The sequence below is a fragment of the Pecten maximus genome, chromosome 10 (assembly GCF_902652985.1).
Source record: "Pecten maximus chromosome 10, xPecMax1.1, whole genome shotgun sequence".
NCBI classification, from domain to species: Eukaryota; Metazoa; Mollusca; class Bivalvia; order Pectinida; family Pectinidae; genus Pecten; species Pecten maximus.
The window spans coordinates 23,937,154-24,225,511 of NC_047024.1; the positions used below are offsets into that span (position 1 = coordinate 23,937,154).

At 35.1% G+C, this 288,358-nt stretch overlaps 10 protein-coding genes across 11 annotated transcripts in view; 2 read left to right on the plus strand and 8 right to left on the minus strand.

The window, feature by feature from the left end:
- Positions 1-36,044: 36,044 nt before the first annotated feature.
- Positions 36,045-68,711, minus strand: LOC117335752 (ATP-dependent DNA helicase Q1-like). The gene is made up of 11 exons (XM_033895933.1): positions 68,616-68,711; positions 66,453-66,623; positions 65,779-65,958; positions 64,842-65,147; positions 62,655-62,821; positions 61,861-61,942; positions 61,313-61,461; positions 58,620-58,876; positions 41,176-41,270; positions 39,841-40,113; positions 36,045-36,712 (listed from the first exon to the last, which is right to left on the minus strand). Exons 1-11 carry the CDS (start codon positions 68,620-68,622, stop codon positions 36,117-36,119), a joined length of 2,283 nt encoding a protein of 760 aa, XP_033751824.1. The 5' UTR covers positions 68,623-68,711; the 3' UTR covers positions 36,045-36,116.
- Positions 68,712-79,499: 10,788 nt separating this feature from the next.
- Positions 79,500-116,676, plus strand: LOC117336279 (plastin-1-like). The gene is made up of 13 exons (XM_033896760.1): positions 79,500-79,865; positions 98,838-98,993; positions 99,781-99,950; positions 100,257-100,349; positions 101,396-101,609; positions 102,293-102,478; positions 102,730-102,804; positions 105,796-106,006; positions 107,968-108,144; positions 108,613-108,714; positions 109,109-109,224; positions 111,452-111,595; positions 112,162-116,676. The coding sequence occupies exons 1-13, from the start codon at positions 79,794-79,796 to the stop codon at positions 112,327-112,329; spliced, it is 1,884 nt and encodes a 627-aa protein (XP_033752651.1). The 5' UTR covers positions 79,500-79,793; the 3' UTR covers positions 112,330-116,676.
- A 1,602-nt stretch (positions 116,677-118,278) lies between these two features.
- LOC117336605 (epidermal growth factor receptor kinase substrate 8-like protein 1) lies at positions 118,279-188,417 on the minus strand. Its single transcript, XM_033897216.1, has 29 exons — positions 188,219-188,417; positions 181,028-181,112; positions 175,379-175,402; positions 172,490-172,576; positions 170,238-170,272; positions 162,422-162,502; positions 161,925-162,052; positions 159,416-159,583; positions 158,555-158,619; positions 157,744-157,796; positions 156,778-156,891; positions 154,337-154,468; positions 152,169-152,272; positions 151,767-151,899; positions 151,437-151,525; positions 150,741-150,979; positions 150,379-150,541; positions 149,679-149,863; positions 145,235-145,345; positions 144,611-144,686; positions 143,892-144,008; positions 138,441-138,572; positions 129,717-130,092; positions 129,479-129,623; positions 128,276-128,411; positions 127,161-127,302; positions 126,931-126,938; positions 125,007-125,073; positions 118,279-122,652 (listed from the first exon to the last, which is right to left on the minus strand). Exons 2-29 carry the CDS (start codon positions 181,090-181,092, stop codon positions 122,537-122,539), a joined length of 3,291 nt encoding a protein of 1,096 aa, XP_033753107.1. The 5' UTR covers positions 181,093-181,112; positions 188,219-188,417; the 3' UTR covers positions 118,279-122,536.
- Positions 188,418-192,592: 4,175 nt separating this feature from the next.
- Positions 192,593-196,955, plus strand: LOC117336285 (BET1 homolog). Its single transcript, XM_033896766.1, has 4 exons — positions 192,593-192,763; positions 192,987-193,084; positions 194,081-194,137; positions 194,595-196,955. Exons 1-4 carry the CDS (start codon positions 192,745-192,747, stop codon positions 194,748-194,750), a joined length of 330 nt encoding a protein of 109 aa, XP_033752657.1. The 5' UTR covers positions 192,593-192,744; the 3' UTR covers positions 194,751-196,955.
- A 721-nt stretch (positions 196,956-197,676) lies between these two features.
- LOC117336606 (chymotrypsin-like protease CTRL-1) lies at positions 197,677-208,401 on the minus strand. The gene is made up of 7 exons (XM_033897217.1): positions 208,269-208,401; positions 207,771-207,955; positions 203,313-203,407; positions 200,927-201,023; positions 200,217-200,385; positions 199,475-199,611; positions 197,677-199,140 (listed from the first exon to the last, which is right to left on the minus strand). The coding sequence occupies exons 1-7, from the start codon at positions 208,339-208,341 to the stop codon at positions 198,988-198,990; spliced, it is 909 nt and encodes a 302-aa protein (XP_033753108.1). The 5' UTR covers positions 208,342-208,401; the 3' UTR covers positions 197,677-198,987.
- Positions 208,402-213,336: 4,935 nt separating this feature from the next.
- Positions 213,337-219,630, minus strand: LOC117336280. The gene is made up of 7 exons (XM_033896761.1): positions 219,512-219,630; positions 218,398-218,610; positions 217,532-217,732; positions 216,992-217,057; positions 215,336-216,424; positions 214,597-214,793; positions 213,337-213,434 (listed from the first exon to the last, which is right to left on the minus strand). Exons 1-6 carry the CDS (start codon positions 219,564-219,566, stop codon positions 214,606-214,608), a joined length of 1,812 nt encoding a protein of 603 aa, XP_033752652.1. The 5' UTR covers positions 219,567-219,630; the 3' UTR covers positions 213,337-213,434; positions 214,597-214,605.
- Positions 219,631-222,267: 2,637 nt separating this feature from the next.
- On the minus strand, positions 222,268-228,353 carry LOC117336284. The gene is made up of 2 exons (XM_033896765.1): positions 227,353-228,353; positions 222,268-224,528 (listed from the first exon to the last, which is right to left on the minus strand). Exons 1-2 carry the CDS (start codon positions 227,444-227,446, stop codon positions 224,059-224,061), a joined length of 564 nt encoding a protein of 187 aa, XP_033752656.1. The 5' UTR covers positions 227,447-228,353; the 3' UTR covers positions 222,268-224,058.
- Positions 228,354-231,863: 3,510 nt separating this feature from the next.
- Positions 231,864-265,327, minus strand: LOC117336281 (putative ammonium transporter 1). Of its 2 annotated transcripts, XM_033896762.1 has the most exons (12): positions 264,911-265,327; positions 245,605-245,694; positions 244,920-245,147; positions 244,251-244,360; positions 241,311-241,448; positions 239,829-240,062; positions 239,347-239,488; positions 239,000-239,094; positions 238,398-238,524; positions 237,282-237,413; positions 236,127-236,138; positions 231,864-232,499 (listed from the first exon to the last, which is right to left on the minus strand). In XM_033896762.1, exons 1-12 carry the CDS (start codon positions 265,035-265,037, stop codon positions 232,393-232,395), a joined length of 1,542 nt encoding a protein of 513 aa, XP_033752653.1. In that variant the 5' UTR covers positions 265,038-265,327; the 3' UTR covers positions 231,864-232,392. The 2 variants fall into 2 exon arrangements, with proteins under 2 accessions (XP_033752653.1, XP_033752654.1); XM_033896763.1 differs by lacking the exon at positions 236,127-236,138 and having other exon boundaries at positions 264,911-265,325.
- Positions 265,328-271,500: 6,173 nt separating this feature from the next.
- Positions 271,501-275,738, minus strand: LOC117336282 (G-protein coupled receptor GRL101-like). The gene is made up of 3 exons (XM_033896764.1): positions 274,182-275,738; positions 273,716-273,849; positions 271,501-273,088 (listed from the first exon to the last, which is right to left on the minus strand). Exons 1-3 carry the CDS (start codon positions 275,461-275,463, stop codon positions 273,029-273,031), a joined length of 1,476 nt encoding a protein of 491 aa, XP_033752655.1. The 5' UTR covers positions 275,464-275,738; the 3' UTR covers positions 271,501-273,028.
- Positions 275,739-286,999: 11,261 nt separating this feature from the next.
- LOC117336286 (sulfotransferase family cytosolic 1B member 1-like) overlaps positions 287,000-288,358 on the minus strand; it is a 5,099-nt gene continuing 3,740 nt past the window's right edge. Inside the window, exons 5-6 of the mRNA XM_033896767.1 lie at positions 287,713-287,895; positions 287,000-287,498 (exon numbers count right to left, since the gene is read on the minus strand). Coding sequence (XP_033752658.1) covers positions 287,490-287,498; positions 287,713-287,895 — 192 coding nt within the window. The 3' untranslated portion in view covers positions 287,000-287,489. The remainder of the gene's footprint in view (positions 287,499-287,712; positions 287,896-288,358) is intronic.

Sequence of the window (288,358 nt, forward strand, 5' to 3'; positions counted from 1 at the left end):
CTGTGAAATAATCTATTGATCGCATGACTAATATTATAAACGTATGTTACAACAGCGCCAGCTTGTTAATTAGTCATAATAAATCATGATTTGAATTATTACGTAAGCAAAGGTCCTTTTTAATGGTGAAAGTGTGGATTTCTTTATGATGAGTAATTAAAACTATTATTAATTACTACAAAATAATGTAATGTATATATATATTAAATGTTTTATATAAAAATCAACAAGTATCTGTTCGTTCAGTGTATTGTTTATCTATAAACATCAGGAAATGATTGAAAAATTGTATGACTCATCCTGACAATATTTGAATTGTTCTAATTTAATATCGTATAAAATATTTTATGAGTACAGAGCCATATGCGACTGATTTAGGCAAATATCCATAACACAACACATCCACTTGCTTTACGTCCAGAAATTTTGACATTAGGTGTGGATGTCATTGAAATCAAAACCACATCAGATGACAACAACAAAAAATAGTCTGCAATGAGGAGCCTAATTAAAACAATTGAATTATTTTTGTCACGTTGTCTTATAAACGCTCCGATCAAAGTATACCCTACACTAATTTGGACCAATCAGATGGCGCAGTGGATAGCATGCTCGGCTGTCACCAATGCGACAGTGGTACTACTCTCCTACAGGAAATAGAAATGGCGATGTCATGGCCGACCGCAATCGTTTACTGAGGGAACTACTGTTTCCCTCTACTTTAAGACCCCCTGCGGTCTTTCGTCCAGACCAGTAATTAAGAGTGATTTAGTTGTTTGTCTCTTTGCAGTAGCTGGTAGCTACCTCACTGAACAACATACAGGGGCTCCTGTGTGACGTATCTCTCGTGATTTATGCAATTTGATAAAACTTGTTCCACAATTCCATAATTGTTGCAAAAGGAATTTATTTTGTTTATTAAACTAATGCAATGTGTTTCCAGGTGGCTTATATGATAAAACAAAGCAATATTCCCCTACCGGCCGAAGTTTCACCGGTATGGGGGCAAATAAGGGCGGTTGCGTATATGATGTTGGAATATATAACAACAACAAAATGGAACTGGATGTATAATGAAGATAGTACGCAATCTTCATCATCGAAATGTAATTAGTTGTGATTATGGGCAAATCTTGACTACCCTTGTATGCCTTCGGGACAAGATCCATTGCCAGTGCACAACTCTCTCATTAACGTTCCGTTAATCGCATGCTCAAGTCACTCGTGTTTTGTTTGTTACCAACAAAAATCTTCATGTGTGACAGGTATAACACACAAGTGCCAAAGCTAATTTTAATACCTATAAATGTTTACACAAACGCCTGAAAGATACATTAAGCGATAAACTTACACGCTACATGAAATATTGTTGATGAAATGAAATGAGCCATTGCCTGACTGACAATATTTTGCACGTGCAGAAGAAGACACTCTAACTTGAATAATTAAATTTTCTACGTCACAGCTCAGACAACTGCCCGATGACGCATACACGATATAACACGCTCTGTTGGTGATAGTTGAGAAATACTAACGGACCAGGGTAGGATCGAACAACACACCCCAGACCTTTGCACGGAGTAGCATTTGTCCTATTCTCCGACTAACTTACCTATTATTTATTTAATAAGCGAGTTTTACGTCCTCACTAATTGCGGCACCCTGGATTATTTTTCGTCTCGTTGCCATAGAAACAGTGATGTTGACATGAACTCAGATTCAATAATGATATAGAAACAGATGCAATCAACGTACATCGCTTATACAGCTACGGGTAATAAATGGCGCAAGTCGGTATTCGAAAGTTTGGTAGAAATGATTTTCCAATTCCTTAATGGCCATTGGCAATCATGTTTCCAGTCTTGTCCTCACCCTAGAAAAAATGACAGTTTAAGCATTCAACATCAAAATGTGGATTATTACGGCAACAAAAAATACTAATTTTTGTCAAAACCAAACAACGTGCATTGCATCCTGGGAAGGTTCAAATATTCCTAAGTAACCACAATGAATTTTGGGTTTGAGACTAGTGAAAATCAAATGGACATTATCGAAAGCAATTGTCTGATATATAATAACATGGTGCTATTATTGCGTGAAATGATACAAAAATAGACAAGTTTCGATGACTAATGCCGGCTTTCGATTAATTTCAGCGAGATATATGTCATTATATGGGGAAAATTTACAAGAGAATATTGTTTGTCACTTGCGAATACAATTGAAGCGATAATTTCGCGCGGTGGGTTGGCAATTCCAATGTAACCAACTATGGCGGTTCATCTGCTTCCTGTGTGACAGGGAGACATGTCGGTGGGTTTTTGAAAGGTTTTTTTTCTGTGTCACATAGGATATAAGGATATAGGATAATATTTTTTATTTTGAATAAAGGTACGTTAAGTGTACAAATCTTTGACCCACATTTGGCCAAGGGGTTAGTGAAGGGTGCTTGTCAGCAAATTACATCGGTCTGGCAATGACTGTGCAATGACAATGTATTTTATATTTCTTGGCAAAAGTTTCTACATTCCAATCACTCGGTTTAAATTTAAACCGACTGTTGCCGGTTTCAAAGCTCTCATTCCACCACAGCAACCTCCTCCAATGAACATACATGTAGTTTTAACAACTTGTAAGCAAATTACAAAAAATACAAAAATAGCCTATTTCAACTGCTACCTCCATATTCGGAACTCATATAATCCCAGTTTCAATTACACTTCAGAGTTCCAGCACTTTTCATGAAAGATTAAGAAAATATCGACTTCTAAAATAAAATTGGATGATAGACTCTTCCCTGATATATGTGTTTCAGTTAATTACTTTTGGTAACGTTAAAAGTGACAGGTGCAGTAGACAGACAATCATGATATCAAATGATTCAATATGGTGACATGACGCTGCATATGTTGAATTAATATGTATACAATTTCACTAGTTATGGCATAAACAGGTTTTTATGCATTTTCCTTTGTTATTTAACTCATGTCACGTTTGGGACCCATTGCTATTAAAATAAGCACACTGATGCATAGGTAATATGTTTAGAATCCCATTATACATTTAGTTCTCAGACTCCAATCAAACCGTTTATCTTTATAAGCCGACATTATATCATTCTTTTTGCAATGAATAGTGCGAGTTTGCAATTAACATATCTGATTTTTTTTGGCAAATTAAGATTGGGATAAGTAGATTATCAAAATACCAACAATACCCTATCCTTCTCCATCTTCGCTAACCAAGGGCTACTCTAGGCTAGGCTCCATTTCATTGGGTGAGATGGAGCTAAGCGTAGAGTAACCCTTGGTTAGCTAAGATGATCCTTCTCCAGACAAATAACATCACATTTGCACCACAGACATCAATGAGCACAATATAGCATAAAGGTTTCTTCAATGTACAACATTTCTGAAACGGCTTCAAGATCTCTAAATTTTAGTGCGTCCTGATATATGCAGGTCACATACAGTTGAACAAAACGCAATCGTGAGTAACGTATAACCAGGATTATTTGACAAATCTTCATGAGAAAGCAGACATATATGAAATCTAAAATGACATTTACATATATTTCATTCTATGCCTATTCATTTTCTGATGTTGTAGTGTATACACGGCATCATGAGGTTGTAACGTCACAATCGAAACAATATAAACCTACACCATATCACAACGTATCAAATGTGTGTTCATAACTACATTATTTATTCATTTATTTCTTTACTTATTTATCTATCTATTAATTAACTTATTTTTATTCATCTTTATTTATGTATTCATTTATGATTTATGAAAACGTCCATGGCCGTATGAAAACTAATTATTAGTCTTATGACTCCAAGTCAACATCAATGTCCGGATTTAGGTTAAATTAATGATAGGATGGATAGATGAATGAATGAATGAATGAATGAATGAATGAATGGATGAAATGTCTTCGCCGTAGATAAGTAGTTTCTTATCTATCGGATGAAAAATGAACATTTTAAAACAATATTATGACTAAATGCTTACCAACTATAACGTCGAGGTTATACCAGGAAATATAGGAAAACATGAGTCATTTCATTTCACAAGCTAAGCACGTGTTAAGTGGGACATTGTCGTACATGTTATTTGATCAATGTCCACAAAAACATGTCTGGAAATGCCTAAAGCCTAGTCTTCGTACTGATTTTTATTAAGGTTGACTACATTTATCAACCAAAAGTGCATGCATCTGTTTAAGGTGTTAACATGGCCGAAACTATGATAAGTGTATTCCTATCAGGCAATTAACAAAAAATACCTTTTTGAATGTTTTTTGTAAGTAATTCATTCTACAATACATTTTTACTTCTTACTCGATATGAATAAATGCACATTGTGAGTAAAATAGTATACCACACCGTCAATACATAAGGACAAATTCAAAGTTGGATTCAATGTTGTAAAAGGTGAGGGGGGGGGGGGGGGGCTAAAACCCTTACAGTATAGATTAAAGAATGATGGCTGACGTAAATGTTTGTATCATGACCTCATTGGGAAGTATTTCATTTTTCTAGTGCGATATGTTAAGACCTGTTTGCTCCTTACAGAACGGGTATCGTTGATAAAACAGAAGACGCTTACTCTTCTGCAACACTAGGTCCTACTATCATTGTAATGTTCGAAAGAATCACCTTTTATATGGTTATCCTTTATCAATTCTGATTTAGAACTACATTTTCGTGCATATTCCTTATTTGCTTTTGTTATTGTAACCCTTTAGGTTTAAACCTTATTACTGTATATCCATTGTATACACCAATTTACTGCTTTGATCCTGTACTATATGACACAATACATTGATAAAGTACTCTTTAAAGAAATCCTACAAAAGGGGTTTCATTCTACCGTGCATGTGGAGTAGTAAATATGGTCGTCTATCGTACTTAATCAGCATTTACAGAATTCCAATATCTCCAATGCCTAAGCCTATGGCAAACCAAGTTGTCATTTATTCATGGAGCAATGCTGATCCAGTAATAACCAACTAATATGCGATATCTTAGTTAGTTTATGAGAAACCTTATATCTCTTATGCAATATTCTATATGATATATAAGATTCGTTATATCGTTTATAAGATATCTTATATCTGTTATGATATGTCTTATAGACATATAACATATCTTAAGAAAACAAATGAAAAATCTTATATAATTAGGTTAAGTACTGGACTAACATTGCGCCATGAATACATGACAACTTGTCATGCCATATGCGACAGGAAAATGCTTGTTCACCGTGTCTCTAAATCGTTAATGACTTGACATTATTGTCTACCTATAGTTTAACCATGAAACATTATAAACCAGTGTTATATGTTGTTACAGGAAATACTGATCTTCTTAGAACCATTGTTTCCGTTTTTAGGGGTACGAGGCACGAAATCTCTATTGTTTATGTTTTCCAGGTTTGTACTGGTGCTACGTCAATCTACATATCACTGAAATATTCTAATTTATATAAAAAATCATAAAGTTCGACATTTTGTAATGATACCTCTATATGAGATGTATCCTTTTTATATAAAAGCAAATTGCAAAACAATGTGATTATTTAAAGTAAGAAAAAGAAAGGAATTCGTTAAAGTATCTATTGGTGACTCCATTTAATTATTTGAACATTGATTTCGTTCTTATAAAGTTGATGGCATTTTCATTGAATATTATATTATTCCTTATTACGTCTTTTACTTTTAAACTTGTGTTCGGATTCCTTGTATGTTGACAAAAATACAAATTCGGAAGGTTGAAAGGTTTTTAGACATGAATTCCTCCGAACGTTTATAACATATATTCTTGATAACCGCTCCTCAAACCAAACATCTTTATCATATCAAAAATGTACTTTCAATTTTTAGTACCCATAAATGTTGTTGCAATAACAGAAAGTCCAATTTTACACAAATGGTTCACAGCCATTAAGAATGCACTGTTAGTATAACTTAGTATACCTTTATGTTTTCAGATCATATGTACCTATTTATTGTTATTAAGGCGTTCATTATATACTCTGTCACACTTCAATAAACTGTTTTGCCGTTTATTGTCATTGTTTACAGGTGAAGTATATCATCATAACGGATAATTGTGCTATTTCTCTGCATTGCCAAGGAATAGGGGGAAATGGCAGAACTTTATATCAAGTTCCAGTCAAATTATCATCAACTATCTCTCGCTTTTCTTACTTATCCGTTCTTTATATATATTAAGTAGCTTTCATCATCGTCGTACTACACAACACTTATATATATATTTAAAGATATTTGTTATAATTCCGGTATCTAGAGGAAAGGACTTGAAGGCTTAGTCTGTTGTCTAATCTCTTTTATAAATACATTACTACAATGTATGTTATACTACCTGCATTATCCTTGTTGTGTTAACAATAAATTATTTTGAAATTTTAATATCTGACAATAAAATCATATCACAAGGACATTATCTTATTGTAAAATTTTAACATTCTTGGATTGGGTATCAATATACATTTATTCTATTCCATTACTCCGGGTATACAGCAGTCTTCAATTCGATGAGATATTTTAAGCAAGTTCGATATCGTCAACCGTATATTTATGTATAACTTCACGGTTAATATCTGGAATGATCTAAACTAGCTATGTTAGCGCGTGCTTCACTTCCTATTTGGCAATGCGTTGTTCTCATTGGTCAATAGAAATTACCGATGGTGGTATGATACAAAAACTAATTTGAGAAAGATTGTCATAAGATACAGCATTATGACAAATGAGGAATACAAACAGCTGTTCAAAAATAGATACCTTAAAGATTTGTAAATGAATACTAGGTGTAAAATATTATTAATGATTTACATATAAAATCAATATTATGTATAAATGGATTTCTATTACATGTTTACGATATCATTATATGCAGCCTTTACTTTTTTTAAGTTAAAAAACAAAGGGAAAACAAGAGCAAATGAAGAGACAAACAAACAAACAACAAATGTAGAGACAGACATAAACACAAGTACAACAACGGTAACTGAAGCGACATCAAAACAAAGACAATCAACGGTAACTGAAGAGACATCAAGACAAAGACAATAACGGCAAGTGAAGAGACATCAAGACAAAGACGACAACGGTAACTGAAGAGACATCAAGACAAAGACAACAACGGCAAGTGAAGAGACATCAAGACAAAGACAACAACGGCAAGTGGAGAGACATCAAGACAAAGACAACAAAGGCATCAGAAGAGACACCAAGACAAATTAACGATGGCAACTGAAGAGACATCAAGACACAGTCAACAGAGGCAACTGAAGCGACATCAAGACAAAGACAACAACGGCAACTGAAGAGACATCAAGACAAAGACAACAACGGCAAGTGAAGAGACATCAAGACAAAGACAACAAATGCATCAGAAGAGACACCAAAACAAATTAACGACGGCAACTGTAGAGACATCAAGACACAGTCAACAGAGGCAACTGAAGCGACATCAAGACAAAGACAACAACGGCAACTGAAGAGACATCAAGACAAAGACAACAACGGCAAGTCAAGAGACATCAAGACAAAGACAACAACGGCAAGTCAAGAGACATCAAGACAAAGACAACAAATGCACCAGAAGAGACACCAAGACAAATTAACGACGGCAACTGAAGAGACATCAAGACACAGTCAACAGAGGCAACTGAAGCGACATCAAGACAAAGACAACAACGGCAACTGAAGAGACATCAAGACAAAGACAACAACGGCAAGTGAAGAGACATCAAGACAAAGACAACAACGGCAAGTGAAGAGACATCAAGACAAAAACAACAAATGCATCAGAAGAGACACCAAGACAAATTAACGACGGCAACTGAAGAGACATCAAGACACAGTCAACAGAGGCAACTGAAGCGACATCAAGACAAAGACAACAACGGCAACTGAAGAGACACCAAGACAAAGATAACAACGGTAACTGAAGAGACATAAAGACAAAGACAACAATGGAAACTGAAGAGACATCAACGCCAACTTAAGAAACATCATGACAAAGATAACAAAGGCAACTGCAGAGACATCAAGACAAAGACAACAAAGGCAACTGAAGAGACATAAAGACAAAAATAACAACGGTAACTGAAGGGACACCAAGACAAAGATAACAAAGGCAGCTGAAGAGACATCACGACAAATACATCAACGGTAACTGAAGAGACACCAAGACAAAGACAACAAAGGCAACTGAAGAGACATAAAGACAAAAATAACAACGGTAACTAAAGAGACATCAAGACAAATATAACAACGGCGACTGAAGAGACATCACGAAAAAGACATCAATGGTAACTGAAGAGACACCAAGACAAAGATAACAAAGGCAGCTGAAGAGACATCACGACAAAAAGACATCACGACAAAGACATCAATGGTTTAATGAAGAGACATCAATACAAAGATAACAACGGCAACTGAAGAGACATTAAGACAAAGACAACAATGGAAACTGAAGAGACATCAATGGCAACTTAAGAAACATCAAGACAAAGATAACAACGGTAACTGAAGAGACATCAAGACAAAGATAACAACGGCGACTGAAGAGACATCACGAAAAAGACATCAACGGTAACTGAAGAGACACCAAGACAAAGATAACAAAGGCAGCTGAAGAGACATCACGACAAAGACATCAATGGTTTAATGAAGAGACATCAATACAAAGATAACAACGGCAACTGAAGAGACATTAAGACAAAGACAACAATGGAAACTGAAGAGACATCAATGGCAACTTAAGAAACATCAAGACAAAGATAACAACGGTAACTGAAGAGACATCAAGACAAAGATAACAACGGCGACTGAAGAGACATCACGAAAAAGACATCAACGGTAACTGAAGAGACACCAAGACAAAGATAACAAAGGCAGCTGAAGAGACATCACGACAAAGACATCAATGGTTTAATGAAGAGACATCAATACAAAGATAACAACGGCAACTGAAGAGACATCAAGACAAAGATAACAACGGTAACTGAAGAGACATTAAGACAAAGACAACAATGGCAACTGAAGAGACATCAAGACAAAGATAACAACAGTAACTGAAGAGACATCAATACAAAGATAACAACGGCAACTGAAGAGACATCAAGACAAAGATAACAACAGTAACTGAAGAGACATCAAGACAAAGATAACAACGGTAACTGAAGAGACATCAAGACAAAGATAACAACGGTAACTGAAGAGACATCAAGACAAAGATAACAACAGTAACTGAAGAGACATTAAGACAAAGACAACAATGGCAACTGAAGAGACATTAAGACAAAGACAACAATGGAAACTGAAGAGACATCAACGGCAACTTAAGAAACATCAAGACAAAGATAACAACGGCAACTTAAGAAACATCAAGACAAAGATAACAACGGTAACTGAAGAGACACCAAGACAAAGATAACAAAGGCATCTGAAGAGACATAAAGACACAGTCAACAGAGGCAACTGAAGCGACATCAAGACAAAGACAACAACGGCAACTGAAGAGACATCAAGACAAAGACAACAAATGCATCAGAAGAGACACCAAGACAAATTAACGACGTCAACTGAAGAGACATAAAGACAAAGACAACAACGGCAACTGAAGAAACACCAAGACAAAGATAACAACGGTAACTGAAGAGACATAAAGACAAAGACAACAATGGAAATTGAAGAGACATCAACGCCAACTTAAGAAACATCAAGACAAAGATAACAACGGTAACTGAAGAGACACCAAGACAAAGACAACAAAGGCAACTGAAGAGACATCACGACAAATACATCAACGGTAACTGAAGAGACACCAAGACAAAGACAACAAAGGCAGCTGAAGAGACATAAAGACAAAAATAACAACGGTAACTGAAGAGACATCAAGACAAAGATAACAACGGCGACTGAAGAGACATCACGAAAAAGACATCAACGGTAACTGAAGAGACACCAAGACAAAGATAACAAAGGCAGCTGAAGAGACATCACGACAGACATCAATGGTTTAATGAAGAGACATCAATACAAAGATAACAACGGCAACTGAAGAGACATCAAGACAAAGATAACAACAGTAACTGAAGAGACATTAAGACAAAGACAACAATGGCAACTGAAGAGACATTAAGACAAAGACAACAATGGAAACTGAAGAGACATCGACGGCAACTTAAGAAACATCAAGACAAAGATAACAACGGTAACTGAAGAGACACCAAGACAAAGATAACAACGGCATCTGAAGAGACATGAAGACAAAGACAACAAAGGCAGCTGAAGAGACAACACGACAAAGACATCAACGGTTATTGAAGAGACATCAATACAAAGATATCAATGGGAATTGAAGAGACATCACGACAAATACATCAACGGTAACTGAAGAGACATCAAGACAAAGATAACAACGGCGACTGAAGAGACATCACGAAAAAGACATCACATGCAGCTGAAGAGACATCACGACAACGACATCAACGGTAAATGAAGACACCAAGACACAGACAACAAAGGCAACTGAAGAGGCATCACGACAAAGACATCAACGGTAAATGAAGAGATATCAAGACAAAGGATAAAACAGCGGCACTTGAAGAGACATCAAGCAAAAGGATAGATATTAGGAATGTCACTTTAAAATGATTACTGTACCATGTGCAACCTCTGCTATCTAATACAGCTTATCAGGGATCAGAGTCAACTAATCTATTAGGTCATGGAAATCTAGGAGATCGGAACCACGACATCCGACAATTCCTGGTTATAAAAGGGCTACTTGAATCAGCTGTGGAGAAGGAAGAGAATGCATTCTATTTATAGAACAAACGTTTCTGTCGCAATGCCTTATATTGATAGGCAATGTCTGAATGCTTCCGCGCACGTATCAAATCCAATATGTATTGTTATCTAATCTTCTCAATTTCATTTATTGTCGATATCAGTTAAAACAAAGAGTCATCTATATTTGACATTAACTAGAAACATACAAGGAAGTAAACGATTTACAATCAATTGAGAAAAAGGGATATTCCGTGTCAGACAAGTTTTAAGTACTTATCATAACAAGTATTTATTACAAAATTGCCATTGCTTTTCTACATAATCATTATTTCTATTTAAATTGATCATTATCTATAAATATCATGGGTATAATTTCTCTGTATGCGGCACTGACCTACGAGCCTATAATTCTGCCAACTTTACCAATGTTTAACCATGGAAATATATTAAAGTGTATATTTTCTCCTGGCCTACATACCGAACAAGAAGGAAGTTGGATTGATATTTTCTCTTTTGATTTCCTGTTGAACTACACGAAATGCTAATCATTGTGTGCACGTGGTATGTCGTTACAGGGAAAAACAGAAGTAAAATATTTTTGGTTATTTTATTTTTCCAGTGGGTTTTTATAGCTGAACCTAGGATAGAATTGTGTTAGAATTCCCCCACTTATTTAGATACAATTGATAATATCTGATTCGTAATTCCTTTTTGTGTCTTCTTCAAAAGTAAAAAAAAAAAAGGAAATAAGTGAAAAAAGGAAATTATGAAAATGACATCTTGTATTTGAAGTATAATTCATGCTGTACTCTCCTATAAAATCACTAGATAGAACATTCCATACCCCGTATCATATTTCTGATCAATGATGTACAATATTGTAGTATCTAAATCAGGTTATGTGAATTTATTATCAAAAGAAATTAAGGAGTGCTTATTTGACTAAAACTGCTGGGTATGTTAAACTGCTATCGAATGAATATGCTTCAAACTATCAGTGACTGGTGAAATTCAGTAATAAGAATAGACAAGTCCAAGTTATCAAGAACAAATTTAAAAACGCTGTGGTTTTTAAGGCATATTTTACTGCTTTGTGGATTTCCTCCAAATCTGTATTCATTAAAAAAAAAAATATGTACGATGTCAATGAATTTAGACGTTCAAAGCATACTGCTATTTTTTGTATTTGTAAGAGGTTTCAATGTGTGAGAGACCAAAAGTAAAACGTATATAGTTAATGGTGTTATGATATTAAATATTTTAAGAGTAGAGAGCATGGACTTTATATCATAAAGATATTTTTATCATTGTGATATATTATAAAGACGATTTTTGTGGATTAAGTGGATGCTATGAATGCTAGTAAGGTATTACGAAATTGGTTTTTTCGAAAACCACAAAATTGAGACTCGCAAAAATATTTGAATTTACAGTACTCATGTTGATACGGCAGCGGTGAATACAAAGACCAACGTATCTCTATATCTACAACAAAGGACGGTTGCCATTGTATTTGTGCCTTATACTGTAGTTACTGATTCATGCTCTTGTGCTAAATCTAAATCGGTATTGTAAATATGCAACCAAGTCTATCTTCTTTCCATGACAGGTTATAAACTGTGTAGGATAACAACAGCGTAAATCTCGGTGACCTTGAATGTCGTCCTTGGTGCTCAACGTCACCTTTACAATCTACCCATGTACATGTAAATGTTTCAAGGAATATTACATGATACCCTTCAGTGGGCTGTTGTGGGGATAATACAAATTTCTTCATTAACGTTTTGGCTTCTCTTAACCTAATGACGCTTTCATGTAAATGTTGGAAGTTTGCCAATTCACAAATATTTTATTGTTGTCATCGGTAAGGCTAATTTGGATTGACATATAAAACTGTTTATGAAGTAATTGCAGTACTAAATCTTCCGCATCAGAAAATCACGAATAATAAACCAAGAAGTGTGTCTTTAATTATTTTACTTCGCCCATGGCGATCTACATGAGGTAAAACCAAACCAATACCATTGCACAACTATCAAAAACAGTTTTATGTTCAGGACGGTGCGTTGTGAACAGCCTATTGGTGTTTGTTGTTGTCACCTTGAAGTGGGTCATTGGAGAAGCATTATACTGCGTGTAATATTTACCAATCATTAACCTTTGGTGAGGTCAATATGGTGTAATACCTGCCTGGTATTTAACAAATATTGCATGGCACTGAGGGCAATATGGGAGTTTATGGACTGGTCAGTCACCCAAATATATGTATATGGACCTCAGCTTCGCTTCGGTCCATATACATATATTTGGGTGACTGACCAGTCCATAAACTCCCATATTGCCCGAAGTGACATGCAATATTTGTTATATTATACTGAATATGACCAACAAATATATCACTGCCAGACGCCATTTCGCTCAGTGTCTGAAATGATGACGTCATAATATGACGACGTCAACTTGGTATTATGACGTCATTTTCATATAGCGTCGGCCCGGAGTCAAGGACTTCGGCCCTTGACTCCGGGCCATATACTATATATGGACCGGAGCAACTACTAGACTCAAATAGGCATTTAAATGAATGAGGTATAATATAATCAAATATTGACCGAGGGCGAGTTAATATTTCAAATTTTCCCAACAAATTTTATGTCATTGATTTTTGTTTTTTTTTTTGTTTTTTTTTTTATGGAATGTATTAAATGTGAACATCATGCCCTTTGCAAATAATGTTACAAAGCGTTTATTTAGAGCAAATAGGGTGCCGCTTGATATCGCAGAGACAAACCAAACCGACGGTCTATATTTACGTCTGATAATATCTATAAAACATATATATTGACCGTGAGTTGAGTATTTGTGTTGATTCCATGTCATAGAGATATAAAGCAATGACTTTCAAGTTCGTCTAGCTAGTGTCGTTTGTTTTTTGTCATTGGATACGAGTGTGTGTTGCTGTGGAAGGGGAGAGGAGAGGGTTGTGGTGGTATTTTCGTTGCCTTGTTGATTTCGCTGATATTTTTAATCCACAATTTGATAAAACTTCACAGATTGTAGTAATTTGTAGTATTATTAAAACTTCATTTTTATAGATTTTCTTATATACGAAAATATGTTGAAGTTAATATGTGATTAATTTAATACACTGTGTAATTCCATATGGGCTGAAGAACTATTGATTGCAGTCTGATCTTGTAATTAGTTTCCTTTCTAGACAGGTGTTCAGACATCAGCGTACTGTAATGAAAGTAGACATTAACGATCAGGATTTAGTTTCATTTGTACACGTCTAATTTAGACACCTGTTGCTGCATTGCTGTAGGAGGACAGTCTAATATTGAAATTATATTAATATACACAGCAACTACGTTTTTTTGTTTTTGTTTTTGTGTTTTTGTTGTTTTTTTAATAGCTGACCGTAAACTGATGTGAATAGCGGTTTTTTTCAGATTATTTCTGAAATTTAAAATTTCAGTTCTCCATGCGCTTTAAACATAGTCACAACAGATAACCATTGGATGAACAAATCCGCGATTCGAGTTTAAGATGGATTAAGCGATGGCCATATTCACACGAATCTTTTGAAAACCACAAGATCAAATAGATTTAATCCGGGTGTCACGGAGTACCTTTTCCGACCCAAAATGTAAATCGTGGTCAAATCTTAAACTAATAAAACAAGGTGAAATGAAATAAAATTTAATATCGCCGAATGAAATCATGATGTGAATTATACAACCAACATGCCAATAGTCTTCATCAACCTGCTTATCCCCAACCATGAAAACAAAGGGTCTGTCCGTCCGCTGTCTTCATATATCACGGGAGTTTTGATTTACCCGAAATAAGCCATTGGTGTCTACAGAGTAGCCTTTAATTCGTATTCCAGTCCTAGTAATTATGGTGTGTGTATGTTGTGACCATATCGGTATTAAGAGCATCAATTCTCGCTGAGCGTTGCCCTGTGATGTCTGGCAGCGAATAATGAAAAAGTTGATAAGGTTGTATTTTCACAAGCATCCAAAGCAATTGCTCTTCACAGACAAATTTGTCACATGAAGTTTATTGGTCCGTGATATCATTAGAATAATTTCGTCATGGTCAATACTTTTAAACATTACTGATTTTATAGAGATGTACCATGTGTAACATATATGAACATATTTGAGGTCTAGATATTATGTAATTCCCTTGCCCTGTTTTGGGTATATTGATGCATACCTACACAAAAAAGTTACCATGCAGTATTCCTGCAACATTCAGATTTACACATAACTTTAACGATACGAAACAAACATAAGAGACTCGTTTTACAATGAGATATCACGGACTCTGAGTGGCAAAACATGTTTAACACAAAGAAGGTGCTTATTTACATGCATACATTTTTAGGGTTTTCATAAAAATCAAACAACCGGTAAATTTCTCTACTGATTTTACATGTATTTTCCCGGTTTCTAATTTTCCATATTTCAATTAATAATCGAATAGCGCCAACAACTTTACAGCATAACAACAATTATGTCCACTCAAAAATACCGTGAGATTCTTGTTTAAATAGTTTGAGGAATACCACATTGTTTGATCTTGTCAATGGTATGTATTGAAGCAGAACAATGGACCTTGTAGCGCAAGAGAAAAAGATAAGATATGAACTGTTTGAACAAAGTAATTGTGTTTTACGACCAACTAATTATGTATAAGAATTGAGCTCTCCATTTAAAACTAGTTTATTTTGTCACAAATGCATTTGACGCAATTCAGCATTATGTGACGTCAATCTTAATCTAACAGAATTGGAGATCCGCCAAAAAACATTACAGTATTCCAAATAAAGTAAACTGTTCTTTTTGCTTGCTTTTGTGTTGAAGGAAAATTTATATCTTAGGAAGTATTTGTAGATCTAATATAACATCAATCAGTGAAAGACCCCGTCGATAGAACACAAAAACTCTTATTGGAATACAATGAAACTGCGGTGTAAGAGTATAGTCGCCGAAACGCCACGGATACAATCCCATAGTGGTCATGATATGCGAACATCTGTTCTCATACTAATATAGGGAAACAACTTGGTGTCGACAAGATTACATATGCTGTTTCAGTTTATGCCGATGTGTTTCTTATAAGAGGAAGCGGTTGTATCTGTGCCAAAGACAAAACCGATAACATCTGTGTATAGCAATAAGCGAGTTGTCGTCTGCTCAGTTATCCGATTGCATTCTGGGATATGCCGCAGTGGTTTGCCGCAGTATGAGTCATCTTACTGACAGTTAGGAGTGGCTACGGAACAAGGTGTCTGTGTATACAGGCGCGGGACAACATATATTCTCCAGGCACTTCAGCTGGTATCGCTCACAACCACGTGAGTGTTTATTGATTGAGGCGCCGCGGATCTGAACAAGTTGATTCATCTCTTCCTCGATAAAGTAGACAAGGTTATCTTACAAACAGCTGGGGAACAACTCACTATCTCTCAGTTACATTAACAGTCACGCAAACAATTTCATTATTTATGACCGACATGAATTATTTCACATTAACTGACATAACATCATTATCTTGACATTCCCATGGTGATGAGTCATCTATAACATATAGCTGTCAGTACAGACCACAATCAGCTACAACCGGAAGTGGTGTGACTTCCGGTTCCGGTATAAAACTCACCACTTGATACACTCGCCCCCACACACACACACACGCACACACATATATATTTGTAATTTTGCATTATTTATTGTACTTTAATTAAATAGCAATTTCAATATGTGATCGTTCATCAGCGGTAGATCTTCCGAGTGGCGGGATCTTAATCGATATAATAGGTAATAGCTAGCCGGAGAGATATTTTCCATTAAGAGTGGTTTCCTTAAGAACGGAAATCCCTCCAGGTGCTCCCCTGGGTACGGCCATAAACTTTATACTGTGAGTTATCTGCGTTATCGGGCGTTCTATTACGAGTTTGATCGTGATTGCACCAGCCTGGTAGAATAGCTTGCTAGCAGTTTTATGGCGTTCGAGTTGTTCCGTGATAGCGGTATCGATTTTACAATTACACTGATACACGTTCCCCGCTTGTTGTATTGATGGTGTATCGTATTGTCTGGTTGTGCTACAATAGCCATCTCGTACACTACATTACAGGGTGATAACAATGTACTTCACATATATGAAGTCCGTCATACACTGTGATTATTTCTATACCTGCATGACATCTTTCAACCCTATATAGTATTAACTTTTGCGTGCCATATTGTGTTAACCTTATGTATCATACTGTTAACTCTACATATAATATTGTGTTAATTTATATATTATACTTTGCTTTATGTATAACATTGTGTTAACTTTACATATGCTTTGTTAACGTTATGTATCATGCTGTTTTAACGCTACAGATTATATTGTGTTAACATTACATATCATACAATGTTAACTTTACATATAATACTGTGTTAACATTATAACATTACATATCATACAATGTTAACTTTACATATCATACAATGTTAACTTTACATATCATACTGTGTTAACTTTACATATCATACTGTGTTAACTTTACATATCATACTGTGTTAACTTTACATATCATATAATGTAAACTTTACATATCATACTGTGTTAACTTTACATATCATATAATGTAAACTTTACATATTATATTGTGTTAACATTACATATCATACAATGTTAACTTTACATATCATACTGTGTTAACATTAAATATCATACTGTGTTAACTTTACATATCATACTGTGTTAACATTTAACTTATACAAATGTGTTAAGTTACATATCATACTGTTTGTTACATTTACCCTATCATTTACTTGTGTTAACATTAACCTATCATACTGTGTTACCTTTACCATATCATACAATGTTAAACTTTACATACCATACTGTGTTAACACTGTGTAACTTACATACCATTAATGTGTTAAGTTACTATATTACTGTTGTTAACTACGTGTGAACTTAAATATCATTTACTGTTTAAACTTACATATCATACGGTGTTAACTTTACATATCATACTGTGTTAAACTTTACATACATACTGTGTTAAACTACTGTGTAACTTACATATCATACTGTGTTAAACTTTACTATCATAATGTGTAACTTTACATATCATACGTGTGAACTTACATATCATACTGTGTTAACTTTACATACCATACTGTGTTAACTTTACATATCATAATGTTAACTTTACATATCATACTGTGTTAACTTTACATATCATAATGTGTTAATATTACATATCATACTGTGTTAACTTTACATATCATACAATGTTAACTTTACATATCATACTGTGTTAACATTACATATCATACAATGTTAACTTTACATATCATACTGTGTTAACTACTGTGTTAACTTTACATATCATACTGTGTTAACTTTACATATCATACTGTGTTAACTTTACATACCATACTGTGTTAACTTTACATACCATACTGTGTTAACTTTACATACCATAATGTGTAAGCTTGCCGTGTCATATTGTGTTTACTTTACATTCTTTATCACAGAGTGCTATCTCTAACATGCTGTAAAACTGATTAATTGCTGACCCGTTGTACATATGCAAGCTTTACAATAAATCACGGTCAAATCTGTTTCGGTAGTATGAACTCGATATATAACTAGACAAATCAATCAGTAGAAACATGCTATCAGTCTGATTCTGCCTGACCTAGGTTGAGGTATAAGGTTACATTCAATGTCCTATCAACCTGTATAACGTTAAAATGTTTGTTGTCATGGTTGATGTGCGGCAGTGTTTGATGAAGTGTTCCCGTTATTGACCTTCACATTTAACCTTTGTGAATGACAACTCCATTAACGACCAGCGGCGTGGAAATAACTTTAAAGCTACATGTTCCTTGGTCTCTTCACTGTGTCGAATTATGTTTACATGGTTTCATTGTTGATTTTATTTTAAAGAAAAAATTGGACTGTGACTTAATCTTCTTTAAATCTTATTTATTGTTCAACCGTAATTGCTCTGATCTGTTAAGAGTATTTCAAGCTTTACATTTTAATCCACCATTAATCTTTTAAACTCTATGGCATGACAGAGACAATACCAACTGTGTTGCAAAACAAAATTCCGCCAGCGGATAGGCTTTGACATTGTAATATGTCTAGTACCAAAAACAAACAGGTCTAGTACCAATTAAGGCTAAACGCTATCTATTACTAAGCCTGAACAGTATCTCGTACCAAGGCTAACACTGTCTAGTATCAAGGCTAACACTGTCTAGTATGATAGCAAGGCTTAACACTGTCTAGTATCAAGGCTAAACATTTTCTATTACCAAGGCTAACCCGGACTTCTACCAAGGCTAAACATTATCTACTACCAAGGCTAAACATTATCTAATACCAAGGCTAAACATGATCTATTACCAAGGCTAAACATGATCTATTACCAAGGCTAAACATTATATATTACCAAGGCTAAACATTATATGTTACCAAGGCTAAACATGATCTATTACCAAGGCTAAACATTATATATTACCAAGGCTAAACATGATATATTACCAAGGCTAAACATGATATATTACCAAGGCTAAACATTATATATTACCAAGGCTAAACATGATCTATTACCAAGGCTAAACATCATCTTCTACCAAGGCTAAACATTATATATTACCAAGGCTAAACATTATCTATTACCAAGGCTAAACATCATCTACTACCAAGGCTAAACATCATCTACTACCAAGGCTAAACATCATCTATTACCAAGGCTAAACATCATCTACTACCAAGGCTAAACATTATCAATTACCAAGGCTAAACTCTATCTACTTCCAAGGCTAAACATCTATTACCAAGGCTAAACCCGGTCCACTACCAAGACTAAACATCGTCTACTAACAAGGCTAAACATTATATATTACCAAGGCTAAACATTATATATTACCAAGGCTAAACATTATATATTACCAAGACTAAACATTATCTATTACCAAAGCTAAACCCGGCTAAACATTATCTATTACCAAGGCAAACACTGTCTAGTATCGTTGATAAATATTATCCAGTATAAAGGCTAACAATTATCTTATACCGAGGCTAAAAAGTGTCTAGTACCAGGACTGAACATTGACAAATATCAGGCTAAATATTTCTAGTATCAAGGCTAAACATTGTCTTTTACCAAGGGTAATTTGTCTAGTACCAATGCTGAACGTTGTCTAGTATAAACGCTATAATGCTTAGGACATATGCTATATATATTCTTATTCCAAAACTAAATATTGTATCTAGTACCAAGGCTAATAAATGTCTTGTAGCAAGGTTAAAAACTCTCTAGTATCCAGGTTACACGTTATCTAATACCAAGGTAAAATACTATCTAGTATTAAGGTTAGCATTAGCAAGTAACAAGGTTAAGTGGCGGCTGGTAACAAGGTTAGACATTGTGTAGTTAAACTTCACTAGCAACAAGATTTAGCATTTTCTAATATTAGGTAGTTACATGTTAACCTGGTCTAGTAGCAATGCTAAGCTCTTTCTAGTATAAACGTTGAAGTATTTTCTAACGACGTAAAACATCGTCTAGTCATAAAGTTAAAATGTCTAGAAGCAAAAAAAAAAACCTGGTTTAGTAAACTTTGTTGTCCTTCAAAAAATAGGCATAAAGTATTGATGATTTCCATATAAAATCGGAACATTAATGACAATATTTAAAATTCTTGGAAACTATTTAGAAATTCTATGTGGTAAACAGAGCATGGTAAATGGGGAATTAACCACACATTTTAGAATATAAAAAGCATGCTAATGCATGCATACTAAAGGATCATAACAGTGCAGCCTTCGGGCTAGACAACTCATCATGCTGCACATCATATGTACTGATCATATGTCACAGAAACATGACATTCCATGTCAGAATTTGTCTACGTCATCGTTTTAAGTGTACAGGAAAATCAATGTCTTCGCAAAATGATTATGGACAAATTCGTCATCCTGACAAATCAGTTTATTATAATATATCTTTAATAGTGATATCAGGTTTCTTAATCGCGGTTTAACAGATTTGAACCGCGGACCTAGCAACAAATCCGGGCCGCCGGATCATAGCCTGAGGCAGCTTAATTCTCGTTTAATGAACGTAAGAGTTCAGCTAATGTTCTGATCTCTTTGTCCTAACAACGGTTAAATACGGACCCGGAGTTTAAAATAACGATCACCTCATCTATATATAGATTTTGGACGTCGGCCAATGTATACTGTAATAATCTGCGTAATGTCAATACGTACACAAATAACCGCTACCGTGTATATGACCTCACTCTTAACATGTACGGGAGGAACGGTCGGAGGAATCTATATGCATTTGACTAAAATAATACTTGTACTAGTATTTGTGGAAATGTGGTCAAGATGACCAATTCAGGATGACGGCGGTTTGGTTAATAATATCAAACAAGCCATCCTTTATCTCTGGCTTTCCGAACCAAATTCGCTTGCAAAATTACTTAATCATGCATTAAAGATGGCAATTAATTAGTGAAATTGTAATATCCTGTGGCGAGTTTCTGTCGAAGTAAAAAATTAGCAATCATTTTAGTTTTAAAACAGCATACATGTATATACTTTTCTTGCTAAACGATGTTACTCGTAAATCAATTTAACCAAACAAAACCTTAACATTTTAGCATAAATGCCTAGTTGTCATCTGACTTAATTTTACGTCAGAGTTAGACATTATGACGTATGTACAATGCGCGTAAATCTCACGGAAATTATCCCGACCCATGAACTTCGATAAACAAATATATCCTTCTTCGACGCGGCAGAGATTTTGATCTCGTAGACAGATATAGTGTGTGTATATATACACAAACACAAAGAAAACACTCAAGTGGTGAGATTATTAGCCGGCCGCGGGAGATTGTCGGCAGGCTGTTGGGCGTCAGTGCTCGTTATCGCTAGGACACTGCAGAAGAGCTCGAGGATGCCGCAGCGGATAGGTTGCCGCATTGTGCAGCGAGGCGCTACTCTGTGTGCGTGACACCTGGGACCCGGCCGGGACCTGTTCAAGTGAAATGACGATGATAAATTACCAGCTGTCTTATCGCATTCGTCGGCAAATTACACAGCTGTGGTTGGCATCCAGCCAAATACCTCGAGTCTATCGATTCCGTTGTACATTCTTTGTACAGCGGATCATACGGGCGCGCAATCTCGTGGGAAATTAAATGTAACGAGTGTCTCGGGGGGGAAATGTCACCATATGTTAGGTAATATAGAATGGGTAATACCAGTATAAAAGGGCAAAATACATGTACAAACATGCCACTTCACGCAGGTTGCTAATGAGGAAAGACTTAAAACCTGTCGGGGTTAATGGGACAATTTACGTTAATTTCAATAGAAAAGCTTAATTATACATCCTCCGTCTAGAATAACGATCTTATCGTGAACTCGACAGATAAGATCGCATACTCTGACATAATTTACATCTATTTGAATAAGTATAATATACATCTGGAATAAGAGGCAACAAGAATAAGTAAAATGGCGCCCATAATCAGAGACATATATCCATAATATAGCGTCTCGAGCTATAAAGAAGATATTTACGGGCGTCTACGATACAACAATACACAGGGAATTTCAGATGAAATAACCCCAACACTACTATCGGGCTCGGATGAAGAAATGTTCACAACAATACATATGAGTAGTTCGGGCACAGATAAATAAAAGACTAACAACAGTAACGTGGGTATTTAGGGTTCAGATAAAGAAACTAGTAAGCATAACCGTACATACGGGCATTCAGAGTTCAGATAACGAAATAAGCACACTCGTACATACGGGCATTCTGAGTTCAGATAACGAAATAAGCACAGTCGTACATACGGGCATTCTGAGTTCAGATAACGAAATAAGCACACTCGTACATACGGGCATTTTGAGTTCAGATAACGAAATAAGCACACTCGTACATACGGGCATTCTGAGTTCAGAAAACGAAATAAGCACAATCGTACATACGGGCATTCTGAGTTCAGATAACGAAATAACTTTAAGCCGTAACCTACATACGGATAGGCCTATTTAGTTTTCAGATAAAGAAATAAGCACAACCGCACATATGGACATGCTATGTTCAGATAAAGAAATAACCACAGCCGTACATACGGGTATTTAGGGTTCAGATAAAGAAATAAGCACAACCACCGTACTTACGGGTATTTTTGGTTCAGATAACAAAAAAAAATAAAAAAAAAAATAAGCACAACCATACTTACGGATAGAAAGGGTTCAGATAACGAATTAAGCACAACCGTACATACAGATATTTTAGGTTCAGATAAAGAAATAAGCACCACCGTACATACGGGTATTTTGGGTTCAGATAAAGAAATAAGCACAACCGTACATACAGGTAGTGAGAATTGAGATGAAATATGCACAGCAGCCTATGGGCCATTTTGAATAAGATAAAGATATAAACAAAACCGTTCGTACAGGTATTTTGAGTACAGATAAAGAAATAAGCACAACAGTACATACGGGGTTTTAGGGTTATGGTGAAGAAATAAGTACAACAGTACATACGGATAAGAAGGGTTGAGATACAGAAATATGCACAGTAGAACATGGGCCATTTTGAATAAGATAAAGAGATAAACAAAACCGTTCGTACAGGTATTTTGAGTACAGATAAAGAAATAAGCACAACAGTACATACGGATTTTTAGGGTTATGATGAAGAAATAAGCACAACAGTACATACGTGTACTAATGATTCATATTAAGAAATAAGCACAACCGTATATACGTGTATTTAGAGATCAGATAAAGAAATAAGCACACAAGGACGAAGACTCTTATGATAAGGAGATGAAATAAGCATATCAATCAACGGGAGTCTTGGCTTCTCATCAATATTGCTGATAACGCCGTTCTAAAGTTATTTAATACCAGTTCTTTTTTCAACATTTTAACCGGAAATGCCGGTATCAGCTCCTCGCCTTCGTTATATAATCCATTGTGATCACGTATCATCTGTCTTAGTAAGTGATATGATTATGACATTAGATATAGTAAAATGGCGCCCCTAATAGGATTATGGGTTTCTGAGGAAGATGTATGCCTTTCTGAAATTCTCGAATCATGAAAAATCAAAGAAACTTTGGAAACAGAATATCTATGAATATAGTGGATAGGGGAGAGGGGGTCAAAAGGGAGGGGGGTAGATGTATTATACGGTACAGCCGTAAAAGCATCCCATACAGGATATGTATACTGGTTTGTGGTGAATCTTGTATAAAACGGAGTAGATTTATTATTTCTCTCACAGGACATCGCGTGCTATGTAGTAAAGTAAAATGGGAGCGGAATTGTCTTCCCCCCCCCCCCCCCAAAGTCCGTGAGATATAACCATAGCGTGCATGTATACCATCGAGGTGTATAAGAAGCTTGCCATCAACAGTACAGTACAGTTTGTACGACGCGTGGTCATTTAGATGCTTGACATTATAACACATGTCCGCTAATTGACATGAATAATGCAGCAGCCGAATGATTAATGGCCATATTTAATTAATTATATAAACATGTCATAGAATAAACGGACGCCGGCCTTAAAGGTCACCGACAATCTGAATACACGGCGTACTGGCAATGTTTAGAGTTACGCAAGTGATGATATATAATAACCGCACAATGATATGCACCATACCATATATGGGGTACTCTGTGGTGGGGGTGGGGGCGGGGGTTCAAACCTACCCTTAGCATACACATTGGAGCATCATGAGAATGAAACTACATTCTCATAAATGACACAGCTTTATAGACAATGACGACATGCCGCTCGTGTAATTTCTTGTTATAGGAAGTCATACATACTAAATATAGTTAAAGGCTTATATCTAAATTCCCTACACTTAAATAAATTATTAACTATCGACAACATATGCGTACTCCTATAGATTCTTATCTTCTGTTATCAGTATATGCTCCAAGTCGATGAACTGAAAATGTGTTTAGTAACATATAATAGGGGCCGCCGTGGCCGAGTGGTAAGGTGTCCCGACACTTTATCACCTCTGGGTTGCGAGTTCGAGACCTACGTGGGGCAGTTGCCAGGTACTGACCGTAGGCCGGTGGTTTTTCTCTGGGTACTCCGGCTTTCCTCCACCTCCAAACCTGGCACGTCCTTAAATGACCCTGGCTGTTAATAGGACGTTAAATAAAACAAACCAAAAGTAACATATACTCTTGAAAGAGGGATATATATAGTAACAAAAACAAGCGGCGGTGTATAGTAACGTATACAAGCCGTGGTATAAAGTAAAGTAATTAAAAAAATCTTGGTATATAGTATACATACATATACATATATATCATGGGTGTCTGTGCAATAGTCCAGAATATTTGATTCGGTACTGGTCATTAATCGACCGAAGTTCTATAGTTTTCGTGCAATAGAACACCGAGGGTCAAATATTCTGGACTATTGCACAGACACACATGATATATTTTTATTACGTAATCACTAAAACATGTTTAGAAAATCTGGACTTTCATGTAGGTCTAGACGTCGCCACCTGAGTGACTTATACGCTTGAAAGGGTAGAACTACATTTTGAAACGTCATGTAGTGTTCAATAGTTCGCACGTGACCGTGCAACAATCTAATTAAAATCTAGATGGTCATTATCACTACGTTACATGAACATCTAACAACATCCCATAAGGGGTCACATCAGGGTGACCTTTTTGATTAGCCAATCAAATGACTACTTCTAGAATCTTGGAAGTGAATTTTACATGTCCGAATTAGCATGACTAGAGTGCATAGCTTGTATAATCTGTCAATTTGTTTCAAGTCATTTCGTCCCATAAAGCATATACCTACATACTGTGCCGAAATGGTTTTCTTCAGATGCATGCTGTGTCGAAATGTTTTGCTTCGATGACATCGACAAAATGCCAATTCGCCCTGAAAGTGAAATACACACATCTCAGAGGTCATCAGAACGTGACCCCTTATGGGATGTTGTAAGATGTTCATGTAACGGAGTGAGAATGACAATCTAGATTTTAATTAGATTGTACACTTGTTTAAAATATAGATTATGCCTATAGTTAAGGAAAATCAAACGCATTATGTGATAGTAACATACTCCACGGCGTGTAGTAACATAAAAGTTATACCATTATATAGTAACATATACACATTGGTATATATAGTAACATATACACATTAGTATCTATAGTAACATATACACATTGGTATATATAGTAACGTATACACATTAGTATCTATAGTAACATACACACATTGGTATATATAGTGACATATACACATTGGTATATATAGTAACATAAAAACATTAGTGTATATAGTAACACATACACACTAGTATATATAGGAACATTTAAATATAAGTATATATATAAACACATACACATTAGTATATATGGTAACATATACACATCAGTGTATACAGTAACATATACACATTATTGTATATAGTAACATATACACATTAGTATATATAATAACATACACACATTAGTATATATAGGAACATACACACATTGGTATATATAGTAACATATAGACATTAGTGTATATAGTAACATATACACATTAGTATATATATATAGTAACATACACACATTGGTATATACAGTAACATATAAACATTAGTATATATAGCAACACAAACACATTGGTATATATATATAGTAACATACACACATTGGTATATATATATAGTAACATACACACATTGGTATATATGTAAAGTAACATACACACATTGGTATATATATATAGTAACATATACACATTAGTATATATAGTAATATACACATATTAGTATATATAGTAACATATACACATTAGTATATACAGTAACATATAAACATTAGTATATATAGCAACACAAACACATTTGTAAATATAGTAACATATACACATTAGTGTATATAGTAACATATACACATTAGAATATATAGTAACATATACACATTAGCATATACAGTAACATATGCACATTAGTATATATAGGAACATATGCACATTAGTATATATAGTAACATATGCACATTAGTATATATAGTAACATATACACATTAGTATATATAGGAACATATGCACATTAGTGTATACAGTAACATATGCACATTAGTATATATAGTAACATATACACATTAGTGTATACAGTAACATATGCACATTAGTGTATACAGTAACATATGCACATTAGTATATATAGTAACATATACACATTAGTGTATAGTAACATATACACATTAGTATATATAGTAACATATACACATTAGTATCTATAGTAACATATACACATTAGTATCTATAGTAACATATACACATTAGTATATATAGTAACATATACACATTAGTATATATAGTAACACATATACATTGGTATATATAGGAACATATATACATTAGTGTATATAGTAACATACACATTTGTATATATAGTAACATATATACATTGGTATATATAGGAACATATATACATTAGTGTATATAGTAACATACACATTTGTATATATAGTAACATATACACATTAGCATATACAGTAACATATATACATTAGTATATATAGTAACATATACACATTAGTATATATAGTTACATATACACATTAGTGTATATAGTAACACATATACATTAGTATATATAGTAACACATATACATTGGCATATATAGTAACATATACATATTAGTATATATAGGAACATATACATATTAGTATCTATAGTAACATATAGACATTAGTGTATATAGTAACATATACACATTAGTATCTATAGTAACATATACTTATTAGTATATATAGTAACATATACACATTGATATATATAGTAACATATACACATTAGTATCTATAGTAACATATACTTATTAGTATATATAGTAACATATACACATTGATATATATAGTAACATACACATTAGTATCTATAGTAACATATAGACATTAGTGTATATAGTAACATATAGACATTAGTATATATAGGAACATATGCACATTAGTATATATAGTTACATATAGACATTAGTATATATATTAACACATACACTTTTGTATATATAGTAACATATACACATTAGTGTATATAGTAACATACACACATTGGTATATATAGTAACATAGACATTTGTATATATAGTAACATATACACATTAGTATATATAGGAACATATACACATTAGTATATATAGTAACATATAGACATTAGTGTATATAGTTACATATATACATTAGTATATATAGTAACACATACACATTTGTATATATAGTAACATATACACATTAGTGTATAGTAACATACACACATTGGTATATATAGTAACATATAGACATTAGTGTATATAGTAACATACACACATTTGTATATATAGTAACATATAGACATTAGTATATATAGGAACATATGCACATTAGTATATATAGTTACATATAGACATTAGTATATATATTAACACATACACTTTTGTATATATAGTAACATATACACATTAGTGTATATAGTAACATACACACATTGGTATATATAGTAACATAGACATTAGTGTATATAGTAACATTTACACATTAGTATATATATAGTAACATATACACATTAGTATGTATAGTAACATATACACATTAGTGTATATAGTAACATACACACATTGGTATATATATATAGTAACATATACACATTAGTATATATAGTAACACATACACATTTGTATATATAGTAACATATAGACATTAGTGTATATAGTAACATTTACACATTAGTATATATATAGTAACATATACATATTAGTATCTATAGTAACATATACATATTAGTATATATAGTAACATACACACATTTGTATATATAGTAACATATACATATTAGTATCTATAGTAACATATAGACATTAGTATATATAGGAACATATACACATTTGTATATATAGTAACATATACACATTAGTGTATATAGTAACATACACACATTGGTATATATAGTAACATATATACATTAGTATATATAGTAACACATACACATTTGTATATATAGTAACATATACACATTAGTGTATATAGTTACATACACACATTGGTATATATAGTAACATAGACATTAGTGTATATAGTAACATTTACACATTAGTATATATAGTTACATATATACATTAGTATATATAGTAACACATACACATTTGTATATATAGTAACATATACACATTAGTATATATAGTAACATATACACATTAGTGTATAGTAACATATACACATTAGTATGTATAGTAACATATATACATTAGTATATATAGTAACACATACACATTTGTATATATATAGGAACATATACACATTAGTATATATAGTAACATATACACATTAGTATATACATTGTATAGTAACATATACACATTAGTATGTATAGTAACATAGACATTAGTGTATATAGTAACATTTACACATTAGTATATATAGTAACACATACACATTTGTATATATATAGGAACATATGCACATTAGTATATATAGTAACATATACACATTAGTGTATAGTAACATATACACATTAGTATGTATAGTAACATATATACATTAGTATATATAGTAACACATACACATTTGTATATATATAGGAACATATACACATTAGTATATATAGTAACATATACACATTAGTATATACATTGTATAGTAACATATACACATTAGTATGTATAGTAACATATACACATTAGTACATATAGTAACATATACACATTGGTATATATAGTAACATATACACATTAGTATATATAGTAACACATACACATTTGTATATATAGTAACACATACACATTAGTACATATAGTTCATAAACCTGTAATTCATTTTTTTGACTATTATTTGCTGTTTGTTCATCACAATTTGCCCGATAAGAAGTCGTTGTAAGGAATATACATATAATATAGACATAATTATCAGGCGATCAGATGTGGGGACGACGGCACTAATGGTGACGACGGCCGTAATGGTGACGACGGCCGTAATGGTGTCAGACGGCGGTTGCGGACCTTCTCCCCCTCGAGCAATTTCACCAGATTACTTGTGATATATTACAAAACCATACACCACAGAAGTTCGAATATCAGTGGCAGAATTTAGAATATACAATTAACAAATTTGAAATAGGATACCACTTTTCCCGAAAAAAATCGTAAAAGTCAGAAATAACGTTAAGAAAGGTTTTGATACATTAGTAAAAACTAGTTGATGACCGGAAAAAGTGCCAATATAAACGACAAGTTTTAAGATACAAATCCAAAGGTTTAGCCTTCAATTTACAAGATTTGGAATATGAATACCAAGATGAACAATGCTGTCATATTAAAACGATATGTGTTTGGTTCTTTCATATGCAAGAACAAAAATTGCGACAGTTTAAATTGTCTTTAGTGTTACTCGGCTACATGTATACCATCCCATTATTATCAGACAAACATTCAATATCGTATTTGTCTTGGTTATTTTTGTTTCTGCATGACAGAACGACTCACGACTCCCTCACATGTAATTTCTGTCATAGACGTCATACATATTCATATAAGGATATCTATAATAATAACTATGAATATTCAACGTCATTTAAATATTATTACAGAAATTAACTATATTTCGACGACATATACTATTTAATGTATATTTAATAAACTTTGATTACTGCAGTATGTACCATGAGGATACCATACGCCATTGTCATGTTTTCCAAATATGTAATTATTGTAAATATATGTATTTAACAAGTATGGTAATTAGTTTCTAAATCTATTTAAAGATGTGTGGGGGTTGGGATGGATACAATATTTAGTGACCTAAACTTTCGGCTGTCCTTAAATGACCTTAGCTGTTCATCCAAACTTCCTGATTTAATTTGTCTATAGAGTTGGTGTGGGTGTATTTTTTTGTTTTGTTTTTCAGTTTTCACGATTCTATTACGTTTAGAAAAGGTCCGGTCTGTATATCAAATAACGTTCCATGCGTTTTAATAATGCGATTTCAAATATTTTAAAAAGTATTTGAATGTGTTGAAATATTCATAAGAAGCATTGATACGATTTCATTATTACTTAACTACATGTATTTTTAATCGGTTAAGATATTCATAATTTTTAACCCTGAATAACAATTAGTTTTGGGACCTGGGTTCCATTAGTTTAAGGAATGTATAATTAATCAGCCAAACCTCATCTTCGCCTGAAAGAGAAATTCAGGAAATCAGACATGTGTTAATGACAAGGATTAAAAACTGCATTCTAAAATCACTCTACCTCGACATAGTTTTGCGGGTTAGTAGAACATGACATATCGGTTTTCCATATTCTGGCTGGTTTTTAACCAGTTTCAAACTGATGACAGGAATAACGTTCGAACTACATATTGACGTCAGCATTTTAAGAGGTATTCCTTGATGACTATGGCGGGATTCAACGTGGGGCGTTTAAGTATTTTTTATTTAACAACGATCAATATTTTATCAGCATGCATTTCCTGGTCGTGCTCCACGTCCTATTTTTATTATCCGCCAGTTTAATAGTGTGTTCAAGTAAAATTTTAAACGCTCTTTAAAAAAAACTCGTGTTTACAGTTTTCACCTGCCATAGGGAATGAATCCAAGGTAAAAATGACAACCGCGCCGAATTAAGACATGCACAACAAGGAAACAAGACCCCTAATGATCGAGCGATGGACTAAAATGCAAGCAACCGAGCAAGCTTATGGATTTCTACTGAGGCTATGAAGAGGAAACTATTGGCTTCCGGTTGGGAGCACTTTCGCCTTTCGGGCAATTCCAAGTTAGAATATTCCATATACGAGAATTTTCTCGTTCATGTGATTGTCAAGTTTCTATGTCACCCATATTTGGGAACGTTATGTATAGAAGCAGTCCGAAACCATTTCTAAAATATCTTGTAGAGGTCGAAGGTCAACACTAATTACTGTCCTGGGGTCAAAGTTCAACAGATTCTAAAGGGTAAAAACCTTCAATGGGTTTCCATATGGTCGTGATATTTGGGCACGGGCTATTTTCAAGGCCATTGTGGTAGAACATCTAAATAAGCCTTTATTTTCGAGTAAGTTATTTTCTTATAGTTACAAAGACACGAGCTTTAGCGAGTGTCTTTTGCAACTTTTAAAAAATAACTTGCGAGTGTGAAATAAATTCCATATCCAAAAATCACGAGTTGTGTGACCTGTTTCTACCACAATAATATCGGCTTGAATCAAAGGGAAACGTGGCCAAGTATAATTTCGCGTATGCAAATAAAGTGTACCGGAGACGTCCGGGACCCGGTGATGTGACGTCATTAGATTATTGATGACGTCAATAACAATTGCAGCTTGGGTCAAAGTTCACCGTGTTAGCCAATCAAAATGCGTACAGAGTTTATACCACGTGTGGTAATCAACAGCTGTAATGATTAACTGATGGTCTGAGAGTTGAATAACACAGGGTATTGTGGTAGAAATAGAGGTTACACAACGAGTGGTTGTTGGATATGGAATTTATTTCACACGAGTAAGTTATTTTTTAAAAGTTACAAAAGACACGAGCTTTAGCGAGTGTTTTTTGCAACTTTTAAAAAATAACTTACGAGTGTGATATAAATTCCATATCCAACAATTTCGAGTCGTGTGATCTGTTTCTACCACAATAATATCGGTTTGAAATAAAGGGAAACGTGGCCAAGTATAAATTCGCGTATGCAAATAAGGTGTACCGGTGATGTCCGGGACCAGGTGATGTGACGTCATTCGATTGTTGATGACGTCAATAACAATTGCAGCTTGGGTCAAAGTTCGAATTCTTGACCAATCAAAAGACCGGAAGGTCATATACCACTAGTGGTATATAACATTTATACAATGGGTTGAAAGTGGAATAACACAGCGTATTGTGGTAGATATACAACACGCATGTAAAAGCACTAGTGACGTCATCAATAAATGACGTCACATGAATGTTTTAGTGGTAATATCGCATTTCTTTGGTAATTTTTTTTTCACGTATTTTCTAATAATATAAGCAAATATAATCTTACATTCGTGTCCTAGCGCTCATGCCATATGAAATCAATATGTCACTATGACGTGGATACTCATAGTTTGCTATATATTAATCTTAAACATCATAGATAGATAAAAGGCCTCGAGATGAAAAGGAGTAAGCGGATCGTAACCCTTGGCGAGCGAAGATGAAAGATGATATATCAAGTCAGTGCAGTTGTGACGTCATAACATCATGGCGTCGCGTGCACACATATATATTACATCAAAAATAAAGTGCATACATGAATGAACTATCACTATTTTATCAACATTTAAGTTTCCATTTCACACGCAATTTTAATAAACTCCTTTCATTTCAAGAATCCATTTCTAACGCGCGTTTGATCGTAACAAAACGATGGACAGAGGCTCGATAAAAGAAAATGTATAGAGCTTATTTTATGTTTCCAGAGACCTATCTCTGATATTTCTAATATGAAATGGAAAGTTGTTTAAGACTAAATCTTTATCTTAAAAAAGAATGATACCTGGTGTTTTTTCCCTCGCATAAAATATGGTGAAAATATCAAGGATGACAGATTTACCTCCCCTTGAGCTGTAACCTCAAAGAAACGGAGATCTTACTTTATACAGATAATACAATAAATCATCTTTTGAAAATAATGTTTTTGTTCGTTTCTTTCCCCCGTTGTGATAAACAAGTGCACTTCTTTGCATCAATAAAATAATTTGAAAGAATTTCATACAATTTTTTCCCTTATAAGCATACCTCATTAAATTCGGGCTAAATTAACGGGGATAGATCAGTTTTATGACATCTAAATACAAAATACAAATTCAATGTAATCTATCATATCTCTACAAGTTTAAATCTCATTTTAATTTCAAATCTGCGGACCAATTTGACATACTCCTCCGTGTATATATATAACACATTCACAGTGACTGGGGACATATTTTGTACTTTTTTTGTATCCTTTCTTAGCCAATAATTATTAAAATTCACATTTCGGAAAATGATTTCAAAATGTTTGTGATATTATTTATTACCCACACAGTAGTTTATATATAAACAGATGAGACATATTAACATTTCACTTGGACTTTAATAATAAAGTTCCCTGAATTAGGGCGAGAGAACCAACGTCCTGGTTGTGGTGAGACGGTACCGGTACGTTATAGGAATCTTCGATGGATACCAAACAGTATTCGCTTGACCTAGAACCTGCTAATAAAACTACGGAATCCAGATGTTGATGCTCCATCCTCATTATTTATTGGATTTTAATAGAAATATTGACAGCCGTGTGATAATAATTTAGATAGTCAATAAAGATGGCAGAAACAGTTCCCAATGAATAAAATTGTGCATATTGCTTTTGTTGTTCTTTATCTTATTTACTTATTTTTAATTATCTACTTAATATATAAATGTATCAGTATGCACAAGAATCACAAGATTCATTCCTTTCAGTTCCCAACGAAAAAAAACTGTGTTAATTGCTTTTATTCTTCTTTATTATATTCATTTATCTATTCTGAATTATCTACATAATTTATGTATGTAATTGAAATTTTGTTCGAGTAATACTTTGGTTTGTTTTGGTTTGTTTTTGCTTAACGTCCTATTAACAGCCATGGTCATTTAAGGACGTGCCAGGTTTAGGAGGTGGAGGAAAGCCACCAGCCTACGGTCAGTACCTGGCAACTGCCCCACGTAGGTTTTGAACTCGCAACCCAGAGGTGGAGGGCTAGTGATAAAGTGTCGGGACACCTTACCACTCGGCCACCGCGGCCCCACAAGTCGAGTAATACCACAAGTTCCAGACCAGTTTGTTTCACAAGAGTTTATCCCACTAATATCTAACTTGTTCACACATTTGAGTTCCTACCTAGTGGTAGGGGGCCGCGGTGGCTGAGTGGTTAAGGTGTCCCGACACTTTATCACTAGCCCTCCACCTCTGGGTTGCGAGTTCAAAACCTACGTGGGGCAATTGCCAGGTACTGACAATAGGCCGGTGGTTTTTCTCCGGGTATTCCGGCTTTCCTCCACCTCCTAAACCTGGCACGTCCTTAAATGACCCTGGCTGTTAATACGACGTTAAACAAAAAACAAACAAACCAAATCCTACCTAGTGGTTATGTTGTTTAACAAAAGGGAGGAGTGTCTTGTGACACAAACATTGCTTTGGTAATGTTACTTTTAATTACAGAACCATTACTGTACTTTGGGATATATTTTGAACTCACAGTACAAGCAGTTCTCAATTTTAACATTATGAGTTTCTTTTCCACCTAAATTCTTTAATCCAACCACAGTTTGTTAACATGATAGCAAATCTCCTGTGGCCGAGATAATTTTTTTATAGAACTGAAGCAAATGTTTAATTACATGTAGTTGTCTTTAAAATGTTTAATGTTGATGTACCATGTCAGCTACGTTCATACAAGATTTAATCCTCAGAAAGTCCAAATAATGATTTCCCTGTTCTATCTTATATTGCCTTTATTTTTTTATGAGTGTGTCGTTTGGTGTTCGATATACGACAGAAGAAGGCCACTTGCAGACAATCCAGCTCCCCCTAGATGCCATCCCCATGTCTTTTCCAGGGAGCTGTCCGGCCTTGAGAACGTACCGAATGGACAGGGTTGTCCTTTCCAGGGAGCTGCCTGGCCTTATGAACGTACCGAATGGACAGGGTTGTCCTTTCCAGGGAGCTGCCCGGCCTTGAGAACGTACCGAATGGACAGGGTTGTCCTTTCCAGGGAGCTGCCCGGCCTTGAGAACGTACCGAATGGGCAGGGTGGCAGTCTCACTAAAGGGGGATACAGGTATTGTCCGCCTCAGTTACCGGCCCCTTACATCTCCTCAACACAGCTACCTCCGTGAAAAGAGACAGAAAACTAGTGAACTAACCTTAACAAGTTATTCAAAATACATATATATATGCATTCATTTTCCTTTTCTACCAAGATGGTTCTCCCCCTTCTGTTTTACACTGCAGACTTTTTACAAGAATGCTCCAGACTAAATTTAGTCAAAATCTGCTCAGCCATTCTTGCCAAGTAGCATTTCAAACAAAAATGTAATCATCAACAAAAAAACACCATGTAACAACAGGATTGTTTTAATATTAGGCAAGGCATCATGATTCAATGTTTTCAATACAGAGGCAATGTTTGGCTATGTATCATCACCATCACTGCTGTCTAAACAAATGGTTTCTCCATTAGAGACAAAACCTGGTGAGATTCTAGTGAGATTGCTGTCCTGTGCAGTCCGCGATATCTTTTTTTTGACCGACGGTTTCTTTCTATTTTTCTCTTGACCAAAGTCAAGGTCATCACTATCGGTATCACTCAGAAAAACCTTCTTTCTTTTTTTAGACGGAGAATGTTTCCCAGACGACACACTGCTGGATGCATTAGACCGAGATTTCGATCCTTTGCTAGCTCTGGATGACTTCTCATGGTCACCCATTATCAAGTCTTCATCAGAGTCTGTATTTTTACTCTGAACTTGTTGCTGCTTTGAGGACCCATCCTGTACGGTGTCATCTGTTGCTGTTAATGAAGTAAAGTGAGAGTTCTGCCTGTTGATAACAACAAGTTTGGGTTGTTTCTCCTGGTCAGTAGATAGCCTTTGCTTATCTTTAGTGGAGACGGTCTTTTTCACACCTGGTGATTTGGAGTTTGAAGAATCTTCGGATATTTTTTTCTTTCCTGGGAATTCCATGCCAATTTTCGAACTTCCACTTTGAAGTAGTCTACTCTTTGAACCTGAAATAAAAAAAAAATCATCTAGCTTACTGTTTAGCTTATAGTTTTAAATTTCAACATTATTTCATATGGCACACCAAGTAATGCCTTACTCTGTTAACTTTATTTATTTTACAACAATTGCAAAACAAGTTATATCAACTTGTATTAGTCACGCTTCTTGCCCCGGATGGAAGCACGCAAGGGGTCTTACTGTGGGAGGAAACCAGAGTACCTGGGGAAAACCCACGTGGTCTGGCAGGTGACCCTATACCTTTTCACGTCCGATCGGGGAATCGAACCATGGCTACCTAGGTGAAAGGCAAGTGTGTTACCACTGTGCCACCCGACCACCCACAATTACCTTACTCTTATACATGTATCTAAGTGATCACAGACTTTTATTTTGTCATGAAAAAAGTTAGATATGATTTTAGAAGACAAAACTTATTCAGGATTTTTTTATGTGTACTGGGTAAATGAAAAAATTATCCCTGAATACATTGTCCTAAATTCATGGAAAAAATATTAAAAATAAAACCTAAGTCAGCGTATGGTCACATACTGCTGGGTTGACATTAAAGTGTACCCTGAACGAAAAAATTATATTTAAATATGTTATTGGTATTGATTAATAACAAGAATGCAGAAAACCGCATTAAAATCGGCCAACCCATTACCGAGTAATTGCGATTTTTCTCGAAAACACACCTGAAACCCAAAGCCGAATACCTCGTTTTGGTGACCTCTGACCTGTGACGTCACAGGTTGAACACGATCGGAGCTGCCATATAGGAAATATATAGAAACAAACGTGAACACGTGCCTGTAATTAATGCGAATAAGACAACAAAAATGAAAGTGCTGAATAAATTCTCTGAGTTATATTTGTGAATTAGTTAATAACAAGTGCTACCGAAACCAGGGACATATAATTTTCTTTTAAACGGGCCATATATAAAATGTAGGATCTCACAAATTTTCTCTCATAACGAGCCATATACAACATGTAACATCTTACTGATTTTCTATTATAACGGGCCAAATACAACGTGTATCATCTTATTTATTTTCTATTATAACAGGTCGTATATAACAGGTATATTTCATTTTTTTTTAAATTTTAACAGGTCGTTATAACATGTATGACATTTGAATAACGGGCCGTTTATAACTACTTACATCATATAGCCTTTATTATGAGGGTATGACCGGTTTGTTACATACAAATGTACCAGTATTGATTTCGGTTATAATACTTCTAGTATTACAAGTTTAAAATGTAATTCATACAAGATGTGAAATAAATGCTAATCATTTTGAATTTTTTATTAGCCAAAACAGAATGATACCGTTATTTGTGATTTTTTGGGTAATTGTCCGCAATTGATAAAACGACAATTGACAAAACGACAATTGACAAACCTTTGAGATACGAATTTTTTCGTTTGTAAGGAAAACGAAACTCACTGAATTCCAAAAATAATGTGTTTGATTTCAACAACTTGAAAATGTATTCCCTATAGTATTAACGCAATTCTTCATAAAATTCAAGCTCAATTTATGTACAACCTGTAAAAGCATGTCTTCGGAACTTTTTTTGAAGTGCACAGAAACCAAACGCGTGAACTCACAAGCAATTATCGGCGTGTGCCGATTAGAACACCAGAAATCACAGACACCTGTGGTGCAGTGACAGGTGTGACAAGCTTGTGGACCGTAATTTTACACCTGGTAATTGTTTAGCGGTATACTAACCCACTCAAACTTGAGAATTCGTAGTTCTCCGAACATGTTTATACATCTTTTAAAAAGTCCCTTTTTAAGTGAAGATATGACTTGCGACACGAATGGAAAGCAAAACCACAAGGATCTCGATCACTTCATAATAATGACACAATTAAAAAAATAATAGCATAAAATTTGAAAAAAAATCATACACGAAAATCATTCCGAGTTTATAAGCTTTAGTATTAATTATGATTAGTCACGTTGAAATAAATTATATGTGTTTTATCATAAAAAACGGAGCTAAAATAATGGTTTCAATAAGTACCTATGCTTTATACCTGTGCAGAAAGTATCAATTATATTATAATTGTTGCGAATCACTTTTATATAATTTTACTGACAACGATCGTATATAAATTATATCTTTCTCAAGCATTTAATCGTCCTTAATCCCTGAGAACATGGCATGTAAAATAAGGGATAAAATCTGTATATGTAGAAGTTTGTTATTGACTTCAACACTGGTATTCATACGGGAGAGATATTTAGTCTATTGTAGATCATGATGATTATAATATATTACTTTCTAAATTAAGTGTCCTTCATGACTAGAAGCGGGTTTTGTATAGAATATAACGCATGAATTTACTGTACGTGTGTTCGTCTTTTCTCACAAACCAGAGTATCCAGAACTGTTGTATTGTTGGTATGTTTATTTGAATATTAATTTGCGAATCAAATGGCACATTATTTTAGTTAAAAATGTTGATGCTGTGTTCCTTTCTTTGGTAATGAGTAAGAAATGGTAAACACATAACTAATATACATTTATTGGTGATTGACCGATTATTACACCAGTCTGTGTCTCATGTCCAGATCGTATTCAGACATGTTTGTGCTGCTACTGTTCACACTGTCCTCTATGCTACTGGCTACCATAACAGTCACTCCGTTCAACCTGTGACGTCATAGACTGAAGAGTTCCAAATCAGCGTGACTGACCGATACGCTGATTAGCAGTCGACCGACAGGTGTAAATCGCGTACTTCAATGTGCGATATCTCGGCACTCGCCCAACCGATTTTGATGCGGTTTGCGACATTCTTCTTTGGTGGTTACAAAGAATAACATATTTGATTATCGTTTTTCGTTCAGGGTACACTTTAACTACCCAACCCACTCATCAAGTGGCCAAGATTAAATTTTAACCTTACCTGATGATCACCAAAATCATAGCAGGTGTAAAACTTGACGGAGTGATGTTTAGATGAAATATGAACTAAATCTGTCATTTAATGAGATACACAAGCTTTGCACATACACACATACAGCAAATGTGATTACGGTATAATATACCTGTATTTACCTCCCCTTAATAAGTAGGGATGTTGAAATATTGATGTAAGTCACATTATTACCTGCCACAATGTAACTGATGGTTGAGTATGCAGTGAAGTGGAAGTCTTCCTTTATGTAACCGTTAAGTAACAAATGGGCCAGGATCCTTTCCAGCTTGTCCCGTGAGATGTTGGGTTCAGGGACATCCCTCACCCTAAGGGAAGTAGCGCCACGCCCTTCCCAGGCATCCATCAGTTTGGTTGCAGTCACACGTTGCTGTGTCTGAGCAGCATGATCAAGTAAGGTGAGAACGTTCTGACAAAGCTTGGTAACATCTCGTTTCTCAGGAGTTACTGCATATAATATATATATATATATATACTGCATATAGGTTAAAGATGCTGAATTGCATTTATCAATATATAATAAAAACTTCACTAATGCAATAACCAAATATAAATTTCATAATAAATCAAATATCATAGATCTACCATATATTATAAGTACAATATACTACTGTGTTGAATTTCAAACATTTTTCAAAAGTACAGTGAAACCTGACTTTACCGACCACTGACTATAACAACATCCTGTATCTAACTTAACCGACACACCATCATATCCGACAAAATGACTCAGTAGTTTAAAGGGTCAGTAAAGTCAGGTTTCATGGTATTTTGTTCATTAGATGAAATCAATAAATCAGTTAATATTTCACCAAAGGCAAATTAGGTCACACTGACCTAAATTACAGGACTTTACACATTCAACCATTGTGAGGCAGTTTGTAATTTTTCACTGATAATGGTGTTCTTAACTGACCTTTGACCTTGTGTGCAGTTATTACCTGACCTTTGACCTTGTGTGCAGTTAAAGTGAAATTCAATATTACACAATCTTGGGCCGAAATTACTACAATACACAGCAATGGATTGTATCAAAGACCAGCAGGACATCTCACACTTGTAATATTCATCTTCAACTGGTATATTAAAGTATATCACACAATCACTGAACTTTGTTTATATTAGTATGATGATTTATGGAGAGATGATAATCAACATATTGACCGAGGCCAGAGGCAGAGGTTGATATTGGTTATTTGAGCTCCATTAATCATCATATCAATCAAAACAAAGTGCTGTAATAGTTTTATTACATTTCGGTATCAAAACCAGGATACAGAATGCTAAGGGTATGATAACATGCCATTTAGACTACGTCTTATTCCACAATAATCTCCACAACATCATAAATACTGCATCTTTGATAAAACATCAAATTTTACTCTCGGGTAAATTGATGGAATGTGACTGAAAAATCTGATTGGCTGAAATTATGCAACGTCACAAATCACATGATCGGATGTAGAATCTGATATAAAACTGAACAAGTAATGAATATTGTCTACTGACCACGATATGTGTCATCACAGTGGTCACACATCTTATTGCACTGCGACCTCTCCCATACCTCGCCGAAGTGTCGTGCTATCATGCTCCTCCTGCAGCTACAACAGAAATCACTACAATAAAATCTATTTAACACGTAAATAATCCAGTAACATATCAAACGTCTAAAATGTATTCAGAGTACTTCTTAATTTGAAGCTCATTATCAGATCAAATTGATACATTCATAGCATTCCAGTAGAAAATTATTTTTAAAAAAAACAAACAAAAAAACAACATGTTAAATGATATGCTATATTACATATTACAACTGCAATCATACTTTAGTGTAATATGATACCAGAGACAAAAACTCTTAAAATAATATTACTGATAAAATTTGTATGTACAACTACAGCATTCATAAAAGATAAAATGACTGCTATACTACATTAGGGACTCGTTCTTTATGCAGACAAACTGGATTGTCTGTTTTTAAATGTACATGTATATGTACAAATGTACTTTATTTCAGGCATATATATCTTGACGGACTTGCAGATGTTAATACACACCAAGAAAGTCTTTGTCAAGGCTCGTTCAAAAACGATATAAAATCACAAAATCACAAGGGCCATCATTATTTCATACAGGTACCACTTTGGTTCAATTGTTTTTTTGCAAAGATGGCACTTGAATGGAAAGTTATCCATGTCCTCTCTAGTGATATCCCTCAGAAAATCAAACATTTGCTATCATATTCAGCCACAGTTTCGGCCCACATCGGCAGTCAAGTTAATCACAAAATTATCAAACTAACAGAATTAAAGGAAGGGAAGCAACTCTGACAGATCAGAATGGTCGAGCCATATCTATCAGTGTTTGTACTGGGTATTCTACAAATGGGTCCATTACAGTTTGGATGGAATTCCTGAAAATAAGGTTCAGCAGGGATGGTTTCAATGCAAACTCGTCGATTATTAACATTTTTAATATGATATGTCCTTACTGTGATATGTCTGTACAGTAGACACTTACTGTGATATGTCTGTACAGTAGACACTTACTGTGATGTGTCTGTACAGTAGACACTGCAATATGTCTGTACAGTAGACACTTACTGTCGTATGTCTGTACAGTAGATACTGTGATATGTCTGTACAGTAGTCACTTACTGTGATATGTCTGTACAGTAGACACTTACTGTGATATGTCTGTACAGTAGACACTTACTGTGATATGTCTGTACAGTAGACACTTACTGTGATATGTCTGTACAGTAGACACTGTGATGTGTCTGTACAGTAGACATTAATGTGATATGTCTGTACAGTAGACACATAGTGTGATGTCTGTACAGTAGACACTTACTGTGATATGTCTGTACAGTAGACACTTACTGTTATATGTCTGTACAGTAGACACTTACTGTGATATGTCTGTACAGTAGACACTGTGATATGTCTGTACAGTAGACACTTACTGTGATATGTCTGTACAGTAGACACTTACTGTGATATGTCTGTACAGTAGACACTTACAGTGATATGTCTGTACAGTAGACACTTACTGTGATATGTCTGTACAGTAGACACTTACTGTGATATGTCTGTACAGTAGACACTTACTGTGATATGTCTGTACAGTAGACACTTACTGTGATATGTCTGTACAGTAGACACTGTGATGTGTCTGTACAGTAGACACTTACTGTGATATGTCTGTACAGTAGACACTGTGATATGTCTGTACAGTAGACACTTACTGTGATATGTCTGTACAGTAGACACTTACTGTGATATGTCTGTACAGTAGACACTTACTGTGATATTTCTACAGTAGACACTTACTGTGATATGTCTGTACAGTAGACACTTACTGTGATATGTCTGTACAGTAGACACTTACTGTGATATGTCTGTACAGTAGACACTTACTGTGATATGTCTGTACAGTAGACACTTACTGTGATATGTCTGTACAGTAGACACTGTGATGTGTCTGTACAGTAGACACTTACTGTGATATGTCTGTACAGTAGACACTTACTGTGATGTGTCTGTACAGTAGACACTTACTGTGATATGTCTGTACAGTAGACACTTACTGTGATATGTCTGTACAGTAGACACTTACTGTGATATGTCTGTACAGTAGACACTTACTGTGATATGTCTGTACAGTAGACACTTACTGTGATATGTCTGTACAGTAGACACTGTGATGTGTCTGTACAGTAGACACTTACTGTGATATGTCTGTACAGTAGACACTTACTGTGATATGTCTGTACAGTAGACACTGTGATGTGTCTGTACAGTAGACACTTACTGTGATATGTCTGTACAGTAGACACTTACTGTGATGTGTCTGTACAGTAGACACTTACTGTGATATGTCTGTACAGTAGACACTTACTGTGATATGTCTGTACAGTAGACACTTACTGTGATATGTCTGTACAGTAGACACTTACTGTGATATGTCTGTACAGTAGACACTTACTGTGATGTGTCTGTACCTTAGACACTTACTGTGATATGTCTGTACAGTAGACACTTACCGTGATATGTCTGTACTGTAGACACTTACTGTTATATGTCTGTAGAGTAGACACTGTGATATGTCTGTACAGTAGACACTGTGATATGTCTGTACAGTAGACACTTACTGTGATATATCTGTACAGTAGACACTTACTGTTATATGTCTGTAGAGTAGACACTGTGATATGTCTGTACAGTAGACACTGTGATATGTCTGTACAGTAGATACTGTGATATGTCTGTACAGTAGACACTTACTGTTATATGTCTGTAGAGTAGACACTGTGATATGTCTGTACAGTAGACACTGTGATATGTCTGTACAGTAGACACTTACTGTGATATATCTGTACAGTAGACACTTACTGTGATATGTCTGTACAGTAGACACTTACTGTGATGTGTCTGTACAGTAGACACTGCAATATGTCTGTACAGTAGACACTTACTGTCGTATGTCTGTACAGTAGATACTGTGATATGTCTGTACAGTAGTCACTTACTGTGATATGTCTGTACAGTAGACACTTACTGTGATATGTCTGTACAGTAGACACTTACTGTGATATGTCTGTACAGTAGACACTGTGATGTGTCTGTACAGTAGACATTAATGTGATATGTCTGTACAGTAGACACATAGTGTGATGTCTGTACAGTAGACACTTACTGTGATATGTCTGTACAGTAGACACTGTGATATGTCTGTACAGTAGACACTTACTGTGATATGTCTGTACAGTAGACACTTACTGTGATATGTCTGTACAGTAGACACTGTGATGTGTCTGTACAGTAGACATTAATGTGATATGTCTGTACAGTAGACACATACTGTGATATATCTGTACAGTAGACACTTACAGTGATATGTCTGTACAGTAGACACTTACTGTGATATGTCTGTACAGTAGACACTTACTGTGATATGTCTGTACAGTAGACACTGTGATGTGTCTGTACAGTAGACACTTACTGTGATATGTCTGTACAGTAGACACATACTGTGATATGTCTGTACAGTAGACACTTACTGTGATATTTCTACAGTAGACACTGTGATGTGTCTGTACAGTAGACACTGTGATGTGTCTGTTCAGTAGACATTAATGTGATATGTCTGTACAGTAGACACACAGTGTGATGTCTGTACAGTAGACACTTACTGTGATATGTCTGTACAGTATACACTGTGATATGTCTGTACAGTAGACACTTACTGTGATATGTCTGTACAGTAGACACTGTGATGTGTCTGTACAGTAGACACTTACTGTGATATGTCTGTACAGTAGACACTGTGATATGTCTGTACAGTAGACACTTACAGTGATATGTCTGTACAGTAGACACTTACTGTGATATGTCTGTACAGTAGACACTTACTGTGATATGTCTGTACAGTAGACACTGTGATGTGTCTGTACAGTAGACACTTACTGTGATATGTCTGTACAGTAGACACATACTGTGATATGTCTGTACAGTAGACACTTACTGTGATATTTCTACAGTAGACACTGTGATATGTCTGTACTGCAGACACTGTGATATGTCTGTACAGTAGACACTTACTGTGATGTGTCTGTACCTTAGACACTTACTGTGATATATCTGTACTGTAGACACTGATATGTCTGTACAGTAGACACATACTGTAATATGTCTGTACAGTAGACACTTACTGTGATATGTCTGTACAGTAGACACTGTGATGTGTCTGTACAGTAGACACTTACTGTGATATGTCTGTACAGTAGACACTTATTGTGATATTTCTGTACAGTAGACACTTACTGTGATATGTCTGTACAGTAGACACTTACTGTGATATGTCTGTACAGTAGACACTGTGATGTGTCTGTACAGTTCTGTACAGTAGACACTTACTGTGATATATCTGTACAGTAGACACATACTGTGATATGTCTGTACAGTAGACAGTTACTGTGATATGTCTGTACAGTAGACACTGTGATGTGTCTGTTCAGTAGACATTAATGTGATATGTCTGTACAGTAGACACACAGTGTGATGTCTGTACAGTAGACACTTACTGTGATATGTCTGTACAGTAGACACTGTGATGTGTCTGTTCAGTAGACATTAATGTGATATGTCTGTACAGTAGACACACAGTGTGTTGTCTGTACAGTAGACACTTACTGTGATATGTCTGTACAGTAGACAGTTACTGTGATATGTCTGTACAGTAGACACTGTGATGTGTCTGTACAGTAGACATTAATGTGATATGTCTGTACAGTAGACACATAGTGTGATGTCTGTACAGTAGACACTTACTGTGATATGTCTGTACAGTAGACACTTACTGTGATATGTCTGTACAGTAGACACTGCAATATGTCTGTACAGTAGACACTTACTGTGATATGTCTGTACAGTAGACACTTACTGTGATATGTCTGTACAGTAGACACTGTGATGTGTCTGTACAGTAGACACATACTGTGATATGTCTGTACAGTAGACATTAATGTGATATATCTGTACAGTACACACATACTGTGATATGTCTGTACAGTAGACACTTACTGTGATATGTCTGTACAGTAGACACATACTGTGATATGTCTGTACAGTAGACACTTACTGTGATATGTCTGTACAGTAGACACTGCAATATGTCTGTACAGTAGACACTTACTGTGATATGTCTGTACAGTAGACACTTACCGTGATATGTCTGTACTGTAGACACAGTGATATGTCTGAACAGTAGACACTGTGATGTGTCTGTATAGTAGACACTTACTGTGATATGTCTGTACAGTAGACACTGTGATATATGTCTGTACAGTAGACACTTACTGTGATATGTCTGTACAGTAGACACTGGGATATGTCTGTACAGTAGACACTTACTGTGATATGTCTGTACAGTAGACACTTACTGTTATATGTCTGTACAGTAGACACTGTGATATGTCTGTACAGTAGACACTGTGATATGTCTGTACAGTAGACACTTATTGTGATATGTCTGTACAGTAGACACTTACTGTGATATATCTGTACAGTAGACACTTACTGTGATATGTCTGTACAGTAGACACTGTGATGTGTCTGTACAGTTCTGTACAGTAGACACTTACTGTGATATATCTGTACAGTAGACACATACTGTGATATGTCTGTATAGTAGACAGTTACTGTGATATGTCTGTACAGTAGACACTGTGATGTGTCTGTTCAGTAGACATTCATGTGATATGTCTGTACAGTAGACACACAGTGTGATGTCTGTACAGTAGACACTTACTGTGATATGTCTGTACAGTAGACACTGTGATGTGTCTGTTCAGTAGACATTAATGTGATATGTCTGTACAGTAGACACACAGTGTGTTGTCTGTACAGTAGACACTTACTGTGATATGTCTGTACAGTAGACAGTTACTGTGATATGTCTGTACAGTAGACACTGTGATGTGTCTGTACAGTAGACATTAATGTGATATGTCTGTACAGTAGACACATAGTGTGATGTCTGTACAGTAGACACTTACTGTGATATGTCTGTACAGTAGACACTTACTGTGATATGTCTGTACAGTAGACACTGCAATATGTCTGTACAGTAGACACTTACTGTGATATGTCTGTACAGTAGACACTTACTGTGATATGTCTGTACAGTAGACACTTACTGTGATATGTCTGTACAGTAGACACTGTGATGTGTCTGTACAGTAGACACATACTGTGATATGTCTGTACAGTAGACACTTACTGTGATATATCTGTACAGTACACACATACTGTGATATGTCTGTACAGTAGACACTTACTGTGATATGTCTGTACAGTAGACACATACTGTGATATGTCTGTACAGTAGACACTTACTGTGATATGTCTGTACAGGAGACACTGCAATATGTCTGTACAGTAGACACTTACTGTGATATGTCTGTACAGTAGACACTTACCGTGATATGTCTGTACTGTAGACACAGTGATATGTCTGAACAGTAGACACTGTGATGTGTCTGTATAGTAGACACTTACTGTGATATGTCTGTACAGTAGACACTGTGATATATGTCTGTACAGTAGACACTTACTGTGATATGTCTGTACAGTAGACACTGTGATATGTCTGTACAGTAGACACTTACTGTGATATGTCTGTACAGTAGACACTTACTGTTATATGTCTGTACAGTAGACACTGTGATATGTCTGTACAGTAGACACTGTGATATGTCTGTACAGTAGACACTTACTGTGATATGTCTGTACAGTAGACACTTACTGTGATATGTCTGTACAGTAGACACTTACTGTGATATATCTGTACAGTAGACACTTACAGTGATATGTCTGTACAGTAGACACTGTGATGTGTCTGTACAGTTCTGTACAGTAGACATTTACTGTGATATATCTGTACAGTAGACACTTACTGTGATATGTCTGTACAGTAGACACATACTGTGATATGTCTGTACAGTAGACACTTACTGTGATATGTCTGTACAGTAGACACTGTGATATGTCTGTACAGTAGACACTGTGATGTGTCTGTACAGTAGACACTTACTGCGATATGTCTGTACAGTAGACACTTACTGTGATGTGTCTGTATAGAAGACACTTACTGTGATATGTCTGTACTGTAGACACTGATATGTCTGTACAGTAGACACATACTGTAATATGTCTGTACAGTAGACACTTACTGTGATATGTCTGTACAGTAGACACTGTGATGTGTCTGTACAGTAGACACTTACTGTGATATGTCTGTACAGTAGACACTTACTGTGATATGTCTGTACAGTAGACACTTACTGTGATATGTCTGTACAGTAGACACTGTAATGTGTCTGTACAGTAGACACTTACTGTGATATGTCTGTGTATTAGACACTGTGATATGTCTGTACAGTAGACACTGAGATGTCTGTACAGTAGACACTTACTGTGATATGTCTGTACAGTAGACACTTACTGTTATATGTCTGTACAGTAGACACTTACTGTGATATGTCTGTACAGTAGACACATACTGTGATATGTCTGTACAGTAGACACTTACTGTGATATGTCTGTACAGTAGACACTGCAATATGTCTGTACAGTAGACACTTACTGTGATATGTCTGTACAGTAGACACTTACCGTGATATGTCTGTACTGTAGACACTGTGATATGTCTGAACAGTAGACACTGTGATGTGTCTGTATAGTAGACACTTACTGTGATATGTCTGTACAGTAGACACTGTGATATATGTCTGTACAGTAGACACTTACTGTGATATGTCTGTACAGTAGACACTGTGATATGTCTGTACAGTAGACACTTACTGTGATATGTCTGTACAGTAGACACTGTGATATGTCTGTACAGTAGACACTTACTGTGATATGTCTGTACAGTAGACACTGTGATATGTCTGTACAGTAGACACTGTGATATGTCTGTACAGTAGACACTGTGATGTGTCTGTACAGTAGACACTTACTGTGATATGTCTGTACAGTAGACACTGTGATATGTCTGTACAGTAGACACTGTGATATGTCTGTACAGTAGACACTGTGATGTGTCTGTACAGTAGACACTGTGATATGTCTGTACAGTAGACACTTATTGTGATATGTCTGTACAGTAGACACTTACTGTGATATGTCTGTACAGTAGACACTGTGATATGTCTGTACAGTAGACACTTATTGTGATATGTCTGTACAGTAGACACTTACTGTGATATGTCTGTACAGTAGACACTTACAGTGATATGTCTGTACAGTAGACACTGTGATGTGTCTGTACAGTTCTGTACAGTAGACATTTACTGTGATATATCTGTACAGTAGACACTTACTGTGATATGTCTGTACAGTAGACACATACTGTGATATGTCTGTACAGTAGACACTTACTGTGATATGTCTGTACAGTAGACACTGTGATATGTCTGTACAGTAGACACTGTGATGTGTCTGTACAGTAGACACTTACTGTGATATGTCTGTACAGTAGACACTTACTGTGATATGTCTGTACAGTAGACACTATGATATGTCTGTACAGTAGACACTTACTGTGATATGTCTGTACAGTAGACACTGTGATAATGTCTGTACAGTAGACACTTACTGTGATATGTCTGTACAGTAGACACTTACTGTGATATGTCTGTACAGTAGACACTTACTGTGATATTGTCTGTACAGTAACACTTACTGTGATATGTCTGTACAGTAGACACTGTGATATGTCTGTACAGTAGACACTTACTGTGATATGTCTGTAAAGTAGACACTTACTGTGATATGTCTGTACAGTAGACACATACTGTGATATGTCTGTACAGTAGACACTTACTGTGATATGTCTGTACAGTAGACACATACTGTGATATGTCTGTACAGTAGACACTTACTGTGATATGTCTGTACAGTAGACACTTACTGTGATATGTCTGTACAGTAGACACTTACTGTGATATGTCTGTACAGTAGACACTTACTGTGATATGTCCGTACAGTAGACACTGTGATATGTCTGTACAATAGACACTGTGATATGTCTGTACAGTAAACACTTACTGTGGTATGTCCGTACAGTAGACACTATGATATGTCTGTACAGTAGACACTTACTGTGATATGTCTAAAGTAGACACTTACTGTGAAATGTCTGTACAGTAGACACTTACTGTGATATGTCTGTACAGTAGACACTTACTGTGATATGTTTGTACAGTAGACACTTACTGTGATATGTCTGTACAGTAGACACTTACTGTGATATTGTCTGTACAGTAAACACTTACTGTGATATGTCTGTACAGTAGACACTGTGATATGTCTGTACAGTAGACACTGTGATATGTCTGTACAGTAGACACTTACTGTGATGTCTGTACAGTAGACACTGTGATATGTCTGTACAGTAGACACTGTGATGTGTCTGTACAGTAGACACTTACTGTAATATGTCTGTACAGTAGACACATACTGTGATATGTCTGTACAGTAGACACTGTGATGTGTCTGTACAGTAGACACTTACTGTGATATGTCTGTACAGTAGACACATACTGTGATATGTCTGTACAGTAGACACTGTGATATGTCTGTACAGTAGACACATACTGTGATATGTCTGTACAGTAGACACATACTGTGATATGTCTGTACAGTAGACACTTACTGTGATATGTCTGTACAGTAGACACTTACTGTGATATGTCTGTACAGTAGACACTGTGATATGTCTGTACAGTAGACACTGTGATATGTCTGTACAGTAAACACTTACTGTGATATGTCCGTACAGTAGACACTATGATATGTCTGTACAGTAGACACTTACTGTGATATGTCTAAAGTAGACACTTACTGTGAAATGTCTGAACAGTAGACACTTACTGTGATATGTCTGTACAGTAGACACTTACTGTGATATGTTTGTACAGTAGACACTTACTGTGATATGTCTGTACAGTAGACACTTACTGTGATATTGTCTGTACAGTAAACACTTACTGTGATATGTCTGTACAGTAGACACTGTGATATGTCTGTACAGTAGACACTGTGATATGTCTGTACAGTAGACACTGTGATATGTCTGTACAGTAGACACATACTGTGATATGTCTGTACAGTAGACACTGTGATATGTCTGTACAGTAGACACTTACTGTGATATGTCTGTACAGTAGACACTGTGATATGTCTGTACAGTAGACACTGTGATGTGTCTGTACAGTAGACACTTAATGTGATATGTCTGTACAGTAAACACTTACTGTGATATGTCCGTACAGTAGACACTATGATATGTCTGTACAGTAGACACTTACTGTGATATGTCTGTACAGTAGACACTGTGATAATGTCTGTACAGTAGACACTTACTGTGATATGTTTGTACAGTAGACACTTACTGTGATATGTCTGTACAGTAGACACTTACTGTGATATTGTCTGTACAGTAAACACTTACTGTGATATGTCTGTACAGTAGACACTGTGATATGTCTGTACAGTAGACACTTACTGTGATATGTCTGTAAAGTAGACACTTACTGTGATATGTCTGTACAGTAGACACATACTGTGATATGTCTGTACAGTAGACACTTACTGTGATATGTCTGTACAGTAGACACATACTGTGATATGTCTGTACAGTAGACACTTACTGTGATATGTCTGTACAGTAGACACTTACTGTGATATGTCTGTACAGTAGACACTTACTGTGATATGTCTGTACAGTAGACACTTACTGTGATATGTCCGTACAGTAGACACTGTGATATGTCTGTACAGTAGACACTGTGATATGTCTGTACAGTAAACACTTACTGTGGTATGTCCGTACAGTAGACACTATGATATGTCTGTACAGTAGACACTTACTGTGATATGTCTAAAGTAGACACTTACTGTGAAATGTCTGTACAGTAGACACTTACTGTGATATGTCTGTACAGTAGACACTTACTGTGATATGTTTGTACAGTAGACACTTACTGTGATATGTCTGTACAGTAGACACTTACTGTGATATTGTCTGTACAGTAAACACTTACTGTGATATGTCTGTACAGTAGACACTGTGATATGTCTGTACAGTAGACACTGTGATATGTCTGTACAGTAGACACTTACTGTGATGTCTGTACAGTAGACACTGTGATATGTCTGTACAGTAGACACTGTGATGTGTCTGTACAGTAGACACTTACTGTAATATGTCTGTACAGTAGACACATACTGTGATATGTCTGTACAGTAGACACTGTGATGTGTCTGTACAGTAGACACTTACTGTGATATGTCTGTACAGTAGACACATACTGTGATATGTCTGTACAGTAGACACTGTGATATGTCTGTACAGTAGACACATACTGTGATATGTCTGTACAGTAGACACATACTGTGATATGTCTGTACAGTAGACACTTACTGTGATATGTCTGTACAGTAGACACTTACTGTGATATGTCTGTACAGTAGACACTGTGATATGTCTGTACAGTAGACACTGTGATATGTCTGTACAGTAAACACTTACTGTGATATGTCCGTACAGTAGACACTATGATATGTCTGTACAGTAGACACTTACTGTGATATGTCTAAAGTAGACACTTACTGTGAAATGTCTGAACAGTAGACACTTACTGTGATATGTCCGTACAGTAGACACTATGATATGTCTGTACAGTAGACACTTACTGTGATATGTCTGTACAGTAGACACTTACTGTGATATGTTTGTACAGTAGACACTTACTGTGATATGTCTGTACAGTAGACACTTACTGTGATATTGTCTGTACAGTAAACACTTACTGTGATATGTCTGTACAGTAGACACTGTGATATGTCTGTACAGTAGACACTGTGATATGTCTGTACAGTAGACACTGTGATATGTCTGTACAGTAGACACTTGCTGTGATATGTCTGTACAGTAGACACTGTGATATGTCTGTACAGTAGACACTTACTGTGATATGTCTGTACAGTAGACACTGTGATATGTCTGTACAGTAGACACTGTGATATGTCTGTACAGTAGACACTTACTGTGATATGTCTGTACAGTAGACACTTACTGTGATGTGTCTGTACAGTAGACACTTACTGTGATGTGTCTGTACAGTAGACACTTACTGTGATATGTCTGTACAGTAGACACTTACTGTGATATGTCTGTACAGTAGACACTGTGATGTGTCTGTACAGTAGACACTGTGATATGTCTGTACAGTAGACACTTACTGCGATATGTCTGTACAGTAGACACTGTGATATGTCTGTACAGTAAACACTTACTGCGATATGTCTGTACAGTAGACACTGTGATGTGTCTGTACAGTAGACACTGTGATGTGTCTGTACAGTAGACACTGTGATATGTCTGTACAGTAGACACTGTGATATGTCTGTACAGTAAACACTTACTGCGATATGTCTGTACAGTAGACACTGTGATGTGTCTGTACAGTAGACACTGTGATGTGTCTGTACAGTAGACACTGTGATATGTCTGTACAGTAGACACTTACTGTGATATGTCTGTACAGTAGACACTGTGATATGTCTGTACAGTAGACACTTACTGTGATATGTCTGTACAGTAGACACTTACTGCGATATGTCTGTACAGTAGACACTGTGATGTGTCTGTACAGTAGACACTGTGATATGTCTGACAGTAGACACTGTGATGTGTCTGTACAGTAGACACTGTGATGTGTCTGTACAGTAGACAATTACTGTGATATGTCTGTACAGTAGACACTGTGATATGTCTGTACAGTAGACACTTACTGTGATATGTCTGTACAGTAAACACTTACTGTGATATGTCCGTACAGTAGACACTATGATATGTCTGTACAGTAGACACTTACTGTGATATGTCTGTACAGTAGACACTGTGATAATGTCTGTACAGTAGACACTTACTGTGATATGTTTGTACAGTAGACACTTACTGTGATATGTCTGTACAGTAGACACTTACTGTGATATTGTCTGTACAGTAAACACTTACTGTGATATGTATGTACAGTAGACACTGTGATATGTCTGTACAGTAGACACTTACTGTGATATGTCTGTAAAGTAGACACTTACTGTGATATGTCTGTACAGTAGACACATACTGTGATATGTCTGTACAGTAGACACTTACTGTGATATGTCTGTACAGTAGACACATACTGTGATATGTCTGTACAGTAGACACTGTGATATGTCTGTACAGTAGACACTTACTGTGATATATCTGTACAGTAGACACTGTGATATGTCTGTACAGTAGACACTGTGATGTGTCTGTACAGTATACACTTACTGTGATATGTCTGTACAGTAAACACTTACTGTGATATGTCCATACAGTAGACACTGTGATATGTCTGTACAGTAGACACTTACTGTGATATATCTGTACAGTAGACACTTACTGTGATATGTCTGTACAGTAGACACTGTGATATGTCTGTACAGTAGACACTGTGATATGTCTGTACAGTAGACACTTACTGTGATATGTTTGTACAGTAGACACTTACTGTGATATGTCTGTACAGTAGACACTTACTGTGATATGTCTGTACAGTAGACACTGTGATATGTCTGTACAGTAGACACTTACTGTGATATGTCTGTAAAGTAGACACTTACTGTGATATGTCTGTACAGTAGACACATACTGTGATATGTCTGTACAGTAGACACTTACTGTGATATGTCTGTACAGTAGACACATACTGTGATATGTCTGTACAGTAGACACTTACTGTGATATGTCTGTACAGTAGACACTTACTGTGATATGTCTGTACAGTAGACACATACTGTGATATGTCTGTACAGTAGACACTTACTGTGATATGTCTGTACAGTAGACACTTACTGTGATATGTCCGTACAGTAGACACTGTGATATGTCTGTACAGTAGACACTGTGATATGTCTGTACAGTAAACACTTACTGTGGTATGTCCGTACAGTAGACACTATGATATGTCTGTACAGTAGACACTTACTGTGATATGTCTGTACAGTAGACACTTACTGTGATATGTCTGTACAGTAGACACTTACTGTGATATGTCTGTACAGTAGACACTTACTGTGATATGTCTGTACAGTAGACACTGTGATATGTCTGTACAGTAGACACTTACTGTGATATGTCCGTACAGTAGACACTGTGATATGTCTGTACAGTAGACAGTTACTGTGATATGTCTGTACAGTAGACACTGTGATATGTCTGTACAGTAGACAATTACTGTGATATGTCTGTACAGTAGACACTGTGATATGTCTGTACAGTAGACACTTACTGTGATATGTCTGTACAGTAAACACTTACTGTGATATGTCTGTACAGTAGACACTATGATATGTCTGTACAGTAGACACTTACTGTGATATGTCTGTACAGTAGACACTGTGATAATGTATGTACAGTAGACACTTACTGTGATATGTTTGTACAGTAGACACTTACTGTGATATGTCTGTACAGTAGACACTTACTGTGATATTGTCTGTACAGTAAACACTTACTGTGATATGTATGTACAGTAGACACTGTGATATGTCTGTACAGTAGACACTTACTGTGATATGTCTGTAAAGTAGACACTTACTGTGATATGTCTGTACAGTAGACACTGTGATATGTCTGTACAGTAGACACATACTGTGATATGTCTGTACAGTAGACACTTACTGTGATATGTCTGTACAGTAGACACATACTGTGATATGTCTGTACAGTAGACACTGTGATATGTCTGTACAGTAGACACTTACTGTGATATATCTGTACAGTAGACACTGTGATATGTCTGTACAGTAGACACTGTGATATGTCTGTACAGTAGACACTGTGATATGTCTGTACAGTAGACACTTACTGTGATATGTCTGTACAGTAGACACTGTGATATGTCTGTACAGTAGACACTTACTGTGATATGTCTGTACAGTAGACACTTACTGTGATATGTCCGTACAGTAGACACTGTGATATGTCTGTACAGTAGACACTGTGATATGTCTGTACAGTAGACACTGTGATATGTCTGTACAGTAGACACTTACTGTGATATGTCTGTACAGTAGACACTTACTGTGATATGTCTGTACAGTAGACACTTACTGTGATGTGTCTGTACAGTAGACACTTACTGTGATATGTCTGTACAGTAGACACTTACTGTGATGTGTCTGTACAGTAGACACATACTGTGATATGTCTGTACAGTAGACACTTACTGTGATATGTCTGTACAGTAGACACTTACTGTGATATGTCTGTACAGTAGACACTTACTGTGATATGTCTGTACAGTAGACACTTACTGTGATGTGTCTGTACAGTAGACACATACTGTGATATGTCTGTACAGTAGACACTGTGATGTGTCTGTACAGTAGACACTTACTGTGATGTGTCTGTACAGTAGACACTGTGATGTGTCTGTACAGTAGACACTGTGATGTGTCTGTACAGTAGACACTTACTGTGATATGTCTGTACAGTAGACACTGTGATGTGTCTGTACAGTAGACACATACTGTGATATGTCTGTACAGTAGACACTGTGATGTGTCTGTACAGTAGACACTTACTGTGATATGTCTGTACAGTAGACACTGTGATGTGTCTGTACAGTAGACACATACTGTGATATGTCTGTACAGTAGACACTGTGATGTGTCTGTACAGTAGACACTTACTGTGATGTGTCTGTACAGTAGACACTGTGATGTGTCTGTACAGTAGACACTGTGATGTGTCTGTACAGTAGACACTTACTGTGATATGTCCGTACAGTAGACACTGTGATATGTCTGTACAGTAGACACTGTGATATGTCTGTACAGTAGACACTGTGATATGTCTGTACAGTAGACACTTACTGTGATATGTCTGTACAGTAGACACTTACTGTGATATGTCTGTACAGTAGACACTTACTGTGATATGTCTGTACAGTAGACACTTACTGTGATATGTCTGTACAGTAGACACTGTGATATGTCTGTACAGTAGACACTGTGATATGTCTGTACAGTAGACACTGTGATATGTCTGTACAGTAGACACTGTGATATGTCTGTACAGTAGACACTTACTGTGATATGTCTGTACAGTAGACACTTACTGTGATATGTCTGTACAGTAGACACTTACTGTGATATGTCTGTACAGTAGACACATACTGTGATGTGTCTGTACAGTAGACACTGTGATGTGTCTGTACAGTAGACACTGTGATGTGTCTGTACAGTAGACACTTACTGTGATATGTCTGTACAGTAGACACTTACTGTGATATGTCTGTACAGTAGACACTTACTGTGATATGTCTGTACAGTAGACACTGTGATATGTCTGTACAGTAGACACTTACTGTGATATGTCTGTACAGTAGACACTTACTGTGATATGTCTGTACAGTAGACACATACTGTGATGTGTCTGTACAGTAGACACTGTGATGTGTCTGTACAGTAGACACTGTGATGTGTCTGTACAGTAGACACTTACTGTGATATGTCCGTACAGTAGACACTGTGATATGTCTGTACAGTAGACACTGTGATATGTCTGTACAGTAGACACTGTGATGTGTCTGTACAGTAGACACTTACTGTGATATGTCTGTACAGTAGACACTGTGATATGTCTGTACAGTAGACACTTACTGTGATATGTCTGTACAGTAGACACTGTGATATGTCTGTACAGTAGACACTTACTGTGATATGTCTGTACAGTAGACACTGTGATATGTCTGTACAGTAGACACTTACTGTGATATGTCCGTACAGTAGACACTGTGATATGTCTGTACAGTAGACACTGTGATGTGTCTGTACAGTAGACACTTACTGTGATATGTCCGTACAGTAGACACTGTGATATGTCTGTACAGTAGACACTTACTGTGATATGTCTGTACAGTAGACACTGTGATATGTCTGTACAGTAGACACTTACTGTGATATGTCTGTATAGTAGACACTTACTGTGATATGTCTGTACAGTAGACACTTACTGTGATGTGTCTGTACAGTAGACACATACTGTGATATGTCTGTACAGTAGACACTGTGATGTGTCTGTACAGTAGACACTTACTGTGATATGTTTGTACAGTAGACACTTACTGTGATATGTCTGTACAGTAGACACTTACTGTGATATGTCTGTACAGTAGACACTGTGATATGTCTGTACAGTAGACACTGTGATATGTCTGTACAGTAGACACTTACTGTGATATGTCTGTACAGTAGACACTTACTGTGATATGTCTGTACAGTAGACACTGTGATATGTCTGTACAGTAGACACTGTGATATGTCTGTACAGTAGACACTTACTGTGATATGTCTGTACAGTATGACACTATACCATACAAGTTGTCCAGACCTGTCTGCTCCGTGAAAACCATGGTACTTTGTCTGAAGACATCTTGGAATCTGAAGAAGATGATGCAGTGAGCAACTTTATCATCACGTCCTGCTCGTCCGCTCTCCTGGTACAAGTTTTCCATGGATTTACTTAGAGAGTGGTGGATTACAAACCGTACGTCCGGTTTATCTATTCCCATACCAAATGCCACAGTGGCCACCACTACCTAAAACAAAGGAGCTGGTAGATATATCATTGTTGTTAAATATACAGGCTTTCTGATTGTGTTAGCTTTGGTTGTTCACTTGGTGCAGAGGTAACACAGTTGTCTTTCACCTAGGTGGAGGGGGTTCAATTTGTACTGTAATATGTTCAGTAGCAGTTTGTATAATTATACATAGAACCTGTAAATCATCATATCTACATGTACACATGTTAGCTAATTTGCCAGTAATTAGATAGACCTCGGTTCTCTAAACAACTTGGATGTTATCTAAACCATGTTCATGTAATACTGGTTGTATTCAATTATCTTTGTGTAGTTCTAATTAATGTGGTATTTACATGTAGAATTCAGGTCACGAACCCCATAACCATATTAAGTCGGGGGGGAAATCTATCTGTCCGGCCGATACACATTATGATTATTATAAAAGAGTAGCCTTTCGTTCGTACTAATGTCTCTCCTACCCATCTTTGAACGGATACCACATCTACCTACATCATTAAACAAGAGGAACCAACTATGTACTTCATTATTCTACAACTACAAAATACACCAAGGATTATTATACTTTAAATTCCCTGATCTCACATGAAAAGGTATGGGGTCACCTGCCAAACCACGTGGGCTTTATCTGGATACTCCGGTGTCCTCCCACAGTAAACCTACAGGAGTGATTAACGTACTCCGGTGTCCTCCCACAGTAAACCCACAGGAGTGATTAACGTACTCCGGTGTCCTCCCACAGTAAACCCACAGGAGTGATTAACGTACTCCGGTGTCCTCCCACAGTAAACCAACAGGAGTGATTAACGTACTCCGGTGTCCTCCCACAGTAAACCTACAGGAGTGATTAACGTACTCCGGTGTCCTCCCACAGTAAACCCACAGGATTGATTAACGTACTCCGGTGTCCTCCCACAGTAAACCCACAGGAGTGATTAACGTACTCCGGTGTCCTCCCACAGTAAACCAACAGGAGTGATTAACGTACTCCGGTGTCCTCCCACAGTAAACCACAGGAGTGATTAACGTACTCCGGTGTCCTCCCACAGTAACCCACAGGAGTGATTAACGTACTCCGGTGTCCTCCCACAGTAAACCAACAGGAGTGATTAACGTACTCCGGTGTCCTCCCACAGTAACCCACAGGAGTGATTAACGTACTCCGGTGTCCTCCCACAGTAAACCTACAGGAGTGATTAACGTACTCCGGTGTCCTCCCACAGTAAACCAACAGGAGTGATTAACGTACTCCGGTGTCCTCCCACAGTAAACCAACAGGAGTGATTAACGTACTCCGGTGTCCTCCCACAGTAAACCTACAGGAGTGATTAACGTACTCCGGTGTCCTCCCACAGTAAACCTACAGGAGTGATTAACGTACTCCGGTGTCCTCCCACAGTAAACCTACAGGAGTGATTAACGTACTCCGGTGTCCTCCCACAGTAAACCCACAGGAGTGATTAACGTACTCCGGTGTCCTCCCACAGTAAACCCACAGGAGTGATTAACGTACTCCGGTGTCCTCCCACAGTAAACCCACAGGAGTGATTAACGTACTCCGGTGTCCTCCCACAGTAAACCCACAGGAGTGATTAACGTACTCCGGTGTCCTCCCACAGTAAACCCACAGGAGTGATTAACGTACTCCGGTGTCCTCCCACAGTAAACCCACAGTAGTGACTAACGTACTCCGGTGTCCTCCCACAGTAAACCCACAGGAGTGATTAACGTACTCCGGTGTCCTCCCACAGTAAACCCACAGTAGTGACTAACGTACTCCGGTGTCCTCCCACAGTAAACCCACAGGAGTGATTAACGTACTCCGGTGTCCTCCCACAGTAAACCGACAGGAGTGATTAACGTACTCCGGTGTCCTCCCACAGTAAACCCACAGGAGTGATTAACGTACTCCGGTGTCCTCCCACAGTAAACCAACAGGAGTGATTAACGTACTCCGGTGTCCTCCCACAGTAAACCCACAGGAGTGATTAACGTACTCCGGTGTCCTCCCACAGTAAACCAACAGGAGTGATTAACGTACTCCGGTGTCCTCCCACAGTAAACCAACAGGAGTGATTAATGTAAGTTGATATAACTTGTTGCGGAATTGTTATAAAATAAATAAAGTTTACATACTTTTTATATTGATATTCAAATTAAACAAAAAACAGCCCAAGGTTTATCAATAGCAATGATACTCTTATCATATCCTCTCCGCATGTTTTGTTTATAAATCAGTCAAATACACTTGATGAGGGTTTCCTGTATCAGCTTGAAATCTGTTAGGGTTGATAAGCAGATGACTTTTTTTTAAATATAAAGACTATTTAAGAGGCTGATAATGACTTTAACAGTGCTTCCTTGAAAAAAATTAGAGAAGGTAAAAACAGAATTCAATGGCAACAAAATAAACATTTCCTAATGGAAACCCACCTGTATTTTGTTCGACAGCCACATTTTGTGTACCCTGCTGCGCTGGGTAGCACTCATGTCTGAATGATAGCTTCCCGTCTTTATCCCTCGTTCCTGTAAAGCTCTAGCAACATCTTCCGATTCCTTTCTTGAGAAACAGTAAATTATACCTGTACAACAAAATGTAAGATATCAAAATTCATTCTTAGAGAAAGTATCATATTTCATAAGAAATACGTATACAGAAGATTGGAATTCCAAACAAGTATCAAACCATAAAAGAAAGCTAAAATCCTGAAAATCCTCTTTGTAGAATCGTTAAAATGTATTAACTCAAATAAACTAACAAGAAAGATATTTTTTTGTTTTAAAGTTAAAAGTAACTTGGATTTTATTTGTTGCAAATATTTTCAATATGCAAATGATATCACAACTAATATCCATTCCTCAAATGTTTTAAAAAGTTAAATTTTGCATGCATGGTATATAATATTTCAATTGTCCAAACCAAGCATTATGTCATCATTGATATATTGATGGAAGATTTTTATGAAGAACAGAAATCTCACCTGACATGCCATCAAATTTCTTCTTGATTAATTTCTGGATCTCGTCCATGGCATCTTTACTTGCTGAAGGTTTTGGTCGGATCTGTACAAAACAATTATATTCTCATTTTTTAATATTTGAATTCATCTATTTGATGTAATACCTCTAAAATGTATCTTTCAGAAACAAAATCATGTCACATATCATTTCTGTACCATACCTGACATGGAGTTTTGAAGAAGCCCTGTTGGAATCAAATGATCAAATTTACACTTCCAGGTTTCAGACTGTACAATTTACAACACCAACCAATTAATTCTCAAATTCCATGGTGGCTTCCTGTCAGACATTTTGATTTCTAATCAGTCTTGCAAATTTACAGATCACATGAAACTTGGAAAAAAAATCCCTTAAGTACTTTCTGTGAGAACAAACCACAGGCTTAGGGTGATTTGTTTGTTTGTTTGCTGGGTTTATCGATTCCTTTAGTATTTTTGTGAGAACAGACCACAGGCTAGGGGGTGATTTGTTTGTAGTAGTTGGTGACTACCTCACTGAACAACAAACCGGAGGTCTGTCACATGCCATCCAGAGCAATTAGGGTAAAATGACTTGCCTAAACACAACAGCACAGGGCAAGGAGTATTAAGCTATGCACCTCGGATTTTCACCTGAGGTCACTTAGGCCAACACTTGCCGCCCTTCATGATGATTTGTACAGCCCATCATCGATTGTTGGTTGGCTAAGATTATAATATGTGTTTATGTTTATAACTGAATCCTAATAAAAAGCTAACTAATCTCCTGTTTGTACCTCGTAGTACAGGTTGGGCCTATTGAAGGAGGCTTTGAACACAAGGCAGTGGGGAATGCTGAGAATTTTCTTGACATCCTCCAGCACATTGGTGGTTGCAGTGGCTGTGAGACCAAGTATAGGAACCTCTGGAAACTGTCTTTTCATGATCCCCAGGAACTTATAATCTGGTGTAAAAAAAAAAGTCAGCATAGATTTATTGTCATCATCAAGATCACATAATGCTATCAGGACGTTTTTATATTGTAACAATAAATTTTCTATTCCTATTTTTAAAGACACTCAAAAGATTAAAACAAGAGATCCCGAAGACATTTTGGCCACCCTACTGTATGAGTTTCAATGAATGATTCTTTAATAGTAACTTTGAACTTTTCTCTTCTTTTCATTACTAAACTCTTCATGTTGATTATGCATTTGTAGAGACAATAATTTCTCTTACCCTGGACAGGCATATCCACAATTTTACCGGTGTGAGATTTTCTTATCTCACCCTTGGGTTGAGACAAGCTACACGTGCTCATTGCAGGATCTCAACAATTGTATGACGTCAGGGAAACAATACAATGACATCACGTTGACAATTCAATGACAGTCGTGTGTTACATCACAAGTTACAACTGTGCATAGGTGGCTTCATTTGATGTGGGCAGTTAATTTTGTGATTACAACTAGGATACATCACTTCAAGAACAAATACTGGTCATATCCGTCAAGATTTACTCAAATGCCTTTCTTAATCGTAGCTGTTGGTACTAGCATTTGTACTGTTTTGGGTCAGAAAAAAAACTTGTAAGAAGTTTGTTTTATGTCACAACAAAACTAGAAGTTATACAATCATAATTAATTAACTATTGTATAATTATAATTTAATAAAGAAAGGGAGATCATTTGATAAATACATTTAGAAATATTTCAGAGCAAAATATAACAAAAATAAGCAGTTAAGTACATATGTACTTACTTTTGTATACTGGTTGCAGATTTCAAGTGACTATAACATTAATAACTCACTAAATACAGCTCAATAAAATTCCTTTAAACATTTTAAAAAGATTTTTCTTTAATTATTATTATTATTCTTTAAAATTAACCAATGTTGTCAAATTTAATATCAAAATATTAATAACCCAAGCTCACATTGAACATTCCCTAAATCCAACAAAAATATCTGATTTTTGTTTTTCATGCACTTTCCCCCTAATTTGGGATGTGGAATGAGGGAGATCTCCCTCATATGAGGTTTCAGAGGTTGACATGTATGTCAATCATTTCAAGTCAACATTTCCTTGCATTGATGTAACAGCAATATTAGATACATACTAGGGTAAGCAGGGTAAGAGAAAAATAATCATTCACCCCCTTGGGAATGAGACAGGGAGATCTCAAACCTCAGGTAAGATTCTTAAGCTGCCAAACACTCTGCAAGCCTCGTGTTTGGCAATTGAAGAATCTTCTCCCTCAGGTTGATATTCCCCTGTCTCACTCACAAGAGGGTGAAAGATTCCATTATCAAAGTCCATAGTATATGAGTCACATGTTAAATGCTTATTATGCTGGGTTTTAAATTGTCATTTCATAGACAAGTTTTCTTTCAAACTATCATATTAAATAAAACTCTACTAGATGAACCATATGGACAAAAAGACAATTGAAATGTATTTGTATAGTTGTCTATCATCATATGGACAAAAGACAATTGTAATGTATTTCAACAGTTGTCTACCATCTTCAAGACAGTAGCCTAAAATTTCAAAGAGTAGAAAACTATAAATATATCTGTATACAATAAGAGGTTAATCTAGGTTTTGGGGAATACAACCTTTTATGAAATTTAGGGGAATTGAAGGGCCGCAGTGTCTTGAATTATTCTTTAAACATTAACATGCTACAGCTATTTTTTGCTAAAATTCTTACATATTTCATCAAAATTTGGGTGATTTTCCCCTGTTTTGGAGAATTTTCCCGTTTTATGGGATTTTTTCTTGATGGGGAATTTGTTTTTGTTCAAAGGGGAAAACACCATCTGTGGGGAATTCTACCTAATTTTGGTACTAAAATCGGTCTAGATTAACCTCTGAAAGTACATATATATAAATAAACTTTACAGAGAAACAGTTGATTTAATGTTTTAAATTTTATAATTCAATTGATTAGTGGTTTTTTTAATGGAGAGAAGCAACTTACCTGGTCGAAAATCATGTCCCCATTGCGAACAACAATGAACCTCATCTATGACAAGTCGTGAAAATCGACCCATCTGGTACATTTTTTCAAGTTTATTCATGAAGCGTTTACTTTTTGCAAGTTTTTCTGGAGTCACATACAGCAGCTTGAGAGAGGAAGTTTTATCCACCATTGAATTCTGTATTGACGTTACTTTGGTTTTGTCAACTGAGGCATTCAACATGGTGGCATCCACCTCTAATGATTCTAACGCCATCACTTGATCCTCCATCAGTGATACCAAAGGGGAGACAACTAGTGTCACACCTAGAGAAAAAATGTGTATGTATAGGTAGATGAAATTAATCTACAGTAAGCCTACTTTTCAAAATGAGAAACAGAATTGTTTGTTCCCAAAGTAGAAACAAATCTTTAATTGTTTCTCATAAGCTTTGACAAAAGTTTTTAATTAAATGCATATTATGTGTAGATGTAGTTTGATAAGGTTCAACACTACAGGCTGACACCCTACTTAAGACTCAAAAAATAAATGTTTTGAAATAGATGAAAAGCTTGGTCATCAGGTTTTGGGGGAGAGGGGTGGGGGGGCAAAATGTTTTTAGAACAGAAGAGTAAAATAGGAACAATTTCATAGCATCACAAAACTTGCGACATCCATTTCTGTAAAATATCTACATGTATAGCCATATATTATTACATCCTTGATAATCTTAAAAGAAATGTACCAGCTTAGCAATTGGTCAGGTACTTTTTTCTGTTACCAATCAAATAGCTAGTTGTGTGCCTTCAATTTTGCATTGACAAATTCCAAGGGTGCAGAGGGCAAAATCATCCCTTGGCATATCAAAGATGCCATTCATGGCAATGTTGTCCCTGATATCCTCGCTATCTTAGCAGAGGATCAAATACATGAATTCTTTCTCATTCTGATACTGACCTTTTGATAAGAGGGCAGGTAACTGAAAACATAGACTCTTGCCACCCCCAGTCGGCATTATAAGCATTGCGTCCTTTCCCGACATAGTCACATTCATCGTCTGTAGCTGCATTGGCCGCAAGCTTTTGATGTGGAAGATATTTTTCATCTTTTCCTGCAGTTCTTTGCTCCATTGAAAGTCTGAAAAGCATACAATTATTCATTAAAATATTAATATTCTCTATTTCTAGTTTATTGAAATTTCAAAAACCTAGATATTCTCCTATGTTTACTGGAGATGAAATAAAGCCCTATTGTCTTGTACCTGCACGAGAGTATGTATTCGGTTGTTTATCTATAAAATTACAATCAAATCTATACAATGCACAGTACTACCGTGTAAATTTCCTCTAACAATTTGCCACTAAATTTCAAATCAAAATTGAATTTCAACTTTAATATAATGATATTTAGTTAGGCTACGTCATAAATGACCTGTTTGCTTTGGGGTTTCTTTCATGGTCCAAATTTTAAGTTTTACCAAAGGTTTAATAAAAAAAATTGTTCTTCATGCTATTCCATAATGTTCACAGTTTAACTACTGCAGCTTTTTGACAGCTTTATTATCTTTAGGCATCTTAAGTTTCTAAACATGAAGCTCGATACACGATACATGACAATGTATTTACTATTACCTGTGGAATCCCATTTTTTGTCAGTCTGTTGGGTATGAGTGCTCTGTTTCAGTACAGATTCAATCTGATCTTTTCTCTCAAGAAGTGACGACTGTCGGTTGAGTAGGTCCTGAATCTCATCCTCAATCTGAGCTAATTCTCTGGTCACATCTCTTAGCTCTTGTTTGTATGCTACAATAAAGATAAGGAATAAAAAGAAAATGATAGAAATAAAATAATTGACAATGTTAGCATTATTTACATTTCTACATAGTATTGCAACAAGTGTTTAAAATTAAAAAAGACAATTCAGCCATTTTTTTACATGGTTTGTAATCTTAGAATTTTAAAGAACTTGGTTGTAATAACTTTTCACCATTTACAATGACACTTTTTAGAATATTTTTTATTTAGAATAAGGGGGATATAGTACTACTGTAAACCACTGGCTATATTACTGTCCCAATATCATGACAATTGAGAAGTTATTTCGGAATTTTAACACATTGGATCCCTGTGACCTTGAAAGTAGGTCAAGGTCATCCATAATAAAGTGTGATACCAGACCACCATGTCATGTGCTAGACCGAATTTCCTCTCGCCCTGACACCATGCATATCCAGAGCGCACTACTACGGTATAGCGGGAAATTTTAGCGGTCATAAAATTTGGCAATTTCGTCATGAAAACTGACAGTTAAATTTTGGCAGGTTAAAATGTAGCGATTGCCTCAAATCTAGGGTTTTAATTTGGCGTTGAGCATATATATTTCCTACCGGTATATATAGATATTTATGTTATATGTCAATACATCCATTCCATGTTGAGTAAGTGTGTTGTGTATTATAGATCCTCTGTCTCGAAACCGGAAACTATTACCAAAAAATTTCAGACAAACACATACATGTAGATTTGTCAAATTAGTGTTTACAAGAGTATGTGTACAAGCAACAAAGAGAATTTAATCAACTGTAAGATATCGCCATGGTCATCTATTATATGATGTGTATACCTACAGGTATGAGGTAAGTTAAACAACGAGTCTACAGGTAGTGTTAACATCAGTTCATTGAATAGTATGGGTTACAGGGTAGATGGCTTTGTTTTCACAAAAAATAATTATGGTGCGATATATGTCATACTTGTATTGCTATACATGTATCGTGAGTAGTTGTTCACTAGTTATTCGTATTACATGTACCTATCAGCATTTTAGCCGACAGGTGCCAGCCAACAACCAACGTTACGCACAAGTCGTTATTCTCTTCAGTTATCAAAGGTAAATGGCGGTCGGAATGGAAACTATTGGTGAAATTGAAATTTTCACATCTTTTTTTTTGGCGGCGTTAAAATTTGACGGGTTAAATTTTGGCGATCTTTATATGGACCCGCCAAATTGCCAAATTAAAGCCCCTCTAAAATTTCCCGCTATACAGTATATGAAAACGTGGAATTAACCGACATTGTTGGTGTCGCTAAGATTTTGGTGCAAACAGGATAAAGTCGGGAAAGACATAACACATACCTTAACGTTATATATATGTAACAGGAGAGGTGAAAATGTAACGGCTAGACCGGGGTTTGAACCGGGACCTCCAAACACTAGCCGGATGCTCTACCAATTGAGCTAACTGGTCACCAATGATCAACCCAGTCCAGTCCCGCTACACACCTCCCTCCTTTTTTCCCAAGTCTTCGCCCTCGAAGACACACGAGACCTAGGCCTTATACCACCACCGTGGGTATTTTAGTTGGGCGCCAATTTTGTAACAGGAGAGGAGAAAATGAAGCGGCCAGACCGGGGTTCGAACCCAGGACCTCCGATCACTAGCCGGATGCTCTACCGATTGAGCTACCTGGTCGCCGATGATCGACCCGGTCAAGTTCCACTACACTCTTCCCTCCCTTTTTTAAGTCTTCGACCCTGAAGACTTCACAACTCACAACCCAGGTTCGGGTATCCCCTTGTCAAGTATTCACCTCACTTGAAACAAGGTTTGGTCACAGTCACCAAATGTTAGAGGAGTGGGAAAATGTACAGCCAGACCGGGGTTCGAAGCCGGGACCTCCGAACACTAGCCGGTCCAGTCCCGCTACATATATATGGATAAATGAGATATTCATTAACCCCAAAACACCCATTTCGTCCCAAATTGATGTTTTATTCTGAGACTGGCCACTTACCTTCCATTCTAACGACAAACGCGAACGCGAACGCAGGCCATTTAAGAATCCTCAATGTTGTTTGCACACTTTATGCTAGTTGCTTCCAATCTAAACGTTCCAAAGACTTTGCTTTTACGCATGTCTAAATTTAAGGTAAGAATTATACCCGTCATTACTTTCCGGATGGCCTTGTATTTGACTATTATTTGCATTTAGTTATCATTAAAAGTATTACAAAGTATCTCGTACTTTCATCAGACATTCATTTCTGGGTTACATTGAATTTACAATATTTAATTTAACAACATTTGCTGACTGTCTACAACCGAAGTTTTTTGTCAGATCGGGTTAACCCCCTTAGCCCAGTGTTTTTCATCCCACTCAACGAGAAGTTATCTTTTAAATTAGTTTTACATAGAGTTTGTCCATAAACACTAAGTAAATGTGTTTTCTTTCGTTGTCTTGTACAAATGATTAAAAGTAAACAATTCACAAACTCCTTATTTCCAAACTAAATATCCACCTGCCTACATTATTTGATCTCTTCACAAGACCTTAATTTTTCTGTCCATATAGGCACACAGTTTATCTATGTACCATTCATTGAAGTAATTTATATCCAAGTGTAATCGGGGACATGTGAGCAGTTTCTCATCCATTAAAAATGCACTGACCTATGAGATTTAAGGCCACTGTATTATGATTGTTTTATTATTATAAACTTTTAAAATTAAGAATCTGATGTTTTAAAATTGGTCATTCTCTTCTTACTCATCATGTTTAATGAAAAATCATACTCATGTCCACAAGTACATGTGATTCACAGGTGCTCAAATTGGGGTGAGAAGTTATGCGTGTGTGAATTATATGAGCAGCATACTAGTTTTTCATTCGTTGTCGAACGACATGTTGCCGTGTGTCGGACACATAATGCTGACGGAACTTCTTCTGAACATTTCCACGAGTAAGTTTGAATTGAAACTTGTCAAGAATGACCCTGAGATGGTTATAAAACCTCTAGTTCCCTTGGTTAAACCTTGTTACCGGTTCGGATAAAAAGTTAAAAACAAAAACAAACGAAAAACGAAAAAAAATAAATAAATAAACAAGTTTCCTTCATTCAAATAATCCTTTGTTGAGTATCGTCTCTGCCTATGGGAAGGGGGTTCCTGTAAGTCATCCTTGCCCAAGTCTGTCTAGAAAAAAAATGTTCAAAATTCATTTATACATACTAAAGAAGTAGGCTTGATTAAACTAGCCAGTGTGTCTGGCGTTGTAAAGAAAAAACAGAGCTAGAGTACCGAAATAAGCCAATTAAAGGCCGTTTTCGTTAATAGCGGTCTTAAACGGTTGGACCAGAGTATTTCGTTTATGAAATAAGGACGGACCCGGTGATTATTATCATCTTTATTTCCCCCACAAAGAAGAGCATGATAATACAAATAAAATCAATGTAACGTAGATAGTACGTGACTATTTACATAGTGATATCAAGCAAAAAAGTGCATGCGAGTTCACAATATAATTTTATATACATGTATCATAGATATAAGTTGAGTAGTATATATGTCTAATATTCCATGTACATAAAGGAACATTTTAATTTCCCTTACATCCACTACATCAGCAAGTATCGCACAAGTATGATACTATTGATTATGTGTACCGGTCAAACATTCGTTTTATGGCATATATATGGACTCTAATCTAAATTCTTCATGATCAACTTCATTCACCTGATGGTTCATTGGACCACCTAGTAAAATATGTATTAATGAATAATCAGGTAGTGAATGCAGATATGTACTTAGTTCTATACTTGAAATAGATGCTATAATACACCATAGATTATCACGGATATTATCCGTTACAAAACGCTGCAAAATAACATGAGTTACAAAATCTGTGTAGAAAAGGCCACAGTGGTGACATAAAAGCTGAACATTACTTACCCGAACAGTTACAATCAATTTCATTATGTATCCAATATTATAAAGACAATTTGGATGACGCAAAGCTAATTGCCATAAATAATGAGGTTTAAGACCATCATGCAGCAATAAAAATCGTGTGAAGTCTGCGTCATTAGACATTCTATGCAACCAAGCATTATAGTTTCATAATTTGATACAGATTTATAAACCAATGACTTCCAGTGTATTTTGTTTGGAAAGCTACCATCATCAAGAAAAAGTACAATATATTCATATAAGTTATACTTCTTAAGTATTCTAACGATATCGGGTATAAAACCTTTTTGACTACAGTTGTTCACTATGTACATAAAAAATCTCGAAATGAATACTCTGCAGATTTAGTTATTTCTATTCATTCTGCAGATTCTACCTAAATACAAAATGTTTTTTAATATCAATGTACGCTTCTATAGACAGCCATCCAATCAAGGAAGTACACATATCAGTTCTTGTTCTTTTTCCAAAACCTTGAATTGACTTTACAATAAAGTGTTGAGCTCTTTCTAGCATCAATAATTCAGTATTTGAAAGTACCCACAGTTCACATCCGTAGAGTGCAGATGGGTATACTTTAATTTTTACAATTTTAGCAATAGTTAAATGGTTTAATGCGCATTGATGTGCCCCAGAACGTAAAAGGGCCATAGTGCCACTTTTTAATTTAGTGCATGCTTGTTTTGTTCTAATAAGATGCCTACATGAGTAATCTCCGAAACAACTGGCAATATGTTATCATAAAGGCGTAAAGTACAGTTAATGGTCATGGTTCTTTTATTTGAAAATACAACAACTTTACTTTTTGAAGCTGAATACAAAAATCGCCATTTTCGACTGTATGATTCACAAATAGTTAACATTTTATTTAAACTTGTAATATTTGTGCTTACTAAACATATATCGTCTGCTTGAGTTGGAATATTTACAGTTTTATCAATAATCATAGCGCCCCTACCACATCTTTCTACTTCGTCCAATAGGTCATTAATGAGCAAGCCTCAAATTGTAATGTAATACGGGTCCTTGCCATTTGAGTATCTCTGCTAAGCATTGGACACATAGTCACCGGCTTACTAGACTAACGCTCTAACCAAGTCGGTAGGAAGCAGTTGGAATTTACCACTAACGAGGGATAGATACGACAAACTATTGATTGATATGGATCAAGAGCATTGCAAGCATATTAGTTAGGGAAATAAGAACACAGATCCCACGGGGGTGAGCGTCTTAACTCCTTCTTCGACAACACTCATCCATTCTCGTTATATAGCTCTTGTTTCCTTCATTTCTTGTTATTTGAATCATTTGTCTCCGTGTACTTTTCTCTTCTTTTCTCATGTTTTAGAGAATTAAAGCCAAATCACCAGGAGACACCAGGAGAAATGGGGTCATACGGTGAAACATTTTATAGAAATGAATCAATTGACTGGAAATTGAAAGAAGAATGCCGATAGCGAAATGGGGAAACAAGGAGAGAAGAAAAAAAGAAACAAATGAAGGGACAAGCAGAGAAACGAAGTTAGATGATGAGACATGGAGAGAGATGAAACCAAATAAGACAAAAATAGAATTTCAGTATACAGGTGACGATTTCAGTTTTATTTCCCGTTAAGTGATGATATTCACAAGTTACACTGACAAGGATGCTTGTTTAATCCCACGTAGTCCTTTTATAAATGTTTCCTAAACGCATGACGTCACTCCCACCCACAGGGTTCCCAGGACCTTTTACAGTTACATCCGGGTTTTATATACTTAAACATTGTCACAACAAATATCCTGGCTTGTTACATTGAAAAGTTTCCGCACTGTAAGTGTTTCAATGACGAAGTCCGGAAGAGACAATTTTAAAAATATATGATTCGCCTGGTAACGTGAGATAAATATATCTTAAACACTTCCATATAGTCACAAATAAGACGTAGGAGGTTTGGGGATAGTCGCTTGATTGTTTCTAGAAAGAAATAATTAACTCGATAGGATCGTCATATTGTAGAAATAAATAAATATCCACTCCATAGGATCGTCCTATTGGTGAAAGAAATAATAACCCACTCCCTAGGATTGTCCTTTTCTAGAAAGAAATAATTAAACACTCGCTAGGATCGTCCTTTTCTTGAGAGAAATAATTAACCATTCCCTAGGATCGTCCTTTTCTTGAGAGAAATAATTAACTTCCTAGGATCGTCCTTTTCTTGAGAGAAATAATTAACCACTCGCTAGGATCGTCCTCTTCTATAAAGAAATAATTAGCCACTCGCTATGATCGTCCTTTTCTTGAGAGAAATAATTAACCACTCACTAGAATCGTCATTTTCTTGAGAGAAATAATTAACCACTCCCTAGGATCGTCCTTTTCTTGAGAGAAATAATCAACTACTCCCTAGGGCCGTCCTTTTCTTTAAAGAAATAATTAACTCCCAAGGATCGTCCTTTTCTAGAAAAAGATAATCAACCGCTCCCAAGGATCGTCCTTTTCTTGAGAGAAATAATTAACCACTCCCTAGGGTCGTCCTTTTCTTGAGAGAAATAATTAACCACTCCCTAGGATCGTCCTTTTCTTGAGAGAAATAATTAACTACTCCCTAGGGTCGTCCTTTTCTATAAAGAAATAATTAACCACTCGCTAGGATCGTCCTTTTCTCGAGAGAAACAATTAACCACTCCCTAGGATCGTCATTTTCTTGAGAGAAATAATAAACCACTCCCTAGGGCCGTCCTTTTCTTTAAAGAAATAATAAACTCCCAAGGAGCGTCTTTTTCTAGAAAAAGATAATTAACCGCTCCCAAGGATCGTCCTTTTCTTGAGAGAAATAATTAACCACTCCCTAGGGTCGTCCTTTTCTTGAGAGAAATAATCAACTACTCCCTAGGATCGTCCTTTTCTTGAGAGAGATTATTAACCACTCCATAGGATCGTACTTTTCTTGAGAGAAATAATTAACCACTCCCTAGGATCGTCCTTTTCTTGAGAGAAACAATTAACCACTCCCTAGGGTCGTCCTTTTCTTGAGAGAGATAATTAACCACTCCCTAGGATTGTCATTTTCTTGAGAGAAATAATAAACCCCTCCCTAGGATCGTCCTTTTCTAGAAAGAGATAATTGACCACTCCCTAGGATCGTCCTTTTCTAGAAAGAGATAATTGACCACTCCCTAGGATCGTCATTTTCTTGAGAGAAATAATTAACCACTCCCTAGAGTCATCTTTTAAGATAATTAACCAATCGCTAAAGGGATCATTTGAAATGATAAACCAATCAAACCGCGTATATATGACAACTCTTTTACATAATTAGCCAATTGCTAGGTAGGTCTTTGAAGTAATTAACCAATCGCAAGTGTGATCCTTTAAAATAATGAGCCAATTGCTATATGTTGGTTCTTTGAAATAATTTACCAATCGCTAGGGTGATCATGTGAGATAAAAAATACACCTACATAAAGTTCACCTTGCTACTGTCTCATTAATCCTTTTACATGCATGATTCTTCCTTACAATGTCATCTGCAAGGTGGCGCGCATAGTACCTTCAAGTTTTTGACTTACTACATGGCTGCTCTGCAGGTGGAGCGTAAGAATAGTACCTGCTACCCACATTGCATGATTTTTCCAAAGTTCACCTTTGGCAGATATTCTTAACAAATCTTTATCAGAAGGAAAACTACCCCAAGCTTGGAAAGAGGCAAACATAACCGCAATCTACAAAAAAAGGATCCAAATCTGACCCGGGTAACTACAGACCTGTAGGCCTGACAAGCGTAATAGTTAAGACACTCGAAAAATTAGTTTGAGATAGCATTGTTGAACATATGGATAAAAATAACTTTCTAAGCCCCAAACAATTTGGTTTTATATCTGGAAGGTCAACTCAACTACAATTGCTAACAGTACTGGGAAATTGGACAGAGATAATAGACAAGGGCGGGGAGCTAGATGTTATATACATGGATTTCATGAAGGCATTTGATAAATTGCCACACCAACGTTTATTGAGGAAATTTTCAGGATAAGGTGTTAGCCTTCAGGTTGTTAATTGGATAAAAGACTTCTTAAGAAATAGATGCCAGCGAGTAATAGTCAACGGAGAATCCTCTAAATCGTACCCAGTAATGAGTGGTATCCCCCAGGGAAGTGTATTGGGCCCAATATTATTTGTTGTATATATCAACGATCTACCAGAAATACCAGTGTCCCAATCGCCGCTCTTTGCTGATGATACCAAATTATACAGACAAATAAGTAATAGCGAGGATGTTAAAATACTCCAGAACGATTTGGATAATCTTCAAAATTGGTCCGACGAATGGCTACTGAAATTCCACCCTAATAAATGTAAAGTTCTTTCGCTTAAAGCAACTCAAAAACGAAAATACTATATGGAAGGATCGGGAGGAGAAAGAATCCAACTGGAACATGTCAAGAACGAAAAGAACATTGGTGTCACCATAGATGAGGATTTAAACTTCAAAACGCACATACAGTTAATTGTCAATAAAGCTAACAGTATAGTTGGACTGATAAGAAGATCTTTCGTGTATCTGGACGAACTCATGTTCAAAATGCTATTTAAAGCTCTAGTTAGACCCCACCTTGAGTATGCTGCAAGTGTTTGGAACACATCAAAAGTAAAAGATATAGAACTCATTGAAAATGTGCAGAGAAGGGCAACAAAACTGATCCCTGGATTTAAAAAAACCCGGAACGGCTACAACGGTTAAATCTCCCAACGCTACAGCACCGTAGGACCAGAGGAGATATGATTAACGTTTTTAGGATAGTAAATAACATATACGATAGTAGAATAACAAAAAACTTTTTCCAAATGGACAAGATGAGTAGAACCAGAGGTCACGATAAGAAAATATTCAAAAAGCGATGTCGTCTTGATGGAAGGAAACATTTTTTCAGTTACCGAGTTATTGATTTATGGAATAGCTTGCCACAAATTGTTGTCAATGCTGATTCTGTAATAAAATTTGAAATAATGTTAGATGATCATTGGAAAAATAACCGTTTTTGTTCATGAATGTACAGGAACTAATATAAAGCCATTAATTACATAGGAAATATTTATATTATACTATGTATTGATATTGATATGGATATAGAGGCTACAAGCCTGCGTCCATTATTTATGCTAATAAATGATCATAAGATGCAACTTAATTCGGGATCTTATCTTTTTTCTACTTTCTAGCAACTGTATTCTTTTGACACTGTCTCACTTTTGGCCTTTAAAATGAGCAGAGCTGTTAATAAAAAGATCATCAATACCAAACAAAAGCAAAGTAAACCAAGGTTGACAGAATAAAGGTAAATCGGGAGCAGAACCCTTGTATTTCGAAGGTATAGAACTTCATGTTGCCTAAATAATAAGTGCAGCTACTTGCATGCTGATACTCTTAAAAATGGACGTAACTTATTTTAACGGACATTATCAATGTATGATACTATATAACAAGGCAACAAGGATTTGGATCAGGCCATCCGCGCGTATGATTCGTGGGTATGATAACAAAGTGAAGTCAATCATTATACATTATCTGAAAAGCATATCTCATATAAGATAATGTGGGAGAGGGGTTGGGGTGGTAGGGGGTTAGTCAAGATCGACTACTTAACCCACTTCGAGAAAAAAAATATCGCGTTTTGATTTTTTACCTGTATGCTAATACTTCCGTCTGGTCTGGCCATATCACGGGCCCTCGCGTGCTTCAGTAGTCAGGCTCTCTTAGATAACTTCCCCTGTAATTCAGATTAAGGTTTGAGTCTAAAATAGATGTTTCTAATTGACAACAAAGAACTTATCTGACTACCGACTCAATACACAGGGACTTGGCAAGTTTTGCCAACCCCAATGGATGTTTGTATTCGTGTGTTTGATAAGTATAATACGCACCGTAAATTTGTGCCAAGTTCCTGTGACTCATGATATCAAAATATTTCGCATTCTTTGGGGGGGAATTGAGATTTTGTAAGTATAACATGTGACTTGAAGGAATTTCATTTAAATGAATACGCTGTATAAACCAATTTAATATAAAGAACAGCATCATGAGTCGCTCGTACCAGAAAGGGTACATGTTTTTTTTCTAGCTTGAAGTAAAAGTTTTAATTTTCTTAGAATGTTTGATGAAGTATGTCAAAAGCTGTGTTTAAATATATATGTTTTTTGTTATTTTTTATACATCTCTATATATACAAGTATATACAGATTTCTATACAATATCTCGTCTCCTCGAGTTTCGAGTAGATCGTGGTGATGAAAATACCACTACCCCGACTCCTATTTAGAGAACGTCGTATTAATGCAATTACAACTAGGTATTTAGACCCTTTTTCGAGTAGGTCACGGTGCTGTGATTACCACTAGGTACTCCGACCCTCATTTTCAAGTACGTCGTGGTGATGTGGTTATCACTAGGTACTCCGACACTTATTTCGAGTAGGTCCCCGACACCTATTTCTTCAGGTACGATGTGATCATGTAATGGCCACTACCCCGACTCCTATTTCGGGTACGTCGTGGTGTTGTAGATACCACTACCCGACACCTATTTCAGGTACGTCGTGGTGTTGTAATTACCACTACCCCTACTCCTATTTCAGGTACGTCGTGGTGTTGTAATTACCACTACCCGACACCTATTTCAGGTACGTCGTTGTGTTGTAATTACCACTACCCCGACACCTATTTCAGGTACGTCGTGGTGTTGTAATTACCACTACCCCGACACCTATTTCAGGTACGTCGTGGTCATGTAATTACCACTACCCCGACACCTATTTCAGGTACGTCGTGGTGTTGTTATTACCACTACCCCGACACCTATTTCAGGTACGTCGTGGTCATGTAATTACCACTACCCCGACACCTATTTCAGGTACGTCGTGGTGTTGTTATTACCACTACCCCGACACCTATTTCAGGTACGTCGTGGTGTTGTAATTACCACTACCCCGACACCTATTTCAGGTACGTCGTGGTGTTGTTATTACCACTACCCCGACACCTATTTCAGGTACGTCGTGGTGTTGTTATTACCACTACCCCGACACCTATTTCAGGTACGTCGTGGTGTTGTAATTACCACTTCCCCGACTCATATTTCAGGTACGTCGTGGTGTTGTTATTACCACTACCCCGACACCTATTTCAGGTACGTCGTGGTGTTGTTATTACCACTAACCCGACTCCTATTTCAGGTACGTCGTGGTGTTGTTATTACCACTACCCCGACTCCTATTTCAGGTACGTCGTGGTGTTGTAATTACCACTACCCCGACACCTATTTCAGGTACGTCGTGGTGTTGTTATTACCACTACCCCGACACCTATTTCAGGTACGTCGTGGTGTTGTAATTACCACTACCCCGACACCTATTTCAGGTACGTCGTGGTGTTGTTATTACCACTAACCCGACTCCTATTTCAGGTACGTCGTGGTGTTGTAATGACCACTACCCCGACTCTTCTTTTGATGACGTTATATTATTTGCTTTTACTTTACTTTTATATGGCGATTACAGATAAATGGACGAGTAAATTGAGAAACGGACACTTGCATATTGGTCTTGTTGTAGTTTTCTTTAGTATTCTCATTATATCATATGTTTTGTCTGATTTTGTCATTTTCATGACGGTATTATCTTAAAATGTCAATTCTAATGAACTACTGAGTTTTGTCTCGATCAGGCGAAAAGCGATTGTAGTGTTGTGACCGAACTTTTTGTATATTAGACTGAAATATAGCTATCTGTCCACATAACCGCCTCATATCTTAGATAGTGATAATCATTCGGAGGAAGGGAGAGAGAACGGAAATATAAAACGTGTGCAGCGTCTACGAATACAGCTAGGTAATTTCCCTTTGGTCGCTTCCGTGTACCCCAGTGGACGGCACGTGAACACGTGAATCGTGAAAGTAGTCGCCCGTCCTGAAATATTACTAACTCTACATATGCAAAGTTAGTTTAGGGAAGAAATGAAACATGTATACATCATATATTGTTTTATGAATGTTCAAGGATAACTTCAAAAATAGTCGGAGAAATGGCTTCTTCATATTCTTGAAGAAAAAAAAAACATGTTCCATTCCAGAATCGATACCGCTAGGACTTCATGGTCACTATAATGTATGGCGGTTAATATGATGTCTTTGCTGTCTAAGCAATATTCAGGCCACTGCAGAATTAAAAAAAAATCACGTGTGTTTTGAAGTATCCAAAATCGCATATATATATATATATATATATATATATATATCAGTACTATGGGGTTGACAAGTTTATGTATAAATCAAGCTCATGATTATTAGCTTTTTGATTCCGTGATGTTTTAGAGGGAAAGATTAAATCAAAGGCACGCTCATTAGGTAAAGGATCTTACGATATGCTAAACATCCATGATCAAACTACTGTCTCGATGTGATGTCTACATCCACGTTTTACGTTTGATTAAATCTCCTTGTTTAATAGATTTATTTATTTATTTTTATTTATTTATTTATTTATTTATTTATTTATTTATTATAGTACATTTTGTGATACATCAATATAAGGAATAATTGAAGAAAAAAACCTTAATTATCAGTTAATCAATAAACAAAATATTATAATATTGTACATTATTGTACATTGTATGTTATCTACACGTAAGTTAGAAGTCTTATAATTATATCATCGGTAAGTAATAGAGTCTATTATATCAGGGACATGTATCTTATTATACGTCCCTGATTATATGGATGCATATTTCTATATATTTACATCAAACAGCGATGACACAACACATAAATAGTATATATGAGAAAAGATAGATAATTCAGACAGTGTTTAACCGCAAGACTTCAATAACTCTGTAAATATCCCACATATTAACTCGTTTGCCATATATGGTCATCCACCTAATGCGAAGTGTCATTCCTGGCTGTAAGCCTACTACTGTGACTCAGGTAGCCGCAGGTGTGTCCTAATATCCACCAGACTGCTTCTGGTGTACCATCAGTTCTCCTATGTGTACCGTAGGAAATGACCAAGCTTGATTCAAGCCAATTTAATCATATAATTTAAGTTTTTAATCAACCAGTAGTTGTGTCAAACTTCTATCAAATCAGGACTGAACTTTTACTTCCGACATCAGTCACGTGACTTCGACCCACCCTAACTCTCGCGAGGTCATACCACACAATATTCTCTGTCAGCGACGAAAGAACCCAAGATGGAGCAAACAAGGGCTTCTAACTGTTTTTCCGAGGAACAATATGAGGAGGCAAAGGCTGCCTTTGAATTGGTAAGTACGAAGTTTGTGTATGGTCGAGATGTCCGTCACATTAGGAAGTCGACAGACCGGTGTTTCAGGGAGAAGCCATCTTGCCTATTCTCGATCCGAGGCGTCACATAATCCCGGTGTCCCATAGCTAACGTAAAGCTAATAGACCTAACCTGAGCTACATAGACAAACATATCAGGCCAACGGGTAGCATGTATCGTCAGTACGATCTAGAAGTCAAAAAGTGTAAAAGATAGAAATTGTTTAAGCTTGAGCTCAAATCAATCGATATATAATTCTTTGACAGCAAGCCGGTTTTGTAAGAAATATTTTGCAAGGTGTCGCTAATGAGGACTATTTTATCTGTGTCTGTCGCTAGTTTGAACTAAAAAATACAGAGGATATATCAAAGCTTCCATTTATTTATTAAAAATAGGGCGATCGTCCTATATAATTTACACTCGAACCGTATATGGTCTACTATATATATATATACATACATGTGAAGCTACAGTTGACTCATTGTACTCTATCATAAACAAACATGAATCATAACTTAGTCTCCCTGTATCTGATGGTGTACAAGGTATCATGACTACACTATCGGATGATGCGTTCATTGTGAATTCTTTATCTTTAAATGTCAAGTTTTAAACCACAACTCCGTTTTCGTCTGCATCATAATCTCACACCTAGACTGGTGCATACATGTACCTGTATTTTTCGTACCTGTGTACACACTTGATCATTTGCCTTCACTGGGGGTACATAAAATGCTGTCACAGGTGTTTCCATTTCAGTCTAGTGTAGAAAAGAAAATTACAATTACGCCCATTGACTACCTTTTAAATTTTCAAGTTGTTGATATATAGTGCTTGCAGTATTTTTAAATTGATGTGATTTTGAGATAACAATGATTACCTCTTACAGCAAATTTAAATCGAAAACTTTGATTATAGGTGGATTTAATTTAGGCCTGTACTTGTTACATTATATGAAATAGTCCAGGAAATTCAGATTGATAAATCAGTATGTAATCTGTTGGGTACATATTACTGTACAAGAGCATAATTTCGGATGTTTATATAAAGTATATAGGTAGTACATAAGTTAATAAACAATATCAATGTTATCAGTAGCTATCTTCTGTTTGACAGGGGCTGTGTTTGCTTGTATCAACTGTAAATACATGTACCACTCCAATTCATTTTGCCAGTAGAAGCATTTATATTAAGACAAAAAGTTTCAGGAGTCCTAGTTTTCATTTCCATACATAAATAAAATTATTTGTACAATATGTGAAGCCAAATTTATTATTTGCTTTGGATCACTGGTATTATACTGAGTGATTTTAAACGCTATTTAAAAAACTTTAAAACGTTTCCTGCAACTTGTCATCTTTCTAATTCAATGGAACCATTCTCTTTATGCATACTTTTCCTGCTCTGGAGACCCTGGTGAATTGGTGTATATAACAAGTGTATAGCTTCCACATTGCCTTGAAGTATTGACTAGTAATAATTTAAGAACACAAGTGATTCTTTTCCAGACATCTGAAGCATCGAAACATATGTCAATAGACAGATATGTAGTTCTTTACCCAGGAGCTTTTCAGTCTGTGTTAGTGTAGCTCTGATCAGCTGGTATCAAGAAACTGGCTGATATCATGGAAGAATGCAGAAAAAAATTAAATATATATCTTAAATACCAAATTGATTTCAATGGCCATGCAAACGGAGACAAATTATTAAAAGGTCCATAAACTTTTATTTTGTACTTCTTAGTTGTTCCTTTATGTGCTTTCTTTACCAAGGGGCCGAGTGGTTAAGGTGTCCCGACACTTTATCACTAGCCCTCCACCTCTGGGTTGCGAGTTTGAAACCCACGTAGGGCAGTTGCCTGGAACTGACCATAGGTCTGTGGTTTTTCTCCGGGTTGTCCGGCTTTCCTCCACCTCAAAAACCAGGCACGTCCTTAAATGACCCTGGCTGTTAATAGGACATTAAACAAAACAAATCAGTGAGCTTTCTTTACCACTTTGCTGCTAAAGCTACCTGCCCTTATTCTTTTGTATCGTTATATCATCCCTGTTTTCAAGGAAGCATTGTTGAAATCATGAGAAACCTCATACAGAATGTATACAATTTAACCACTTAAATGAAATATATAAATATTTAATAAAAATACCTACCTACCCAAATTTTTTTGAGTATGTAACAGGAAATGCATAAATATATAATGTGGCCTGTTCTTATAGAATTTCCAATAGTTTAAATATTGGGAAAATCCAATTGGTAGAAAGTGAAAAGTCGACTAATGGTTTGAATATCATTTAAACTATGCACCATGTAAACTACAGTTCACCCAAGAAAGGTTATGATATACTTCAGATGTGAAGGGCATGTGGTGAGAGAGGCTACTCCCTGTTATCGATCTGAATATAAAAAGAATTATCTTGGACTGTCCACCCCCACCTAGTAACACAATAATTTGATCCAACTTACAATGAAACAGTTAGTATACCTTCAAAGGAATTAATGATTCCTACTTGGCTGTCATAATGTTAACATGGAATGATATTTTGTACGGTATCTTAAAAGTTTGAGTAAATTTTCAACAGGTCTGTTGTATATTCAAGTATCAGTTATTTTTATTCTGTAACAACATTAAAACAGTCACTTGAGTCAGAGAAATTGTATATAATTTAGCATATTTTTGAAACTTTAATTAATGGTAGACATATATCTGTTACATTAAAATTGCTTTTTGTAGATCTGAGATCTAAATTGAGAAAATGCAAGCTTAGTCGTTTTTTTCAGATCCTCACTTTGACAAAGCTAAAAATTTAAAATAATATATAACTCACATCGGCAATGCCTGTTGATGTTGTTGCAATGTTTTTGTTTTGAAAAAAGTCCTGTTTTTATTTGTAGTCCTTTTTCAGCCACAAAGCAACATTTTTTTTATCGTAATTAAGCTGTTTCAGACAGCAAGGTGTAATAAATCATACAAAGATTCTCCTGTTGTAAAAGTATTTTACAGTACATCTTGAATAAGACTGTCTTGGTAATCCATCATAATACCTTTTATGTCTGTGCAAGCTTACAGCGCAAACGAGACCTGTCAGCAAGCTATTGGAAGTTAGGTACCTATTAATGAAGTGGTAATGATCTTATCAGGTTGTTAAATTCCACAGAATGAATGAAGACAAGCAGTTACTGGTCTGTACCCTGGGGGGACTGTCTGAGTATACTATACACTATTTGTGTACACATGTGTAATGACCTGTACACACAAGCAAACTGACCAATGGTTGTGTGTTATTCAGAGGTGTTACACATCCCATGCATGACTAAATAAAATCTACTATTGTGGAATTTTATGTAATTCCACAATAAAATCTACTTGTCTCAAGTATTAGAACCCTTAGCTTACTTATGTATTCAAGTTAGTATTTACATACCTACACCTACGATTATGGGTGGAGACAAATATTTATACGCTACCTGTAGTACAAATATGGCTGCCCCTATATCAAAATACTACAAATATTTATAGGTTAAAAATGAAAGTTACAAAGAAGTCGTCAATCATCTCGCTAAATGCCTGAGTGAAAATCTTTCAGTGTATTTTTATTTATCTTGCCCATCACTCTAAAGACTAAGTATAGTCATGGTGTTACGGTGTTTGACTCAAAAATTGTCCTGGAATTAAATTTGAATGTACTGCACTAAGAAATAAATAACCTGCAATATAAAGATTTATTTCAAGTTATATAAAATTATGGACCTGAAATATAAATTTGAGTGCTCAAATCATTTTTATTTCACAACAGTTTTATTTTAGTGTTTTATGGACAATGTTAATGTATGATAATAGTACCAAGCTTACGTGTTCTGGGATGTGTGCCAAGTCAGGTCAGGACTTTACGTTACAACACTATAGAAGTGGCCTTATACTTTGAATATGATCTAAAAGGCTTATCACACTTTCATCCTAGTCTAGACAGTTTTTACATTTCATACTGAAACTTTGATTTATTTAGATGTTGAAAGTTAAATTAGATAAATTAGTAGATAGATTATGGTTTTACCAAAGGCAGGAAGATTAGCTATGCTTTGGAGTAGAGGGCATAATTGTTGTTTGTGAATTTTGCTCCCTATATGTCCCGGTGTCGAGTTCCTGTTAAAGATCAATTAGTTTAAAATTATTACAACAAATTTATACTACACATTTTGTTCAAATCTTTTAAATCATTTGAGTATAAATCGTTTTTGCAAAATTAGAATTTTAAGACATAGAATTATTATCAAAGGATTTAGTTAAAACATAAAAAGACAAATTTGATATGAAATTTTTGTTTTGATTTGTTAAGCTGCATAGACTTAATACTGATAAACGTTTAAAGTGTTATCTGGAAAACAGACCAGGATGTTCTGTCACTTGTTTTCTTCCTGATGAGCGTGTGTTCATTCTCCAGACTCATCACTGTACATTAACGGGTTAACTGGCCGACAATTCATCACAGAAAATACACACTATGTTACCTGTTTTTACTTGTGTTTGGCATGATAAAGTACACATTGTCAGTGCCCTTAAGCTGCCATGTAATTTTTAATAGTAATTAATGAAAAAATGTCCAATTCCTTCAAAGTATTTGAAATTTTCCAAATACCATGTACTATAGTGATAGTTAAATTGATTGTATCTCATTCTTTCTTTATGAATCCATTAATTGTCATTTATAAATGTACATTGCTATTGTGCATTTAAGATTAACAAATATTAATTTGAGCTATATATACATTTCTTGTCTATTTGGCTGTGGTTCCCAGCTAGATGTTACGAGAATTTTTCCTCATACTTTCAGATAATGAGCTGAAATTTAGTATTTGGCTTTGTTATCAACATGCTACAAATCAAGTAGGTTCTTGGTTGTTATCATCCTTTGTGACTGAGTCATTGACTTATTAATCTTAGCAGGGAGGGTAAGTTGGGAGGGGGGGGGGGGGGGATGCTTGAGGAATACTGGTATCCTTGTGCTTGTTTATATGAACTTTCCTTATATACATCAAATTGTTTATCTGTATGCAAACAAGAAAAAAATAAATAAAAACATATATATAGCTATGTTTATACTCTAAGTTCTTTATGTATTATATATATTGGGGGGGGGGGGGGGGGGAGAGATATATATTTTATTATTTTGGGGGAGTTTTAAGTTAAGCAGAAAAAAATGTGCTGACAAGATTCAATTTAAACTGGAAAAGATGTGTTAGTATGTATTTCAAGTTCCAGTTTAAAAGGTTATCTTGTTATGGTAAAAGTGGCTGGCAGTGATGTACACAATGTACATCAGTTTAATGGACCCTGTTTGTCGGTAGGCTGAGCTTCTCCTTCTTCTGCACCATTACACTTTACATAAACCTTAGCTTTTATACCATATGATATGCCAAGGAAAATTATTGTCAGACTGCTCTGAAACGCTTCTCTTGGGAGCCTGACTGACTATATTTCTTAGTTTGTAGTCACTCAAAATACAAATATAATTTCACCAGGGAGCTTATATCCTGTTCACCAGTTGACCTAATACAGGTCATCAGTGTACTGTCGTCATTCTGTGGAGTGAACTGCCCATAAAAAAAAAGAAAAAGAAAAATATTAATTATAACAGTATGTAAAATGAACATCTCAGAAAATATAGGGCCAAAACAAAAACGGAATAAAAATATGTAATAATTAAAAAAAAATTAAGAAAAAAACTGATTTAAGTATAAATAAAGAAAATTAATCAATGTTGAATTTTTAATTAAGTATCCATGGCCAGGTATTATACACTATACTCAGCTCAAGAATATGGTTTAGTTTGTTTTTGTTTAACGTCCTATTAACAGCCAGGGTAATTTAAGGATGTGCCAGGTTCTGAAGGTGGAGGAAAGCTGGCATGGAGTACCCGGAGAAAAACCACCGGCCTACGGTCAGTACCTGGCAACTGCCCCATGTAGGTTTCAAACTCGCAACCCAGTGGTGGAGGGCTAGTGTTAAAATGTCGGGACACCTTAACCACTCGGCCACCGCGGTCCCTGAAAGAACATGGAGTGTAGCTCCAACAACAAAAAGTCCAGGATAGTTCAGATAAGGCAACAATGTCTGAAACGTTTATTTGAAGCCTAATAAATTCTTGATTTTGAAATACGTGAGGATGGATTATTTTCAGCTAGATATGGCTGCATGTAGCTGAGCAATATTATATGATAAATTATGTATTGAACAGAAACGATACTTTGTAATTTGAGACTTTCATGAACTGTACATGTACTTACCAACCTTAAAATATGCATCATATATATATATATATACATAGGTGTCTTTAATCCAACTCCTGTTATATGAATCAAAGTCATCCAAAATATGGTATAATTTATTATATTACCAACCTTAAAATATGCATCATATATATATATATACATAGGTGTATTTAATCCAACTCCTGTTATATGAATCAAAGTCGTCCAAAATATGGTATAATTTATTATATTAGAGCACCGTCATGGTAGTGATGTCTGTCAATCCGTTATATGATGACATACTAGACACTCCTTATAAACGAACTATGTGTTGAGATGTCTGTTACAAGTTCAAGCTATGTTATATATACGTTTTTGATTCACAGGTGAGGTATTTCTTGCACAATGTTTTATTTGCACTAATAAATTGTGCTACGGTACTTATTGACGCGTAGACCCCGGCCCACACATACACTATAACTCATCATTGATCCCCTCACACCCCTCGAAATTCTCTTGTCAATTTCTGATTGGTTGTACCACATATGTATATTTTTATAGGTATGTATATACATGTATAAGCATAAGTAACAAGAAATATCTGTCAAAATTGTCCTCCCACACAATTTGTCTTTCAACAGGTAACTGTGCATTTGGTAACAAGTATACGTATCAGATCTTATTGAACTGAAGTCAAAGATTTAAATGGTCGTAAAAATCGTATTCAGAGTGATTTGTCAAAATGTGCTGAATAACTTTGGAGTTGTAGGTAAAATGAATATAATTATACCATAATTTAATCATCAATGTTTTTTAACTGACTCCCTATAGTATTATCCCATTCCAGGAAATAAGCCCACCTGACCATGTTATTTCTTTGGCCTGCAATAGGTCAACATTTGTAGATTTGATTCCCAAGTTATATGTTGGGGCCCCTTGTCTTACCACATGATAAATATGGTATTATCAAATACCCCAATCATTGAAACTATTAACACTGCAGATAATATGATAAGGGCATTCTGTATTTTAAACCCTGAGTTAGCACAAAACAAGTTATATATATTGATACAACTAAAAGGCTGTAACTTGTAACAAAGCAATCTATATGTAAGTATATTTTGAAGACTTTTTTTTACTTTACTACCCTGATTCTGTATGTCTGTTGAGACATTTTGACATATATCCCTAAACACTTCAGTAGGGCATTTGAATAATTTATAAAAAAAATGTGTATTTCAGGAACATAGATAGCCAGCTGTTAGTGTATACATATATAGATTTCCTTGTAAAATGTAGTGAACAGGAAATTTAAGCAATCATCTGTTATGGTATAGGTGCAGCGCTCTGGAGTTCTGAGACCATTTGAAGGGTCTTAAAATTGAAAAAAAAAAAAAAAAAAATTGGAGATATATTGTTAAAGTATGAAAATATATTGAACTATGAAGGGGTTTGAGGATTCCATTGTTTACTACAGTCTTTGGAGTTCTAAAAGCTTTTTAGTAAACGAGGAAACAAACGTGATCAGCAAGATTTATACAGTGGCTTGCTTAATTATAAGTTGCTTTTGGTGGACAAACAAACATAAAATAGTAAAATCTTAAAAAATAAGAGCCTGTTAAGATTGTCAAATGATAGTGTATATATTTCAAAAGCACACTTTTCACATTATTTTCTCTATTACTTTCCGTGAATCTTCGTGATGAACATTTTTTTCCTCCAATATATATGTTGACATCATCCAGTTTGTGTAATAAAAGGTATACAGAAATGTAATAGAGTAATCCTAACATAATCCTATGTACAGGCAATATACCAGTATCTGTGTATGGACTTGATTGTACAGTTTATTGCATCTAATTTATGACCCTGAATTGATACTGTATTGATAACCCTGCTCAGATATGAACACAGGGACCTGATGTATTGGTTCAGTGCTATAATATCGCAGGGACTTGATATATTGTTTCAGTGCTGATATCACAGGGACTTGATATATTGTTTCATTTGATATATTGTTTCAGTGCTGATATCACAGGGACTTGATATATTGTTTCAGTGCTATAATATCACAGAGACCCGATATATTGTTTCAGTGCTATGATATCACAGGGACTCGATACGGTAAACCTCCGGTTAGTTCGAACAAAATTAAATAAATATTGATGAACATGTTCGAATTATTCGAAATTACGCTTCGGAAAATAAGCGCGAGTTCGAACTATTCGAGTCAATATCGGCGAAAATCTAGGCAGAGTAAAATCATTAGACACAAACACATCCATCGTAAATCTGATACGTAACAACGGCGGTCTGAACAATGGCACATTTATAAGTAAGTAAAATGATAGTATTTTATTTAATTCAGTGTTAATTGATCGTTAAACGTTCTTCATTTTGCGATAATTATGATGGTTATTGCGCGAAGCCGCTCGGGCAATGCGTAGCTACAGTAGGCCCCAAAACAGTACAGTACACGTTTCATTTGTGACACAAAAGTTAAATATTTGTACAGTATAATCTTTGCATGGTTATATTTTTTATCTGAATGAGAAACTATCGCTATTGATTATTGTAATAAATAGTCTCTTAAATACATCAAAAGCAGTCTACATAACCTGTTGCGTTTACGAAAGCACTACTGTAAAAATAGGCGATATATGTTGGTAAAATTAGGTCAGAACATCAACATGTCTGCTTTTAAATATGCCCAGTCGTATTATCTACCAAACATAGTTTATACCTGCAAAATTATCCATCACTAATTGGGACACCTGTGGATTGTTTTGACTGGATATGAATGCTTTTCACGTCACTCAGCACGATCGGGCAGCCAATCCTTTCAACTTTACCGCAAGCGACACCTCGCGTAGCCTGCTTACCTGGCGTGAGGTCGCAGGTTTTCAGGTTATAGCTTGATTGGCAATACTTAAGAGATGTCCATGGCCAGTCACAATTAAATAATCATAATGCTAAGTTAACACTAGTTATATGTGAAAATACACGGACGATTTCTTAGTTTGCCATACAGCGCGAATACAAATATCGCATGTTATTTATACATTGTCGGGGCCTAAATTTGCAATCAGCTGTCTCGTGCATGGTGTATTTTGCAATGTAACAAAAACTGAATTAACGCTAAGATATGTGGCATATTAAATCACAGACACATTCTAATGATCATGCATACAATCTGATAACCTAAACGTGCCTGTTGATCAAATTTAAATCTTGGCATTTTTTCTGGGCCTGTCATCGGGGCCGGTTCGTCGCGAGCTTTCAATGGAGTTTGCCGAAAAAAAATCTTACTTTACGTTCTTCATTTGACAAGTTCGAACTATCCAAAATGGTGTCAGTTATAAACAGCCAGAGTTCGAACTATTACTAGCTAAAAAATTACTGGTTTTCTAGAAAAAAATGTGTGTTCAAACTTTCCGCATGTTCGAATTAATCGGAGGTTTACCTTATATTGTTTCAGTGCTGATATCTCAGGAACCTGATAATTGTTTCAGTGCTGATATCACAGGGACCTGATATAACGTTTCAGTGCTATGATATCACAGGGACCTGATATATTGTTTCAGTGCTATATATGATATCACAGGAACCTGATGTATTGGTTCAGTGCTATAATATCGCAGGGACCTGATATATTGGTTCAGTGCTATATATGATATCACAGGAACCTGATATAACGTTTCAGTGCTATGATATCACAGGGACCTGATATATTGGTTCAGTGCTATGATATCACAGGGATTTTTAATGAGAATTTACACTTCAATCTAAATCTGAGTTATAGGTAAGAATTGTTATATAATAATTTAGAGTTTTAAGTTGAACTTCTGAGGTTTGGAACTAAAACTATAAAATGTTACTTACCTTCTGAAACAAATTCTCGGGTGCCTGTGACCAGAAATTGTTTATTTTTCCTGTTTGTGTAGATTGCCTGAGTGCTAAGGATATAAAGCATTAAAAAACCCATCCTCCACCCCCCCCCCAATTGTGAAAAGATGGGGTCACCTGTCAAGCTAGGTAGGTTTCTTCCAGGTACTAGACTGGACTCCGGATCCTCCAATTCTAAGACTCTGGCACACTTCTATCTTAGCCAACAAGCATATGATTACAATAGTTTGTTTTGCAATCGCTGCAAAATGAATAAATAAAGTTAACATTTGAAAGCATATATACATATTTTGACACTCAGTTTATTTCATGCAAAATACACTTAAATTTTGTAGTATGCTACAGATATACATGATTAAGGTCAGAGTTAAAAGTTATTTTGTGAAGGGCTAGCGTGTCGACAGACTCGAAACCTGTAGCTTTTGTGTATGGTTTTGCACCATTGCACCTATTTCTTACTTGTTAGACAAAACCGGTTTATGTATATACCGGAAGTATGTTTACAATACTTTACAATCTATGTAATGGTTACAAGTTGAACATTTCTTTTGTTATGATTAAATTCAATACTTGTGTACATTTTAAAAAAAATAAAGAATTAAGGATCGATGACATGCAAGGAAGTGTTTTTGTGGCAGGGTAACTTTAAAGGTATTGTAAAGTACATTCATACAACCAAATTGGAATGTTTTCCCACAGGTAATGTAATTTTTTTTTTTCAAAATAGCTGCGCAATATAAAAAAGATGTGTTTATAAATAACCAATTTATTGAATGATTAATTTCAAAAATTTTAGATAGAGGTTTTCATATTTGAAAAGTGCAATGCTTGAATACATATACGCTTAAAAGGAAGAAAACTTTAGGTTTGATGCATTTGTTACTTACACATTCAAATAGTAAATTTTAAGTGCATTATATCATGTTATGAGATATATAATGTCCTTAGAGATTTTAATCAAGAATTCCTAAAAATGAATTAGCAAAATAGTTGCATTTCTGTCTTGTTCAATACTGCAGACCAACAATGTTCCACCATATTCAAATTTATTCAAATTTCCCCAATACTCTGGTTCAATGACTCCGATCACATTGTTGGGATCTGGTTTGAGTTCAGGTTGCGGGAGGGAACAATGCAGGGACACCTGTCATTGAAAGGGGTAACAGCTGTCAGCCTAGTGTAATTTCTCCCCTCAAATACCCTGGCAGTTTTCACTATTCAACTTGTTAACACTTCTGACCTACTATATAATGCCAGCCAATACATTGCTGTAAAGACCCAGAGATTCACCTCTGTCCCTCAATTATAGAACCAGCTCTAAAGATCTAGAGATCCACATCTGTCCCTCAATTATAGAACCAGCTCTGAAGATCTAGAGATTCACCTCTGTCCCTCAATTATAGAACCAGCTTTAAAGATCTAGAGATCCACCTCTGTCCCTCAATTATAGAACCAGCTCTAAAGACCCAGAGATTCACCTCTGTCCCTCAATTATAGAACCAGCTCTAAAGACCCAGAGATTCACCTCTGTCCCTCAATTATAGACCAGCTCTAAAGACCCAGAGATTCACCTCTGTCCCTCAATTATAGAACCAGCTCTAAAGACCCAGAGATTCACCTCTGTCCCTCAATTATAGAACCAGCTCTTCAGACTCAAGAGATCCACATCTGTCCCTCAATTATAGACAAGCTCTTAAGACCCAGAGATTCACCTCTGTCCCTCAATTATAGAACCAGCTCTAAATATCTAGAGATTCACCACTGTCCCTCAATTATAGAACCAGCTCTGAAGATCTAGAGTTTCACCTCTGTCCCTCAATTATAGAACCAGCTCTAAAGACCCAGAGATTCACCTCTGTCCCTCAATTATAGAACCAGCTCTAAAGACCCAGAGTTTCACCTCTGTCCCTCAATTATAGAACCAGCTCTAAAGACCCAGAGATTCACCACTGTCCCTCAATTATAGAACCAGCTCTAAAGACCCAGAGTTTCACCTCTGTCCCTCAATTATAGAACCAGCTCTAAATATCTAGAGATCCACCTCTGTCCCTCAATTATAGAACCAGCTCTAATGACCCAGATATTCACCTCTGTCCTTAAATCATAGAACCAGCTCTAAATATCTAGAGATCCACATCTGTCCCTCAATTATAGAACCAGCTCTAAATATCTAGATCCACCTCTGTCCCTCAATTATAGAACCAGCTCTAAATATCTAGAGATTCACCACTGTCCCTCAATTATAGAACCAGCTATATAGACCCAGAGATCCACCCCTGTCCCTCACCTCTGACCCTCAATCATAGTACCTCAATTCTATATATACCTTTCACCATTTTTGGGACTTGCACATTTGAAGTATTTTGTTGGGACTCAATACAATTTTGGAAGTTGTATTGTAGCCTCATATAAAATAAAATTACAAAAAATAATGATGAACAGACACTTGCACTCACAGCATTGAAATTTATGACCGTATGAACCCCAAATAGCCTTTTACCTATATTTCCTACTCAGTTTTATGAGTTTGTATTGAAGTTTCTTTTGACATAATATATTCATAAGGCTATCACAAGTTATGCATGAGGATAGTAAGGGAAATATTACGCCGGCATGTGGAGAAGTGTGTAATTTGAATGCAATGGGCATTGAAGATTATATTTAATATATAAGTGATGGATCCCTCATGAGTGCAGCAATTCCCGAGGTCAGATTAATTGTAGTAATAGTCATTCTAGTTGTAACTTTAAACAAGTGTTAGTGACACAAGAGGCTTCACCAGGAAGAAATCTTATGGAGTCTGACCTTGACAACTTTCAGGGTCAGTGCACGTGTTTGCTTTTTACATTACTGTCGCCTGTGCCATCTGCTGTGGCAAGTTTGTCATTTTAGAAGAAATGTACTTTTCACACTAGGTCTGTGGTGTCAATTGCATTCTCTGACCTTGACTCAGAAAACATTATCAAATATATCTGCAGCAACAGATATGTGTAGCTTAAGCCATGGTTAATATATTCAACGCACTGATAAATTTAGTAATGACTTTGATAATGTGATTTGTTTTTCATTAAAGTAAAAGTATAATTGACAATAACATTGTTGGGTAAAATATTTTTGTTTATAGAAGAAGTCTGAATCATTAACCGAGTTTACTGATTTGTGATATCACCCAATCTAGTTAAATAAACAACCCAGATAGTATATATGTGTCTCATATATATTGGCAAGCTTCCTATCTGAGCCTAGCTGTTAAAAAAATGAATCTGATATGATGAGGAAATTTTCATATCATACGGTATTTGATACAGCTAATGTACAAAATTATGAAAACAGTTATTTGCCTGATGTAATAAAATTGGGAGTCAAAGCTTTGGATTCATTATATGGGAACAAGAATAAAAAATAACTTAGATTTAATCTTGAAATAATCAAAGATAATATAAATGTAATTAGTTTATGATTTTATTGGAACATGTGACATTCCATACTCCATACTTAAGTGGCGTTCTTTCCAAGTTTGTATTGGGAATTGGGATGTTTGAGGTACTTCTGTAGCGGAACTGGACTGGGTCGATCATTGGCGGCCAGGTAGCTCATGATCAATGGGTAGAGCATCCAGCTAGTGTGCGGAGGTCTTGTGTTCGAACTCCAGTGTGGCCATGCATTTGTCCTCTCCTATTACATATGGCCCAACTAAAATACCCACGGAGCTGGTATAGGGTCTTGTGTGTGTCTTCGGGGTTGAAGACTTTGTTGAAGGAGGAGGAATGTAGTGGAACTGGACTGGGTCGATAATCTGCGACCAGGTAGCTCAATGGGCAGAGCATCCGGCTAGTGTATGGAGGTCCCAGGTTCGAACCCCAGTCTGGCCATGCATTTTTCCTCTCCTATTACACTTCTGTGCCTGCACAATTCATGTAGTTGAGTTCAGATATAGGCCTGATGTTACCAAAAATGTCATAGAGATCAAATCTAAGATTTCTCTGGACCTTTACTGACCAGTTGACCTTGAATCAATTTCCGTATATATATTTAACATACTCTAAGGTCAATTGGTATTGATATTTTGTATATATATATATATAATGTACAACACAGACGGAACAGCGATGAAATGATGGATAGTCTATGGTCCTCCCCTCGATGGCTTTCATTCCCGACGATCAGTGAAGTGTGATAGTGTGTAGCTGTCCTTGGATGTATGCATAGATTATTTTGATTTATTCAGGTTTCAACAAATTGGTTTGCAATTTGACAAGGCTTCAAGTATTTGATAATGACTGACCTCTAATACAGCCAGGAATTATGCAGAAACTGAATTCTTATAAATACTGATGTATTTTAAGTGAATTTGATGAAATTTTAAATATGGAATCCCAATTCAAGCTTGTTTAGTTATCTAAAGTTCTGAACACACTGACATCGTCCAAACGAATCTGGAGTTGACTTTAGGAGGTAACTATATTGGTATATAGAAACCACATCCGCTTAAACTTCCACCGGTTTTACCTGTAGGGCTGGCTTTCTGTTTGTCGACAGGTGTAACCAACTATTTCATCGTTTAACACACGAGCTATAGAGGACTTGTTTGTATTGTCAGTCTTTTATCTCCGGTATGTAATGTGTACACCCTGTGACTACCAGTGAATCTGTTGTACCCATGTCCTCGCGTAATGGTTCACGGTCGTTATATGATAATAAGCACTGTACTTATATGGTAATCCGTCATGTTTAAATCTGGGGGCGATTATGTAATATATAGAGTATTGCTGACTTCTGAATATATAGATTCTATTTTCAAATGACACCACATATGAACTTGACACAATGCGAATAAAGAGCAAAGTCTATAATATCAAGTTTATTTCTTTTTGCACATGAAACAAATTGACTTACATTAAATCTGAAAAAAATAGTCCAATCTGAGGATAATTTCAAAGTCCAAACATGAGTAAAGATAACAAGATTGTTCTGTAGTAAAATAGGATGGTTTCTTATATATTTATAAATGCAGGTGTTAAATGTCTATAGATCAGCAGTACGAGCTAACCTTGACTCATGTACAGTCAGCATTAATCTGCACAACGATGTAGAAATGTATGGCAACATGAAGTACCATAATCCAAATTCAAGTTGTTAACGTCAACACTTGTATGTTATGTTTCATAATATATTACTCTGTATTTAAAGAAAAAAATATATTTATTTTGTGTGAGCATACCCAGAGTTTGTATGTAATATATGACCTGTGGCTCAGAGCAAGCTTACAATCATAATAGCAATTTAAAGAGGTCAACTACCAATTTAAAGAGGTCAACTAGAAATTTAAAGATGTCAACTTTTGCTATATAAGTCAGCCAGAAGGAACCAGGGTGGACTATAGCTTTTTATTTGTGTCTGTCCATCCTTCCATCCATCCTTCATTCTTTGGTCGTCTGACCTAGAAGAGGCAGTGTGTTGTGTATCAAAAGCAGGTCACTATGACCTACATTTTGACCTTTGGCCTATATCAAAGAAAAATTTGAGGCTTATCTCTTGCACTACTTTACACTGAAACTTCATATTTGGGGTATTGATTCACCTTCGTGACAGAGTGTGTCAGTCTGACCTACATTTTGACCTCTGACCTACATCAATGAAAAAGTGTTTCATGAATTAGAAGCAAATTTGTGTGTCATCTTAAAGACAAAAATAATTTTGAACTTTAAGTATATCTTAATCATATACCTGAAGTGTTGTTTAATTATCAGTCTTAACTTTATAATCTTAATGGAAAGTCTTACTGAATGTCATAAAAGAACAGGTCATCAATTTGCATATATATATATACATACATATGTATTATTGATGAGAAACCTATCCCAAATCTATTACATGGTATATATATGTAAAATACATGTACTGAGTTTTTCTGGTGAATTCATTTTAAACGGGATATATTCAAAATAAGTACTTTGACCTTTGATTTAGGATGTCTTGTAACAATTGTTTATAACCAAGGGTTAACTTTGCCCTTGTAAGTCACCGTCAGGCAAAGCTGACTAATCTGTGTGTATATTGACCTATATGTATACTTGTACACTATAATGTACAGTTGTCCTTATTTGGTTAAAGTGATTCAGCCAATCAGAGTCTATGATCAGATGTCATTTCAGTAATGAATTAGTATATAATTATTATATGCATAATAATGATATTACAGAGTTCAAATTAATTTTGTTTTTATGTTACTGTATTCAATCTAATTAACGCACATGCCCCTATAAAGGACTCACACAACCAAATAATTATATATTAAATTGGGCTCCGTCCGTGTGTCCGTCCAAGATTCTTTTCGGGCTATAACTCCATAACCGTTCAACGCAGCTCCTTGAAACTTTCTGTATATATCAGACTAGTGCCCTAGTTGTGCCTTTTGCTATTGCGGACCTTCCATTTTTGGTATTTTTTCTGTCACGATGGAAACTTAGTCAAAAATACCAAATTACTGTTTCCTTTTGTTTCCGGGCTATAACTCAAAAACTGTTCGACACAGGTCCTTGAAAATTTCTGTATATATCAGACTAGTGCCCTAGTTGTGCCTTTTGCTAATACGGACCTTCCATTTTTGGTATTTTTTCTGTCACCATGGAAACTTAATCAAAAATACCAAATTACTGTTTCCTTTTGTTTCCAGGCTAAAACTCCAAAACTGTTCAGCGCAGCTACTTGAAATTTTCTGTATGGATCAGACTAGTACTCTAGTCGTGCCTTTTGCTATTGCAGACATTCCTTTTTCGGTATTTTTTCTGTTATAATGAAAAAATTGTCAAAAACAACAAATTACTAATGTTTCCTTTTGTTTGTAGTATCCTAGTTGTGTCCTATCTGTCAGTTTGACATACTTTTCTGGGCTACAGCTGCAAAACAGTTCACCAAAACTTTATATATGTATTAGATTAATGCCCTAGTTGTGCCTCTTTGGGTTTTTCATACCAACTGTGGGGCGCGGGGGATAATGCCAAGCTTTGCGGCTCCTTGTTTACTACAGTGGAACCTCTATAAACCGAACATGCATGGGACATGACTATTTGTTCGGTTTATAGAGGGTTCGGTTTGGAGAAGTTGGTCGAAAAATGACCGGTCAAATTCCGGATATAATTGGTTGGACGATGTTTTATTAGAATGCACCCGATTACAAAACGGCACGTACATACTTAGACAATTTGGATTGTCTGAATAATATGCATATTATGAAAGTTAATCAATGTATATATTGCAGAATATATAAGAAAGGCAAATGACTATAACAATAGTTTTAAACAGTATTTTCACATGTACAACTACACTTTAGGATCGGCCCACATTTTGTTACATCCGGTGAAGCTTCGTCATGTGGATGGGGCCAATAGTCCGATACGGAATATTTTACACATCAAATAATATTAAAGGGTGTGAAGATGTTTTGTTTCAATATCAATTACAATTGATCAGATGATACTGGTCGTATTTCCGACATCGCTGTTGTCTAAAAAAAACATCACTGGCTTCTTTACGAAAACAACCCATTTTGGGCCTCATTTAAATTAAATGCGAAACTCAGGCTTCTAGCTCTATTTGTATTGAGAAGATAAACGAACCAACGCGCTTCAATAAAGTGTGGCATTGTTTCATAATTGTCGTGTTGATTATACACTAGGCCTTCCGTCATAATGCCCCCTTGGGGTATATATTGGATACCTGTACAAATCACCTACGTAGGTCCCGAGACAATAAGGCTTCACACAATACCCGTCACAGTTGTTGTTTCACGGTTGACTGGCCTGACCTCGTGTCATAATCGCTCAGGTAAGGCCGGTTTTCAGAAGTAATATTTGGTATATTTTAACAGGAACCGGACACAAAATCAGTCCGGTGTTCGGAATTCAGAGGGATCGGTATTTGGAAGTTTTTTAATACTATAATAAAGAAGGACCAATTCCGTACAATGACAATTCGTTCGGTATTCAGAGGTGTTCGGTTTTTAGAAGGTTCGGTTTTCGGAAGTTGCACTGTATATGTTATTACTAGTGACCCCATCCCTTTATTCGCTCGTTTGAAGTTCAAATGATGTGAAATTTATATCAAATTAAAGTTTGAAGTTTTTTCTATCGGATAAATGTTGTTATTATATAGGTTTAATGGCATATTAGAGCACACGGGTACTAAAAAGACAGTAACCCTGACATTAACAGTACACTGGGGAACCCCTACCTGGAGAATTCCCGCCTTTTTACATCTCGAATCCTACGCCATTCTATTTTCAGTAGGAGTGTATATTTTTTATTTTCCAAACCTCAAGACCCTACACTTTATTCTCGTATATAGAAAGTACCCATTTCATATATTAATTACCCAGGAAAACAGCTACAAACCTAAGAAACACATTTTCCTCAGGGACTTGGTTCACGTGAAACACCAGCTGATTGGCTGATTTAGTTGTGCGAGTCCTTTAAGTGTTCAACCACACTAATGTTATGTATACTATTATACTGGTCGTTAGGTATCTACCAATAAAGTTTATAGTCTAGGGGGAAGTAACTCTATTGCCGATAATGTACCAAATTCCAGAAAATATGAACTGGATATTAATGTTGCTTTGTTATTTAGTTGAGAGATGGAATAAAAAGTATGGAAGGTGGACAACGTTTTTAAATTAAAACCTCTCACAGCCCCTCTAACGTAGCACTAATCAATTGCACATATATGTATGATCGAAACGTAAGCTTCATGATAAGCCTAGGCCTGTAACTTATATCATTTTGTGTTTGTTATTTTTCAGTGTGATACAGATAACAGTGGTTCTATCAGTGCAGATGAACTCGGTAATGTGTTAGGTGAATCAGGTGTCAAACTTCCTAACTACAAAGTGCGGGTACTCCTAGAGAAATATGACACTTCTAAAGACGGAAAACTAAGCTGGGAGGAGTTTTCTAAAGTAAGTAAATTACAGATTGGAGTAAAAGATTATTTTGATATTGGTTTAGCTGGAATACAGAAACCCCTGTTAAATCACCAGCCCTTTGATTCCGTCAAAATTTTAACCAATCAAAATAATTTATTCCATGTCTAGCTCTCTGCATAGGTAACTAACCTCTTTTCGGAGAGAACAAAAATGTGATAAACAATGTTACTGGGTTTTGTTCTATTAAGATATCTTTTTTTTACACTCCGTGTGTGTTTGTCGTGCGTTCATGAACAATTTACATTTTCGACTTCTTCTCCAAGTCCACTGATCCGAATTCAATGAAATTTGGCAGGAAGCTTCCATGGCCAAAGGGCCAAAAAGGGTCAAATAAACTAAAATTTCAAAGGCTTCATCTAAAAACCCAAATAAGATCGAATCAATTACACTTCATATATGGAAGGGTCTAAGGTGCTTAAAGTGTGAATTTCATAACCCTGGGGTCTCATTTGCCCCTGGGGAGGGGGGTAAATTCACTATAGTTTATATAGGGAAATTACAATGTTGACTATCATTTGTTTGATTTTTTATTGGAATTCATTCTAACTTTGTTAACATTATCAGCATTGGATGACTATGACTGTTCCCAAGGGCTGATAGACGGGCTAAAAAGGGTCAATTAAACTAACTTAAATATTTCAAAACTCATGTGACTGTTAAGGCACATGGGCCTCTTATTGATACTGTCAATTTTCCAAATACGTTTTGTATTTAAGATTTAAAAAAAAAAGATACCCTTTTTATACTGTCAATTTTCCAGATTTACAAAGATTCAAAAGCCGAGACTGATGTCGGTCACAAGTTCAAAAAAGCAGTGAATAAAAGACAGGACTTGTTAACTCATGGAGGAACATCTGAGGCATCGGTATCTGGGACAACTCACAGTGTCAAACATGCAGAGACGAAAGCATATTCTGATTGGATCAATAGGTAAACTACAGTTCTGTGTTGTCTCTGATCATATCAGGGCACTCATTAATTTTACACATGATTTTTAGCTCACCTGGTCCAAAGATGCAGATGCAGAGAATGCAATATTTGTATTTAATTACTTTCCATTATTCATTGAGATATATACCAACCTGTTTCTGATTGTTTTACCCTGAAAAATGGTATTATTGTAGTAGTAAGCTGTAGCAAGATTCATTATATTCTAATGCTTATTTTACTGTTCATGGAAATGTTGTCTATATACCGGGGTTTTGCTATACAGATTGTGCTTTTTTTCCTCAACAGAAAGCTGAGTAGTGATGAGGATTGTGTGAAGTATGAATTTCCTATAGTCGAAAAGGATCTCTTCGAAAAAACCAAGGACGGTATCCTGCTATGGTAAGTACCATACAACAGGACTTGGCAGTTTCATCAAGTTTTTTTGCATGCCGACTTTAGGACCCTGAACGTTCTTAATTGTTTATCCAGAGAAACCTGAATTTACTGACCACTGACTTAACTGACAACCTATACCATCTGACCATATCAACTAGATCAACACTCCATGCTCCACTGTTTTTATTGACTTGACTGACACACTGTCATATCTGACACATAGACTTAGTCCCATTCAACTAGACTGTTTTGTAAAGGCTGTCAAGATTGTTGAAATGATTGACCTTGACCTTCATTCAAGGTCACAGAGGTGAAATATGCTAAAATCTTTAAAAAAAATTCTTATTAAGGAGTGGCTGATAGCATGCAGGTATGAAGGGTGATAAAGATTGTTCTAATGAATAATCGTGACCTTCATTCAAGGTCACAGGAGCAAAATATGCTAAAATATTTAAACAAATTCTTATTATTAAGCAAGAGATGCAATACATCTTACATTCGGCCTGCTGCATGCTGGTGCATAGAGCTATAAAAGTCTTTCAAATGAATAAACTTGGCCATGCAAGGTCACAGGAGTCTAATATGGTCAAATCTTTAAATGACTTCTTAATAACTAAAAGGGCCCAGGGACATGATGTTAGGTCTGTAGCATGCTTTGGTGAAGGACTACCAAGTTTCTTCAAATCTATGACCTTAACATACATTCAAGGTCACAACTGTCAAATAGGCTAAAATCTTTAAACAATTGATTTCTCAATAGCCAAGAGATTCTGGGACCTGATATTAGGCCAAAAGTATGCTGGAATGAAGACCAGAAAATTTATTGATGTAAATAAGCCTAGCCTATTCTGATATTTGTGGTGATTAGCTTAGTATCTGTAGAAATGACTTCGATCAACATCATAGTTGCTGTAGGATCATGTGAGAAATACAGGCCCATTGTATCAGGATAGCCCTTAGCAGAAATGTGGATTATGCCAGTTTGTTTTAGGTAAATTTTACTGTATAACTTTTGTTGTGTAAAATTGAATTATTTTTTGTGATTTTAGCAAGTTGATAAACCAAGCGGTCGCAGAAACAATAGATGAGCGTACAATAAACAAAACGAAAATGAATGCATTCACTCGTACAGAAAACCAGAACCTTGTCATCAATTCTGCCCGTGCCATCGGCTGTACTGTGGTCAATATTGGCCCAGTGGATATAGAGAACGGCGAAAAAAATCCTCATCTTATCCTTGGCCTGCTCTGGCAGATCATCAGAGTGAGTTAACACTTAATTATAAAATCCTTTTATGTCCATTTAGATATGAGCTCACATGGCTGTATTACTATAATAAGGATAATGGGTTTTTTAACCCAGATTCTGTTTGTCTGTCCATTAGTCTGTCCCCTTCTGCAATATTTGTTAAATTTTATTTGTTCTAACTAAAGATTGAAATGGCTGCATAATTTTCAAATGATCTAACCCTTCTGTGCATTTTCACATTTAGTTCTGTTGCACATAATGATCGAATGCAAGTGATATTGAAATTGTATCGAATAAGTATTTATAGACGAAATTATATCAAATAACTATTTATAGATGAAATTGTATTCAATAAATATTTATAGATGAAATTGTTTTCAATAAGTATTTATAGACAAAATTGTATCAAATAAGTATTTATAGACGAAATTGTATCCAGTAAGTATTTATAGACGAAATTGTATCAAATAAGTATTTATAGACGAAATTGTATCCAGTAAGTATTTATAGACTAAATTGTATCAAATAAGTATTTATAGACGTAATGTTAAAAAAAAAAGATCTTGTGTGTCTGCATGTTCCAATGAAATATACATCCAAGAGTATAAATAAGAAATTCTGTACATGGCGGGTGCTGGGGAAAATGCTTCACTGTCGAAGATGATAAAGTTAGTGTGAGATGTTCGTCTCTGTTTCAGATTGGCTTGTTGAGTGAGGTGAATATTGTGAAGCACCCTAACCTTGCAGTCCTTCTTCAAGAAGGCGAGACTATGGAGGACTTGCTGAGGTTGAGTCCAGAACAGATCCTTATTCGCTGGGTCAACTACCAATTAGCAAAGTCAACTTCATCAAAACGTGTGTCAAACCTAACGGAGGATATCAAGGTAAGAAATCCAATACGAAAGTAGAGAAATCTGTTGGCTATGTTGGACAAAATCTTATTTTGTTGTAAAAATATGCTGTTGAATCAATTTCACAGGGACTGAATATTTAAACTATCTGCATGCTCTGCCTTGCCCAAGATGTTGAAATCTTGAAACAGTTGTTTCACCTGAATTCATTGGTATATATAACACTTTCCTGTTTTGTGTAATGAGTTTTAGAATTATATCATGTTTTAACATTATTCTTTCAGGATTCTGAAGCGTACACATACTTACTTCATCAAATTGCTCCGTCTAACGCTGGTGTTTCAACGCTAGCTATGAATGTAAGTTTTTAATCAAACATAATGGTATATTAATGCTTGTACTAAGATCCTAGTTTAATTACACGAGGATAATGTAATGCTTAATTCCATCATGAATCACTTATTTATGCCCTGGATCTTTATTTTGTCATGACTGTGTTAAAAGAATGTCACTTCTACACTGCAACTTCCAAAAACCGATCCTTCTAAAAACCGAACACCTCTGAATACCGAACAAATTGTCATTGTACGGAATTGGTCCTCCAAATACTAATCCCGCTGAATTCTGAACACTGGACCGATTTTGTGTCCGGTTCCTGTTAAAATATATCAAAAATTACTTCTGAAACCCAGCCTTCGTTGTGTGAAAATTCTGTAACAGCCAATCCACATGACGAAGCTTCACCGGATGTAACAAAATGTAAGTCGATCGTAAAGTGCAGTTGTACATGTACATATACTGGTTAAAACTACAGTCATAGTCATTTGCCTTTCTTATATAATCTCCAATACAATGTATATCCATTGATTATCTGTCATGATATTCATATCGTTCAGACAAACCAAATTGTAATCGGGTACATTCTAACAAAACATCGTTTGACCAATTATATCCGGAATTTGACTGGTCATTTTCGATCAACTTCTCCAAACCGAAGCCTCTGTACATTTCATCATAAACCACTTATATATGCCCTATATCTATAGATCTGTATGTTTTCACGACTGGGTTGAAAGAATATCACTATTACTACTTCTAGGTTACCTACCTGATACTCAAGTGGTCTAATCACCTTTTTATCCATCGTTGTGTGTCATCTGTCTGTAAATAATTAACATTTTTGACTTATTTCTAAAATTTCAAAAATCATCTTCTCATTATCCAAATATGGTAGAATCAAATACTCATCATAGATGGAAGCGTTTTAAAGTGCCTTACACCAAATTTGTGAATTTCATGACTCTGGGGTCTCATATTTGCCCCTGGAGACGGGGGGTAAACTTGACTATAGTTTATGTATGGAAATCACATTTTTGTCTGTCAATACTAACTTGGTTCAAATTAGCAGGATGGGATGACAGTTTGATGGTTTGCACATTTTGGCCCTGTTTGACCCCCTGGGCTCGCCAGATAGTCTTCATACATTGAAGGGTCTTGGGGGGACATCTGTAACAGGCAATATGTAAAAATGTCTGTCACATTTTAATGTTATTAGGGTCAGGATGACCTATAGCCATCATGCTTCATCCGTCGTCGTCCGCCTTGCGCCTTCCGTAAACTTTTCACATTTCAATCTTCTTCTCAAGTTCCACCAGTGGGATTAAGCTGAAACTTGCCAGAAATGATCCTGAGATGGTCCTGATCACCAAGTGTTGTTATTTTTTGGGTCGGTCTGAAATCCAAGATGGTCGCCATCTTGAAAAACACATTTTAAACTTCTTCTCAAGTTCCACCAGTGCTTTTGAGTTGAAACTTGCCAGAAATGATCCTGATATAATCCCGACCAAGTGTTGCTATTTTTCGGGTCGGTCAGAAATCCAAGATGGCCGCCATAGCCACTATCTTGAAAAACACATTTTAAACTTCTTCTCAAGTTCCACCAGTACTTTTGAGCTGAAACTTGCCTGAAATGATCCTGATATGATCCCGACCAAGTGTTGTTAATTTTCGGGTCGGTCCGAAATCCAAGATGGCCGCCATCTTGAAAAACACATTTTAAACTTCATTTCAAGTTCCACCAGTGCTATTGAGCTGAAACTTGCCTAAAATGATCCTGATATGATCCTGACCAAGTGTTGTTAATTTTTGGGTCGGTCCGAAATCCAAGATGGCCGCCATCTTGAAAAACACATTTTAAACTTCTTCTCAAGTTCCACCAGTGCTGTTGGGCTTAAACTTGCCAGAGATGATCCCTAGATGATCCCCACTAAGTGTTGTTATTTTTCGGGCCGATCTGAAATCTATGATGGCCGCCATTGCCGCCATCTTGAAAAACACATTTTGAACTTCTTCTCAAGTTCCACCAGTGCTGTTGGGCTGAAACTTGTCTGAAATGATCCTGATATGATTCCGACCAAGTGTTGTTATTTTTTGGATTGGTCTGAAATCCAAGATGGCCGCCATATCCACCATCTTGAAAAACACATTTTAAACTTCTTCTCCAGTTCCATTGGTGCCATTGAGCTGGAAATGGGTGAGGATGTCGAGGAAGGCGAGCCAACATAGTGTTGTTATTTTTTCGGCCTCGTAAAAACTTTGACTTGGCAGCAATGGCGGCCATTTTGTAACATGATTGCGCAATCATGGTTTTCCTGAACAACACCTATTTCAAACTTCTTCTCAAATTCGACCAATGGGATTCAGCTCTAATTTACCAGAAATGATCCTGAGATGGTCCTTACTAAGTTTGTTATTTATTGGGTCGGTCAGAAATCCAAGATGGCCACCATGGCCAACAGTGCCACTATTTACTTGCTACAGAGATTACATACTACAATAATATAAGGGTTTTAATTTAGAGACAGATGACCGTTAAGGCCCCTGGGCCTCTTGTTTTTTTTTAGTTTGTTGCTCATTTTATTATAAAGCACCAAAATCCACTTTAAGTTTTTGGGGATAAGTTTTTGAAAAGCTTGTAAGTCCAAAAGTATACACCTCACACCCTTCTACTTTGGTTAATACATTCATGAGAGGTCTACGAGTGATGTTATGGTGAAATCATGCAGAATTTTTTTTTTTGATTTTTTTGCATTTTACCATTTTTTAGACTTAACATTTTTTAGCACCAAAATCCACTTTAAAGATTTTGGGGTAAGTTTTGGAAAGCTTGTAAGTCCACACCCTTCTTATTTGGTTTATACATCCATTAAAGTTCTAGGAGCGATGTTAATGTGACGTACAATTTCAAAAAGATATGCTTATAAATACATAAAGAATGAATGCAAAATGTGATTGCTGCCGCCGGTGAGCTTTTCGCAATTATTGATTGCACTTGTTTTCTTTACCTTTAGATTGATGACACGAATGATCGTGCAGCTGCCATGTTAGAAGAGGCAGATAAGATCGGCTGTAAGAGTTTCATTGGTCCAGCAGAGGTGGTTGGAGGTCACCAAAGACTTAACCTTGCCTTTGTAGCCAATTTGTTTAACAACTACCCAGCTCTGGAAGATGCTAATGTTGAGCCAGTTGACATGAACCATGAAGAAACGAGAGAGGAAAAAAGTAATTACACCATCTACAACAGGTTTTTTTAGGTCATCTGACCCGAAGGGTCAGGATGACCTTATAGCCATCGTGCTTCGTCCGTCGTCGTGCGCCGTCCCTAAACTTTTCACATTTCAATCTTCTTCTCAAGTTCCATCAGTGGGATTAAGCTGAAACTTTCCAGAAATGATCCTGAGATGGTCCTGACCAAGTGTTGTTATTTTTCGGGTCGGTCTGAAATCCAAGATGGCCACCATAGCTGCCTTTTTGAAAACACATTTTAAACTTCTACTCATGTTCCACCAGTGCTATTGAGCTGAAACTTGCCAGAAATGATCCTGAGATGGTCCTGACCAAGTGTTGTTATTTTTTGGGTCGGTCCGAAATCCAAGATGGCCGCCATTTATCCGCCATCTTGAAAAACACATTTTATACTTCTACTCATGTTCCACCAGTGCTATTAAGCTGAAACTTGCCTGAAATGATCGATCCTGATATGATCCCGACCAAGTGTGGTTATTTTTCGGGTCAGTCCGAAATCCAAGATGGCCGCCATATCCGCCATCTTGAAAAACACATTTTATACTTCTTCTCAATTTCCACCAGTGCTATTGAGCTGAAACTTGCCTGAAATGATCCTGATATGATCCTGACCAAGTGTTGTTATTTTTTGGGTTGGTCTGAAATCCAAGATGGCCGCCATGGCAGCCATAGGTGAGGATGTCAAGGAAGGCGAGCCAACATAGTGTTGTTATTTTTTCGGCCTCGTAAAAACTTTGACATGGCAGCAATGGTGGCCATTTTGTAACATGATTGCGCAATCATGGTTTTCCTGAACAACACCTATTTCAAACTTCTTCTCAAATTCCACTGGTGGGATTCAGCCCTAACTTACCAGAAATGATCCTGAGATGGTCCTTACCAAGTGTTGTTATTTATCTGGTCGGCCAGAAATCCAAGATGGCTGCCATGGCAGCCATCTTGAAAAACACATTTTAAACTTCTCCAGTTCCACTGGTGCCATTGAGTTGGAAATTGGTGAGGATGTTAAGGAAGGAGGGCCAACAAAGTGTTGTTATTTTTCGGCCTCGTAAAATCATTGACTTGGCAGCCATGGCAGCCATTTTGTAACATGATTGTGCAATCATGGTTTTCCTGAACAATATCTATTTCAAACTTCTTCTCAAATTCCACCAGTGGGATTCAGCTCTAACTTACCAGAAATTATCCTTAGATGGTCCAGACCAAATGTTGTTATTTATTGGGTCGGTCAGAAATCCAAGATGGCCACCATGGCCAACAGTGCCACTATATACTTGCTACAGAGAATACATACTACAATAATATAAGGTTTTTAATTTAGAGTCAGATGACCGTTAAGGCCCCTGGTCCTCTTGTTTATTTATGGGTTGGAAGGGTTACTGTTTCGCATTTAATACCCATCTAGACAAAATCAATGACTGCAATAGCTCAGTTGATTAGAGAGTCAGACTAATTCAGTGATCTCTACACAGGGTAGTTTGTGTTTCTCTGGAAGCTGAGAAATGGCCTGGTCTGTGCTGTCATGGTTGTCTTTGAGCAAGAAACTTTACCCTTATTGCTCTGGATGGCATGCCACAGAGTCTCGGTTATTACTTGGTGAGGAGGTCACCAGCTACTACAAGGAGACCCGACTTCAAAATGACCCTGGCTGCTCAGGGAGTGATAGACCCCAAAAAAGAAAAGATTTAATCCAGTTAATGCCTTAATCTCAAAAGGAAAGCCAGGACAGTGGCAACATAACATGTAATAATATTACATGTTATACATAGAGAAAATCAAGCTGTGAAATAAACAATTTTTAACTATTTCAATAACTTTATTACGAAATGACTAGTCAAAGGATGTCTTTACATATTTTGTATTCTGTCAGAATAAATCTATGTATCTATGTATTAACAAGCATAAAGCATATCATATCTGTTCTTAACCTTTTTCAGCATACCGTAACTGGATGAACAGTCTAGGTGTTGATCCCTATGTACACAGATTGTACAGTGACTTGAGTAGCGGATTAGTCCTTTTTCAAATCTATGACTGTATCAGGAAAAAAACTGTTGATTGGAACAGAGTTCACAAAAAATTCAGCAAACTTAAAGGCAATTTTGAAAAACTAGGTAAGTCTGACACAGTCCACTGATAAATGGCAGAAAGTTTTTGTTTAAATGGTTTTCTTTTTTACATCCTATTAAAGGCTATTATAACCTTTTTTTCTATGATAAATCAACTTAGGCCTATTCCTGTAAAATGTCTTCACAAAAGGAAGTGTAACCCCCGGTGTGTCAAGTTGGCACCAACTACAGAAGTGATTAATTCAAATAGTACCATGTAATAAGCTGCATTTAGGTACTTTCCATAGTAGTTTTACACTGATGAACAATTATACATATGTCTATTGTACATTGTGCACTCATGTATTTTTGCTGATCAAAATGAAGAAAGAAAAATATTTCAAAATCCACATTTAATAAGGCTAGTTTCTTCATTTTCATACATCAAATAGGATGAAAAAGAAACCAAAAGGTAAAAATGATATACTGATGTAACTTACGTTTGAGGAATATTCTGACTTTTTACTTCCACAGAGAATTGCAATTACGTGGTGGAACTTGGAAATCAGTGTCGCTTTTCACTTGTGGGGATCGCAGGGGAAAATATTCACTCAGAAAATGAAACTTTGACACTTGGTAAGTGCTTCATGATTATTTGGATGCAAGTTTTGCATTTCATTTGTGAGATTTGTAATCTCTACCAAAATGATCATTCACCCCCATAGAAGTGAGACAGGGGAATCTCAACCCTCAGGGTAAGGTACTTAAGCTGCTAAACACTTGGCAAGCCTGGTGTTTGGTAACTTAAGAATCTTCCCCTTGGGTTAAGATTCCCCTATCTTACCCCCAAGGGGGTGAAGGACCTATTATTCTCCACACTATCCCTATCAATTTGAGATGAAATTGTGAACCTGAGACTAGAAATCAAAGGTGGGATGCTTGATTGGAATAATAGTTTTACTGACAGGCTATTTAATGCAATCAGATGCAGGATCAAAATGTTTATAAGATATTTTACTCTATGTTTCAGCCCTGGTGTGGCAGCTGATGCGTGCTTACACGCTGGCTGTACTCAATAAACTAAAGGACAGACAGGATGGTCAGATGATCGCTGATGCACAAATTATTGCTTGGGCAAACGAGAAGGTGAGAAAAATGTCAGGCTATGGTCATTTCCTCTTATAAAAATTTAGTGTCTTTTCTACAGATCATAGTTTAATCTATGTGGCTTGTTAAATCACCTGAGACAAAGTCTCAAGTGACCTATTCAAATTGCCTTTTGTTCATCGTCGTGTGTCCGTAAACAATTTACATTTTGACTTCATCTCAGATACCACTTAACCAGTTTTAAGATAATTTTGCAGAAACCTGCCATGGCCAAACGCCAACCAAAATTGTAAATTATGGTTCCCAGCCCCAGGGGACTGAGGGTCAGAGTAAAAAGGGTTAAATTGACTAAAATTTCAAAAATCTTCTGCTCAAGACCTTAATAAGGTTGATTCTAAAGCTCTTCTTAGATGGAGGATCTTAAGGTGCTTTACAAAAATTGTGACTTTCACGACCCAAGGGTCTTCTGTTTGCCACTAGGGAGAGGGTTAACTTTGCAAAAGCTGATATGGAGAAGTCACATTTTTATGTCCCTGCCAGGAAATGGGGGAGGGGGCATATAGTGTTACCCATGTTCATCCAGTCCTGATGCAGTGTTACAAACTAATCTCAGGAACTGCTGAGGTTTCCAGGTGTCAATTGGCAGCGGGGGCATTTATTTCTTACAGATATTTTGAAGTTGAGCATCGTTTGTTAAATTTCTCTTGGAATTCATTCTGACTTAAGTGTAAAGGATCAGCTTGGGATGAAAGTTTGATGGTATGTTAGCCCTGACTGACCCCCAGGGGCTGATGTGCTGGGCCAAAAAGGGTCAAATTGACAGAAATAGTTCAGAACTCGGGTGACCCTTATAGCATATAGACGTCTTGTTAATGTAATGTTCTGAATGATTGAGGGTTTTATTTTATTTTCAAATAAAAGATTATAACTCAATTATTTATATATAATTTGGTGACAGCCAGTCACAACTTGATATTTTTTATCCAAAATCAAAATATGTCTCTTTGTGTTTGTATCCTGTATGGAGTATAATGTTATATTTTATAAAGACTGCTTTGAGAATTCAAAGAACGAAAACTCAAAAAATGAAGATTCTTTAAACATACAGAACTGTTTTTAGTTTTAATTTCATTTAGAATATAAGGAATTTACTTCAAGATGCAATAGAGTATACACTTTTTCTCACAATAATCCATAAAAGAGCATCCATAATAGAGAAATATATGTAATTAACACCACTAAATGAAAAAAAGTATAGTAACAGCATTCTTAATGTAGTAATACCTTTTATTGCATTTTTGCCAGTGAAATATAGAGATTTATGAAACTAATAAAGCTTATATTTTCACTGTAGCGATGAGCAGTGAAAATATAAGATTTTGCAGTGAAAATATAAGTTTTCCGTTTTTGCCCAATCAGAGCGGACCTTTGTATTCACCTCATTGAAATTTGCCGATTTTTCCACTCGAAGCGGAGATAGATAAATTGGTTATTTTGCTGTATTTCTGAAATATTCTGACTAGTTTTTGACTAAATACTCACATGAACGTTAGCTAATCATGCACAGATTCTTTGATAACAGCAGAAAACGCTTACATTGCGCTGATCAGTCCTTTCAAAATGGCGCTGTCATGTTGACGTGGAGTAACGTCTCAAAGAGATGACGTCATTACTGATTCCCACACTTTTTGACTATTAATTTTTCGATGTTTTTAATTTTGTTTTTATGTTTATGAAATGCAATAAAAAGAAAAATTGAATGGTTTCCCGTTAAATATAACATACATTTCACCCGTATGACAGAATATTTCGATATTTTTCACTCGTGCTTCGCACTCGTGAAAATATCGATATTCTGTCAAACTCGTGAAATATATGTTATATTAAACGGGAAACCATTCAATATCCTCTATATATGACTAAAAGTTACACATAAAATATAGAGATGAGGCTATAATTTCAAAAGAATTTCTGTAGGTTGTAGTTACAATAACTATTCAGTTTTACAGATGAAATTAGAAGCTCAAACTTTTGGAGGTTGAAAAAAGCATAAAGCTTGTAACTTTTGGTATTGTATAAGATTACACATCTGACTTCTAAATACAATCAATCAGTATTACTCTATGTCAGAGATATAGCATCTTTAAGATTTAAATGTTTTAGATTAGCCAGTTTTGAGATTAAAATATACCTAATTAAAATTGGAAAATTTCTATGAATAGGATGCATGGTATATTAAAGTTTTGTATTACATTGTTTGTGACAGTTGGCAATGGAAGGTAAGGCAAGTAGAGTGGGGTCTTTCAAGGACAGAAAGCTCTCTGATGGAAAGATCATCCTAGACCTGATTGATGCTATCCAACCTGGTTCTGTCAAGTATAGCAACTTCCAAGATGGAAATACTGAAGAGGTTTGTAGATGAAAGATACTGATGAGATCTGTAGATGAGCGATAGCGATGGGGTCTGTAGATGAGAGATAATGATGGGATCTGTAGATGAGAGATAGCGATGAGGTTCAAAGAGACAGCATTGATTATGATTAAGTTCAAACATGAAACATTTCATTTTGAAACCACTGGGACAAGTTTTTTTTTTTTTTAATTTTACTATAAACCATTAGACAAATCACTAGTGAGGTGGATGTACACTGAAATGAGAACTGTTAGAAATTGTAATCAAATTAACAAGTCTTAAATTACACACTGTGATCATCTCTTTACTATTAATCAACTCTGATTTCATACAGTGCGTCCAAGTATTTTTGATGTAGATAACTCTAATAGGTCTGAAGACTTGTTTATTTAAATAGAAAACCGGTTTCGCTGTTGTTGGATGCATAAACAACATTCGATTTTATGGAATTCTTGATTAATACATGGAAAAGTAAAATCTTACATCCTCCCTTGTTCAGGAAAATTTAAGTAATTCTTGATTAATACATAAAAACGTAAAATCTTACATCTTCCCTGTTTCAGGAAAATTTAAGTAACGCCAAGTATGCCATCTCCTTGGCCCGGAAAATCGGTGCACGGGTATATGCATTGCCAGAGGACATTGTGGAATATAAACCGAAAATGATTCTAACAATATTTGCCTGTCTGATGGTGAGGGACCTTCAGGATTTGGACCAGAAGGCAGAATAAACAGGTCAGGTTAAGACCAGAAAGACATTTGAAAGCATGGTAGCCCTTTTTAACTCAAGACAACACCATTAAAATGCTACACTTGGACAATTCAACCTCAGAAGTCCAGGACTGGATATGTTGAGAACTCGGGGCTTCATAATCTCTCCATTTGATAGCTCTGCAGCAGCTAGACATGTAATTATTCATCTCCCAGAGAAAAAACTTAACAGCAGGAGTGTTTTATCGCGATTTTCCTTTTGATATGAAGTCAAGGTATCAACTTGGTGAAGGACATATATGGACATTTTATTTGTAAATGTTTTCTGAATTTGAGAATTTAGACAGAAAAAAAAATACTTCTTTAGTAAATGTTTCTACTTCCGAGATGAATTAAATGACTCACAATGCCTGAATATAGGTGAAAATGGCTATGAGTTTCCAAGACCAGTTTCTTTAGGTAGGGCATTGCAAGAATCCTAATTTTACAGTCCCACAAAATGCCTTGTTGTTTGACAATCCGTTACATGTGGTTTAGATTAGGTAAATTATTTTCAAGAAACAAAATATGTAATTGCAAAATCTGTATGTGAACATCTATATAACTCCATGTTGATCTTCAAACTATTGTCTGAACTGTAGTTTGAAACCATCTCAATATCTGAAAAACCAGATGGGTCAGATAAATTGGCTTCAACTTGGAGTTACCATTATATGTACCAGTATGGAAGTAGACACCAATGCTATTTGGTGTGAATGGTTGGTCTCTGGAAGATGTTTAACTGTATATCATATATCAGGCCATCAGTCTGCAAAGTGTAGCATGGGTTTCTCATGTCCTCATCAGGCGGAATATACTTTTTTTTATCAAAACCATTAAAAAATGGAAAAAAAAAAAAAAAAATCTTGAAATATTATTTCCATTGTGAATAATTTCATTTACAAATGAAAGTACAAGCTCTGAAAGATAGGAAAACATTTCATATTTATCTTGAAAACATTTTAAGAAATTGTTTTGATTTCATGTGTAGTACATATCATACCTTATCAAAATACCCATTCATGTAATATTACATTTAGATCATAGCTATACTTGAGTTAAAATCTAACTGTATATATATACATCAGGATGATTTTGTTACATTTTTTTTTTTGAAAAAATTAAATACAAATTTAGTATAGAACATAACCTGGACACAGTTTCTGTATTTTTGTTTGTTTTTGTTTTTGTTACACTTGAACCATACCACATATGAATAAGAACAATGAAGCGGATTCTTTACCGATCCGTGTGGACAAATAACTCTGTGATAGATATGTATAGCCACTATATCCGCTGTGTGTAACTGATTGTGTATATGGTAGACAGGCATTCAGTCTCTAGGATTGTTACTAATGTCCCTGTCTGTTGACTTGAGCATGTATGAGAGGCTGTTGAAACAGACATATCACCTCCACTTTTAGACTTGCTCAAGTCCATAGACATGAAAATAATTTAGACTGAAAGCAAGTCTCGATATTTACCTAATATCTCATTTTATAAGCCTACTATAAATAATCATATGAGTGGAAAAGGAGTGTGATGTTTCTACTACACTACCAGGTAGATGTTTATTGTTACAGATATTTGTACATTGTCAACATGCAAACTTTATCACTTTGTATAATGGACCAATTTTAAGTGAGAATGGATTTGTGATAAATACATGGACCAATTATAATACAATTTTGGACCAATTTCTGTTTTACTGTTTGGGTGCATGATATATATTTACATGTTGTTTTCCTCATCATTTAAATGTGTCAAAAATCAGTGAAATGAAATTTTGTCGACCAACGTTATGGGAATCTATATTTAAATGCTTTACTTATGTACATCAGATGGATTCAATGATATTCAAAGAACTCAATAAAGTTTTTTGATATTGTTAAGACTGAGAAAGAAAGCAGATATTGAATATCAAACAATTGTAGTATGTCAGTGTTCAGATATATAAAGCAGATAGTCCCAGCATTCTGATTGTATTTAAACGAAGACGAGTTTGATTTGACGGGCATTTTGTCTGACTTCGAATTACATCACCATTCTATGGTAGCAAACTCAATGTGTTTAGAATAATTTTTTTTTTTTTTTCACAAAACAGAAAAAAATTTAGATAAAAAGAAATGAATAAAACATGAAGATGCTTCATGATGGGATTTTATCCACTCTCCTTCCAGGTGTGATATTGTTACTGTTTATCCTTTTTCCGCAACGTCTCGATAGAATTTTTATGCCCTAATTCACTAAAAGGCCTGCCTACACATAACGGTACTCTGGTCTATATGCAGAAAGTAATGGGACTCGTACTACTTTGTAATTTAAAGAGAGGGGCCATGATATTGATCCAATATATTTTGAATTTTCATGTTTTCAGTATTTTATGCAAATAGTTATATTTCACATAAAATATAGTTTATACTTCCATAATCTGTTGATAAGTGCAAAATATTATTTTTATATGCTTGTTATCTTAATAGCTGATTTTCAATTTATCTTTACATATTTTCTTTTCCAAAGCTATTTTCGGCTGATCTTACGGCTTTGTTTTTTTTTTTTTTTTGTTGATATACTTTGAAGCTACATATCTTTCCTGTATTGAACTTTTTTTTGTTCATTGGTTCTGAATTTGGTATTAATTAAAAACTTTGGGCATCAAGGTTTGGTAATGATAACATTAACAGAGTTTGCCTGGTTTAATCTTGGTCTTTTGTGTTTGACTATTTCGGTCATTCTGTTCGGTGGAATATTTACGAAATTTGCTGTCTTTTGATTAACGCTATGTTTGTATTTAAAAATATTAGTTTTGCTGAAATATTTATCACAATATATAAATTTCAATTGGGCCCATTGTTGGTAAACAACAACCTGCTGATTAGATCATAATGTAATATGTGTTTATCCTGCTTCAGATTTTTATCATTCTTTCATATTAAACATTTTTACACATATTACGGGCCATGATTTTACATGGTTTTGCTAAAGTAGAATTTATTTGGAAATATGTTCCTAAGCTTTTCATTTTTCTTTATATTCCAACCATGGAATTATTTGAAAGTAAATACACTTACCTTGATAATTCATATTACAGGTCCATTTTGTAAACTATTGAGCTATATAATAATGAGTTATATGTTTTCAAGTGTAAAGTAAAACCTTTCTAATCTGACATCAACAAAATGTTAGTCAGATAACATAGAATGACGGACTACACAGGTCTTATTTTATAGTGTTCATCAAAATAGGACCATAGCATTATTTTGAGGATATCAGGATATGCTTGGGTTGGATAAGAAAAGTTTCACAACACTAACTGATGTTAAGGTGCTGGTACAAGTGTACATTTTTTTTTTATTATTTCTCATATGTTTCAGCATTGTCCCATCAAAACATCACTCCAGTAAATTCCATTGTTTCCATTTATCATTCTGTCTTGAATCTGAATGCGAGATTACATTTTAACAAACCTTTGATTCAAACTGTGGTTTATTATCATAATTGATAAAAGAATGGTTAAAAATGTTCTTGCTATATATATAAACTGTTAATTTAATTGTTTCTTAATTGTATTGCTGCTTCTCATCATATGAAAAAGTCCCCATATTGTTTGGTTACAGAGATAGAAATATGTATGTGATTTATGTGTGGAATGACAGAAAACAGATTAATAAGCAGGTAATTGTACAGATAAAATTTATATTAGTTTTATAATTTAACTGAAACAATAACCCTCATGAAATCTAATGGAATATGAAGACAGATGATCTTGTAAAAATATGAATATATTGAAAACAGGACATTTCTACAACTGCAGGATGTTCCCTATTTGCTGTTTTTTTTAATTCAAACTATGGATGAAAAATTGGGAAGTGGAAATGAAGCCATATTTATTAATATCTATTCAAATTATTTTTAAAAACATGTCTATTATTCTTTTTGCTTTTTTATGTATATTATGTATATACATTTATATAATATATATAATAAATAACACCAATGATTAGACTTATATACAAATAATATTCTTTATATAATGTTAAGTTTTCTCTATACACATGGACCAGCACACTAGGTGTGAATTTGAAGGTTTATATTATATATTTGTTTAATATGCAAGGAAAGAATGCTTATACTTTATTTTAAGATTGATTTGAATTATTCATAGTTATGTTTACACGAGTTAATGGACAATGTCCAGCTATATACCTATATATCTGTCTGTATGGTGTGGCTAGCCAGAGGGACGGGTGACCAGAAACTAGGTCAGATTGAAAAGACCCATGTAAGTAGTAAGTAATCTTTGATAAATAAAATTATATATTCAACAATTTTTGCGTCTGTTATTTTCATCATAATAGTGAAGTTTTGTCTTCAGTAATTAACCGATTTGACCTCACCTAACCTGGATTTGACCTATATTTGCATGACGAGCATTATCAAGATATTCTTCCAGAAAACAAGTCCCCCTACTCTTGCTAAAACAACAAATCTGGTCAACTGAAGGATCTTTAACCTGACTGAAATCATGAAATAGCTGTTCAATGAGAAAAACCTTAACATTTAAAATTATATTAATTCTGATACATGTACAGGATTTATCACCCAAAATCATTTGCGCCTGAGCACAAAATGTGTATTTGAGCATGAGTATGGTTTCATGAATATGGGCATTGGTTAGCCTGTTGCAAAAAGTTTTTCGGTTATTTTATAGAAGCTAAATTTGACCTTGTACTTTATACCAAATGATATTGATTTTTGACCTTGAACTTAGGATCTTGAAAAAAACCCTATTGTGCATCTGAATTTCACAATGTATCCCCATGTACAATTTCAGAAAGTTTGGCCCTCTCTAAACGGCTTAGACATTTCCAGTTTTATTTTTAGTAACAACAACTTTGACCTTGACCTTAGGAACTTTTCAAAATCCCTATTGTACATCATGATATGATAAATAATCTGTGGAAAACAAAGTGCTGATAGACAGATGAAGAGACATGATGATTGCTATAGGACACCGCGATGCGAGGCCATAAATAGCTCGCTCAGCCAAATGACAAGTGAGCTTATACCATGGTACAGTTTCAATTTTTCGATTTAAAACCACTTTAGTTTTGCTATGTTGTTTGGCTAGTAGGTTCTTCTAATGAAGACCAGCAAATTTTGAGGGAAATGACCTCGATATTCAAAGGTCAAATGTGTTAAACCACTCTGACGTCGCCTGATTAAAGGAAAGTCAGTTTCATATTTGGTTAGTGTCTTCTTGGGACGAAGCCAAACAAATCATCGAAAGGAAATCACAATCCTCATTCAGCGTTAAATAATACAAGATATTTGAATGTCTTCTTAGTAATCAAATGACAAAGACTATAAACAAGTTTGTTCAAATGAGTCACACCCGACACTTTCGGATCACAGGTGACATGTGTTAAAATCATGAAAAACATATCTTATAACTAATAAAAAAAAGCAATGGTTATTACTTTTGACCAGAAGCATGCTTGTACGAAGGGCTATACGTTCGTTCATATGATTGGTCGTGACCTGCTTTCAATATCGAAGCAGTAAACGTGTTTTTATTTTGTTTGTAAAAACAAGACACCCAGGCTTGTGCTATTTGACCTGTGACAAACCGAAATGAAGGTGTTTTGAATATGATGTCCAAATTATCACCTAGACCAGCTTTGAAAGTCATAATAGGAACATTTCCTTAAGTTCACCCTTTATCGGTAAACAAATTATATTACATCTAAATGAGATTATTTATCAATGCATTTGACTTGCAGGTCTAATGGACCTCTTGTTTTAATCTGAAGTCATATTCGAAAGAGATAATGGGCTTATTGTAACATACGAAATGATTCACCCCTAACGTATATTTGATCATATACACAATTATTTCAAATAAGGTGTAACAAAATTCCAAACCAAGATTCAGTTGCAAATACTTTAATCTGAATAGTAACATGATAATTTAGAAGAAACACTTCACAGTATTTCCAATCAATGTAAGTAAATGTGAGTACAATGAAGAAAACACACCTGATATATACAATACATCTACAATGTATATGATGAAGTTAATATGGAATCCGACAAAGAGTTTAATTACTTAAAAAAAAGACTTGCAGATGATTCTCGCCGTTAAGCACACTATAAATGTTGTTAGTGTAAAAGGGCTTTGTTATCTTCGAGAAAAGAAAAGTGAAAAATCTATTCCTTATACATGTAAGTGGAAAATGTAGAGGAAATTATAATACCTTACGAAGTAGGTACACAAAGAAATATAAGTTTTTGTTTCAATCTTCTATTGAAATCACGGAGAAACTTTTGCAAAACAACCATTACAGTATATTGATATTTTCCTCAATATGTATTAAAATAGTATGGCAGTAGATATAGATTTTCAATATTTCATCTGAATTGAAGATACGGGTCAATTTATTGTCCTTTGGGTCGACTTATAAACAAAGCAACTGTAAAACTTCTTTATTTCGAACTCTGATAACTTGAAACCCTGCTCATCTCGAAATTAAAATTCAGTTCAGTTAAAATTTTATATAGTCGGGATATCTCGAAGTTTTTTTCGATTACCTTACTTACGACATAACGGGGTTCGTCTATATATAGATTATCTATGCTTATTGGCAGGTGGAAGTTGAAATCTGCAACACCTACATGAAATATGCAAAAATGCATGTTAAATCTATTATCGAAGCACGTGATCTTTTCGCTAATCGTTTAAGTGAAAAGGACCAGAAATATTGCTGAAAATCGACTCGTATCCATCCTAAAAAAACAAAAACAACATCGGATTTCAGATGTTTGACTTGAAATATTCCATTACATATTCTACACCTGAGTAACAAACCGATTACTCGGAACATCTTTACAAATCAGAATAATAGATACATATTTCTTTGTAACGTCAGAATCATCGCTAGTGATAATTGTTCACATTCACATTTGGATCAGTAAGAACACAATTGCATATATATATATTATAAACAATTCTAAGTAAACAAATCATTTGGCATTATTTTTTCTTTCCCTTAAGTGTTTTGTATTGAATATTACCAGAAGATAACGAGGACTATATTAAAGGACAATAACATGTTTTGAATACCTGGCGCCGTAGCACACGATAAATAATGGGTGATAGATAGCATATTTACAATTGCATGTCAATGATGATTTACGGATAGAAATAGATTGCATTGTTCACAAAAAATAAGGAAATATTTGAGTGTAATATATTATGAATTAGGAAACAATTTTGAATGTATTGTGGTTAAACAAAATAGTTGCGAATTCCATATCAAAACAACAGGAAATGAAGAGGCAGTAGAAAGAACAAAGAACTTGATTTTTTCATATACTTCACAAGGTGATCCCGTGGTTGATAGGGGTGGGAGATAAATAATAACAATCAAACACGGGCCTTACCATGGACAGGGATATATCGACCCTGGTGTACGAGTTTGGCTAGCTAGCACTACTAGGACAGCCTCGTGCTAACTGGCCAAACTCTTTACACTCGAACTGAGATATCCCTGTTCATGGAACAGACCTATGTAATATTCTATTGATCCCACAAAACAGCACTGGGAATAGATTATCATAGAAACGTATTCGATGTAGATCAGTTATGTAAAGAAAATCTCCAAGAAATATAAAACTTCTACGTGATGTTGTTAATAAAAGTGAAATTATCAAAAGAATACCAACCTCATAGCATGTCCAGTTCTAATTAGATATAATGCCTTAGCATTATTAAGCAAGCAACAATACATACTGTATGTATATTATGCGGTATCAACTACGGAAAGAATCTAAGGAACCTTCCCTAGATTCTGTAACGCTTTCCTATAGACGGTTAAGGATCTTCTTTAAGTTAAGGAATATTACTAACACCAGCTCAGTTAGATTTCATATCATTATGGCGATTTGTCGTTGCCCCTAGAAAACTTGGTATTTTTCTCCTTGTATTTTTTTAAGGGTGTCCCCAAAATCTTAATGTTGTTCATAGTTTGTTATGAAGTTGGAATCGCGGTTTCGTTAAGCGGTCGGTATTCTCTTAATGACTTTATTAAGAATCCAAATATGCATGATACAGTACTATCACATGTAAGGTGTATATGTTAAGTAAGTTTATATTCTGGCCAGCCAGTGATGCAAACAGCAATACATGAATATACAGCAGTATAAAAAAAGGAAACCATGGCACGTTGTAAACTAGTAATTCATATGGAAGAATAGTAAAATGTCTACCATACCAGCATGATAATACTAAGACAATTATTTACCTGGACACATGTACAAAATTCAAAATATTTTGATTGTCACAACAGTTCACAACCATTGATCCTGTTTTATGATGATCTGTAGATAAAATAAATGTTTAAATGATCATTATGGAAACAACACATGTGATCCAACATTATGGCAAGATAGGTAACGTAACAAATATGCTCGAAATGTGTATTATACGGCATTGTTAAACAGTCAACAAAACACGTGTAATTCATCAACCTACAGAGCACGTGTATTACATATGCCTAACAAACACGTGTATTAGTATATTGTACTATGTATCTGCAAAAATATAAAACATTTACATACATTCGACAATTTTCCTAACTAACGAGGAAAATATTCCTTACTGATTAGGAAATCGATAACCCTGTCACTCTAAAATTTGCATATTTATTATATATTGCTTTATATGAATCATGTCACACATCACTCTCAGAATAAAAACTGCAGTGATATGTTTTTCTTTTACTTCCTCATTTTAACCATTTTTGTAAATGCTTATACTTCTATGAATATACATCTCAATTACAATGATGGAGTTTTCCTCACTCAGGACAACGTAACTCTCGGGTTGTCGATCATTACTGACAATTATATGAAGGAATTAAACAAGTAAGTTACCTTCTATTTTAGAAGATGAAAATGTTCTTTATCAAAATCGAATGTAATCACATTTATTAATCATATATTTCGGTTCAATTATTCAATTTTGTGTGTTCTTGGGTATCAAAATCGAACGTAATTCAATACTTTTTTTCAACAACGACGGCAAATAATACACCAAAGTCCACAAAAATGGACGCAAGTTCACGACAAAAACAAGTCTACACCAGGGTTTACAGTGAAACATGTTACAATACTCCCAACACACTGTACAGCAAGAATTTGGCAGGCGTATATGTGGATATGTTGTCGTGGTATCATAATTATAGTGGCAGTGTCGATACCAGCAGAGGATCTCAAAATAGGAACAGCCACTCCCATAGCGAATATTGTTGGAAAATAATTGTGATAGGGCAGTATAGAAAACAAACTTTTCATTCATTCATTAAATGATATTGCAATACAAATCATGAATATAATCACATTTATTAATCATATTATATTTCGGTTCAATTATTCAATTCTGTGTGTAGGTTAACGTCTTGGGTAGACACAAAATAAAGTAATATACAGTTGTATAAGATAGACTATACAATTGATAAGATGTGTAACATAGTATGATATATATTTTTGAAATATTTGTTTGCATGATATCTTATTTCATTGTTATATACAATGTATCTTAACGTTTGTGACATATAATACATGTAAAGAATATCTTTTGAAAAATTACAAAATTTCTCATAACAATAATGAATATATTTCTCATTAGTTTGTAACAATACATTATATATATACGCTTAACATCTTAGTAGGCATCCTTGTAACCATATTATATATATATATTTACATTAAGTCTTACAGAGCCGATCTGCTCCTGAAGAAAAGCCAGTTGACTCGGCATGCCATCAGGTTGGTTTAAAAACCTAGCTGTATAATTATGCAAAACCAAAACGCTGGTTGTTGCACCAAGATCGGCTGTGTGGTCAGTAGATTTATAAACGGTGTTTATGTATATTGCAAAATAATATTTACAATGCACAGTTAGTTTTACAAAAATCGTATCATGTAATGTTTTTACATACTGACAAATTTTATTTACAATAACTGAAGTGAAGTGCGTTGAAAATCTATCACAAAAAGATGGCAACCAAGAAATAAATGATTTGAATGAAATCTCCGTATTAGAAAAATACTGAATGTGTCCTAACATCAGAACGAATGTTGAATATTGAATGTGCCCTAATCAGAACGAATGTTGAATATTGAATTTCATTCAATCCTGTTGTCCTGCTGATATGTGGCAGTATGGATTTTTCTCCTGCGTTGCTGTAACATTGCCCTCAATGTCTTCCCCGCGTTAGCGAAGTCATCCGAGTAGGAGGAACCTGCGAATGGAAACAAGGGGCATAAGCACGTGCGCGATATGATCAGTAGATACTTCTACAGAAATAAAGTCACATCAGTATAACAGCAGCATTAGGTATAAATCTATTACAGAATTACTGAATAAAAAATATGCTTATTTATGATCTGTGAAAGCAACAGATGTAGCGTAAAAACGTAAATATTTCTACTCAAGGATGGATAATACCTCCACCAAAGTGTTTTTGTATTTCAATCTAGTTCGTTCAGTTTCAGAAAGAATTATTTATTACTGATTTCATTAATCATCGGCTTCAAGTTCCCGGTCATCATAAATAGCGTTATTCATCTACACAGATATACAGATACAGAAAACACGTTATTAACATTATTTATGAATCACAAGATTTCAATATCATTTTTCGATAGTATTGTTTCCATAGAAACTCATTCATTAAATTCTTGTGCATCAGGTACTATTAATCCTATATCCTATATATAGATAATGTAAAAGGCCGTCTGTCACAGGTGTAGTATATATAACAAAATCAATGCTCTTGTCAATGACAGAAGCGACGAGATACCTCGTTTAGATCAGGCTATTTGAAATTAGAAAATGTTGTTGGTTAAAATGACGTATCGAATCAATTACACCGTGACATGAAATGCAAACACAATGGATAAATATTCAGCGTGACGCTTGCGTATGATATAAATATAAATAATATCGTGTGAGTAAATTCAATTAGGGTAAACGATGATCAGTTACAGTAAGTTACTTGTCAAGCATATTCATGAAATAATATTTGCTCTGAGGTTCACATCAATGAGGGGGTCATGGACAGCTTATTAAGTAAAGAAACAGCAAATAATGGTCACGCATGCAGTGTCAACGAGTGAAAAGATAAAGCATGCAACTGAAAACAGACAAATTGTGAAAGAGTTAATTTAGAATATCATATACTGCACTACTCGCCACCAAGAGCGACAGTCACTCTATTAACACGACGGACAATGAAGTGAAAACAAAGGGTATTACTTAAGGGGATTTTTTTTTCAGAATTATTCGCCAAGGCGATATCATAAAAATAAAGGTATACACATGCTTTAAGGCCATCGATATTGTTTTCTTGATATATCACGACAAATCCAAAGGTTTTTATGCGAAACCTGTGGATGACAAGAAACTGCTACTAAATCCTGACTTTGTATACCCTAAACCTTTTCAAAACCAATCACCTCTTGATATCAAACAAAATGACGATGTATGGAATCGATCCTTCTTTATCATAGTAATAAACAACTTCCCAGTACCGATTCCTATGAATTCCAAATAGATTTTGTATCTGGAATGGTTAAAATACAATTGTATACAAACCCTCTTTAAACCGATCAAATGTTTTATGCATGCTGCATGATCGGTTTAGATAAGTTTCACTATACTACTAAAGTTTGTTTCAAGAATACTTGTAGTAGTTGTTATTTGTTAAATCAAGAATACTTGTAGTAGTTGTTATTTGTTAAACCACGATGACATGTCAAGTATCTAAGTAATATTTGCAAGAAAAGATTTATATATTCCTTCGTTTTCGAAAATACAACGAAACAAAATCAAAAGGTTAAGTTTCAAATTGTCATACAAGCAAATTCGGTATTACCACACTATGACAGTTTCACCAATAATCTGTTAACTGTGATGTTACTTGTGATAAATAATAAGTTTAGTCACGACCAACAATACTGAGACAGATGTACTAACACTAGACCTGCAGCATAATTAGCTGTTATGAATTGGTGCAGAGACAAAAAAGTATTTCAGTTATTGATTACTAATTTGGGTATTTGACAGAATGATTAATTCTCTCCAAAATGTAATTTCATCATGGACTAATACCTTTAATAAAATATCAATTGTAAACGTAATTACTCCTGCCAAATAATAATATTTGTTAGTAATGTACATGTATATAGTATTTAGCTGCAATATAAAGAAGTAATATACTAAATCATGCATTTTAAACACAATGTATATGGATGGAACAAATTACTCAAATCTACAATAACAGAACCAATAATTCTTTACTCCCTTATCAGACAAATCACTTTCTGGTGGAACGAAACTGTGTCAAATCATTCAAAATGATGATGATATATACTTTTTAATTTGGATTTACAAATGTAATTGAAAATAAATTTAATGCAAATTACAGGAGGAGAAATTAATTACGGTTCCGCTATATACTTTTTGTAGATAAAGCTTGACAGGGCACTCTATAGATTGTGTACAATTGAGTTAGGTCACATACTAGCTAGTGTTCAGATGGTGTTAAGGGGTAAGGTCATGGCGAACAGAAAATACATGTACAATATATATTACCATTGCCATTAAGGAACTCAATATGTGTCCAGCATATTTTCAAAATCTGTTTGTATTTTCTCCAAAACTGTTGAGAAATCCATGAAATATTGTTAAAATATCAGATAAAACAAAATGATTCATTTCACAGGTAGCTGACAATCTACATGTTTGCGAATACATGTATTACTGAAAATGCTGTACTCAAGATTATATATTAGAGTAAACGTCACAGAGGTCCAAATTATGGGTTGTTTTCAAATTTCATGCAACTGGCCAGCAACACACTCCTACAAACTTTTTCTATCATATTACAGATTTTGAACTTGTTCTCTTAACCCGGATTTGACCTTGATTTGTATTGCGGATGTCGCTGATGAAGCAGAAGATGCTTACTCTTCCGAAGCACTTGATCATATCTCTTCCTATTTTGTGGTCGTTTAATCGATTTTGGGTCTGATCGATTGTTTGGTTATTATCCACATGTGTTATGTATTCTTTATTGTTTTCGTCCATTAAACATTGAAATCAACAGCGCACAGATGTTTGTTTCAATATGTATGCAGCTGTGCAGTTTGATTTACAACAATATTTTTTTGTTCTTAATGAGCACCTTAAATTGCATACACATCACCGACTGTTAACTAGGCTGTTCTGTAAGACTAGGTATTGGCATCAATTTAGAAATTGATTTTACGATTAATTACTGACAGAAATAAATTCAAGTACGTGTATCATAACAAATAATATCCCGGTCATTTTGTTTTTCGTGACAGTGAAAAAATAATTTATCAGTTCAATTCAAATTAACCTTGGACAATGATATGCTAATCATTTGACTTCTACCAATTCATTAGCTTCACTTTAGTGACGTTTGTATTACTGTATAGTATTTAATATAGGGGGGTTTCATTTCTCGGTCAATAAATAACGCGCAAAAATAAATATCCATGGATATACAAACAAACATATAGTGTTTACTACAGAATTTGTATGTGGAGTGGTAGCACAAAATCTAACAACATGTCCGACAGGGACAACCGCGAGATAATAGCCCCGTGAAAATATACAGCTGTACAGTATGTAAGTATTGCGTTCGTTCTCTCTCAACTACCATTCAACAAAAGTATGGACCTATGTGCTGTATACAGAAGGAACCTCGTTAGACCGTGCCATTCAATTTTGAATTCAATCCAAATACTGAAAACGTACATAGCATATATATCATAATATTACATGTATTGTTGATGCACCAATTCGGCTTTGCATCTATTATTTGATAATAAACAAAAACATGGGTGTTTGAAAAATGTACGTTTTCAGAAATAATTAGCCTCCAGTAATTTGAGTCTTTGGTGTCCGGTAACAACACAGTTAGTTGTGGTCTAGACCAACGAAATTCCTATTTAAGTGAAACATTTAACAATGCACAATCAAGGGTGCATAGCCGGTGTACATATATAAAGCGTAGAAACTGGACCGGGTATATATGCTTACTTTATTTTCTATAACAAAGCTCTAGATAAATCAAAAGGCTGAAATGAAGAGACGTGTATGATATTCATAAAATATATATATATGATACCATGTAGTGTTATTTTATAACGCTAAGTCAATGTATTCATAAACAGTTTTATAATGTCGACCAACACGATAACTTGTTTAAAACACGATAGCAAAGATTTGACAATAGTCTCCATTAGTATCACGTGGTTTTGCGACTATAATTATGAATAATTGATCTTACTTCGAAAATGCTTCTATTTCTCCATTTCTCACAAAAAAGGGTTTTAGATTATTTTTAAAGAATCTTTGTATCTATATGCAAAATATAGATTAATCCGTCATCTAAGAGCAGATTAAGATTAATTCTATACCTAGATCCATTTGGAATTTCTGGAATTTTATGTGGAGAAAGTAAAATGTTTAAAAAAAAAAAGAATACCGTGATATCTGAGGTTTGAGAACAATCTTAGAAGATTGATACAGGTATATTGGTTATTGGTGGTACATAACGTAGAACACATCTTGGAAACTTTCTACTGATAGTATCCTGTTTTAGCTAGCTATACGTTTATGATAAATTAGAATCGAGTAATAATACATATTGTCAGGCTTCGGCAAGCTCCATTTGAAGTCTAGCTCTGAATGCAGTGTACAATAAGGGACACTTACTGTCAGAATCTTCTTCACTGTAATCAGGGGATTCGGGGGCGAACGAAGGAGGAGAGCCAATGTGTGCGGATGTCGACGTCTCCGCCTTCTTCTTCCTGTCCTCTAGGATTTTCCTAAGCTCTGAACCACCTCTCGTGCCATACTGTAGAATACGGCACCAAACATTGACATTATTGACCAACAATAGAAACTCGTCCTCTCCCTCCGCTAATACACACGAAATGCGTGGTATATACCAGCAACAAAACATTTCAAGTAGTATGATAAATTCTATTTACAAGTGCATTATTTAATTTTCTCACAACCTTTAAAAAATGCAAGACACATTTCTATCTTTGCTATTGATACGATTGTTTCAGTTTTTGTATAAAATCTAATCATTATAGCTAAATTATCTTATTTTTTCTTTGGGGATAATGCGTATGTTCAAAATGTCAAATCCTTGAGAAGGAATATTTAGAGACCTCTTGAAAGGCTTACCCGTTAACATGACCTTACTGCTGGACTAGTTAGATTTTTAAAAGTATGAACTATTTAAAAGTTTTACTAATTTACGTCTATCAGACATATTTCTAGACATCTCCATATCATATATTTATGATGTCTTATCCGTGACAGATATCGACGGATAACATTGACAACAGGAGGTTTCCAGAGATGCAGGCGGGTGCAAACAATGGGTAATTTTTAGTCCAGCGTCTTGATTTGCTTGCGAACTATTCTATTTTTGTGTGCAATATAAAATCAGATGTGTGCGACACTCGTCGATATGCCTGGTAGTTCTGTTCTATCGATCTGGTTACCATTTTGAGGGTGTTACATAACCGGGATTTGGCCTGACATTGTATGGCAAGTGTCGTCGATGACGCAGAGGACGCTTACTCTACCGAAACACCTGGTCTTATTCTCTTTTTACTTTTTAAATCTTGTACTTTGTCAATGTATCTATGCTACTCGATACTTTTGTTCATATTTTGCCTTCATTGTATCAATTTTATACCATTTCGTTTGCATGTTGGAATTTTCTTCTTGTATTTAAATCAACGTCGTAGTCTACAACATGCACTCATGTTGTCAGATCTGTACCTTCATCGTTATCCATACCACCTACTTACGTTGCTGATTTTCTTCTGTACCAGCAGCATGCTGTCCAGTTTGTGAGCCTCGTCCTTTTCTAAAAACCGGTTCATTTCCTTCTTTTGTAAGGCAAACAGTTCTTCACCATTATACCCGTCAAATGTGTTGATGCAGCTGAATTTGAAAAGACGTAAATCAATGTGGAATTAGGAGAGCGCGAATATAATCTGCGGCAAATATGCAAGTAGGAAGCGCCTATTTTTTTCCAGAGGGAAAGAGAGAGGATGATTGGTTCTGATCTTCTCCTTACTTTTCCGTTCTTCCATCGTTTTCTCTTAATAATTTGAAACGAAGCAGATTATCCATATTAATAGAGGTAAAAGGAACTTTCTGAGAAATAGCGATAATAAACTCCAAATGGCCAACAGTCAGCCATGGTGTTTTTCCCGACTACACTCAAACTTTAATAGGCACAACTCGGGACCAATGGGAACTTGGGAGATTGAGAAGTATCCTTCTAGTGCTTCTCAAAAAATAGCGACATGGCTGCTTGTCAGTCCTCCTTCTTTCCCGATCAGGCTCAAAATCGAATGAGCAATTTGAATATCCTACCATCTAATGACGGTGGGCTAAAATTCGTCTAGTCAGACAACCAAACCTGGTTATAACATCAGGTCACTTTATCAAGGACTTTTCAAAGGTATTGTATCCAACAGATGAAAGCCCACAACTTATTTTCAATAAACATTCAATACTGTTTAGGATAATACGGTAATGTTAGTTTTCATGTGATGCAATATTTAATAAACTACAAATGCGTTAGATTTCATTTAAGTACCATGATTTTCGAGAAAGATGTGCCTCGTTTACGGATAAGAATAAAGCTTTAATCTCCTTTAAGGCAAAGATAAGTTTATAAGGATTTGTGTTAAAACTACTTGATAACAGTTTCCTGGTTAGTGGATAATATATATTCACTACACTATCCAATCACAAGGGACATTATAAGGCTTGTTTCCCCTTTTCTGATGTTTCGTCTAATCAAAATCAAAATAAAGATTTAACATAATCGACTAAGTCACCAAAACAAAAGGAAAGACAACACCAGGATATTGAATAAAGTATACGGCAGAAGATTCAGACACATTTACAATTTGCTAATAACATTTTGTTATCTTCTAAAGTTAGATATTTTCACATATTTTATGACGACCAAATTGCAATTGGCTTGTTACACATACTGCCTGCTAAAGCCCTTGGTGAGTAACCAGTCCTTAACCTCGTCTGGCTCCGAGTATTTCGATATGTACGTCGTTCCCTTTGGCGCCTCAATCACGTGGGTACTAACTCTCTTCTTCAGTTCATCATGTAGGTCATTCTTAGGAGCTGTCGAAAAGAACAATGTACAAAAGAGCATTAAGATGGTAGGACAAATTTATATGAGAGTTTAATAGACAAATTAATCTGCGTTCGACGTACCTGGTTTCGGCTTAACAGACGGTTGTTTTGACTTCTTAATCGCTGGAGGTCTTGTAGTTGGTGGTGGAGGCGGTACCGGGCTTTGGGGTATCTCGTGTCTTCTCTCTTCACGCCTGTCATCTCGTCTTTCATCTCTTCTCTCGTCGCGTCGATCTCGTCTGTCATCGTGTCGTCGACCATCACGTCTGTCATCATGACGACGACCGTCGCGTCTGTCGTCATGTCTGTCCCAAGTGCCGTCACGATCAATGCTGTCCTCGTTACTGCTGCTATAGTTACTGTCGTTATGACTACCGAACGACCTGTCACTCTTGTCTCGATTACGGTCCGGTCTTCTCCCCCGCCCGTCATAGTCATTATCATCACTATCTGGAATTTATAGTATAATGTTGGTTTATTAGATTCGATAATATATACCAATTTGGAAAAGTTATATAATGTATACATCGTATATATCTTTTTTTATTATAGTAGAGGTAAGATATCGATCTGCATCACTATTCTGTGATGTAATATAACTGTTGAAAATATTAAATACTAAAATAATGATGAAAACTACCGCAAGGTAACATCATAACAATAAGTATGTCGTTTGAATTGTTAAAATCATTTTGTCCAGTCACACCGACGGTGTGCTGTTGACATTTTCACAAGCTACACAGGCAGACATCACAATGCCAAATGTCGAGGTTATGAAGCAGATTTTTGACTTTTGTTACTTTGAATACGGGTCAAAGAAATCTGCTCTTATCCCACAGACCTTCATGATTTGATACAACTTGGTGGTTGGTTATCATTTCAAATGCACAGAAAAAAAAGTAATGTTAACTTGAAATGTATATATTGTAAAGAGTAGATCGTTATTGTCTAGTTGTAATCAAAGGAAGACAATGTATTTGTAAAACAAAAACAAAGATAAAATGAGGTGACTAGAATAGAACTCATATATATCTAATTTCAATATGGTGTTTCAAACTCTAACGTTAATTCAAAGAGAGATGTCAATAATGATGATAAAATAAAAATAATGGAGAAAAAAAATCAATACATGTAAAAAACGAATGTAATAATTATGTTGTACAATGTATAATATATATTTATATAAAATATCAACATCATATCTCATATAGCAGTGCTTTGATTGTAACAAGAGAGTATCAGAATACAACACCTTACATTTATATCTTGTTACTGTATAACATGAAATATCCGTGTGCACTTCCTTTCGCGTATTTATATTCGTGATTTACATAGCAACGCGAAAACAACGAAAGGTTATACACAAGGAACGTGTCATGCTATACAGTGCCTTATCAATGCCTTATTTTTTTTATTTACCAAACAACGGCAGTTTTAGCTTTTACTTTAAACATTTCACGGATCAGAGGCTCATGAGACAATCAACTGTATCCATATAACCGACACATTTCGAACAAAATTTACGAATAACTGACAGCAATTAATTTCGTTGCACTATGTTTGGGCTTTAATACTTTCCATATGACAAACCAAGATGTCATGTTGGTGCAGTACTTTACCAATAATTATATAAAATATATTTGCTATATTTCCGTCATTTTTGTTTTATAGATCATTTGTCGATAGACATAATCAAAGATATAATCCATTTACGAGGGTTTCAAAACAAAATTACGAATTTTATTGATTTATAGGGCTTCTCCATATCTCCCTATCCAGATTTTGACATTTCTTTTCTATAGAGTTCCTCCCTTGCCTCCACAGTGAAAACCATTAGTCATAGAGTCGTAGAAAAAAGAAGCAGCTGTATGATGCAGATCACTTCATTTCTACTGTTCAACTCAATTTATATTGAAATGTGCTGTAACAATGTGGTCATTTTTGTACAATTATCTGGAACACAGGTATTTGACGGCTTTTTATTTCATTTACGGTGGTATAAACGCAATTGAATAGAAACTATTTACATAGCATTTTATATAGAGACATACGTAAAATCATATACTTTGTTACTAGAAATATTAGATATCTTCACCCCATCCCTTGGTCAATAAAAATTGGTTCTAATTTAGTTCTACATTTGGTTCGATTGTCAATAGTACGCCATGCAATAACTAGGATACTTTTGTGTTCGGTACGTTATGTGGGAGAGGATATATCATTTCTGACAGCCATTTTTTCTAACCATGCTGGAATAACAGTTCATGTTTTACAATATTTAAACGTATTTCATTAATAATTCTTGACCTATGGTCAAGTTTAAAAAGGGAAATACGAAAAATGCAAAAAGAGAAAACGATCACATATAAATGGTTAAATTCATTAATTGTCTGGTGGTAACATTCCTTGATACCCACACAAGAACAAGCGTAACCTACATTAAAAATAACTTTCAGTAACCTTTAAGAAATAAATGTTTGTCATATCTCGTGGGGACAATCTTTTTCTAGAGACTAGTTCCAAAACTGGCCAAAAATAATTATGGACCAAAAGAAACCAACTCGAGAAACGCACTATCCCTACAGTAGTTTCTATTAATTACTGCCATAAAGACTTGCTCGTAATGGGTCCGGGGTATAGACGATTTGAACACCAGACCATCCTATGGGTATCCTGCATAACTGAACTGAACACACTAAAATGATATCCTGAAATCTACCATCATAATTTTTTTGTGTGCAAGTTTCTCTATTATTCTCGTCTTTCTTGTTTGTCGACAAGTATTGTCCAAATATGTGTACAATTTTGTTCCGATCTGTACCAAAGTTGAATAAACGCAACATGGTGGAAAATAGGAACATACAAATGAAATGTGGGTATGAATCGGGTGCTTGTCAGAAAATGCAATATCAAACAGGAAATTTCAAAATTCAATTAATTGGAATGGTTCAAATACAGTATAAAAACTGGGACACACAATAGGTAGGTTCAAATGGGAATTTACATATGGAATTCGAGAAAGTCTCGTGCAACACTTTTAAGACAAAAATAAGTAGCCGTAACAACTTTCAAATGACAAGAATCCGACATGGCTACCTATTGGACATGCTGTTTATGAACAAGTAAGTGAAGCTTTCGTATGAATTTTCATGAAAGCAGTACGCAGTACAAAGAAAAAGCTATAAAAAGAACTAAGAACAGACGACTCATGGCCCCAGGCCGATTATAACAGCCTACCATCTGATAGTGGGTTAAAAATACACTCATGCAACGTCATTCAGACGTCTAAGTAATTTCATGTTAAATCTTATTTTACAAGCCGTGTTAGGGATATTGGATCGGAATTTTACAGGCTTCTAGCATGTATTGTTTTGCAGAAATTACCTGTAGATTTAAATAACTTAGCTACCTCATATTTTACCATTTGTCCTAAACAGAATCTACGTATAATTAGTGACATAGACCTTTGATCTACCGAATCAAACGAAACACCGTTCAAGAAAGAACCAGTGTACGAGATTTTGAGCAATCAAAATATTTCAACTTGTGTTTTGATATTAATACAAATGTATTGCAACAAAATAAATCATTATTAAATGCCGTTCTGTTATATATCCTTACCTTTGTCTTGTAGGTATTGGGCGTCATCATCATCATCATCATCATCATCGCCGTGGATGCCTTAGTGAAACGTGTAATGTTAGGAAGCCTCGTCCCAAGATCACAATTTCAACTTTCAAAATATCGAAACCCTTACCCAACCTTCGCACTAATTAACTTGTATTAAACAATACCATAGAGATGCTTCCCTAATTTCCCTGATTTCTGAAGAAAGAACAACATTAACCCTCTGCCTTTAATATGACATTATAGACATGTAGCATGCACAATTCTGCTCGATTCCTTTGTACAACGGCATCGCCTTCGCTGTGCCTGTGGAATTTCGTGGGATTTATAATTGTCAGAAGTCACCTGTGTCAACTCAAGTCCAAAGTAAAGATATCAGTCCCTATTTGTCGCATACATTTACCGTCTAGAGTCAAATGCTTCCCTGCAGTCAAAGCATGACGAATCAAAAGACAATTTTCATGATGTATGTGTATTTATTCATGTTAACGATAAACGCAATACAAACGTTATCCATATTATATGAACATATAAATGTGAATATAGCCTTCTTATTTCAGTAGTTACCTTTTATATCATGTTCACAACCTTAACAGCAGCAAGTGAAGGTAGGCAGGTGCGTCAAAAGGATAATGCTGGGAGTTACAAAGACCGGCTTCTCAACGAAAGTATCCCTTCCAGTAAATGTTAAAATGCAAATAAGGAAGATGGAAGCGAAATTATATTTTACCTAGCACCTCAAGTCAGTAAGACAAAAGGATATTTATTTCGCTACAGCTTCTTTCCATTAGAAGCAAGTTTGAATTAGAACCGACGGCCAAAGTCTCATTCCACCATGAATCTCATTAATGCTTAAAGATTTGGTTAAATGAAACTCTGTTCGCATTTCCCCATATGAAGTTTTAAAGACTGGCCTTCATTCTACGCATGAGTACATAAAACACATACAAAGTAGCAATCCCATCATCAAATGTTGGAAAATGATGTATGGCGTTGACAAAAAAATAAATTTACAATATTATAAGAAGCAAACTGGCATGCAAAAATAAATCAAATTACGTGCGTAGTGCTGAAACACATCATTAAGTGCTGCATTAGTAGGGATAGGGTGGAGTACAAATAGGAAAGCAGACTAGTGTGAGGCTGGAATATACTCTGAAGCAAGAACAGAACCCAAAGCCAGGCGAAATACGGAGTTAGTAAACGTCTCTGTGAAAGGTGAAAGACACGCAAGTAGATTATCCTACATTGTGTAAGGAACAAATCCCACACCTCCACCGAATAAGTTCATTTCGTTTCTTTATCGCCATTTGCCTTTCACAGAGACAACGTTAAGATGCGAGTATGCAGAAAAAAATCGGCTGGACGACAAACAATTCACCGCTACCAAGGTTTGTAAACAATTAGTTTGTATTGTTAGTTATTGTGTTAGTCCTTCCACACCACACGGTAGATATTAGTCCAATAGTGTATCTTTAATTACGTCTGTGTCTGTATATCTATTGCGTCCCATTAATATTTGCAATAAACACACGTCAAAGTCCATTCACGCCTATGCTAAGCGTGCTTTAAATAACGTATTACGCACATACCAAAAGACGTTGTATTGATATATCATGTAGTTATTATTAACACATAGTTTAAACGAAGTTTATGAATACCAAATACTTTTAAAACAAAAGAATCTCATTTTTAGAACCAAATTTCCGAAATGATTAGGTGCAAACTTGTCTTAATGTAAACAAAATTCTTTTTAGATAATACGTAAAGAAATATATTTTCTGAACTTGAAACATAAAGTATACAGAGTTGTGCAAAAGTATAAGGAAATGTGCTGTAGACTAGACTTCGGTGCATATTACTGTTTTCTGGTACAGTCTTTGTTAGTCAAGTAGGAGACCTAGGTGATTCCTCTACTACAGATTGTCAGTTATTAGTATACCTATTTTAGTGCATGCTACACAACATCACGCCAACCCAACATATACATTTTGTCAAGGCCACCATCCGACACGACATCCGACAAATCCAATGTGCTCTGGGATCATACTGCAAACTTGCCGTGAGGTATGACCCAATATCGCAGGGGAACTTTACCCTCAATTGATTTGCTTGCCTCAGAAATGCTTACTTCTTTGGGTTTTTTTTTTTTTTTTTTTTTGAGAGCTGCTATCTGGCAGAATTCGGATAAAATAATACAATCTGCACTTTTTCAGAAGAATGCTACCCTACCTGACAACACGAAATTATATAATCCGAAGCCAATAAAACCTTGCCAGCATTCCTTTATCGGCACTTACCTTTACAAGGCCACAACTGCACACAGGATTACAATAACAGTAACATAGGGCCTGTTATCGATATTTTTCGTCTTTCCAAAATGATAATTGGTACAAATTGATGATCCTAGTTCCTCTCTCATACAGATATACACTAGTAAAGTGATAAAACGAACATACCTACCTAAGGAAATTTCTGATTATCCTGGGGTGTTGGCATCAATAGTTTACAAGTAACTAACTAATACTAAATCTGCTGTCTATCATTAAATTCCATATGAGGTGTTCTGTTGTAGCAAGTACTATTGGGAACATACACAAGGATATTTATCAATATATTCAGTGGTGACATAGGAATAACAAAACATGTTATGTCGCATCCGATCACTGATGTTATCAGCATTTTTTCATATATATATCTATATATATTTTGACAGTTGTGATAAATATAGTCTAAAATCTAATTTGTAGAAAAAATGGTTTAACAAATCCCCTGACCCACCTAAAACGAAACAAAAAATCTGAGAACAATGCAAAACATAACACTTGCATATTCTCCCATAGACAATGAAATCGTGGGTTCCAGCAACTGCATTGGCTATCCTGTTGGTTATTGCTTTCATTTTTGGTTCATTGATAAAGCGCCTAATTAAATATCCCATCTATATAAAGCTATCACAGTCCTGTATTTTGTAAATATAAAACCATTAGTTTGATACACACAAACAATGGCTAAGACTCCTTCAGCTGAGGATTGGGTTAATCACGAGGCCTTTTCGTTTATGCTGATAAACCGGTGTGTCCGTTTTTAAAGGTAATTTCCAACCAAAATCTTGACAGGCCTGCAGATTTTACTATCAGGCTTTGACAGTCTTTGTCAAGGATCGTCTGAAAACCAACCTAAAATCACCAGGTCCTTATTTCTTACAAACAACTCTTGTCCCACCGATTCAACAACCAAACGAAAAATGGCCAAGGTCTTCAAATCCTAATTCCACTATATGACCACATGTAAAACATTATTGCTAAGTACAGTACACATTACCCTCCACTTTCAGTGTATGTTTTCCTAATTCATACACATATCATATTTCACTAATCTTGATTCTGGAAGGCATAAATGGTAAAAATTCCTTACTTCTCAAGAAATATCTAATCTTAAGGTCATCTGATTTATCAACTTACATTATCTACATAACCTTGTTATAAAACAAGAGTGTTACAGAATGTGCATAACATGAGGGTTTATGGAATGCATGACCTTGCGGTTATCAAAAATCCTGATTTACAAATGCCATTGTGCTTAAAAAGCACAGAAATCTCTTCCTTCTTGTATTGGCAAACTGGTAGGAAGGAGAATAACTGGGATGGAGATAGCAAATCTGATTTCTCTAATTTATCGTATAAGTGTGCAGCTCTTGCACACTCAGAATCTCACCAATATATAATCGAATGGTAGTACATAAAATCAAACAGATCTATCTCCCTTTGTATGTAAAACAATTCATTTACAAGTGTATAAATGACAATGAGATAATGTAGATATGACGCATATAAATGTGATGTATATGATAAACATTTTGATATTGGTTAATACTTTGAGGGTATGTTCGTATTATGTACATACAGAATTCTCTCCCTTTACCATTCTATTTACAGAACAAATGGAATAGATTTGACGAACACGAATGGGAGAAACTTTAAGAAAAAAAAACATATTCTTTCATATAACTACATATTAGGTATTTAACACAAAGTCAGTATACCAAATATTGGAATTGAAAAGTGCCAGGTGAAAAAAAAAAAAAAAAAATCAATACAATAACAGCATTTGTGTAAAATTTAAACTTTCCATACCGTAATTACCAATATATATCTTATATTTGGGCTCATTTATATATGTATATATATATACGTAATGTAATCAATATATGGATCTTTCGCTGTCCTTACAGCAGTATACACGAGCAATATATACATTTCATGTATAACCGCCTGTCCATAGCACTTGTCAGAAAAAAAAAGTAGGCAATTCTTTTCTTAAAATAAATGGGGAAATGATCTAAATAAATAACTAAAGCTGTAGGTAAAAGTGTTTTTTCATCAATGCCATTCATTAATTTCTGAATTTCAAAATTCAATCTGGCAGGAAAATGAAACAACCATATGACCACTCCTAACAAACTGTTTCACAACCGTTTTCCCATTCCTTCCTATGACGATACTACCAATGTTACACATAGTTTTGAAACATTAATTAATCTAAAAAGAAATTCTGAATTAAAAAACATTTTGATTAGATTTAATATCAGCACACCCTTTGGCTAAATATATGAGGTGAGCTGACATAATTTTACAAATACAAAATAAATTTCATATCAAAACTATCCTGCTCCTATACGAAAATTTGGAAAAAAAAATCAGATGACAACTAATTCACCTGTTCAGGTAAGAAATATATATACATTGACCAAGCTATAAATAGTATTAACAATGACGCAAACTGGAATGTTGTGATTTTCTTTGCACTCTCCCTGTTCAGAATGTCCATAGTCCATAGATTTTTTCACACAGTATAATAGTTCTAGAACAAATTTTCAGTTACATTTTCAAATTTGTTTTAGATCGATAATCACAAATTACTTGTTCATAAAAAAACCTGCTTTAAATATTTCAATAATGGAATAAATTTACAAACAAGTAATTGTGAAATTTTATCCATGTGAAATTAAAGATAATTTATTTCTAGGGAATTATCATAACACAACAATATATATTTTATTCCTGAGAAATCAAGTAAACTTGCTTGCTTTCTGTAATTGAAACATCAACATGTTTGAAAATTACTGAAGTGATCTTATATTATGACATATTTATATAGCTTTGATCCTAGTGCTCAAAAGTAGCGCAATGATTCACCTCTACGAGCTCCCATACGGTTGTCTGGGGGCATGGGTGGAGGCACGGGAATGTTGTGGCGTGGTGCAATAGAGATATTGTAGTCTCCACTGTGTCTGTTATTGAAGTCATTCTGAAAAATTAACAGCATTGAATTGAAATTTTTTTTTACATGCAACTTGATACAGAATTTTTATAACCAAAGATTTTTATGAATAAAGATGTACTTCCATTTAACAATGTAAGATCAAAATACAATGATTTTTAACCTTCAAACTTAAAAATATATAGCAAGAAGTTATTACCATATAGAGTATTTACTACTTTCCTGTTCTGGTCGTCATATAATATGGAGTCGTAAATATCTAAATTATGTAAATCTCTCACATTTCTCCATCTTGACTTTCCAATGATAGCAATTGAGAAATTAATAGCTATTCAATATTCCAAATACTCTCCAAAAGCACAAGAGAAAACTATCCTAAAACGATGCAATGAGTAGATAACTCCAGCCAAAAGAGCAGATAACTCTTGTCTGTGCAGGTCTATAGTGAACCATCCACCTTTGTTACGGTCATGCATACATGCTCTGTACTAGAAATACAAGTATACACCCTTATACCATTGGTGTTGGGTGGGGTTAATATTCTCTTTAAAACTCGCGTTCAAAATTCACGTTTTTTTTTTAATTTCTTAATAATCTTACAGAATTTCTCATTGCAATAATTTTCTGAGAAAATGTTTTTAGTATAATGTAGAGAATAAAGAGATATTTCTTCTACAGGAAAACAAACCAACAAAACACAAACAAAAATCTCCACATATCTACCCACTTACCATGGAAAAAGTAGTTTATATATTTATACATCTGTCTTTTTTTCTTCTGAACGATTTAAGAGAAAACGAAGAAAAGTGTTACTGAGAAAAGAATCTGTACAAATCAGCCATTAAACTAATAAAGACAATGAAAACCTCTTTTGTTAAATTAAAGTTAAAACTACATAAATGGCCTACAATATCACCTATATAAGCAAAGATCAGTTCCCTTGACCAGTTTTGAGAAATAACCTAATTTAATTACAATGAAACATATCTAGTTTCAAGTAACGGTACAGCAAAATAGAGGATAAATGTTAGTACAGAGTCCGTTGAGATTATACATTATATAGTTCTGTTCTTTTGTGAAGTTGTATATACATCAAGTTAGGGTATTACTACGACGACGGATGTAATGATATGGTCCATCACATATGTTAGTAGGCCATGCATGTTAAAGAAAGTCATGTGATGCTAAGATTCTTCTAATCTGTAATTTCAGTTTACTTTGTATCCAAGTTACTTCATAACTAAGAAAAGACAACTATTGATGAAAATATCAGAATTATTTGAAGAGTGTTAATTTGTTTTTAAGTGTCCTAAGTAAAATACACCACCTTACTACTCCACATTAGTAAATAGGTCTAAAACCAACTAAGTCTATATTCCTATAGATGGCCATCAACTTTGTGTCCCAATATACTTCCCTTCCCTTGCATCAACTTTGTGTCCCAATATACTTCCCTTCCCTTGCATCAACTTTGTGTCCCAATATACTTCCCTTCCCTTGCATCAACTTTGTGTCCCAATATACTTCCCTTCCCTTGCAGTCAGCATGTCCTGGTATTGACCGAAATTATCATAGCATACATTTCCCTATCTATCATAGCATACATTTCCCTATTTTCTCTTCAATCTAAAATATTGTTGGGGAGGATACTTTCATTCGAATCCATTAATTAATTCTAAATATTAACTTCATAAGTAATTTTTACTATGGCTGCGTTTCTCATCTTTCTGTAATTTTTTATGATACATGTAATTGACTCATGCCAATTATTTTTCAGGGTAAAAGATGGTACATGAAATGAGGTGATGTTTCCTTGACTTTAGTGGGCAAACACATTTTCTAAATGACTCAAACAAGATATGAAGTAAAAAGGATTTTTTTGTTATTTCACAGATGAAATTAAAAGAAAAGTAACGGCTTTAGTTTTGAGTCTTCTTTTCTTACGATATAGAAAAGGCAAAAAGATCTTACTCTACTGATTTTTAATCATTATTATAATTATACATAATATAGTATTTCCGAAAAGAATCTTTTGAACAGTTTGAATAGCTATGACAATTTGCCCAGACCCAATTGACCACTGACTGACCACTAGGTAGGTTATATATATATTGACCCTGGTTAATTGACCACTGACTGACCACTAGATGGGTTATATATATAGTGACCCTTGTTAATTGACCACGGACTGACAACTAGGTGGGTTATATATATAGTGACCCTTGTTAATTGACCACGGACTGACCACTAGGTAGATTATATATATTGACCCTGGTTAATTGACCACGGACTGACCACTAGGTGGGGTATATATATAGTGACCCTTGTTAATTGACCACGGACTGACCACTACGTAGATTATATATATTGACCCTATTCCAACACCTACTTGCTACTTCATCCCAAGTCAGACAAGTCTGACGACCAATCAGTTTGGAGCGACCTGTAGTGTTCTGGGAAGGAGGTACTGTAAAGGGTTGAAAATCACCATAGCGATGAGACAAAGACAACCAATCAGGATTGATATTCCCTAACAATCATGATCCTTACAAAGACAAATCATGATTGTAAGTGTATTGATCATTCATCACACCTGTGATAGTCTACAAATCTGGACTGCCAATCAACAAAGACCTGTATTGGAAGCCAATGAATATAATATGCTAACCACAACTTCAAAATAAGGTTCCAAGAGTACCTACATATACTCTGTCAAGATACTTTGATATACAGGTAATCTGCCTATATTTTCTTCATAACCCTCCCCAAGTTCTGTTGATGGGTAAGGATCACAACAGAGATTTGTTGATCTTTAACAAAGGATACAGAACTTACAAATTTAGTTCATAATTAGCAGATATTCAAGAATAAAAAAGTAGTTACGATGAAATAAGAAGAAGAAAAAAAAAATGGGTCCCTGAAAGTCCAAACAAACAAGGAAAAAATTAGACAATTCAGGAGGAAGAAGAAAACTGTGCAATCAAAACTATGGTAAAGTGAATATTAGAAATTCTTTAAAAAAAATGAGAAAAATAAATAAAATCTCTCTATGTATATAACAACCAGGTTGGGATACCAACTGGATGGGTTAGTCACAGTACATGATGTAGCCACTGTCTTAGCCATATCTTTCATGAAGCAACTTTTTGGTAAACAGAAGACCAAGCCAAACTACACAAATCATATTTCATTTCATACAGGTACTCATTTATTTCTATGATTATTCATTAATTGAATTTGAATTTTAAATGTTGTCTAAAAATATTATTAAAACCACCAAATAGATTTTCAACAAATATTGATGAAGGTTTTTCTACCAGATTATGATGAAATGTTATTGGTTTAATTTCATGGCTTTATCAGAGATAGTGTTATTCAAATAGTGGTCCAATATTCTGCTTTGCTTTTTATTATTTTTGAAAAGATGTATTCATCAAGAAAAATATTGTGATGATTAATTTGAATGGTCAATTTGAATCATCAAAATGTTCATTCACAAAATACGGAAGAGACAGTAGAAAGATTAATTTCATATTCAAGGTGTGATAAGATATGTTGTACTCCTATACAAAGCAGGCTGGGCGGATGTTGCCATAGCAACAGGTGTTACGTAAGGCTTTGGCAGGTGAGATTATGCAAATGCTATGTTTCCATGGTGATCTTACGGTTGGGCAGGTCGGTTTGACCTAGTACAGGTCAGGGCTAGTGTTGCCTATAGCGGGCACCCTAAAGGGAACACAAGTAACATGTTGCCTTGACGACAAAAGCTCGACAATTCATAACATCATAACAAAGTAATATAGCACTGATCCCTTGTTACACCGTAGAACATATACAAGCCACGGCCATTTTCAATAGAAAACTAGAAAAGCAAGAGAACTTGTAATTTGCAACCTGGTTACTTAATTTTTAATAAGCAAAAGTTGAAAATAAAACATTGCATTATTTACAAAAAATTATATTCTATGCAGAATAAACTGAGAAAAAGCTTTCCAAATATTTTTCAAACCAAAATTAATATGTTTAACAGTGCCCATCATTATTCTCCCTTATACACATACACAATTATTCTGAAATAAAGAATACATGGTCTAATGTTAACGATGGTCAGTTATATATTAGAGTCTAATATTTTAGGTTTTCATTGGCACAGCTAAAACAGTTCCAATTCTAGGTTAATTCTATCCATTTGCAATGCACACAGAAAATAAAATTATCTAAGAATTTCACCCATTTCTCCCCATTAAGCTCACAATGGACTGGTCTGAATAAAAGGTCAAGGAGAACCATTGTGCCGGTAAAGGGGAGAGAGGGTGTAATTCCCCCTAATGGTAGAGCACTGGACCTTTCTTACAACATGTAGTCCCTCCATTTAGAAATGCAGTACAGCATTTTGCAACTCACAAAAACTCTTAATTTGATAACATATAGTTGCTTAAAAACTATTCCATGAATTTGGCAATAACTACATATGTTTTAGCAAAATTTTGAAGTGAGTTATATACATATATGTACAAATTTTGTCCAATTTGATAGATATCTTTGTCTAAGAAATATTATATATTTTTTTTTATTTGGAAAATCAAACATACATAGCAAGCAAATTATAATTTAGCACAATCATATTAAATAGCACAGACATGTTTTTGTACCACAACGGATTTGCTGCAGAATCGAATTCTAGCACCAGATACTTTGTGCTCCAAAGCTAGTGCAAATAGATTGGGCTAGATTCAGCATGTTTACAGAATTTGTTAAACAGTATTTATTAGAAACCAGATTTATGTGTGCTAGCGATTTTATTGCATGAGTATTGCTAATAACTTAGAAGGAGTACAATTAATATTGTGCTTCCCTAATTAACAACCTTATAGTATTAATTTCCACTTTTGTCGTCCACTTTCCCTCCCTACAGAAAACAGGATCGGAAATTTAAGTCTGGAACTAAAGCCTCCATAAGAATGTACAACTTTTGATTTTTTTCATCAATATCTTCAATAATATTTGACTTTTTATTAAAATGTTTTAGGCCGACCTACCTATGACCTAATTTCATCTGCTTATAGCAATTTAACAGCAGTTCGACTGGTTTTGAAGTATTATCAAGACATAATTCTCATTTTTTGGACTGTACATTTTCAGAACACTGGCTATATGATGAAGATTTAAGAATATTTGATGGAGAACAGAAGAAGTACATGTTTATGGTCCAAGTGCAATTGTTGTTGTTACGTACAGGTCATGTGACCTGAGGGGCAGTGACCGTTAGGGAACTCAGACATGTTATGTGTGAAATTTAGGGTCCTGACCTATTGTCTAGAGTTCAAAGTTCAGGTGCTTGCTTACCCGGTCGGCTCCAAAGTTTGAGGAGGGCGTGTATTCCTTCATTATTGTGTAGGGGGCGTATCCCTGTTCGCCCATATAATTCCTCACCTTCCACCAATTACGACTGCTGTCAATTACCTTAAACAGTAAAAGGTGTTTGTTTAAAATATTTAAAAACCATTCATATTGTAATTAATAAACATACATCATTAATATAATAAATTCAAAATTAGTTTTCGCCAATCAACAAAATCCATCAAAATTATGTTTTTACCCAAAACATAATATTTCTTGACGATGGAAACGTTATTGCTTTGTCTCCCTTCTATATCTTCAATGAAGTGAGACAAAAATGGAATTAAATACCATAAATATTTTTACATCCAAAAAGTTAAGTCAAGTGCTTCCCAAAATATCAGCTTTATCCAACTTTTTGTATGATGTACTACAAAGGATATTTCTGAAAAAGCCATATATATGATCTATGTGCTTGCTGCTGATGATATCTCATGTTATATGGAGGAAAGCATCAAAGTGATTCAGATCCAAAAATGTGTTTGTTCATAGTCTTATAAATGTAATGTATTCTGGTAATCCTTACACAGGCAGAATCTCTGTATTGTATTTTATTGTAATAGTGCTGACTCACAACTACCATTTGACAGACAACCAATGTCCATTGGATGTAGCATGTATCAAAGATTACACAACATAAGCATGATAAGATTTGACTGCTGTACCTCCACAATGTCTCCTTTCTGAACTGTGATCTCCTTTTCATTTCTGCCATCTCGCTCATGTACAATCTCATACATTCTGAAAAATATATTATTATTACAATTTTGATTTTGTTTTTTTCTTTTTAAAAAATGTGGCATCTGCCAGAAAGCAGACCTATTTCATAAAGATGTAGCTTGACACACAAACCAAGTCTTGGTTTTCTCTAATTCACAGCTGATTTATGCCCAAAACTTTGTTCTAGATGTAAAACTGATAATCTAACCTCATGACCTCTGACCTTACCCCTGACCATTGCCCATAAGAGTGACATAAATTAACCTTAGACCCCCGATAGGTAATTCTAACCTTTAACCTTTGTCCATATATGAGTAACATAGTTTGACCTTAGACATTGTATAAAACATTTTGACTTTGGTTCCTGGAGGCGTACACTGACCTCTGACCTTCACCCCTACATCAGTAACACATTTTCACCTTTGTCTTTTGGGGTGTAACCAACTCCCACTCTATATCATTAACAAATTCTGAAAACTGTTTGTAGATAATCTAACAACAAAATTTTGGTCCTAATACCCAAGTAATTTACAATTAAGTTAATATTGGTTTATAACTGGTCAACCTACATTTTGTTTTGACTCTGTAGATCCTTGGCAAACTGTAAGTTTTCCTCCTGTCTATTCTTTGGTTTGGCTGGGGTCGGGCTGGGTCGTGATGACTGGTTTATTCCTTTATTTCTATTGACAAAAATTAAATACCACACATAAGCTTAAAAATTCAAACCGCAACTTAGTAACTTCACATGTGAGAATTGACTATTTTTCAAAAAGATTAAAAAGAAATGCAGAAAAATCATTAAGCAGAAGTTTAAAAGCCAAAACTGTTACATTTACCACAGCTACCAAATTTTAAGATTCAGAAGAAATTAAGTTTGACATTAAAGTCTCTGGCTGGATTATGTTGTATTTCTATTCGCAACTTAAACAAAGCGATATTATTATCAGTGGCTTCAATTACTGTTTTTTACAGGTGAAATTAAAACAATGAATTTCATCATTTATATGTGTGAAATATGTTGAGATTTTCATGAAGATACAGTTTCTGCAACATCTAATCCAATTTTTATTAATACAATATTTGTATTCGTAAACCAATTTTCTCCCATGAAAATATTTCCATCATCCAAATCTTATTTTTCCAAAACTTTTCCGTAAGATATCTCAAGTTGCAGAATATATTTCTTCAGTTTTGGAGTTATTAAGGTTAAATGTTTTCAATAACAAATAGTGATGTTATATGTGTGTATATCAGTACAGCCGCAATATGTTTATTATGTAGGTCAGTGTAGAACATGAACCGTAACAATCATGCAACCTCTATCCAACTATTAATATTCTGCAAACATTGTAATTCTGGAGGGCAAATTTAATTGGAGGGCAAATTAAAATCTCTTTGAAAACTTTGATAAGTTTCCCCTCATAATTTTGTTTTTTCATTCCAATTTTTTTTCTTTTCATTCCAAATATTTTTGCAGCAATATTTTCATCGCATGTCGAAAACTAATGAGTTGAGAGATTCCACTGATGTATAGATGGTCCCCGAGACCATGTCCATGTTAAAGTGTTAATTATATACAACGAAGTGCATAACCGGTTGTATTACAGACGGCAGATTTCGTTTTAATATTGTAAGTTTAAATTTTTTTGTTAACTTTACAATGTACCAGTTGCTGTTATTTTTTTTTAGGTAAAACCGCAAAACAAACCACCAACTGAGTAGATACATAGTATACAGTGTTACATAGAACATATATAGGATTTCAGTCTGGACCTGGCAGTACAAAATCTACATATCGAGCCGATTCAATCTCCAAGTGTCTTAAATTTCTAACATTAACGGAAAATCAACCAAAAATATGTTCCGGAATTTAATGCTATTTTCACATCAAATATTACCAAAAATATTTAAATTCTGGGTTAAGATACATAAAGCTTTCAAAGATTCCTACAATCAAGTCCAGAAAGTTTGTTAAGTTGAATACACATGCATGGTAAATATGAACATAGAGAATACATCATGGGCTTACACCCTACAACATCAGATATTGTACAAATAATAGATGCAAGTAAAACCATTAAACGAAGCAGAGATGTTTACCATATAGAATCTTCTGCAGTCTTTTATATGATCTAGTCAATTTGCTTAGATATTTCAGTAGTAAAATAGGTAGTTTGAAATGATGTATTCAGAAGGAAACAAATTTTTCTTGCTGCTTCATGCTGAAAGGTTTTACTTTTTTATACACATATATTAATATACCTGAATGTTCATCTATTCATGAAGAAATAGATATGAAAATTATACAGTGCAAACAATAGTCTTTTAAAAAATAAATTTTAGCATGTAAATATTGACAATATTCACATATGTATCAAACATAGGCCTTTAACCGTCTCATCAAAACAACAGAACACTCTTGTTCCATTTTAGACTTTGACAGGAAAAGTCCAGCAGAAAACATGCTGTTCCTTACTCACCAAACTTACCGAGCTGAAACTCGAAAATATTTCTACTTCTGAGCAATAAAGTTGTTCAACAAACTTTTTTTTGTACGACCTCTGTAGGTTTGGTGAATGTAGAACTTGAGAGAAGATGCATAGTATATGCACATTTTATTTTCAAACTTTAGGTCACTATAAGAGTACAGTGATTGTAAGATGAATTTTAACCAAACTTAAGTCACTATAAGAGTACAGTGATTGTAAGATGAATTTTAACCAAACTTTAGGTCACTATAAGAGTACAGTGATTGTAAGATGAATTTTAACCAGATTTATTTTTCAGTTTCATCACAACAACTTTGTATTCTCATATTTGAGATAAATATTGCCAGAACCAAGGAGCCTTTAATAAAATGTGTGTAACTGTAGTAACATACATTGTACACAACCATCCTCAACAGTTTGTCTTGGCTTCAATAATCGGATAAATCTGTAAACAACTTGCTGTCATCTCTAAAGATCTATGCTTGGTCATTGTAAAATAATAATTCTCAGTTGTAAACAAATCAATTCTCAGTAATTATAACAGGTAAGATATTTAAAACTTTTTTTTCTCATTTCGCCATAAGACAGTGGTAATGTTGAGGAGGTTCATGACATTTGACCAATGTCCAAACACTCGGACCGTTGTACAGACTACAAAAGGGTTTACTGAATATCTTGGAAGGCTTTTAAAAATTTTCAGATCAGGCAGTTTTGAAAATATGAATAAATATGAATAATTTTGCTGCCTCAATTAAAATTTTGTTTTCAGAATGGATAAAAACAAGAGATCCCAGAGGGATCTTGGCGCCCACCATTGAATGATCTTTATAGGTTCCATGTCAGATTGATCTTTTCTCTACTTTTCCCTTCCTCTAAGTCTTACTAATTTGTGTAAATTCAGAAACAGCCCTCTAGTACTTTGCAAACAATTTAAGATTTAGCGATAATGGCTGTCTGTTGTTTTCGGATTGGTCCGAAAATGCAACACCAGGGACCAAGGGGAGCCTACATATGAAATTTGAGAAAGATCCCTTCAGTACCTTCTGTAAAATAGCGATAACAAACTTCAATTGTCAAAATACAAGATGGCTGCCTGTCGGGCAGGTTGTTTTCTGACTGGTCTCAAAATCCAATATGCATAACTAGGCACAGAGGGCAACCTACAAATGAAATTTCAGAAAGATCCCTTCAGCAATTTCTGATAAATAGCGACAACAAACTTGAATTGTCAAAATCCAAGATGGCTGCCTGTCGGCCATGTTGTTTTCCTATTGGTCCCAAGATGCAATATGCAGAACTACAGACCAAGGGCAACTTACAAAAACGTTTGAGAAAGATCCCTTCAGTACTTTCTCAGAAATAGCGATAACAAACTTCAATTGTCAAAATCCAAGATGGCTGCCAGTCGGCCATATTGTTTTCCGATTGGTCTCAAAATGTAATATGCATAACTAGGCACCAAGGGGAACCTATATATGAAATTTGAGAAAGATCCCTTCAGTACTTTCTGAGAAATAGCGATAACAAACTTCAATTGTCAAAATCCAGATGGCTGCCTGTCGGCCATGTTGTTTTCCGATAGGTCTCAAAATGCAATATGCATAATTAGGCACCAAGGGGAACCTACATATGAAATTTGAGAAAGATCCCTTCAGTACTTTCTCAGAAATAGCGATAACAAACTTCAATTATCAAAATCCAAGATGGCTGCCTGTCGGCCATGTTGTTTTCCGATTGGTCTCAAAATGCAATATGCATAACTAGGCACCAAGGGGAATCTACATATGTAATTTGAGAAAGATCCCTTCGGTACTTTCTCAGAAATAGCGATAACAAACTTCAACTATCAAAATCCAAGATGGCTGCCTGTCGGCCATGATGTTTTCCGATTGGTCTCAAAATGCAATATGCAGAACTAGGCACCAAGGGGAACATACATATGAAATTTGAGAAAGATCCCTTCAGTACTTTCTCAGAAATAGCGATAACAAACTTCAATTATCAAAATCCAAGATGGCTGCCTGTCGGCCATGTTGTTTTCCGATTGGTCTCAAAATGCAATATGCACAACTAGGCACCAAAGGGAGCCTACATATGAAATTTGAGAAAGATCCCTTCAGTACTTTCTCAGAAATAGCGATAACAAACTTCAATTGTCAAAATCCAAGATGGCTGCCTGTCGGCCATGTTGTTTTCCGATTGGTCTCAAAATGCAATATGCATAACAAGACACCAAGGGGAACATACATATGAAATTTGAGAAAAATCCCTTCAGTACTTTCTGAGGATTAGCGATAACAAGAATTGTTTACGGACGGACGGACGGAGGGACGGAGGGACGGACGGACGGACGGAGGGACGGACGACGGACCACGGACGCAGGGCGATTTGAATAGCCCACCATCTGATGATGGTGGGCTAAAAAGAAGAAAAAGAGTTTTCATGAAGAAATCCCCTAACACCATTGTAGTGTAACTGGCCGTGTGCTGGTAACTGGTATGAGAAGAATAGACATTCCCCACACCTATCAATGTGTTTCTCAACATATTCCTGGTACTGTGCTACGTTAGTGTTGGGAATCGCCCCTGGGGGCGGCTGTGATGACGGCTTTGTTGACCTTGCATACAAATCCTCCTCGACATCTGGTCGCTCCACTGGTCTAAAACTCCGCCCATCAGGTCGGGGGTATGGCATCATAAGGTCATCAACCTGAAACACAAATTATTTGTGACAATATTACCCTCGATAATTGACACAGGACTACAACCTGGAAAGAATATTTTCATCTAGATTTCCCTTTGCCACTTTTTGCAAGGACAGTTAAACTAAAATAAACTTAATAAAGTTAATAGGGAAAATGATTATAGCCCATTTCATAAAATGCATCCTTTTCCCTACAGACTTTCAATAAAACCTTGGTATTTGGACCAGAAATACATTTACATAACCTCAAAATAACAATTCTTAGATACTATCTGAATGACCGTATGTCTATTCAGTAAAACTTAGAATGGAAAGTTGGAGGTTCTGTGATTTAAGTTATTATATATAGGTCATTGAAGTATTGCACCAAAGGAATTTAAACAATTTTGTTAATGAGTCAACTGCTATCATATATTCTAATGAGAAGTTCACCATTAAACTTCATATAAGAGTATCCAAGAGTAACTGAGTTTCCTACTAAAGTACAACCCAATAATACAGGGACATTCTGATAGACCTACACCATGTGAGTTGTAAGCCTTGTTCCTCTGGTCTATCTGATGACCCATATTGTTAACTGCATTCTCCATCATCATGCGGCTGTCTGGGGCCACCGGAGGGGAGGGCGTCCAACCGTTGAAGAATCGAGGGTTGTACTGTTCCATTGGTCCGTGATACTCATCCCTGAGGTCATATATGGATAGATATACAGGTCAATGGGTCAAAGTTGAAATATAAAACAAGAATTTTTTTTAAAATGGCGGCCGACAGATTCCGAATTTTTTATTTTTATGATAAAAACAACCTTGAATGAAATGCCGCGCGCCTGAGAACCAAGTATATTTTTGCTTTACTATTTTCTGTGAAAGGGGGGATAACTCACTTGGTTGTTGTCCAGTGTTGGCCCAGGGCCTGCCATAGTTCCAGTTCTTTTGAGGTCAGGCAATTGAGGAGGAGTTGTTTAGACTCTGGTGAAAGGAGAGGGAATCTGGCATGGTTTGCTAGATCAGCCCCTCCATGTATTGGGTCACGACTTGCCTCGAAGATGAGACTGAGAGGTGTAAACAGGAAGTGGACAAGCTCCGGAGCATTAGGATCGTGAATGTGTGCCTTCAGCTTAGCCTGTCAACACAATAACAATTTAAAGGTGCTACATCGCCACCAAAGACTAATTTCATTGAATGAAGACTAAAATAGCCTGTTGTATATTTTTACATAATACCAAAAGTTATATATACTCATATGTTACTATCACCCTCTAAGAAGTTTCTAATTGTATCTTTTATACTAAAAGTAGATAAACAACATAATGGATCTTGAGGAAATTCAATAATGCCCCGCCTCTAAACTGTATGTTACTATTAGTTTTAAAAGTGATCATTTTTTGGTGTTGATTACATAAATTTCGATACAATGAGAGCAATTTTATGCAGTCAAGACCTTGTCAATGATATAGCAACTTTATTACAGCTAGCTAACCTATTACATGGATTAATCATATCAGAGTTACGCCCCTTTGTGTATCATATAACTTATGATACGTAAATGGACTACCATTTAGATTTCCTTATAATCTTACCAACAAATTGAAGGCATATTTAAATTTCTGGAAAATGTCAACAAAGTCTTCTGCAGGTGGAGGTCTCGCTTTCATATTCAATAATCCCTCTAAAAACGAAATCAGAAAAAATGCTAAGTAAACTCTGTCAATGAAGAATGCATCTTAATAAGACAAAATTTAGTGAAGCTCTCGAAAAGATGACTCGTAAGAATTTAGCAAGCTCTCTTGAACAACAAGGCAAGAATTAAGAAACTAGCAGATCAGATTAGATGGCAAATAAAGAATCTGCTCATTTTGATATTCTACGTAGTTTTTATAAATATATTAATGAAAGGAATCCCTTCGTACCTCCTCCACGCGTTTTGTGTCTTCTGGCATTACGTTCCCTCTTTCGTCTTTCAAGTTCCTTGTATGACTCGGCTGCTGCTTGGAGTCGAGAGACAAATCTCTCGATGTCATCAAAACAGCAATTTAGTAATTGCTTCAAAAAGAAATCAAGAACATCCATTATATAAAGAAATCTGCATTGAAATTGACAAAGTACAGAAAAACTGCTGCGTGGAAAGCTTGAAAAATGTTGTTGTTTTTTTTTGGTTTTTTTTTTAATGCACTGTTGTACTTGTACTTTCAATTGACTAATTGACTTTCTTAAAGTTTGGATAGTTTTCAAAGTTTCAACATGTACAGAAAACATTTTCTTGACTTGACGACTTTTTTATGTAGTTCAGCAGTATTACTGTAGGTACATACCACATCCCTCTCTAGCACCTCGTTTTGTCCAGAGTCCTCCATGTTTGGCAAGTAGGATGCACGTGGGTTCATAGACTGGCCCAAGCCCTGTCTCTGACTCACACCTGTAAAAGGTAAACACAGGTAAACACAGGTAAACATAGGTAAACACAGGTAATCACCATATACATGTTGTACATACCATCTTTTGTTAATCAAAATGATCAAAAAATATAAAGAGGTTTTTACTGTGGTAGCTAAAGAACTGATTTTCAAAAAAAGAAAATAATTTGTGTCCGAAAACTTTTCAACGTATATTTGTAAGGACTATTCAAGTAAAATATCTAACATGATAACTCCAGATTTGTCAAACAGGGACCACCCAAAGACGTTATTTAATTCAAACAGTATTGTACAATAGACTTCATTTTCTCCAAAACCCACCATGCATAAAATTTTCTTTATTTTGGAGTCCTCCCATTTGATATATATTTTAGTGGAATAGCCCTAAGAAAAAATATATAACAAACCTATGCAACCTGTCGGACTTAACTTGGTACAGGACAGTATTTCTATTTGTCAAACTATCCTTTTTCACTATATCAACACAGGCAGATCACAAACCCTACAAAGTTTGCCTTCTATTCATATTGTTACAAAAAATTGCAAACCCTGCCAACGCAGTGTTATACATGTAAAGGAATTGAGCAAGTACCCAATTGTTTTAAAATGTAAATATAAATAGTATTAACAATGCTAGATTTCATAGTCTCAAACAGCATTAAGATACCATATTATACCTTATTTGTATCATAGGCAGTCATTGTAATCTGATTTTTATATTATGGCAAAGGATAAGCTTGAACCAGAATCATAAAAGGACTTACAAGAAATGGGTCGGTTATTATCTCAAATATGGTAAACTAATAACTAGACAACTATGCTCTACACTAATTCTTAAAAGCATTAATCCAGTAAGTACACACGGATTGAATGATAACTAAATATGTCAATGTCACTACCAATCTTACAATGACAAAGACAATTAAATCCACTGAAACATGTTGCATATAATATACGCAAAATGAACCAGGTTTTTTTTCTCTATAAAATGTCGGAAAAGTATAATGAATATTCTAAACAATGATCACAGTAAAAATAGTATTTCTTGATTTGAAGCGCCGATTAGTCACTTGAACTGGTAATATATTCATTGGATTTCAATCTGCTGGAAACTGTTCAGACTGAATTATGATCTAGGTATGTTTAAAATAAACTTTTAAGACTTTCTGTCTGACCAAGACTTAATTGCAATGAAATACAAATATATCGGTATTACTTTACAATTTGTATGATTTTTTAGCTTTTTGATTTAGTAAATTAGATATTTTGATGAAAATCTTGTTCTTATAGAAATGTGATATACATGTATAGTGAATTTTAGTAAAAACACTGCAACATGCAAACAAACTACCAAGTTATGTCTGCACTTGATAACCCATCAAGGCTTCAACATTACTGCATTAACGTGCCTGATGATAAAATACAAACACCATGGTGACCCAGACATCCAGGTGATCAAAACATCCAGGTGAACAAGACACAAATATTATCCTTTGTATGGACAAACTATGGAACTCTACACACACATGCTAAGACACAGGCCTGGTTTGTATACTACAGTTCTGTATATATTATTGTATATCCATTTTACATGCAAAACAGATATGTTTAACACAGCTGTGTGACATTTACAACGTGATGACGGACATGCACTCCTCAGTTCCTGTAAACACAGCACTCAAGACATCTGTTAAACATTATCATAGCCCCATACCAGCTACAGACAATACAAAATTTGCAGTGAGCTCTTCACTTTAAACATCATTGACAGCTTGACAACGATCACTTTCAAACAAGACGAAACATCATGAATTATTAATTAAGGTGCACTTTAAAGCCTGAAAATGCCTAAAACATGCTTGACACACAAAAAGGACACAATGTTTGAGCACATCCACAACATGCTGGAATGTTCTGCTATAAAGCGTCATCAAAATCAAACTTTTGTACACTAGATACTGGAAACAACCATTAGACATGCCGCTAACTCTTCTGGTGTACGACTCTGAACAGATACACCTGCCACAACCCTACATGCCCCTAGATACGGCAATTTGTCGACTCACTGGAACTCGCATAGTTAGCCACAGTGCTACCCCCACCGTAATCCGGCAGGGTGGCATTCTGGAAATCTTGGTCGACCCAAGTCTTGGACGATGACTGATAGCTGTTGGCGACTTGGTGAGACTGGGGAGGGTCTAAAAACAGGCATGTCTTTATTAATCACCCACTTATCTACACAGTCAACACTGCCTGTTAATAGGCTCCAAAATATAACTCAAAAATAAAACAATAAAAAACGCAAACTATATTCCTAACAGAGCATGCTTTCAGAAATTATCTTTTTTTTTACAAAAATTCACATTATGACACCACTGATGAGACATAAGACAAATGAAGAATATTTTCAATCAACAAGAAATTAATTACAAATGTTTTTGTTCAAACTGGTAACAGGCATTAAAGCTACTTAAATTTTTTTTTTTTTATGTAAACATTATGTATTAATTTAAATTTATGACGTAAAGAGGTTGACAATTCATCAAAATATTTGACTCAATTCATGTCAAATATTAGTGTTGTTAAACTCAGTTGTAATATGTTGACATGCTGCATACAATATATACATGTACATGTATACCAGTTCCAGACATGAGCAAACATCACAGGGAAGTAAAATGGGATTATTATGGGATGGATAGGGGAGGGATACCTTAACACAAAGCATGTTTTTATCATATACATCCATCTACAGTACACTGGCACCATCTGTTCAATCTCCCTACCACAAATGTCGCTGTTATCATGAAACATGCAGGACATACATGGGTATGGTATTGATAAAGTTATATAATACTGCACAACATTCAGTATAAATACTACACAACATGTTCAGTATAACTACTACACAACATGTTCAGTATAAATACTACACAACATGTTCAGTATAAATACTACACAACATGTTCAGTATAACTACTACACAACATGTTCAGTATAACTACTACACAACATGTTCAGTATAAATACTACACAACATGTTCAGTATAACTACTACACAACATATGTTCAGTATAACTACTACACAACATGTTCAGTATAACTACTACACAACATGTTCAGTATAAATACTACACAGCATGTTCAGTATAAATACTACACAACATGTTCAGTATAAATACTACACAACATGTTCAGTATAAATACTACACAACATGTTCAGTATAAATACTACACAACATTTACATTCAATTATTCTAGAATAGAAAACTTAAAATTATCATGAAACATTCAAAAACTTTGACAATGTTACATAATATCAGACAGACTCTATCTAAAACTTAATTTCATAACAAATTGTTACCACCTTGCATAGTTTAAAAGTTTAAAAGAGAAGTATAAAGAGAAAGTTCATATATATATATATATATATATATACATACATACATATATGGATATTTTGAATATATGCTTTAATTAGAAGGGAATTGACTGAATTAATACAATCTAGAGATGTACCGCTAACCCAAGAGCCAGGCTGATATGATCCTTTAAGGTTTGGCGAAGGTCAATGTTAGCCAATTTCACCTGTTCTTTTTTAATCAATACAGCATTATTAGTCAGTCATAATATTAATGTTTCCTAGCTCTGCATCAAATACATTGATAGAATGTAATAACATTCTCCTTATTCTTCAGAAAGATTTTATTGAAAGGTCTATAGTTCTTTAACCATTAGTTCAAAAAGCAAATATAGGTGACAAATTAGTTAAAATATTTATCTTTTGACAGACATCTACAGTATAACAGCAATTTCAATTCCAGAATTTCTTTAAAAAAAAGGGCTTATTGACATGATATTAGATGTTTAGGAAAGACTTGTATTTGAAATGAAATACATCTCTTAATTTTGTTATGTAAATATTGCTATAGTATGTAAATAAGCCCTACTGAATATCAATTTTGATCCAGGTATGAATATTCGTTAGCAAAATGAATATCAATGATTGGCATAATTCATGAATATTCAATAGCACTCTTTCATTAGTCTTCATTAAGGTATGAATAACCATAGGATATGATATATATATGCGATACAGGACCCTGTATAATCCCACACATGCTAATTCACTAGCTTTTTCACAGTGGTCATCACCCTTTTCAGACTGACCAGCCACGACAGCATGGTGATCATAGGTCAAATTCAGCAAATAACTTGATAGGAAAAATGATATTGACTTAGAAATTTTAATAGAATTTATTTTTTCTCCGAAATATATTTTCATAACCATCATTGTTTGCAATCATTGTAGCACAGGAGAATTTAACAGAAACATACACAGAGCATGTGCAGGATTCATCATATAACTAGCCTTGATCCAAATTAACCAGAATAATTGACAGAGAGAATTTAAAAATCCAGGCATTTGCAAGTTAACCAAGCTGACCACATCTGTACGTGACATCAGTTGAAGGGTGGAACAGTGACCGTTAGCTGGAGCCCGTACCTACGTAACTGCCACGGGCAGAATATTGGTGACCACCGCTAGGGTAGGACCTACCCGCGGGGGAATAGCTAAAGTAAGACTTGCCCATGTTCCTACCAATCCAACGACTCCCGCCTTTAAAAAAGTCACGAACAGGTGAGTAATTCTATGTTAAAACATCTACAAGAATCAGATCAGGTTGTAAATATGAACCGAACTCTTCAATACTTAACATCAGCAGACACAGATTAAAGATTGCAATAATATGATACAATGTACAGAACTGGATAAAATTAATATTTGATTAAAGCGCAAAAACTTTTCTTAATCAAATTAAGACTGAATGAACTGAATTATTTTAATTATACTGCACTTAACATACATTCTAAATCATGCATAAGAGATTTGATCTTTTTTTTATTTCAGATCACGACGAAGTCCTAAATTTTCTTTCTTTTCATAAAATCAATAAGACACTACTAAGTGTTTATTCTGAACTGTGTAAAAAAAGTTTGGTCCATTTCATTCACATGATTTTATTTACTAAATAAATTCCCAAAAGCAAATACATTCAGCATAAAAATTGAAAATGTTAGTACCGTTATTAAAACTAACCTAAACTAATTCTATAACATAAGCTATATCAACAGGTAATACAAATAGAACTTCTAATTCAGGACAGTATATGAGCAAAACAACTGAATTATTAAGAAATTAATAGATAGAAAATTGATACATCAAATTCACATGCAAACAAACCAATCTGACAACTTTGATCACAATATTCGGAAATACTACAATCAGCCACATGCTCCAATTATCAGCCAATCGAATCAAGCAAAAAAGTTAAAAAGTAAAACTAGTCAAAATCAGTATGGTAGTGACAATTGATTTTACCAAAACTGAATATTAATGGCAATCCAGGCAAAAATAGGCAATAAATGTTCAAAAACTCTTTGAGTGGATAGCTTTTAAATGAATACATACCATAAGGAGGGTTAGGGGCGGGACCCTGAGGTCTAGGAGGAACACCATTTGGACTGAAAATTCAATAATAAAGGCAATGATATACATACCATTATCTATGTTAACTGAATCATTATCAGAGCTGACGGAACTTCCCATCTTCTTATATCATATTCCACAACAGTCAAATAATCAGTACTTGTATAAATGTTTCATTCGTCTGTTTTAGGCACTTTTAGACTTTAAGTAGTCCAAAAAATCTATCTCCAAGATCTGAGATTATAACACTAGAATCCAGGTGTAAAGTTCTGCCTTCTGAAGATACATGTGAGCAGGAAGTTTTACTTAAGTCTAATTTGTAAGGTGTAACTTCCTATTCAGAAATGACTCTAGTATCTTTTCACAGCTTAAACCCATCCAATGAAAATTTCCTTTATAGACGTCTATTATAAAATAATTAAATACTTTTATAAATATGAAAGCTGTGTCATTCAAAATGCATGACCTTACTTCGACCACCAGTCACGCTTTGCAGCTATTATCAAGCTTAGCTTCATTTTAATTGGAAACTGTTAAGATGACAAAGCCAATACCTGCCCAGCCCACTTTTCCAGTATAGATAATTAAGTATTGTTTAGACACATCAGAACATTTGTATTTGACTACCATGTAACTGTTTCCCTGTACAGACCATTGATTAACATGAAGTCAGCCGGTTCTTTCAAAATTTTATTTTTTATATGTAATCTTATAGAAACATTTACTATGACAGCAGTACTTTGACATTTCTTTATGAACCTAGTTCTGAATCCTGATTTTGTCTATATCTTACCCTTGATAGTTTGGACGTCGGCGACCTTCCTTAGCTGCTAATATTTCATCTACAATTGTTGGAGCCTGCAACAATACAAAATCATTTAGAAGGACAAATTTAATAAATGAAAATAACATAAATCAGTTTGTTGAGACAGGTAAGCAATATATATATTTTAATTAAGTTAAGTTGATTTCCAGTACAGGATCTTAAGAAATCCTCTTCACCTGACTCAGTTAACAAAAATAAAATACAAGTATTAAAAAATAAGAATTGTGATGATTATGTGTTATTTCGTGAGCCTCTTTCATAAATTGGTCAGGTGGGAGTTTATAAACTCTATGGTACTTCTCCTCAAATGGAAGGTTTGCATGAATTTAAAATACACTATCATGATTGTCCAATAACTCTAGAAAACTGAAAGTCTTTTGACATGAACGTCCCCACAAAAATGCATAGGAGTGTTGAAAAAGTCTTTTAACCACAATGGTGACCTTGACCTTCAAACTCTCAAATCTGAGCCCAATCCAAGGTATCCTCATTAGATATCAACATCATGAAAATCTGTGAAGTTGTGAAATTAATTAAGTGATGTTGGTGCATCAAGAAAAATAAGAAAAAAATACTACCAGTCCCATATCTAACAGCAGGATATAGTATTTTGAATATCTCTTGTGAAAAACTTGATGTATATCTGTGCAATGTGGCTATCGGTGTAACCAAATTACAAATTCTGGGAATAAGAACTTGTGTCTGAACACTTTCTGATGTCTGGAACCTACAGACAAGTTCCATCATAGCTCCCACCTACCATTTTGTCTGTGCTTTGGAAGATATGTGTGGAACCTACAGATAAGATCCATCATGGCTCCAACCTACCATTTTGTCTGTGCTTTGGAAGATATGCATGTCTGTAGGTGAGTATTTGTTTCTGGGGTCCTCTTTGACTGTGAACAGGATGAGGTTGGAGTAAACCTCATGGTTTTTGTCATCAACTACAGCTGTTGGCTCCAGGACAGTCTGCAGGGTGAATCTCTCTTGTTCTTCCTGCAAGTTAAAAAACAACAAAATCAGAACAAGTTCAAATCTTGACAATTCCCTTCATCGTAACTTAAAACTCTCTATAGTGATTATTTTGAGTTTGATGTGACTTTAGAGGGTGACATAATTGATGACCAAATATAGTATCTGTATTCACAAGATCTTTTTTTTACATATTTATGCAAAATAATTCCTCTGCAAGGGAGATAACCCTTCATATAATGAAATATCACTGTATTCCTTAAAACAAGCTAAGACTACTCCAACTATTGTTTAACAATTACAGAAAACATATAACAAGGCAGAGCACAGCAAGCACAGTCCATAGATTGCTGTATGACAAAACTGTGGTGGCTTTAGTTAACAAAGGGCAATAACTCTATTTATATTAATGCCTCAGGAACAATTACTACCTGAAGTATTGTCTTCCCAAAAGGAACAGACACACAAAATGAAACGAGACTAAGTATGCAAAATATGCCCCAGTTAAAGTGGCCCACATTGAACAAAGGGACACAAATTTATGTAACGTAGTCTGTGACTCAAATTTTGTAAGCAACACTCTCCAATCTAAATGTACTCTACATTTGGTTTATTTGGTTTATTTTGTTTAACGTCCTATTAACAGCCAAGGTCATTCAAGGACGTGCCTGGTTTTGGAGGTGGAGGAGAGCCGGAGTACCCGGAGAAAAACCACCGACCAACAATCAGTACCAGGCATCTGCCCCACGTAGGTTTCGAACTCGCAACCCAGAGGTGGAGGGCTAGTGTTAAAGTGTCGGGACACCTTAACCACTCGGCCTCCGTGGCCCCCCCAACTTTACAGTTGTCGGCAAAAGATAATAGGACTACAATACATGAGCTGAACTGACACACCGATCCATAGACTGATTACCTGTATTACAGATCGCTAACATATAGCCTCTCTGGTAGAGTAGGAGGGGCCCTGATAACATAAGATTAAATGATTAATCATTAATAAAACACTAGTTCCTAAGGATCAGTATTAAAGGAGCATCCAGACATTAGTCATATCAAAGCCAGGAAATCAGTTTAGTTACTGCACTATGTTTAAGTCAGCTCTTACAAATGACCTACTATGCTGTATGCACGAGTCATTAACAATTTCATCAATTCAATCCCATTTGTGCAACGTTTCTCCTACTTCACATTAAGATTCATGCTTGTACAGATTAATCAAAGCAGCAGAGATAGAAATAAATTCAAGCTTTGATTGAGTCAGAGACAATAAAAAGATTCCTAATCGGAAAAAAAAATGCTGATGTTTCAAAAACTTGTTTGTTGGTCCCATGAACAGCTACAGTCATTTTGAAGTGGGAACTCCTTGTAGTAGCTGGTGGCTACCACACCAAAAACAAATAGGAGACCTGTAGCATGCCATCCACAGCAATTAAGGGTAAGGTGTCTTGCCCAAGGACATAACCATGTCAACATAGACCGGTCAGTTCCTCAGCTCCCCCAGAAATACAAACAGCCACAGGTAGGGAGCGTCGAACCATGCATCGCAGATCACTCTAACAGACTGAGACATGGCAGCCCCACTTTTAAAATTGGTGTTAGGACCAGGAGAATAAATTAAAAGCACTTAAGTATTTCCACATCAGTCATCTCATTCTTTGTCATCAACAAAAAAAGCTGTCTTTGACTTACGATGATTTTAGAATAAGAAAAAGAAGAATTAGGTAACACTGTGACTGGAAAGCCAGATTGTGAAAGGCTATATCTCTTACCTCTTGAGCACTAGTGAGCTGATAACCAAATTGCAGAGATATGTTTGTTAACATGACAATTGACAACATTAAGTCTACCAGAACGACAAATTATATAAACTGACTTTGAAAACTTGAACTACAAATAAAAGAAATTACACAGGGTCACTTTATTGACCAAACATATAAGCATGGTCAGTTGTATTTTGCAGAACTGGCGCATGCATATATGCCAGTCATGAGTAGATGATATTCAAATAGATTTTGTTTTCTTTTTTAGAAGTTTAACATCCCGATAATTCCAATAGCTAGGGTCATATGAGGACAGGATAGAGAGCACCTATTTAAATGCAAAATTCACCATCTTAAGCTGGGAAGCAGACTGGCATGCATTTAATCCCATCATCAAGTAACATGTCTGCCTAGCCATTCTGCTAGCAGGTGCCTGGAGTGCAAATCAAAAGGGTAAAGCCTCGTCAATGAAATGGCACTTTTTTCTGTCTTTTTTTCTGATGACACGTACCCCATTGCCTTTGTCTATGATGACAATTATTTCCTGATGACACATACCCCATTGCCTTTGTCTCTGATGACAATTATTTTCTGATGACACATACCCCATTGCCTTTGTCTATGATGACAATGTCTCTTGACTCCACAACCATCTCACATCTCATTGTCCAGATACCGGTTGTGTTCTCCATATGTTTCAGTTTTCTCAGGCCATCTTCCACACTCATGGGACCTTACGGAGAGAGAGCATCAATTAAATACATACTTCTTAAAACACAAGGTTTGTGTCATGTGGTGGACATGTGCCATACAATTTACAAAATATTTATATCAAGGATTTAATTTTTTGTCTTTTTTTCCCCTAACTCAACATTTCTATATCATAAAAGTGAAGATTTATTAAAAAGAACACTTAATAGTGATATGATTGAATGTGATTTTTTTTTAGTACAATATCATAAACTGAAATGTCCAAACATTAATTTTTGGTATATCAAATAATTGCTTCATAGTTACAAGCTCATTATTTTTTGCATGGCAATATATACCAGCCTGATAATGGTAAAACAGTTTATTCACTGTGCATATATACAATTGTTACCTGATCTGGAGGTATAGGTGGCCAGGTGATCCACCTCAAAGCCCTGGATGGGGTCGGCCCGACTATCCATACTGTGTTGCTCTAAAACATCCAAACACAAACATGTTAAACACCTTTTCTTGTCAAACTTCATGTGAGCTATAATTCAGTCCAACACAGTAATGCATGCATTATACAGTAGCAGACACTTCAGTATACACAAGCCTTTTGAGGTTAAGACCATAATGATCAGATAAACAGATACCATATTGCCAGCAGGTAAACGGACACATATCTCAGGGATAAAGAAAGAAGAACTGGATAAGATATCTTGGAGATATGGGTAAAGTTCACTGTCCAGTAAATATACTCAAACTGACCACTATCTGTGAATACATCAGCAGTGACCAACGGAACAGCCTGTCTGACCCTATGACCTGTGCGGTCAGACATGGTCAAAATCAATCAACCGTGTCTTATCAATATCTAAATCTGATTGGTGATTACTGAATGACATCATTCATTGATCAATCCTTCAATTTTACACAACTACTTATGTAAATCCTGTGGTCATTATAATGTCAACAGCTGTGTCACATGACACTGGTCATGATGAACTAATACCTATTCTGGATGCACTTCATAAAATATGGTTTTGTAATAACAGGTATACGCGGTGTTACATGTCAACTAAAAGCAACAAGCCTGAAACTTTTACGTTTATAAGAAACAGTGATTAAACTCAAATTTGGTATATACCATATGTATCCTCAGATAAACCACTTCACCGAACGTTAAAGTTCACTTAGTTTGGGGAGGGCTTTTTCATGAACCACTTTTAGCTTACTATTTCAAAATTAATGATTCTAAAAATGAAGAACCTGGCCCAGGGTTTATTTGTTGATAAAGACAGGAAATACAGGAACAAGCATTTTTGTTCTAAAGATGGTGGTGACAGCTTTAATATATCTTTATAAGTTGATCAGCTAAATTAACAAAATTGATTAATCATTACCGCAACACATGTATCCAAAGGGACTCAAGACTTTAACCCAGAATGAAATATTTAATCCCAGGGTCTGACACCCCCACCCCCCTTCTTTTAGGCTGAATAATCAGTATTAAAAATTACATTAATTACGTACATTATCAAATATATACTAGAAAGTGACTGTTTTATCCTGTTAGTAGTGGAAGGACTAGGAAGAGTACATAAATCTTTTTATATATTTCTGATTCTGATCTTGACCTCCATATCAACAACAGTGTGAGGCATATTCATCGTAAGTCAATTATTCCCTGAAGAAACTCTGTGACAGACACCATTAGTCGTCCATACATATATATATCAGTATACCGATACAGGTACTACACAGCATAGCCTAGCTTGTCCCAGTAACTGAACCATCATCAGCTGTCACCAATATTAATACACCTAAGGTAAACAATGAAACATGACTTTGCATGAGTCAACCCTGACACTTATTACAACAGCAAATTTCAAAAGTAAATTCAGTTAAATTCTTTCACCGATTTAGATATTGTGTCCAATAAACGGCTTGTTTAAAGACCTCCTTGAACAGTTCTTAAAATAAAGCGGAATCTCCAATGTTCTGTTACGTAACTTGAAGGTCCGAGTAATCTAATATTGGTCTGTGAAGAAAGAAAACATATAAAACTTAACATATCAATTGATATTTTATTTTATTTAACGTCCTCACAGCCAGGGTCATATGAGGACAGAATCAGCCTAAAACAGGTGTACAATGTACGAAGTTATGGTGATAAAGATTATGGTTAGGAAATTTAAAGAGACTTGGAACAACAGCATCATAGACATATAATGACCGATTTTTGTTGGAAAATAAAACAAACCACAAAACTGTTTAATATATAATTATTGTTAATTTATATGTAATAAATTAATAAAATACATATAGTCTTTTTGTTGTAAGTATATGTGTTAAAAAATCTGTGTTTAAAAAGTTGGCACATTCTGTATAATGCTGAATATTGCATATTTGCTTTGTTGACCTAAAGTACCCTGTTTGCATAACCATTGTATCTTGGTCTTTTTTGGCAATAAAATCATGCCTCGTTTTTGGTACTCTATCACTACTAGTTTTTGTTGTCTGTCCTTTGTTTCTCCTATGCTCTGTCATTTCTATGCATATTTTGCGTGTTTTGGCTGTTTTTCTGTGATGTGTGTGGTGTATCAATGTGTATCGGTACATGTACCTTGTGCCGGTCCCCCACTTGGTGTCAAATTCTCTGCTGTCAGACAGGTTTAATTGTCTCTGCTTCTGTTTACATAATGACATGTATTTGGGTTGAAGGTTGGGCCAACTAATATCATATTGCAATGATTCAAATCTTTACCCAAACTGTTAACTGAAGTTTTATTATTATGTAATACTACAAACGTAAAAAAAAAATCTACAGTGAAAAAAAAGAAAGATTTCAAATTAAATTTGAGGCAGTTAATGCACTATCTAAATTAATTTTAGTGATATTTCCTCATAAAAGGCTGATTCTTCCTCTATCTGGTTGCCTATATATAATTATATTTCCAAACTTGAATAAAAAAGATCATTGGCCAAGCTTAAAACAGGTTTTCTTTCCTTTTTAAGTGAGGGAGGGAAGTGTTCATGCAGGGAAGTTATTTTCCAATAGCAAATTATCTCCCCTTAGTTTTTGTTTGTTAAATGTGTTGCATGTGAAATGTGTTGTCCTGTCAAAAATGTCACTCACACACTTTAAATTTCTCCCCCATGAGAATTTTAAAAAGTTGGCAAGTAATGATGAATTGATGTTATATAAAGAACGGTGACAATGCTCTCACAAAATCCTGGAAGGATGTACAACTTTTTAGTAACATCCTGCATACAGGAATTTAAAAAAAAAATGGATGTATAATAGCTAAAAACTGTACAATTGTAAGGAAGTGTCAGACAGACTAATGACAGAGATTTGTAACAACATAACGATTGTCACTTATAAGGTTGTGAATGTCACACACGCCAACCACATCCATAAATACACGCATGCAGATATAACATTATGGGTGTACCGTAACAGGAGGTGTTTTTTTTCAATAATAACATCCTCCATTCTCTAAATGTCACAGATTTACATGGCATTTGCACGTGGACATGTTTCTCAAAATTATTCATAAATGCATAACTGTTACTTATAACAGGGACATCGTGCCTAAAGCAAAACTGCATATAGCAACTACATACGTTGTCTTAGAAATAAATTCTGGATTTTTTTACTATGATTACAGGCATAGCTCTAAGTCTTGTTTGGAATGTCATTTTGTGTGTCTGTGCATGCATGCATGCAGATACCGATACCGATCTTTATGCAAAGAGTCAGATTACCAGTATGTACAATTTCTGAGAAAACATACTTCACCACCATCCATTCATAACTTTTACTTTCGGTTACTTTGTTAATACAACAATACAATCACACCCTGTTGTATTGTCAATGCAGTATTTAAAGGATTACATTTTTATGTATGTAAATCTATTAATAAACAGGATGCAGGCTGTAGCTCCTGTTTACTAATTGTTAAGCAGTTTAGTTGTAAGAAATTCAGGATTTTCATTTTATTAAAACATAATTTACAAAAAAAAATTAATACTGAATTTTATCATAACAAATCCTTTCCGAGAAATTATAAAATGTCACAAACCATCCCATTAAATACCTGTAACATTTATTTACGGACATTGTTCAGATAGTTTTGTCGTGTTAAATTTCAGGTTTTTCGGGATCTCCTTACCAGGACTGTAGTACACATATTTGTGATTTTTAAGGCTCTGGTTTCAGTTTCTAAGTTACCATCGGAAGACTTTCATTTACACTGACATTTTAGATCATGACCGAAACTCATTGCCTGTCCCTGTACTTATCCCAGTATGACAAAGTGACCCAGATTTCTTGCTTTTGTATAGCAGCTATTACCTAACTTAAGTCATGGTAGAATAAGTTTTAATTCAAACTTGAAATCTGTAAAAACTTAAATTGTCAGAAACTAAACATAATTACTTAAGCTCTATATGAATTGTACATATATGTATACTTTTTTGAGATTCTGTTTTTCTTTCTAATTAAAAAATCCTATGCTTATAATGAACAATGTGTGCCAGAACATTTAAGAATCCCTATAATCCTTCAGACAAACGTAAAAATTCTTTTGATATAAAGAAAAAAAAATTACCTGGTAAGCAAGAATCTTTAACAAACATAAATAAGGTTAAGTTTTTGTTTTTACCGAGATTGTCATTATTTGGTAGGGATCAAGTTTAACCCTGATCACCTGAGTGTATGCTAGGAGTATATCAATGTTCAGGAATTTAAAAGTTTGTTTTTTACAAATATCAGTATCACATTACAGGAAGTTGTACCATGATATATTAAAGGTCAACTATCTATGTGTGACTGTCTTGTTAACTTCGCTGAGAACTGGTATTTACAATTCCTCCGGTAATCCATTCTGCATACCACACGGTATTTATAAATCATTTTTGTTAAATTTCCAATAGAAACATTCAAACAGAAGTAAAATGTTAAGAATGTATGAAAATCTACACTTTTTTTTTAATGCATCAACTGTCCTATCCTTAAACACACATTCAATTGAATAAATTAAGCATTTAAAAATATACCACTGACTGAAATTCTGTATTTAATCTGCACCATGATCAGTCTGTACGACTATTTTTACCTGTAACACATAGCACACCTGATGCACATACCTTTCTGTTCCTACGTAAATACCTGCAGCAGAATTATTTAAGGTTGATGAATTCTCAGCCTTTCACCTCCTGAACACTACCTTTAATCCGTGCGTAAAGCCTTGGAGGGCTGATAAAACAACTCCTAGCCAGAACAAAGTTACATGTCCACCCTGCGGAATCACCACATACCAACAAGTATACTGCTTCAGCAGCACACAATTGGACACAATTTTGCCTCAGCCTTGTTAGCTTTACACAAATTTAATTCAAATCCCTAGAAAACTTTTTCGTAAATTTCCTCCATTGTCGGTGAACTTTCATTTTCTGACCTTCAACTCATTGTTCTATACATCTTATAGATATACATCATGTGTGGTTCATAATATCAATCTGCAGAATATATAATAATCCTGGCAACAGATCTGAATCAGAAAACTGGATAGGGTAAATCTCCAGCTTCTAACATTCCGCCTTCAATTTTCTAATCAGAACAAACTAAACTTTCCACTTTTCCACTTTAGCAGCGATACATAGACACTGTTGCCTACAGCAGATGATGCACACACAACTGTACAACTCCAAATCTAATCCAGTATACCTTACAGAAGATAATTTACTGGCTTACATACTCAATTACCTGTGTAACACATGAAAGAATGTAATGCTGTTGGTGTATGATGTCAGATAGTATTCTGTAGCATGTACACACACACAGGCTATAGGTTGTTTATCTGTAGCGAGACATGTATATATATTAAGAAACCCTTTCATTGCCATTTGTATACATGTATACATTATGTGCAGTGAGTGGCACCGGTATGCAGACAATAAATATTGGTACACTCATACCTAACTTTACCTGGTTTATCAATACACATATTTCCGCATGTGTATGATGTTGCATGGAGAATTAAGTAAATTTTATTCAAACACATGGGATCGAAATTATTCAGGAGAAAAAAAAATGTCTGGTTTTCAGGGAAATGATTCCCAATTTAAGCATAAATGAATATTAAAAAAATATCTTAACATTGTTACGTTTTCATTGTCGTGTTCATGATTAAGGAGGTATAAATGTTTTTTCTGCAAACTGATTATTATACCAATTATAATTACTTCAAATTTTCAGCATACAAAGGTAAGTTTTTTCATTACACATAGGATATACATGTACATATATCAATTAAAACAGACAGTGTTTTTGTTAGGGAATACTAAAGATCCTAATGTGTTTCAGTAACAATTTCCGTTCCAGCTTTTCTGTTATAGAGTGTATCTATGTAGAACAGAGGTTTGTTTGTTGTTTTTGTTTTAACGTCCTATTAACAGCCAGGGTCATTTAAGGAAGTGCCAGGTTTTGGAGGTGGAGGAAAGCCGGAGTACCCGGAGAAAAACCACCAGCCTACAGTCAGTACCTGGCAACTGCCCCACGTAGGTGATAAAGTGTTGGGACACCTTAACCACTCAGCCACCGCGGCCCGTAGAACAGAGGACCAGATACTATATTTCATAATTTAAGAAGTAAATTGTGTCCCTTTTCATAGTGACGATGAATGTAATCTAATCAGGCATTTTCATCCATCACTCCAGTATTGGTATAAGGCAGTGGTTAATTTCAGTAAAGCATATCAACAGTTCAATTTGAGATATGAAATATATCAATATATAATTAATCATAAATTTGGAAATATATTTCAATTCTTGCTACTTAAATATTTTTTTTTTCAATTACAATTAACCTAATTAGATTTCTAATTCCGGTGAATACACTTGGTTTAATACTCAAGAATCAATTCAATTCAATGAAAATCAAAATATCATGGTTATCTCCCATTTGACAAGGTGGACTATCAAGCTTCTGTGTTATTTCAGTGAGATTGCACTTTAAACGTTTCAGACTGTTGAGTCAAGGCCTTATACCTTGAGTTTATACTGATGTATGACTTCACCTGTCATCATATGTTCACAGCTGTAGCTTTGACAAACAAAGAGGAATTAAATGGTCCTACTCCGAAATGTTTACACCTTCGACAAATTATGATGAATTTGGCATATACACGTATATATAAACTCACGTAATTTTATTATCCCGAGATTTCATCACTTTTAAGACGATAATTTGGTATAACAGACAAATATAGTAAATTATTTTTTGTTTAACAGATTACCTTGTATAGATAGTTGGTTTCTGGGAAGTAATATGTCTATAAGGGATTTAAAAACTTATTGTAAACTGTTATTTCAATATACATAGCTATGAAAACTCATAAAACTTGGGATGACAGTTTTATACTATTTGTCACAATGACTGGCTATATCAACTGTTGGGGTTATCACCGAGAAGGTGTTGTATTAATTTACGAAGTGACTTGAAAAACAGGCCTGGATCTTAAGAGATACATAAACAAATTACATAATAACTTGTTTCATTTTAACCTCAGACTTGAATACATTAACTAATTTACTTATGTTACTTAAATATTACATAGTCTAGCTTAAATTAAATCCAACAAATTGTGGAGTGTCAAATGCAGATTTCTTACTTACACAAATAAACCTGTATTTAATGAAATGCAGATTTTCTCACGTTCACAAATAAGCCTGTAACTTTCTAACTGATTTTATATTAAGGCTACCAGGTGGAAAATATACACTCAGGTACAGTTCATACTACATTTTTTTGTTCTTTAAGTGCTTAATCTTATACAGTGTTTGATGGACCTGCAGTGTACAATGTGCATTTGTATACAATGTCTATGTCATTCATGGTAATATATATATACAGTCTTCAATTGATTGTCCTAAAAAAAAAACGAGCTTGCTGTCCCCTACCAGCCCCTGCTGAAAATAATAACAGTGTCGACCTTGACCCCAAAAAACTCTGAAACTTGAACTTGATCTGGAGCTACTCATACTGAAGTTACATACCAACTTTCACCAACATACCTTGCATTGAAACATGGCTGAGAAAAGTGCTGAAAACTGAGTGAACGGACTGACAGATGGATGGACAGAGAGCTCGAGGATATATAGTTCCCTGCGATTTCACTTATATCAAATAGGCTTCAAATCAGTATCAAGACACTTACCGTAACCATTGTTTATCTTGCCGAAGTCATCATCTCTGAAAAATACAGAACGGATTCCAAATTTTAATGAGTTTGATGAAAAATATTACTGAATCATTTGAAAACCAATATAGCGATAAAAATCAGTTTATGGCAATAGTTTAGGTTAGTATCTGGCTAAATAAAGATATTTTGGTTATACATGTACATGTATGTCACTCAAATGTCAAGACATGCTTATTTCTTTTTTACTGATTTCCAGCTTTCTCCAATCACAATGTATTTATTATAGGCTAAATGCAAGCACATGAACACCGCCGTTACCTCTGACACCAGAACTTACTGGTATTATTTACCACTATATTCTATGGATGCTGTAAAACGTTACACAATATAATTTTCTTTTGTAATTTCTGCATCCTGGCTGTGAAATAAAAGGCTTTTATCTTATCTTCAAATAGTTAGAGCATTCTTATTACTGATAATAGGTACATAAGCAGTGCAGTTATTAACAATAATATATGTATATACATCAAGTTACAAATATTCTCTATGAAAATAGGTTTTAAACATAAATAACAAACATTTAGCAGATTTAATTTATCATGATTTATTGAACAAATTATAATCTTACATAACTTAAGTATGAAACTTGAAGTTCTATATTATTCACACAAGCTAACAAACTAAAACCTATAAAGAGAAGAAAAATATTTTTTGAAATCCTCATTTTGACATAGAATCAAGAGAAAATAGTGTCAAACAGAACAAACAAGAGTTTTAAAGTGTTCTTTATGATTTCCGTCTATGCTTATTTTGATATTAAGAAGTCAAGGAATTCACATTTATGTGTGTAGAATTAATTACTGCATGACAAAATGGGACAATAGAAGGGATTTCAAAAGAAATTAATTTTGCATTACCTGATCCTGGATATTTTTTCTGTTGTTTAATTATTACCATTTAGTGATCAAAGGGCTCTATTTAAAGTTAGGCTCCAAAGTGATGAATTTTGCACTACCTTATGTATGCTTGATATATTTTACATTGTAATTACAACATTGGACAAAGGGCCACAACTCTTTATAAAGTTCTACTAGATTTGATGAATTTTGCACTATACCTTATCCTTGTTAATTACCACTAAGTGGACAAAAGGCCATAACTCTTTATAAAGTTTGACTAAAGGTGATGAATTTTTCATTACCTTATCCTATATATTTGTAATTACCATTTAGTGGACAAAGGGCCATAACTCTATATAAATTGGGTATGGGACTCTTTCAGTATGTATGTAGCTGTCCGTTGTTTTGTTGCTATAGCTTTAGTCTCCTCTGTAGTACTGATAGAGAACCAAGAAGAATTGACCTTGATTTATGAACTGGTCAAAGCGACAAAGTGTTCTCTGAGTATAGAAACACAGATCTAAGAGTACTAATAATCTATACCAAAAGTTTTCTTTATCAAATGAGCAATAATCTTTACTGAAATAGCTTTTTTGTTGCACAATATAACTGCACACAAGGTGACCTTAAATATTGACATTGACCTTGTAATGACCAAGTTACATTTTGTATATAACTAACCATCACACAGGAAATTTCACACAAACAGAATCTTTAACATAAATGACAAAGGAAATGTCAGAAAAAGTAGAAGTTATAAAAAGGAAATAATTACAAACTGCACAACCATAAATACAGTAACTCCACTGGCTGGTAACCTTACTCTGATATTGTTTATTCTAGAGTGCTGATATTTTGACACATAAAAAATAGGAATATATTTACGTTTGGTAAGAATGTCGATCTAACGAGATCAAAATAAAATTTGTTTTAATAGACACTTTTTGCAAAGATTTTAAATGGATCAGGATATTAATTTTGTAAGTATAGTAAATTTATTTGTCACCAAGTCTATATATACTGGAGTTAATATTATTAGTCCAAACATCAATCTATCTGACTCTACTAGTTCAGGAATTCAGAACTGAAAAAAAGTTAAAAAGTTAAACAAATTCACACATCTATAAATCTTTCTGGAAAAAGTAAACAAGCAGGGAAACAAATTAGTAAATCAACACACGTCTATATTGATCAATAAGTTATCAAAAACACTACAAATTGAAGATTAAGTTATTGTCAGCCCGCAACCTCATTGTGTTATTGTCTAAGAAATCATCACACATCTGTACTACATATGGTGGTGCAATTGGTCAGTTAGAACTGACCACCTTGACCAGTGCAGCACTATTAATTGGACTGACCACTCACCTGGCTGTATTCAATTCTAACCTGAACTCTGAGCCCCTATAGGAGGAGGGAGGGGGCCTCCGCGGGGAGGAATACGAGTCCACGTAACTATAACAATACACATAAAGCATTGAAGCTACAATAACATATACAGTACAGGGGCCACACTTTAATGAGCTCACAATACAGGTGTTAATTAGTACATGATCATTTATAGCACACCTGCTGTGGCCTGTGTAATTGATTACAAATTTATTATACATTTGTGCCATACAGTTTTTACATATATGCCAAACCATTACTATCCTAAAAGCTACCCAAAGCACAACCCCATGTACCACATCCCGAGAGTTGAGCAAACACTTCCTGAAAGCAATGCATAATTAACTACCATTGTAATCTAAGTTGATATTGTGTTAACATTTTAAAAAGGTAATAGGTAAGTAATTTAAGCTAATTTATGTACAGCAAGCATCTAACAGTGTCATTTCATGCAGGAAATTCAGTACAAGTATACATGTGCTGTGGTGTCCAAGGACAATCACAAGTTGAGATGAGGACACAATTTCAAACACACTGGTGAATTAGGCACAATAAGCTTTAGTATGCAAGAAATATAAGTCTGGTCACAGATACTCCTCTATTGAAAAATGCCAATACCAAGTAATATTTAAATAATTTCTAATATACCAATTTTTTCCTGTAATAATAAGCTATACATTTGCCTCAAAGTAGGGTGTTGGCTTACTGAGGTACTGCACTAGTACTGGAAAATGAACTAATATGGTGGAAAATATTACAAGGCAAAAATCACGACTTATTGCAGGATAGAACCAAAATAAGTTAGTTTCACTTTCAACATACAAAGTATTATTTAATCAATAAGTTCCATTTTCTGCTACTTCTGACATGATCACTTTGTATTTTTAGCACTGTCCATTGGTCAGCTGTCGCAAAGCAATGATGATGAAGCAGGGTGTGACCCTAATTGGTTTTGTGAGTCTACTGGTCAGGTAAGGTCACTGACCCATAGCTATAGGCTAACCTAGACAGTATTCATGATCTGACCATCATTGAGTGTCCCTTGGCATTTAGGACCTGTTTGGACTGACAGACAGACAGTTTATATAGTCATAAACTATTGGAACTTAGTGTTTATAGTCAGGAAAAAATCACAACCTGTGGTTCTAGAGCTCAGTAATTTTCATCAAATGATAATGAGGGAATTAAATTTAGATAAATTGTCCATTATGATCTTCAATTTATGTGTAAAAACCCATTCTTCAAAAAAAATGCAACTATCATAATGCTCTTTATCCAGAAAAACAATAGTGAAAACAGTCTACCACAGTATTGGAAATGATTCAACGCAAAATGCAATGATATCAAGAGCAGGGGTCATTCCCAAGGAGAGAAGTACTAGTCAATACACTAAACTACACATCTATTACTTAGAGATTTGTTTTTAATTAAATAAAAGTTAACTAAAACAAAGGTTTTTGTTAAAAAAAAATAAAATTATTCTTTGAAGTTCGTGCATTCAAAGTTTTTCTACAGTGAAATCATCAATTTGAATCAATCATTTTCGATTGGTCTGCAAAGCACTGTTGAAGCTGAGAATTCAAAGGAGCAGAAGTGTGAGCAGCGATCAACCAACTTACGTATCAAATTCACTTTTGCGCAGCCATTTATGCATCTCTTCACTTTTTGAAATTTAAGAAATAAAATATTATCACGAATTCTTTCTTATTTACAGAAGCTAAGTACAAATGAAGTTTTATTTTTCCGTGTATAGTTCTTCAAACATTTTGCACATTGAATACGAAATATGATCACAAGCTCTTTCCTTATTTAGTATGTACGTACCTATATGCTATTAGGCGTATCTACTGGTATTGCTGATTCAAGATTTTTTCAATTATTCCTCACTTAACATAAGATCAGACATATTGGCTAGATTTATAATTTGCTCACTAAACAGGAAATACCATATTCGACCTAATGTGTGCATGACCTATTCACCTCTAAGTGCACCCCCACCTTCTTCCAGGAAGAGGATGGGTGCACTAATTGAAATGTAACATTACCTCACTGATCTGCCAATATAATCTTTAGTTTTAACTAAGATACTCTATAGTTTTGCTACATAAAGGTATGTGAATAAAAAAAAGTGTGATTTTTTCCACCCAGATTTCACAAAGAAATATTCCTGTACATGATTTTATTAAACATACCCCTTTAGTATTTTTGTAAGCACACAATTGTACGGTCCTCTTATTAGGTTGAATATGGTCTATATACAATAAGTCAATGTTATTTCTTTTTTATTTCTTTCAATTTTGTTCAACCAAAATCCGTTTACATTTACAGGTAATGTTTGATTTTTAACCCCAGAGATAACAACCAGGTTTTTTTGTGTATAGTTTGGTATATACATTGTATACACTAATGTAAACTTTATATGTGTTCTACAGTATAATGATAACATATACGATAAATTCCACACTAACAAACACAGGGTGAAACTGACCTCCGGTCACAACCAACTTACCTTGTACATGTATAGATATAAACTGTATCTGCATGTTCTTATCATATATCAATATCAGGCGTATAATGATCAATTATTGGCATACATTATTTTCTGAATATTACAATTTTCAATTTTATTTCTTTTTAAAGATACAGAAGCTAAATCTGCATATTGGTGTTTTTTTTGTTTTTTTTTTGGTAGGAAGGTAAATGCTTTATTTCTTATTTTTCAATATCATTTTGTGGGATGGTCACATGTATGTATGAGGTTGTGACGGGAGTCAATCTAACACTGTGTGTATGACATTGAACAAAGTGCTGGTTTGTAATTCTGCAGTGATCCAGGAAACAGCGGAGGAGCGAACACACAGAACTTACCTGCTGGGGTAGTGATCTCTATCACTGAAACAGAGTACACACAGGTAACAGACAAGTCTAAATCTTACCTGTTCAACACAGGTAAATGTGACAATACACAGGTAAATCTGCTAAATAACTTACACTCGACAGATCTACAACATAAGGCTGGCCCATAAAAATAACCCTTGTCAGACAAGATTCAAAGTATATTGTTTGTAAATCCTCAGATTTATTCTGTATGTATTGTATTAAACCTATAAAAATACTTAAAGTGTACCATGCAGCGGTCTCCCCTAACCCTGGACCATCATTTCTCTAGTTTCCCAGTTATCTATAAGTTACCCAAACTTTATCACCTTAGTTGAGACAATGCAATGAGTTACCATACCTGCATGCAACTCTGCAGCCAATCGTATTTCACCCAATTGCTATGAGATCACTACCAATAAGCTATATATAGACTATCGAATATGTCGGCTGCAAATTCACAATAGTTATTTACAGAAATACATATGCGGTGAATTGATGCAGTTTAAAATTGATAGTAAATGATTTGTTTCGCTTTAAAAATTCTTGAATATCAAAGGACTAAATTCAAGAATAAATGCATTTGTAATATAAATATTCTTTTTTTTTTTTATTAAATTCCCCACAGAAATCTAAATTACATTTCTTCATAGGTAATAGGTAAAGTACATGATTTAAGTTTTAGACATACCAGAATTTCTTGTGTAGATCTTTTCAATGGTTAAGTATCTACTTTGCACAAAAATTCAGGTGATCTAGAGTTTTCAAGATGTATAACCAAGGGAGCCAGTGAGATGATTTATGACACAACAGCAATCTTTGTATAATGGCTTATCTTGGCAAATTGAAAGGTGATTTATAAGTCACTAATGGGGCTATCATAATCGAGCTGATACCCTTACCACTGCCAAGTGCCTTCCAGACCTAACTCTTCCACATGTCTTATCAACAAACAAGTGTGAATTTAAAGATATCAGATAAAGAATATCTTTGCACATGACTAATATTCCTTTTCAAAATTTCAAAATCAGGTGAAAGAAACCTTATACAGCTAATATATACATTATTTTTTTCGGCATAGTTGTATAATATTCTTTTGGTCTAGTCTATGACGCGACAGGTGGCGTTACTGGTCAAGATGATGTATGTATTAAATTGGTCAATGTAGCGATAAATGCAAAATGCAGATATGCAGTTAAAAACGAAACAAAGTTAAGATTGGATTCCAACTGAATAAGTGGATGTATATTTTCAAATAATAAAATTATATTCCTGATTCAAATGCAGTCTTATTATCACCAAAAATGATTCAAACTGATATAATTTTGTTATCCGTGCTGAAACGCAATAGTTCATTGATTTTTTTCACCAGCAGTTTACATTATAACCATCAGCATTAAAACTATGCCATTTATCTTTTTTTAAAGATATTTCTTGTTTTAAATTACTCTTTTTATTGAATTAACACAAAACCAGGCGGAGAGCTACACATCTTAATACCGTAAATAAGCTTTGTAGATTATCCTAGGGAAATTCAAACATGGAGTTTAACAATGGATTAACAACAAATATGTGTGAAGGTCAATGACAGGTCACCATACGGTATCCAGCAAACATCTGGAATTCTGTGTAACACTCTGGGCAGTTTGTTCTTTATTTACTGTACCCAATCACTGTGTATATATGTGATTACCTAACAGTCTAATGTTATCTGATAAATATCCTTCACCCTATGTGAGAATATTTTACAATATATATGTGTATAGCTATCATTCAAGTTCTGTGTATGAGTGTAAAATATATTATCTACAGCTACCCAGAAATGTGGACAATTGTCCATTTACAAAATGTATGTTTTATTTATATTTCAAACACATGTGAAACTTTCCGCCAAAAACTTAAAAATTATATATATGCAAGCATTTAGCTACCTATATAACCATAATGAAAATTTTAGCATTCAACACAATTTAGCTTTCACTTTTTACTAATTAACTGTTTAGGCATTAAGACATTACTTTTTAAGTACTGAGACATTACTTTTTACTAATTAACTGTAAAGGAATTTAAACACTACTTAAGGCATTTAGATACTTAAGTCCCCCCCCCCCCCCCCCCCCCCCCCCCCCAATTTCAAAAATATACTGATGTATGGTGGAAGAGAGAGAACTCCAGCAGGTAGGGGAGGTTGATTGATGATTGAAGGGATGGGATAAGGTGTTCCCGTTGTAATGAAGTCTAGGACACTAGGTAGGGGAGGTGTCAATACAAGTTATTTATAAGCACCAGTGGCCAGAATATTGGGTAGAGTACACTGTGTGATGACTCTGTATCTGGTATCATTGTCAGGGGCTCTGGGAGACAGGTACTTGACAGGACCAGGTAAATACAGGTACACACCATACAGGTACTCTACTGATAACATTCACTGCCAACACAAATATCTCGGGTAGCACCTTATTGAACATATTGAACTTCTGGTCTGTATACACTATATGGGTGTGGTCACAATTTCTCTGTTTAACCTGTCATATCAAAATGTATCGACCATCTTTCTGCGTTTTACCTATGAATTCTACCGTGACAGCCTTTTTTGTCAACAAATTATTAATCATGATTATGATAGGTGGGTTGCTGTTATATTTATGGGCAGGGCGTATTTATCAACACAAGTATTTCTTACTTCCTTGTATGTTTAAAATCTGTTGAAGCCCTAGACCTGATGCAGGTGCTTAAAAATGAATGTTTATCAAAATATTGATCCTACCTGATAAGAAGGTATGAAAAAACTAAAAGCTGATATACCGTATGACATTTGAAACATTTGTCTACACTTTATGCCATCCTGTTAATGTTCCTTTGAAGTATACCGTAGACTTACAGCCAGGATATAACACCCTATTATCAGTAATTACTACTACTTGACCAGCCGTTGTAAAACATGTACAAGTTGAAATTGATATCATTACAGGGAAAACAAATGAGAAATGTTAAATGTTCTCCAGAATTTGAAAATAAACAATTATTTGACTATGAGAGATATAAAGATTTAGATCGAATCTGCTGATGTAATCCCATTTTGAGCGACTATTCTAATTATGGATTTGATATTCTCCACCTTCAAATTCCTGAATCCTGGCCACCACAATCATCAGATATCGCTTGGTGGAGATTTACTTTAAGGAGTTTATCCCTGGGATCAATTTGGCATTCTACTTACACCAAGAGGAGCCAAGTCCAATATAAACATGTCCATCTAACTAGAAATGATATGTATTATTTGACCATGAATGGGACAGACTCGACAGGTGTGCTTTTTCCAGTTGTGAAAAAGATAACATATAGCCCCTGTATGCTTACAAATGACCATCTATAGGGGTCCTATATATAAGGCCATCTGTAATACTTTGATCACCTTGAAGTATACAGATACACCATATGAAGTTTCAATCAAGACCCAAAGAGATGTCCTTTTATAAATCTTCGTTTATTACCATATATACACATAATAGGGAACTACATCCGCAGGACTGTAATTCTATATACAGGTAACGTCCACACCTTACATTCCGACCACTTCCCTAGCCCTTATATCAGTCTGCCCTACATACACATCCCTGATACTGATAGACTGCTGGTCACGCTCCAGCTCCTCCCTAAATACACAACAATAGCTGTGCCCAATCATCCTAAGCCTAACTTGAAAACCTGTTGGACTACAATGCTTGTTTTAAGTGGTATATGTACGGATACTTGTGTGTGACCCACTAAATCTACATATATTTAAAATCTCTTCAATTCAAAAACATCTCCCTCGGGGTTATTTTCAGTTAGGTTTTGTTAATTACCTACAGAATTATCCATCATCGCAATTGTCAGCCCAACTGTTTGTTTATAAAGTACACTACACTGACTAGCAGACATCACCCAATACATAATTCTCTAATACACTACACTGACTATCAGACATCACCCAATACATAATTCTCTAATACACTACACTGACTATCAGACATCACCCCATACATAATTCTCTAATACACTACACTGACTATCAGACATCACCCCATATATAATTCTCTAATACACTACACTGACTATCAGACATCACCCAATACATAATTCTCTAATACACTACACTGACTATCAGACATCACCCCATACATAATTCTCTAATACACTACACTGACTATCAGACATCACCCAATACATAATTCTCTAATACACTACACTGACTATCAGACATCACCCCATATATAATTCTCTAATACACTACACTGTCTATCAGACATCACCCAATACATAATTCTCTAATACACTACACTGTCTATCAGACATCACCCCATATATAATTCTCTAATACACTACACTGTCTATCAGACATCACCCAATACATAATTCTCTAATACACTACACTGTCTATCAGACATCACCCCATATATAATTCTCTAATACACTACACTGACTATCAGACATCACCCAATACATAATTCTCTAATACACTACACTGTCTATCAGACATCACCCCATATATAATTCTCTAATACACTACACTGTCTATCAGACATCACCCAATACATAATTCTCTAATACACTACACTGACTATCAGACATCACCCAATACATAATTCTCTAATACACTACACTGACTATCAGACATCACCCAATACATAATTCTCTAATACACTACACTGACTATCAGACATCACCCCATACATAATTCTCTAATAGGCTATTGTGTGAAAATCATTTCATCTTGGATGGTCTGGTTTTTATTTTCTTTGTAGCCTATCATTCTTTGATATTGTTACATCACATCCGATAATTATTTAGATCTCATATTTGAACTTCATTATGGGCATTCTTTTTTTATATTTCTATTTTATATTCTAATAAATTTGACTTGCTTTAATCATAGCAATCCTAAATTTGAAGAATTTGTAATGATTGCTGAAGATGGCCATGGGGACATAAGACATGACCTTTGTACGACCTCTGTCAATATGATGCAGCAACAAAATATAAATATATATATACCAGTTGTTTTTAGTTCTCTCATTATGATAAAGCATGTTAAATTATTTCTGTAAAACAAAGCAAAGCAAGTGTGTATTGTTTGCAAAAGGCATATATATATATAATTTATATACACATGAATATACTTTTATAACTTGTTATTGGGGGATATTGGCATCTGTGCTGATCTTCTTTTTCACGGTTCACTGCTCATTATTCATACCGTCATATTTTATCATTTAAACAAATAAAATTCTAATCAGCATCAAAAGCTGATAGTCATACAAATATATTCTGTTTTTGCAAATCAAGATTATCGTGGGAGTGACATAAAGGGGAGACAACTTAATTGTAGTTGGCCATTGTAGTTGCCATCAGCTACAATATGAACTATATGAACAAGTCTTTAACCATTTATGTTCTTTATAAATCAAGATTATGATTTATTATGGTTGAGTGACATAAGAAAGGGAGACAACTTACTTGTAGCGGCCATATTTATTGTAGTTGCCATCAACTACTTTATGAACTATATGAACTAGTCTTTGTAACCATTTATAATCTTTGTAAATCATAATTATGATTTATCATGGGAGAGTGACATAAAGGGGAAGGACAACTTACTTGTAGCGGCCATATCCATTGTAGTCGTTATAACCATTCATGTTCCTTGGTGTTACACCTGGCATTGTCTGCCAGCCACCCTAACCTACAAAACGTAAAAATAGCTTTTCATGTTTCCTTCCAGAACACAATGATTCATTTAAATAAATACAAAACGTGAAATGTGATGAACAAACAAATAAATCATAGTTTAAAATCACACAAATGACAATTGCTCCACATCACAAACCTCTCGCTATAGCCCACCTACAAAACAAACTTGTATTTAAAAATGCAATCTAAATTTCGTAAGGATACAACAGTGAGTTGTAAGCATGACTCAGGAGTTCAAAAACTGAGTACTGTAGTGTTAAGTCAACATACAATCTGAATTAATCCCAGAATGTCCCAACTGTCTTGGATGTCTCTTAACACACAAACGCATTGATCACTTAATTAATGGTAAGTAAATTCATACTCCAGTACCGAGTCCTACACTTATCTGAGACAATTAATACCAAATTGGCATTTACACATAATTATGTTGACTGCAACGAATGCCACTTTATAATAAATTGGTTTCCAAAAACATATATTGAAAAATATTTTCCTAAACAAATACTCTTAATATATTATTTAATATGCAGTTAAATGTCGAGTACTTCCTGATTGGTAAAAATTGCTCCACGACTACACTTTTTAAACTTATCTTTACTTATATATATATATATATATATACTAATATCTTGAGCATTTCAAATGTACTACAATGTACTAATATATAAATAATGGATCCAATGTGTTCACAGGAATACAGTCCCTACTGTGATCGTTATGCCAACATTCCAGGTGTGTTTGCAGTACGTGTTATTCAGGTAGATATATATATATAAATACAAAAAACCCAGTGTAAGCTCCCAGTAAAGTTGCAGGATAGGTTAAGTTCATAAAATGGTATATATATTTCAGGTAGGTACTGGGTAAAAGAAGAAATTGCATGACAGAGACGCTTATGTACACGGAATACACTGGGTACAGTAAAAATCAATAATGTGTATTTTGGCGACGGATTCAGGAAGTTAAAATCAAAGTGGGTACATTAAAGACATGCACAACGCCTTACAATTACATATCACTGCACGATTTAATAAAGAATTGTCAATAGAATCGATATAACCGGGAACAAAAAATCCCCCACAAATCCAATACAGTTGTGTCGTCAATGTTATTCTGTGTCTAGGTGATTGACAGGTGTTAATATTGTATACATATCAATCAGAGAATTCTATATGCCAAAGACAAGAATTCAGTTCTATATGCCCCACCTGCTCTGCTTTAATGTAAGTTTTAAACAAACTCAAAAATTCACTAGAATTTATGTATTTTGTCCCCAAAAAAGTCACATTAAATAAATAAGTGAATATGTTGAATGTATGCAATAATAATTGATGCAATTGCAAAACCTAAAATGCAAATTTAGAGAAATCATTAATTCTCAAAACAAAATTCACCTAAACTAAATATGTTTTTCACCCAAAAATATCACTTCCTCCACATAACCTCAGAAGTAATAAGAAAACCTTATGAAGCACATGTACAGGGGCCAGCTTCCCTGCAATCGCACCCGATTATTTTTATGTCACTGGATCGAAGAGTATTTAATCCTGGATCATATTCTCCAAATGATCCTTTCGTGATAAAGTGCACTAGATATGATTTAACTATGTCAAGTATGTTAAGTTAGGACTATTATTTTCGAGCAACAGATCTAATTGCAAAACTTCATAAAATGAGGACTGATCAGCCACCAGAAAATAAAATTGACGAAAGATAATACCAAAAAAGATTTGTTTTGTAAACCTTCAAATATTATTCTAAACTTGCATGATTTTTTTTATAAGGTAAGCTTTACCTGTAAAAAGTACAGGTAATTATGCTGTACATACAAGTAAATAAAATCAATATTTAGTCAGTTGTGTTGTTGTAATTGCCAATAAAAAATATGTGTCAGTAATAATGCTGTTCACATATATGTATTAATTAATTATTAACCAAATCAATTAGCATATATTATAATAACAAGTTGCCTTATCCCATCTCAAGATTGTGGTAAAGTATACCTACCAATATGTACCATTAATAGTTGACCAGTATTTCAATGGACTTACACTGCCACATCAGACTCATATATAATTTCTGTATATAAATGATTCATGGAGTTTAAATTTTCTCAAAAATATTTAAGGTGCAGCTGAGTTTCATTAGATTTGCCCAGACTTATCAATAGAGACATTATTTTGTGGTATGCCCATGCACTGATCAGCCTCTGACATACTTGAGGCTGGCTATTAGCCACAGGTGTGTCACACTGTACAGGTAAGACTCCAGGTAATTAACGATATACACCATCAGATAACAAGTGGCTGAGGGGCAGGGTTCATCTCTTCTGAGGTCACACTACCAAGGGAGTCACTTTTACATGTGACAGCTCCTTATGGCTTCATTTATACACAACTGAGGTCTACCAAGATCTATTGCCCATCAAAAGGTCTTAATGTGTTCCGAGTTAGCTTTATATGTACTCCTCAGCTGGGTTAATCAAGCCAGCACATCATTTTAGATATTACTACCAGTACCAACTGCAATGTAAGTTATAAGTATAGGATATGGAGTGGAACCTAACAAAGTCAGCCAATACATGATTTGTTTGGGGTGGGGTTGGGGAGGTACGGACAAAAGCCCCCCCGGACATTAGCCCCTAGGACAAAAGCCCCTTCACACTAATCAAAAAGTGGACAAAAGTCCCTTCATAAAAAAAATGATATTTATTTTTTTATGATTTTTAATTGCTACATATACATATGTCATCAGTGGCTTCGCCAATGTAAACAACCGGTTCCAACAACAACTACTTGAACTGTTACATAAATAATAAGCTGTTACACAATATTTGCAGTATATTAGGAAGTCAAAAATTATGTGTAATCAGTGACAATTTGTTCATTGTGGAGAGCTTTCCTGATTTTTTTTTCTTACTTAATAACATAAAGTTTGAAAGAATAAATTATGATGTTTAACCACAGACATATAATGCTACACTGACATTGAACTAAGGACCTTCATTTTCCACACAATTATTCTCCAAATTTCAGAGATAAAAACAACAATATATATATTTAGTTTCTGTTTTTCAAAAGTACAGATTCATATAAAGTATACCAGCTAAATTCATAAAGAAGGGGCTTTTGTCCAGGGGGGCTAATGTCCGGGGGGGGGGGGGGGGGGGGGGGGGGGGGCTTTCGTCCGGAGGGGCTTTTGTCCTAGGGGCTAATGTCCGGGGGGGCTAATGTCCGGGGGGGGGGGGGGGGGGCTTTTGTCCTACACTCGGGGTTGGGGGTTGTTGTTGTTGTAAATTTTCACCTTTGCACCTGTATTTAGACAATGATCATGGCACTTTGTGTGTTCTTGATCTTAAGAACTACTTTTGCCACTCTTTTATAGTTGGATTTTACTTCCTTGTTACCTTAACACCAGACATTAAATCACAAATCTGCATGTATATACCTGTCTCACACGTAACAAGCAGTATTATATGTGTATATATATATTAACACTATCATAACTAACACATTATTACATGCATAGGGAAGCAATATTGTGTGAAGTGTCCTTTATGATAATGATAATCTATGACAGGTATAAACGTTAAGGTCAATTAAACTGGGGAATGGAAGAAACTGAATAAGAAACATAGATCATTATACAGTTTCAAGCAGATTACAAAAATTAACATGATTTAACACATCCATCTCAATGTATCATCTCAATGTATCATCTAGATATGTTTGGAAATCCTGTTCAATTTATCAAACTTTATCTGTATAAATATATGCATCAAATTTGATATTTAATAATTGAGTATATGCAGTAAATTTGATATTTAAAAATAAAGATTTTCATTTCCATCTTAGAGACAAGTTTTAGTATTTCATAACAATACTAGCGAATTACCCTAATTAGCACTGACAGAAAGTAGGTCAAAGGACAAACAATAGTCATGTCCTGTTTAACTCCAATGTATTTTTGTATGTACTTCATCACAAACCAATGAAATATAGGCCGATATCTCCCCCTGTTTTTTAAATCGCATATTGTCATGCTTGACTAAGCATGGAGTATGCTCACCTTTTATTTATTGTATATAAACATACGTTGACTTAAGGTTGAATTTTACAACCACACACAAGTCTTCCATTCTATCTCTTATATATCATAAACAGTTAAAAAAAAACTCACAATATGAGCACAAGCTATATAGCTGGAGGTGCATATGGACTAAATTCTTGAAGTTCTTTAAGCTATTTTGTTTTAAGGAAATACAAATATTTCTTATCTAGGAACACAAATACTCTTATTTTAATGTTCATTTACATAAAAAACAAATTATCATGTACACTAAATATTCCTTACACCTGACCAGATTAACATATATATGTATTGTATTGGTATACTACATGACTGCGTACCTCGTAATATATATATATATATTATACAAGAACTGTTCTATGTATACATCTATATGGAGTAGTTCATCTAAGAATTTCAAATCTTGTAGCATTGCATGAATAAATTATCATCTGATATTCATTGGATACCTGTGTAATTATAAACGGAGCTTGAAAGTAATTTATAACCTGCACAAAATTTCCTTATATAGTGAACATTTATCAGTAGGGTATCTATAGCAGACATGCAAACATTTAATTCAATCTAAAAATTAAATGAAAACATTGAAATTAAATCTTGTTGACATTAAATCAACTTGTAAACCTACATAAATTGAAATTTCCAAAAGCTTAATTAATAAATATTGATATTAGAAGTGTTTGAAGAATTCAAAGAGAGCTAGGCTCCAGAGATTTTATGGGTACCCTGGAAGATCACAAACAAATATTATGTATACCGTACTTGGTGTAGAATTTCACAAAATTTTAGGATTTGAGAATTCTAAACTTATCCTGTGCATCCAAATTATAATATTTCCAAGTCAACTACCATTTGATAAATGTGATAATAAACACTACATTGTGACTTATACAAAGCGATGACATGACATTATTTTATGTCCAAAAGATAGGGAAATAAATCTGTGGGCCTATAGCTATCTGGTAGTTTATTTTTTGTTGTATAGTTACAATAGTTTTATTTTACCAAAGTACAAAATCAAATTGTGAACATGACTAAGTTGAGTGAGATATTGTAGATTTGTATTGTTTAATATTGAATTTTTCAACAGCTACGGTCATTAAAGGATGGTATCCCCAGTGTGGAAGATGCGCGAGGTGAATGTGTTGGTGTTACGAGAGATTGAGATATGTATTTGTTTGTCTCCTTGTCTAATATGATAGTGAATAGCATAGGACTGCATGACAATGTTACACCATATGTAAACTTTATATATTTTACAACAATTGCGAAACAATTTATATAAACTTATATTAATCATGCTTGTTGGCCCGGATGGAAGCACGCGAAGGGTCTTACTGTGGGAGGAAACCGGAGTACCCGGGGAAAACCCACATGGTCAGGCAGGTAACCCCATACCTTTTCACGTCCAATTGGGGAATCGAACCACGGCCGCCTACATGAAAGACAAGTGTGTTACCACTGTGCCACCGACCATCCTATGCATGGTTAATAGTGTGACCTCACTGAAGTATACTGACAAAGACACCCAACAGGACACCCCAAACGGTCAAATTATACTGACAATGGGCGAACCAGTCATCCCACTCCCACAAATGCACTAGTGCTTAGCAGAATTCAGAGCCTTCCTCAGAGACAAATGCTGAAGTGAAGACCAAAATCATGAATGGAGAACATGGATCAATTTTTTCTGCTCTATTTCCAAGTCAAAATTATAGATTTGAAAATATACACCATTTTGAGGTGTGAAGAAAGCAGATAACAGTGTGGGTGGTTTAAGTTATTTCAGTTATGTATAAAACATTGTTCTTAATTATATCAATTAGACTGTCATTAGAAGACACCATCACTTCTATGTTTTTTTCAGCTATAAGATATTACTTGAAAAAAGTTTTGATATGAAACATGTAGACACTGTTTTATATATCTATATCAACTCATAAACTTAAACTACTTTCCATACATCAGTCCATGATTATCGAAAATGTACACTAGTAAGTGACTTTAAAGCAAAGACATAATCTGTAACTCGTGTCCAATCGGATAAAGCAACTGATAGAGCTATGTGTAAATGCAGCTCTATTTAACTTGTAAACATTCACATATTATAATATAAGGAGTCGTCATATCTGTATCAATGGTTGATGTTTATTCATTGATTAAACTAATTCATTAGTCATGTTATCGATTAGATATATGTACACCTGGAAGGTTTTCTGTATTCATTGATGATGCTGAATTATCTGTTACTGAACCAATAAATATATACTTTTTATGAGAAAATGTGCAATTCTATTCATTCTTTATTATACCATTATTTTTCCATGTATAGCTTATATAATCGAATGTTTGAGCTTCAATTAAATGCTTTTTTTTTTTGATAAAATAATTTAACTGGTAAACGACAACTATCAGAGCATGAATTATGGTAGTAATAGTATTGCTGAATGAATGGAATGTACCTGGTAGTGCATGACTTCTTATATATTGTTAAATACCTTACAATATATATATGTCAGCTATGCAGTGCCAGGAAAAAAAATGTGCATGCATTTCGGCAGGTATGACGGTAGTCACAGACTGCATGTAAATGTGTAAATACGGGACCAACCAAAGCCCTGGGGGTATAGCAGTTTATATGTAACCTGTCAGTTAATCACCATGGTCCACACCCTAACACGATAATTCGTTCATGACGGACACACCTGTGTAAAATTGTATGAAATTTAAGAACACACGTGTGTTTTTTATTCACTGCCAGCTGAATACGACAAGGAGAATATACACACAATGTAATCATTTGGCTTGTTAATATTAAGATCCTTCACTCGCACGACAGAAACATTTATCAACATCGCTCTACCTTCGTAATTATTATAATAAACTTGACGGCCTTGGTAAAACTTCGCCAAACATGGCGGAAAACGTCGGGTTGCTCCCCAAAACATATGCATTTGACAGAACGAAAATGAATATTACAGGCAGTCAAACAAGAAATTTACTTACCTAGAAATTATTTATCCTGTCAGTGGGCAGAAATGATCCAGAGATATGACTTTAGCGGTGTCAACTCCGATAACACACGATAAACGCAATCGTGTGTTCTTCTGTTGGGAGTGGTTGTATACAGCTGTTACGAAATCAAACACCCCCTCAATTTTTGTAATAATAATTATCGAAGTTTAGTATATGGGCAACCAATGCTACCAATTCTTAATGGGATATTTACAAACAACTTAATTATGATTTATAAGTCTTGTTTGTATTATCTAAGCGTCAATATACATTGAAATAGGCGACGGGCCAGAGGCACACCTATGTAAACTAAACTGTCGGAACAGCCACTTCGCTTTGCATTTGATCACATGACGTCTAAAATGGCGGACGATGCGAGCAGAATGTAAACATTGCATCAGATGTCCCACGTGTTTCACACAGAGACCGAATTTATCTTACTTTTTCAATTTATATGATTGTTACCGAAAACTTAAAATTGATGACAGAGACATGCATGTACATATTGATTATGGTATGTATGTATGAACTGAAGAGGCACACTTGCAGGGATCTGTGTTTATGCCATTATGGTGATATATATGAGCAAAATAAGACATATTTCATGTATCCAATCAACGGGAAAATAAAAAAAAAGTCACCCTCACTCCTTCACTTGTGGTCTTACAACATAAATATAACTAGCATATATCGTGTGGTATTTTTTCAACATTACTTTTGAAAAATGATAATGAAACAAAATAAACAAGCAAGCAAAACCTTAAAACCATATTATAGTGGGTTTATTTATTTATTTTTTCACAAAGTAATCAGTGATCAAAACCATTGATTTGCATATTTGGACATAGGCCTACATGATCTATAATAAATGCCCTAACTTGACCGTATATACGTTAGTATTATAGCAAAAAACAATGCAAGCGGAATTTGCCTATTTGGAACAATGACATTGTTTAATATGACAGTTTCTTTATTCTTTATATCAAAGACATAATATTCAAGCGTTATATGACGTCAGCCGAAGACGTTCCATGCATGATGGGACCACTGATGATCGTTTTTATAGTGCCGTCACACTGAAATGTCATACCAGTAACGGCCGTATAGTGGCATATATAACTCGGGCATAGCATTAAAAAGTAGTTTGGCAATTGAGTGGAAACACATTTCTCTAATTTTGCAGGAAATCAGTCGCTTCTGCCCACATAACTCATTCAGCAGTCTGCAGAATGTTCCGACACTATCTCCACTTATTTGCAAATGCAATGGATCAAGGTTGGTGTTTCTTTCTTCTCTTTTAATAGATATGAATTTATTATGTCAAACCAAATGACGGTTGACGCTCAGCGGAACAGACATAGAAGTTTGTTGTTAATGTCCTTAATAATATGTATATCATAACATTCACCAAAAAATCAAAGCGCACATGTATAATACTTTTTTTGTACCATCTAATTAAAATTGGACTTGTAATTTACGTTCCTCTACGATACATTGCACTTGTTAGATCTTGCATTGCAGTGTATGGTAGAGGAATGGAAATTACAAGTCTACTTTTAATTAGATAGCTGTATAATATAGCATGTACAACAACACACTTGTGTATTGGTACGACAACACATCTGTGTATTGGTATGACAACACATCTGTGTATTGGTATAACAACACATCTGTGTATTGGTACGACAACACATCTGTGTATTGGTACGACAACACATATGTGTATTGGTACGACACCACATCTGTGTATTGGTACGACAACACATCTGTGTATTGGTACGACAACACATCTGTGTATTGGTACGACAACACATCTGTGTATTGGTACGACAACACATCTGTGTATTGGTACGACAACACATCTGTGTATTGGTACGACAACACATCTGTGTATTGGTACGACAACACACCTGTGTATTGGTACGACAACACACCTGTGTATTGGTACGACAACACATCTGTGTATTGGTACGACAACACATCTGTGTATTGGTACGACAACACATATGTGTATTGGTACGACAACACATATGTGTATTGGTACGACAACACATCTGTGTATTGGTACGACAACACATCTGTGTATAGGTACGACAACACACCTGTGTATTGGTACGACAACACACCTGTGTATTGGTACGACAACACACCTGTGTATTGGTATGACAACACATCTGTGTATTGGTACGACAACACACCTGTGTATTGGTACGACAACACACCTGTGTATTGGTACGACAACACACCTGTGTATTGGTACGACAACACATATGTGTATTGGTACGACAACACATCTGTGTATTGATACGACAACACATCTGTGTATTGGTACGACAACACATATGTGTATTGGTACGACAACACATATGTGTATTGGTACGACAACACATCTGGGTTCCGGGTTCGATCCCTGGAAGAAGCATTGAAATTAATTTAATGTCTCAAGATCTCAGTTACAGAGTTATCAGTATCCTTTATTTCATATCAACTCGATCCATACACTAGCTCTTATTCTAGATGATGTTTATTAAAACTTTAGAAATCTGAAATGTGATCCAAATAAACAAATGATCTCCTAATGGGCTGCCCTGCAGGTAGGGCGTAAGAATTGTACCTGATGCCCCCATGGCATGATCGGAAGAGGCGACTAAATTTGGGATCTTATCTTTTCTCTTCTTTCTGAACAACTTTCTTCTTCCTAATGTCTCCCTTGACAATGCCTCACTTTTGGTCTTAAGTTGAGCGTTCGCCCCTGTGAGGAAGGCTTTGCGTTCTGTCCCCTGGCCGAGATATACCAGAGTAATTAAAAATGGTAGTAGGAGTGGGACGACTGGTTCGCCCGTTGTCAGTATAATGGGACCGGGTGAGGTATATCCTGCTGGGTGTCTTTTGCAGTATGCTTCAGTGAGGTAGCACTATAAATCGGCAAAAGATCCGGCCTATCACAAGGAGACTTAACACGAACATACCGCAGCCTCCCAAAACACACATACACACTCACCACACGCATGCATATCGCAAAGACGGGAGGCTGTCCTTTAATGACCTTAGCTGTTAATAGGACGTTAAACAAATAAAACCAAACCAAAATCTCCTGATGGGTCTAAATATGTTGTTTGCTTCATTTACTGCTTCCTGTATATATATCTACCAACACCCTTGCCGATGGGTTGAATTTTGTAATTTGTTCAAATCTTCCTGAAGCGATTTGTAATATTTTTGTATCATATGCAAACAAAAATGTTTTATATTTTGTATTGACTGGCAAACTATCGATGTAAATGACAAATAAAACTGGCCTTAGTACGCCTCCATGGGGATTGCTTTGACTGCCGAATTTTGTTTTGACGCAGTTTCATCAATATAACCATAGCATTTTTTTTAATTATTATTAATCTTCAGTGCGGAATATTGTCGGAAAAAGTTTTCACGAAATCCATGCACACGTACTAAGACAATCTCCCCACCCTTTTCCAATATTTCAGTACACTTTTCTAGAACCACTATTAGCTGCAGCAACGTACGTTGAACGTTTTGAGATGGAGGTTTGTTTATTATTGAAACTGTTTTTCCACATGTGTAACAACGTAACATTGCACTTCAAAGACATTTATATTTATTCAGTTAATAATGCGAACAAAGATTTTTTTTCTGAACTTTAAAATGTAATGTTTGTAGATCTATAAACACGTTCGATGATATCAGGACAAATAAACGGAGTTAAACTGTCGATTGAAAGAAAGAATATACGCTATACAGTGTATACATGTATATATGCATCCTTTTTATTAAAAAATAAATTTAAAAAAAATACACATTTTACAATTAATGATTATTATAGCACCGTCTTAAAGTTCGGACTTCTCTTTTTGATGTTTTTTTTTCAATTGTTTGTCAACGTCCTATTTACAGTTATCAGTTTTTATAAATTTTATATATACATGTATTTCTATACTGCGTGTGCTATGTTGTATGCATTTTGTGACGAGAAGTGTATACGCTGTCGCCGGTATAGCATCTTTAACTAATCAATTTTTCTTATTTTCTTATTTACTCTTTATGTAGTTAGTTTGCTCATGAATGATTTTTCAATAAATTTCACTTTTGAGAATGATTTTGTATTTATAAGAAAGAACTCATCAAAATGAACTCAACGTAAGCATATATTGTGATAAACAAATAACAAATAAACGGTATTGATATCCTCATTTTCTTAACATTTTTTCAGTAGCAGCAGCAGCAACAAGAATTTCCATAATCAAATTCTTCGTCAGGTCCTGAACTGTAACAGTTAATCAGTAAGAGATCGGACGAGTTATGTACCCTTGCATCGAGATGATAAAACATACGTGTGACCATGATCTATTGTACACGTGTTTCGATGACGCAAAGCACATCAGGTTCCAAATTGTGACAGCTTGTCAGTAGAAGATTACGTGTTAAAGGAAGAAAGACAAAAATCAAGCAGGTCAACAACACAAACCAATAGGCCCAGAGCAATTATATAATAAATCAAGATGAGGCGAGCACACATGGGTAAGAATCAGGATAATCTAGTGAAGTACTTCAAATTCAGACAGGAACTTGAAAGAAGGCGTTTACAATAATGTTCAAATATTTTGACAGTTTGTTGTAGATATTTATTACAACGATATATCCTTAGTTTACGAGCATTTTTTAATTCTGAATTATTTGTAATAGTTTATGTCACCAAGGTATTGTGTATTTTAGTTGTTTTTCATGTAATTATCTATCACAGGAAATGAGCAGCCATACAAACCAACAGCACAAATGTTGGAGGCAGAAAACCAAAATATGGAGGATCAGTTATCAAGCAAAGTGAAGGCTCTTAAGTCCGTAAGTAAAAAGTATTCACCATCATCTTATTCTTAATAAAACATCTAGACTATACACAGATGTAGTAGAACTAGATTGGGCTGAACACCCTGGTCATGGGTTCGAGTCCTAGTCAGATTGTTAGATTTTTCCTCTCCTGTTACATTTGGTGCCCAACAAAATACCCACAGATGTGGTATAGGGTCTCATGTTTGTGTAAATGGGGTGTTTCAGTGTTGAAATAAAACAAACAACCACATGATGAGTTCATATTTAATTCAGGATTTAATATATTGTCAACCAGACATGGAGAGATTAAAAAAACCCTGTAACAAATATAAATAAGATTGATTACAATTACGTAATAAACATTCACTACACACTCATACCTATAGATTAATGGGACATAACTCTTACAATACAGATATTATCATTTAATTCTGTTTGAATGACTTAATACAGTCACTTTGTAAATCAACATAAATAGCATAGAAGTTATTGATCAATACTTACATACTTTTTAAATCAAATAAACATTAAATACAATTAATCATAAATATATTTACAAATGTATTGGCATAGGCATGCCTGCATATGGCGCATAACCGACCAAAAGTCAGTAGCAATACAGCTCATTTACACACAGCCCACATCTAAAAGTAGTTATACAATTGCCATTTACTATTTGGCAGAATACATGATTACACAGACTTTAAAATTCCTTTTACATATTTCAGATAGTTCTTTAAAACATTTGAAAAGTATGTATATAAATATTTCAAATGAAATGACGTGTGTTCACGTTTAGCAAATCGCGAAGTAAACAATCATATTCATTTGTTTTTCTCGCAAAAATGATAGAAATGTGCGTTATATATTCAACAAATATGCAATTTGTAATATTACCATCTAAATTCTTATTATGACTGATTAAGATCAGAAATCTATCGGGATGTACTTGAAGTTCACTATCTATTACCACTATTACCATAAAAATTTCATGTTTTATTTTAACAGCTTACAATTGATATGGGAAACGAAGTGAGAGAACAAAACAAGTTTTTATCTGAAATGGTAAGAAATGTTAAGATACTAAAGATCCAAGTTAATCAGCATTTAAGATATACCAATAGACAGTTTTACATAATATTATACAGGTTATGAAATGGAAAATGGAGTTATCAAATTTAGTCAACAAAGTTCAGTGCAATTTTCTTATTTCTTATTATCAAATTTATTGTCAGATATTACGGTACTTGACACTAAATACTTGCTAAGAAGTTTGAACATCACGATAAACAATTCCAACTACCGGGGTATTTGGAAAATCCAAATTAGGTCATCAGGCTGTTTATGGAGATACAGCTATAAGACTTAAATTTCTTTATTTGTTCAGTTAATCTTAATCTTCTGGTACTAGATAAAATGACAACAAAATATTTGTTTTAGGGAAGAAAAAGAAAGCGTGGAAACTTTTTCTCCAATGTATGAGATAATGCTATTACTAATCTTGTTTTATTTTGATGATCAGGACGACGACTTCAATAAGAGCAGCGGATTGTTACAGTCAACGATGGGACGTTTAAAAGATATCGCAAGTAAAGGTGGTCCAAGGTTGTGGGGGTACATGTTTCTGTTTATTTTGTTTGTGCTGTTCGTGTGCTGGGTCATCATTCGATTCCGGTGATGTCAGTCTTCATTAGAAGTTCTACAGTTCAGAATGAAACATAACTGATGCGTAAATTCCTCTCATGTTGAGCACCACACAGAAGAGTTTGAGTGGAGAAAGTCCATAATATTTCTGATTTTCTTTAGTGATAATCTTGTAGTTACCTCCCTTCCCACAATTGTCAACATTTTTGAAATAAATTCCCAATCTTTGTCATTGCTTAGTGAATAACGTAAATTGTTTTATTTTTGTGAGAGATTTGTTATTGCAGTATGAATAATTTGTGATGAAACTTGTTTAGGAGTTTAAATTTTCAGTGAATACTGAATACTGAATTGAATATAATTCCAAAAATTCTTAGCAGACATATTGACTAATTGAACACCAGGCAAAGAACACAGAAGATTAAAATGATTTGAAGTTTGTAAATTTTGGATCTATAACTGCTGTTGTGTAACCTGGTTGAAATGATTCGAGTTGCACCAAAATATTCCGATGCAATTGTATAGGATATTGGTTCTGTAGTAGGAAGTGGCAATCCTGAGGAAGAGCTTAAAATATAGTTTTCTGTCATAGGAAAATTCATTTAACTAAATATTAAATATTTTTCTTTTTCATACTTTCTGTCAGAATGTTACAAACATTTCCAGTAAATATGTATTTGTACTAACACTTGTTTATGGACAAAATTTTGAAAAATAGAGATAATGACAAGCAGAGGCATTTGTTTTTAGACAGGCAGCTACCAGGTAGTCCCTTCAGTCTGCACATGCTGAACAATAAGTGGACAAACCATGGCCCCAAGATGTGCCTGTTTATATTTCAGATTCAGTCAATTCAACCAGTTACACAAAAACAGCCTTTATGAACATGTCATGGGAGACAACTCTTTTTAGTCTTTAAAATAGTTAAGAAAGAAAAGTCTCTCTTTCTAAAAAGAAAAAATGAAGAAATAAATAAATAAAATACTTTAAAGTTTGTTCTGGTGCCATAAATGTTATTGATTTAATAAGCAGTATTATGCTTTGTGCTGTTGAAACATGACATGTACATCTATTTTTTATGGTCAGTTATTTTTATTGAGAGTTAAAGCTTTACTATTTAAGGAAAGAGAAAAGAGGATTTGAATACTAAGTAGTATTGTTCTATGTGATTTTGCATGAAATGTATGATTTAAAGGTTTATCAAAGACTTCAGAGATTATGCATGTAAATAATGGGTTAAAAAATCAGCAAATTTAACTACAATGTTGTATTGAAGGCAGAGAAGACTCATTGAAATATGAATATCTCTGAACGGCAAAATCTGATAAAGATGGAAACAAAATAAGCTTGATGACATTGTGAACTAATTGTAAACTATTTTCTTAACACATTTTTACTAATTTCAGTACAATCAGCACTTTCATCTGTGTGTGGTGCTACTATTGTTAACAATGTTTCCTATACTACTGGGATTGGTCATTAATTAGCCCAGTCCTTCTTGTTGAGAGTGACACCAGACTTCCACCTTTTGTTACCAGATTGATACCTTACTCTTACTAAGTGATAAGGTATGGTTGTAACTTGGAAGGTTTATGGCATACAGGGACTTGAGTAAGGCTGTGTAGGAGTGGCTGTTTTGTATGGGTGATTGTTGTTGGTTGATTGCCTTAGTAGTGATATCTAAGGATGATGGATTAGAGAATGGATTGATAATGTTTGGATATTTGTATTTGGTAGTGATAGGTTGATGGAGTTATGTTGATGAGTACAATATATCTAACAGTAAGCCCATGCCTAGCAATAATCTGACCCATAGATACTGCAGTTCAGTAAAAATGCTTACAAAAATTATTTCGTTTTTTTCCCCAGCTATAAACCATCTCTTGTCCAAATGTTAGGCCCCATTGGCTTTTGTAGACAAAGTAAAAGTTTGAGATTGGTAGGTGAGTTGAGGGATGGAGGTGGGTGAGTGAAGATGGGGTGTTTGGGATGGGTAGAAGAATGGAGTGATTGAGATGGGTGGGTAAAGATGGGTGTTTTCGGTGGAGTAGTTGATTGAGGATGGATGAGAGTGGGTGGGCAGGAATAATTCTTGTGTTCTTGGAAGAGAGGTTGAGGAATGAGGATGGATGAGTATTTTATTTTTATGACAGAAGATGTGCATGCTTAAAATTGTGTCTGCAACTGTGTGTGACTTAAAATATGTTGTTAAGTTTTAAATAAAAACACTACAGTCATACCTGTTTCTCCTGTTATAATTAATAGGGAAGGTGTCTACATGGCTCAATCTCAGATAATGGCGATGGAAAGTTAAACCATTTTAAAACAGAATATTTTGAGGAATAAATAAGGGTTTTGGGGTAAAGGAGAAATAAGAATTTTTACTAATATAGTGATTAAGCGATCACTTTTTGACAACTGAATCAGGAATTCTAATCCTGAATCAAAACATGGAAAGAAATTAATGTAAACTCAAGCTTGTTTTCCATTTAACTGCATCGTACAGCAATGCTATTATTCATCAGTGATGTTACTGGCCTTAAAGTGTTGATACATTGAAGATGATGGATGAAACTCCAAAAAAAGGTCGTGAGTCTACCACGGAGGAGGACGTGAGAGTTGGCAGCCCTGAGTACATGTATATAATAAGACCCTTGTCACTATTGAAATCATTGAGTTTTGAAAAAAAGTTTACTTTGTTACGAACAACTTAATTTCAGATAGAAATATCCACACCTTTAACTTTTGTAAATACTGAGGGGAATCTCCTAGGGAAATAAAAGAGTATAGCGATACCTGACTGAAACAGTACTTCTAACTCAAAATCGATAAAATAATGAGTGGTTTATGATCGTAATATTGATTTACACAGACACAATTGAAACGAAAGTTTGAAATTAAAAGAAGCAAAATATAATTAAGAATTCCTTTTTATGTGAAATTACACACAAACGTCAATATAATGCTCTAGGTTTGCTGTTTATTACCTAGAAATCTCCGAAACCCAGCCTCAGTACCAACACACATACATATATATATATATACAATGTATATGTAATAATGAAAATAAAAGTGCCTCCATTTTCAGAAGTAAATACCAATGTCTATCAGAGATTTATACACATGTATATCATATGTGATATATAAACATCTCTGTGTCTATGCACTCTGCTAGTGGTTTGCAAATAGTTCTCATTGCAGAAACCATAACCTATTCAGTTCATCTCATATCGCTAAAGTGATGAATTCTGCTCGATATATATTCGCCCGCAACAAGAAAACAATTTCAAATTTGCTATTAGTACATCTACATTAAAATTTTAGTACGAGAGCTCGTGAAACTTTAGATCCGTGTTTCATCTAAATGACGATTTTTGAATTGTCTCCCCTACAGTGAGAGATGACACTTATTTCAAACTCCACACATCCCTTTTAAATCACAGTGATATGTACAAAGTTAACAACAGAAATAGAACCACTGTATGTGAATATGTAGCCCGAGTTTCTTCTGGCCCTGACACCATGTCTGTTGGACATTGTGTCAGCGCCAGAGGAAACTCGGGCTAGTGAATATGTATTACACTACGAAAATAAAAGACATCTAAGTGATCCCACTTTGCATATCCCCATGACTGGATGTTTATTACAATCAAAGTTTTCGATACACGTATGTATATTTTTGATATTATCAAGTTAGTTTACTTTTAGCTGACTCTAAATAGTCCAATGGAAGGTAACTGCTTTTAATATGTAATTATGTAATTGAAACGGCCAAGAACGCGCATCGGCACATAGTAATGAACACAGAAACATAAAAAAGACTTCGAAAAGATTAAGGATTCGTACTGTGGATTGCCGTCAGTTTATTTTACATCAACCATGCATCAAAGGGAAATCACCAGGTCGATCGATTATAATGAATGCTGAATGTATCAACAACACTGATTGGTTGGTAATAAACGTATCGTCCTAAATGGTTGGTCTATAATGAATGTAGCATCTCGCCACTGGTTAAAAATGGATATATCCTCGCCACCGGTTGGTCTATAATGGATATTTCGTCGCCACTCATTGGTCTTTAATGAATGTATTGTTGACCTAAAATGATTGTGTCCTCGTCGCCTGCCGTTTGGAATTCGACAAACCTCGGCAGATTCCGGTACCCTATATCTGGTCCATAATTTCGTATCATTGTTGTCACTAGTCGGTCCATTATGGATGTATCGCTGTCTTTGATTGGTCTGCCATAATTTTTTTGACATCACCGGAAATCACATCCGTCTTGTAATCCAGGCCCTATTGTAGGATATTCGGCTATATACAGATGGTCCATCCAAACAATCGAGATTTCCCCATGAAGTTATTCCAACCTGTACCCATCTTCCAGGTTTGATCTCGCACTGCAAAGGACCGCCACTATCACCCTGAAAGTCAAAGCCAAATGCTTAGCACTATATAACTTTATAGGATTTCTGATCAAAATTATAAAAAAAAATCTAGATTATTTGAGATTTCGATCAGGATGAAAAATAATATAAATGGTTGTTATCTGGATGACACTAGCCATGCATTCTATTACGAGTCTCTGGTATAAAACAAGACATAAAAACGTATACTTCGATGGATAAATAATTCGAAGATAAATAACTTCTATATATTATTAGATACTTTTTGTTAGTATTTGTACAGTGTAGATTCATATGAAAAGAACAGAAAGTATACGATGGGCCTTTTGACTTCCCACGATAACTGACTTACGTAGCACGTGGCTCTATCGGGATCCTCTGTACATATCATATCGTCTGTAATCCTGCCTCTAATGCCCTTCTGACACTCCTCGTTAGTTATAACGGATACTGCCGTCTGTTGGAGAATGGTGGCGGAACTAGTTTTGTCTGTAAATAATACCAACCACCACCATTTGACTTTACATTTCGTTGGATTAGTTACATTACAAATATAATTTGAGGTATTTCCTATGTTCGACTGTAGACATGTGCTCTTGAAAACCTCCAATGCAATATTTTCAGAAATATCTTTTGACGAACATTATTGTAAATTGATTAATTAATATTAACTGCACAAAGTTATGAAAAAGAGTAAAAGGAAACAACAACATGAAAAGTCGAAAAACATTTTGGAATCAAAAGGAACAGCAGCATTGAGAATCAAAGGGAACACGAGCAATGCGAGTCAAAAGGAACACGAGCAATGCGAGTCAAAGGGAACACGAGCAATGCGAGTCAAAAGGAACACGAGCAATGCGAGTCAAAGGGAACACGAGCAATAAGAGTCAAAGGGAACACGAGCAATAAGAGTCAAAGGGAACACGAGCAATAAGAGTCAAAGGGAACACGAGCAATAAGAGTCGAAAGAGAACAACAACGTTGTTAAGAGCCAACGGGAGCTTCAGTGTACAAGTCAAACGGAACAACGACCTAGATAGGCAAAATAAGCACATTAATTATCAAAGTGATGAGGTACATATTACTATACGTACCATCTTTATCGCGCATGCCCCATCCTGTGATATAGCATTTCGACTGTGATATATCCATGGATTTCTTTGCTAATTCGATAGGTTGGATGTAGGTTCCAAACTGAACTGGCGTTAGGAGTTTAAGAATGGCAACGTCATTGATTAAAGTTGTTCGATTATAATCACGATGCTGAAATACAGTAAAAAGGGTAAAACATATTGATTTTACAACAATCGCAAAATAACTTATCTTAATCACGCTTGTTGGCCCGGATGGTAGCGCACGAGAGATTTTTCTGTCTGAAGAAACGGGAGTAAATGGAGAAAACTCATGGATGGGCAGGTGGCCCCCATGGCCCCCATACCTTTTCACGGGAATCGAACCCCGATCGCCTAGATGAAAGGTATGTGCGTTACAACTGTTCCACCGACCACCCAAATGAGTTTTACGGGAATAGTAAGGTAATCGAGTAGCTCCAAAAATAATAGCAATAACTGTGAATACAATTTTCAGAATAAAAAATATTTTGTGCAAATTTAGTCTACGAATATAATATTATTATTATATGTTTTACATACACTATTGTTAAATAGTGATATTCAGAAGGTTGTGCTACTGATTAAAATACGGAGAATTTGGAATACGCTTTGCTCAGTGGAAGCATCTCTATGTAGAACCAGTTTACGATACCATGTCAATGTTATGAGATGGCTACGATCATTATACTTACGATACGTATTTTCTTCACTTTGATTTTCTGTTCATTTCTGTGTGGCTCGGCCTCTTGCCTGTTATAATCCCCCGCAAGTACTCGGAATCTCTGTGCTCTATCGAAAAATTGAAAAAAAAACATGATATATTTCATCTTCTGTCATAAAATAGGATTGGATGTTTGTTCAATAATTCTTACAGTCTCAAGTTTATATCTTGGTGATTTGACAAAAAAGCACACGCAAAGAATACAACACGACCACACGCATCATTAGAACATGTCTGGTGTCTAGATCTTTAAATCACCAGACTCATCATAACAACATGTCTAGTGTCTAGATTTCTAAACCAATAGACGCATAATAACAACCTGTCTGGTGTCTAGATTTCTAAATCAATAGACAGCATGGGTATGCTGTCATTGTCATTAAGCCTGTGGTTTTAGTTGCCACATTCTAACGTTTAACTGAAGCAGTGATTCAAACTCAAATTTGGGAAACTAGGACATGTTTTGCACAAAGCACAAAAACCATTAACGAAGTACAAGGTGAAGAAAGCCCGGCACTCCGGAAGCGTAAGCGTCTTGTTCATGATCTTTATCAGCCATTTTTATGTCTCAGTCATATTTCAATGTGTACCTAACTTACTGTCGAGGGACTCTAAGGAACAATTCAACGAGATAAGACTTGACTAATAGAATTGAGTATATAATGCCAAGCATTGATTACTGTAAATGTGTAAGTTTTAGCGGTTATCTTATTTTCGCGCTTTTAGCGGTGGAAGCATCCCGCTAAATTACGATTGCGCTAATTGCACGCTCTATAAACTGTTTATATATCAAATAACTTTGGTACGCCAATTCAGCAATGCTCTAATCTGTTAAATATGGAAATGCACTAAAATGAGTACGCCAAACAAAGCACGTTTAGGCGCTACTTACAACCGGAAACCAGGGTGAAGTCTGATTTGCATATTTGTTACTGTGAAACTTAAAATAAATTATAAAACAATATTCAGAAGAACAGGTCCGAAGTTACATATGCGCATAGAGTACAAAATTCACTATTGGAATTTTCCCCACTCCATGACAGTTGGTAAAATGCAGAAATGAATCAATACTTTTAAGGAAATCGTTTGCTTTCAAACGTTAGGTGAACGTTACTATACGTATGCTTATGAATGTTATTGAATATAATGAAACAAAGCTTTCTGAACGCAGATAGACACAGAAATCTATTTTTCAAATGTACAGATTTCGATAGTATATATGTACCCTTTGTCTGATCTTCGATGAAAGTAAATTAATGTATTTTTAAATCATTAGGTTTGCACACCAACGCTGTCACGAATGTTTTGCCTTATTATATCAAGGCTGCTTAATAGTGGGATTAACGTCTCCAAACGACACCAAGTGTGGTTTTCCTGGCTTGCCTGGGTTGTCACATGAATACAGTTCCCTGGTAGTTAAGCTTCTGAACTCTGACTCCTATCTGAGAGAGTGTCATGGGCTCGGCTATACCCAGAACAGGACATTAATCCTCATCAATCAACCCCTATCTGAGTATAATAATAAATCGTTATAATTCCAACTTTTAACTTAACTCTAGAACACATGTCGTGCTATGTTATAACCACCGGTACAGTTGAAGGATTCATTTTATATTAAATTCAATTCGACTTTATTGGAACTTTTATAACTACAACTGTATTTTTACATATAAATGAATTTTACCTACACATACCGTCATGAAAACATCGCCCATTGTCGCAATGATCATCCCAAAACGTCGTGTTACGGTAACGCGACTTAAATACAAGGTTGATCTCAGGTCTTTGGTCTTGATTTCTTTCTTTTATAGTCCTTCCCACAGAAAAGGTATTGCTTTGCCCAATGGACCATGGTTATGTACGTATGGTTATTGAACACATATTCGGACATTATGTAAACATGTTCCAAGCGTGCAAAATAAGGTGAAGTAAATCACAAATTATCATTCCATATGCTGCACAAGGCTCGTCGTTTCAAGAAAACAGGGCAATGTAACTATTCGGACATCGTTAAATGACGGACTTAAAATATCCAAACACTTAACTGTATATCATAATACGGTACTCATGCACCCCTCATTTCATTTCTCTGCATACACATACAAAATAACTTGGCTACGCGCATGACTTTTACAGTAATTGACGTCATATGCCGTGCTATATAAAACCAGAAATAAGCATATTTGTGAATAAATTTTTCATATCACTACTTACTGACAATATTATCTCGAACAGAAAATAATTCGTGAAATAAGATATTGTCATATTTTTATTTCGAACTTGTGTGTGTTATATATCTTCGTATGAAGACATATATTACTCTTATCCAATGTGAATTTTCTGTGATGTTAACCTACCGTGGTTTGAAGATGCAGTGCGCCGCAGTGAGCACGGTGTCTTCATTGAGCAGTGTTCCTCCACACATAAATCTACCCCTCAACCTGTCTGGTGTCTAGATTTCTACACCAACAGACACATCATAACAACCTGTCTGGTGTCTAGATTTCTACACCAAAAGACACATCATAACAACCTGTCTGGTGTCTAGAGCATCATAACAACCTGTCTGGTGTCTAGAGCATCATAACAACCTGTCTGGTGTCTATATTTCTAAACCAACAGACACATCATAACAACCTGTCTGGTGTCTAGATTTCTAAACCAACAGACACATCATAACAACCTGTCTGGTGTCTAGATTTCTAAACCAACAGACACATCATAACAACCTGTCTGGTGTCTAGAGCATCATAACAACCTGTCTGGTGTCTAGAGCATCATAACAACCTGTCTGGTGTCTATATTTCTAAACCAACAGACACATCATAACAACCTGTCTGGTGTCTATATTTCTAAACCAACAGACACATCATAACAACCTGTCTGGTGTCTAGATTTCTAAACCAACAGACACATCATAACAACCTGTCTGGTGTCTAGATTTCTACACCAACAGACACATCATAACAACCTGTCTGGTGTCTAGATTTCTACACCAACAGACACATCATAACAACCTGTCTGGTGTCTAGATTTCTAAACCAACAGACACATCATAACAACCTGTCTGGTGTCTAGAGTATCATAACAACCTGTCTGGTGTCTAGATTTCTAAACCAACAGACACATCATAACAACCTGTCTGGTGTCTAGATTTCTAAACCAACAGACACATCATAACAACCTGTCTGGTGTCTAGATTTCTACACCAAAAGACACATCATAACAACCTGTCTGGTGTCTAGAGCATCATAACAACCTGTCTGGTGTCTAGAGCATCATAACAACCTGTCTGGTGTCTATATTTCTAAACCAACAGACACATCATAACAACCTGTCTGGTGTCTAGAGCATCATAACAACCTGTCTGGTGTCTAGAGCATCATAACAACCTGTCTGGTGTCTATATTTCTAAACCAATAGACAGCATGGGTATGCTGTCATTCTATGGTATCGGCGGAAACCTTGATAGGAGGATTATGTCCTTGAGCCTGTGGTTTTAGTTGCCACATTTTAACGTTTAACTGAAGCAGTGATTCAAACTCAAATTCGGGAAACTAGGACACATTTTGCACAAAACATAAAAACCATTAACGAAGTGCAAGGTGAAGAAAGCCCTGCATTCCGGAAGCGTAAACGTCCTTATCGGCCATTTTTATGTCTCGGTCATATTTCAATGTCTACCGAACTTACTGTCGAGAGACTCTAGGAACAATTCAACGATACAAGGCTTGTCTAATAAAATAGAGTATATAATGCCAACCATTGATTACTGTAAATGTGTAAATTTTAGCGGTGGAAACATCCCGCTAAATTACGATAGCGCTAATTGCACGCTCTATAAACTGTTTATATATTAAATAACTTTGGTACGCCAATTCAGCAATGCTCTTATCTGTTGAAATATGGAAATGCACTAAAATTTGAGTACGCCAAATAAAGCACTTTCAGGCGCGTAGCTGCCTATATGCAAGTACGCAGTTGCGTACAAATCAGTTTTCAAAAAAACAAAAACAAAAACAAAACAAAGAAAGAAAAAACTCTGTTATTTATATGACACAAAATATGAATGCTGTCCCTAGGTGATGGTGCTAGTCAAACCCACTAATTGATATAACTAGTCATTACGTGGTAGGGAACGCAATCAATCGGTCGGTTAAAGTGGGACAAAGAAAAATCGAAGACCTGATTCTTTGGAAGAAATTTCAGCTCGCCCCGCAGGAACCATCAGCATCAGAAACAAGTCAAAATGATACACCTGATGTAACAAAGCTCCCTGGTGGTTGTCAGAATTGCAAAATGCTTACGCTAACAATCAATGCCAAATTTATGCATTTTATATACAAAATTTGCAAGATATATGTATGTATGAGAAGTTGAAGCAAATTCTAAATAACACACAAAACTTAGTTTTGATATCCAACGGTTTACACAAAATATGGGAAAAATGAAAATAAATCCAATAATTTCAAAATTAGTTGTCAAATAACAAAGATGCCATATATATATATACTAATATAGACTTAATTAAAAACTTAATATAGACTTAAAAATGTTTAGATAGGTTTAAAATGAGCTTTGATACAAAAACGTTAAGTCCTAAACATAGGAAACTTAAATTAAAAGAAAAAAAAAATAGAATAATTCAATAATATTTTTTTGTAACTTTACTCTACTAAATGGTTATTAATTTGATTCTGGTTTGGCGTCCTCCGCCTCTCTTGTCTTGATAAATCAGTCTATTTGATTGTACCTTCAAAATAGAGCAAATTATTTTCTAAATTATTCTGTTTATCTCTCCTACCATTCCTTTTCACAATACATATTTATTTTATACAATTCAGATTATCTTTTTTATACTAAACATATTATATTTTTAAATATGTCTCAAGTACACGTATTTGCTTTTTTGCAGTTAGACGTACATGTAAAACCATTTCAGGTAAAAGTAGATTTCAATTGATTCCATGAGGAAAAGGGACATCTGAAAAGCTCTTCACACATGTCAGACAATCTAACTACTATATTCAGATACGTGCTGAATGTAAACTATATAGCATTATTAGATCTCCTATCCCTTAAAATGTATTATTTTATACAAGATATGTTATCACGATAATATGCCGAAACACAATACAACATAAAATTATAATTTAACTCATTCCATTATAACAATTATACACAACGAGAAAAACTTCTTTTTTTCAAATATGTGTGTGTGTATTTCGGCACAAATTGCATGAAACTTGTAGAAAAAATAATCTGATACTTTCTCAATTAAGAAAAGTAAAATAAGCGCCAATATCATCTATTGTTAAACGTACATGTAGTGAATGAGCGAATAGTGAAAATTGGAGATAATATCTCATTTACATATTTAGATTGCTCATTTAAATATGATTTAAAATTTGGGCATAGTAACATTTAAATTTTTTCTGGGGTCTGATCTAGCCCACCATCCTCCCTTTGGTGCCATTCCTATAAAGGACTACTTACAACCGGAAACCAGGGTGAAGTCTGATTTACATATTTGTTACTGTAAATCTTAAAATAAATTATAAAACATTATTCAAAAGAACAGGTCCGAAGTTATATATGCGCATAGAGTACAAAATTCACTATTGGAATTGTCCTCACTACATGACAGTTGGTTAAATGCAGAAATGAATCAATACTTTTAAGTAAATCGTTTCGCTTTCAAACGTTAGGTGAACGTTACTATACGTATGCTTAGGAATATTATTGAATATAATGAAACATAGCTTTCTGAACGCAGATAGACACAGAAATCTAATTTTCAAATATACAGATTTTGATATTACATATGTACCCTTTGTCTGATCTTCGATGAAATTAGTAAATTAATGTATTTTTAAATCATTAGGTTTGCACACCAACGCTGTCACGAATGTTTTGCCTTATATATCAAGGCTGCTAAACGGTGGGATTAACGTCTCCTAACGAGACCAAGTGTGGTTTTCCTGGCTTGCATGAACACTGTTCAATTCCCTGGTAGTAAAGCTTCTGAACTCTGACCCCTATTTGAGAGAGTGTCCTGGGCTCGGCTATAACCGGAACAATTTTATATATAAATGAATTTTACCTACACATACCGTCATGAAAACATCGCCCATTGTCGCAATGATCATCCCAAAGGGTCGTGTTACGGTAAGGCGACTTAAATACAAGGTTGATCTCAGGTTTTTGGTCTTGATTTCTTTCTTTTACAGCCCTTCCCACAGGAAAGGTATTGTTTTGCCCAATGGACTATGGTTATGTACGTATGGTTATTGAACACATATTAGGACATTATGTAAACGTGTTCCAAGTGTGCAAAATAAGGTAAAGTCAACACAAAATATCATTCTAAATGCTGTACAAGGCTCGTCGTTTCAAGAAAACAGGACAACGTAACTATTCGGACATCGTTAAATGACGGACTTAAATTGTCCAAACACTTAACTGTACATCATAATACGGTACTCATGCACCCCTTATTTCATTTCTCTGCATACACATACAAAATAACTTGGCTACGCGCATGACGTTTACAGTAATTGACGTCATATGCCGTGCAACATAAAAACAGAAATAAGCATAAACTAAATAGCATTCTCGTTGTATATTTGTGAATAAATGTTTCATATCACTACTTACTGGCAATCTTGATAATTATCTCAATATTATATTGAACAGAAAATAAATTGTGAAATAAGATATTGTCATATTTTTATTTCGAACTTGTGTGTCTCATATCTTCGTATGTAGACATATATTACTCTTATCCAATGTGAGTTTTCTGTGATGTTAACCTACTGTTGTTTGAAGATGCAGTGCGCCGCAGTGAGTACGGTGTCTTCATTGAGCAGTGTTCCTCCACACATAAATCTACCCCTGTACCTGATGGACACTTGCCATGGCCATGCGTTGTCTGTGGCGTTTGTACCTCCAATAATGGCTGCTATATTACCGTTACCATCTTCGGCATCCTCCCGTAAATCTTAATCAAGGAAAGAAGAAAATTATGTTTCTATTTCAGTGGTTGTAATTTAAAACTATTTTGTTGTCGAATTCATTTGGTACTAATTTAACATTCAAAGATGCTACTGGCTCGTGTGTCTTTTGTATGATCAAATATGAGTCAATACAAAATGCATATGGTATATACATGCTGTTGATGTATATTGGTATCAACAAGTTTGCTATGTATAAGGTTTATGCAATTTATGAAATATGAAAATGGGAATATGAAATTTTGTTTGGAAAAAAAAGAGTAAAAAATAACATAAAATTTTATCCACATATTTACTTACTTCTTTGACCGGTTCCTGTGCTCACAGCTATGCCAATGATAACAATGGATATTACGAACCACCAGCCGGTCATTTCGTCTCCTGGTGGTCAGTGTCAAGTGGGAACGGACATTGGTTTCACAGTATACAATAGTCACCACCCGTACGATGATGACGTCAGAAAATTAGAGTTGTTGAGTGCTATCTAGGCCCAGGGCAGATCGCAGAAATATGGCTAATGACACTTAATGTGTTATAAATATTCATCCTTTATTCAAGTTCCGAGAATACAACGAGGGTATGTAAATGGGGAATTGAAACAACACTCTAAAAATATACCACACTGATTTGTTTCATTATGTTATTGACTTTGATGATATCGTTATGAAATCGTTTTTAATTGTTTTCTTTTGTGTATGCTTTATGTATATGAAAGATGTTAATATTCGCTGGAATATTCATAGATGCAGTATATGCCGGGTAATGAAAATGCGACGTACTTAATGCTTCTTCCTTTTAAGACTCGTAAGTAATGTAAATGATCAAAGTGTTGAAATTATGAAAGGAATAAGAATCCTTTGGTTGATATAACAGAAAATCAAAACTGTTGATATTAATCACCAATAGATAGAAAATCAATAAAACATGTGATACTTGGTTTTGACTATTAGTTTGTGGGAGAGGGATTGGGCTACAGTGTCCAAGTAATGAAATTTCAGTGATAGGATATTGTATTGCCTATGTACATTGGAGTAAATTACCCAAGATGATGTTAAATGCCAATCAAATCTTAAAGGTACACACTTTTCTGTGAACAAAACATTTATATTCTTAATCCAGTTTTTTTTTTTTTTTTTGCATGTTTTCAGTCCAGTCTAGAACGCATGATGTTACAAAGTGATTGCAAAATGTAAACGCTCAGATTTAAGGATCTTTCATCAAATTAAAATCTAAGATTGCGCCTCAATGCTGAGATAGTGTAGCGATATTTCGCGGGTGTAGTTTTTGTATTTTGCCATTACTGGTAACATAACCTTCCATAAAGGACCAGATTTTTGGATACCCCGCGTGTGACGTAACGTCTTCTTCTACAGAAGTGTGAATACAATTATGGATTACACAAAATTCACTAAAATTATATGACACTTAATGCGAATTATAGCATTGCTTATTCTAGGGTTAAATATTCAACTTGGTTGACATTGTTAATTTCATTCGGACCTCAATGCTAGCTAGCTAGGCTTTAGCATACAAGGTCAAATACCGTAGCCACCAATGCCATTTCAATGCTATCCGGTACCTGAGATTAACATAATACTATCAAGAAAAAGAGAGAGAACTGCTTCCTGGTAGGTATAGAAAAGTATCATAATTCATAATGATATCAACCAGTTGTTTTATTTATTTTCTAGGTTATTGGTTGCCGCGATTGTATTGTATCCTCGAAAATAGCCAAAAACAATATTCTCACAATTTGATAATTCAGTATGTGGAATTCCTAACGAGTTCTGTATATTTTAGCAATAAGGGTTTCTGATTCTTAAAGATAGCTGTGAGCAAGGGAACATTTTTCTCAACTCAGTGTTAATTTACATTTCAAGGTAAAAGTCCTTTATCACGCACGGTAGTTCCCTATTTTGGATTTATGAACACAACACTCATCTATCTGCCTGAATATGTTATATAAAACATGTTAATACTAATTCTAGGGACCAAGAAATTACATGATTTTATAAAATAGAACCTTACTTTCGAAGTTGGAAGACAACAGCAAGTAAGTGTTTCTGGATGATGTCAGTTCCTCACTGTACAGAAGCAAGCACTGAGAGCAGTATCTGAATTTTACTTACTGAACAAAACATCTCAGTTGAGAATCCCTTCCACATTGCCGGGAATCTACTGACTAAAATTCGGACAAGGAATTGAGACATCTATGAGCAATATTTCATGACCAACTACAAGCTACAAGCGAAAAATGGCAAGAACGACCAAAATGTCACTGAAATATCTAGCTCTAGTCCAGCGCTTCTGTAATAGCATATCAGTGAAATAACATTGCTTATAACTACGTTAGTATATACACTCTTGTATTTTCACGTTATTACCCTGTAAGCCATGAACATTGTTCTGTCATATTGACCTCTTGTTACACACTTTGTGTGCCCCGAGTGAATAAAAAATCTTGAAATCTTGAGTATATTAGTTATTAGTTCTCGTTGAACTTCAACAAAATTAACATCAGCAGGCATGTCAGGAGAAGAAACATGCGAGTTGGAGTTGGGGGTGGTGAGTGTACAGGATCGAAAATTGTCAAAATTTATACATGGGAGACAGGAAGACCAACCAAGAATATCAGGTTAAAGGGACATAGTAATATCACTTCTTGTAGGACAAAACAAAAAACAAAACAAAACAAAACAAAACAAAACAAAAAACTAAACAAAAACAAAAAACGCGAGGTCAACGAAATCCAGTGCCAAGCGTTCAGTCTTTAGCATAGCTAGATCGAGATTGTGAGATCTTGGCCGTCTACAAGATAATTCTAGTATGTGAGCTTGACCATGGCTGGTCACTTGACAAGTGCCATTGAACTCATGATTACTTCAGGGAGGTATCGAACAAGTTTTCTGTCTTAGTCTCTTTGACCATGACGGATATTCTTACTTTCCAAAGGGTGATGACCAGCCATTATATCGCTTCTGATAACCCACTGACAGTGTATCCGTGGCAGTTTTATATCATGCTCATAGCATGTAAGAGATTTATTTCATATAGTTCCATTTGCTAATATCTTGAAAATGACACCATTGTATTTAGATAATTAACACACTGTCAATGGGAAGCCTACATGTGTATCTCATGTCTGTAGTAGAAATATGTCGAGGGAGTGAAAGAATCTCCTCCTGCGAGACGGCAATAAATGGCATGCAATGGTCGTTTAAATATGGAATAAAAAGATTTTCATATAAAATATCAATATGTTTTTTAATGACCCACGCCTTCCAATCTTTTATTTTCGAGGTCGGCTTACTTTCAAGTGTTTCTAGCTGCAAGCCGAATGCGGTGTAGGCCTATCTCAAGGAAAATACTCTACTAGCTGAAGGTCATCGCATCAAATAATGTAATATATTTATAAATATGCATTGTTGAAAGTGAATTAAAAAAAAATAGATACAAATTTTCGAAAAAAAAACCTTCAAATGCCAAATTTCAATACATAACTGACGTGTGATCACAGTCTTGGTAAAATTCAATCAATCAATCAATCAATCAATCAATCAATCAATCAATCAATCAACCAATCAATCAATCAATCAATCAACTATATTGGCTTAACAGCATGTAGAAAGATTTTACTACCCTTGTGATATACAGGTATTGTACTCTCATCTTTTTTGTTAATACAGGAATATTATTTAATCTCCTTTTGTAATAATAAAAACAAAAACCAGTCAGTCGTTATGATTGTTGATGTATGATTCTGTTTCTGTGTCCATCAACGTCGGTAAGGATGGGAACACTCTATATCAGCCATTTAAAAAAAAAACCTGTTCTGTCACGTGACCATGTGATCGGATATATAAGAGTGTTAGAGAAAGTCAGGAAAGGCTGTAAATTGCTTGGCATCCAATAATCTTTGAACATATACTGGCCCATCGACCTTGACTCTTCTTAAACGACTTGTCTGACATTTCTTACTTTCAACACGCTTCACATCTTTGTATATTTAATATATTTTCAATCATTTCTGCTGTCGTACTTATTTTCACTGCAGCGATAAGCAGTGAAATATAAGATTTTGCAGTGAAAATATAAGTTTTTCTTTTCGTTTTTGACCAATCAGAGCGAATCTTTGTATTCACCTCATTGAAACTTGCCGTTCTTTCCAACCGAAGCGAAGATATATATATATATGGGCTATTTAACTGTATTTCTGAAATATTCAGACTAGTTTTTGACGTTAGCTATTCACGCACAGATTCTCCGATAACAGCAGAAAACGCTTAAATTGCGTTGATCAGTCCTTTCAAAATGGCGCCCTCAAGTTGACGTGGAGTAATGTCACAAAGAGATGTCGTCATCAATTATGTTACTATTAATTTTTCGATGTTTTTAGTTCTGTTTTTAGATACATGTATATAAAATGCAATAAAAAGAAAATTGAATGGTTTCCCGTTTAATATAAAATATATTTCACTCGTATGACAGAATATCGATATTCTGTCATAAAGTACTCGTGAAATATATGTTATTTTAAACGGGGAACCATTCAATATCCTTTATATACAGTGTAACGTCAGGAAACGTGATGATGGGGAGATGTTGGTTGCATACTGTGAGTGTACATATTTTCTCGGCAATTTCATTTTAGAGCTTTTCCCGTTGAACATCCTACGCTAAATCATGGTTTCGCTAATTGCTTTGTACTGTGAGTGCACGAATTCGTCATTTCGCTAATTTGTTTAAATGAGGTGACTCTACTAATTTTGAGGGCGACAAAATATTTATAGACCAATAAAATGCTATTGTCCTTTCTTTGTTATCTTATTTGTCAACGGTTAAGGTTAAAAATACTAGTTTTTACATTTTTCATCAGGCATATAAATTATTTCCGTTTTATAAATTTGCAATTGCAGTCACGATGTGCGCAATGCTATATCGTCAATGTAACTCGTATGCCACATATCGATTGAATGTATTTTTAATTAACATAAAGATAAAAGGAAATGTCTTTTTTATTTTCATTATCATTTATCTGGTTAACAATAAGTTTACGTGTTAATGACTTGATATTGAAATAGTATAATCATATATTATTATTAATACACATATTTGTATGAAACAGCAGTGATATTTATTATTAATTAATCTTATTATAGATTATATTACGAAATAAAATGAACTTTACAGGAAATTCACACATTCTAAACATATCAAGTGTTGGTTTTTACTGTTAGAAATATGATGATACATGTATAATAATATGATTATATATTTGCAACTTAAATTTTAGGAGTTTATGTTTCGAGAGTGTTCTATCAGGTAAGTTACGAATGTTATTTTGTATATAGATATAAGTGAAAATCAATATTTCCAATGCACTACATGTTTTATTTCCAATCTTGAACAATGCATTAGATTAGAATCCTTTGGTCGTCATCGGAACAGTAACGTTGACATGGAGAACTGAAATGTATTAAGAAGTATGAATATAATTAAATTGAATCATACATTAAGGACAGTTATTTTATTAGAAATACAGTTACTGTAAATGGCAGTGTTTTTCATAATGATCCAAATATTTTATTAGGACTAAATGTTTATGAAAAATATCTGACAATATATGTCATCTCGGTATACTATATACATCAATTGTCTTTTTAAATACTTATACGTAATATGAACATCCCTACACATGATACTAATGGTCAAATTACGATTAACTGGACCATATTCCATATGAAATATTACAGCAAATATAACATTCAGCATTCATCAAATATTAAACATCACATTCACCAAATATAAAACGCCACATTCAACAATAAAACAAAAACTTGTATAACCATCGAAACGGATAGCTGCTATATATTTTCATTTGATGCTGCAACGAAATCAAGATTCTTGCTTCTTTGGAGTAGCTCCTTGCATCCTAACATTTACTTAAACCTCCCATGATCTTGTATGGCGTTTTCCCTATCACCAAGGCGTATTTCTAAACGTTTACAGTAATACCTCTTTTGTTTTTAATTCATCGCTATGACTAACCCTTTTTGCACTATTAATGAAAATTCAACATATATATATAGCATGTTGCTATTTCAAATAGAGTTTTCCTGATCTCTCAGTCGTTCCATTTTTACCTCCTTCGTAATATCTGGTATTAAATAAAGATCTACCCTGCCTATGTCCTCAATATTCACCATTCCACAACCTTCACCATTCCCCAGCCTTCACCATTCCACAACCTTCACAATTCCACAACATTCAGCATTCCACAACACTGGCCATTCAACATTTACCATTCTCAACATTCACCAATCCGCACAATTCACCCTTCCCCAACATTCATCATTCCACAACATTCACCATTTACTTTTCCTCAACGTTCACCAATCTGCAACATTCACCAATCCACAACATTAACCATTCCACAACATTCACCATATCACAGCACTCACCAGTCATCAACATTCGTCATGGTATCAAACTTTCATACTCTTTCAAGACCCTTCATATGAAATCATAGTTAGTAAGACATTTTCTATTCATAAACTTTTATTATATTATCTAACTTTCCCGGAACATTTTTTTTCAATGATTTTGATTCTCTCTTAATTAATTTTACCTTGCTGTCCTACAGCGTTGCGTATCTTCTGCATGAATGACAGCAGACATTTCCATAATGGATAGTTGCACACATAGCTTTTCTACTCCCCTTGAACATCGAGTAGACGATTTGGTTGCACTTGCCTGGGGATAAGCTGTCCCCTTCGCAGGGTTCTGATTCCTCATCCTCTGGATATTCGCCTTTACCCTGGAACGCTGGTAATGTAAACAAAACGTTATTGTTTAATACATTTCATCCATCGGTCTATTTTGTTTATGTTTTTTATTTACATCATTCATCCCCATTCACTCATTTTCGCATTTAAACACACAGGAAAATATTAATCCGCGGCCAAATCACGCATTAAAGGATATACAACTTTAAATGTCTTATTTTAAGAAAAAAAAAAAAACAGCTTCATGATGTTAATGGCTAAATACCAAGAATAATGCATTATGTTTAAATTAACTTTAAATGTCTTATTTGAAGAAGAAGAAGAAGAAGAAGAAGAAGAAGAAGAAAACCTCAACAGCTTCATGGTGTGAATGGCTAATACCAAGAATAATGCATTATGTTTATATGAACCTAATAATTCACAGACAATTTGTATTAAATGAATATCATTTTCCCCCTCTCCATTTAGTTATGTGCGCACACCAAAAAACTAACATTTCAACAGACAGATTGTAAATGATTTCATAAATAGGAATGCTTAGTCAGAAAAATTTGACAAGCATATCAAGTGAGCAATATTCACCTAGTTCCCTTAGTTTCCTGTTGTCGGCTCCTTCAGCTAAAGCAGTAGAGCAAAAACGGCAACAAGACACCACGTTGTGGGGATTCGAACAGAAAATATGGGGCATTCCTCCGTGGTCGTAGTATTTATTCATCATCATTTTGCGGCAATTTTCTTCTCCGATACTATCCCTACACTTTTCGTCGCTGTCGACATCGCGTCTCTTACGAAGAGGAGAATTGTCCATTTTGATGGTGTCTCTTACACCATTTGATGTCAGTTTCCTTCGAAGATAATCTTTCTTACTGCCCTTATATCCAGAACCCTTGTTACCATTGTTTATGAACTTATCATAGTAATCATCATCGTTAAAACCATTGAAGTTACCTATGCCAAGTCCATCAAGCACCTTCTTTATATAATCATCACTTTTCCTGTCTTTGCCACCATAGCGAAATCCATCGAGCAACTTCTTTATATCAATGTCGCCATAATCGCCTTTGCCATTTTTGTTGCCATAATCGCCTTTGCCATTTTTGTTGCCATAATCGCCTTTGCCGTTTTTGTTGCCATAATCGCCTTTGCCGTTTTTGTTGCCATAATCGCCTTTGCCGTTTTTGTTGCCATAATCGCCTTTGCCGTTTTTGTTGCCATAATCGCCTTTGCCGTTTTTGTTGCCATAATCGCCTTTGCCGTTTTTGTTGCCATAATCGCCTTTACCGTCTTTGCCACCGTAGCCATATCCACCGAACATATCCTTTATATAACCATAGACTTTGTCCCCATAGCCACCGTAGCCAAGCATATCCTTTTTGATATCATAATCGTATTTGTCATCCTTGTCACCATAATCGCCTTTGCCGTCTTTGCCACCATAGCCAAATCCATTGAGCATATCCTTTACATAATCATCGACTTTACCATCATAGCCACCGTAGCCAAGCATATCCTTTCTTGTATCGTAATCGCCTTTGCCGTCTTTGTCAGCATAGTCAAAGCTATCGAACATATCCTTCATGTAATCATCAACTTTATCATCATAACCGTCATAGCCAAATCCGCCGAGCATATCTTTTTTGCCGTCATCATATTTACCGTTTTTGCCATTACCTGGAAGGATAAACAAATTGAAATCAGTCATCCGAGATATATTGGTTGAGATCGTGTTTTGGATGTACGTATGTATTATGATTGGGAGATATTTGGTGAACACTAGCGATTACTAATAAAATTCAGGTTAGCGGATCATCTTTTTCGGGTATAAATTGTAGATGATTAAGCTTTATTATGATCTTATGATTACAAAATCAATGAAGTAGTCTAGTTTAATCCACAATAAAATGACCAAACCAATGTTGTTAAGGTAATAGAAATAGATTAGCTATTGGATGTCTGTGGTGTGTTATAATCATGTCATGAACGGTATACAACTGTCATATGTATTATTTTTTCCAAGGCAACAAAAGCTTATATGTAAAATCTCTCATAAAGTTACCAAAGCTTCAAGACCCCACCTTGATATGAATTATTTTGAAATATTTCATACATTGGTGCATAAAACATTGAACGGCATGAACTATATTAGACAACACCAGTATTATGGATATTATGCTTTCAATAAAAAAGGCCATCATATGTGTCATGTTGTAATGTAATCGCTGTGATAGACATACTCACCGCCGTACCCGCCGTACCCGCCATAACCACCGAAGATATTTTCGATTGCCTTATAAGGGTGTTTCACTAAATGAGACAACGTAAAAAGACGGAAAAGCATCAATAAGTATAACATTACTCTTGAGATTAGTTCATGAATTCATTTTATACATTTTTTAAATAATAAAATGATTAGATTATAATAATGATAATAATACAAATTACCACATGGCTTGATGCGTTTCATTTGATTAAGTAGTTACGCCGCGTAACAAATTCCCAAATGAACCATTCTAAAAAGAGGTAAACCGTTTGGTAAAGATTTCTTTTCATTTATTGTTCCATAGCTCCAAATGTAAATTATCAATAAGCTTGGTTCCTAAAATGTAATCAATCTACACAGATGCATCATCGGGATATTAAGTGATAATTGTCTGATTCTGTTAATGAAGGTATTGCCTCAATATCATATTTGCACTGAGGAAGGGCATACAGAAAAAAAGGAAATTGTCAATGCTTGCAGAGAAATAGTAATTCAGAATATTTTAATTTGATACTTACTCCATTCGTCAATCAAGAGATGGTTCCAATCCTTCCCCACTCCGTATTTGCAGAATGTACAACACATTCCAGCATACTTTTTATCTTTACACATAGCCTTTATATCTTTTTTGTATACGTTGTTATGAATATCAACACACTGAGAATATTTCATTGTATCCTTACATTCGACCGTCAGGTACATATACTTTATCTTCAGATCTAAATAAATAAAATAAATAGAATAAAAGATACGGCTTCTGTAAAGCATTATGTATTTTCATATGCATATTATGATGGATATTTGTTTTATGGCTAATGGTGTTAATTAGTGATCATTCATGCGAGGGCTAAATACGCATGTGAAAAGCGTTCAGAATTATCGCAAAATTAAGGGACTTAAATATTGTTTTCTTTTTCATATCGACATTATAGAATTATGAAAAATACCTTAAAGTCTATCTTTTTTTAGTCAGTCATTATGAAATGTTGCTTTTTGTCGAAAAAGTGGAATTTGCAGAAAAAAATCGTTTTCGATTATGAAATAATGTTGTGAGAGTGTTAAAACTGCTTGTCCTATTTTTAACAGTTTATCTATTAACTTTCCAATATAGAAAGTGTAACACCACCCATTTCAAAAGCGAACGATACACTGATAAGTCACAGGGACGATAGATATGATAGGAATAATCTATTCTAAGAATATAAATACAATGTACTTGCTGAGTATGTCATAATAAAGTCTTGAACTCGCTAAACTCTGTTTCAGAAAAGCACATCTTTTAGATTATCTTTATTGGTTTAAAAACTTTACAGTCAGGTAATTCTTAACAAATTTCATCTTTAGGCATATTGACGATAACATATATGGGTGAATTACTACTTACTAATAAGATCATCCTTATTTCCGATGCCATTTTCACAAGCGAGCCGTTGGACGCAAAATTGACAACAGTCGTCCATTCCGGAATAGCCGAAACACATGTCGTAAAGTTTTCCTTTGTATTTGTTATTAAGAAGTCCTTCACATTTCTTCTCCCCTATCCTGTTCCTGCATTCCTTCGGCTTTGGCATCAGGTCATAATCGTAGCCCTGTGTAGCTTTAATGTAAACAAATTAGTTGTGTATGATATTGAAAAGTACATGCAATCAGTTTTGTCAAACATCAAGGAAAAATCAATTCAATCACTCTTAACTGTTACCACTGATCCATTCGTCACAAAATCGGTAACCACTTAACAATCACCACTGGTGTTTTCACCATCAAACCGGAAACCCTCCAACAATCATCCCACACCCATTCACTGCCAAACCGTTAACCATCTCGCAGTAACCAATGATCCATTCACCACCAAAATGGAGCCCACCAAACAGTCACCACTAATCCATTTACCACCAAATCGGTAATCGCCAAACAACCACCACAAATCAAACCATTTCTACCATCAGTATTCAGTAATACCTCCACCTAAAGTTAAGTAAACATTATTCCGTTCACCAGTTAAATAAGTTACTACTAAATTGGTTACCACTAATCTTGTCCTAGCAAGCCGATTGGAAATACCACAATAATCAATTCATCGCGACTAATTATATAAGGAAGAGCAGTATCTTGGTAAACGAGAAACCCTATTTGGTTAATTAACAGATAATTGAATGTTCAGTTTGATTTCCGTCTATTTTCCATGATGGAAAGAATGGTTGTACCTTTCTGTCTGAATCTATCCTTAATGATGCAACGATGATATTAGATAGATGAAATCAATTTAAACCAGACTGTGACTAAAGTAATATACATTTTATTGCTCTCGACGGCAATAAAATATTGAAATAATATAATGCCCATGATACTGTCAGAAGAAATAATACAATACAGGATTGAGAAAACCAGACTCAAACAGTTTACATTTTAACAAAAGCTCTAAATGGACAACTACAATTAACTAATTAATATTAGAATATAACATTTATGTTTTAAAATATATGAAAAATAAAACTTACCTGTGATGAATCCAAATATAACAACGAGCACAAATAGCTGCACGGGGACGGCCATTGTGCTGGTGTGTGTCCAAAGTGTATTTGGAAGCACGGCATATTGAATAACAGCTTCTTTAATCAATTAGTGAACACATTCTGCTTTAGGGTAACCGCGTAGTTGCAAAGAGAGCCCAGTAATGGTTTTATGATTTCACTGGACAGTCCCGCGTCAGTAGGCCAGAATACAATAGGTATGATTTGATAACGATCTCATGAATCCCGCCAAAGTTAATGGAATTTTCATAACAACTGCCTGGTATAATTGTCATAATATCTGAAATTGGCTACCAGTGCATAATTACTGAGCAATTTTTCGACAATGTAGAAATTCATATTCATACATGTTATTTTTTGGCTTTACTTCACATACAATTTATCACCCTTTTGTTATGTATGAAGATAATTCTAAGATATTTAGACCGAGTTGGAGGCATCTTTTAAATCATCCATTCCTGCAGATGTTTGTTTGTTTATACCTAATGGTGCTGTTTATATGTGTGTTTACCATGGACATTTTACACGAAATATTAACCAGGCTTTAAAATATCATTTTTCTCCGTATTATAATTGATGATCTATAGTTAATGGATAATTAGGAATCTGTTTTTTCTTTTCTTTTTAGACTTCTGTGATATTCTGCTTGTTTAGTTTTAAATAGGACCAACTAAACGACAAAACCATTCGGTTCTGTATATACCCACTTTGTTTGACATTCTCCCCTTCTTGCCTGGTTTTTAGAGGTAGACATGGTTAATTAGGTAAATATTTCGGAACAGATTGAGTAGAGATAAAAATATTTAACATTTCGACAATTTAGATTGATTTATATATATTTTCGTTCGTTTTTGTATCTGGTGGTCCATCCCTTCCCTGGTAGACTGACAGATAGTATTGTTGATTGAGCAGAAAAGACAGGTATCCTTCTGAAACCCCTGGTCTTATTCATTTTTTTTCTCAAGAGTCTGTTTTGTTTTAATTAATGCTTTGCTCTATCTTATTGATTTTAAGTTGGAAATACGGGTGCATTCGCAAGTCGAAATTCTCCCTTTTGTTCATCAAATGTTCTGAAATCAATATTCAAAAACTTTGCGTGTTCATAAATTTAAGTGATAATTACACATACACTTCATCAAATCCTTTGCCCTTAATTCCATTAGAATTGTTGTTTTAAAAGATAACTTTTTTCTGGTTCGCACATTGTATGGATATTTCAAAATATCTTACCTTTTAAGAAGACTTTATAAGGGCTTTTCCAAATATTGAAACACCATAATATATTTTCTGTCGTCAGTTTGGACAAACGAAACTGGTGGAAATACTCTGAACAATATACACTTAGTCTGGGTACAGCGCATTCATAACGTAATAATTTTGAAAGTCTGCCTACAAGACAGAGGAAGAAAAAAATCGTTTGCATTAAATGAGGACTGATGCCTAATATTTGCGATGAGATTTGGGCTCATCGGATGAAAGATTTTATGAAAATGTTAAAAATGAAAAACTTGTGTGTAAGCATTTCATTCTATAAAAATATTATCACAGTGACTATTTCCTGTCCATTGCACACCTATTTTATGCACTGTTCGGCATATTTGATGCAAACCTGTTTTGATGCCATCAGGGTCACGTAATCGATCTAGCTAGATCTTTATGAATCTAAACAAATGAAATATTGCATGTTGGCTTGAAGTAAATCGAGGCGCAATATCTCCATACGAACATGTTTTTTCTTTCTTTATTTTTTACACAAAAAAAAAAATGTTTCTTAAAATCCTTACTTGTCCAGAATATAAATTTTGTTAATGAAAATGGCCATTTATAACATTGGGCAATTCTACACGAACCGAGCATATATATTCTGATATTTTTTACAGGTTCCATTCACTACGTTAAAGAGGCCGACCGGATGATTTAATATCTCCATATGGTGAATCTGACATGATCAAAGACTTCTCCGTGCCATAAAATCGGCGATAGCGTTTCCCAGATGAGATGGCAATATATAAATATGGTGGTTGACATATATATGACACAAAAACGCTTAATAGAAGGAGGCATGCGGTGTTGCTTCAGTTATTTTACGGGTCACATAATTATACGGTATGGGCGTCACAATCTTTTACATGCAAACTGTTATAGCAAACCCCAAAATAGATTAGAGAATATAGTTTACAATATTATTTTGATGTATAATTTCTGAAGATATTGGATATCCGAGACCATTTTCTTGTGTTCCCCTAGATTGTTGTAGCTTTGATGTTACCAAAACATTTTTGGCATCCAGAAATAAGAATATGCAGATGTAGAAATATATTTGCTTTTATAAACAGGAGTGTATACATCACAATATGTGCTTTCCACATACATATTTTATGACATAAATATGATATCATATAACTTTTATATCACTTGCAATATAATATTTTAATCATTGTCTCTGTTAAAGCGACAATGTTTCATTTTAATAAGAAGTTCCTTGTCGAGCAGTTTTGTGTAACAGGAAGGAAGCACAAGTACGGGTTTTCGCCCTTAAATCGTTACTCCTTCCAGGGCTGCGTTGCTTGGTAAGGTACAGAGAGTAACAGCAAAGTTCAACGGCAGGTGCGTTATCTCTCTAATTTGCTTACCCTTGCCAAGGCTATAAGGGACATAATTGTGGATAGAAAACAGCAAGACAGTTCAGATGTTTCTTATCAAAAGAATAAACAAAAAAATGGTAACAACATTATGAACACGAATTTTATTGTAAACATGAATGCATATATCTAAGCTGAATTATTTCATGTTTTATCATCTATTGAAGCGCCCTGATACTGTATGAAATTAATATGTATCTTTTGATTCAGTAACATACTGTCGGATTGCGAAATTCATTTAATTAAATACTTAGCTATATTCAACATTATCCCGTGAACATGTCAAAAAAACAACAACAAAAAACAATGAACAAACCCTCATGACTTGGTTGTGACGTCACATTAAAATGTAATGTCGTTTACCAAAACATTGACAATTAATTTGTCAGTTCAGTTTGTCATTGGCTAATGAAACATAAACAGTATATCCCTTGTTTTGGTTATCACACCAGCAATGTTACTCTCATTCTATTCCCACTATTATGTACATATCTATTTTTCGGTGCGTGTTCAAGTTATGTGTAATATGAACGAGAAAATAAATATTATTATCGTTAAATAATTTATAACAACTGTATCATTCATAAATAAATTATGTTAAACAAAACAATATTGAAGATCAGACGAACAATACATGCGGTTACGGGAAATTGTTTTTCCACTGCGGCCATATCAATAAGTGACACGCCGACACCACTAAAATCCTATAGTTAGGAGCCCTGGGGCGTAACAGGCTTGCCTGTTAGTGTTTACATGACAGTAGTGACTGATATTGTCGTCATCTACTGTGTCATTAATAAATAAATCAGAAATATATCTTGTGTATTGGAGGTGTTTGGTAGTGTGTCAAACACAACCACGTGTACACTCACCCTAACCACATACAAACGCCCTCATATCTGCACCCACGCCTGTCCACACACTTACAGTATTTTTTTGCTGTGTATAACACATATTTGAAGTATTTCGCTTTTCTTTTACTTTCCATGTTATCTAAAATCTTGACAATAAGCCGGTCTTGACAATAAACCATGGGCTATTTGCAGGCAAAAGAGTTTGAGACTTCAAACAAAGTCGTTAAAATTTACCAAGTCACAAAACTTTGAAACTGATTAATTAAAGATCAAGCGAATCTTATATGATGAAATGACATTTGGCGATTTTTTAAATTGAATAATTATGCCTTTGACTTTACGTTTATCCGCGGATGTTAATAGAGAAGACATGCTTTCGTGTTTGTTTTCAGCTTTGGATGTAGAGTAGTATAATGGGGGCAACTCTTTGTTGTCACAGTCTCGAAAGTCAGGAAACGAATACTAGACGTGGTTTATTTTCAAGATTTTCAGTTTTCAATGTTACCTATAACATCAGAATGACGGTATGTAACTATTTATAACTAAACTAGTACTAACATTCTCAGTGCAGTGTGATATAAAATTATGCTGACATCTTACATTCATACATTCCTTACATACCTTACATAAATCACAAACGTAAATAATGTGATTTTAACAGAAACCTAATAAGGATTTACAGTTATTAGGTAGAGTACCAGTACTTTGAAAATCAGTCATTATGGTAATTTATTATATACTTACAATGTAAGAGAATTTATTCTTATGAGTTCAAGTGTGAAACAATCAAATCATACCAACGAATTATGTGTCTGCCTAGAGCAAATTATTATTTCTAAAGAAACAAAAGTAAAAAAAATAATCAAAACAAGCTTCAGTGCCAATAATTAGAACCAAATCAGCATTGCACTAGCTTTCGTAATTAGAAAGTTATTTTCTGAAATAATTCATAATTTTTCACTATTATTTAGTCCAGACAAATGCTGATAATCTGCATTTCCATTTGTTGCAATGGACTTCAATCACTTGAGAACCCCTTCATCCAGCGTCCCTCGAAATTATTCAGTTTTGCTCTTGTCTTTTTTCTGATGGCGGCTCCTTTAATTCGAGCAGACGACGCCTTTCTTGATTTTTTCGCAGTGATGCTTGACGATTTTGAAATGGTTTTTATTTTTCTTGGTAGGACCTTTTTTGTGGTTTTTGAAACACGACATTTTCTGGATCTCTTAATTGTGCATCGACGGCACCGTTTCCCACCTCTCAAAAGGACGATGGTGAGATAGCGACAAGATTTGGGTGTGGACACTGGACACTGAAGCTTCAGACAGGAAGTAACGCGGGTTGACGGGACGATCCTTGTTCGATGAATTTCTGACGGACGTTTGCCTTTGTGTAGGGAGATATTACCTTTGGTGGAAGCCATCACCTTCGTGCTAACTTTATGAAGTCTGTTTTTCGATGCAACAGCGGCCCTTCCGGATGCTAGCCCTGTAATGATAGAATATTAGGTAAGAATAACTAGAAATTGAATTTATTTTTCTTCAATATTGTCCCCAATTAAAAAAAAGCTTTATAAGTGTATCTTCATTTTTTTTTGTCCATTACAACAATCTTAAGCAGATAAATCAATCTTTCCTTATTGTATAGTGTAACAGTGTATTGATAGGCCAAACCAGTCTGTCCTATTTCTATTGTCTTCCTTTTCCTTTCCCTGTCAATTTAAGTTGGTTGGACATAATTCTATTGCAGGTCACGATAAACAAGACAAAACGATATTGTAATACACATACAATGTCAGATATCTGAAAGACACAGCGCCGACAAGAAACAAGGAAACACCGGCTTCTTGATCATTAAAGTAGACATTAACGGCGTCTAAACATGAAAGTGACTATGTACTACATGACGTATCATCATGATAATCCTATTCAGCCAATCACAAAGTGTGTAACATTCCGTCTTCCAAGGACAATGTACAAATGAACAACTACAGGTAAATGGCCATTACTGACAGTAAACAATGAGTAGTATGGAATCTGTGCAATATTATTATAAACACGTGGATAATACAAGAAGCAATAAGACATAATTGAAAATGATATAATCTAATCTATCTTGTAATACTAAGAACAATACCAAATGCATAATTATATAATGCATGGAAGTAATTTGCTTTGACTATAGTTATATATTATAGACATTTACTTATCTTTCTTTGAAGCATTGTTAAAAGGTTGTTTATTTGTGTTTGGAAATGTAATGTTTTTCTTCGATGTTTAGACTGCGGATTTACTAAAGTTTGACTCATTAAAAACTGTCTCATAGAATATTTGAAAAAGACAATATCTGTCAAATTATTCATTTTAGATGCATCTTTTTTTCGTGACATTATTCCATACTAAAAAACAGACAAATGTAATACACTTGCAAACAACTTTGCCTTACAGATTTGTTTCTTATTGGTATTTATGATGTCATGAATACGTAATCAATATGAATAAACATATGAACTGAAAATTATCATTTTTTCTACATTAATGCATAGAAACCAGTTTCAATTGATCGCGGTTGTATGTAAATGCTACACTGATGAGAGGGCTGTGCTGCATATTTGCTTCGGTCAGCAATGCTGTCTAACGGGAGTATGATATGCAATATTGCCCTACCATAAATGTTATGTTTTCTTTATTGTCCCCGACTGTCATGTCTAGCACATCCCGCTTGTCAACAACGCCAAACCTTACTGTCGCCATACCACGTCCATGTATCGGTGTCATTAACAATCAGTGTTCAATAGACTCCCAAACATACTATATATAGAAAACATATCGCTAATAGCTGACAAACGCAATGAAGACCTTTGATTTTACCCTGACAGTTTACATTTATCTTAACTAATGAGATTCCCTGGTTTGATTTTTTGGCTTAATGCACGATAAATCGTGGTGACAACTGTCGATAAAGCTGCCAATTAAATGCGTCCTTCAACGAACTGAATTTCAATAAACAAATCGTAGAATGGTAAACTAATAATTTCGTCGATGGCAGAAAAAAGATAACCTGTAATCATGGATATGCTTATACACTGTATTCCAATCAGTCGTGATGTATCAACATTTTACATCATAACGTCACTCATCTCAATAATGCTGTTTATTTACACTTATTTGATTGGCACTTATTTCGTTTACTAGCCATGCGTTACTCTTTTCTACATGACTATTTGACGTCGTGACAATTACATTAGATTCTTCCCATAAAAGGACCATTATGGTTGTGTATATTACCAATAAATGTTCCTCATTTTTTTGCATTTATTGTCATCTATCAATATTGTCATATTTTTGAAAAGATCGACCTGTGGGAAAGTGGGCGTCAATGATGCGAATCCTACACGATTCTCACCTCGAAAATAAGTCTAAAAACAATATTGCACGTTTTTTTTATGTGTCAGGAGGTGTGTCATTTCAAGAAAGTAAAATCTAAGTTAGTTTACGATTTCATTTTTTAAATTAGACCCCAGTTTCATTAATCTTCCTTAAATTAAGAAAAATCAATCCAAAATTCCATTTTTGTTAAAAAAATAATCTACAATTTTCCATAAGAAAAAATTATTTGTGTTAAGGAAAGCATCCTTATCAAGAAACTTTCCATAAATTATGTAATGTTCTCTCTTGGAATTATTACCCTTGACTAACATTCCCGATATATAAGTTAACCATCACGTTAAAATTCCTTGACACGTTTTCTGTGATTATCTTTCCTACTTTTGCGCTATAAGAGAGAGCCAAATTAATTAATCGATTATCAATTATGTTTTGTGCTTGTTTGATGTGTTATTTCACATGCCGCTTAATTATAAATATAAGAAATGCTAGGTAACACAACGAACAAAATTGCATTGATTTAAAATGATAAGCGTCTCTTTATTAAATGGTTACAGGCTGGTGATGTTGTCAGTTCCTTAATAGAATTGTCTTTTAGATGCGTCATCTTTCTTCTGCTTTGAAATAAATTTCAAACTGAATATCACTGATAAAAAACCGATAAATGCATTATGCCCAATAGCTACAGAGGAATAAAACAAGAACACACAATCTTGAGGTAGGGTAGTTTCTCGGCAACAGCACGCGTTTCCTTAGCCACATGTGGCTCCAGATGTTTTGTCTGTCATAAAACTAAAATTTCTTCACTTAGAAAATATAACAGACAATGTAATCTCATGGGATGAAATATGTCGTCCAAAAGGACCGAGTGATATTATATTAATGATAAATTACGATGATATATACATGATTATATAAAACCTTACCTTGACAACATGGCTGGTACAGCGCTAACACAATGAAAACTACCATCAGCAGTCGAAAACAACCAGGCATCAATCGGAGATTATCCATCCTCATTATTTCTATCAGTCTTTTCACTTAATTCCACACAAATATAAACAATTTCAAATCCTTAATCTTGAATTTGCCATAAAAGTTAAAATAAAATGTTATTGTCAATTGTCTTAAAGGTTTACACTGTTGATTGCAAAAGTATTGAAACTGTATTACACCTGCCCGCTTCCGTCATTCAGCGTAAACAGAGCTTCCTTGTTGGCGGTGTATCAAAGCAATGTTCATCCTTCGACAGTCACCACTGGTGTAGAGCCTTCCCTATGCACAGCTAGAGTATTAGTAGTGGTTGTAGTGCAGCTTGGCGATCCGCGACAACGGTAGTGCATTAATCGTCCAAAATTATTACAGTGTAATGACTCGGCGGCAATAAAATACCGTTTTAATGTGCTAACCATTTTCCGTAAAAGACAACGAGGATATGTGTTTTTCTTGTGTAGACTTCCGGTAATGTTTATTGATAGCTTGATGGATAGATTTGGTTACATACACAGCTACACAGACATCGTGTTCGTCATGCGGATCCGATTGTTAGTGATACGCAATCGTCACAGTTCTTATCTTGAGTAATTGTCATGAGCCCACCTGTTTCAGATAATGAAAATATAGATTTAAGTGTCTTTATTCTTCCATTGTTTAACATTTCGTAAACAACCGCTAGGAAATCTTTATGAAACAAGTATGGCAGGCTACCACTTTGATTGAAATGGATCATAACGCAAAATATTTAAAGTAAGTTCAAATGTATTTGAAGTTGGGAAACCATTTTTCAACCTAACGACACAACATTAATAATTCAGCTTTTATTCAAAATGTAAGTATTCTATGTCAATTCAATTCGAAAACAGGTGCACGGACGGATAAAGAGTAACACTTCCAACCCAGGGCATAGAATTGGGAGAGGTTTCGAAACAGTTTTTGCATGCTCGTATAAAAAAAGGGTAGAGCAGACTTTGCTTTCGTCCAGACAGTAATATTATTTAAAAAAAAATGTTTTTTTTCAATTGAACAAATATTTCCTCTTTAGATGTACCAGCATCATATTAAAAAGGACATATTGATTCATTTAAAGGTGCTAATCAATGGTGCGTATTCGTTGCAATCCTTAAATATTTGATACTTTGATTTATCGAAAAACAAGAGTTATACCTTTTTGGTTATATTTCAGGTAACTATTGAAAGGAAGAAGACGAGACAAACTGCAGCACTGTCATCTTAACAGGCAAATAGTGAAAATAACATACAGATAAGAGAAGAGATTGAATGTAAGTTAGATTTTTGTTTCCCGGCTTCAAAAGGACAGCTCTCGAAAAACTACAAGAGGAAAATATTCAGTAAAGTAACTTATGCTATTCTTCTGTTATTTAGTGATTTCATTAAAATCATAAAAAATATGATACTTAATATCTGTCAAAGCAAACTTATTCGTTGACTCGTACTACAAATGCTTCCAAAAGTTTAAAAAAAAAAAGGACCCGTAGCGTTATCAGACAATAATAATTGCTGTAATGAATGCATTTTAGCGGTAGTCTTATTAATTCCAGACTTTTTATTTTGTATTTTACTATACGTATAGCAAGGGCTCCAATTATTTTGTATTTTACTATAAGTATTCATCGTTGTGCTAATCAGTTTAAATTTAGTTATACGCTTAAATGTGAATCCGCCAAAATAATTAAGTTTACAGTATATGCTTTCCAGAAATCAATGCCTGTGAATTTGAAGATTACATACAAATTATGCACCGTATTATGTCTAGCTGTACGCGTGTTGACTAATAAAATAACCCCCCAAAAAACAAAGAAAAATATGAAAGAAATGAATGAGCCGAAAGCCCACTTTATACGTTCAATTTCAAATTGAAAGTGTGAACCTGACACCCTGATGAAGTCATTACGAATCTTAAAAATCTTTCGTCACGTGTAGTATATCAAGTAAATAGTTAGAAAATGAATCCCTACAATCCATTCAAATTTCACGTTCTACCCCGTATATTGATTGTAATATTCAACAACTGTTGTGTGAATTAGTGATATGCAATTTTTGATCTAGCTGTATGCACAATTTGATCCTTGTAGTTTCTTCTACATTTTTTTTATAAGTGCATATTCGTCGTTATAAGTCTCAAAGCACAAACATTTACCTTCTACCCCCCCCCCCCCCCCCCCCCCACACCCCCTGTCCAGTTTTAATGGTTAGCATAATTGTTGCTAAGTGGTGTAAACTATTCTTTAACATCAATTTCTGATGTATTGGAATCTGTGCCTAATTCTCAAATTCTAGCAAATAGTCTAGTTGTTTACCCTAAATTTTACTGCAGTATACCGACTATCTAAGGATGATCTGGTTTGAATCAAACACTTGATATATTGATATATATATATATACATTTGTATATACCAAATACGGATGATGTAGTACAACGTTATACTTACCTACAAGCCTTGACGTAGACGTTAAAAGCAACACGAGGTTGCTCGTTTATCGCGACGAGACCAAAATATATTCCTGACAATTAATGTTAAACAATCACTGCATTTAAGACGAATCATCCACTTATATAACTTTAAGAAATATCAAGTTTTCAATATGCATTTTGATTTGATTTTAAGAATTCTCTATGGAGTCTTCCTGACCCAGATATTGCCATTCACAAACGCATTTGATAAGGTGCGGAAATTCGAAATCATTTCATTATAATATAATGAACACCCTAGTATATATCAGTATTGGCGTCCTTCGCTGTCTGTAAAACGTCATACTTATGCTCGGGTCAGATGACTTCAGATGAAGTCTGTGATCAGTGCAAATATGAGTACTACGTCATTGTTCACACTATCTATGACAAAGTAAATTGTTATTACCTCTATGTTCTTCTTTAGTTATAGAAAACAAAAATCTTTATTAATATCCTTATCAATCCAGATGTGCTTTTTTGATAACATATTGACAAAATATATCGCTCTTATGATATTGCCAATGAATATTCGTAAAATAAAACAAAACAACTATTACAAAAAATATCTATTTATCAAAAAAAAAAAATGTTTATTACATACAAATAACATGTTTATAATTTTTACGTAAAATGCTCATGATAGTCTATCTTGATTCATATGAATAAATCGTATGCATGATAAAATCGGACCAATATATATGGCAAAGAAATAGTACTATTAAAACTAGAAGTACATATTACATATGCATAATACGCACTTTAAATCAATATGTATAACATAATTGTATATAATTGTATTACGATTGATATGAATGCATCATAAAGATAAGACAACATTTTATTATGACAATTTGTTCAGCGCCACCGCAATTTGATACTCTTAAGTGAACAAATGAGTATGCTCATCACTGATGTCAAACAATTATATTGTTAAACAGATACTTTAATTGCGATTGTTTGATACATACATATGTATGATCAATATACTTTCAGAATATTTAATTTTGATTGGCATTTTTGAAAATAAAAGCCGATAATAACACTCGTTATCATGAGTATCACAATTTTCATGCTGCGAGCGAAATCACGAATATTTTCACATTTTTTAATCTGTATTTATATTGATACGAGATCTTCTCCCCAAAATCCCCCAAAATCGTTTAACTGAAATTTTAAAAGACAACTTGGTCATCATCTGCTCAACGCCCATCATACGAGAGTGAATGGTCTGGAAAATGTCATCCGGCTAAATTGCAAACATTTTGAAATCGATCTTTTATAGAAGTTTAGGGTGAGAGGTAGGATTTTTTTTAGACATTAATACGATCAAGTGATTCAAATTTGTGACGAATGAAATAACGGATTAAAATAATAAAAAATATATTGGACAGTATCTTTGAAATACGTTATATTTATCACAAAGAGAACATTGTCGTCTGGATAACCTCCCCTGAAAAGAATAGGAGCGCGTAATATATCACTTTTGTGGTAATTAATCTGACTTAAACTGCTCATGATACAACAGTAATGTAAAACAATATGCCGAAATTATTGTTGTAACAATGCTCTTGTGTCGGGAAATGTCTTGTGCTAATCAATAACATACCAAATTGAACTTCTAGTGAGATGTATTTTTGTGCTACATGTAGTATTAAATCTTAATAAAAGTAATGCAAACTTTTATATGTATGATCAATTTCCAGCATATGTGAGCAATATATAATTATATTCCATTTATTCATGCTATTTCTGGTAATATTAATTCAGTATCGGTTACGAATATATCATCTTCGCTAGCCAAGGCTTCTGATTACGTTACACTCCACGTTCGTGGAGTGTAACGTAATCAGAAGCCTTGGCTAGCGAAGATGCGAATATATATACATAGATATTTTACTTAGATATATAACATTGATATAGATTAAGACCATTCACACACCATGAATAGGATATGAAATTTTATCATGATATTACTATGAATTTAATCTGAAATACAGTTTCATTGTAAGGACCGTATAAGACACACATGGAATACGTTGGTAAAACAGACCTGGGATTTTTTTTGATAATATGATAAATTCTTCATACTTTTAGCGTTAATGAAACCTTTAATGCATGTCGTGAAAAACATAACCATAAGCAAAATAGATATAATTGTAGTCTGTTCAAAACAGTTACCATCCCTTGTGATATTAATTCAACGCAAACATGTTTTAAAATTAAGATTGATCATGTAAAAATTGATCCTGTAAAATAGGTATGAAATAGCAAAGGTAAAAACTTATAAATATATTTGATCTACTTTTAGAAGATGAGATAGGTATGCATTTTGAAGGGAGATAATCCGGATTGGTGCTAAAGATCCCGATGTAGAGACGTATGAATCGAGATTGAAAAGTCTAAAGAATTACGTAGACCATATTCAACTTATTCACTGGTGTATTCAGCACTTTAGTGACTTGCATGTTTTAGGAGAGATAATTCGCCATCGGGATCATAGCTGGGTTGAGTCAGTCTTGATTGAAGATAGAGATGTATTTGATTCCATGCTCTTTATGTCACCTGCTCGTTTGACTTTCACATCCATCGTCATCGGGAGGCCTGAAATGAATTAAATAGAAAGTAATTATTACCTAGTCCTAAAACTTAAATTTAAAATAAATGCATAATATGAATACATTATTTAAAGCAAGAATTATACAGACTATCACTAAAGCGGCCTAAAGTATGAATTATAAAAAAGCGATCCAGTGCAAGCACTTTTTGGGAAATCTGCTTGATCTTAGGTTCGTTGTTGACAGAAGCATCGTTCTGACCTGAAATATTAACTAAGCAAGCTACTTTCCATGATATATTTAATATTTAGCACAGGATGAAGTTTGTGTCAACTATAACTAGTCTATTTATCTATTACACAGTTCTATGTATTTTGTATATAGGACAAATCTTATAGTATGTAGTTTGTATAGTCTTAGCCTAAATAAGGCAGTCTTCCCTACGACAAAAATTCAACCATTAAAACAAACAATCAAACAAAAAACAAACAAAATCAATCCGATAAACAATACAAAAATTACAATGAAACAAAACAATAAAGTTTATAATGGTTTACAAAATAACAATAGGCTGTTGTTAATTTTAATACAATCACAAATGTTACATAATTTACGCTATCATCACCCCGCTAGTGTGAATTCTTCTTTCTATCATTCAAAGTTAAGTATCCATAGCAATCAGAAGAAATTATATTATAGTCCGCTTCTATGATTTGAATAAAACATTCAGCCTTATATAAAAGTGATCAATTTTAGGAAAAAATTATGTTATTGTTATTAGTGTGGTAGATTTCAATATCAATGGTTTTTGTTATGCTTTTCCTGTGACAAGTGTTGCATACGCCGTCGACGATGTATCATCTTTCACTTGATGGGTTATAAAGCTATTCAAATGTTCAAATAATGTCATTATGACGTTAACATGCTGTCATAAGTCTAAAATACTTGTCAGTATTCAAAACATGTAAGACGTTGCAATAAACAATGATAAGATGTTAGTGATGTTTTATGCAACTATCTCATAATATCATATCTAAACAACCATACTGGGTATTTCTAAAGCGACCAGCCCCCTGCTTAAAATAGTAACAGTGAGCTTGACCTTGACCCAAAAACCAGGAAACTCGAACTTATCAGAGGTATAGTCCTTTATCAATGTGTTTAATCAAAACCTCTCTCGGAATGAAGCCGCTAGGGCGCTGACAAACTTTGGCGTTACGTACATATATACATACGTACGGACTGAGAGGTAATATTTCGTCCTCCCAGTTTCTGCGGAAGGGGACTAATAGTATATGATTCTTCACAATTGTATCCTACACCTATTTCTATACAAACATATCATTCAATGAAGACTACATAACAATGATATCTTTTTTTGGTATCTGAAGAGTTAGTTAGGCTATTATAGTATAGATTAACAATTACATGTACTTTGCTCCATTCTTTATGATCAACTACCTACATGTATGTATATATATATATAAATAATTTGTCCATACACCCACTTTTCAAATTCTATACTTAAGATTCCTATCTAAATCAGTATTTTATTCAATAGTTCCACGACGTATATAATAAAAGTATCTCTGCTCATTTGGATTGAATATAACAATAATAACACCTTGTTCAAACATCCCAAATATATGCCGATTAACGCATGTAGTATTTACTACAAAAAGTGGGAAATGAAACTCCCCGTCCTAAGTATTTGGTTACTACATTAATATTTAATATTCACGGTGAGAGTCATGCTTAATGAGAAAAAGAGAAGTTGTAATATATGGTACATTATGAAATGCTTATTTTAATCATCTGACATTTCATATACGAATATCATACCATGAATTAGTGCCATGAATTAAATGTTTGATTTTCATTGTTGATTTTTAAATTCGTTTACGGTGTATCGATGCTTAATATTTTTATTTCATGGAATTTAATATACCTGTCACCTGAACAGGGCACTCGCTGATGAGTTATAAAATACTTTAAAATACAATTATACCTAAGTTTGAGTGAAGTTCAAATTTAGTAGCACTGACCTTTGACTTCTAGCAATAATGCATATATTCGAATTTGTACAAAAAATGCTTAATGCAAACGTTTGGTGAATACAGTCTCTATATTGGTGATGACAAAACATCAGATCAACAGTTTATTTTTATTAAGGACATAGACCTTTGACCTAACAAGTCGATATCCGAACATATCTGTGGTCTCATCAATACGAAACTACATATGAGTTTCATCATAATCTATCAGGAAATATAATCACTCGAGCGATGACAAAGAATGTGACGGAAAACCAAATTTTACCTAACAGCGATCTTACCACCATGACCGATTACACGCCGGATTTCGTCCAATCTATGTCCAGTGTAAATACAGGTTTAAACAAAATCTGTCAAAGATACAGCTCCTTGAGTGATGACAAATATGATGCACAGACGGTCTTGTAATGTATGTAAGTGTTTGGTTATATATCTTAAAACTGAGCTCACATATATTATACATTTTATGAAAGTTCGTCTACAAGTGGAACTAAATTTGTGTATCGAATATCATTGATAGTTAATTTGGGTAAACATGAAAATAATCGAAACTCACTGCATCACTTAACTAAACTAACTTTTTTTTCTATTTTCTACATTGCATATGACATTCTTTCTGAAGAGTAAAAGGTCATCCTAATAACACAACATTCAAAGTTGATCTTTTCGAATATCTTTATTTGATTCTTATTATCACATTTCCTCACTGCTGTCTTTTGTTTTCGGAAGTAATACAACCATATATGTACACCTAAACGAGGAGTTGTTTAAATATTGATAATTTGATCTATGTGACATTGAAAGTGGGGTAATGTAATTTCTGTTATCGAACTAAATTTGTATATCCTAACATACCACTGGTCAAACATTACCACCTTTCGCATGTTCATTCTTGAGATAAACTGTAGATACTTTAATTATTTGACCTTTGTGGAAATTAACGAAGATTAAAATAAAATCCATGAATGTTTCAGACGAAATACTATGACTCTTGATATCTTAGTGTTTTAAGATTTTTACTTTTAATTAATTTCACAAACTTAATAGCCTTTTAATTCAGGACGCTACTTATCCATATTCAGAATATTGTAACGGATTGTAATAAAATCGCATCCACTTTTTGGCCCAGGTGATATAACTCAAAATTGGCCTCATCTATCTCGCGTTGTCAATGTATTAATCATATTCCAAAATTAACTAAACTTTTGGCTTGTTGCCCCAAAAACAACCAAACAAACCTCTTCGTTATAAAAAAAGACAGTATAGAAACACACTGCATACGTAGTAGAAATGTGCAAATACTGACCTATCATCAAACAAAATAAGACCATCATTTTCGGGACTTCTCGTCGCAGGCGAGAGAAAACTCATTTAGTGAACAGTTAGAAGGAATGTTTTGCACTGATTTCTAGTATCTAAATTTGAATCAAATTTTCATTATTAGTATGATATAAAGCGTCGTTATTCTAAATAATACAGACGTACACATGTAATAAGCTGATGATGTTTGAGTAATACTTGTTATTAATGTGTATATAAAGCCAAGTTAGTTGATGGTAAGGCAACGAAACATGTTAAAAATTGTAAAACAGAAATATGCCGTGTTCTTCATGACTTACCTCCCTTTTCCCCTGTGTCGCAGAGGAAAATTGCAATAATTTTCATTTTCAGCCAAAACATATTTAATTATCGAATGTATTTTTAATTATTCACAAAAGAATAATAATGAAAAATATATTCCAAGCGTTATAGCAGCAGCAAATCGTTTTTGCTAAGGTTTATACCTGTGCCATACAGCATTTTAAGTGATACAGTATATACTAAGATGATCATGTATTTGTTTTTATGACTATGAGTTAATTTGATTGATAAGGATATTGACGTCAGAGATAAGCTTAATTCTTGAATTGTACATTTTCTCTTCGGTTTTAAAAAAGTACCGTCATCGGTATCAAATGAAATCTATATTGCAATATATCAATATTTATAAAAAAAAAAAAAAAAAAAAAAGTATTAAAAGTAATACAGACATAGTTTAAATTAGGTTTTGCATCGTATAAAACATTGTAATTATCATTATTCATTATTAGGAGACATATCAAACTCCAGGAAATACTAGTTAACCCCCACATCAGCCCTGAAACCAAATATTAGAACACTAGTACAAGGAGTGTACTGATGCCTTTCAACACTTACAACAAAAACCTTACATTAGATTTGGTATAAAAAGTCTAAGACAAAAATGTTTAAAAATAAAACCAGATTGATTGTTTTCCCACAAATTGTTCTTTTTGACTCCGAGAAGTAATACCTAACCCCTACAACAACCCTCGAACCAATTATTAGAACCCTAGTACAATTATAAAGGAGTTAACTGATGTCTTTAAACACTTGCACCACAATCTTGACATTTTGAAACCAACGCTGACGCCGACGCCGACGCTGACGCCGAGGTAACAACGTAATCTCCCTTTCTCTTCCAGAGTTAAAGACCATCCTTTAAGATATACTTGATAATATAATGAACGAATTTCATGATGATTGCATAGTGTTCAACGGCAATTGAATTAAATAGTAATATTTCCTGTTTATACAATGTGTCCGTACCACCGTCGATGTCATTTATATCAAGTAAAATGCATTTCAAGCATTTAAAACACAAAATATTATGAAAATGAGCCAATATTTTTTTGCAGAGAATCTTTATGAAACGGTGGGTATTTAAGAGCTTGGTTGCCACATCTACAATATTATACAACTGCTATCTTGCTTACCTGCGATTGTTTTGGAGAAGGCAGTCGTTGAACCCTTGATCATAGACCTAAGTGTGTCTCCTTTCTCTTCCCAGCCATGGCCGTATGACTCCACTGGATATGCAGGCTCGCCGTGTTTGGGTATGTCCAAACCTGATAAAGATCCACATCAACATTTAAGGAAGATATTTCGGTGATTCGAACAAGAAATGGTTAGTAAACAAATTGTATTCAACTATAATGGGTTCCACTAAGTTTTTCACAAAGCAAATCTTACAAAAGACGATCGGTTTCATCAATAGAAAGTTGTATGCTTCCAGCCATTTGTCCCTATCAGCCCCTACGAGTCCTAGACAGACGAAACAGCAGTATGATGTAATTGAAGTAATTAATGTATTTACAAATTCTATAAAGAAAAGTATGTTCCAGAAACAGATTGATATGCCTGTTTTCTGATTTCATCCTTTTGATCCAATCATCCCCGCGCCCTGGACGGACAAAACAGCGGCAGGATGCAATTTGAGTCATAATTGGATCAACACTGTTTAAGTTGTATTCCTTCGCTCACATCTAAAGATGCTTAAATAAGATACTCAGCCATTAATTAAGAGTATCAATCATGGAATTTTATTTGAGATAAAGTAACAGATATATATCTAATCAGCTAATGATTGACCGCTCACAGGTTAAGAGGATGGGCCATATGAAAACATTTTCGGTGGAAGTGGCCCCTACATCAGCATTTCATCTTTTCTGACCCGTTACTTCCCTGGTCTTCGATCGCATTCCAAATGATACTGAACGGCATGCCGTCAACATATTTATCTCTATATTAAAATACAATCTAGTATCTAATATCTTTACAATATGCTAGAAATCGGTTGAAATATATTTAGTCTATAATCCACATTTTAAAACAAAGAAAGCAGACTGCAACATCTTTTGAGATAGCAGTCTACGATAAATAAAGTTAGATGGTAAATGTTGAACCTATATATCTATATTTCGTAGTGGTGCATTACGTCATACGAACCTGTGGTCATTTGTTAGATGATGCGTACACCAGAGACACGGGAATAGGACAATCATTTTACATATTTTGTACACAAAGAATTGCGAACTGTCGTTAAATTTTACCTTTGAATTCATATTCAAATGATACTCTCAGGAGGCCTAGTAATTTCAGGATATAAAACATCAACGAGCACAGGATACCGCCCCAAGCAACAATGGCCAATATGCCTACTATCTGCCAGGCAAGGTGCTGGAATCAAACCAAAAAATCATTACAAAAGTGCTCTAATATGTCCTCATTTTGTCTATTTTTCCAAAGTAGGTCTATCACAGAAATATGGCAAAACATCAAAGGTCGCACCTTTGTATTTTCTTGATATGAGCACAACACAATGCAAGATGATACTCAATAAAACTATCAATAGGAAAAGAACAAAGACTTTATATTCCAGATTTATTATCTGCATTAATCTGAAAAAAAACCCAATTCTTCTGTGATCACTGTTACTTGACAACAGACACAATTATGCCAATCGCAATTATTCTCAAATCCAAAAAAATCTTTAACATCGAATGTTTAAAAGTAAAGTTAAAACCTTAGAAAATGTGATGCCACTATACATTTCAATTGACGTCAAACTATATCAATTTATATGACAGTCCACAACATGCAGTCCAAACAAGACATAAATTCTGACCACAATCACGTCAAAACAACGACTTACCAGTCCTGAGCGTGTGTCCCACTGGTACAGGATGCCGAAGTCTGTTGAGAAAAATGCTACCGAGATCACTCCCCAGGTGCCTCCACCGAAATGTACTGAAATTAGAAGAAACATCCATTTGCAAAAGAAATGTAGATTTTTTGTGTTTTTATTCAAATTTGCCCTTCGTAGGATGAAATATGGCATAATTTTCTTCAATAGTAATTGTATTTATAAACAAAGATAAACGCAATAAATCGTCTATGTTGTCCTGTTCCGCACCTCTCCACATTACCACCTAAATTCATATGATATATCAGTAAATTATGCATTACTTAAATAGCCTAGCTACTTGATTTCACCCTCACCTGCAGTTGCATCCAAAGGATCATCGACCTTGAACTTGAATAGCACCAACCAAGTAGTAATCATGTACGCCAACCCACCAATAGCACCAACACACAGAGCTCCGTACGTTTCGATCTGATTGGCTGGTCCGCATACGGCCACCTGACAAAACGAAGGACTAGATGTATACACAAAACGACGCCGATTTGAACAAGAGGTAATATTTGTGATCTAATCTGTGAAGGGTCATGCAAATGTGACGAAAATGAAGTCGGTAGAGCGAGAGCTTCTTAAAGCTCTGTGAGGAATGTACACAAACAAAATGTCTTCAGAAAAATTTGATCTGAAAGAATATTGACATGAAATTAACCTGAATTTGACCTGAAAACATATTTTCCCTGTGTAGTGATATTCCAATATTTGCCCTCGGCGACTTTTTGCGAGGAATTAATTTATGCGACAGATGCAGCATATATAGTGGTAATATCCGTTTACACCTTACCATTCCTGTCAAGGCTCCGTTCAGGGTTGTAAGGAAGCTCCATTTTTTGTCTCCGATAGCCGGAAGTTTATTCATTACAAGCGTTACAATCGCCCCAGAGGATCCGGCCATGACGGTGTTTTTGACAGCAATAGCGACGGCCGCTCCGTCGCCCTCATTAGAGATGGCGCCTTGCGACGACCCGTTAAAAGCGAAGAATCCAAAAAGCAGTATAAATCCACCCAAGGCGGACAACTGAAAGTAAACGTAAACCCTAAAATAATCAGAACATCACAATAAAGTACACCGAATGTTGACATTCGTGGGAATGAATTTGTAAGAGCTATGAGAATAGTATTTTTTTTTAAATAGATCACCAAAAGAAGAAAGTAGTAACCAAATTTGAGTCATTCATATTTAATACTTGGATAACGGTTATTGTTAGCCAGTGGTGAGTCATACTTATTTGATACTTAGAGGACGGTTATTGGTAGATACTGGAAAGTCGCACTTATTTGATACTTGGAGATCAGTTATTAGTAGTTAATATATAAAAACTTAAATGTCACTTTGAATTAAGGTAAAATAGACTGATTGTAGAATAAATATACATGTGCCATATTTTAGAAATAATCAAAAATTAAGGTAATAATATCTTATCATATGGTAAAGTAATTTAAAAGTATTTGGATTTCAATTACAATTACATAATTATTTCTAATGTCATTGATTAAATTACAATTACATGTAATTGAATTTTCCTTAAAAAGTTAAAATGTACACCAATTACATTGGTATTTTGTAATTAATTGCAATTAATTACAAATTACAATTACCCCATCCCTGATACTTGAACGTGCTATTGGTAGTTACTGCTGAGCACTTCTTATTTGATAATCTGAGGACTTATTGGTAGTTTCTGCTGAGCAATGCTTATTTGATACTTTTAGGACTTATGGGTAGTTACTGATGAGCCATGCTTATTTGATACTTGGAGGAGTTATTGGTTAATGCTGAGCACTGCTTATTTGATAATTTGAGGACTTATTGTAGTTACTGTTGAGCCATGCTTATTTGATACTTGGAGGAGTTATTGGTTACTACTGAGTACTGCTTATTTGATAATTTGAGGACTTATTGGTAGTTACTGTTGAGTCATGCTTATTTGACATTTCAAACACATGTCCAACCAATCCAACAGAAAGACTGTACGTGAATGAATACAAAAACAATGCAAGGTTTCATCCATCTGAAATACCTGTGTACTTTACAACTATTGTGACCACAGTAAGCAATAAACAACAAAGGATATAAAGTGGTCAAGCTGGGTCAACGGGGTGTGAAATGACCGCTGTAAAACTGGTTTACAAACAATCATTCGATCGCGATAGCGTCAATTACAGGTATCAAACCTTTTGAACTTTGGTCTCTAACGGGCAAACAAGATATGACCATCAGTCATTTTTTATCAACTGATTAGTTTATTTGTAGTGATCGCCGTACCGGAACGGAGTGACCCTTGATGTCCAGAGGCGCACCAGTATCCTTATCGAATCTTCCTATCCTTGGACCCATTATTTTGGCTCCACAGAAGGCTGCAATTCCACCGAGCATATGCACAACTCCGCTTCCCGCAAAATCCTGTCACAAAATAATGATAATAAAAATAATAAAACTAAACAAGAGGCCCAAGGGCCTTAACGGTCATCTGACTCTAAATTAAAGAACATTATACTATTGTAGTATGTATTCTCTGTAGCAGGTATAGTGGCACTGTTGGCCATGATGGCCATTTTGGAATTTGGATAAACACGAAAAATAGCACTTGATCAAGACTATCTCAGGATCATTTCTGGTAAGTAAGAGCTGAATCCCACTGGTGAAATTTGAAAAAAAGTTTGAAATAGGTGTTGTTCAGGAAAACCATGATTGCGCAATCATGTTACAAAATGGCTGCCGTGGCAGAGGCAAAAAAAATAACAACACTTTGTTGGCTCTGCTTCCTTAACATCCTCACCAATTTCAAGCTCAATCGCACCAGTGGAACTGGAGAAGAAGTTTAAAATGTGTTTTTCAAGATGGTTGCCATGGCGGCCATCTTGGATTTCTGACTGACCCATAAATAACAACACTTGGCCAGGATCATCTAAAGATCATTTCTGGGATGTTAGAGCTGAATCCCCTTGGTGGAATTTGAGAAGAAGTTTCAAATAGTTCAGGAAAACCATGATTGCGCAATCATGTTACAAAATGGCCACCTTAGCTGCCATGTCAAAGTTTTAACGATGCCGAAAAATAACAACACTTTGGTGACTATCTTTCCTTAACATCCTCACCAGTTTCCAGCTCAATTGCACCATTGGAACTGGAGAAAAAGTTTAAAATGTGTTTTTCAAGATGGTTGCCATGGCGGCCATCTTGGATTACTGACTGACCTGAAATATAACAACACTTGGTCAGGACCATCTCAGGATCATTTTTGGTAAGTAAGAACTGAATCCCATCGGCGGAATTTGAGAAGAAGTTTCAAATAGGTGTTGTTCAGAAGAACCATGATTGCGCAATCATGTTACAAAATGGCCGACGTGGCTGCCATGTCAAAGTTTTTACAAAGCCAAAAAATAACAACACTTTGGTGACTATCTTTCCTTAACATCCTCACCAGTTTCCAGCTCAATTGCACCATTGGAACTGGAGAAAAAGTTTAAAAGGTGTTTTTCAAGATGGTTGCCATGGCGGCCATCTTGGATTACTGACTGACCTGAAAAATAACAACTCTTGGTCAGCACCATCTCAGGATCATTTTTGGTAAGTAAGAACTGAATCCCATCGGCGGAATTTGAGAAGAAGTTTCAAATAGGTGTAGTTCAGAAGAACTATGATTGCGCAATCATGTTACAAAATGGCCGAGATGGCTGCCATGTCAAAGTTTTTACAAAGCCAAAAAATAACAACACTTTGTTGACTCTCCCTCCTTAACATCCTCACCAACTTCCAGCTCAATCGCACCAGTGGAACTGGAGAAGAAGTTTAAAATGTGTTTTTCAAGATGGTTGCCATGGCGGCCATCTTGGATTTCTGACTGACCTGAAAAATAACAACACTTGGTCAGGACCATCTCAGGATCATTTTTGGTAAGTAAGAACTGAATCCCACTGGTGGAATTTGAGAAGAAGTTTCAAATAGGTGTTGTTCAGAAGAACCATGATTGCGCAATCATGTTACAAAATGGCCGAGATGGCTGCCATGTCAAAGTTTTTACGAAGCCGAAAAATAACAACACTTTGTTGGCTCTCCCTCCTTAACATCCTCAACAATTTCCAACTCAATGGCACCAGTGGAACTGGAGAAGAAGTTTAAAATGTGTTTTTCAAGATGGTTGCCATGGCGGCCATCTTGAATATCTGACCGACCTGAAAAACAACAACACTTGGTCGAGATCATCTCAGGATCATTTCAGGCAAGTTTCAGCTCAATAGCACTGGTGGAACTCGAGAAGAAGTTTCAAATGTGTTTTCAAAATGGCGGCTGTGGCGGCCATCTTGGATTTCAGACTGACCCGAAAAATAACAACACTTGGTCGGGACCATCCCAGCATCATTTCAGGCAAGTTTCAGTTCAATCCCACTGGTGGAACTTGAGAAAAAGTTTGAAATGTGAAAAGTTTAAGCACGGCGGACGGCGGACGGCGCACGACGACGGACGAAACATGATGACTATAGGTCATCCTGACCCTTCGGGTCAGATGACCTAAAAATAATAAAAATAAAAATAATGATGAATAAAAAGATTAATCAATCAACGGATATGTACATTCCTCAATTGCTCACTACATAAACATTTTGCTATGCAAATGCCTACATATTGCGACAGGAAAGCAGAACCAGTTTGATACAATTCTGACGATTCTCAAGTTAATGAGAGTGATATGATCCATAAAGATTATTAAAGCGAACGAAAAAATGAGATGCAAGATGAATCGAATGCCACAAATTCCGAACTTGGAAGCGTTTTTAATTACTGCCGAACACTGCTTATTTGATAATTTGAGGACTTATCTTAGCTAAAGCTCGTGCCTTTTGTAATCAAAAACAAAAACATTTACTCGAGTGCCATATCCAACAACCACTCGTTGTGTAACCTCTGTTTATTTGTGTTTAAACGAATGAGTTTCAGTGAATTATGTTGGTATGGGTGTGTTCAAATGCGTGGATGAATCAGATTTAGGAAATAAGTTGTGGTTTAAGGTTGATCTTTAAATTCTATTGAAGTGTAAGTGGGTTACTGTACAATTATTTTGAGGTTGAGGAAAATCGTAGGAATCATTAAGTACAGTGCAAAACTTTTTTCATCCGGTACATTTTGTTTGAATCACACACGTTTCAAAAAGGTTTACAGTGTTTTGAAGCTATTAAGAATACTTTTGAAGCATAGTCTACTTACATTATATGAGACCTCTATCGTTGTCTCATTGTCGACGGTATACGTAAAGCCCTTCAGTAGCCAGCCCTCACTCGACCACGCCCAGTGAGAAAGTACGGGATATATGAAACCTGAAATTTTATTATCCGAAGTATACATATCAGATTATTAACATACAACAACATTGGCCAACACGTAGTTTTTGACGATTTATGGTAAAGATAGATAGCACGCGTTATGACGCTACTCACAAAAGGCTTTCAAAACATACAAATTTGTTACTTTTTTATGTACGTGAGAAAAATGAACAGACTGGTTTGTACAATGGACAAGTGTAGCTCAACACTCGTGTAAGAGTTTGGATGTCCAACATAGAGAGATATACCTGTCAACGGCACAGACCGATATAAGACTCCATTATTCTCTTACCCTGGACAGGGATATCCACAATTTTACCCGTGTGAGATTTTCTTATCGCACCCTAGGGTTGAGACAAGCTACACGTGTTCTTTGCACGTTTTCAACAATTGCATGTCATCACGTCATCAACACCATGACGTCACGACGACACATCTGACGTGATATTGCCATACATTGGCGTTTGCATTAAACAATTTGGTAATGATATTTGAGGCAATGTATATAACTCATACGCAAGAAAGCAAGCAATGGCTATGATGCCATACGAACCTGTGATGAGGGAACTGTATACGAGATATGCCACGAAGTCACACCTCTCAGCCACAGCCCCAGACACTATGGTGGCGGCAGTGGCCGCGAACACGAAGTGGAAAAACCAATAGGCGTACATAGTTTCCTCTAGATTGCTATGGGCGAAGTTCTCTGTCCCTATAAACGCATTCCCTCCACCGAACGCAAATGCATACCCGAACAGCCAATAGAAAAATCCAGAAATAACTGCAATTAAAAGGTGATTAGTTGATTAGTTCCAACTTTGTAAAGCTAACGTTTAAACGTTATTTTCGATACTAACTTTGCATATAATCTTTTGGGAATAGAAACTGGCATAAGTCGAAATGATGCCTAAAATGATAGATAATGTTTTGGCTATGTGAAACTCAGATTGAAGATGGATTTCACTTTCTATATAGATGTCATTGACAATCAGCATTAAGGAAGAAATTTATCAACAAACATTATTGGTATAAACCATTTGTCTTTGAAGTTTTAGATTTACTGAATACTTAGTACTGTAAGATAATTGAATAGATTATGAAAATATATTATAGAGAACAATGTAACATTACAATAATGAATTGTAAGCACTGATATTTCATCTATTTAATGTTGGTCTGTTTACTCATTTAATCTTATAGTGTATAGTTACATGTAATATTATTTTTCTTTTACTTACAGGAATCAAGCAGATTTTTGATGAGGATGTTTGTTGTGTTCTTGCTTCGAACAGATCCAGCTTCCAATAGGGCAAACCCACACTGCATCACTGTAACAAAGGTCAAGGTCGATACCATTTTAGAAATGTAATATTACTTAAGCAAATGTCACAGCGAATAGTTTACACATACAACAAGATAATTGAAAACCTAAGCTAAAAGGTAAGTAATCATTATCATGATGTGAACGCCATATAGTCAAGACAGGTAACAAAAAAAAAGGTCAACAAAAAATCAGGCAAGTGCCATAACTGCTTCAGTTCAGCATCAAAGTAAATGGGTGAGTAACAATAAATTCGTCACAACAGCTAGGAGAAGCATTCATGCAATTGGATTTAGGACATTGCCATGAGAGTTTCGACAACTATAGGATTAACATCATGTCATATGAAGCTCGAGTTTTCATCATCATGCAAAAGTCCGACTCCAATCACATGCCAAAATATCATAAGTTCAAGATAAGCAAACGAAACATTAAGTCGACAAAAAGCGTGTAACGCTGGCCGGCAAAACATTTTCATATTGAAGATAATGAGGCTTTTCCAGTTTTGGATTGGTAAAATCTCATCAGGCGTTAATTAATTATTTTTCAGTATATTTACATAATTTTACTTTTTTGAATGACAGTCTAATACTCTCTTCATTACGTCACTTAAACTAATACAGTACTATCAGTCGAATGATATGTTTATGGACTAACGATCACATTGACTTGGTATCGGTTAATGTTTCTTTCTACTAATCATAAGTTCACATATCCACCTCTTAAAAAGTCAAAAATTGATTATTCTGCGCGTCTGAAATAGATACCACTAAAGTGTTAGTTACAAATTTCAAATCATTTTCATCTACTATATTCTTAACATGGACAATATAACACTAGATTTGCATTCTATAATCTCTCCATTTCAATATCTACCACCCAACCCTGCTATAAGAAGACTGACTTATGCACTGAAAATCGTGAGTAGCATAACAGAACAATGCTATCTGAAAACTATTACGCGTCGCATATTATGTTGGGGGCCAGCTAGTTCTGTCTGTTAAAATACTCGGCGTCAAATACAAATCAGCGTGCACTATAAATAACATATCGTCCATACAATGGTAATATGATCTTTTCAGTATGAGAAGGTATCAAATATATAGTGAATGGCACATATGTTAAGTTGTATCATATGCAATAAAAAGATTAACATGAGAAAATGTCATATTTATATCTCACAGCGTGTTAGTATGTTGAGGGCATTTATAGAAATAGGTATAAATTTATTTTCATTTTGTATCCACGGAGAAAAATATTTATTTTTGCAAAGTTAAAACGAATTACCAAGAGAAGATGATTATATCCTAAAATGAAATTTGATATTGATTGTTAGTTTGTTTTGTTGTGTGTATCAATATTTCAGTTCGAAATTCCATTTAACATTTGATTATTTTATATAACTATGGCACCATAATATTGAATTACTGTTTCAATAAAAAAAGAAATTCATTTCTCAGTCGGTTGGAGCGTAATCGCAGATGAAGGCCCGAGGTGCGAGGTTCCATGCTCTCTATCCGAGTCAGTTTCTGTTTCTCGGGAAGTTGAGAAACGGGGTCGGTCTTTCCTCTCAGGTTTTTGTCTATGGGCAAGAAACTTTTACACTATAGCTCCGGGTGGCATGAGACGGGTCTCCCGTTGGGTGTTAAGTGAGGTAGTTACCAACTACTACAAGGAGATCCCGCCTCAAAGTGACACTGATTGTTACCGAGCGATAAACCAGCAAATAAACAAACTCTTTTTATGCAACGAAAGTTTCAATAGCATTGGCAGATATTCAAAAAACCAATTTCCCAGCTTAGTTATATTACAGTATAAGACACCAGTAATAGGTTTGATAACGAACTATGACCTCACGGAATTGCAATAATTCAGGAAAATAATTAGAGCACACCAAACATATTTACAATATAAATATAAACAGACATTAAGTTGGATGCTGATGTTGCGTCACACTACCTCAGAATTCTTTTCTTACAATTTTAACTACATGTTATAAACGCGGTGATGAATGGCGGAGGTGAAAAATAAGTCAAATTCAGGTAAAATGAGATTCGGGATAAACATAGATTTCATGAAACATGATAGTCTGATGACGTCAGAACGGATCATGACGATAGAGTTCCCATAGTGATCTCTTGTCGTCGAACAATTGCTGGTGCAGGGCCGATTACTATACATTGTCAACAGCTTTTTACAAGACATATTAGATTTTTTTTGTCTTTTTATAGACCAGGAGGCATAAACTGATATAAACCTCATATTTTTAAAAGTTTAGATTCCATTTCAGATTTTCAGAATTTATATGACCTTGAATTAAAATGAGAACTTTATAAATATATGAAAAATGGGCAAATATGATAAATTATATGAATTACAATAAATTATCCGGTAATACCATTTTGAATTGTTTCAGAATTTACCTATTTTCAAGTAGGAAGACACAAAGCTTTCACTTCTTGTTGACGTCATGTTCATCCATCGTTAAAAGGAGGGGACCGGGGTGGAGGGTTGGCGTGGCGGGGATGGGGGTGAGGAGGAAGGGGAGGGGGTATTGTATGAAGGTTGCAAACGTCCAAAAACATGTATTAAAATCTAGCAAAAATATAAAAGAATAATATATACATATTAACAGCGAATAATAGGTTCTTACATTTCCTAACTCATCATAATGCGTTATCCACAAATATACCTTTACATATTCCTAACGTAAAGAATTTCCTGATGACAGTGTGAATCAAGCTGTTATACTACAGTGTCATATGTGCTGATATCTTGTAAGGGATATCTACGATAGTTTTTACCTCTTTGTGGATAGCTCGAAAAGAAAGTATCCACGAAAATTGATATATATTTTTTTGCATATGCATAAGCTATGAAGGTGTGTTAATTTTTGGCTTTGTAATTTATGATGAAAAACACATCTTTCTTCAAAAAGCACATCTTTCATAAAAAACACACATCTTTCTTCAAAAAACACATCTTTCATAAAAAAAAACCCCACATCTTTCTTCAAAAAAACACATCCTTCTTAGAAAAAAACCATATCTTTCTTCAATCGATGGAAACTAATATCTGTAGTTCATGAGTACGACGACATTTCTCAGAACTTCCGAAAATATCTATATCTGTCTAACCATAGGTATGTAACATTGTTTGGTAAAGTGGACATATTACAGATATTTATGACATTACGATAATGAAACATATATTGTGTCTGCATAAATTAAATAAATTAAAACATTTGATCTCTATTTCGTTATATGCATATCGTTATACACGTTAAACTATTTATATGTAATCCTTCAAATTCATAACATGTAACATATTTCTGAGGACATATTTTGACTTCATACCACCTAAGATTTTGTTTGTCCTGTTTTATCTTATAAAATAAATATGATATTACTCTCGTGTTAAACAAATTATCTTATTATTTATATCGGTCACTGAAACAGCCATCACCGTCACACAGACAAAAGGGTTGCGTGCAGCCACCAACCATATACAGACATGATATTGTCGGAGTCAACAACCATTTTATCCTTCGTCTCTCTAGGGTCATCTTTCGTAATAAGATGCCATCACGGTAATATGTGCAATAAAATCTACACAACAACAAATCATTGTTAATGTTTACTTTGACACGACATTACACAATTATAGTTTGACAGGAATGCGCCATAATCTAAGGTTTGTTTTTCATATCAACGCCTGTAGTACCTGGGCTACAAATAGAGGCCAACGGGGCCTGTATAACTCACTTACTTTAGTTTAGATATCATAGTTAGTATTCTAACAGTAGTATATAAGGGTTTTACTTATTTTGCATTATGGCAGCAAACACTAATCTTTCTGCATATAGCACAATACATGCTTGCCTTTGTGATGCTTGTTAGTAAGTTTTTTTGAAATATCATGAACTTGACCCGAACAATGGATTTATTAAATAACAATTGCTTTCGATCAATGACATTGTCCCCAACCACACATGGAAGACATCATCTATTCATGTCACCAGGTTCATTATTTTTCACAAATGACACTAGCATATTACGTCATCTATTGACACTTAAACTATAACAATAGTGTTATCAATGGTGTTATCACTATAGTGTTATCAATGGTGTTATGACTATAGTGTTATCAATGGTGTTATTACAATAGTGTTATCAATGGTGTTATCACTATAGTGTTATCAATGGTGTTATCACTATAGTGTTACCAATGGTGTTATTACAATAGTGTTATCAATGGTGTTATTACAATAGTGTTATCAATGGTGTTATCACAATAGTGTTATCAATGGTGTTATCACTATAGTGTTACCAATGGTGTTATCACAATAGTGTTATCAATGGTGTTATCACTATAGTGTTACCAATGGTGTTATCACAATAGTGTTATCAATGGTGTTATTACAATAGTGTTACCAATGGTGTTATCACTATAGTGTTATCAATGGTGTTATCACTATAGTGTTACCAATGGTGTTATTACAATAGTGTTATCAATGGTGTTATGACTATAGTGTTATCAATGGTGTTATTACAATAGTGTTATCAATGGTGTTATCACAATAGTGTTATCAATGGTGTTATCACCATAGTGTTATCAATGGTGTAATTACTATAGTGTTATCAATGGTGTTATCACTATAGTGTTATCAATGGTGTTATGACTAAGTGTTATCAATGGTGTTATGACTATAGTGTTATCAATGGTGTTATTACAATAGTGTTATCAATGGTGTTATTACTATAGTGTTATCAATGGTGTTATCACTATAGTGTTACCAATGGTTTTATCACTATAGTGTTACCAATGGTGTTATTACAATAGTGTTATCAATGGTGTTATCACTATAGTGTTATCAATGGTGTTATCACCATAGTGTTATCAATGGTGTAATTACAATAGGGTTATCAATGATGTTATCACTATAGTGTTATCAATGGTGTTATCACTATAGTGTTATCAATGGTGTTATCAATGGTGTTATCAATGGTTTTATCACCATAGTGTTATCAATGGTGTAATTACTAGTGTTATCAATGGTGTTATTATTATAGTGTTATCAATGGTGTTATCACTATAGTGTTATCAATGGTGTTATTACTATAGTGTTATCAATGGTGTTATTACAATAGTGTTATCAATGGTGTTATTACAATAGTGTTATCAATGGTGTTATTACTATAGTGTTATCAATGGTGTTATTACAATAGTGTTATCAATGGTGTTATTACAATAGTGTTATCAATGGTGTTATTACTATAGTGTTATCAATGGTGTTATCACTATAGTGTTATCAATGGTGTTATTACAATAGTGTTATCAATGGTGTTATTACAATAGTGTTATCAATGGTGTTATTACAATAGTGTTATCAATGGTGTTATTACTATAGTGTTATCACTATAGTGTTATCAATGGTGTTATCACTATAGTGTTATCAATGGTGTTATCACAATAGCATGCTCTCAATTATGTTATTACAATGATGTTATCACAATGTTATCACAACAGTGTATCACAACAGTGTATCACAACAGTGTATCACAATAGTGTTATCACAATGTTATCACAACAGTGTATCACAACAGTGTATCACAATAGTGTTATCACAATAGTGTATCACAACAGTGTATCACAATAATGTTATCACAACAGTGTATCACAACAGTGTATCACAACAGTGTATCACAACAGTGTATCACAATAGTGTTATCACAATAGTGTATCACAACAGTGTATCACAACAGTGTATCACAATAATGTTATCACAACAGTGTATCACAACAGTGTATCACAACAGTGTATCACAATAATGTTATCACAACAGTGTATCACAACAGTGTATCACAACAGTGTATCACAATAATGTTATCACAACAGTGTATCACAATAATGTTATCACAACAGTGTATCACAACAGTGTATCACAATAATGTTATCACAACAGTGTATCACAATAATGTTATCACAACAGTGTATCACAACAGTGTATCACAATAATGTTATCACAATAATGTTATCACAACAGTGTATCACAACAGTGTATCACAACAGTGTATCACAATAGAATGACCACAAGAAGGTTATCACCATAGAATGATAACAATGCTGTTATTACAATGATGTCATCATAATGTTATCACAATAGTGAGGGACCTCGTTTACTGCCTGAGACCGGCCTAAGCTCTTGTTATTATAGATATTGTATGAAATTCAGATACATATCAAGTGTGTGATAAACAATTAACTTTAAGCTAGGTCATTCACTGTAACAAGATCTGTCCTGAGCCAATTTAGATAAAAAAAAATATCACCTACATGAATATCCATCATAGCCAAATATAGTGTTTAAAACAGATAGATCATTGTTATTATTCTTGATTAACCGTGTAATACTCGGGCTATTTTCCCCTACAGAGCCCTTCCTCTCGATTTCAACAGATCATATCCAATATTCCTTGTACAACAACGCCCAAAATTTTATTCACTTACACGTTTGGCTATTACTTTTCAGTCGTAGCATTTTAAAGGGTAAGTTGACACGTCCACTATTTTATGGTCCTTTGACCAGGCGAGCCCGTATAAACTCTAATAAACATTACTTCCTTCCTATAGGAGAATGGATGACCAATTTTACGATCGAGATAAAAAAAAATTCATGATGCTTCCACCCTAAAGAATATATGAATATTAGATTTCTGAGTCTGAAAAAAAGTTAAACATATTGGTCTATTTTCAGTTTTTGGTCTCTCTCAAATATATTGAGGGACTAGACCCCTTGTTTTACGAGGATGCTTTCTTTCACCACAGAAGATCCAAGCCTGGAAGAAATATTCTCATCGGTTCCTAGTATTGTTTACATCAAGACATTCATAATTTTTGTTGTATAGGTTTTTTTTAAATTTCTAATTGATAGAATTCAACTGCAAGAAAAGTCTAGGAGAGCCATTGCCTTTGTCCGCATGGAGAGGATGGGAATTTCCCTTTAGCCTAACAGAAGGATGTCCGCTTAGAAAGTGAGAGGTTGAGTTCGAGATTCGAGACTCAGCACAGACAGGATACTTCTCACAACTTCCCCCCATTGTACTGACACTATTTTGTTTGTGGGTATGTTTATTACGGGTCGACCAGATTTTTACCTGACATCGATGATCAAAATAAAATAAATACGGAATAGGACACATATATCTACACCTGGGCAATTGTTAGGACGAGTTCATCTAAATGATCATGATTATTTGTTTACAATACTTCAACCTGCGGCTACAATAGCTATCAGCAATATTTCCTTGACCCCAGAGGAGATCTGCTGACCAGTGAGAGAAGGTTTGATGTTGATTTGATCACTATTTGTTTGTGTATTGCATTTACAATTGTCTTGTGAATTCTGCCTGGAGTCATGGTACATTAACAGGTATATACTACTTTCTTTTGACGGTAAGAACACAATGATACACCAGTTTAATGGCGAACAGCCTTTAACAGTTAGAAAACAATAGAAAAATAATAGGCATATAGAAATCTAATCTTCGCCGACATACCTCAGGGGATATGTTACTTACTGTTAACGTGAAAATTTACGCGAGTGTGAAATCTTAAAACGCGACAGGTTATACTGACTGGCTATCAACTGGTTACCCTAGGTTACTCTAACGGAATTCCTCTTGTGTTTTGTTTCGGGAAAGTTTTCATCTCCATTTTGAACAGCACACTTAATAAATGTATCTTATTGCAAATGTTTTAGCTGAGGTCAGAAATGGTTTATCGACAGAAGACAATATTTTTGCGTTTTTATCATCAGAAAACAAAATACCCGGTGCTTTTGTTGATTTTATATATTGTGTGACTTTGTGTTGAGAAATGTGTTATAGGTCAAATTATTGATTATTAACATATCTGGTAAAACATAAGCACACATTCTTGTGAAAGAAAAGTTATTTGACATGTTTACATCACATGGTTTAAAACAGGGAGAAAAGTATTCCCTTTTATTCTGCATATCTCAATGGCATTGAATCTTTTTTCAGTGTGATAAACTTCCTTGTATTGGAAATCTAAGTGAGGAACACTAAGAAAATTTTGACATTTTTGAATAGTATTTTTTTTTTTCAAAAAGAGAAACTAAAGGTTATACTTAACTCGGAGTTTACACTATATGGAGAAGAGATTAAAATGTAGGATACATGTTCTTTTCTTAAGAAAGAAACTGTTTTATTATAATGGAGAGTTTGTAAACACTCCATGCAGCTAGCTCACCAAGAAGTAAGACTGAGATCTTCTATGGATAGTAAATCTGACCATGACACCCTATAACACGAACTCTCTTGGAGGATTCTCATACTTGGCCAATTCATGAAATTCGATCAAAATCCATTTAAAAATGAAAAGTGACCAGAGTTGCGACACCCACGTACGAACATAACGCTCTATCCTATCAGTAAACTGGTATGTGTATACAAGAACAATCGAGAATGTCGTCAGGTTTGTAAGGGAATGCTGAATGGGAGGGGGAAAGACAGCATATCAGCATGACAATAGTATCACAACGCGACTTTTGATTAATAAGCAGTCGTTTAAATGGAAATGTTGATGCTTGACAGGCTGACGGACGGACAAACGACGAACGCCGCACAATGGCCTAGCTCACTTGCCCTTCGTCAGAAAGTGAGCTAAAAATGCTTCAAATGTGTCGACCAGCTTTCAGATATTATACAGTAGCTATCATTATAGACAATAAGGACTTCATGATTGTCATTCACCCGAGGTCATGCTAAAGCACCAATTATGTTTCTTCATTACAGGGACATCTCTGGAGGGACATGGGCCGACTGAGATAACCTATAGCTGTTATTGTCACGTACGTCAATACATTACAGGAAGTTTTCATTCGAAACAACTGATCAACATTAATCACAGTTTCAGCTACTCGGCGATCAATATTTGTAAGCATTTGTACAACACATATCATTTACAGTTGAAATCATTATCAGTTATTTATCAATAGTGTCCGTCTGTAATCTGCTGTACCATATCATATATGTATGGCGATTAGCTAGACAGAAAAAGTAGAACTTATTACATAAACATGCGGTTATCAGATTTCTAGAAAAGATGTTGTTTCATTAAGTCATTATCAATTAATCGCGGCATCAGTATTTTGCATCATCATCATCATCATCATCATCATCATCATCATCATCATCATCATCGTCGTCGTCGTCGTCGTCGTCACTCGTCAAAGACAATCATCATCGTCGTCACTTGTCAAAGGCAATCATCATCGTCGTCACTTGTCAAAGGCAATCATCATCGTCGTCACTTGTCAAAGGCAATTATCATCGTCGTCGTCATCGTCGTCACTCGTCAAAGGCAATCATCCTCATCATCCTCATCCTCGTCGTCCTCGTCGTCGTCGATAACGACATTAGTAACATTGATTCAGTTATTGTTCTTCCCAAATGAAAGCAAGTAAACAATAGAAGTTACTACAAGAGAAATTGTAAGATCTGTACAGTACATACAAGAAATTTACATATGATCGTAAAGGTAAACAATATTTAGATATATTCCGTGAATGTATAATAATCGGGTAATCATTTACAAAAAAATGGGTTTGGCGAGAGTGATATTTATGTAATTGCTTGGAAAATGAGTCTGAATTGTAATTACTACCATATCTAGTGGCTATCACGTGATATTTCATGTTTATAATTAAACATCAAAGGATACCGCCACAGGTGATATGTGTAATATCACTCAGACAGACAGAACTTTTATTCCGACAAACTTTGGGCATCACAACACATAGAAGGTTTGTAGTACTACAAATACATATAACAAAGGATTTCAACAAACAATAACAAATAGATAAGAAATAGGGCTATCTACATAAAAACGAAATATTCCAACGCAAAATCTTTAAAATGATATAAAAATACGTGGAGGAAAAAGTACAGTAAAACATAACCAGGTGGTCCGGAAGGTTTTTTTTTTGTTTTTGTTTTTTTTTGTTTAACGTCCTATCAACATCTAAGGTCATTTAAGGACGGCTTCACGTGCTGGCGATATGCATGCGTGGGGTGAGTGCGCATGTGTGTTTTGGGAGGCTGCGGTATGTTCGTGTTAAGTCTCCTTGTGATAGTCCAGAACTTTTGCCGATTTATAGTGTTACCTCACTGAAGCATACCGCCTTAGACTACGAACAGGACATCCCACCCGGTCACATTATACTGACAATTGGCGAACCAGTCGTCCCACTCCTAATATGCTGAGCGCTAAGCAGGAGTAGCAACTACCATATTGAAGACTCTGGTATATCTCGGCCCAAAGCCTTCCCCACAGGGGCGAACGCTCAATTAAAGGCCAAAAAAGGGGGCATTGTCAAGGGAGAAATTAGGAAGAAGAAAGTTTATAAGAAAAATTGGAAATATAAGATCCAAAATTTAATCGCCTCTTACGATCATGCAATGGGGACAGCAGGTACAATTCTTACGCCCTACCTGCAGGGCAGGGTAAGCGTCTTCGACTTATCAGATATCAGATCCAATTTCATCAGCAATGATTGGAAGCACGTAGTGCCTGTTCAGCATCAAATGATGCAATAATTCCAGCAATATGATACGATGCCCTGTACAATTCCTCATTGTCCTTCTGAGAACATCGACATGACTTTGTCACATTCTCATAATGAGAACTAGGATGGCGACAATGGAACCAGACATATCAACAAGCATCGAACACGGCATTCTTCATATCGCATAACGAAATATAATATTTCAAATGATGCTATGATGGCGACAATAAAATTTTCCGTAACCTTCATCAACCTGAATCTCTCGAAACCTTGACAATGTGTTCATATTGTTTTCTGAAGTTCGCTAACTGAGGATATACTTGGCATCCAGTTTACTGTTTTACATAGAGATAATGCGTGTGTCTAGCTAATTGAAATTAGACCTGCAATTCCGCTTCACTACCATAAACTGCTCGTCTTGTAGTCTATCGTGGAGTAGCGGAAATTACAAGTCTAATTTTAATCAGATTGGGCGTGTCACCCCCCCCCCCCCCCCCCCCCCCCCTCCCCCCCAGAAGAAATTATATGAGATATTGAAGACATGCCATGCTAATCCCGGGCCATAGAATGTTTTTCGTAACGTGATTGACGTGGCTGTTGTAAAAAAAAAACAAGTTTTAAACATAAAATACGCTGGTATTGTGTTGGTCCATTGCCCTTTAAATGTACACGGGTAACTTTCCTGTGTCGAATGTGAGGCTATGTTCTAGTGTACCTCGTGCACAAGGACGTTGATGTCCTGTCCCTTCTAATACTAGCACGTGATCACTGAATGGGGACACGGTGTTCTGTACATGGCCGAGGAACCAAGCTCCACAAATTACTCAATAACCCATCGACTAAGATCACTCATGCGTGCATGTGTAAGTATGTAAGGTGACTAGATCCACAACCGAGCATCGCTTAATTTTTTGTTGTCAAAGCAATTATTTTGTTTTGGGGTAGACAAGCATTGGCAAATGTATATCATATAATGACAAAATGTACACCACATATTGACACATGTACACCACATATTGACAAAATGTACATCACATGTTGACACATGTACATCACATACTGACAAAATGTATATCACATATTGACAAAATGTACACCACATACTGACACGTGTACACCACATATTGACAAAATGTACATCACATATTGACACATGTACATCACACACTGACAAAATGTACATCACATATTGACAAAATGTACATCACATACTGACAAAATGTATATCATAGAACGACAAATTTACATCATATACTGACCATTGTAAATCATGCAATGACAAATGTAATCATATAATGACAAATGTACATCATATATTGACAAATTTACATTATATAACGACACATTTACATTATATAACGACAAATTTACATTATATAACGACAAATTTACATGATATAACGACAAATTTACGTAACATAAAGACAAATGTACATTTTTTAATGACAAATGTACATCATATAATGACAATTTTACATAACATAAAGACAAATGTACATTTTTTAATGACAAATGTACATCATATAATGACAATTTTACATTATATAACGACAAATGTACATTATATAATGACAATTTTACATAATATAAAGACAAATGTACATTTTTTAATGACAAATGTACATCATATAATGACAATTTTACATTATATAACGACAAATGTACATCATATAATGACAATTTTACATAACATAAAGACAAATGTACATTTTTTAATGACAAATGTACATCATATAATGACAATTTTACATTATATAACGACAAATGTACATCATATAATGACAATTTTACATTATATAACGACACATTTACATTATATAATGACAATTTTACATAACATAAAGACAAATGTACATTTTTTAATGACAAATGTACATCATATAATGACAATTTTACATTATATAACGACAAATGTACAGCATATAATGACAATTTTACATTATATAACGACACATTTACATTATATAATGACAATTTTACATAACATAAAGACAAATGTACATTTTTTAATGACAAATGTACATCATATAATGACAATTTTACATTATATAACGACAGATGTACATCATATAATGACAATTTTACATTATATAACGACACATTTACATTATATAATGACAATTTTACATAACATAAAGACAAATGTACATTTTTTAATGACAAATGTACATCATATAATGACAATTTTACATTATATAACGACAAATGTACATCATATAATGACAATTTTACATTATATAACGACAAATGTACATCATATAATGACAATTTTACATTATAAACGACAAATGTATATCATATAATGACAATTTTACATTATATAACGACAAATGTACATCATATAATGACAATTTTACATTATATAACGACAAATGTACATCAAATAATGACAATTTTACATTATATAACGACACATTTACATTATATAAGGACAAATATACACAATATTATGACAAATGCACATCACATAATGACATCAGTCAGGCGTGCATCTACAACTACATGCTTTACTTTTCCTTGATTTTGGGTAGATGAGCGTGCCCCACACGCACACACCTTCCCAACACATCCTTAGGCTGTGCCAGACTGCTTATCAATATAATTTCAAAGGCGTCAACAACGCAAATATTTCGGTGGTTTTTGGGGGGGGAATTGAGGGAGTCATCACGAAAGCACAGGTACCTGTTGAGTAGGACAAGTCATTGAATATGGCGAGTAAGAAGAAGAGAATAAGTCGTTTAATAACAAATCAGATGCTTAATTATCATGATGCATGATCGCTTATTGATTTTTAAGGCCACTACGTAAAAATTCCATGTGATCTCGCAACACATACCGGGTCACAACACTGGAGGGAATACCCATGTACCCGCGTACGTAGCACATATGCAAATTCCACCACTCAAATCATGCATGCGCCGCGTGCTTTTTGTTTACGTTACCTTCGGCAAGCATATTTAGAGTATTTCATAGTTTTGTCAACTAGACAATTTAAATACATGTTTTCATTTTGCTATTTAGGCGTTTAGGCCCGTTTTACTTTTACTTTTATCATGATGAATAATGTATGCCGTATATATTTTTATATCAATATTTTATATAAAAAAAAAGAAAAAAGAGTTGATATAATGAAAACAAAACGACAGGTGTTTAGACAGTAAGCACGTGGAAATTTATCTAGAATCTATGCCTAATGTTTATTTTATTAAATTGCATGATAAATGTCCAACAAGTAACAAAGAAATAGCGTTTTACTAGATATCTTATATTACGATATAGAAATACATACGACATCATTTTAATTGCGAAGACGTTATACATAACATATGACATGTATGGATATCGTTTGATTGATATGTTTAATATCTAATTTAATTTTGAGACATTTTAGTTGGGGTTTTTTTCAGCAAAAATAAATGTGGTGTCTTTTTAAAATGTAGAGTGCATTTGTGAACATCTTAACACTTTCTGAGAAAAAGAAAAAAATACTTAAACATAGGTTAGTGTAGAAATGTAGAGAATGTACGCATAAAATCTGAGAATAATTATTCCACTGTATATCAAACACCAGTTTTGCACCTGTAAAGCAATTGGCTGTTCGTCTTATGTTTTGTCCCAAAGCTTGACAACACACAATGTCAGCCTTTGTTTGAAAGATTCAATAACCAGACACATACAAACTGTTCTTTCAAGTGAGAATACATGTTTAACGAGTCGAAAACGATTAGGTGAGCAGGCAAATACTACTTTTCCCAGATAAAAAGGACACTCAATTTGACATTATGGTGTATCAGCTGGCACCTTATTTATTTTATTTTTTACTTCCGCATAGAATGTTAAAACTTGTAAAAAGTGAACGATGTGTTCTTTCTTCTGTAGATATAACTTTTTCGTAATCAAAAGACAAGTCTTGTTGTCAATATACATTAAGGGCACATGTGACATTTTGATTGATCAGTAAGCTAACGAGTTTACGACGTAACAGGTGCGTTTATATAAGGTAAACTACCGTATTTATCCAGAAATAGACACGTGTTTGTCAACAAGAATAACGGTGGAAGTCTCATTCGCTCGACCTGGATTGTATATATTTTTTTACAATGTACAAGACATTATACGGACCATGCAGGTTTTCTTTCACAGAGAGACCTCCTGTGCTATTTAACACCTACCAGCAAGTGTAATATAACTTGTTTTACAATTGTTGTGAAATGAATTAAGTTGAAATATTCCCAGATACATGTGTATTGCTGGTTAGAAGAAATGCTACCAATTATATGTTATTTCATGATTCTGTAATCAACCTGCTACAATAAGTAACATACCGTTTATTGTCCCTACCCCCGGGCATATTACAGGATGATTACGGTAATTATAACTTTGTTATGCATCATGAAAATTAAAAAGCAATCAGTGAACCTAAATTTAGGAATATCTGGCTAGAATTATGATAACTATATTAACAATACACTTCAGGGTAGAATTTAATAGATGATGCCACTGGTGTATAAAATAACTATAAATTTAATCGTGGACATTACCATATACATTGCATACGTTAATTAACATTTAATATCTCATTATCTGACATTAACCCCGATTGGATATTCTCTGAATAAAATGTATTCAATGCTTTAATATTGTCTTTTATTTGTTAAAGTAACTAACTACTATATGGATTCAAATTTCTCTGTATCATGCAGGCATTAAATAACTCAATTAATAACGCATTTACGTAATCATGTGATACTAAGGTTGAAACACCAGCGATACATCCTGAGACATCAAGGTTGAGACACCAGCGATAACTCATATGATACAAATGTTGATACACCCGTTATAACTCATGTGATTCTAAGTTGAGACACCAGTGATAACTCATATGATACAAATGTTGATACACCCGTTATAACTCATGTGATTCGAAGTTGAGACACCAGTGATAACTCATGTGATAACAGGGTTGAGACACCAGTGATAACACGTGATATCGAAGTTAAGACACCGACGATAACTCATATGATACCAAAACTGAGGCACTAGCAATTACTCATGTGATACCGGTTGAGACACCAGCGCTGACTCATGTGATACCGATTGAGACACCAGCGATGACTCATTTGATAACAAGGTTGAGACACCAGCGAGTAATCATGTGATATTTAGGCTGAGACACCAGCGATACATCCTGAGATATCTAGGCTGAGACACTAGCGATAAATCATGTGATACCAAGGTTAAGACAACATCGATAAATCATGTGATACCAAGGTTGAAACACCAGTATTGATTCATTCTAAAATGTAGAATCATCGATAATTTCCCTAATGAAACAAAGATTGAATCACAAATGATCCACGCCGCATGACGCCCATGGTTATACACCACTCTTATCCCGAAGTTTGCGATTTTTCTTATGGAGTGACATCACACGGAATAATTGTTTCTATTCCATTCTCTTCCTATAGTTTAATATGTATATTGCAATAAATGTGAACCAAATAGATCGCGTCATCACCAAGGCCACTTGAAGTATGCCAAAATTGATGACGTTATCCGATTTTGACACGGTTACACCGCATAAAGTGATGACACAATTCTAAAGCATACCCGAACAGCCATGCAAAAAAAATGCGAATGCAGCAGCGAGATGTGGGAAAACTCGTTCTGACACAAGTCATAGGCTAGCTGTAATATGGCCGTCGTATTTCGTTGAATAACATTACACAGACACTCTCCGCCTGTCTCGTGATTTTATCTTTTATTTCATTCATATATTTGTTATCTCTTTGTTTTGTTACAACAGCAAGTCAATGAAGACGGGTGTCTAGAGGTCCAACAGCCAGGTAACAGCATACGAGCACGTATGTTTACGAGGACTCCAACAGCAGGGTGATATGACGGCGGATGTCTAAGAGACCCCAATAGTCTGGGTCATATGACGACGAATAAGACACCGATAGTCTGGGTCATATGACGACGGATAAGACACCGATAGTCTGGGTCATATGACGACGAATGAGACACCAGTAGTCTGGGTCATATGACGACGAATGGGACACCAGTAGTCTGGGTCATATGACGACGAATGGGACACTAGTATTCTTGGCCATATGACGACGGATGGGACACCAATAGTCTGGGTCATATGACGACGGATGAGACACCGATAGTCTGGGTCATATGACGACGAACGAGACACCAGTAGTCAGGGTCATATGACGACGAATGGGACACCAGTAGTCAGGGTCATATGACGACGAATGGGACACCAGTAGTCAGGGTCATATGACGACGGATGAGACACCAGTAGTCTGGGTCATATGACGACGGATGTCTAAGAGATCCCAATAGTCTGGGTCATATGACGACGAATGTCTAAGAGACCCCAATAGTCTGGGTCATATGACGACGAATGTCTAAGAGACCCCAATAGACATAAATAGAGACGGGATGGGTATCTAAAGGGCACAGGCAGTTAGAGTAATATGAGCACGCGTGGGGGCAGTCAGGGTCATATACCTTTTAATAAAAGTAAGTAAATTGGAAGATTTCAGATAATTATAATTTTATACAGATATACAGAATGGTTAACAATCTTCCATATCTAATATGTTTGTTTTGTATATGTTTTCCCTCTCGTACACATACGTGTAGCTTGGGTGTTAATACATATATTGGAATCATAATGGGTGGCCATGCCAATACCAACAGAAGCAAAATGTGTAGAATAGAAATACTCTGAACACACTAGAATGTATCACATACTCAAGTCCCTGTGCTCGAAAGATGACATCATTGTATTATCTAAAGCTTATGCACTTTATAACTTCTTCTTCATTGTGTCCTTGTAAAATATTTTTTCGTTATATTTCCTAAACCATTGTAACTGCGGGTACAAGTAAGGAGACATGTACTTTTGAGTGATTCCTATCTTACAACAAAATGTATTATTTTATCATTGGTATAATGGTACCACAGGGGCTTAGCAAATTCGTATGACCCAAGTGATTTTTGGTCGGACCCCAGTGTTCTTTCTGAGCCATAAAAATGCGTCCCTGTGACTAGTACATACGAACCGGGCACCTAGACCTCCCCCCTTTTTTGCTGTCCAAACGCTTAAACCAGTTGAACAATTTGTTCGTTTATGAAATAAAGACAGACCTGATGATTTTATATTATTTTCAGACGAGCACTGACAAAGACTTCTAAGTCGTGTATATATTTCTGCAGATTCATCAAGATAATACATTTAAAAACTGACGAACCGGTTTGTCCACATAAGCGAACAGGCCCCCCAGAAATCACGAACCGTTGGACAGATATGCAGTCGTAATGCACGCAAATAACACGCGTTACCCTTTGACCTGGATTTACCTTACGCTAAGCTACATGTATCCAAGGGGTGGTGGAGTTTTTACCTGTTAAAAGAGGATTACTCTACCGTGACGATGTCGGTTCGTTTTGATTAAATTCAAACTATACGGATCTGCTCGGCCAGGGAGATAGGGTAACGGAATCGTGAGATTTTTCTGATTTTTTTCCCACGGATGAAGATTTATGCGTGTATGCGTACAAGTTCCAGTTAGCAATATTACGTTTGATAAATCACACGCTTATTTTTAATTATCATAACATGATTAATATATCAATAAGATACCTAATATATACCTATATGGTTTTTATTTAAGCTCTATACCAGACATTTTACTATCATTCAATTTATAACTACAAATGCGCGTGCATAAAAAGACACAAATAATCTGTTTCGAGAAGTAGCCACAGCAAACGAATAATTTCAAAAGTGGCCATCTTGATATCGAATGGGTTGTTAAGTGGCAACACTACTTACTAGCGAGGTCCTATCTCTATATCATCTTCCACCCAGGAGTTCTGGAGAAGTAGCGATAAAAATTGTTTACAAACAGACAGACAGACAGACAGACAGACAGGCGGACGGACGACACTAACGTGCATAACAAAAAATACATTCAGGGATCAACGCTATGCTATGTATCGCCGGAATGTCCGGTAAACTGAACCGACTAAAGCCCCATTATCCGTTCCAACTAATGCAGTATACACGGATAGTGAAAGACGAATCAATGTCGCACTCGCATGAAAATAAAAACAATAGTTTAGCTAGTCGATCCACTTCAGATTGTAAACGTTATACTATCTGTATGCACGTACAATGCCATGTCTTGTTACTATTTGCAATTTTGATAAAGATAAATAATCAAAAAATAATTAAATAAATAAAGTTAATTAACATACTGCATCTTCAGAAACTATTAATACTATGGTGGCTCGTTGGGACCAAGAATCAAATCTCGCATTCTCGCACTCTCGTCGACCTTAGGTCGAAAACGCGAGAATGCGAAAACGCGACGGCGAGTGAGCGAAAACGCGAGAATGCGAAAACTCGACGGCGAGAATGCGAAAACGCGAGATAATTCTCACACTCTCGCCGTCGCGATTTCGCATTCTCGCGTTTTCGACCTAAGGTGCGAGAATGTGAGTTTTGATACTTGGCCCTAACGAGCCACCATATAATACAAACATTTTAAATTGATACATGAAAACCCCCCCAAAAAACCCAACATTTTTTTAATAAATAAAAAATACTTACGGTATATAATTATTCCCATTGTGACCAGAAAGAACTGATCCATATTATCGTTTGTGTAACTCTGCCAGGCCTTCAACATTTCCACCTCAGCTTTTAATTCCATCATGGACTCATTTGTTGGTGCCATAGTGAATTTCTAGACAAATAATTATACTCCTTGAAATGTGTTTCACACCGGCTCGCTCGCGAGAACTCGGCAGACTGGCGTAAACGGTAGATCCTACTGCTTATGAAACGCGTCACGGTCGGTGATTTTGTCTATGGTCTGAGTCGAAAATCATCAAATGCGTGTGATAGGAGCAGGTAAATGTAATGCCTACCTGTATGTAGGACACACGGATCACTGTAAATCTGAGTTTGACCTGGGTTTCTGTTTTATCTGATACAGCCAGTTATATTAAGTGATAATTGTTAATGATTTCCAGATCATTATGAAAAAGAAACTGATTGATCAGTATGTATACACAGAGACTTGAGATAACAGCTCAGCCACACAGGCCGTTCATGTGTGTGTAATAGGCAGGAGTAGTAATGGACATTTTGTATTACAGGTAACTGAGCTGTGGAAGACTGGTACAGTAAATTGTTGATAGAAATTATATTTTGATTTTGATTAAATATGTTTCACGGAAGGAAAGCAAATACACCTGTATAGTGGTTTTTGTTTTGTTTTTCTTCCTTTTAGTTGATATTCATATTTTGCTTAATACGTACACGAGCGATGAAAATTAGTTAATACACATTTGTATTGTCTTCAATGTAGCGAGATAATGAACCATGACCGCTGTATCCTATCGATCCCGCTGTATCCCACTGTAAACCACTGTATCCCACTGTATCCCACTGTATCTCGCTGTATCTCACTGTAAACCACTGTATCCCACTGTGTCCCACTGTATCTCGCTGTATCTCACTGTAAACCACTTTAACATGCTGTATCCCACTGTTACCCACTGTATCCCACTGTATCCAACTGAATATCGTTGTATTCCGCTGTATCTCACTGTAAACCACTGCATCTCGCTGTATCACACTCTATCCCTCTGTATCCCACTGTATCCCGCCGTATCTCACTGTAACCCACTGTATATCGTTATATCCCACTGAATCTCGCTGTTTCCCGCGGTATCTCGTTGTATCACACTGTATTCCGCCGTATCCCACTGTAACCCACTGTATCCCACTGTATCTCATTGTATCTCGCTGTATCCCACTGTGTCTCGTTGTATCCAACTGTATCTCGCTGGATCTCGCTGTATCCCGCGGTATCTCGCTGTATCCCACTGTTACCCACTGAATCCCACTGTTACCCACTGTATCTCGCTGTATCTCACTGTAAACCACTGTATCCCACTGTATCACACTATTACCCACTGAATCCCACTGTAAACCACTGTATCCCACTGTATCCAACTGTATCTAGTTGTATCCCACTGTATCTCGCTGTATCCGACTGTATCGCACTGTTTCTCACTGTAAACCACTATATCCCACTGTATTCCAATGTATCCCACTGTTCCTCGATGTATCATACTGTATCTCGTTGAATCCCACTGCATCCCACTCTATCCCACTCTATCCCGTTGTATCCCTCTGTATCCCTCTGTGTCCCTCTGTATCCCTCTATATCCCACTGTATTTCGCTGTATCTCACTGTAAACCACTGTATCCCACTGCAACCCACTGTATATCGTTGTATCCCACTGAATCTCGCTGTGTTCCACTGTGTGTCCTTGTATCCCACTGTAACGCACTGTAACCCATTGTATCTCGCTGTATCCCACTGTATCTAGTTGCATCCCACTGTATCTCGTGGTATCCCACTGTATCTAGTTGCATCCCACTGTATCCCACTGTATCTCGTTGTATCCCACTGTATCTAGTTGCATCCCACTCTATCCCACTGTATCTCACTGTATCTAGTTGTATCCCACTGTATCTAGTTGTATCCCACTGTATCTAGTTGCATCCCACTGTATCCCCCTGTATCCCCCCTGTATCCCCCTGTATCCAACTGTATCTCACTGTATCTAGTTGCATCCTACTGTATCCCACTGTATCCCACTGTATCCAACTGTATCCCACTGTATCTCACTGTATCTCGCTGTATCCCACTGTATTTCGTTGTATTCCAATGTATCTCACTGTAAACCATTGTATCCCACTGAATCCCGCTGTATCTCACTGTAAACCATTGTATCTCGCTGTATCCCAATGGTGGTTTTTCTCCCGGTACTCCGGCTTTCCTCCACCTCCAAAACCTGACACGTCCTTAAATGACCCTGGCTGTTAATAGGACGTTAAACAAAAACAAACAAACTAAACCAAGTATCCCAATGTATCTCGCGGTATCCCACTGTATCCCACTGTAACCAACTGTATCCCACTGTATCCAACTGTTACCCACTGTATCTCATTGTATCCCGCCGTACCACACTATATGCTGATGGTATCTATATGTGGGCTAAAGTTGGTCCCCTGCAGAATCGGGGATTTCCCCTGTGTCCTCTACCTGAATTGATCTGCACCCCTATGTCAATAGTTGGGTTCTATATATATCATTTCCTCCCATTGTGATCTGTATTTGTGTTCTGATGGTGTCTCCTTGACAACCGTCATCATATGACCCTGGTTGTTGGTGTCTCGATTCTTGACAACCGTCATTATATGACCCTGGTTGTTGGTGTCTCGATCTTTGACAACCGTCATCATATGACCCTGGTTGTTGGTGTCTCGATCCTTGACAACCGTCATCATATGACCCTGGCTGTTGGTGTCTCGATCCTAGACAACCGTCATCATATGACCCTGGCTGTTGGTGTCTCGATCCTAGACAACCGTCATCATATGACCCTGGTTGTTGATGTCTCAATCCTTGACAACCGTCATCATATGACCCTGGTTGTTGGTGTCTCGATCCTTGACAACCGTCATCATATGACCCTTGTTATTGGTGTCTCGATCCTTGACAACCGTCATCATATGACCCTGGTTGTTGATGTCTCAATCCTTGACAACCGTCATCATATGACCCTGGTTGTTGGTGTCTCGATCCTTGACAACCGTCATCATATGACCCTTGTTATTGGTGTCTCGATCCTTGACAACCGTCATCATATGACCCTGGTTGTTGGTGTCTCGATCCTAGACAACCGTCATCATATGACCCTGGTTATTGGTGTCTCGATCCTTGACAACCGTCATCATATGGCCATAGCTGTTGGTGTCTCATTGGAAACTGTCGGCATGTTACAATGGCTGTTGATGTTTCCTTGACAACCACCCTCATAAGACCCTGGCTGTTGTGAGTGCGTTAAACCACGAATAAAAACATGTTATGAATCTATTAGTGAATGTCGAAAGTGCTCGTACAACAACAGTTGGCATGGGGTTGAAATGGCCACGGAGAAAGTGGTGATGAACGAAGTGTGAACATGCAAAGTACATGGTACGGAATACAAGATACAAAGTAGAGGGTACAGAATACGAGATACAAAGTACAGGGTACGGAATACGAGATACAAAGTACAGGGTACGGAATACGAGATACAAAGTACAGGGTACGGAATACGAGATACAAAGTACAGGGTACGGAATACGAGATACAAAGTACATGGTACGGAATACAAGATACAAAGTAGAGGGTACGGAATACGAGATACAAAGTAGAGGGTACAGAATACGAGATACAAAGTAGAGGGTACAGAATACGAGATACAAAGTAGAGGGTACAGAATACGAGATACAAAGTACAGGGTACGGAATACGAGATACAAAGTAGAGGGTACGGAATACGAGATACAAAGTACAGGGTACAGAATACGAGATACAAAGTACAGGGTACGGAATACGAGATACAAAGTAGAGGGTACGGAATACGAGATACAAAGTACAGGGTACGGAATACGAGATACAAAGTACAGGGTACGGAATACGAGATACAAAGTACAGGGTTTACGATATAGGGTACAGGGAACGGAGTATAGGATACAGGACTTGATATGGGATACTAGTCACATTGGGCAGGTAGTAGCATAAGATTTATCTTTTCTACGAGTTGTTCCCCTTGCACCGATTTTCATTTTACTGTTTTGTCGGATTCTTACCAGAATAAGGAAACAGTCAGCGTCAATAGAACCATTGAGAATGAAAATAGCAGGTAAATACTTCTTCATCAAGTTAGATAAAACATCTTATATAATATATAAAATATACTTTACAAGATACGTCAGATGTTATATGAGATATCTTATATATATAGGAGATAGGATATATCTTCTATACTATATGGATATAAGACATCATGTATATAACATGATATGTCTTATAAAATAAATAAGATATCTTATATAGAAAATTATTTTAGATACAAATGTATCTTCATTAGGTATATAAGATATCTTATATCGTATCCATAATATCTTACAAGTACATCATATATAGAGTTTCTTATCTACATTCAATTTCGTATGTGAAATATCTTAAATAATTACGATATTTCATTTATAGAAGATATTTTATGTAGAAAACTAAATAATATATCTTATATAGTATCTGAAATATATCATACAACAAATAAAGTATCATTCATAAAAACCGATTTATTTTCTAAGCAAGATATCTCATATATTATACAAGAAATTATTTAAGCTGTATACGTTTTCGTATTTCGTATATTAGATATCTTATCTGCTAAATAAAATATCTTGTATCGTTTAATGAAATGCACTTGAATAAAATAATGTTAGGTTGACATGCAATACACCAACTTTAAACTTTATCCTACCACTAGCTGTGTTACTGCTGGAGTACACGACCACTCACATTTTGTGTTAGCATGGTTAAGTGTTCAGGGACTTAACATATGTAGGGCCCCGTATCGAAGATACGGATACTCTATATTAATCACTTTGTATTTCTGTCTATCTGTCTGACTGTCAATAATGACTACTGGCTGTTTGATTTTTATTGTCCGATTCAAATGAAATGCACACTCAGCTAAAAAAAAAGGTCAGGATCAAAGATCAAGGTCAAAGGTCAATGGTCAAATTGTGTATCTTTTTATTGCTAAACATTTTGTTATTAATGCTGAATCAAACGGGGTTTATTGATCAAATATCAAGGTCATCGGATCAATGTTCAAGGTCAAAAGTTAAGGTCAATATTTGCATCTTTTCACGAATAAACATTTCCCGATGACACGATGATGTAACGCTGTTCAGAATTAAACAAGGAGTCTATTGACCAAAGGTCAACGTCATCGGTTCGGAGGTCAAGGTCAGGGCCAAATTTTGATTATAGATATTTTGTTATGATAAGATGAAACACAATTGTCCGGAATTAACAATGCGTCCATTGTCCAAAGGTCAAAGTCATCGGGTAAGAGGTCACAGGTCAGGGTCAAATTTTGTAGTTTTTCACTGATTAACAATTTGTTTTGACACTTTGAAATGATGTTTTAAACAAGGAGTCTACTGACCAAAGGTCAAGGTTATCGGGTCAGAGGTCAAAGGTCAAGGTTACAATCAAAGTTTGTATATTTACACTGATGAACATTTTGTTATGTCACTTTGAAGTACTGTTTGTAAGAATCAAACAAGGAAACACATTTCAAACTCAGAGGTCAAGATCGCTGGGTCAAAGTTGAAGCTCAAATTGTGTAGCTTTTAAGTAATGAACATTCTATTTGAACACTTTGAAGTAATATTTGCTAGAATTAGATAAGGAAAACAACTCACGAAATGTCCAGGTTATCAGCTCAGATGTGAATCTTGCAGGGTAAAAGGTGAAGCTCACATTTTGAAGTTCAACGTGAAATTTTGTAGCTATTCACAGACGATCATTTTATTTGGACACTATTGAGCAATGTTGTTTGGATTTTAACATGCAGCCAACAGACTTAACGTCAAGGTCAGTAGGTCAAATGTCAAGGTCCAATTGTGTTTTGTCTTTCACTGATGAACTTTTTGTGAAGACATTAAAAATTAATTGGAATTTAACAAGATTGATTTAAAGTCCCGGTCACTAGGTCAATGCGTTGACAAATGTTGTATCTTCAGTTTAGCGATGAATGACATTGGATTGTAGTTTATTTGTTGGGGTTATCCTATAGATAGTGACTAACTCACTCGGCAACATAGTTGAGGTCTGTTGCATGCCATCCAGAGCAATTAGGATTAAGTGTCTTTCTGGAGTGTCTGTTTCGAACCACTCACCTGGGATGTTTACCTGCGGATATGTGGCCAGCACTTTCACCAATTGATATGAGCTATCACAATCCCTTACTGGATTAAAGGTCAAGGTCATTTGGGTCCAATGTTCAAAGGCAAAGTGGATCTTTGTCTATGATCCTAGTTTATAATAGTGGAGGTTTAAAAATAAAACAAATCAAAACAAACAAATTAAGATTGCAACATTATTTACGTTTCTGTTAGCCAAGCATATCATGGCGATGGAAGAAAACAAGAGTCACGTCAAACGTCAACTTAAGCCTTATGGACAGATGTATTGTTGATGAGTATAGGGGATAATTGTCAGTTAAGTAAGTAAGTTCGATTTCACAAGAACAACTAAGAATATTTGTGTTGTTAAAAAGGTAATTTATTAAAGACAGGTCAGATATTGAGATACTACAAGCTCATAATTATTCATTATAGTATACTGTCTGACAATACATAAAGCAGTAATACATTGGAGCTCAGATATCGGAGTCGTAGACTCCTGCCTTTCCTATGGGACTCGCTCAGATGTTGAATTCCCACTACATCTCTTAGTACTGAGACAAATTTTGGAAATGGTCTTTTGGACCAACCGGAAAACAACCTACAAACATTACTGAATATGTAACACAAATGTGAAGGTGGATACAAATTATGGCTTAAAAGACACAACATTGCATAAATAGTGTGGCGTTGAGATGCACAGTTCATTGGTCGATTGGAAGAACACCGGGATATGATTGGTCAAGGAAGATTACAGGGTTATAGGTCAAACTGGCTCCATATGCGTACAGCATAGGCGATGGTCGCGTACCAAAACCTCTGCATCTCAATGCTTAATATCGATAATCCATATGTAGATTTGCTTACAAAACACTTTTGTGACACACAGTACATACCAGAATTACAAATGATGTAATATTTAATATAAGTACATGTAAAACGTGGAGCACATAACGGACCTGACACCAAGAAAAATACCTGTTGAAAAAAAAAAAAATGGAATTGTTTCAAACGTTTCCAATCAACGTATATCAATGCATTATGTATTTTTCAATTTCAGATAATGCAGATATAGGGAATAAGGCACCCCTGTCATTACGTATTTGAAGCAACCTTCCGCATAACACACCTCTACTAATTACAGTGAAATTCAATCATTCTAACAAAATGACATTGTATAACATTGTAGTGATTAAATATACATGTAGCGTATTAAACATTTACGAAATGATTTAAGAAAAAATGTCAATTCAAAATTGTTCTCTTTCAAACGATGCTTGATTACTGCATTGCTGCAAATATATTTGAAGATTATTTATCTTAATATATAAAGAACAAAGATGCAGGTAACATTCTGCTCATTCTTTTGTATTCTGACTTGTGGATGACATTCTAGAATTCCGTTCGATCCGTTTCGTATTCGATTTTCTTTAGTACAATCCTCTGAGCGCTGCTGGTGGATTTTATGTCCCCGACGTTGACCGCTACCCTGTAGGCCACGTTTACTTTTTTATGGAATCCTTTTTAGAATACACACTCTCAGTTCACGCTATTTGAAAAAAAAAAATCCAATAAATAATTGATAACAAGAAAAAATTGTTTAAATTATGTACATCCGCTGTAACTTTGCACAATCATTCAGAACGATTATTATTTTCCTGCATGACCTCCTTTCTGAAATTCCATGCTTCGGCCCTTAAACATTACTGGCGAGTTCTAGAAGGACAAATCAGCTGTACGATGCAGTTTTATATTAATCATTCGGACCATGTCTATCAATCCATATGCTTACGGGGCAATTCACTTGTGTTTCTATTTTTCCCCCACAAATTTATCAATTGTTTGTAAGCGATAAATAAGGGCCTTAAAACGAAGTCAAGCCGGGGCGTTGTTGCTGTTAAGTTGCCTCCCCTGTGGTCGCAGTCCTTCTCGATAGTTGTATCGTTGGTAAGCGTAGCTGTGAGATAAAAAAAACCCAGTTCAACAATAAAAGCGTAAAACATTCTATATCAACTATTTAAACTTAGTGTAGACCATATCTCCTGACCGATTACCCAATGATATTTCCCTATGCATTATGTACAGAAGTCAATACTACTTTTTCTTGAATGTCGAACCTATGAATTGCTAAGTCAATCGATCGAGCTGAAGAGAAGTTCTCTGAATTCCGAGTGGTATATTGTGGCTAGTAAATAGATAAATATAGTAAATAACCTACATTTATGCGACAAATTTTACTATTCACTTACATGTACATGTAATATCCATTATATTTCAAAATGTATAAATAAATTGAATTATAGTTGCATAAAATCATCAAAGGAGGAACTTAAAACTTTGAAACTTTTTTGTTTGTTTTGTTTGTTTTGTTTTGTTTTTGTTTTCAAAATTTAATCTTTGCTTTTATGAAATCCTTGTTTTGTAATGAAATATGAACAAATGTCCTTGGCGATGATTACTGTCTCCACATTAAGTAGATTCTTAGATAAACATTACTTGGATACTTAATGGCTTGCAATTGGAAAATGAAATTGACACAAAATTTATATGTGTATTTTTACGTATGGCGCCACTGCCAACTTACCTTTTGTCTCATCCTCCAGATAGCTGTAGCGGTGTACAGGAACGGATTGATGGCGGCATTGATAGGCAGTACGAACACCATCACCCAGGCATACACTTCGTCGGGAATTTTAACTCCATATCTTGACAGCACCCCTAGCAACAACAAAAAAAAACAAAAAACATGAGCACATTTTTTAACAAAGGTTACTTTTCAAAACAATTATTGAAATTATAAATATAAACATTGAACTATCCATTTTCTCCCGCGAAGTTTTTTTGTTAGATATCGAATTATGAAAAAATGTAATTATTTGGCATTTAGACAATTTGACAATTTCCAGTTAACGATGTATATAGAACATATATAGCATGCAAAGAAGTATGTAAAAGAGTTAGAAAACAGTGTCAAGACACTTATATAAATCTGACACCTGGCATAAATATTAATTAAATTGTTAATATATAAGAACTACAATGGAACGTACCCATTACACCAATAGGGAACCAACAGCAGAAGTCGGACAAGACCACAAAGAACAGAGTTATTGCTACAGTCATCTCCCGTTTGCGATTCTGTGTTGAGGCCATTCGGCGACCACTCCTCTTCAAACTTATGAAAATACAAATTTGACCCACGAATATAACTACAAAGAATATACTGTTGAGGCAGACAAACACAGCGAAGGAATATCCAGTTCCTGGATGCTCATCTCCAGTCAGAGGCAGGGCTAGACACACGCCAGACTGGGAGTAGAATTCTCCTTTGAAGTAGGACTGCACAGCGAAAATAGGTATGACTGCTAGTGTGATAGAAACAATCCAAAACGTCATTGAGATGATCAAAGCATGTTTCCATGTCATGCTCAGTCGGGAGAGACGGGACAGAGGGAACATGATGACAATGAGTCGGTCTACGGTTACCATCAGTATAACAAACGTCGACATTTCGCTGGATACACTAGATAGTACACCTGCCGTGGTACATAAAGCACTGTTCCTCCATTTCTGGTCATTCCAAGCGTAAACACCATCGTAATATGCATCAAAAATACCAATTATCAGTAGGTAGACACCCATTAGTAAATCAGAAATAGCCAAATTCAGTGTGAAGAGTGAATAGCTCTTTGTAATGTTTTCTCTGTCGAGGAACAGCCTGTAAATTATGACGAAGATGTTTCCAACCAAAGCACTCATGCCAATTATCCAAAGACAAACCCTTAGTGCAGTCGAACCAACCAAGGCAAAACAAGAAGATATGGCATCACCTTTTGGTTTACATTTCTCAGGCGAGTAAATGCATTCCCATAATGGGAGGTCTGTTTCAAAGCAGCTGTCGTCATTCACAGAAGCTGGTTTGACGCAGCACATGAACGGAGTATCGGTATTGATATTCTCCAGAATGTCCAAGCCCTTAAACATTTTTTCTAGTACTTCCAATTTGTTACCCATGACGTTTAGATAAGATAAACTGCTTGGCAGATTAGGTAAATGTGTCAGGAAGTTATTTGATAAGTCTAGTGTATCAAGGTTTAGCAAAGACGTAGAGGTAGGTTGTGATGAACCATTATTCATAACTAGCTGTCTTTGACCAGTCGGCACAGTAAATACGTTATCATGCAGGACCGCGATTCCATTGTTTTGCAGATGTAGCTCTTTAAGTTTAGACAACCCATTAAATGCATAGCGGTGGATAACAGTGATTTTATTGTGTCCAAGGAAGAGAGAATAAAGATTAACCATATCACTAAATAGATTGTTGTGTAGCATGGTGATGTTATTCTTGGAAATATCAAGATAGCGAAGTGAAGACAGTCCCCTGAAAGCATTGAAGGGTAGATCGGTTATGATATTGTTCCCTAGATCGAGATAGGAAAGTTCAGACAGGTCCCTGAAAACATTGCTGGGTATAGCGGTTATGTTATTGTCGTAAAGATTGAGAGAGAAAACCCCAGTCAGTCCATGAAACACATCGTCGGAGAGAGCCCCTATGTTTTTTTCGCCAAGTTCCAGAGAGCTAGGTGGTTGATAAACAGACGAGCAAGTGTAAACAATTGTGCAAGCGTTCAGCTCTGAAACAAACAAAAAAAAGTCAAATTTATACTATAATGATGTAGTATTTATCGTCATAATTTGCCTTTAAACCTTCATCAACATCATAATATTCAAATGAAATATAAATGTAAACAACTGTACAAGCGTTCAGCTCTGAAATAAACGAAAACATCAAATTGTACACTATAATAATGCGGTATTTATCATCATAATTTGACCTTAACCTTCATCAACATCATACTATTTATATAAAATAGATAAAAGTTGATGTTTCCGTTAAATAGGATACAAGTCCAACAAAATTAGTAACTCTCCATAGTATTGAACTTAAAATCCTATTTTGACCCAAACGTTTTCCTAATTTATTTATATCACAACATACCTTCATGAATACATGTATGAGAAAGGCTATATAAAAGTTTCAGCACTACAGGACTTCAGTTCATTAATTAACGCAGTTGATTAATATAGTTAACGCAGTGTTGAGACTACCGTTTCAATCGGTTGAATGGAATGAATGTCCTATTTAGGAAAAGGTCGGTGTGTGGCGTGCGAGTATCAAGTGACGGAAACTGACGAACGTTACCGATTGGGAAAACGGGCGGGCTGCAAGTGTATCTTTCATTAAGGGAGACCGTATTGACCTGTGAGGCACATGTTCTAGGTCAACATTTTTAACATGATATGCATTATATATCTTTGCCAAATAATAAGGAGGGATTGTTCTAATAAAACATTGGAAGTGGAGAGTGTTTAAGTCATTATAAAATGGAAAGAGATAGTTGTGTTTTGACGTATTGATGAATTGTGTTGTAAACAAAGAAAACTAGAACTCGGCAATTTATTGGAGATTTTGTGTTATTTCTTGACTTGATGTTATTCAGAGGGCGATACATTGAAAAAAAACCCCGAAACAAACAAACAGCTTAAGCCACGATATCTAGAAGGACTGTACAAAAGACATGTAAAGATATTATCAGCTTTGAAAGTAAATTGAGAATTTGCTCAAAATCTCAAATAATTTTTTGATATTACGTTTTAAAAGGACACGTAAATGTGTATATTCCAAACCTTCACTATTCAAATGAATCAAGGCGTGATGTAAAGGTTACGGCAAACCTCTAGGACAGCAGTTAAACAGCAGTGTCTACAATAGGTACCCGCAATCTCAAATGATTGACCACAAGGCAAACAACAACTTTTAATACAAATAAACAAATCGATACAGTAGAGAGGAAGGAAACATAGAAAAAGAGGGAGCAAGATACCGGGAGCTAGGTGCTAAATATAGAAGTGCAGTACAATCGAATGTGGTGTAAGTAATCATTTATTGACTTAAAAGGAGGGATACCAATATGTTTTATTGTTTGTATATAGATACCTTGAGGCTGGGTGGTCATGACATGAAAGTAAGGTCAGGTTAGAGGATTTTGAGTTATGTGGGGGTAAAGTGGTAAAGAGTTCAATTGCTTTGGTGTATGGTAATAAAGTAAAATATTAAAGTACATTTTGTATGTTGTTTTTTGATATTGTATAAAATACACGATAGTCTAGTATTTTTTGTTCCATGGATCTCAATTAATCTTTGTCGGTAATAGAGTAAAGTGTGTAGCTTATGGTATTGTATAAAATATACTACAGTCTAGTCCTGTTTTCATTGGATCTCAATTACACTTTGTCGGTTCCTTTACGTATATTTAAGTGTATATAGACTAATATAGAGGGTAAGTAATACATGCAATTCTACAATGATATGTAATTTAAAGTTCGTAAATATATTCAAGTTACACTCAGAGAACAAGCCGTGTTAGTATTAAGATTGAGCTTACCACAGTTGTATCTTATTCCTTTTTTCGGACATTGAATACAGCATTCGAACCTATCAGCTAAATAAGACGTTCCAGGCGGACATGTGTTGTTTCCAATGTTCTGGCCACTTCCTAAAACAACATACGACTTAATTAACATTGGAAAAATGAATTATTCACTGTATTCGATAAGGCAACCTCTGGCAAAGTATCAGCATAAGTTCTTCAGTGCAACTTATATGAACGTTGACACTAAAGGACTATGACAGTATATGATTGATATGGGTTCAATTGGTTTACATACATATCATTTGCAAAGAGGAAAAGACATATAATTTGCTTACAAAGTATTATATAACACCGGTAAATGTTACCTGCCTCCTATCGACATGACTAGGGAGGATTTCTATTAACCCATTATGTTGGTCTTGTAGGCAACTGGTCCTGAGTTCGATCCCTAACGGGTACATTGAAATAAATAAAATGCAATGTATATCAATACCTCTATTACATTTTTGCCCATGTACGGACCACAGGAAAATATTCAGCCTAGCTCCAAAAGTACCGGTAAACTTAATGACGAGTTTTTTTCCTGGAGGTGGAGTATGTAACCCTGGATAATATCTCTTTAGTCCAACCAGTCGAGTGACAGTCTTGAAAGCCAGCGGTCCCGGGTTCGATATCTAATGGAGTAATTAGGTTTTATCCGGGCAACCCTTGCGCGTTTCCATCCTTTTTTTTTCTACGGTACAAAAATTTTCCAGCTGGAATATCCTAGATGTGTGTATACACTTATGGCTAAGCAGTATATATATACACACTTCTGTATTTGATAGGAGTTGCCAGGGTTGGGGAGACCTGGGTTCATCTCCCCGAACAATAGTGTTGTCCTCACGCAGGAGGGCTCTCGCGTTTCCATCCTTGCCATTTAGGATGGTTGATATTAATTGTTATAGCCTGTTTCGTATTTGTTGTAAAATATGCATAACATTGTAATATATAAATAAAATAATAGGGTTATATCACACTAATCTCCTTGTTGTGTGTGGTATTTTGTGATTGTGGACTTTAATATCGGATAAAGTCTGAATTATTTATTGTTAAATGCTTAATGCCGTTTTGATGACATTCATATTAAAACGTAACGGCGATCAAGTTGAACAATTGTCATGGCAATAGTGTTTGACAAACGTATATACCAAGCTATAAAATTCAGTGGAGTATGATGGCGAATCTCTTGGTATTCAAATATTGGTAAAATGAGAATTTCAGCACAATGTGGAAATACGCTAAAATAAGAAAATATACGTTGTTAATTGATGATCAATATCAATCTATTTCTACGTCAGAATTTTGTGACGTCAGAAAGTGTCTATTGGCGACCGCCCCGTTTAGATATTTCACACTACTAGCGTCTCGATTTGGATATTTGACAACGAGGGTAGCTAGATCCTCGATTTGGATAATTGACAACGAGGGTAGCTAGATCCTCGATTTGGATATTTGACAACGGGGGTAGCTTGCGCCTCGATTAGGATATTTAACAGCGAGGGTAACTAGATCCTCGATTTGGATATTTGACAGCGAGGGTAGCTAGCGCCTCGATTGGGATTTCCAATAGTTTTGACAGCGAGGATAGCTAGCGCCTCGATTAGGATATTTAACAGCGTCTCTGCCATCTGATTTACATTTTATAGATCAAGAGTAAAAATCACGGGATTAGTCATTGACCTCTTTTTTGCTATCAGGGAGAAAATATTTATGATGGCTATCCCCTAACGTTAGTGGCTTATTGCACAATAGTACAAATTACACAACTGATTATAATCTTTAAATGTTAAGGATATGTTCAAAGCCAGAAGTGGAGTCAGGAAAATCAAAATGAGCCAAGACATATGTTAGCTGTGTTAAACCCATAACTTACCAAATCATGTTCTTTTGATATTTGTTTTAAAGAAGATGCATCCTTTTTCGCCAGTATAATATAGTATGGTCGATATCAAATACTGATAAGATTGCCCAGGAATGCTGCGGAAATTGAGACAACACTTGGCCAGCATTTGAATAAGAAAATACTTAAGAATTCGGTTCATATGAGTTTTGTATGCCGATCACAGATTGTATTGTGAAGATACGTTTTTATGATTAATTCACAATAATCATGAAGTATGTTCGCCAATCAATCTAGTCCTTACACCAAAACATCATTATTTCCATTTGTATTTTGTGAAAAATAAGAAATGGCAAAAGACTTACTTTTGGGACATCCCTGTGGTACTTGTCTCTTCACACGTGTTTCTTTCCTTTCCACTTCGACATCGAAATCAATTGAACTGGTGTATTCGTTAGAGTCTCTCTCTTCATACGTTTTCTTTAAGAAGAACTCAAACTCCGTATTTTTCACAGTTTGGCAAGAATTTATCATCAAGGAATAAACAATAATAAAGAAACCACACCTGGACATAAGATCCAACATATCTGTATTGGCACCAGTAAATATAAAATGCTTGGAGGATTACACCACAAATGGCTGCAGATTCCTGAGCAGTATCGAAAAATAAAGAAACGAAGATGAGACTAAAGCTATATTGAAGAACAACAACTTTCGTGTCGAATGAAGCGATATCACTTAACAACCAGCTTTAAAACTTGACTGATATAATAAAACAACTTTTAAAGAGAATGAAGCGATTTCACGTGATAGCCGTCTTTAAAGCTCGACTTATACCACAAAACAAACTTTAAAAGAGAATGAACTTCACAACTGCTGTGAAGGTTCAAACCAAAATCACAAAACAACTTTCGTTGAAAATGAAGCGATATTTCTGACTGTCATGAAGCGATGTCACAGAGAAATTGTCCGCACGACTTGAGCAATGTCACGGAGCAACTGATCTGAACACTAGAACAATATCAATGAACAAATGCCCCGGCAACTAAAGCGATGCAACAGAACAACTGTCCTGGAGACTGGACCAATATCACAATACAACTATAGTGGAGAATGAGGCAATATAACTGATTAACTTCATGACGCAATGTCACAGAACACCTGTCCGGCCGACTAGGGACTACTTTGGAACTAAACATTATTCTCAGTTTTGTTATGCAGAATTCGTCTTTGAAATCGGCATTACTGTATCATTTGTAAAATGAATTCAATAAGTGTATTTGATAAATTGGTTGACCCTTGTGCCATATGAATTATTTTTAATCGGTAAAAGCTTATGTCAAATTGATAAACTAGATATGTTGGTGTGTACGTGATCAGTTTCAGACAGAATATGATCATGTTCTGGTCTTCGTGTCCTTTCGCTGAGTAGAAAAAAGAGTACTATGGTATGACGAAGCATTACCAATGGACCATAGACATTTAAATTCGATCGCAACAATGTGAAACGTCCTGTTTATATAATCCGATAGCCTTGCAGATAATAAACTAGACCTTAAGGTATATGTTGGACAACACAATGCGTTTCAATAGCCAAGGGTTTGGGGGTATTCAAAACATAAAAAAAAAAAAGAAAAAATGATTTAAAGAATTATTGAATGGGATAACATGAATTGCTACAATGGTTGCATAGGAAGAGACAGGAACAGACGATATTCCCCTTTTCTGCAAGAGCCCGACTTAAGATTTAAGTGAGGGTAAGGGTTGCCTTCTCTGACACACAGGACTAAAGCAACTTTTATCCTTGAGTGTCCGCCTAACAGAAGATATTAGTGAAACCAACCCATTTCCTTCATGGGATAGGAGACGCACGTTAATCGCCCCTTACAACACACATCAGGGGTATTTCGTATAGAGTACTCCATATATTCATAAATTCCTCTACGCTCTTCAAATCTTTCAAATGAATAGTTATCATTGTTAGGATCTTTCTTAACTTGTAAGACGGTTCCACAATGAGTTCAATTATCATATGTTAAAATTGGTAAACATATATTGTAGGCAGCAATGCATATCGCACTGTTTTATTCCTTTACGTACAACTTATTCTTACAAATATTTCTGAAGATGAAGAAAAGGAAATCCCTATCCTACCATATAAAGAACAAAATCTTCTTTGCAAGGAATAAGCATTAATCACAGGTGTGTTCCAAAGGAACTTCTAAAATCCAAAAGCGGCAGGATTTCCAGAAACTGATAAATTTGATCCACTATTTCCGGTGAAAACTGCAGAAACGATAGAATCACTACAAGCTTAGTAATTTGCCATCTCACTAAAAACAAGCATTTTACCAGATGATTGGAAAACTGATAACTACGATTTCTAAAATAGGGAACAAATGGAACCAAAACAATTACAGATATATACTTGTAAAATTTCGTCATATGGCCTTAGCAACAACTTCATTGATAAGACGGTCAGGTTCCAAAGGCGCTTGAATAGAAAATGTTAAACATGTTTTTTTTTTCAGATATGGCAGTGGAAGTCGATTATATAAACGCGTGACCTTTCAACTCCGTATGTAAATGAGGGATCTGGACAGGCTGAGGGAGCATTTTAAAAAATGGTGTCCAGAAGGAGGAATTTGGCGATGTTTTCAAGGACTTTTGTGTTTTTGATGTAAAAATTCGTATTGAGAGCCAGGTTCATCTTAAACATAAACATTCTGACTTCAGCGAATTGTTCTCGGTGGTTCTCCAAGGATCTGTACTAGGACCAACTTTGATGTATACAGAGTCGTGCCGATGTAAATACACTCCAACATGCTCTGGACCAGCTATCAACTAGCAGAGTGCAAAATGGTCATTGACATGTTATCCCAACAAATGTAAATCGATGCATATTCGCAGGTAAATAGGCAAAAGGAAAGAGCATCCAAAACATATTAAAGGAAGGGTACCCATAGATATTAAAGATTATCACTTGTGTGACTTTGAATACTTGAGTAATGATAGCTATACTATAGCTTAAACTCGTGTTAAGGTTTGGTTGGACGGTTTATTTTGTTTAACGTCCTATTAACAGCTAAGGTCATTTAAGGACGGCCTCCCGTGCGTGCGACATGCATGCGTGTAGTGAATGCGTCTGTGTGTTTTGGGAGGCTGCGGTATGTTCGTGTTCAGTCTCCTTGTGATAGGCCGGAACTTTTGCCGATTTATAGTGCTACATCACTGAAGCATACTGCCGAAGACACCAAGCAGCACACCTCAACCGGTCACATTATACTGACAACGGGCGAACCAGTCGTCCCACTCATTGTATGCTGAGCGCGAAGCAGGAGCAGCAACTACCATTTTTAAAGACTCTGGTATGCCAGGGGACAGAACCCAGAGCTTTCCTCACAGGGGCGAACGCTCAACTAAAGCCCAAAAGTGAGGCATTGTCAAGGGAGACATTAGGAAGAAGAAAGTTGTTAAGAAAGAAGAGAAAAGATAAGATCCCAAATTTAGTCGCCTCTTACGATCATGCCATGTGGGCAGCAGGTACAATTCTTACGCCCTACCTGCAGGGCAGGTCGTGTTAAGAGATACTACACAGACATATGGAAATGGCCATTTAAGGCCATAGGGGTATACTTATATACACTGCATTTAGTAATGTTATTGAAGTTTTCAAAATTAATATTAAAGTATTATCATCAAGTATGGCGCTAAATCTATTGTTAAAATATCACACCTGCCCTGGACATCTTATATTTTAAACCCTTTTGCAATATTGGGCGTTTCCAAATCTTTCCGAACATGTTGAGCATTTACCTGAACATCAGACAGTTCCCACACTTCCAGAACATGTGACAGTGAGCTGTCCAAAAGTTTTGAACTTCGACTTCTAATGATTGACCAATTAGCGGTATTGTACTTGCTACTTTCCTTAGTACTTGATTTGAATCTTAAAAAGTGTAACTTATGCAAAAACACGAGACGATGCTTATATTACCAAAGTCAAATGAATTATAACCAGAAAAGGACAAATACATTTACTAGATATATCGATTGTGTTGGATCTGTTTCAGACGTATATCACAATCTCCAGTTTTGGGTTTCCTGACATTTCAGCAGTTAGAAAATACGAACTCGTTGATAACATTTTAATTTGGCCGCAAAAAATACGCAAAGCCATTAGTTAATGAATGTTAAATGTGTCCCGTGTCTCAAGTTATCGGCCACTATATCCAACAATAAATCGCTGACAAGGAAAATGTTACGAATTCAAAAGCTATTATTCTTCACAACTGAATTGAATATGATGATAGCATGTTGAAATTCTGAAACCAAAAGGAATATTTGATATTTTGCGATCACTTCACCAATAATAGTAAAGCGCAGAATCAGACAATACAACAAGGCACGAGTAACATATGATGGGTTGGGTGCAAATGAAGTTTAAATTATCATTAATTGGTATATGTTCAAACAATTAATAAATACATGTAATTGAGAAGTGCTGGATACGGATGAACAGAAATCATTTAATTCATTCACCAGTCAAACTGTCTTCTTCGGACTCTCGTTAAAATGTTCAAAGCTAAGGTGATCTTATTCAAAGTACGTTTGACAAGAACTATCAGCGTTGACCTGTAGGGCTACTTTTTAGTCAGTATTAGTCAAATGGTTAAACAATATGAGTATAAACACTACAAAAGCCATTGGCATCTTCTAGAACATGGTGATATCAACTTGTTACTGTGGAAATATCAGTATAGACTCTACAGAATTCAATGACAGTTTTTTCTTCAATGAAAAAGGCTATCATCTGTTTCTTTGTTTCGTTCTTTGCTTCGACTTACAATTATATAAACCGATACCTGAAAACCTTTATATTTAATCGAATATTTCATGACTCAATAAAGAACACTCCTTAATCTGTGTGGACCCGAGCTACAGCTGAGCCGTAATAGTGTTAAATCAATATCACAGTTTGCATGAAATTGATGTTGGTGTTTGTTGTCGGCTTGCAATTAATTTTTTTAATTTGCTGTACTTCTATGTTGATTTATAAACATTTACGTTCTGTGTGACAGTCTCCTATTACTCCTATTAAACCAGATGGTATTGATCACCGTATAAATGCAGCCCAGATCGCATGACGTCACTTCCGTCAGCGTAAAAAAAATGCGTTGCGGGCCTAGCAAGGATTTCGACTTAGAACAATCGCGTAAATATGACGTCATTTTGGTGCTTTTTTTTATCATAGTCACGCCGAGGCTTTGTATTACACTTAAAAGCATTGCACTGTTACCAAATGGTAGTGTACAGTCGATATGAATACACTTTGGGTGACAGATAAATGGAATGTCGCCCTAACGGTGCTATATGCTTATATATACATTCGTTAAGATTTTTTTTATTTACTGTAGATTATGACGCGTTTAAATTTGCCGCTTACCCTATCACTGACGTCATCTAGTTCAGATATCGGAACAGCCGAAATTTCCAGAAAGAAAAATATAGTCCTTCGTGTCGTTATTAACAGCAAACACATACAATGGTTTTGCACAAATTTCGCTTTAGTTTCTATTTCATATACGTTTGTAGATATCGTCAAATTATTCACAATTGCATAATTTCCGATTGTTTAAAATCCAAGCCGTTTTTCGGCGCCATGCTATATGGTTAACATTTAGAAGTGATGCGGTTTTGAACTGGTATTGCACAGGACAGACTCGATTCCTCGGAAATACTTAAGTTTCTATCGACTGGATTTACGTTATTTTCAGAAGAATATCAGTTCTTATATTCTAAATGAAAGTCGTCTTGACAGTAGGTGAAAAAGATTCCAAGGATATTTCGTTCGAAACAGATTTAAGTCTAACCAGTCACATCTTAGGCCTAGCAGACGATTTTCAACTTCACAGGGGCTCGATTTTGTAATGTAGGCATTTGACTTCAGTGAATAACCACAAAACTAAAATCCTATATTCATACACAATCGGAAACCATGTCGATACCCCCGATTTTTCACAAGATTTTTATTATTTTTATTTATTTTTTTATTTATTTTTTTATTTATTTAAAAAAAAAATAATACTGGACTTTTAATGTTGCCGTATCTTACGTCCTGAAAATTCGGAAACGAGCCCCTGTGAGGGTGACGACATTGACATTTTTATAATTTCTAGATCAAGAACGGCGCTTATAATTATTTTGTGTTGACTGCATTTTGTTTTAATTATGAAATATTACTCTCGTAACTGGTAAAGTGGCTTTATTTTTTTGTTGTGGATTATAAATGCTAGCATTCGAAAGTTCTCCAGGCCGAAAGTAACTGGCGGCCATTGTTTTGACCAGCAACACCCGGGGGCTGTATCTCTACTCTGACCGAATCACTGCAAATTGTAGTATACTTAAGCAATAAACTGCCTAGATGCGGCAGACCTACTGATATAACTGCCACATGTGTCACAGACAAACTGAATGGTGCGCGCTAGCGCACCATGATTGTTTGTCTGTGACACATGTGGCAGTTATACCAGTAGGTCTGCCGCATCTAGGCAGTTTATCGCTTATATTTACGTTCTATTAACATATTTATTCAGAATTTATTAAAATCTCATGTCAATGTGACTTTACAATGTATGGCGGCCATCTTTGTTTACATTTTTTGCAAGTGAGATATTCATACGCCCTCAGGGCAACTTCAGTTATACTCTCATAGATGAAGCTGCTTTTGGTAGGGATTTACTAGTAATATATAAGGGCATTGCCACACCAAATGTAAATATAGTCTGATGAATACAATTTGGTTTACTAACGACATATAGGCAAATGCAACACAGAATGTAAATATATCAATTTGAATGCAAACCAAGCTCTACAATGAATTCGATTTCACATGTGCCGTTCTTTCAATTAGACAAACAGGGGAATAGCTTAACTTAAAATTCAGATTTAGCAAAGAGAAAGTGAAGTTTAACGTATCTTAATGTGAATATAACAATTAAACGTTGGTTAGATTGTATTTATTGTCAATATCAATGCAATCATGGTGACAGATAAATATTCATGACGCCCTAACGGGCCGGATGTCATTCTATTTGTCTGTCACCCAGATTGCATTGATCTTGCCTGTAAATACAATCTACCAATCGTTTAATTGTTAAATAGATACATTGTTCAATTATTAAGGAAATGTTGATAGGTATGATCCTAAAAATGTTGATTTATAAATGGACCGTAACACATTACCTCAAATTCCCAGCTCAGGGTCCATTGATTTTGATACTTGGTACTCCTTTCCATATAGACGTGATTATACCATAAAGTGCTTCTGGTACGATACTGGTTAATATGCATTACTTATACTCTTCCATACATTTAAAACAGTTAAGCAGTAAATAAGAAATCAAAACATAATGCTGATTTCACCACTTAATTGGATCTGTTTCTCTCTCCATGATATCAGTGTTTAGTACAATAAATGAATGAATGAATGAATACATTTAAATAAATAAATAAATAAATAAATAAATAGATAAATAAATAAATAAAGTTGAAAAGTATTTGAGTTTACGCTTATTTTATTTGCTTTATAACATAAAAATACAATAATATTTACGAAAAAAAACAACAACAAAAAACCCCAAAAACAAAACAAAAAAAACAAAAAACAAATATTTAAAATAGTTGGGATGTTAATCTGACACGTGCACAGACTTAATTAGTTTGGCGTCCAATCCCTTTAAATCTTTCACATATTTTGAAAAAGACTTTATGGAATTCAAAATTGCTTGTCGATGCGAATTGTAAAGAATTCACTAGGATTCCATGTCCAAAACCTGAGCCAAATATAGAACAAACATGTTTGCACGTGACCTACACATAAACCATACACATTGTCGAGAGGAAGACGGTGCGCTACAGTCTCGAATATATGTTCTCCTTATATAAGTACCATTTCAATTTCGAGCTGTCTTCTAATTCTTTTTCGATAAGTCGATTAAAGTCCTCGTTCTGAGATACAGTGAACCAGTTTTTCCAGTCTCCTACGACCCCTGAAATAAATCAAATTAACAAATGGAAATATGTTGAATGATTATTTTAAGGTCGGAACAAAAAAGGAATAAACATATAAAATGTCAAAACGTAAAAAAAAAAAATATATATATACATGTATTTTCTTCAATCAGTTTCTTAACGTAAAGAAGAACCAATCGCAGGATTTCAGAGATATCCTCAGCTACAGTAGTGAACTAAATGTCTCGTTACCTTTCCGAAAAAGAAGTTTGATCCATCTCTCGATTCAGCAATTATATCTGTATTGTCCTTCACTTGGGTTCCCGAAGTGGATAGATTTTCGAACGAACACTTTTTATTGATATCTATTAGCGTTTCATCCGTCAAATCCACATCAAGGAATTTCGCGAGACCTCTTAGTATTGGAATGGGATTCTGTAATAAAACAATGGTAAAATTACCTTCCAAGACCAAAACCAAATTAATACAGTTCACATGAGTTTCGTGATCACCCCATATGGGCGGAGTATAAGATTTTATCCAGTATATATGAGAAAATACTTGAATACGAATATATGTGTAAGGTTATTCCGAATCCATTAATTTCCATTAAGTGTATGTTTCTGAAAATTACTAGAATATTTCCTTTGCTACATTGAAACATCTTAGTGAGTACGATACCAATGCCCTGTCAATTTCTTTTTTTTTTAAACAAATGATTTGTTATGAATTTCTCCGTTGATAACATGTCGTTTCAGTCATGCTTGCTATGCCTGATCGTTCCGTTGTATTCACACCCTTGTTCTCATTTTGAGAATTTGTCTTAGTCCAGATTTGGCCAAGTTTTGCATGACCGAAGCAGAAAACGCTCACCCTTCAGAAACGCCTTGTTCTACCC

Bases quoted from the DNA above. Each gene is read 5' to 3' on its own strand.
- LOC117336281 (XM_033896762.1), bottom strand. From the start codon at position 265,037: ATGGCACCAACAAATGAGTCCATGATGGAATTAAAAGCTGAGGTGGAA. The intron at 245,148-245,604 runs GTAAGTAAAAGA...TTTTAATTGCAG, and splicing joins CAAAAATCTGCTTGATTCCT to TTATTTCTGGATTTTTCTAT. The intron at 238,525-238,999 runs GTAAGTCGTTGT...GTTTGATTCCAG, and splicing joins GGGACACACGCTCAGGACTG to CACCTTGCCTGGCAGATAGT.
- LOC117336606 (XM_033897217.1), bottom strand. From the start codon at position 208,341: ATGACCGGCTGGTGGTTCGTAATATCCATTGTTATCATTGGCATAGCT. The intron at 203,408-207,770 runs TAGGTTAACATC...GTAGAAATCTAG, and splicing joins ACTGCATCTTCAAACAACAG to ACACCAGACAGGTTGAGGGG. The intron at 200,386-200,926 runs GTAAGTATAATG...ACTGTATTTCAG, and splicing joins AAGTGAAGAAAATACGTATC to CATCGTGATTATAATCGAAC.
- LOC117336279 (XM_033896760.1), top strand. From the start codon at position 79,794: ATGGAGCAAACAAGGGCTTCTAACTGTTTTTCCGAGGAACAATATGAG. The intron at 99,951-100,256 runs GTAAACTACAGT...TTTCCTCAACAG, and splicing joins TATTCTGATTGGATCAATAG to AAAGCTGAGTAGTGATGAGG. The intron at 102,479-102,729 runs GTAAGAAATCCA...TTATTCTTTCAG, and splicing joins ACCTAACGGAGGATATCAAG to GATTCTGAAGCGTACACATA.
- LOC117336285 (XM_033896766.1), top strand. The intron at 193,085-194,080 runs GTAAGTAAAAAG...TTATTTTAACAG, and splicing joins AAGTGAAGGCTCTTAAGTCC to CTTACAATTGATATGGGAAA. The intron at 194,138-194,594 runs GTAAGAAATGTT...TTTGATGATCAG, and splicing joins ACAAGTTTTTATCTGAAATG to GACGACGACTTCAATAAGAG.
- LOC117336282 (XM_033896764.1), bottom strand. From the start codon at position 275,463: ATGCTACACAACAATCTATTTAGTGATATGGTTAATCTTTATTCTCTC. The intron at 273,850-274,181 runs GTACGTTCCATT...TGTTGTTGCTAG, and splicing joins GTTCCCTATTGGTGTAATGG to GGGTGCTGTCAAGATATGGA. The intron at 273,089-273,715 runs GTAAGTTGGCAG...TTTATCTCACAG, and splicing joins TCTGGAGGATGAGACAAAAG to CTACGCTTACCAACGATACA.
- LOC117335752 (XM_033895933.1), bottom strand. The intron at 62,822-64,841 runs GTAAGTTGCTTC...TTTTTACACCAG, and splicing joins GGGACATGATTTTCGACCAG to ATTATAAGTTCCTGGGGATC. The intron at 40,114-41,175 runs GTCAGTAGACAA...TATTATATGCAG, and splicing joins CTGTGATGACACATATCGTG to TAACTCCTGAGAAACGAGAT.
- LOC117336284 (XM_033896765.1), bottom strand. From the start codon at position 227,446: ATGAGGATGGATAATCTCCGATTGATGCCTGGTTGTTTTCGACTGCTG. The intron at 224,529-227,352 runs GTAAGGTTTTAT...CTATCATTACAG, and splicing joins GTACCAGCCATGTTGTCAAG to GGCTAGCATCCGGAAGGGCC.
- LOC117336280 (XM_033896761.1), bottom strand. From the start codon at position 219,566: ATGGCCGTCCCCGTGCAGCTATTTGTGCTCGTTGTTATATTTGGATTC. The intron at 218,611-219,511 runs GTAAGTTTTATT...TTTACATTAAAG, and splicing joins TATATTTGGATTCATCACAG to CTACACAGGGCTACGATTAT. The intron at 217,058-217,531 runs GTAAGTATCAAA...TGTCTCATTTAG, and splicing joins TCTCTTGATTGACGAATGGA to TGAAACACCCTTATAAGGCA.
- LOC117336605 (XM_033897216.1), bottom strand. From the start codon at position 181,092: ATGCCAGGTGTAACACCAAGGAACATGAATGGTTATAACGACTACAAT. The intron at 162,053-162,421 runs GTAACAATTGTA...TCTCTCCGTAAG, and splicing joins CACCTATACCTCCAGATCAG to GTCCCATGAGTGTGGAAGAT. The intron at 156,892-157,743 runs GTATGTATTCAT...ACTTTTTTAAAG, and splicing joins CGCCCCTAACCCTCCTTATG to GCGGGAGTCGTTGGATTGGT.